This window comes from Oncorhynchus clarkii, chromosome 6 (assembly GCF_045791955.1).
Source record: "Oncorhynchus clarkii lewisi isolate Uvic-CL-2024 chromosome 6, UVic_Ocla_1.0, whole genome shotgun sequence".
Lineage (NCBI taxonomy): Eukaryota > Metazoa > Chordata > Actinopteri > Salmoniformes > Salmonidae > Oncorhynchus > Oncorhynchus clarkii.
In genome coordinates, this window is record NC_092152.1 from 46606165 (window position 1) to 46829201 (window position 223037).

Sequence of the window (223037 nt, forward strand, 5' to 3'; positions counted from 1 at the left end):
TACCAAATAACACACATTAGATGTTTTTTAACCCAGCATTTTTCTGTGGAGAGAGAGAGAGCGAGAGAGAGAGGGAGAGAGGCGGTGTCAAAGCCAATTGTTGCTGATCTAGGCGGTGATTCGACCACACTGTTTGTCCTCTCCAAGGCTTTCCCCCTCTCTGCTTTGCGAACAATAACCTTTCCATTTTCTGCATCTTATAGCCTACTCTTTCCTCCATCTGGGATTTTGTCTACCTTTCTTTTCAACGTTTGGCAGATGTGGACATGGATCGTATCGGGGTTTATTAAGATGTCGTTGACGGGGTCTCTCTCGAATATGAGTTTCCCCGCAAGAGCTCTCACTTTGGCGGAGCAACTTTCCCGTGCACCTCGGCGCTCAGCCTGGTGACCACTTTCCCTCTTCATTCACTGAAAGGGGAAGTTTAAACACACACCGGCGGATTTGGTCTCGCATTCAATAGCCTACACACGGTTTTATAACAAACAAAAAGGATTAAATTAAAATGCAGAAGAGTGTCAGGTTTAATGAGGGACACGCTCTGTACCTCTCAGTCGTTGCGCGTAAGGAGGGTACCAAGCGCGGTTATTTGAGCAAGAAGACCACGGAGAACAGCAGGTGGCACGAGAAGTTCTTTGCGCTGTACCAAAACGTGTTTTTTTACTTTGAAAACGAGCAGAGTGTACGCCCCGCCGGGATTTACCTCTTGGAGGGCTGCACCTGCGAGAGCGTGCCTGTTCCGAAGGTCTCCACTGCGGGAAAGGAGACCCTCGACAAACAGGTGAGAGAGAGACTTACGCAATCTGTGTATCTGTCTGTGGCTGCCAAACTTTCCCGCTGCAGCCTAAACTCTGATACCGGTAATATGTTTTCAGAACAGCTGCCCAGAGCATTCAGTCAACGAGAAAGGGAGAGGTAATGCAGTCTAGTAAAGCAGACGATCAGAACAAGATAGGGTGGTGAAGTGGACGTTGAAAGGATCAGAGTGATGATGGCACTTAATTGGCTTCATGCAGTATTCAAAATGTCAACCCTCTTTCCTATTTCCTACACCTCTTTCCTACACTATTCCTATAGTGTGAACAGTTCTCTTCCCACCCCTCTCATGTAGGCCTACACCCTGTGGTTTGGCAGCAAAATGTTGTTTTCACTGATATGAAAATGACAGTTGCTGTCCATATTCAAATTTTCCTGTGTGTGAGTCATTTGAATGACATTTTCTGCATGTAGGGAAACCTGTTGAATGCGATCATATCATTGATTCATTTCAGGCTCTATCAAACATAAACAAATAATCTTATGGAATAGAGACAGTTGCTGTTGGAACTATATTTCAGTCACAAGCCATGGGTGCAGTATGTTATTAGATTTTGGCACTTATTATTGCCTTTATATCGATTCTGTTCCTGTTCTATGAGCCTTTGTGGTGACACACACACATATTAAAGAGACAATTGAAAAAAGGAGAGAGAGAGGGATAGATGAAAAAGACTAGTGTTTAAAGCCTTGAGGAGTAGGCCTGTGTCTCCTACAGAAAGCTTTTAAAGCCTTCTGTTGGGCTCAGTTAAAGTCTCTCTCTCTGTTTGTTTGTGTATGTGCATGTAGGGTAGAGTCATAAATGTCTATCTCTTTGCCCCTGGCTATAACCAGACATGATAACTCCTCCCTTTTGGCTCTGCACTGGTCCTAATTGGTTCTCCCCAGGCAAGAGCTGGACAACTATGGCTAAACTGAAGAGGAGAGAGTAGGATAGGAGAAAGGGAGGAAGAGAGAAGAGATGGAAAGAGGAGAGGATAGGACAGAGGGGGGAGAAGGAGAGAAGAAATGGAAAGAGGAGAGATATAAAATGTATTAGTCACATACACAGCAAGTACAAAAGTTGCATCGAAACTCTTTTGCGCTAGCTCCCTCAACAATGCAATACCTGAATCAATAATAACAATGAAAAGAGTCAAGTAAAAAATAACAAGTAGTAGAAGTAATAGAAGAGGTAGTATGCATAGTAATAATGGACTGTATTTACAAGTATGAAGTGGGTACTGGAATCAATAGTACAGTTGAAGTCGGAAGTTTACATACCCTTAGGTTGGAGTCATTAAAACTCGTTTTTCATACTAACAAACCATAGTTTTGGAAAGTCGGTTAGGACATCTACTTTGTGTATGACAAGTCATTTTTCCAATAATTGTTTACAGACAGATTATTTCACTTATTCCAGTTCACAATTGCAGTGGGCCAGAAGTTTACATACACTAAGTTGACTGTGCCTTTAAACAGCTTGGAATATTCCAGAAAATGACATCATGTTTTTAGAAGCTTCTGATAGGCTAATTGACATCATTTGAGTCAATTGTAGGTGTACCTGTGGATGTATTTCAAGGCCTACCTTCAAACTCAGTGCCTCTTTGCTTGACATCATATGGAAATCAAAAGATATCAGCAAAAAAATTGTAGACCTCCATAAGTCTGGTTCATCCTTGGGAGCAATTTCCAAATGCCTGAAGGTACCAAAAGTGCAAATCAATTTCAGAACAACAGCAAAGGACCTTGTGAAGATGCTGAAGGAAACTGGTACAAAAGTATCTATATCCACATTAAAACAAGTCCTATATCGACATAACCTGAAAGGCCGCTCAACAAGGAAGAAGCCACTGCACCAAAACTGCCTTAAAAAAACAGACTACGGTTTGCAAATGCACATGAGATCATACTTTTTGGAGAAATGTCCTCTGGTCTGATGAAACAAAAATAGAACTGTTGGGCCATAATGACCATCGTTATGTTTGGAAGGAAAAGGGGGAGGCTTGCAAGCCGAAGAACTCCATCCCAACCGTGAAGCACGGGGTGGCAGCATCATGTTGTGGGGGTGCTTTGCTGCAAGAGGGACTGGTGCACTTCTAATCATGAGGAGGAAAATTATGTAATTATATTGAAGCAACATCTAAAGACATCAGTCAGGAAGTTCAAGCTTGGTCGCAAATGGGTCTTCCAAATGGACAATGACCCCAAGCATACTTCCAAAGTTGTGGCAAAATGGCTTAAGGACAACAAAGTCAAGGTATTGGAGTGGCCATCACAAAGCCCTGACCTCAATCCTATAGGAATTTTGTTTGCAGAACTGAAAAGTGTGTGCGAGCAAGGAGGCCTACAAACCTGACTCCGTTACACCAGCTCTGTCAGGAGGAATGGGCCAAAATTCAACCAACTTATTGTGGGAAGCTTGTGGAAGGCTACCTGAAACGTTTAAACAATTTAAAGGCAATGCTACCAAATACTAATTGAGTGTATGTAAAGTTCTGACCCACTGGGAATGTGATGAAAGAAAAAATAGCTGAAATAAATCATTATCTCTACTATTATTCTGACATTTCACATTCTTAAAATAAAGTTTTGATCCTAACTGACCTAAGACAGGGAATTTTTACTAGGATATAAAAAAAACGGAGTTTAAATGTATTTGGCTAAGGTGTATGTAAACTTCCGACTTCAACTGTATATATTAGAACAGCAGCGTTGACTGTGTGTGTGTGTGTGTGTGTGTGTGTGTGTGTGTGTGTGTGTGTGTGTGTGTGTGTAGGTTTGGATGTGTGGGTAGTCGGTGGAAATACTTTCTAAGGTGCATATATTCTCTCCGGTGCAAATAGTCTCTAAGGTGCAGGTCTGTGCAGGGGGACATCTAGGTTTAGGTTTTCAGCAGTCTGATGACCTGATGGTACTTTTTCTCTGAGCCTGTTGGTTCGAGACCTGATACTCCGATACCGCTTGCCAGATGGTAAGAGAGTGAACAGTCCGTTGCTCGGGTGACGGGAGTACTGGTTGATCTTTTGGGCCTTCCTCAAACACCGCCTGGTGTAGATGTCCTGGAGGGCAGGGAGCTCCCCCCCCCCAGTGATTTATTGTGCTGTCCGCAACACCTTCTGTAGGGCCTCCGGTTGAGGGTGGTGCAGTTGCTGTACCAGGCAGTGATGCAACCTGTCAAGATGCTCTCGATTGTGCAGCTGTAGAACTTCTTTAGGACCCGAGGGCCCATGACACATTTCTTCAGGCGCCTGGGATTGATTGGTGGTGGTGTGATTGGACTATGTCAGGTACTCTGTGATGTGCACGCCGAGGAACTTTACGCTTTTTACCCTCTACACTGTAGCCCTGTCAATGACAATAGGGGCATGCTCCTCCCCCTGTTTCCTGGAGTCCACGATCAGCTCCTTGGTTTTTCTGACGTTGAGGGAGAGTCTGTTTCCCTGGCACCACTACGACGGGGCTTTGACCTCCTCCTTGTAGGCTGTTTTGTCGCTGTTGCCGATCAGGCCCACCATCGTTGTGTCATCTGCAAACTTCATGATGGTGTTGGAGTCATGTTTGGCCATGCAGTCGGAATGGAGAATAACGAGGGTCCAACGTATTTTTCCCCCGAGTGAGCCAAGAGATGTGTTGATGGAATTTCAAATCAAAATCAAATCAAATTTTATTTGTCACATACACATGGTTAGCAGATGTTAATGCGAGTGTAGCGAAATGCTTGTGCTTCTAGTTCCGACAATGCAGTAATAACAAGTAATCTAACTAACAATTCCAAAACTACTGTCTTGTACACAGTGTAAGGGGATAAAGAATATGTACATAAGGATATATGAATGAGTGATGGTACAGATGGTACCAATTTCGGGAGATCTTTCCTTAGATTTATTTTGTTGAAGTCCCTGGCTACAACGAATGCGGCCTCAGGATATGCTGTTTAGAATTTGTTGAAAGTCCTGTGTAATTCTTTGAAAACGTACACAGCCGTGATTCAAACACCTGTGAATTTTCTGGGGAGATAATGTGGTCAGCATTTCATCGTGAGGTATTCCAGGTTAGGGGGACAGAAAGTCTTAAAAGTGTTTACATTCAGACAATCACACCATGAGTTGTTGATCATGAAACATACTCCTCCGCCTTTGTTCTTCCCTCAAAGTATTTTTTTTCCTGTCTGGCCGATGTACAGAAAACCCTGCAGGATGTATAGCCGTATCAAGTACCTCCCCCGTTAGCCAAGTCTCAGTAAAACAGATACAGTTTACAATCTCTCTGGTAGGAAATCCGATAGACTACTTTAGCAGGTAATATACAGTGGCTTGCGAAAGTATTCACCCCCTGTAACAATTGTCTTCCTCTTCTGATGAGGAATAAGATGGATCGGACCAATGCACAGCGTGGTAAGTGTTCATGTTATATTTATTAGAACAGAAACACTAAACAAAATAACAAAGAGAGTGAAAGGAAAACAAAACAGTCCTGTAAGGTGCAGCAACACAAAACAGAAAACAACTACCCACAAATCATAGTGGGAAAACAGGCTGCCTAAGTATGGTTCTCAATCAGAGACAACGATTGACAGCTGCCTCTGATTGGGAAGCATACCAGGCCAAAACCGGAAATACAAAACATAGAACAAAAACATACAATGCCCACCCCAATTCACGCCCTGACCAAACTAAAATAGAGACATAAAAGGACGTGACACCCCCATGGCATTTTTCCTATTTTGTTGCCTTATAACCTGGAATTAAAATTGATTTTTTTGGGGGGGGGGGGGTTGTATAATTTGATTTACACAACATGCCTACCACTTTGAAGATGCAAAATATGTTTTATTGTGAAACAAACAAGAAATAAGACAAACAGAACTTGAGCGTGTATAACTATTCAACCTTTTGCAGCTATTACAGCTGCAAGTCTCTTGGGTAAGTCTTTATAAGCTTGGCACATCTAGCCACTGGGATTTTTGCCCATTCTTCAAGGCAAAACTACTCCAGCTCCTTCAAGTTGGATGGGTTCTGCTGGTGTACAGCAATATTTAAGTCATACCACAGATTCTCAACTGGATTGAGGTCATAGCTTTGACTAGGCCATTCCAAGACATTTAAATGTTTCCCCTTAAACCACCCGAGTGTTCCTTTAGCAGTATGCTTAGGGTCATTGTCCTGCTGTAAGGTGAACCTCAGTCCCAGTTTCAAATCTCTGGAAGACTGAAACAGGTTTCCCTCAAGGATTTCCCTGTATTTAGCACCCTCCATCATTCCTTCAATTCTGACCAGTTTCCCAGTCCCTGCCGATGGAAAAACATACCCACAGCATGATGCTGCCACCACCATGCTTCACTGTGGGGATGGTGTTCTCGGGGTGACAAGAGGTGCCAGACATAATTTTCCTTGATGGCCAAAAAGCTCAGTTTTATACTAATCTGACCAGAGTACCTTCTTCTATATGTTTGGGGAGTCTTCCACATGCCTTTTGGTGAACACCAAACGTGTTTGCTTATTTTTTTCTTTATTAAGCAATGGCTTTTTTTCTGGCCACTCTTCCGTAAAGCCCAGATCTGTGGAGTGTACGGATTAAAGTGGTCCTATGGACAGATACTCCAATCTCTGCTGTGAAGCAGTGCAACTCATTCAGGGTTGTCTTTGGTCTCTTTGTTACCTCTGATTAATGCCCTCCTTGCCTGGTCCGTGAGTTTTGGTGGGCGGCCCTCTCTTTTGGTGGGCGGCCCTCTCTTAAATCCATTTTTTAATAATGGATTTAATGGTGCTCTGTGGGATGTTCAAAGTATCTGATATTTTTTTATAACCCAACCCTGATCTGTACTTCTCCACAACTTTGTCCCTGACCTGTTTGGAGAGCTCCTTGGTATTCATGATGCCGCTTGCTTAGTGGTGTTGCAGCCTCTGGGGCCTTTCAGAACAGGTGTATATATACTGAGATCATGTGACAGATCATGTGACACTTAGATTGCACACAGGTGGGCTTACTGGTTACACCAGATCTTAAGTAGGGGCTTCATGGCAAAGGGGGAGAATATATATGCACCACTTTGCGTTTTTTATTTTTCTTATTTAATTTTTTAAAACAAGTATTTTTTTTACCTTCACCAATTTTGAATATTTTGTGAATGTCCATTACATGAAATCCCCCCCCCCCGCCCCCCCAAATCTATTTAAATTAAAGGTTGTAATGCAACAAAATAGGAAAAACACCAAGGGGGATGAATTTTTTTTATTTAATTTTTTTATTTCACTTTTATTTAACCAGATAGGCAAGTTGAGGACAAGTTCTCATTTACAATTGCGACCTGGCCAAGATAAAGCAAACCAGTTCGACACATACAACAACACAGAGTTACACATGGAGTAAAACAAACATACAGTCAATAATACAGTATAAAAATAAGTATATATACAATGTGAGCAAATGAGGTGAGATAAGGGAGGTAAAGGCAAAAAAAAGGCCATGGTGGTGAAGTAAATACAATATAGCAAGTAAAACACTGGAATGGTAGATTTGCAGTGCAAGAATGTGCAAAGTAGAGATAGAAATAATGTGGTGCAAAGGAGCAAAATAAATAAATAAATACAGTAGGGGGAGAAGTAGTTGTTTGGGCTAAATTCTAGATGGGCTATGTACAGGTGCAGTAATACTTTTGCAAGGCATTGTACTAGCAAGTAATGTACATTATCAATAGTAGAAAACCAGTTAAGAATAGGGAAGTGGCAAGATGGCGGACTGAACACAGCTATGTAGACCACCTCAAGATAATAACGTAATATTCAATATCGGTAAGTTAGACTAAATATTAGCACTTCACAATCTGGTGGGTAATTATCTTCAATCTGGATAACAACACAAAACAAATCATAAGACTAGAGAAATGTATCGACAAACATTCCGAAAACAAGCAACATGGGAGTAAGACAGGGGAACCTATTTCAAAATGACAACATGACTCTTCTACAGACAGACGATTAAATCTTTTCACCACCGGGAATTGTAAAGGTCGAAACCGATCTGTTAAAATCAATAAATTACCAACTCTACTATATATTTTTTAACTAGTCAGTAAGGATATGAAAGTGTTGAAGGCAAGCCTCGAGATGAGTGACGAAAAAGCTGTGACATTGGAGAAAGACACAAACAAGCTAAAAGGGACAGTCAATAAGATTGAAACCTAAGTTAATGAACTTAAAAAGGAGAACATCGTTCTGAGAGAAGCCTTTACCTGACATACAGACTAGATCCATGAGAGAGAATCTAGTACTTACAGGTATCCAAGAGAAAGAAGGAGAAGTTCCTGAATCTGTAGTTAGAGAGTTCCTCCTCACAGCGCTTCAGATTCCACGCGAAGCTATCGACAAAATCCAACTCGAACGTGTACACCGCTTCGGGCAGAGAGGGCAGAGGTATGAACGCCCAATCGTTGCCACATTTGCTTTCTTTAAAGATACAATAATGGTTAATAGCCTGGGTAAGCAGTAACCCATGGGGAGTGGGTCACACTCGCACATTCAGAGAGTATGCATATTATTGTGGCCCTGGTGGCACAAAATGAAAAGTCTGACTGCACGGAGATGCTTGGGAATATGGTCAGTACGGGGACCATGTTGTGGGTGTTTTATAGGGGAAGGGGGTATATCTGACCTCCATCATCTAGGACGTGACAATGGTTTATCAAATCTCCCCATTTCTGCCCTTTTTTTTGCACAGTTTTATTAGGCCTTGTCATACAGCTACAACTGTATATGCATTCGTAAATCAATACCTTTCTTTAGTTGGCTCTTGGATGGTGCAACTGTTGAGAATCTGAGTCTATGGTTGTTGTGGGGGAAAGGGGTTGTATTTGTATTTATTATGGATCCCCATTAGCTGCCAAAGCAGCAGCTACTCTTCCTGGGGTCCAGCAAAATTATGGTAGTTGATGCAGTTTTAGAAATATTACAATACAATCACAGATTTCACAACACACTGTGTGCCCTCAGGCCCCTACTCCACCACTACCACATGCAGTGGGGAGAACAAGTATTTGATACACTGCCGATTCTGCAGGTTTTCCTACTTACTTACAAAGCATGAGGTCTGTAGTTTTTATCATAGGTACACTTCAACTGTGAGAGACGGAATCTAATAAATCCAGAAAATATCATCATTACAGACCTCTACATGCTTTGTAAGTAAGAAAACCTGCAAAATCGGCAGTGTATCAAATACTTGTTCTCCCCACCGTATGTGTATATGTATGAATGTTTATGTATACATACAGTTGAAGTCAGAAGGTAACATACACCTTAGCCAAATACATTTAAACTCAGTTGTTCACAATTCCTGACATTTAATCTTAGTAAAAATTCCCTGTATTAGGTCAGTTAGGATCATAACTTTATTTTAAGAATGTGAAAGGTCAGAATTATAGTAGAGAGAATAATTTATTTCAGATCTTTTTTATTTCATCACATTCCCAGAGGGTCAGAAGTTTACATACACTCCATTAGTATATGGTAGCATTGCCTTTAAAATGCTTGAGGTCAGGGCTTTGTGATGGCCACTCCAAAACCTTGATTTTGTTGTCCTTAAGCCATTTTGTCACAACTTTGTAAGTATGCTCCATTTGGAAGACCCATTTGCGACTAAGCTTTAACTTCCTGAATGATGTCTTGAGATGTTGCTTCAATATATCCACATAATTTTCCTCCCTCATGATGCCATCTATTTTGTGAAGTGCACCAGTCCCTCCTGCAGCAAAGCACCCCCACAACATGATGCTGCCACCCCGTGCTTCACGGTTGGGATGGTGTTCTTCGGCTTGCAAGCCTCCCCCTTTTTCCTCCAAACATAACGATGGTCATTATAGTCCAACAGTTCTATTTTTGTTTCATCAGACCAGAGGATATTTCTCCAAAAAGCATGATCTTTGTCTTTATGTGCAGTTGGAAACTGTAGTCTGGCATTTTAATGTTGGTTTTGGAGCAGTGGCTTCTTCCTTGCTGAGCGGCCTTTCAGATTATGTCGATATAGGACTCGTTTTACTGTGTATATAGATCCTTTTGTACCTGTTTCTTCCAGCATCTTCACAAGGTCCTTTGCTGTTGTTCCGGGATTGATTTGCACATTTCGCACCAAAGTACATTCATCTCTAGGAGACAGAATTCGTCTCCTTCCTGAATGTTATGACGTTTGCGTGGTCCCATGGTGTTTATACTTGCGTACTTTTGCTTGTACAGATGAACGTAGTACCTTCAGGCGTTTGCATCTCATTAGTCAAATGCTTTTATCCTTCATATGCACTGTTACCTGACCAGGGCCCGGTTTCCCGATAGCGATGGAATTTAGTCTCACAAGTTTTTTAACAATGCATCTTTCCTACAACGGTCGAATATGTAACATGCGTTTCCTGAAACACCTTGCAGAGAGAACGGTCTCTAAGTGCATCATTGGAACATGTGTTGATACTGATAGGATCCAAAGAAAGGGAGCGCTGCTCTCGGATCAGCTTTCTCTATTCAAATCTTACCGTAAAATGATTATTTCACAATATTGACAATGGATTAGACGGATCAGCTCCTGTAGAAATATTACTATCTAAATGAATTAAAACACTGATATTATTTAAATCACCCTTTCTTGGATCCTACCAGTAGGCTACACGTTACGCTACAAACCATGAAATATATTAAGACAAATTACAAGTCGCACCTTGATCCATCAGTGGGGAGGGTGTGTCTGTTCTGTAGTGAGGAGGAGACAGTGAGCCTGAACATCTGTTTTATCTTGTTCCAGGCTGGTAGGGTTGTGTTCTGTCCTGGGTGGGTGGTGTACAGGCTTAGGGTTGTTTTCTGTCCTGGGTGGGTGGTGTAGAGGCTTAGGGTTGTTTTCTGTCCTGGGTGGGTCGTGTACAGGCTTAGGGTTGTTTTCTGTCCTGGGTGGGTGGTGTACAGGCTGGTAGGGATGTTTTCTGTCCTGGGTGGGTGGTGTACAGGCTTAGGGTTGTTTTCTGTCCTGGGTGGGTGGTGTGCAGGCTGGTAGGGTTGTTTTCTGTCCTGGGTGGGTGGTGTACAGGCTTAGGGTTGTTTTCTGTCCTGGGTGGGTGGTGTAGAGGCGTAGGGTTGTTTTCTGTCCTGGGTGGGTGGTGTACAGGCTGGTAGGGTTGTTTTCTGTCCTGGGTGGGTGGTGTACAGGCTTAGGGTTGTTTTCTGTCCTGGGTGGGTGGTGTACAGGCTTAGGGTTGTTTTCTGTCCTGGGTGGGTGGTGTACAGGCTAGTAGGGTTGTTTTCTGTCCTGGGTGGGTGGTGTACAGGCTTAGGGTTGTTTTCTGTCCTGGGTGGGTGGTGTACAGGCTAGTAGGGTTGTTTTCTGTCCTGGGTGTGTGGTGTACATGCTGGTAGGGTTGTTTTCTCTCCTGGGTGGGTGGTGTACAGGCTGGTAGGGTTGTTTTCTCTCCTGGGTGGGTGGTGTACAGGCTGGTAGGGTTGTTTTCTGTCCTGGGTGGGTGGTGTACAGGCTGGTAGGGTTGTTTTCTGTCCTGGGTGTGTGGTGTACATGCTGGTAGGGTTGTTTTCTCTCCTGGGTGGGTGGTGTACAGGCTGGTAGGGTTGTTTTCTGTCCTGGGTGGGTGGTGAACAGGCTTAGGGTTGTTTTCTGTGCTGGGTGGGTGGTGTACAGGCTGGTAGGGTTGTTTTCTGTCCTGGGTGGGTGGTGTACAGGCTGGTAGGGTTGTTTTCTGTCCTGGGTGGGTGGTGTACAGGCTGGTAGGGTTGTTTTCTGTCCTGGGTGGGTGGTGTACAGGCTTAGGGTTGTTTTCTGTCCTGGGTGGGTGGTGTACAGGCTGGTAGGGTTGTTTTCTGTCCTGGGTGGGTGGTGTACAGGCTTAGGGTTGTTTTCTGTCCTGGGTGGGGGGTGTACAGGCTTAGGGTTGTTTTCTGTCCTTGGTGGTTGGTGTACAGGCTGGTAGGCAGGTTTTCTGTCCTGGGTGGGTGGTTTACAGGCTTAGGGTTGTTTTCTGTCCTGGGTGGGTGGTGTACAGGCTGGTAGGCTTGTTTTATGTCCTGGGTGGGTGGTGTACAGGCTGGTAGGGTTGTTTTCTCTCCTGGGTGGGTGGTGTACAGGCTTAGGGTTGTTTTCTCTCCTGGGTGGGTGGTGTACAGGCTGGTAGGGTTGTTTTCTGTCCTGGGTGGGTGGTGAACAGGCTTAGGGTTGTTTTCTGTTCTGGGTGGGTGATGTACAGGCTGGTAGGGTTGGTTTTCTGTCCAGGGTGGGTGGTGTACAGGCTGGTAGGGTTGTTTTCTGTCCTGGGTGGGTGGTGTACAGGCTTAGGGTTGTTTTCTGTCCTGGGTGGTGTGCAGGCTGGTAGGGTTGTTTTCTGTCCTGGGTGGGTGGTGTACAGGCTTAGGGTTGTTTTCTGTCCTGGGTGAGGGGTGTACAGGCTTAGGGTTGCTTTCTGTCCTGGGTGGGTGGTGTACAGGCTGGTAGGGTTGTTTTCTGTCCTGGGTGGGTGGTGTACAGGCTGTTAGGGTTGTTTTCTGTCCTGGGTGGGTGGTGTACAGGCTTAGGGTTGTTTTATGTCCTGGGTGGGTGGTGTACAGGCTTAGGGTTGTTTTCTGTCATGGGTGGGTGGTGTACAGGCTTAGGGTTGTTTTCTGTCCTGGGTGGGTGGTGTACAGGCTGGTAGGGTTGTTTTCTGTCCTCGGTGGGTGGTGTACAGGATTAGGGTTGTTTTCTGTCCTGGGTGGGTGGTGTGCAGGCTGGTAGGGTTGTTTTCTGTCCTGGGTGGGTGGTGTACAGGCTTAGGGTTGTTTTCTGTCCTGGGTGGGTGGTGTGCAGGCTGGTAGGGTTGTTTTCTGTCCTGGGTGGGTGGTGTACAGGCTTAGGGTTGTTTTCTGTCCTGGGTGAGTGGTGTAGAGGCTTAGGGTTGTTTTCTGTCCTGGGTGGGTGGTGTACAGGCTTAGGGTTGTTTTCTGTCCTGGGTGGGTGGTGTACAGGCTGGTAGGGTTGTTTTCTGTCCTGGGTGGGTGGTGTACAGGCTGGTAGGGTTGTTTTCTGTCCTGGGTGGGTGGGGTACAGGCTGGTAGGGTTGTTTTCTGTCCTGGTGGGTGGGGTACAGGCTGGTAGGGTTGTTTTCTGTCCTGGGTGGGTGGTGTACAGTCTGGTAGGGTTGTTTTCTGTCCTGGGTGTGTGGTGTACATGCTGATAGGGTTGTTTTCTCTCCTGGGTCGGTGGTGTACAGGCTTAGGGTTGTTTTCTCTCCTGGGTGGGTGGTGTACGGGCTGGGAGGGTTGTTTTCTGTCCTGGGTGGGTGGTGAACAGGCTTAGGGTTGTTTTCTGTCCTGGGTGGGTGGTGTACAGGCTTTGGGTTTTTTTCTGTCCTGGGTGGGTGGTGTACAGGCTTAGGGTTGTTTTATGTCCTGTGTGGGTGGTGTAAAGGCTGGTATGGTTGTTTTCTGTCCTGGGTGGGTGGTGTACAGACTTAGGGTTGTTTTTTGTCCTGGGTGGGGGGTGTACAGGCTGGTAGGGTTGTTTTCTGTCCTGAGTGGGTGGTGTACAGGCTGGTAGGGTTGTTTTCTGTCCTGGGTGTGTGGTGTACATGCTGGTAGGGTATTCTTCTCTCCTGGGTGGGTGGTGTACAGGCTTAGGGTTGTTTTCTCTCCTGGGTGGGTGGTGTACAGGCTGGTAGTGTTGTTTTCTGTCCTTGGTGGGTGGTGTACAGGCTTAGGGTTGTTTTCTGTCCTGGGTGGGTGGTGTACAGGCTGGTAGGGTTGTTTTCTGTCCTGGGTGGGCGGTGTACAGGCTTAGGGTTGTTTTCTGTCCTGGGTGGGTGGTGTAAACGCTGGTAGGGTTGTTTTCTGACCTGGGTGGGTGGTGTACAGGCTGGTAGTGTTGTTTTCTGTCCTGGGTGGGTGGTGTACAGACTTAGGGTTGTTTTTTGTCCTGGGTGGGGGGTGTACAGGCTGGTAGGGTTGTTTTCTGTCCTGGGTGGGTGGTGTACAGGCTGGTAGGGTTGTTTTCTGTCCTGGGTGGGTGGTGTACATGCTGGTGGGATATTTTTCTGTCCTGGGTGGGTGGTGTACATGCTGGTAGGGTTGTTTTCTGTCCTGGGTGGGTGGTGTACAGGCTTAGGGTTGTTTTCTGTCCTGGGTGGGTGGTGTACAGGCTGGTAGGGTTGCTTTCTGTCCTGGGTGGGTGGTGTACAGGCTTAGGGTTGTTTTCTGTCCTGGGTGGGTGGTGTACAGGCTGGTAGGCTTTTTTTCTCTCCTGGGTGGGTGGTGTACAGGCTGGTAGGGTTTTTTCTGTCCTGGGTGGGTGATGTACAGGCTTAGGGTTGTTTTCTGTCCTTGGTGTGTGGTGTACAGGCTTAGGGTTGTTTTCTGTCCTGGGTGGGTGGTGTACAGGCTGGTAGGGTTGTTTTCTGTCCTGGGTGGGTGGTGAACAGGCTTAGGGTTGTTTTCTGTCCTGGTTGGGTGGTGTACAGGCTGGTAGGGTTGTTTTCTGTCCTGGGTGGGTGGTGAACAGGCTTAGGGTTGTTTTCTGTCCTGGGTGGGTGGTGTACAGGCTGGTAGGGTTGTTTTCTGTCCTGGGTGGGTGGTGTACAGGCTTAGGGTAGTTTTCTGTCCTGGGTGGGTGGTGTACAGGCTGGTAGGGTTGTTTTCTGTCCTAGGTGGGTGGTGTACAGGCTGGTAGGGTTGTTTTCTGTCCTGGGTGGTTGGTGTACAGGCTGGTAGGGTTGCTTTCTGTCCTGGGTGGGTGGTGTACAGGCTTAGGGTTGTTTTCTGTCCTGGGTGGGTGGTGAACAGGCTTAGGGTTGTTTTCTGTCCTGGGTGGGTGGTGTACAGGCTGGTAGGGTTGTTTTCTGTCCTGGGTGGGTGGTGTACAGGCTTAGGGTTGTTTTCTGTCCTGGGTGGTTGGTGTACAGGCTGGTAGGGTTGCTTTCTGTCCTGGGTGGGTGGTGTACAGGCTTAGGGTTGTTTTCTGTCCTGGGTGGGTGGTGTCCAGGCTGGTAGGGTTGTTTTCTGTCCTGGGTGGGTGGTGTACAGGCTTAGGGTAGTTTTCTGTCCTGGGTGGGTGGTGTACAGGCTTAGGGTTGTTTTCTGTCCTGGGTGGGTGGTATAGAGGCTTAGGTTTTTTTTCTGTCCTGTGTGGGTGGTGTACAGGGTTAGGGTTGTTTTCTGTCCTGGGTGGGAGGTGTACAGGCTGGTAGGGTTGTTTTCTGTCCTGGGTGGGTGGTGTACAGGCTTAGGGTTGTTTTCTGTCCTGGGTGGTTGGTGTACAGGCTGGTAGTGTTTCTTTCTGTCCTGGGTGGGTGGTGTACAGGCTTAGGGTTGTTTTCTGTCCTGGGTGGGTGGTGTACAGGCTTAGGGTTGTTTTCTGTCCTGCGTGGTTGGTGTACAGGCTGGTAGGGTTGCTTTCTGTCCTGGGTGGGTGGTGTACAGGCTTAGGGTTGTTTTCTGTCCTGGGTGGGTGGTGTCCAGGCTGGTAGGGTTGTTTTCTGTCCTGGGTGGGTGGTGTACAGGCTTAGGGTAGTTTTCTGTCCTGGGTGGGTGGTGTACAGGCTTAGGGTTGTTTTCTGTCCTGGGTGGTTGGTGTACAGGCTGGTAGTGTTGCTTTCTGTCCTGGGTGGGTGGTGTACAGGCTTAGGGTTGTTTTCTGTCCTGGGTGGGTGGTGAACAGGCTGGTAGGGTTGTTTTCTGTCCTGGGTGGGTGGTGTACAGGCTGGTAGGGTTGTTTTCTGTCCTGGGTGGGTGGTGTACAGGCTTAGGGTAGTTTTCTGTCCTGGGTGGGTGGTGTACAGGCTGGTAGGGTTGTTTTCTGTCCTAGGTGGGTGGTGTACAGGCTGGTAGGGTTGTTTTCTGTCCTAGGTGGGTGGTGTACAGGCTGGTAGGGTTGTTTTCTGTCCTGGGTGTGTGGTGTACAGGCTGGTAGGGTTGTTTTCTGTCCTGGGTGGGTGGTGTACAGGCTTAGGGTTTTTTTCTGTCCTGGGTGGGTGGTGTAAAGGCTGGTAGGGTTGTTTTCTGTCCTGGGTGGGTGGTGTACAGGCTTAGGGTTGTTTTCTGTCCTGTGTGGGTGGTGTACAGGCTTAGGGTTGTTTTCTGTCCTGGGTGGGTGGTGTACAGGCTGGTAGGGTTGTTTTCTGTCCTGGGTGGGTGGCGTAAAGGCTTAGGGTTGTTTTCTGTCCTGGGTGGGTGGTGTACAGGCTGGTAGGGTTGTTTTCTGTCCTGGGTGGGTGGTGTACAGGCTGGTAGGGTTGTTTTCTGTCCTGGGTGGGTGGTGTACAGGCTTAGGGTTGTTTTCTGTCTTGGGTGTTTGGTGTACAGGCTGGTAGGGTTGCTTTCTGTCCTGGGTGGGTGGTGTACAGGCTTAGGGTAGTTTTCTGTCCTGGGTGGGTGGTGTACAGGCTGGTAGGGTTGTTTTCTGTCCTAGGTGGGTGGTGTACAGGCTGGTAGGGTTGTTTTCTGTCCTGGGTGGGTGGTCTAAAGGCTTAGGGTTGTTTTCTGTCCTGGGTGGGTGGTGTACAGGCTGGTAGGGTTGTTTTCTGTCCTGGGTGGGTGGTGTACAGGCTTAGGGTTGTTTTCTGTCCTGGGTGGGTGGTGTACAGGCTTAGGATTTTTGTTCTCTCCTGGGTGGGTGGTGTACAGGCTTAGGGTTGTTTTCTGTCCTGGGTGGGTGGTGTAGAGGCTTAGGTTTTTTTCTGTCCTGTGTGGGTGGTGTACAGGCTTAGGGTTGTTTTCTGTCCTGGGTGGGTGGAGTAAAGGCTTAGGGTTGTTTTCTGTCCTGTGTGGGTGGTGTACAGGCTGGTAGGGTTGTTTTCTGTCCTGGGTGGGTGATGTACAGGCTTAGGGTTGTTTTCTGTCATGGGTGGGTGGTGTACAGGCTGGTAGGGTTGTTTTCTGTCCTGGGTGAGGGGTGTACAGGCTTAGGGTTGTTTTCTGTCCTGGGTGGTTGGTGTACAGGCTGGTAGGGTTGTTTTCTGTCCTGGGTGGGTGGTGTACAGGCTTGGTTTTTTTTTCTGTTTTGGGTGGGTGGTGTACAGGCTTAGGGTTGTTTTCTGTCCTGGGTGGGTGGTGTACAGGCTGGTAGGGTTGTTTTCTGTCCTGGGTGGGTGGTGTACAGGCTTAGGGTTGTTTTCTGTCCTGGGTGGGTGGGTGGTATAGAGGCTTAGGTTTTTTTCTGTCCTGTGTGGGTGGTGTACAGGCTTAGTGTTCTTTTCTGTCCTGGATGGGTGGTGTACAGGCTTAGGGTTGTTTTCTGTCCTGGGTGGGTGGTGTACAGGCTTAGGTTTTTTTTCTGTCCTGGGTGGGTGTTGTAAAGGCTGGTAGGGTTGTTTTCTGTCCTGGGTGGGTGGTGTACAGGCTTAGGGTTGTTTTCTGTCCTGGGTGGGTGGTGTACAGGCTGGTAGGGTTGTTTTCTGTCCTGGGTGGGTGGTGTAAAGGCTTAGGGTTGTTTTTTGTCCTGGGTGGGTGGTGTACAGGCTGGTAGGGTTGTTTTCTGTCCTGGGTGGGTGGTGTACAGGCTGGTAGGGTTGTTTTCTGTCCTGGGTGGGTGGTGTACAGGCTTAGGGTTGTTTTCTGTCCTGGGTGGTTGGTGTACAGGCTGGTAGGGTTGCTTTCTGTCCTGGGTGGGTGGTGTACAGGCTTAGGGTAGTTTTCTGTCCTGGGTGGGTGATGAACAGGCTTAGGGTTGTTTTCTGTCCTGGGTGGGTGGTGTACAGGCTGGTAGGGTTGTTTTCTGTCCTGGGTGGGTGGTGTACAGGCTTAGGGTAGTTTTCTGTCCTGGGTGGGTGGTGTACAGGCTGGTAGGGTTGTTTTCTGTCCTGGGTGGTTGGTGTACAGGCTGGTAGTGTTGCTTTCTGTCCTGGGTGGGTGGTGTACAGGCTTAGGGTTGTTTTCTGTCCTGGGTGGGTGGTGAACAGGCTTAGGGTTGTTTTCTGTCCTGGGTGGGTGGTGTACAGGCTGGTAGGGTTGTTTTCTGTCCTAGGCTGGTGGTGTACAGGCTGGTAGGGTTGTTTTCTGTCCTGGGTGTGTGGTGTACAGGCTGGTAGGGTTGTTTTCTGTCCTGGGTGGGTGGTGTACAGGCTTAGGGTTTTTTTCTGTCCTGGGTGGGTGGTGTAAAGGCTGGTAGGGTTGTTTTCTGTCCTGGGTGGGTGGTGTACAGGCTGGTAGGGTTGTTTTCTGTCCTGGGTGGGTGGTGTACAGGCTTAGGGTAGTTTTCTGTCCTGGGTGGGTGGTGTACAGGCTGGTAGGGTTGTTTTCTGTCCTAGGTGGGTGGTGTACAGGCTGGTAGGGTTGTTTTCTGTCCTGGGTGTGTGGTGTACAGGCTGGTAGGGTTGTTTTCTGTCCTGGGTGGGTGGTGTACAGGCTTAGGGTTTTTTTCTGTCCTGGGTGGGTGGTCTAAAGGCTGGTAGGGTTGTTTTCTGTCCTGGGTGGGTGGTGTACAGGCTTAGGGTTGTTTTCTGTCCTGGGTGGGTGGTGTACAGGCTTAGGGTTGTTTTCTGTCCTGGGTGGGTGGTGTACAGGCTGGTAGGGTTGTTTTCTGTCCTGGGTGGGTGGTGTAAAGGCTTAGGGTTGTTTTCTGTCCTGGGTGGGTGGTGTACAGGCTGGTAGGGTTGTTTTCTGTCCTGGGTGGGTGGTGTACAGGCTGGTAGGGTTGTTTTCTGTCCTGGGTGGGTGGTGTACAGGCTTGGGGTTGTTTTCTGTCTTGGGTGTTTGGTGTACAGGCTGGTAGGGTTGCTTTCTGTCCTGGGTGGGTGGTGTACAGGCTTAGTGTAGTTTTCTGTCCTGGGTGGGTGGTGTACAGGCTGGTAGGGTTGTTTTCTGTCCTAGGTGGGTGGTGTACAGGCTGGTAGGGTTGCTTTCTGTCCTGGGTGGGTGGTCTAAAGGCTTAGGGTTGTTTTCTGTCCTGGGTGGGTGGTGTACAGGCTGGTAGGGTTGTTTTCTGTCCTGGGTGGGTGGTGTACAGGCTGGTAGGGTTGTTTTCTGTCCTGGGTGGGTGGTGTACAGGCTTAGGGTAGTTTTCTGTCCTGGGTGGGTGGTGTACAGGCTGGTAGGGTTGTTTTCTGTCCTAGGTGGGTGGTGTACAGGCTGGTAGGGTTGTTTTCTGTCCTAGGTGGGTGGTGTACAGGCTGGTAGGGTTGTTTTATGTCCTGGGTGTGTGGTGTACAGGCTGGTAGGGTTGTTTTCTGTCCTGGGTGGGTGGTGTACAGGCTTAGGGTTTTTTTCTGTCCTGGGTGGGTGGTGTAAAGGCTGGTAGGGTTGTTTTCTGTCCTGGGTGGGTGGTGTACAGGCTTAGGGTTGTTTTCTGTCCTGGGTGGGTGGTGTACAGGCTTAGGGTTGTTTTCTGTCCTGGGTGGGTGGTGTACAGGCTTAGGTTTTTTTTTCTGTCCTGGGTGGGTGTTGTAAAGGCTGGTAGGGTTGTTTTCTGTCCTGGGTGGGTGGTGTACAGGCTTAGGGTTGTTTTCTGTCCTGGGTGGGTGGTGTACAGGCTGGTAGGGTTGTTTTCTGTCCTGGGTGGGTGGTGTAAAGGCTTAGGGTTGTTTTTTGTCCTGGGTGGGTGGTGTACAGGCTGGTAGGGTTGTTTTCTGTCCTGGGTGGGTGGTGTACAGGCTGGTAGGGTTGTTTTCTGTCCTGGGTGGGTGGTGTACAGGCTTAGGGTTGTTTTCTGTCCTGGGTGGTTGGTGTACAGGCTGGTAGGGTTGCTTTCTGTCCTGGGTGGGTGGTGTACAGGCTTAGGGTAGTTTTCTGTCCTGGGTGGGTGATGAACAGGCTTAGGGTTGTTTTCTGTCCTGGGTGGTTGTGTACAGGCTGGTAGGGTTGTTTTCTGTCCTGGGTGGGTGGTGTACAGGCTTAGGGTAGTTTTCTGTCCTGGGTGGGTGGTGTACAGGCTGGTAGGGTTGTTTTCTGTCCTGGGTGGTTGGTGTACAGGCTGGTAGTGTTGCTTTCTGTCCTGGGTGGGTGGTGTACAGGCTTAGGGTTGTTTTCTGTCCTGGGTGGGTGGTGAACAGGCTTAGGGTTGTTTTCTGTCCTGGGTGGGTGGTGTACAGGCTGGTAGGGTTGTTTTCTGTCCTGGGTGGGTGGTGTACAGGCTTAGGGTAGTTTTATGTCCTGGGTGGGTGGTGTACAGGCTGGTAGGGTTGTTTTCTGTCCTAGGTGGGTGGTGTACAGGCTGGTAGGGTTGTTTTCTGTCCTGGGTGTGTGGTGTACAGGCTGGTAGGGTTGTTTTCTGTCCTGGGTGGGTGGTGTACAGGCTTAGGGTTTTTTTCTGTCCTGGGTGGGTGGTGTAAAGGCTGGTAGGGTTGTTTTCTGTCCTGGGTGGGTGGTGTACAGGCTGGTAGGGTTGTTTTCTGTCCTGGGTGGGTGGTGTACAGGCTTAGGGTAGTTTTCTGTCCTGGGTGGGTGGTGTACAGGCTGGTAGGGTTGTTTTCTGTCCTAGGTGGGTGGTGTACAGGCTGGTAGGGTTGTTTTCTGTCCTGGGTGTGTGGTGTACAGGCTGGTAGGGTTGTTTTCTGTCCTGGGTGGGTGGTGTACAGGCTTAGGGTTTTTTTCTGTCCTGGGTGGGTGGTCTAAAGGCTGGTAGGGTTGTTTTCTGTCCTGGGTGGGTGGTGTACAGGCTTAGGGTTGTTTTCTGTCCTGGGTGGGTGGTGTACAGGCTTAGGGTTGTTTTCTGTCCTGGGTGGGTGGTGTACAGGCTGGTAGGGTTGTTTTCTGTCCTGGGTGGGTGGTGTAAAGGCTTAGGGTTGTTTTCTGTCCTGGGTGGGTGGTGTACAGGCTGGTAGGGTTGTTTTCTGTCCTGGGTGGGTGGTGTACAGGCTGGTAGGGTTGTTTTCTGTCCTGGGTGGGTGGTGTACAGGCTTGGGGTTGTTTTCTGTCTTGGGTGTTTGGTGTACAGGCTGGTAGGGTTGCTTTCTGTCCTGGGTGGGTGGTGTACAGGCTTAGGGTAGTTTTCTGTCCTGGGTGGGTGGTGTACAGGCTGGTAGGGTTGTTTTCTGTCCTAGGTGGGTGGTGTACAGGCTGGTAGGGTTGTTTTCTGTCCTGGGTGGGTGGTCTAAAGGCTTAGGGTTGTTTTCTGTCCTGGGTGGGTGGTGTACAGGCTGGTAGGGTTGTTTTCTGTCCTGGGTGGGTGGTGTACAGGCTGGTAGGGTTGTTTTCTGTCCTGGGTGGGTGGTGTACAGGCTTAGGGTTGTTTTCTGTCCTGGGTGAGGGGTGTACAGACTTAGGGTTGTTTTCTCTCCTGGGTGGGTGGTGTACAGGCTTAGGATTTGTGTTCTCTCCTGGGTGGGTGGTGTACAGGCTTAGGGTTGTTTTCTGTCCTGGGTGGGTGGTGTAGAGGCTTAGGTTTTTTTCTGTCCTGTGTGGGTGGTGTACAGGCTTAGGGTTGTTTTCTGTCCTGGGTGGGTGGAGTAAAGGCTTAGGGTTGTTTTCTGTCCTGTGTGGGTGGTGTACAGGCTGGTAGGGTTGTTTTCTGTCCTGGGTGGGTGATGTACAGGCTTAGGGTTGTTTTCTGTCATGGGTGGGTGGTGTACAGGCTGGTAGGGTTGTTTTCTGTCCTGGGTGAGGGGTGTACAGGCTTAGGGTTGTTTTCTGTCCTGGGTGGTTGGTGTACAGGCTGGTAGGGTTGTTTTCTGTCCTGGGTGGGTGGTGTACAGGCTTGGGTTTTTTTTCTGTCCTGGGTGGGTGGTGTAGAGGCTTAGGTTTTTTTTCTGTCCTGGGTGGGTGGTGTACAGGCTTAGGGTTGTTTTCTGTCCTGGGTGGGTGGTGTACAGGCTGGTAGGGTTGTTTTCTGTCCTGGGTGGGTGGTGTACAGGCTTAGGGTTGTTTTCTGTCCTGGGTGGGTGGGTGGTATAGAGGCTTAGGTTTTTTTCTGTCCTGTGTGGGTGGTGTAAAGGCTTAGTGTTCTTTTCTGTCCTGGATGGGTGGTGTACAGGCTTAGGGTTGTTTTCTGTCCTGGGTGGGTGGTGTACAGGCTTAGGTTTTTTTTTCTGTCCTGGGTGGGTGGTGTAAAGGCTGGTAGGGTTGTTTTCTGTCCTGGGTGGGTGGTGTACAGGCTTAGGGTTGTTTTCTGTCCTGGGTGGGTGGTGTACAGGCTTAGGGTTGTTTTCTGTCCTGGGTGGGTGGTGTACAGGCTGGTAGGGTTGTTTTCTGTCCTGGGTGGGTGGTGTAAAGGCTTAGGGTTGTTTTTTGTCCTGGGTGGGTGGTGTACAGGCTGGTAGGGTTGTTTTCTGTCCTGGGTGGGTGGTGTACAGGCTGGTAGGGTTGTTTTCTGTCCTGGGTGGGTGGTGTACAGGCTTAGGGTTGTTTTCTGTCCTGGGTGGTTGGTGTACAGGCTGGTAGGGTTGCTTTCTGTCCTGGGTGGGTGGTGTACAGGCTTAGGGTAGTTTTCTGTCCTGGGTGGGTGATGAACAGGCTTAGGGTTGTTTTCTGTCCTGGGTGGGTGGTGTACAGGCTGGTAGGGTTGTTTTCTGTCCTGGGTGGGTGGTGTACAGGCTGGTAGGGTTGTTTTCTGTCCTGGGTGGGTGGTGTACAGGCTGGTAGGGTTGTTTTCTGTCCTGGGTGGGTGGTGTACAGGCTGGTAGGGTTGTTTTCTGTCCTGGGTGGGTGGTCTAAAGGCTTAGGGTTGTTTTCTGTCCTGGGTGGGTGGTGTACAGGCTGGTAGGGTTGTTTTCTGTCCTGGGTGGGTGGTGTACAGGCTGGTAGGGTTGTTTTCTGTCCTAGGTGGGTGGTGTACAGGCTGGTAGGGTTGTTTTCTGTCCTAGGTGGGTGGTGTACAGGCTGGTAGGGTTGTTTTCTGTCCTGGGTGTGTGGTGTACAGGCTGGTAGGGTTGTTTTCTGTCCTGGGTGGGTGGTGTACAGGCTTAGGGTTTTTTTCTGTCCTGGGTGGGTGGTGTAAAGGCTGGTAGGGTTGTTTTCTGTCCTGGGTGGGTGGTGTACAGGCTTAGGGTTGTTTTCTGTCCTGGGTGGGTGGTGTACAGGCTTAGGTTTTTTTTTCTGTCCTGGGTGGGTGTTGTAAAGGCTGGTAGGGTTGTTTTCTGTCCTGGGTGGGTGGTGTACAGGCTTAGGGTTGTTTTCTGTCCTGGGTGGGTGGTGTACAGGCTGGTAGGGTTGTTTTCTGTCCTGGGTGGGTGGTGTAAAGGCTTAGGGTTGTTTTTTGTCCTGGGTGGGTGGTGTACAGGCTGGTAGGGTTGTTTTCTGTCCTGGGTGGGTGGTGTACAGGCTGGTAGGGTTGTTTTCTGTCCTGGGTGGGTGGTGTACAGGCTTAGGGTTGTTTTCTGTCCTGGGTGGTTGGTGTACAGGCTGGTAGGGTTGCTTTCTGTCCTGGGTGGGTGGTGTACAGGCTTAGGGTAGTTTTCTGTCCTGGGTGGGTGATGAACAGGCTTAGGGTTGTTTTCTGTCCTGGGTGGGTGGTGTACAGGCTGGTAGGGTTGTTTTCTGTCCTGGGTGGGTGGTGTACAGGCTTAGGGTAGTTTTCTGTCCTGGGTGGGTGGTGTACAGGCTGGTAGGGTTGTTTTCTGTCCTGGGTGGTTGGTGTACAGGCTGGTAGTGTTGCTTTCTGTCCTGGGTGGGTGGTGTACAGGCTTAGGGTTGTTTTCTGTCCTGGGTGGGTGGTGAACAGGCTTAGGGTTGTTTTCTGTCCTGGGTGGGTGGTGTACAGGCTGGTAGGGTTGTTTTCTGTCCTGGGTGGGTGGTGTACAGGCTTAGGGTAGTTTTCTGTCCTGGGTGGGTGGTGTACAGGCTGGTAGGGTTGTTTTCTGTCCTAGGTGGGTGGTGTACAGGCTGGTAGGGTTGTTTTCTGTCCTGGGTGTGTGGTGTACAGGCTGGTAGGGTTGTTTTCTGTCCTGGGTGGGTGGTGTACAGGCTTAGGGTTTTTTTCTGTCCTGGGTGGGTGGTGTACAGGCTGGTAGGGTTGTTTTCTGTCCTGGGTGGGTGGTGTACAGGCTTAGGGTAGTTTTCTGTCCTGGGTGGGTGGTGTACAGGCTGGTAGGGTTGTTTTCTGTCCTAGGTGGGTGGTGTACAGGCTGGTAGGGTTGTTTTCTGTCCTGGGTGTGTGGTGTACAGGCTGGTAGGGTTGTTTTCTGTCCTGGGTGGGTGGTGTACAGGCTTAGGGTTTTTTTCTGTCCTGGGTGGGTGGTCTAAAGGCTGGTAGGGTTGTTTTCTGTCCTGGGTGGGTGGTGTACAGGCTTAGGGTTGTTTTCTGTCCTGGGTGGGTGGTGTACAGGCTTAGGGTTGTTTTCTGTCCTGGGTGGGTGGTGTACAGGCTGGTAGGGTTGTTTTCTGTCCTGGGTGGGTGGTGTACAGGCTTAGGGTTGTTTTCTGTCCTGGGTGGGTGGTGTACAGGCTGGTAGGGTTGTTTTCTGTCCTGGGTGGGTGGTATACAGGCTGGTAGGGTTGTTTTCTGTCCTGGGTGGGTGGTGTACAGGCTTGGGGTTGTTTTCTGTCTTGGGTGTTTGGTGTACAGGCTGGTAGGGTTGCTTTCTGTCCTGGGTGGGTGGTGTACAGGCTTAGGGTAGTTTTCTGTCCTGGGTGGGTGGTGTACAGGCTGGTAGGGTTGTTTTCTGTCCTAGGTGGGTGGTGTACAGGCTGGTAGGGTTGTTTTCTGTCCTGGGTGGGTGGTCTAAAGGCTTAGGGTTGTTTTCTGTCCTGGGTGGGTGGTGTACAGGCTGGTAGGGTTGTTTTCTGTCCTGGGTGGGTGGTGTACAGGCTGGTAGGGTTGTTTTCTGTCCTGGGTGGGTGGTGTACAGGCTTAGGGTTGTTTTCTGTCCTGGGTGAGGGGTGTACAGACTTAGGGTTGTTTTCTCTCCTGGGTGGGTGGTGTACAGGCTTAGGATTTTTGTTCTCTCCTGGGTGGGTGGTGTACAGGCTTAGGGTTGTTTTCTGTCCTGGGTGGGTGGTGTAGAGGCTTAGGTTTTTTTCTGTCCTGTGTGGGTGGTGTACAGGCTTAGGGTTGTTTTCTGTCCTGGGTGGGTGGAGTAAAGGCTTAGGGTTGTTTTCTGTCCTGTGTGGGTGGTGTACAGGCTGGTAGGGTTGTTTTCTGTCCTGGGTGGGTGATGTACAGGCTTAGGGTTGTTTTCTGTCATGGGTGGGTGGTGTACAGGCTGGTAGGGTTGTTTTCTGTCCTGGGTGAGGGGTGTACAGGCTTAGGGTTGTTTTCTGTCCTGGGTGGTTGGTGTACAGGCTGGTAGGGTTGTTTTCTGTCCTGGGTGGGTGGTGTACAGGCTTGGGTTTTTTTTCTGTCCTGGGTGGGTGGTGTAGAGGCTTAGGTTTTTTTTCTGTCCTGGGTGGGTGGTGTACAGGCTTAGGGTTGTTTTCTGTCCTGGGTGGGTGGTGTACAGGCTGGTAGGGTTGTTTTCTGTCCTGGGTGGGTGGTGTACAGGCTTAGGGTTGTTTTCTGTCCTGGGTGGGTGGGTGGTATAGAGGCTTAGGTTTTTTTCTGTCCTGTGTGGGTGGTGTAAAGGCTTAGTGTTCTTTTCTGTCCTGGATGGGTGGTGTACAGGCTTAGGGTTGTTTTCTGTCCTGGGTGGGTGGTGTACAGGCTTAGGTTTTTTTTTCTGTCCTGGGTGGGTGGTGTAAAGGCTGGTAGGGTTGTTTTCTGTCCTGGGTGGGTGGTGTACAGGCTTAGGGTTGTTTTCTGTCCTGGGTGGGTGGTGTACAGGCTTAGGGTTGTTTTCTGTCCTGGGTGGGTGGTGTACAGGCTGGTAGGGTTGTTTTCTGTCCTGGGTGGGTGGTGTAAAGGCTTAGGGTTGTTTTTTGTCCTGGGTGGGTGGTGTACAGGCTGGTAGGGTTGTTTTCTGTCCTGGGTGGGTGGTGTACAGGCTGGTAGGGTTGTTTTCTGTCCTGGGTGGGTGGTGTACAGGCTTAGGGTTGTTTTCTGTCCTGGGTGGTTGGTGTACAGGCTGGTAGGGTTGCTTTCTGTCCTGGGTGGGTGGTGTACAGGCTTAGGGTAGTTTTCTGTCCTGGGTGGGTGATGAACAGGCTTAGGGTTGTTTTCTGTCCTGGGTGGGTGGTGTACAGGCTGGTAGGGTTGTTTTCTGTCCTGGGTGGGTGGTGTACAGGCTGGTAGGGTTGTTTTCTGTCCTGGGTGGGTGGTCTAAAGGCTTAGGGTTGTTTTCTGTCCTGGGTGGGTGGTGTACAGGCTGGTAGGGTTGTTTTCTGTCCTGGGTGGGTGGTGTACAGGCTGGTAGGGTTGTTTTCTGTCCTGGGTGGGTGGTGTACAGGCTTAGGGTAGTTTTCTGTCCTGGGTGGGTGGTGTACAGGCTGGTAGGGTTGTTTTCTGTCCTAGGTGGGTGGTGTACAGGCTGGTAGGGTTGTTTTCTGTCCTAGGTGGGTGGTGTACAGGCTGGTAGGGTTGTTTTCTGTCCTGGGTGTGTGGTGTACAGGCTGGTAGGGTTGTTTTCTGTCCTGGGTGGGTGGTGTACAGGCTTAGGGTTTTTTTCTGTCCTGGGTGGGTGGTGTAAAGGCTGGTAGGGTTGTTTTCTGTCCTGGGTGGGTGGTGTACAGGCTTAGGGTTGTTTTCTGTCCTGGGTGGGTGGTGTACAGGCTTAGGGTTGTTTTCTGTCCTGGGTGGGTGGTGTACAGGCTTAGGTTTTTTTTTCTGTCCTGGGTGGGTGTTGTAAAGGCTGGTAGGGTTGTTTTCTGTCCTGGGTGGGTGGTGTACAGGCTTAGGGTTGTTTTCTGTCCTGGGTGGGTGGTGTACAGGCTGGTAGGGTTGTTTTCTGTCCTGGGTGGGTGGTGTAAAGGCTTAGGGTTGTTTTCTGTCCTGGGTGGGTGGTGAACAGGCTTAGGGTTGTTTTCTGTCCTGGGTGGGTGGTGTACAGGCTGGTAGGGTTGTTTTCTGTCCTGGGTGGGTGGGTGGTATAGAGTCTTAGGTTTTTTTCTGTCCTGTGTGGGTGGTGTACAGGCTTAGTGTTATTTTCTGTCCTGGATGGGTGGTGTACAGGCTTAGGGTTGTTTTCTGTCCTGGGTGGGTGGTGTACAGGCTTAGGTTTTTTTTTCTGTCCTGGGTGGGTGGTGTAAAGGCTGGTAGGGTTGTTTTCTGTCCTGGGTGGGTGGTGTACAGGCTTAGGGTTGTTTTCTGTCCTGGGTGGGTGGTGTACAGGCTTAGGGTTGTTTTCTGTCCTGGGTGGGTGGTGTACAGGCTGGTAGGGTTGTTTTCTGTCCTGGGTGGGTGGTGTAAAGGCTTAGGGTTGTTTTTTGTCCTGGGTGGGTGGTGTACAGGCTGGTAGGGTTGTTTTCTGTCCTGGGTGGGTGGTGTACAGGCTGGTAGGGTTGTTTTCTGTCCTGGGTGGGTGGTGTACAGGCTTAGGGTTGTTTTCTGTCCTGGGTGGTTGGTGTACAGGCTGGTAGGGTTGCTTTCTGTCCTGGGTGGGTGGTGTACAGGCTTAGGGTAGTTTTCTGTCCTGGGTGGGTGGTGAACAGGCTTAGGGTTGTTTTCTGTCCTGGGTGGGTGGTGTACAGGCTGGTAGGGTTGTTTTCTGTCCTGGGTGGGTGGTGTACAGGCTTAGGGTAGTTTTCTGTCCTGGGTGGGTGGTGAACAGGCTTATGGTTGTTTTCTGTCCTGGGTGGGTGGTGTACAGGCTTAGGGTTGTTTTCTGTCCTGGGTGGGTGGTGTACAGGCTTAGGTTTTTTTTTCTGTCCTGGGTGGGTGGTGTAAAGGCTGGTAGGGTTGTTTTCTGTCCTGGGTGGGTGGTGTACAGGCTTAGGGTTGTTTTCTGTCCTGGGTGGGTGGTGTACAGGCTTAGGGTTGTTTTCTGTCCTGGGTGGGTGGTGTACAGGCTGGTAGGGTTGTTTTCTGTCCTGGGTGGGTGGTGTAAAGGCTTAGGGTTGTTTTTTGTCCTGGGTGGGTGGTGTACAGGCTGGTAGGGTTGTTTTCTGTCCTGGGTGGGTGGTGTACAGGCTGGTAGGGTTGTTTTCTGTCCTGGGTGGGTGGTGTACAGGCTGGTAGGGTTGTTTTCTGTCCTGGGTGGGTGGTGAACAGGCTTAGGGTTGTTTTCTGTCCTGGGTGGGTGGTGTACAGGCTGGTAGGGTTGTTTTCTGTCCTGGTTGGGTGGTGTACAGGCTTAGGGTAGTTTTCTGTCCTGGGTGGGTGGTGTACAGGCTGGTAGGGTTGTTTTCTGTCCTAGGTGGGTGGTGTACAGGCTGGTAGGGTTGTTTTCTGTCCTGGGTGGGTGGTGTAAAGGTTTAGGGTTGTTTTCTGTCCTGGGTGGGTGGTGTACAGGCTGGTAGGGTTGTTTTCTGTCCTGGGTGGGTGGTGTACAGGCTGGTAGGGTTGTTTTCTGTCCTGGGTGGGTGGTGTACAGGCTTAGGGTTGTTTTCTGTCCTGGGTGAGGGGTGCACAGACTTAGGGTTGTTTTCTCTCCTGGGTGGGTGGTGTACAGGCTTAGGGTTGTTTTCTGTCCTGGGTGGGTGGTGAACAGGCTTAGGGTTGTTTTCTGTCCTGGGTGGGTGGTGTACAGGCTGGTAGGGTTGTTTTCTGTCCTGGGTGGGTGGTGTACAGGCTTAGGGTAGTTTTCTGTCCTGGGTGGGTGGTGTACAGGCTGGTAGGGTTGTTTTCTGTCCTAGGTGGGTGGTGTACATGCTGGTAGGGTTGTTTTCTGTCCTGGGTGGGTGGTGTAAAGGCTTAGGGTTGTTTTCTGTCCTGGGTGGGTGGTGTACAGGCTGGTAGGGTTGTTTTCTGTCCTGGGTGGGTGGTGTACAGGCTGGTAGGGTTGTTTACTGTCCTGGGTGGGTGGTGTACAGGCTTAGGGTTGTTTTCTGTCCTGGGTGGGTGGTATAGAGGCTTAGGTTTTTTTTCTGTCCTGTGTGGGTGGTGTACAGGGTTAGGGTTGTTTTCTGTCCTGGGTGGGTGGTGTACAGGCTGGTAGGGTTGTTTTCTGTCCTGGGTGGGTGGTGTACAGGCTGGTAGGGTTGTTTTCTGTCCTGGTTGGGTGGTGTACAGGCTTATGGTTGTTTTCTGTCCTGGGTGAGGGGTGTACAGACTTAGGGTTGTTTTCTCTCCGGTGGGTGGGTGGTGTACAGGCTTAGGATTTTTGTTCTCTCCTGGGTGGGTGGTGTACAGGCTTAGGGTTGTTTTCTGTCCTGGGTGGGTGGTGTACAGGCTGGTAGGGTTGTTTTCTGTCCTGGGTGGGTGGTGTACAGGCTTAGGGTAGTTTTCTGTCCTGTGTGGGTGGTGTACAGGCTTAGTGTTCTTTTCTGTCCTGGATGGGTGGTGTACAGGCTTAGGGTTGTTTTCTGTCCTGGGTGGGTGGTGTACAGGCTTAGGTTTTTTTTTCTGTCCTGGGTGGGTGGTGTAAAGGCTGGTAGGGTTGTTTTCTGTCCTGGGTGGGTGGTGTACAGGCTTAGGGTTGTTTTCTGTCCTGGGTGGGTGGTGTACAGGCTTAGGGTTGTTTTCTGTCCTGGGTGGGTGGTGTACAGGCTGGTAGGGTTGTTTTCTGTCCTGGGTGGGTGGTGTAAAGGCTTAGGGTTGTTTTTTGTCCTGGGTGGGTGGTGTACAGGCTGGTAGGGTTGTTTTCTGTCCTGGGTGGGTGGTGTACAGGCTGGTAGGGTTGTTTTCTGTCCTGGGTGGGTGGTGTACAGGCTTAGGGTTGTTTTCTGTCCTGGGTGGGTGGTGAACAGGCTTAGGGTTGTTTTCTGTCCTGGGTGGGTGGTGTACAGGCTGGTAGGGTTGTTTTCTGTCCTGGTTGGGTGGTGTACAGGCTTAGGGTAGTTTTCTGTCCTGGGTGGGTGGTGTACAGGCTGGTAGGGTTGTTTTCTGTCCTAGGTGGGTGGTGTACAGGCTGGTAGGGTTGTTTTCTGTCCTGGGTGGGTGGTGTACAGGCTGGTAGGGTTGTTTTCTGTCCTAGGTGGGTGGTGTACAGGCTGGTAGGGTTGTTTTCTGTCCTGGGTGGGTGGTGTACAGGCTTGGGTTTTTTTTCTGTCCTGGGTGGGTGGTGTAGAGGCTTAGGTTTTTTTTCTGTCCTGGGTGGGTGGTGTACAGGCTTAGGGTTGTTTTCTGTCCTGGGTGGGTGGTGTACAGGCTGGTAGGGTTGTTTTCTGTCCTGGGTGGGTGGTGTACAGGCTTAGGGTTGTTTTCTGTCCTGGGTGGGTGGTGTAGAGGCTTAGGTTTTTTTCTGTCCTGTGTGGGTGGTGTACAGGCTTAGGGTTGTTTTCTGTCCTGGGTGGGTGGAGTAAAGGCTTAGGGTTGTTTTCTGTCCTGTGTGGGTGGTGTACAGGCTGGTAGGGTTGTTTTCTGTCCTGGGTGGGTGATGTACAGGCTTAGGGTTGTTTTCTGTCCTGTGTGGGTGGTGTACAGGCTTAGTGTTCTTTTCTGTCCTGGATGGGTGGTGTACAGGCTTAGGGTTGTTTTCTGTCCTGGGTGGGTGGTGTACAGGCTTAGGTTTTTTTTCTGTCCTGGGTGGGTGGTGTAAAGGCTGGTAGGGTTGTTTTCTGTCCTGGGTGGGTGGTGTACAGGCTTAGGGTTGTTTTCTGTCCTGGGTGGGTGGTGTACAGGCTTAGGGTTGTTTTCTGTCCTGGGTGGGTGGTGTACAGGCTGGTAGGGTTGTTTTCTGTCCTGGGTGGGTGGTGTAAAGGCTTAGGGTTGTTTTTTGTCCTGGGTGGGTGGTGTACAGGCTGGTAGGGTTGTTTTCTGTCCTGGGTGGGTGGTGTACAGGCTGGTAGGGTTGTTTTCTGTCCTGGGTGGGTGGTGTACAGGCTTAGGGTTGTTTTCTGTCCTGGGTGGGTGGTGAACAGGCTTAGGGTTGTTTTCTGTCCTGGGTGGGTGGTGTACAGGCTGGTAGGGTTGTTTTCTGTCCTGGTTGGGTGGTGTACAGGCTTAGGGTAGTTTTCTGTCCTGGGTGGGTGGTGTACAGGCTGGTAGGGTTGTTTTCTGTCCTAGGTGGGTGGTGTACAGGCTGGTAGGGTTGTTTTCTGTCCTGGGTGGGTGGTGAACAGGCTTAGGGTTGTTTTCTGTCCTGGGTGGGTGGTGTACAGGCTGGTAGGGTTGTTTTCTGTCCTGGGTGGGTGGTGTACAGGCTGGTAGGGTTGTTTTCTGTCCTGGGTGGGTGGTGTACAGGCTTAGGGTTGTTTTCTGTCCTGGGTGAGGGGTGTACAGACTTAGGGTTGTTTTCTCTCCTGGGTGGGTGGTGTACAGGCTTAGGGTTGTTTTCTGTCCTGGGTGGGTGGTGTACAGGCTTAGGGTTGTTTTCTGTCCTGGGTGGGTGGTGTACAGGCTGGTAGGGTTGTTTTCTGTCCTGGGTGGGTGGTGTACAGGCTTAGGGTAGTTTTCTGTCCTGGGTGGGTGGTGTACAGGCTGGTAGGGTTGTTTTCTGTCCTAGGTGGGTGGTGTACATGCTGGTAGGGTTGTTTTCTGTCCTGGGTGGGTGGTGTACAGGCTGGTAGGGTTGTTTTCTGTCCTGGGTGGGTGGTGTACAGGCTGGTAGGGTTGTTTACTGTCCTGGGTGGGTGGTGTACAGGCTTAGGGTTGTTTTCTGTCCTGGGTGGGTGGTATAGAGGCTTAGGTTTTTTTCTGTCCTGTGTGGGTGGTGTACAGGGTTAGGGTTGTTTTCTGTCCTGGGTGGGTGGTGTACAGGCTGGTAGGGTTGTTTTCTGTCCTGGGTGGGTGGTGTACAGGCTGGTAGGGTTGTTTTCTGTCCTGGGTGGGTGGTGTACAGGCTTATGGTTGTTTTCTGTCCTGGGTGAGGGGTGTACAGACTTAGGGTTGTTTTCTCTCCTGGGTGGGTGGTGTACAGGCTTAGGATTTTTGTTCTCTCCTGGGTGGGTGGTGTACAGGCTTAGGGTTGTTTTCTGTCCTGGGTGGGTGGTGTAGAGGCTTAGGTTTTTTTCTGTCCTGTGTGGGTGGTGTACAGGCTTAGGGTTGTTTTCTGTCCTGGGTGGGTGGAGTAAAGGTTTAGGGTTGTTTTCTGTCCTGTGTGGGTGGTGTACAGGCTGGTAGGGTTGTTTTCTGTCCTGGGTGGGTGATGTACAGGCTTAGGGTTGTTTTCTGTCCTGGGTGGGTGGTGTACAGGCTGGTAGGTTTGTTTTCTGTCCTGGGTGAGTGGTGTACAGGCTTAGGGTTGTTTTCTGTCCTGGGTGGTTGGTGTACAGGCTGGTAGGGTTGTTTTCTGTCCTGGGTGGGTGGTGTACAGGCTTGGGTTTTTTTCTGTCCTGGGTGGGTGGTGTAGAGGCTTAGGTTTTTTTCTGTCCTGGGTGGGTGGTGTACAGGCTTAGGGTTGTTTTCTGTCCTGGGTGGGTGGTGTACAGGCTGGTAGGGTTGTTTTCTGTCCTGGGTGGGTGGTGTACAGGCTTAGGGTTGTTTTCTGTCCTGGGTGGGTGGTATAGAGGCTTAGGTTTTTTTCTGTCCTGTGTGGGTGGTGTACAGGCTTAGTGTTCTTTTCTGTCCTGGGTGGGTGGTGTACAGGCTGGTAGGGTTGTTTTCTGTCCTGGGTGGGTGGTGTACAGACTTAGGGTTGTTTTCTGTCCTGGGTGTGTGGTGTACAGGCTGGTAGGGTTGTTTTCTGTCCTGGGTGGGTGGTGTACAGGCTTAGGGTTGTTTTCTGTCCTGGGTGGGTGGTGTGCAGGCTGGTAGGGTTGTTTTCTGTCCTGGGTGGGTGGTGTACAGGCTTAGGGTTGTTTTCTGTCCTGGGTGGGTGGTGTACAGGATTAGGGTTGTTTTCTGTCTTGGGTGGGTGGTGTGCAGGCTGGTAGGGTTGTTTTCTGTCCTGGGTGGGTGGTGTACAGGCTTAGGGTTGTTTTCTGTCCTGGGTGGGTGGTGTAGAGGCTTAGGGTTGTTTTCTGTCCTGGATGGGTTGTGTACAGGCTTAGGGTTGTTTTCTGTCTTGGGTGGGTGGTGTACAGGCTTAGGGTTGTTTTCTCTCCTGGGTGGGTGGTGTACAGGCTGGGAGGTTTGTTTTCTGTCCTGGGTGGGTGGTGAACAGGCTTAGGGTTGTTTTCTGTCCTGGGTGGGTGGTGTACAGGCTGGTAGGGTTGTTTTCTGTCCTGGGTGGGTGGTGTACAGGCTTAGGGTTGTTTTCTGTCCTGGGTGGGTGGTGTAGAGGCTTAGGGTTGTTTTCTGTCCTGGATGGGTTGTGTACAGGCTTAGGGTTGTTTTCTGTCTTGGGTGGGTGGTGTACAGGCTTAGGGTTGTTTTCTCTCCTGGGTGGGTGGTGTACAGGCTGGGAGGTTTGTTTTCTGTCCTGGGTGGGTGGTGAACAGGCTTAGGGTTGTTTTCTGTCCTGGGTGGGTGGTGTACAGGCTGGTAGGGTTGTTTTCTGTCCTGGGTGGGTGGTGTACAGGCTTAGGGTTGTTTTCTGTCCTGGGTGGGTGGTGTACAGGCTGGTAGGGTTGTTTTCTGTCCTGAGTGGGTGGTGTACACGCTTAAGGTTGTTTTCTGTCCTGGGTGAGGGGTGTACAGACTGGTAGGGTTGTTTTCTGTCCTGGGTGGGTGGTGTACAGGCTTAGGGTTGTTTTCTGTCCTGGGTGGGTGGTGTACAGGCTTAGGGTTGTTTTCTGTCCTGGGTGGGTGGTGTACAGGCTGGTAGGGTTGTTTTCTGTCCTGGGTGGGTGGTGTACAGGCTGGTAGGGTTGTTTTCTGTCCTGGGTGGGTGGTGTACAGGCTTAGGGTTGTTTTCTGTCCTGGGTGGGTGGTGTGCAGGCTGGTAGGGTTGTTTTCTGTCCTGGGTGGGTGGTGTACAGGCTTAGGGTTGTTTTCTGTCCTGGGTGGGTGGTGTACAGGATTAGGGTTGTTTTCTCTCCTGGGTGGGTGGTGTACAGGCTGGTAGGGTTGTTTTCTGTCCTGAGTGGGTGGTGTACACGCTTAAGGTTGTTTTCTGTCCTGGGTGAGGGGTGTACAGACTGGTAGGGTTGTTTTCTGTCCTGGGTGGGTGGTGTACAGGCTTAGGGTTGTTTTCTGTCCTGGGTGGGTGGTGTACAGGCTTAGGGTTGTTTTCTGTCCTGGGTGGGTGGTGTACAGGCTGGTAGGGTTGTTTTCTGTCCTGAGTGGGTGGTGTACACGCTTAAGGTTGTTTTCTGTCCTGGGTGAGGGGTGTACAGACTGGTAGGGTTGTTTTCTGTCCTGGGTGGGTGGTGTAATGGCTTAGGGTTGTTTTCTGTCCTGGTTGGGTGGTGTACAGGCTTAGGGTTGTTTTCTGTCCTGGGTGGGTGGTGTACAGGCTGGTAGGGTTGTTTTCTGTCCTGGGTGGGTGGTGTACAGGCTGGTAGGGTTGTTTTCTGTCCTGGGTGGGTGGTGTAGAGGCTTAGGGTTGTTTTCTGTCCTGGATGGGTTGTGTACAGGCTTAGGGTTGTTTTCTGTCTTGGGTGGGTGGTGTACAGGCTTAGGGTTGTTTTCTCTCCTGGGTGGGTGGTGTACAGGCTGGGAGGTTTGTTTTCTGTCCTGGGTGGGTGGTGAACAGGCTTAGGGTTGTTTTCTGTCCTGGGTGGGTGGTGTACAGGCTGGTAGGGTTGTTTTCTGTCCTGGGTGGGTGGTGTACAGGCTTAGGGTTGTTTTCTGTCCTGGGTGGGTGGTGTACAGGCTGGTAGGGTTGTTTTCTGTCCTGAGTGGGTGGTGTACACGCTTAAGGTTGTTTTCTGTCCTGGGTGAGGGGTGTACAGACTGGTAGGGTTGTTTTCTGTCCTGGGTGGGTGGTGTACAGGCTTAGGGTTGTTTTCTGTCCTGGGTGGGTGGTGTACAGGCTTAGGGTTGTTTTCTGTCCTGGGTGGGTGGTGTACAGGCTGGTAGGGTTGTTTTCTGTCCTGGGTGGGTGGTGTACAGGCTGGTAGGGTTGTTTTCTGTCCTGGGTGGGTGGTGTACAGGCTTAGGGTTGTTTTCTGTCCTGGGTGGGTGGTGTGCAGGCTGGTAGGGTTGTTTTCTGTCCTGGGTGGGTGGTGTACAGGCTTAGGGTTGTTTTCTGTCCTGGGTGGGTGGTGTACAGGATTAGGGTTGTTTTCTGTCCTGGGTGGGTGGTGTGCAGGCTGGTAGGGTTGTTTTCTGTCCTGGGTGGGTGGTGTACAGGCTTAGGGTTGTTTTCTGTCCTGGGTGGGTGGTGTAGAGGCTTAGGGTTGTTTTCTGTCCTGGATGGGTGGTGTACAGGCTTAGGGTTGTTTTCTGTCCTGGGTGGGTGGTGTACAGGCTGGGAGGTTTGTTTTCTGTCCTGGGTGAGTGGTGTACAAGGTTGTTTTCTGTCCTGGGTGGGTGGTGTACAGGCTGGTAGGGTTGTTTTCTGTCCTGGGTGGGTGGTGTACAGGCTGGTAGGGTTGTTTTCTGTCCTGGGTGGGTGGTGTACAGGCTGGTAGGGTTGTTTTCTGTCCTGGGTGGTTGGTGTACAGGCTGGTAGGGTTGTTTTCTGTCCTGGGTGGGTGGTGTACAGGCTTGGGTTATTTTTCTGTCCTGGGTGGGTGGTGTAGAGGCTTAGGTTTTTTTTCTGTCCTGGGTGGGTGGTGTACAGGCTTAGGGTTGTTTTCTGTCCTGGGTGGGTGGTTTACAGGCTGGTAGGGTTGTTTTCTGTCCTTGGTGGGTGGTGTACAGGCTTAGGGTTGTTTTCTGTCCTGGGTGGGTGGTGTGCAGGCTGGTAGGGTTGTTTTCTGTCCTGGGTGGGTGGTGTACAGGCTTAGGGTTGTTTTCTGTCCTGGGTGGGTGGTGTACAGGATTAGGGTTGTTTTCTGTCCTGGGTGGGTGGTGTACAGGCTTAGGGTTGTTTTCTGTCCTGGGTGGGTGGTGTAGAGGCTTAGGGTTGTTTTCTGTCCTGGATGGGTGGTGTACAGGCTTAGGGTTGTTTTCTGTCCTGGGTGGGTGGTGTACAGGCTTAGGGTTGTTTTCTCTCCTGGGTGGGTGGTGTACAGGCTGGGAGGTTTGTTTTCTGTCCTGGGTGGGTGGTGTACAAGCTTAGGGTTGTTTTCTGTCCTGGGTGGGTGGTGTACAGGCTGGTAGGGATGTTTCCTGTCCTAGGTGGGTGGTGTACAGGCTGGTAGGGTTGTTTTCTGTCCTGGGTGGGTGGTGTACAGGCTGGTAGGGTTGTTTTCTGTCCTGGGTGTGTTGTGTACAGGCTTAGGGTTGTTTTCTGTCCTGGGTGGGTGGTGTAGAGGCTTAGGGTTTATTTCTGTCCTGGGTGGGTGGTGTACAGGATTAGGGTTGTTTTCTGTCCTGGGTGGGTGGTGTGCAGGCTGGTAGGGTTGTTTTCTGTCCTGTGTGGGTGGTGTACAGGCTTAGGCTTGTTTTCTGTCCTGGGTGGGTGGTGTACAGGCTTAGTGTTGTTTTCTGTCCTGGATGGGTGGTGTACAGGCTGGTAGGGTTGTTTTCTGTCCTGTGTGGGTGGTGTACAGGCTTAGGGTTGTTTTCTGTCCTGGATGGGTGGTGTACAGGCTGGTAGGGTTGTTTACTGTCCTGTGTGGGTGGTGTACAGGCTTAGGGTTGTTTTCTGTCCTGGGTGTGTGGTGTACAGGCTTAGGGTTGTTTTCTGTCCTGGGTGGGTGGTGTGCAGGCGGGTAGGGTTGTATTCTGTCCTGGGTGGGTGGTGTACAGGCTTAGGGTTGTTTTCTGTCCTGGGTGGGTGGTGTACAGGCTTAGGGTTGTTTTCTGTCCTGGGTGGGTGGTGTACAGTCTAAGGGTTGTTTTCTCTCCTGGGTGGGTGGTGTACAGGCTGGGAGGGTTGGTTTCTGTCCTGGGTGGGTGGTGAACAGGCTTAGGGTTGTTTTTTGTCCTGGGTGGGTCGTGTACAGGCTGGTAGGGTTGTTTTCTGTCCTGGGTGTGTGGTGTACATGCTGGTAGGGTATTTTTCTCTCCTGGGTGGGTGGTGTACAGGCTTAGGGTTGTTTTCTTTCCTGGGTGGGTGGTGTACATGCTGGTAGGGTTGTTTTCTGTCCTGGGTGTGTGGTGTACAGGCTGGTAGGGTTGTTTTCTGTCCTGGGTGGGTGGTGTACAGGCTTAGGGTTTTTTTCTGTCCTGGGTGGGTGGTGTACATGCTGGTAGGGTTGTTTTCTGTCCTGGGTGGGTGGTGTACAGGCTAAGGGTTGTTTTATGTCCTGGGTGGGTGGTGTAGAGGCTTAGGGTTGTTTTCTGTCCTGGGTGGGTGGTGTACAAGCTTAGGGTTGTTTTCTGTCCTGGGTGGGTGGTGTACAGGCTGGTAGGGATGTTTCCTGTCCTAGGTGGGTGGTGTACAGGCTGGTAGGATTGTTTTCCGTCCTGGGTGGGTGGTGTACAGGCTGGTAGGGTTGTTTTCTGTCCTGGGTGTGTGGTGTACAGGCTTAGGGTTGTTTTCTGTCCTGGGTGGGTGGTGTACAGGCTTAGGGTTGTTTTCTGTCCTGGGTGGGTGGTGTGCAGGCTGGTAGGGTTGTTTTCTGTCCTGGGTGGGTGGTGTACAGGCTTAGGGTTGTTTTCTGTCCTGGGTGGGTGGTGTACAGGCTTAGGGTTGTTTTCTGTCCTGGGTGGGTGGTGTACAGGCTTAGGGTTGTTTTCTCTCCTGGGTGGGTGGTGTACAGGCTGGGAGGGTTGGTTTCTGTCCTGGGTGGGTGGTGAACAGGCTTAGGGTTGTTTCCTGTCCTAGGTGGGTGGTGTACAGGCTGGTAGGATTGTTTTCTGTCCTGGGTGGGTGGTGTACAGGCTGGTAGGGTTGTTTTCTGTCCTGGGTGTGTGGTGTACAGGCTTAGGGTTGTTTTCTGTCCTGGGTGGGTGGTGTGCAGGCTGGTAGGGTTGTTTTCTGTCCTGGGTGGGTGGTGTACAGGCTTAGGGTTGTTTTCTGTCCTGGGTGGGTGGTGTACAGGCTTAGGGTTGTTTTCTGTCCTGGGTGGGTGGTGTACAGGCTTAGGGTTGTTTTCTCTCCTGGGTGGGTGGTGTACAGGCTGGGAGGGTTGGTTTCTGTCCTGGGTGGGTGGTGAACAGGCTTAGGGTTGTTTTTTGTCCTGGGTGGGTGGTGTACAGGCTGGTAGGGTTGTTTTCTGTCCTGGGTGTGTGGTGTACATGCTGGTAGGGTATTTTTCTCTCCTGGGTGGGTGGTGTACAGGCTTAGGGTTGTTTTCTCTCCTGGGTGGGTGGTGTACAGGCTGGGAGGGTTGGTTTCTGTCCTGGGTGGGTGGTGAACAGGCTTAGGGTTGTTTTTTGTCCTGGGTGGGTGGTGTACAGGCTGGTAGGGTTGTTTTCTGTCCTGGGTGTGTGGTGTACATGCTGGTAGGGTATTTTTCTCTCCTGGGTGGGTGGTGTACAGGCTTAGGGTTGTTTTCTTTCCTGGGTGGGTGGTGTACAGGCTGGGAGGGTTGGTTTCTGTCCTGGGTGGGTGGTGAACAGGCTTAGGGTTGTTTTCTGTCCTGGGTGGGTGGTGTACAGGCTGCTAGGGTTGTTTTCTGTCCTGGGTGGGTGGTGTACAGGCTTAGGGTTGTTTTCTGTCCTGGGTGGGTGGTGTACAGGCTGGTAGGGTTGCTTTCTGTCCTGGGTGGGTGGTGTACAGGCTTAGGGTTGTTTTCTGTCCTGGGTGGGTGGTGTACAGGCTTAGGTTTTTTTTCTCTCCTGGGTGGGTGGTGTACAGGCTGGTATGGTTTTTTCTGTCCTGGGTGGGTGATGTACAGGCTTAGGGTTGTTTTCTGTCCTGGGTGGGTGGTGTACAGGCTGGTAGGGTTGTTTTCTGTCCTGGGTGGGTGGTGAACAGGCTTAGGGTTGTTTTCTGTCCTAGGTGGGTGGTGTACAGGCTGGTAGGGTTGTTTTCTGTCCTGGGTGGGTGGTGTACAGGCTTAGGGTTGTTTTCTGTCCTGGGTGGGTGGTGTACAGGCTGGTAGGGTTGTTTTCTGTCCTGGGTGGGTGGTGAACAGGCTTAGGGTTGTTTTCTGTCCTGGGTGGGTGGTGTACAGGCTGGTAGGGTTGTTTTCTGTCCTGGGTGGGTGGTGTACAGGCTTAGGGTAGTTTTCTGTCCTGGGTGGGTGGTGTACAGGCTGGTAGGGTTGTTTTCTGTCCTAGGTGGGTGTTGTACATGCTGGTAGGGTTGTTTTCTGTCCTGGGTGTGTGGTGTACAGGCTGGTAGGGTTGTTTTCTGTCCTGGGTGGGTGGTGTACAGGCTTAGGGTTTTTTTCTGTCCTGGGTGGGTGGTGTACATGCTGGTAGGGTTGTTTTCAGTCCTGGTTGGGTGGTGTACAGGCTTAGGGTTGTTTTATGTCCTGGGTGGGTGGTGTAGAGGCTTAGGGTTGTTTTCTGTCCTGGGTGGGTGGTGTAGAGGCTTAGGGTTGTTTTCTGTCCTGGATGGGTGGTGTACAGGCTTAGGGTTGTTTTCTGTCCTGGGTGGGTGGTGTACAGGCTTAGGGTTGTTTTCTCTCCTGGGTGGGTGGTGTACAGGCTGGGAGGTTTGTTTTCTGTCCTGGGTGGGTGGTGTACAAGCTTAGGGTTGTTTTCTGTCCTGGGTGGGTGGTGTACAGGCTGGTAGGGATGTTTCCTGTCCTAGGTGGGTGGTGTACAGGCTGGTAGGGTTGTTTTCTGTCCTGGGTGGGTGGTGTACAGGCTGGTAGGGTTGTTTTCTGTCCTGGGTGTGTTGTGTACAGGCTTAGGGTTGTTTTCTGTCCTGGGTGGGTGGTGTAGAGGCTTAGGGTTTATTTCTGTCCTGGGTGGGTGGTGTACAGGATTAGGGTTGTTTTCTGTCCTGGGTGGGTGGTGTGCAGGCTGGTAGGGTTGTTTTCTGTCCTGTGTGGGTGGTGTACAGGCTTAGGCTTGTTTTCTGTCCTGGGTGGGTGGTGTACAGGCTTAGTGTTGTTTTCTGTCCTGGATGGGTGGTGTACAGGCTGGTAGGGTTGTTTTCTGTCCTGTGTGGGTGGTGTACAGGCTTAGGGTTGTTTTCTGTCCTGGATGGGTGGTGTACAGGCTGGTAGGGTTGTTTACTGTCCTGTGTGGGTGGTGTACAGGCTTAGGGTTGTTTTCTGTCCTGGGTGTGTGGTGTACAGGCTTAGGGTTGTTTTCTGTCCTGGGTGGGTGGTGTGCAGGCGGGTAGGGTTGTATTCTGTCCTGGGTGGGTGGTGTTCAGGCTTAGGGTTGTTTTCTGTCCTGGGTGGGTGGTGTACAGGCTTAGGGTTGTTTTCTGTCCTGGGTGGGTGGTGTACAGTCTAAGGGTTGTTTTCTCTCCTGGGTGGGTGGTGTACAGGCTGGGAGGGTTGGTTTCTGTCCTGGGTGGGTGGTGAACAGGCTTAGGGTTGTTTTTTGTCCTGGGTGGGTCGTGTACAGGCTGGTAGGGTTGTTTTCTGTCCTGGGTGTGTGGTGTACATGCTGGTAGGGTATTTTTCTCTCCTGGGTGGGTGGTGTACAGGCTTAGGGTTGTTTTCTTTCCTGGGTGGGTGGTGTACATGCTGGTAGGGTTGTTTTCTGTCCTGGGTGTGTGGTGTACAGGCTGGTAGGGTTGTTTTCTGTCCTGGGTGGGTGGTGTACAGGCTTAGGGTTTTTTTCTGTCCTGGGTGGGTGGTGTACATGCTGGTAGGGTTGTTTTCTGTCCTGGGTGGGTGGTGTACAGGCTAAGGGTTGTTTTATGTCCTGGGTGGGTGGTGTAGAGGCTTAGGGTTGTTTTCTGTCCTGGGTGGGTGGTGTACAAGCTTAGGGTTGTTTTCTGTCCTGGGTGGGTGGTGTACAGGCTGGTAGGGATGTTTCCTGTCCTAGGTGGGTGGTGTACAGGCTGGTAGGATTGTTTTCCGTCCTGGGTGGGTGGTGTACAGGCTGGTAGGGTTGTTTTCTGTCCTGGGTGTGTGGTGTACAGGCTTAGGGTTGTTTTCTGTCCTGGGTGGGTGGTGTACAGGCTTAGGGTTGTTTTCTGTCCTGGGTGGGTGGTGTGCAGGCTGGTAGGGTTGTTTTCTGTCCTGGGTGGGTGGTGTACAGGCTTAGGGTTGTTTTCTGTCCTGGGTGGGTGGTGTACAGGCTTAGGGTTGTTTTCTGTCCTGGGTGGGTGGTGTACAGGCTTAGGGTTGTTTTCTCTCCTGGGTGGGTGGTGTACAGGCTGGGAGGGTTGGTTTCTGTCCTGGGTGGGTGGTGAACAGGCTTAGGGTTGGTTTCTGTCCTGGGTGGGTGGTGAACAGGCTTAGGGTTGTTTCCTGTCCTAGGTGGGTGGTGTACAGGCTGGTAGGATTGTTTTCTGTCCTGGGTGGGTGGTGTACAGGCTGGTAGGGTTGTTTTCTGTCCTGGGTGTGTGGTGTACAGGCTTAGGGTTGTTTTCTGTCCTGGGTGGGTGGTGTGCAGGCTGGTAGGGTTGTTTTCTGTCCTGGGTGGGTGGTGTACAGGCTTAGGGTTGTTTTCTGTCCTGGGTGGGTGGTGTACAGGCTTAGGGTTGTTTTCTGTCCTGGGTGGGTGGTGTACAGGCTTAGGGTTGTTTTCTCTCCTGGGTGGGTGGTGTACAGGCTGGGAGGGTTGGTTTCTGTCCTGGGTGGGTGGTGAACAGGCTTAGGGTTGTTTTTTGTCCTGGGTGGGTGGTGTACAGGCTGGTAGGGTTGTTTTCTGTCCTGGGTGTGTGGTGTACATGCTGGTAGGGTATTTTTCTCTCCTGGGTGGGTGGTGTACAGGCTTAGGGTTGTTTTCTCTCCTGGGTGGGTGGTGTACAGGCTGGGAGGGTTGGTTTCTGTCCTGGGTGGGTGGTGAACAGGCTTAGGGTTGTTTTTTGTCCTGGGTGGGTGGTGTACAGGCTGGTAGGGTTGTTTTCTGTCCTGGGTGTGTGGTGTACATGCTGGTAGGGTATTTTTCTCTCCTGGGTGGGTGGTGTACAGGCTTAGGGTTGTTTTCTTTCCTGGGTGGGTGGTGTACAGGCTGGGAGGGTTGGTTTCTGTCCTGGGTGGGTGGTGAACAGGCTTAGGGTTGTTTTCTGTCCTGGGTGGGTGGTGTACAGGCTGCTAGGGTTGTTTTCTGTCCTGGGTGGGTGGTGTACAGGCTTAGGGTTGTTTTCTGTCCTGGGTGGGTGGTGTACAGGCTGGTAGGGTTGCTTTCTGTCCTGGGTGGGTGGTGTACAGGCTTAGGGTTGTTTTCTGTCCTGGGTGGGTGGTGTACAGGCTTAGGTTTTTTTTCTCTCCTGGGTGGGTGGTGTACAGGCTGGTATGGTTTTTTCTGTCCTGGGTGGGTGATGTACAGGCTTAGGGTTGTTTTCTGTCCTGGGTGGGTGGTGTACAGGCTGGTAGGGTTGTTTTCTGTCCTGGGTGGGTGGTGAACAGGCTTAGGGTTGTTTTCTGTCCTAGGTGGGTGGTGTACAGGCTGGTAGGGTTGTTTTCTGTCCTGGGTGGGTGGTGTACAGGCTTAGGGTTGTTTTCTGTCCTGGGTGGGTGGTGTACAGGCTGGTAGGGTTGTTTTCTGTCCTGGGTGGGTGGTGAACAGGCTTAGGGTTGTTTTCTGTCCTGGGTGGGTGGTGTACAGGCTGGTAGGGTTGTTTTCTGTCCTGGGTGGGTGGTGTACAGGCTTAGGGTAGTTTTCTGTCCTGGGTGGGTGGTGTACAGGCTGGTAGGGTTGTTTTCTGTCCTAGGTGGGTGTTGTACATGCTGGTAGGGTTGTTTTCTGTCCTGGGTGTGTGGTGTACAGGCTGGTAGGGTTGTTTTCTGTCCTGGGTGGGTGGTGTACAGGCTTAGGGTTTTTTTCTGTCCTGGGTGGGTGGTGTACATGCTGGTAGGGTTGTTTTCAGTCCTGGTTGGGTGGTGTACAGGCTTAGGGTTGTTTTATGTCCTGGGTGGGTGGTGTAGAGGCTTAGGGTTGTTTTCTGTCCTGGGTGGGTGGTGTAGAGGCTTAGGGTTGTTTTCTGTCCTGGGTGGGTGGTGTGCAGGCTGGTAGGGTTGTTTTCTGTCCTGGGTGGGTTTTGTACAGGCTTAGGGTTGTTTTCTGTCCTGGGTGGGTGGTGTGCAGGCTGGTAGGGTTGTTTTCTGTCCTGGGTGGGTGGTGTACAGGCTTAGGGTTGTTTTCTGTCCTGGGTGGGTGGTGTACAGGCTTAGGGTTGTTTTCTCTCCTGGGTGGGTGGTGTACAGGCTGGGAGGGTTGGTTTCTGTCCTGGGTGGGTGGTGAACTCGCTTAGGGTTGTTTTCTGTCCTGGGTGGGTGGTGTACAGGCTGGTAGGGTTGTTTTCTGTCCTGGGTGGGTGGTGTACAGACTTAGGGTTGCTTTTTGTCCTGGTTGGGGGTTTTACAGGCTGGTAGGGTTGTTTTCTGTCCTGGGTGGGTGGTGTACAGGCTGGTAGGGTTGTTTTCTGTCCTGGGTGTGTGGTGTACATGCTGGTAGGATATTTTTCTCTCCTGGGTGGGTGGTGTACAGGCTTAGGGTTGTTTTCTTTCCTGGGTGGGTGGTGTACAGGCTGGGAGGGTTGGTTTCTGTCCTGGGTGGGTGGTGAACAGGCTTAGGGTTGTTTTCTGTCCTGGGTGGGTGGTGTACAGGCTGGTAGGGTTGTTTTCTGTCCTGGGTGGGTGGTGTACAGGCTTAGGGTTGTTTTCTGTCCTGGGTGGGTGGTGTACAGGCTGGTAGTGTTGCTTTCTGTCCTGGGTGGGTGGTGTACAGGCTTAGGGTTGTTTTCTGTCCTGGGTGGGTGGTGTACAGGCTGGTAGGGATGTTTCCTGTCCTAGGTGGGTGGTGTACAGGCTGGTAGGGTTGTTTTCTGTCCTGGGTGGGTGGTGTACAGGCTTAGGGTTGTTTTCTGTCCTGGGTGGGTGGTGTACAGGCTTAGGGTTTTTTTCTGTCCTGGGTGGGTGGTGTACATGCTGGTAGGGTTGTTTTCAGTCCTGGTTGGGTGGTGTACAGGCTTAGGGTTGTTTTATGTCCTGGGTGGGTGGTGTAGAGGCTTAGGGTTGTTTTCTGTCCTGGGTGGGTGGTGAACAGGCTTAGGGTTGTTTTCTGTCCTAGGTGGGTGGTGTACATGCTGGTAGGGTTGTTTTCTGTCCTGGGTGTGTGGTGTACAGGCTGGTAGGGTTGTTTTCTGTCCTGGGTGGGTGGTGTACAGGTTTAGGGTTTTTTTCTGTCCTGGGTGGGTGGTGTACATGCTGGTAGGGTTGTTTTCTGTCCTGGGTGGGTGGTGTACAGGCTTAGGGTTGTTGTATGTCCTGGGTGGGTGGTGTAGAGGCTTAGGGTTGTTTTCTGTCCTGGGTGGGTGGTGTACAGGCTTAGGGTTGTTTTCTGTCCTGGGTGGGTGGTGTACAGGCTGGTAGGGTTGTTTTCTGTCCTGGGTGGGTGGTGTACAAGCTTAGGGTTGTTTTCTGTCCTGGGTGGGTGGTGTACAGGCTGGTAGGGTTGTTTTCTGTCCTGGGTGGGTGGTGTACAGGCTTAGGGTTGTTTTCTGTCCTGGGTGGGTGGTGTACAGGCTGGTAGGGTTGTTTTCTGTCCTGGGTGGGTGGTGTACAAGCTTAGGGTTGTTTTCTGTCCTGGGTGGGTGGTGTACAGGCTGGTAGGGTTGTTTTCTGTCCTGGGTGGGTGGTGTGCAGGCTGGTAGGGTTGTTTTCTGTCCTGGGTGGGTTTTGTACAGGCTTAGGGTTGTTTTCTGTCCTGGGTGGGTGGTGTGCAGGCTGGTAGGGTTGTTTTCTGTCCTGGGTGGGTGGTGTACAGGCTTAGGGTTGTTTTCTGTCCTGGGTGGGTGGTGTACAGGCTTAGGGTTGTTTTCTGTCCTGGGTGGGTGGTGTACAGGCTTAGGGTTGTTTTCTCTCCTGGGTGGGTGGTGTACAGGCTGGGAGGGTTGGTTTCTGTCCTGGGTGGGTGGTGAACTCGCTTAGGGTTGTTTTCTGTCCTGGGTGGGTGGTGTACAGGCTGGTAGGGTTGTTTTCTGTCCTGGGTGGGTGGTGTACAGACTTAGGGTTGCTTTTTGTCCTGGTTGGGGGTTTTACAGGCTGGTAGGGTTGTTTTCTGTCCTGGGTGGGTGGTGTACAGGCTGGTAGGGTTGTTTTCTGTCCTGGGTGTGTGGTGTACATGCTGGTAGGATATTTTTCTCTCCTGGGTGGGTGGTGTACAGGCTTAGGGTTGTTTTCTTTCCTGGGTGGGTGGTGTACAGGCTGGGAGGGTTGGTTTCTGTCCTGGGTGGGTGGTGAACAGGCTTAGGGTTGTTTTCTGTCCTGGGTGGGTGGTGTACAGGCTGCTAGGGTTGTTTTCTGTCCTGGGTGGGTGGTGTACAGGCTTAGGGTTGTTTTCTGTCCTGGGTGGGTGGTGTACAGGCTGGTAGGGTTGCTTTCTGTCCTGGGTGGGTGGTGTACAGGCTTAGGGTTGTTTTCTGTCCTGGGTGGGTGGTGTACAGGCTGGTAGGGATGTTTCCTGTCCTAGGTGGGTGGTGTACAGGCTGGTAGGGTTGTTTTCTGTCCTGGGTGGGTGGTGTACAGGCTGGTAGGGTTGTTTTCTGTCCTGGGTGTGTTGTGTACAGGCTTAGGGTTGTTTTCTGTCCTGGGTGGGTGGTGTACAGGCTTAGGGTTGTTTTCTGTCCTGGGTGGGTGGTGTACAGGCTGGTAGGGTTGTTTTCTGTCCTGGGTGTGTTGTGTACAGGCTTAGGGTTGTTTTCTGTCCTGGGTGGGTGGTGTACAGGCTTAGGGTTTTTTTCTGTCCTGTGTGGGTGGTGTACAGGGTTAGGGTTGTTTTCTGTCCTGGGTGGGTGGTGTACAGGCTGGTAGGGTTGTTTTCTGTCCTGGGTGGGTGGTGTACAGGCTGGTAGGGTTGTTTTCTGTCCTGGGTGGGTGGTGTACAGGCTTATGGTTGTTTTCTGTCCTGGGTGAGGGGTGTACAGACTTAGGGTTGTTTTCTCTCCTGGGTGGGTGGTGTACAGGCTTAGGATTTTTGTTCTCTCCTGGGTGGGTGGTGTACAGGCTTAGGGTTGTTTTCTGTCCTGGGTGGGTGGTGTAGAGGCTTAGGTTTTTTTCTGTCCTGTGTGGGTGGTGTACAGGCTTAGGGTTGTTTTCTGTCCTGGGTGGGTGGAGTAAAGGCTTAGGGTTGTTTTCTGTCCTGTGTGGGTGGTGTACAGGCTGGTAGGGTTGTTTTCTGTCCTGGGTGGGTGATGTACAGGCTTAGGGTTGTTTTCTGTCCTGGGTGGGTGGTGTACAGGCTGGTAGGTTTGTTTTCTGTCCTGGGTGAGTGGTGTACAGGCTTAGGGTTGTTTTCTGTCCTGGGTGGTTGGTGTACAGGCTGGTAGGGTTGTTTTCTGTCCTGGGTGGGTGGTGTACAGGCTTGGGTTTTTTTTCTGTCCTGGGTGGGTGGTGTAGAGGCTTAGGTTTTTTTCTGTCCTGGGTGGGTGGTGTACAGGCTTAGGGTTGTTTTCTGTCCTGGGTGGGTGGTGTACAGGCTGGTAGGGTTGTTTTCTGTCCTGGGTGGGTGGTGTACAGGCTTAGGGTTGTTTTCTGTCCTGGGTGGGTGGTATAGAGGCTTAGGTTTTTTTCTGTCCTGTGTGGGTGGTGTACAGGCTTAGTGTTCTTTTCTGTCCTGGGTGGGTGGTGTACAGGCTGGTAGGGTTGTTTTCTGTCCTGGGTGGGTGGTGTACAGGCTTAGGGTTGTTTTCTGTCCTGGGTGGGTGGTGTGCAGGCTGGTAGGGTTGTTTTCTGTCCTGGGTGGGTGGTGTACAGGCTTAGGGTTGTTTTCTGTCCTGGGTGGGTGGTGTACAGGATTAGGGTTGTTTTCTGTCTTGGGTGGGTGGTGTGCAGGCTGGTAGGGTTGTTTTCTGTCCTGGGTGGGTGGTGTACAGGCTTAGGGTTGTTTTCTGTCCTGGGTGGGTGGTGTAGAGGCTTAGGGTTGTTTTCTGTCCTGGATGGGTTGTGTACAGGCTTAGGGTTGTTTTCTGTCTTGGATGGGTGGTGTACAGGCTTAGGGTTGTTTTCTCTCCTGGGTGGGTGGTGTACAGGCTGGGAGGTTTGTTTTCTGTCCTGGGTGGGTGGTGAACAGGCTTAGGGTTGTTTTCTGTCCTGGGTGGGTGGTGTACAGGCTGGTAGGGTTGTTTTCTGTCCTGGGTGGGTGGTGTACAGGCTTAGGGTTGTTTTCTGTCCTGGGTGGGTGGTGTAGAGGCTTAGGGTTGTTTTCTGTCCTGGATGGGTTGTGTACAGGCTTAGGGTTGTTTTCTGTCTTGGGTGGGTGGTGTACAGGCTTAGGGTTGTTTTCTCTCCTGGGTGGGTGGTGTACAGGCTGGGAGGTTTGTTTTCTGTCCTGGGTGGGTGGTGAACAGGCTTAGGGTTGTTTTCTGTCCTGGGTGGGTGGTGTACAGGCTGGTATTGTTGTTTTCTGTCCTGGGTGGGTGGTGTACAGGCTTAGGGTTGTTTTCTGTCCTGGGTGGGTGGTGTACAGGCTGGTAGGGTTGTTTTCTGTCCTGAGTGGGTGGTGTACACGCTTAAGGTTGTTTTCTGTCCTGGGTGAGGGGTGTACAGACTGGTAGGGTTGTTTTCTGTCCTGGGTGGGTGGTGTACAGGCTTAGGGTTGTTTTCTGTCCTGGGTGGGTGGTGTACAGGCTTAGGGTTGTTTTCTGTCCTGGGTGGGTGGTGTACAGGCTGGTAGGGTTGTTTTCTGTCCTGGGTGGGTGGTGTACAGGCTGGTAGGGTTGTTTTCTGTCCTGGGTGGGTGGTGTGCAGGCTGGTAGGGTTGTTTTCTGTCCTGGGTGGGTGGTGTACAGGCTTAGGGTTGTTTTCTGTCCTGGGTGGGTGGTGTACAGGATTAGGGTTGTTTTCTCTCCTGGGTGGGTGGTGTACAGGCGGGTAGGGTTGTTTTCTGTCCTGAGTGGGTGGTGTACACGCTTAAGGTTGTTTTCTGTCCTGGGTGAGGGGTGTACAGACTGGTAGGGTTGTTTTCTGTCCTGGGTGGGTGGTGTACAGGCTTAGGGTTGTTTTCTGTCCTGGGTGGGTGGTGTACAGGCTTAGGGTTGTTTTCTGTCCTGGGTGGGTGGTGTACAGGCTGGTAGGGTTGTTTTCTGTCCTGAGTGGGTGGTGTACACGCTTAAGGTTGTTTTCTGTCCTGGGTGAGGGGTGTACAGACTGGTAGGGTTGTTTTCTGTCCTGGGTGGGTGGTGTACAGGCTTAGGGTTGTTTTCTGTCCTGGTTGGGTGGTGTACAGGCTTAGGGTTGTTTTCTGTCCTGGGTGGGTGGTGTACAGGCTGGTAGGGTTGTTTTCTGTCCTGGGTGGGTGGTGTACAGGCTGGTAGGGTTGTTTTCTGTCCTGGGTGGGTGGTGTAGAGGCTTAGGGTTGTTTTCTGTCCTGGATGGGTTGTGTACAGGCTTAGGGTTGTTTTCTGTCTTGGGTGGGTGGTGTACAGGCTTAGGGTTGTTTTCTCTCCTGGGTGGGTGGTGTACAGGCTGGGAGGTTTGTTTTCTGTCCTGGGTGGGTGGTGAACAGGCTTAGGGTTGTTTTCTGTCCTGGGTGGGTGGTGTACAGGCTGGTAGGGTTGTTTTCTGTCCTGGGTGGGTGGTGTACAGGCTTAGGGTTGTTTTCTGTCCTGGGTGGGTGGTGTACAGGCTGGTAGGGTTGTTTTCTGTCCTGAGTGGGTGGTGTACACGCTTAAGGTTGTTTTCTGTCCTGGGTGAGGGGTGTACAGACTGGTAGGGTTGTTTTCTGTCCTGGGTGGGTGGTGTACAGGCTTAGGGTTGTTTTCTGTCCTGGGTGGGTGGTGTACAGGCTTAGGGTTGTTTTCTGTCCTGGGTGGGTGGTGTACAGGCTGGTAGGGTTGTTTTCTGTCCTGGGTGGGTGGTGTACAGGCTGGTAGGGTTGTTTTCTGTCCTGGGTGGGTGGTGTACAGGCTTAGGGTTGTTTTCTGTCCTGGGTGGGTGGTGTGCAGGCTGGTAGGGTTGTTTTCTGTCCTGGGTGGGTGGTGTACAGGCTTAGGGTTGTTTTCTGTCCTGGGTGGGTGGTGTACAGGATTAGGGTTGTTTTCTGTCCTGGGTGGGTGGTGTGCAGGCTGGTAGGGTTGTTTTCTGTCCTGGGTGGGTGGTGTACAGGCTTAGGGTTGTTTTCTGTCCTGGGTGGGTGGTGTAGAGGCTTAGGGTTGTTTTCTGTCCTGGATGGGTGGTGTACAGGCTTAGGGTTGTTTTCTGTCCTGGGTGGGTGGTGTACAGGCTGGGAGGTTTGTTTTCTGTCCTGGGTGAGTGGTGTACAAGGTTGTTTTCTGTCCTGGGTGGGTGGTGTACAGGCTGGTAGGGATGTTTCCTGTCCTCGGTGGGTGGTGTACAGGCTGGTAGGGTTGTTTTCTGTCCTGGGTGGGTGGTGTACAGGCTGGTAGGGTTGTTTTCTGTCCTGGGTGGTTGGTGTACAGGCTGGTAGGGTTGTTTTCTGTCCTGGGTGGGTGGTGTACAGGCTTGGGTTATTTTTCTGTCCTGGGTGGGTGGTGTAGAGGCTTAGGTTTTTTTTCTGTCCTGGGTGGGTGGTGTACAGGCTTAGGGTTGTTTTCTGTCCTGGGTGGGTGGTTTACAGGCTGGTAGGGTTGTTTTCTGTCCTTGGTGGGTGGTGTACAGGCTTAGGGTTGTTTTCTGTCCTGGGTGGGTGGTGTGCAGGCTGGTAGGGTTGTTTTCTGTCCTGGGTGGGTGGTGTACAGGCTTAGGGTTGTTTTCTGTCCTGGGTGGGTGGTGTACAGGATTAGGGTTGTTTTCTGTCCTGGGTGGGTGGTGTACAGGCTTAGGGTTGTTTTCTGTCCTGGGTGGGTGGTGTAGAGGCTTAGGGTTGTTTTCTGTCCTGGATGGGTGGTGTACAGGCTTAGGGTTGTTTTCTGTCCTGGGTGGGTGGTGTACAGGCTTAGGGTTGTTTTCTCTCCTGGGTGGGTGGTGTACAGGCTGGGAGGTTTGTTTTCTGTCCTGGGTGGGTGGTGTACAAGCTTAGGGTTGTTTTCTGTCCTGGGTGGGTGGTGTACAGGCTGGTAGGGATGTTTCCTGTCCTAGGTGGGTGGTGTACAGGCTGGTAGGGTTGTTTTCTGTCCTGGGTGGGTGGTGTACAGGCTGGTAGGGTTGTTTTCTGTCCTGGGTGTGTTGTGTACAGGCTTAGGGTTGTTTTCTGTCCTGGGTGGGTGGTGTAGAGGCTTAGGGTTTATTTCTGTCCTGGGTGGGTGGTGTACAGGATTAGGGTTGTTTTCTGTCCTGGGTGGGTGGTGTGCAGGCTGGTAGGGTTGTTTTCTGTCCTGTGTGGGTGGTGTACAGGCTTAGGCTTGTTTTCTGTCCTGGGTGGGTGGTGTACAGGCTTAGTGTTGTTTTCTGTCCTGGATGGGTGGTGTACAGGCTGGTAGGGTTGTTTTCTGTCCTGTGTGGGTGGTGTACAGGCTTAGGGTTGTTTTCTGTCCTGGATGGGTGGTGTACAGGCTGGTAGGGTTGTTTACTGTCCTGTGTGGGTGGTGTACAGGCTTAGGGTTGTTTTCTGTCCTGGGTGTGTGGTGTACAGGCTTAGGGTTGTTTTCTGTCCTGGGTGGGTGGTGTGCAGGCGGGTAGGGTTGTATTCTGTCCTGGGTGGGTGGTGTACAGGCTTAGGGTTGTTTTCTGTCCTGGGTGGGTGGTGTACAGGCTTAGGGTTGTTTTCTGTCCTGGGTGGGTGGTGTACAGTCTAAGGGTTGTTTTCTCTCCTGGGTGGGTGGTGTACAGGCTGGGAGGGTTGGTTTCTGTCCTGGGTGGGTGGTGAACAGGCTTAGGGTTGTTTTTTGTCCTGGGTGGGTGGTGTACAGGCTGGTAGGGTTGTTTTCTGTCCTGGGTGTGTGGTGTACATGCTGGTAGGGTATTTTTCTCTCCTGGGTGGGTGGTGTACAGGCTTAGGGTTGTTTTCTTTCCTGGGTGGGTGGTGTACATGCTGGTAGGGTTGTTTTCTGTCCTGGGTGTGTGGTGTACAGGCTGGTAGGGTTGTTTTCTGTCCTGGGTGGGTGGTGTACAGGCTTAGGGTTTTTTTCTGTCCTGGGTGGGTGGTGTACATGCTGGTAGGGTTGTTTTCTGTCCTGGGTGGGTGGTGTACAGGCTAAGGGTTGTTTTATGTCCTGGGTGGGTGGTGTAGAGGCTTAGGGTTGTTTTCTGTCCTGGGTGGGTGGTGTACAGGCTTAGGGTTGTTTTCTGTCCTGGGTGGGTGGTGTACAGGCTGGTAGGGTTGTTTTCTGTCCTGGGTGGGTGGTGTACAAGCTTAGGGTTGTTTTCTGTCCTGGGTGGGTGGTGTACAGGCTGGTAGGGATGTTTCCTGTCCTAGGTGGGTGGTGTACAGGCTGGTAGGATTGTTTTCCGTCCTGGGTGGGTGGTGTACAGGCTGGTAGGGTTGTTTTCTGTCCTGGGTGTGTGGTGTACAGGCTTAGGGTTGTTTTCTGTCCTGGGTGGGTGGTGTACAGGCTTAGGGTTGTTTTCTGTCCTGGGTGGGTGGTGTGCAGGCTGGTAGGGTTGTTTTCTGTCCTGGGTGGGTGGTGTACAGGCTTAGGGTTGTTTTCTGTCCTGGGTGGGTGGTGTACAGGCTTAGGGTTGTTTTCTGTCCTGGGTGGGTGGTGTACAGGCTTAGGGTTGTTTTCTCTCCTGGGTGGGTGGTGTACAGGCTGGGAGGGTTGGTTTCTGTCCTGGGTGGGTGGTGAACAGGCTTAGGGTTGTTTCCTGTCCTAGGTGGGTGGTGTACAGGCTGGTAGGATTGTTTTCTGTCCTGGGTGGGTGGTGTACAGGCTGGTAGGGTTGTTTTCTGTCCTGGGTGTGTGGTGTACAGGCTTAGGGTTGTTTTCTGTCCTGGGTGGGTGGTGTGCAGGCTGGTAGGGTTGTTTTCTGTCCTGGGTGGGTGGTGTACAGGCTTAGGGTTGTTTTCTGTCCTGGGTGGGTGGTGTACAGGCTTAGGGTTGTTTTCTGTCCTGGGTGGGTGGTGTACAGGCTTAGGGTTGTTTTCTCTCCTGGGTGGGTGGTGTACAGGCTGGGAGGGTTGGTTTCTGTCCTGGGTGGGTGGTGAACAGGCTTAGGGTTGTTTTTTGTCCTGGGTGGGTGGTGTACAGGCTGGTAGGGTTGTTTTCTGTCCTGGGTGTGTGGTGTACATGCTGGTAGGGTATTTTTCTCTCCTGGGTGGGTGTTGTACAGGCTTAGGGTTGTTTTCTCTCCTGGGTGGGTGGTGTACAGGCTGGGAGGGTTGGTTTCTGTCCTGGGTGGGTGGTGAACAGGCTTAGGGTTGTTTTTTGTCCTGGGTGGGTGGTGTACAGGCTGGTAGGGTTGTTTTCTGTCCTGGGTGTGTGGTGTACATGCTGGTAGGGTATTTTTCTCTCCTGGGTGGGTGGTGTACAGGCTTAGGGTTGTTTTCTTTCCTGGGTGGGTGGTGTACAGGCTGGGAGGGTTAGTTTCTGTCCTGGGTGGGTGGTGAACAGGCTTAGGGTTGTTTTCTGTCCTGGGTGGGTGGTGTACAGGCTGCTAGGGTTGTTTTCTGTCCTGGGTGGGTGGTGTACAGGCTTAGGGTTGTTTTCTGTCCTGGGTGGGTGGTGTACAGGCTGGTAGGGTTGCTTTCTGTCCTGGGTGGGTGGTGTACAGGCTTAGGGTTGTTTTCTGTCCTGGGTGGGTGGTGTACAGGCTTAGGGTTTTTTTCTCTCCTGGGTGGGTGGTGTACAGGCTGGTATGGTTTTTTCTGTCCTGGGTGGGTGATGTACAGGCTTAGGGTTGTTTTCTGTCCTGGGTGGGTGGTGTACAGGCTGGTAGGGTTGTTTTCTGTCCTGGGTGGGTGGTGAACAGGCTTAGGGTTGTTTTCTGTCCTAGGTGGGTGGTGTACAGGCTGGTAGGGTTGTTTTCTGTCCTGGGTGGGTGGTGTACAGGCTTAGGGTTGTTTTCTGTCCTGGGTGGGTGGTGTACAGGCTGGTAGGGTTGTTTTCTGTCCTGGGTGGGTGGTGAACAGGCTTAGGGTTGTTTTCTGTCCTGGGTGGGTGGTGTACAGGCTGGTAGGGTTGTTTTCTGTCCTGGGTGGGTGGTGTACAGGCTTAGGGTAGTTTTCTGTCCTGGGTGGGTGGTGTACAGGCTGGTAGGGTTGTTTTCTGTCCTAGGTGGGTGTTGTACATGCTGGTAGGGTTGTTTTCTGTCCTGGGTGTGTGGTGTACAGGCTGGTAGGGTTGTTTTCTGTCCTGGGTGGGTGGTGTACAGGCTTAGGGTTTTTTTCTGTCCTGGGTGGGTGGTGTACATGCTGGTAGGGTTGTTTTCAGTCCTGGTTGGGTGGTGTACAGGCTTAGGGTTGTTTTATGTCCTGGGTGGGTGGTGTAGAGGCTTAGGGTTTTTTTCTGTCCTGGGTGGGTGGTGAACAGGCTTAGGGTTGTTTTCTGTCCTAGGTGGGTGGTGTACATGCTGGTAGGGTTGTTTTCTGTCCTGGGTGTGTGGTGTACAGGCTGGTAGGGTTGTTTTCTGTCCTGGGTGGGTGGTGTACAGGTTTAGGGTTTTTTTCTGTCCTGGGTGGGTGGTGTACATGCTGGTAGGGTTGTTTTCTGTCCTGGGTGGGTGGTGTACAGGCTTAGGGTTGTTGTATGTCCTGGGTGGGTGGTGTAGAGGCTTAGGGTTGTTTTCTGTCCTGGGTGGGTGGTGTACAGGCTTAGGGTTGTTTTCTGTCCTGGGTGGGTGGTGTACAGGCTGGTAGGGTTGTTTTCTGTCCTGGGTGGGTGGTGTACAAGCTTAGGGTTGTTTTCTGTCCTGGGTGGGTGGTGTACAGGCTGGTAGGGATGTTTCCTGTCCTAGGTGGGTGGTGTACAGGCTGGTAGGATTGTTTTCTGTCCTGGGTGGGTGGTGTACAGGCTGGTAGGGTTGTTTTCTGTCCTGGGTGTGTTGTGTACAGGCTTATGGTTGTTTTCTGTCCTGGGTGGGTGGTGTACAGGCTGGTAGGGTTGTTTTCTGTCCTGGGTGGGTGGTGTGCAGGCTGGTAGGGTTGTTTTCTGTCCTGGGTGGGTTTTGTACAGGCTTAGGGTTGTTTTCTGTCCTGGGTGGGTGGTGTGCAGGCTGGTAGGGTTGTTTTCTGTCCTGGGTGGGTGGTGTACATGCTTAGGGTTGTTTTCTGTCCTGGGTGGGTGGTGTACAGGCTTAGGGTTGTTTTCTGTCCTGGGTGGGTGGTGTACAGGCTTAGGGTTGTTTTCTCTCCTGGGTGGGTGGTGTACAGGCTGGGAGGGTTGGTTTCTGTCCTGGGTGGGTGGTGAACTCGCTTAGGGTTGTTTTCTGTCCTGGGTGGGTGGTGTACAGGCTGGTAGGGTTGTTTTCTGTCCTGGGTGGGTGGTGTACAGACTTAGGGTTGCTTTTTGTCCTGGTTGGGGGTTTTACAGGCTGGTAGGGTTGTTTTCTGTCCTGGGTGGGTGGTGTACAGGCTGGTAGGGTTGTTTTCTGTCCTGGGTGTGTGGTGTACATGCTGGTAGGATATTTTTCTCTCCTGGGTGGGTGGTGTACAGGCTTAGGGTTGTTTTCTTTCCTGGGTGGGTGGTGTACAGGCTGGGAGGGTTGGTTTCTGTCCTGGGTGGGTGGTGAACAGGCTTAGGGTTGTTTTCTGTCCTGGGTGGGTGGTGTACAGGCTGGTAGGGTTGTTTTCTGTCCTGGGTGGGTGGTGTACAGGCTTAGGGTTGTTTTCTGTCCTGGGTGGGTGGTGTACAGGCTGGTAGGGTTGCTTTCTGTCCTGGGTGGGTGGTGTACAGGCTTAGGGTTGTTTTCTGTCCTGGGTGGGTGGTGTACAGGCTGGTAGGGATGTTTCCTGTCCTAGGTGGGTGGTGTACAGGCTGGTAGGGTTGTTTTCTGTCCTGGGTGGGTGGTGTACAGGCTTAGGGTTGTTTTCTGTCCTGGGTGGGTGGTGTACAGGCTTAGGGTTTTTTTCTGTCCTGGGTGGGTGGTGTACATGCTGGTAGGGTTGTTTTCAGTCCTGGTTGGGTGGTGTACAGGCTTAGGGTTGTTTTATGTCCTGGGTGGGTGGTGTAGAGGCTTAGGGTTGTTTTCTGTCCTGGGTGGGTGGTGAACAGGCTTAGGGTTGTTTTCTGTCCTAGGTGGGTGGTGTACATGCTGGTAGGGTTGTTTTCTGTCCTGGGTGTGTGGTGTACAGGCTGGTAGGGTTGTTTTCTGTCCTGGGTGGGTGGTGTACAGGTTTAGGGTTTTTTTCTGTCCTGGGTGGGTGGTGTACATGCTGGTAGGGTTGTTTTCTGTCCTGGGTGGGTGGTGTACAGGCTTAGGGTTGTTGTATGTCCTGGGTGGGTGGTGTAGAGGCTTAGGGTTGTTTTCTGTCCTGGGTGGGTGGTGTACAGGCTTAGGGTTGTTTTCTGTCCTGGGTGGGTGGTGTACAGGCTGGTAGGGTTGTTTTCTGTCCTGGGTGGGTGGTGTACAAGCTTAGGGTTGTTTTCTGTCCTGGGTGGGTGGTGTACAGGCTGGTAGGGTTGTTTTCTGTCCTGGGTGGGTGGTGTACAGGCTTAGGGTTGTTTTCTGTCCTGGGTGGGTGGTGTACAGGCTGGTAGGGTTGTTTTCTGTCCTGGGTGGGTGGTGTACAAGCTTAGGGTTGTTTTCTGTCCTGGGTGGGTGGTGTACAGGCTGGTAGGGTTGTTTTCTGTCCTGGGTGGGTGGTGTGCAGGCTGGTAGGGTTGTTTTCTGTCCTGGGTGGGTTTTGTACAGGCTTAGGGTTGTTTTCTGTCCTGGGTGGGTGGTGTGCAGGCTGGTAGGGTTGTTTTCTGTCCTGGGTGGGTGGTGTACAGGCTTATGGTTGTTTTCTGTCCTGGGTGGGTGGTGTACAGGCTTAGGGTTGTTTTCTGTCCTGGGTGGGTGGTGTACAGGCTTAGGGTTGTTTTCTCTCCTGGGTGGGTGGTGTACAGGCTGGGAGGGTTGGTTTCTGTCCTGGGTGGGTGGTGAACTCGCTTAGGGTTGTTTTCTGTCCTGGGTGGGTGGTGTACAGGCTGGTAGGGTTGTTTTCTGTCCTGGGTGGGTGGTGTACAGACTTAGGGTTGCTTTTTGTCCTGGTTGGGGGTTTTACAGGCTGGTAGGGTTGTTTTCTGTCCTGGGTGGGTGGTGTACAGGCTGGTAGGGTTGTTTTCTGTCCTGGGTGTGTGGTGTACATGCTGGTAGGATATTTTTCTCTCCTGGGTGGGTGGTGTACAGGCTTAGGGTTGTTTTCTTTCCTGGGTGGGTGGTGTACAGGCTGGGAGGGTTGGTTTCTGTCCTGGGTGGGTGGTGAACAGGCTTAGGGTTGTTTTCTGTCCTGGGTGGGTGGTGTACAGGCTGCTAGGGTTGTTTTCTGTCCTGGGTGGGTGGTGTACAGGCTTAGGGTTGTTTTCTGTCCTGGGTGGGTGGTGTACAGGCTGGTAGGGTTGCTTTCTGTCCTGGGTGGGTGGTGTACAGGCTTAGGGTTGTTTTCTGTCCTGGGTGGGTGGTGTACAGGCTGGTAGGGATGTTTCCTGTCCTAGGTGGGTGGTGTACAGGCTGGTAGGGTTGTTTTCTGTCCTGGGTGGGTGGTGTACAGGCTGGTAGGGTTGTTTTCTGTCCTGGGTGTGTTGTGTACAGGCTTAGGGTTGTTTTCTGTCCTGGGTGGGTGGTGTACAGGCTTAGGGTTGTTTTCTGTCCTGGGTGGGTGGTGTACAGGCTGGTAGGGTTGTTTTCTGTCCTGGGTGTGTTGTGTACAGGCTTAGGGTTGTTTTCTGTCCTGGGTGGGTGGTGTACAGGCTTAGGGTTGTTTTCTGTCCTGGGTGGGTGGTGTAGAGGCTTAGGGTTTATTTCTGTCCTGGGTGGGTGGTGTACAGGATTAGGGTTGTTTTCTGTCCTGGGTGGGTGGTGTGCAGGCTGGTAGGGTTGTTTTCTGTCCTGTGTGGGTGGTGTACAGTCTTAGGGTTGTTTTCTGTCCTGGGTGGGTGGTGTACAGGCTTAGTGTTGTTTTCTGTCCTGGGTGGGTGGTGTACAGGCTGGTAGGGTTGTTTTCTGTCCTGTGTGGGTGGTGTACAGGCTTAGGGTTGTTTTCTGTCCTGGGTGTGTGGTGTACAGGCTTATGGTTGTTTTCTGTCCTGGGTGGGTGGTGTACAGGCTTAGGGTTGTTTTCTGTCCTGGGTGGGTGGTGTGCAGGCTGGTAGGGTTGTTTTCTGTCCTGGGTGGGTGGTGTGCAGGCTGGTAGGGTTGTTTTCTGTCCTGTGTGGGTGGTGTACAGGCTTAGGGTTGTTTTCTGTCCTGTGTGGGTGGTGTACAGGCTTAGGGTTGTTTTCTGTCCTGGGTGTGTGGTGTACAGGCTTATGGTTGTTTTCTGTCCTGGGTGGGTGGTGTACAGGCTTAGGGTTGTTTTCTGTCCTGGGTGGGTGGTGTGCAGGCTGGTAGGGTTGTTTTCTGTCCTGGGTGGGTGGTGTACAGGCTTAGGGTTGTTTTCTGTCCTGGGTGGGTGGTGTACAGGCTTAGGGTTGTTTTCTCTCCTGGGTGGGTGGTGTACAGGCTGGTAGGGTTGTTTTCTGTCCTGGGTGGGTGGTGTACAGACTTAGGGTTGTTTTTTGTCCTGGTTGGGGGGTGTACAGGCTGGTAGGGTTGTTTTCTGTCCTGGGTGGGTGGTGTACAGGCTGGTAGGGTTGTTTTCTGTCCTGGGTGTGTGGTGTACATGCTGGTAGGGTATTTTTCTCTCCTGGGTGGGTGGTGTACAGGCTTAGGGTTGTTTTCTTTCCTGGTTGGGTGGTGTACAGGCTGGGAGGGTTGGTTTCTGTCCTGGGTGGGGGTTGAACAGGCTTAGGGTTGTTTTCTGTCCTGGGTGGGTGGTGTACAGGCTGCTAGGGTTGTTTTCTGTCCTGGGTGGGTGGTGTACAGGCTTAGGGTTGTTTTCTGTCCTGGGTGGGTGGTGTACAGGCTGGTAGGGTTGCTTTCTGTCCTGGGTGGGTGGTGTACAGGCTTAGGGTTGTTTTCTGTCCTGGGTGGGTGGTGTACAGGCTTAGGGTTTTTTTCTCTCCTTTGTGGGTGGTGTACAGGCTTAGGGTTGTTTTCTGTCCTGGGTGGGTGGTGTACAGGCTGGTAGGGTTGTTTTCTGTCCTGGGTGGGTGGTGTACAGGCTGGTAGGGTTGTTTTCTGTCCTGGGTGGGTGGTGTACAGGCTTAGGGTAGTTTTCTGTCCTGGGTGGGTGGTGTACAGGCTGGTAGGGTTGTTTTCTGTCCTAGGTGGGTGGTGTACATGCTGGTAGGGTTGTTTTCTGTCCTGGGTGTGTGGTGTACAGGCTGGTAGGGTTGTTTTCTGTCCTGGGTGGGTGGTGTACAGGCTTAGGGTTTTTTTCTGTCCTGGGTGGGTGGTGTACATGCTGGTAGGGTTGTTTTCTGTCCTGGGTGGGTGGTGTACAGGCTTAGGGTTGTTTTATGTCCTGGGTGGGTGGTGTAGAGGCTTAGGGTTGTTTTCTGTCCTGGGTGGGTGGTGTACAGGCTTAGGGTTGTTTTCTGTCCTGGGTGGGTGGTGTACAGGCTGGTAGGGTTGTTTTCTGTCCTGGGTTGGTGGTGTAAAGGCTTAGGGTTGTTTTCTGTCCTGGGTGGGTGGTGTACAGGCTGGTAGGGTTGTTTTCTGTCCTGGGTGGGTGGTGTACAGGCTGGTAGGGTTGTTTTCTGTCCTGGGTGGGTGGTGTACAGACTTAGGGTTGTTTTTTGTCCTGGGTGGGGAGTGTACAGGCTGGTAGGGTTGTTTTCTGTCCTGGGTGGGTGGTGTACAGGCTGGTAGGGTTGTTTTCTGTCCTGGGTGTGTGGTGTACATGCTGGTAGGGTTGTTTTCTCTTCTGGGTGGGTGGTGTACAGGCTTAGGGTTGTTTTCTCTCCTGGGTGGGTGGTGTACAGGCTGGTAGTGTTGTTTTCTGTCCTGTGTGGGTGGTGTACAGGCTTAGGGTTGTTTTCTGTCCTGGGTGGGTGGTGTTCAGGCTGGTAGGGTTGTTTTCTGTTCTAGGTGGGTGGTATACAGGCTGGTAGGGTTGCTTTCTGTCCTGGGTGTGTGGTGTACAGGCTGGTAGGGTTGTTTTCTGTCCTGGGTGGGTGGTGTACAGGCTTAGGGTTGTTTTCTGTCCTGGGTGGGTGGTGTACAGGCTGGTAGTGTTGTTTTCTGTCCTGTGTGGGTGGTGTACAGGCTTAGGGTTGTTTTCTGTCCTGGGTGGGTGGTGTTCAGGCTGGTAGGGTTGTTTTCTGTCCTAGGTGGGTGATATACAGGCTGGTAGGGTTGCTTTCTGTCCTGGGTGTGTGGTGTACAGGCTGGTAGGGTTGTTTTCTGTCCTGGGTGGGTGGTGTACAGGCTTAGGGTTGTTTTCTGTCCTGGGTGGGTGGTGTACAGGCTGGTAGGGTTGTTTTCTGTCCTGGGTGGGTGGTGTACAGGCTTAGGGTAGTTTTCTGTCCTGGGTGGGTGGTGTACAGGCTGGTAGGGTTGTTTTCTGTCCTAGGTGGGTGGTGTACAGGCTGGTAGGGTTGTTTTCTGTCCTGGGTGTGTGGTGTACATGCTGATAGGGTTGTTTTCTGTCCTGATTGGGTGGTGTACAGGCTTAGGGTTTTTTTCTGTCCTGGGTGGGTGGTGTACTGGCTGGTAGGGTTGTTTTCTGTCCTGGGTGGATGGTGTACAGGCTGGTAGGGTTGTTTTCTGTCCTGGGTGGGTGGTGTACAGGCTGATAGGGTTGTTTTCTGTCCTGGGTGGGTTGTGTACAGGCTTAGGGTTGGGGATGACTCTGGACCTATACATTGGAGGGACTAGGTGTAGTGTAGCCAACAGGCGAACGGACTGCCTAGTAAACTACCTGTTGGAGCAGACATAAATGGCAATGTGGAAGACTAGGAAACCTAAGATACAGGGAGCGGGGTGTGGTCTCGCCTGACATTGGAGCATGTACACTGCATTCGGAAAGTATTCAGACCCCTTGACTATTTCTACATTTTGTTACGTTACATTCTTATTCTAAAATTGACATTTTTCTCATCAATCTACGCATAATGAATGGAGTCCACCTGTGGTAAATTCAAGTGATTGGACATGATTTGAAAAGGCACACACCTGTCTATATAACGGCCCACAGTTGACAGTGCATGTCAGATCAAAAACCAAGCCATGAGGTCGACGGAATTGTCCATAGAGCTCCAAGACAGGATTGTGTCGAGGCACAGATCTGGGGAAGGTACCAAAACATTTCTGCAGCATTGAAGATCCCCAAGAACACAGTGGCCCCCATCATTCTTAAATGGAAGAAGTTTGAAACATTTTAGAATAAAGCTGTAAGGTAACAAATTCTGGAAAAAGTCAAGGGGTCTGAATACTTTCTGACGTGGGGGGGCTGGTGATCCGTCTGGGTGAGTTTTGTAGGGGTGTGGCGTGTGAGGGGGGCTTGTTTCAAATTTTCTAGCTCTGTTAAAATGAAATAAAGTTTGTGCTTTTAAATGGTGTAACTATTTGGCCAATAAAGGTGTTTTGCAAGTAAAAAGAGTCCCTCTCTTGCCCTCTCTGTCTCTCTCTCTCTCTCTCTCTCTCTCTCTCTCTCTCTCTCTCTCTCTCTCTCTCTCTCTCTCTCTCTGTGCAGCTGTGGTCCATTAATTGGGGTTATTTATACTCCTTTGTTTCTCTATGTACCCATGTTGCCATGTGTTACCATGCACACACAGTACACATGGATTCATTATCTGCAAAGGTCTGGATGGAGGGAGAGATTGAGGGAGGGAGGGAGAGATTTGACGCCTCCTCTCTATTAAGTCTGTGCAGCAAATTGCAGTATTCTAAATCACACCCCCTCACAGAACCATACCACACACGCATACACTCCATAAAGATGTAGACACATGATGTGTGAAGAGCACTCGCTCTGGTCTCAATGGTGCTGTATCTACAGAGATGAATCAGCTCGTCTGATGCTGTTTGTGTGTCTCCGTGTGTCTGTATACACAAGGCCTGCAGATTAATTTAATATTGATGACCAGGCAACTACACACACACTATTATCGGTCTCTAACATGATTCCTTTGAGGAGATAGAAAGAGTCCAGATGTCTAAACATTATTATTGAATGTTCCCACAATATAACATGCGTACATAGTACAGGGTCTTTCTTCTCCTTACAGGCTCTTCTATTCATTGTTTTTGGCGCATTGGTCTCTGTGGGTAATCCACATAATTCATAATCAGAGATTTTGATTTTTTTTTGCATTACAAATGGTTCCCTTATTCCCTATTTAGTGCACCACTTTTGACCAGAGCCTTATATAAGGAATATGGTACCATCTGGGATGCACCACAGCATATTTTTTGCATTATCTCCCAACAGAGTGTGGGTTCTAATTTGGGTGACACAGCAGAACATTTGAAAATGACTTTGAATTAAGAAATGGTGTATATGTGTGTGTATGTACTGTATTCTGTGGCTCAGAGCAAAGGGGTGATTTACTCACCCTGTCTTTACTCTTAAAATGAGACAGGATTCTACAGTATTTTTACAGTAGGAGTGTTAACTAATTTCCTGAACTATGTGTTTGTGTGTGTGCGTGCATGTGTGTGTTCTCTATGATTTGCAGCTTAATTCATTCTCTATGTTAATCCCCTGCAGTTGTAACAGCTCTGCTCAGCACACTGCCTGCTAGCTGTAACCCTAAACAACCATCATAAACTGCTCTTCTGAGTTTAGGGGACAACATTTTGGCTACTGACTGTTGCCTCTTTTTTTCTTGGCACAGGACTGACTCTAGCCTTTTTGGGGTGCCAAGATTTCTGCCCTGTCTTGGTATCCTGTTTGGCCAGTGTGTCAGTAAGGGTTGTAGATTGGTGGAGTTAGTTACCATGAAATAACGTAAGAAGCAGACTACAAGTGGCTGTCCCAAATGGCACCCTATATAGTGCACTAAATAGGGAACTAAATAAACTGCCAAACGACGGCGACATTTTTTGGTCCTGTCTGGACAGGACGTCTTTTTTTGTTCTCTTTCTTTGGTGCATCAAATCTAAACCAAACATATATATGTGTTTCACAAGTTTGGACACCACAGTACAGTACAATAGAGTACAGCAAATAAAAGTAGAGTATTGTACAATACAGTAGAGCACAGTAGCATATAGTAAAGTAAATTATAGTGTACTGTATTGTACCCTACTTTACACTAATCTAGTAAACTAAACTATAATGTACTCTACTGAATTAAAATCTACTGTACTCGACTGCTCTGTACTGTATTATACGCTACTCTACTGAATACAACTTGACTGTCCTATAACATACTGTACTCTACTATACTAAACTGTGCCGTAATGTGATGTTAAAACTGGTGAAACATAGGCTAGACGTCTGTGATTTGTTCAGATTTGGATCAGTTCCTCATCGACCATATTTGTTCTTGTTTGGGGGTGAAGCTCAATAGGGTTAATACCGAGCATGTTTTGCAAGTGCTTGCTTTTTACATTTACATTTTGGTCGTTCAGCAGATGCTCTTATCCAGAGCGACTTACAGTCAGTGCATTCAACTAAGTTCGATCAACAACAGCCTTTTCCTAAATATGTTTATTTTACACTCTATAAGTACTTTCTGAAGAAATATCCTATAAGACAAAAACTTTCTGAGCATTTCATCCTCAAAGTGCCATGACGGTGACCGTATGCCTAAATAAATAGTAGAATAGCCAGGCCTCGGGGGGTACCAATAGCCACCAGTCTAATAAATCCATTTAACTAGAAAAGCCTGGCCTCATTGGACCCCCCCACCCCCCACCCCCCCTCCTTTCATGCCAATATCTTTTGGTTGTGTTTATGAAGGTGTTAGGTAACGTACGAAATGTAAGTATTTGAAAGACATTAACATTGTCATTAGTCTGTTACATAGGCTATATGTAAAAAAGAAGGGAAAAAAACACTAAAGACATATAATTTCAAGTAAAATCAATGTTATTAATGGAGTGCCTTTGTTACCACTATGAAACAAAAAGCAAGTGCGTTGAAACAGAGTAAAACACGTAGAAAATAAGAAAATATCAGCAGCCTAAACCTCAGTATAGGTGCCAAAGCATGCTTGTAAATAGTGAACATCAACACAACATAATGGCATTAAAATGAATATTAGTGTCGATATGATAGCAGTCAGAAATAGTATCATTTTGTCAGTTATTGGACAAATTATTTGTGGCCTCGCTCGTGCTTACGGTATGGTGTGCTGTATTTTATACCATCTATATTGCCTATGCCCATCGGTCATTGCTCAGCGATATATGTATATATTCTTATTCCATCCCTTTACTTAGATTTGTGTGTATTAGGTAGTTGTTGTGGAATTGTTAGATTACTTGTTAGATATTGCTGCACTGTCGGGAATTAGAAGCACAAGCATTTCGCTACACTCGCAATAACATCTGCTAACCATGTGTATATGACCAATAAAGTTTTATTTGATTTGTGTGTGTCTTTACACAACAGTTGGATCTCATTTAGCTGTTATCCCTTGTCCTAACAGTCATCACAAATCTTCATCACTTTCACTTGATGGCAACACTTCCCACAAACAAGTACCGTGCAGCTGAAACCAGTGTTGTGGGTTCTGTTCCTAGTGCATCTGCCCACCTTGCAGCTTCTATTCCCCGGGAACTGTGTGCAATTCTGCTTGCGTAATGGCTCCCATGGAATCTTTGCTGCTGCCTTGGCCCTCATATGTCTGTCACGTAGCCTGTGTGCAAGACTCCTGCTGGTGTTGTTCATGCACTGCTTCCTCCTTTCACCTAGTAGAGCCGTGCCATCTGATCCGAAACATTATCCGACACTCGCTCACCTGCTGCCCGATATGGATCCTTTCCCAGGTATGGAAAGCCGTTCAGCGTAAATCAGAATAATAAACAGAGATGTCGTGATCCATTTCTGCCCCGCCATCTGAGTCGTTTTGAGTCAGATCTTGTAGTAACGCTAATGCAGCACGTGTATCCATTCGTCTTGGTCTTGCCATTGTAAATTATGCACGCTCTCACTCCTACTCCAAGTAGGCCTAGAGTAGACTAATAAGACTGCTTGGATTTGGTGGACTGATATAGGGCAGTGGTTCCAAAACTGTGGGGGGTTGGCAGGGGGGCCACGGGTCTTTTTTTTTTTTTTTTTTTTTAAGGAACTCAGTCCGGCGTTCAACTTACTCTTGAAAGTTGTAATAGTAGAATGCACAAGGTGCCATTTCAAAATTTTGTAGTGCATCATCAGTTTTCCTCTTGTCATGTCAGTCATTGCATACCTCAGAGCTATTTATAACTTTTGAAATGTCCAGCTCAACTAGCCCATGTCAGCTAATGTTTTTTAGCCCATAGATTTTGTATTATTGTTCAAGTCACTCACATTTCACTTGAATACACATTAAATATGGCAAAATGTATAGAATTGCATGAAAGTAAGCTTCAACCTGTAAAATGTTCTCTCCGCCAACAAGAGGGTTGTGAACAGTTTGTCATGAAATGTGCTTGTACCCATAGAAATATACGTGTTGCGCTAAATAGACATGGTGGAAGAGGGGCCTGACTGAAAAGGTTTGGGAACCCCTGATATAGGGTACACCGTTTTGAGATTCTAATTAGAATAGATTAATAGAATATAATGTCCCGTCCTGTTCTTCATTCACAATTGGTGATTATATAATTCTGTATCGTTTGCTTCCCCTCACTCATCAACTCACCCATTCTCCCATTTTCTTCCCCATCATACTATACTTGATTTATTTAATCTGTTATATGTGTAAAATTAGTTTCGGTATAGTTTAGGTTCAGTTTCGAGGTGATTATTGGAGTGATTATCAACTGGGCATGTCACATTCAACTATCAGAGAATGAGTGGAGCAGGCAGGGGGAAAACCACACAAAAATGACATGCACTCCTAAAATTGGTTATAACTCCAGTTCTGTATGTGATATTAAGATTCTAACAATGACAGTGTGTCATATAGACTTATTTAGGAAAAGTCGAGGACGAAAGGGACATGACTTTAAAAATGGCAGAGTAAATCAAGTCAAATCACATTTTATTGGTCGCATACATATATTTACAAGATGTTATTGCAGGTGTAGCGAAATGCTTGTAGCTGTTACATTTGTTTTGAGTCATTATGTTGCTCTAGTGTTAATATAGACAATCACAAATAAATTGCTTTATTTAGGTTAGGAAGGTCGTAAAAACATGATAGAAGGCAATTTATTTCAAAAGAACAGAATAGCATGTTTTAAGTTGAATTTATCTGCTTAATAGCCAAGGCTGGCAATTACATCTGCATTCCTACAAATCAGCTGGGCTAGACAATCTGGACCCTTTCTTCCTAAAATTATCCGCAGCCATTGTTGCAACCCCTATGACTAGTCTGTTCAACCTCTCTTTCGTATCGTCTGAGATTCCTAAAGATTGTTAAGTGGTCATCCCCCTCTTCAAAGGGGGAGACACTCTAGACCCTGTTAAACTGTTACAGACCTATATCCATACTGCCCTGCCTTTCTCAAGTCTTTGAAAGCCAAGTGAACAAACAGATCACCGACCATTTCAAATCCCACCGTTCCTTCTCCACTATGCAATCTGGTTTCCGAGCTGGTCACAGGTGCACCTCAGCCACACTCAAGGTCCTAAACGATATCATAACCGCCATCGATAAAAGAAAGTACTGTGCAGCCATCTTCATCTACCTGGCCAAGGCTTTCGACTCTGTCAATCACTGCATTTTTATCAGCAGACTCAACAGCCTTGGTTTCTCAAATGACTGCTTCGTCTGGTTCACAAACTACTTCTCAGGTAGTTCAGTGTGTCAAATCGGAGGGGCTGTTGTTCGGACCTCTGGCAGTCTCTATGGGGGTGCCAGAGGGTTCAATTCTCGAGCCAACTCTTTTCTCTGTATATACAGTTGAAATCGGAAGTTTACATAAACCTTAGCCAATTACATTTAATCTCAGTTTTTCTCAATTCCTGACATTTTAAATCTAGTAAAAATGTCTTAGGTCAGTTAGGATCACCACTTTATTTTAAGAATGTGAAATGTCAGAATAATAGTAGAGAATTCTTTCATCACATTCCCAGTGGGTCTGAAGTTTACATACACTCAATTAGTATTTGTTAGCATTGCCTTTAAATTGTTTAACTTGGGTCAAACGTTTTAGGTAGCATTCCACAAGCTTCCCACAATAAGTTGGGTGACTTTTGGCCCATTCTTCCTGACAGAGCTGGTGTAACTGAGTCAGGTTTATAGGCCTTCTTGTTTGCACACGCTTTTTCAGTTCTGCCCACAAATGTTGTATAGGATTGAGGTCAGGACTTTGTGATGGCCACTCCAATACCTTGACTTTGTTGTCCTTAATAAGCCATTTTGCCACAACTTTGGAAGTATGTTTAGAGTCATTGTCCATTTGGAGCAGTGGCCATCACAAAGTGGTTTTGGAGCAGTGGCTTCTTCCTTGCTGAGCGGCCTTTCCGGTTATGTCGATGCAGGACTCGTTTTACTGTGTTTATAGATATTTTTGTACCTGTTTCCTCCAGCATCTTCACAAGGTCCTTTGCTGTTGTTCTGGGATTGATTTGTACTTTTCGAACCAAACTACGTTCATCTCTAGGAGACAGAACTCGTCTCTTTCCTGAGCGGTATGACGTCTGCATGGTCCCATGGTGTTTATACCTGCGTATTATTGTTTGTACAGATGAACGTGGTACCTGCAGCTGTTTGGAAATTTCTCCCAAGGATGAACAAGACTTGTGTAGTTCTACAATTTATTTTCTGAGGCCTTAGCTGATTTCTTTTGATTTTCCCATGATGTCAAGCAAAGAGGCACTGAGTTTGAAGGTAGTCCTTGATATACATCCAGAGATACACCTCCAATTGTCTCAAATGATGTCAATTAGCCTATCAGAAGCTTCTAAAGCCATGACATAATTTTCTGGAATTTTCCAAGCTGTTTTAAAGGCACAGTCAACTTAGTGTATGTAAACTTCTGACCCACTGGAATTGTGATACGGTGAATTATAAGTGAAATAATTGTCAGAAAAATTGCTTGTGCCATGCACAAAGTAGATGTCCTAACCGACTTGCCAAAACTATAGTTTGTTAACAAGAAATGTGTGGAGTGGTTGAAAAACGAGTTTTAATGACTCCAACCTATGTGTATGTAAACTTCTGGCTTCAACTGTATCAATGATGTCGCTCTTGCTGCGGGTGATTCTTTGATCCACCTCTACGCAGACAACACCATTCTGTATACATTTGGCCCTTGTTTGGACACTATGATAGCAAACCTCCAAATGAGCTTCAACGGAATACAACACTCCTTCCGTGGCCGCCAACTGCTCTTAAATGCTAGTAAAACGAAATGCATGCTCTTCAACCGATCGCTGCCCGCCCGACTAGCATCACTACTCTGGACGGTTCCGACTTAGAATATGTGGACAACCATAAATACCTAGGTGTCTGGTTAGACTGTAAACTCTCCTTCCAGGCTCACATTAAGCTTCTCCAATCCAAAGTTAAATCTAGAATCGGCTTCCTATTTCGCAACAAAGCCTCCTTCACTCATGCTGCCAAACTCTCCCTCGTAAAACTGACTATCCTACCGATCCTTGACTTCGGCGATGTCATTTACAAATTAGCCTCCAACTCTCTACTCAGCAAATTGGATGCAGTCTTTCACAGTGCCATCCGTTTTGTCACCAAAGCCCCATATACTACCCACCACTGCGACCTATATGCTCTCGTTAGCTGGTCCTTGCTTCATATTTGCCGCTAACCCCACTGGCTCCAGGTCATCTATAAGTCTTTGCTAGGTATATCTCCGCCTTATCTCAGTTCACTGGTCACCATAGCAACAACCACCGTAGCACGCGCTCCAGCAGGTATTTCACTGGTCATCCCCAAAGCCAACACCTCTTTGGCCGCCTTTCCTTCCAGTTCTCTGCTGCCAATGACTGGAACAAATTGCAAAAATCACATAATTTGTAGACTTATCTCCCTCACTAACTTTAAGCGTCAGCTGTCAGAGCAGCTTACCGATCGCTGCAGCTGTACACAGCCCATCTGTAAATAACCCATCCAACCAACTACCTACCTCATCCCCGTATTTGTTTTTGTTTTTCTGCTCTTTTCCACACCAGTATTTCTACTTGCACATCCTCATCTGCACATATCACTCTAGTGTAAATTGCTAAATTGTAATTACTTCGCAACTATTGGCCTATGTATTGCCTTACCTCCTTACTTTATTTGCATGCACTGTATAAAGATTTTTATTTTGTGTTATTGACTAAATGTTTGTTTATCCCATGTGTAACTCTGTGTTGTTGTTTTTGTCGCACTGCTTTGCTGTATTGCTGTAAATGAGAACTTGTTCTCAACTGGCCTACCTGGTTAAATAAAAAAAAGGCTATGGCTGTGCCATGCCAATGAAATCAACTTGTTTGTTTAGCAGACATCACAGGTCCTGCCTTACCACAGTCAACACACATATTTTACAGTAAGAATATAATGGAATATCCCAAGTGGATTTAGCTAATTCTCACCAGTAGCCTACTAACATGAGGAATGCATGGTGCCATGGTTATTCTAGGAAAAAGTTACTGTATATTTTGAAACAGAGACCATCTGCACGATTTGTATTGTTGTTTGGCAAAAATAGCTTATTCGAAATCTTGGAATCGTCTCTTTCTGATAGTGTATAGTAATCAAAATGTCTGGACTGCATGGGCCTCTCTTGGATGATATGGAAGAAGTGCTATTTGGTAAGCTCCTTGCTGCTTTGTCAATGCATGCTGTTAATGCACACTGCGTTGTAAGGTTCTGTATTTATTTTATTAGTCAACCTTGTGATCTGTTTTGCTGTGTTCTTGAACGTAGCCCTGTTTTTTGGTGTTCTTGAACGTAGCCCTGTATTTCATTTTTGGTCATTGATTTCACCTGTGTTAGTTACTCACCTGGTCTCATCAGCTCCTTATTTAGTACAGTTCGTTCTGTTTGTGCCTAGGTGAGGTATTGTTCGTTGACTCTATTAAGCCTTCCCCGAGCTCGTTTGTGAAGACCAGTTAGCCTTCAGTCCTAGTTTTGATTCACCTGCCTGTTTGCCTACCTGTGTATGACCATTGCCTGCCTGTGACCACGATCCCTGCCTTCCGCGAAGGCGAAATAAACACCTGCCTCGCTCTGCACGTGAATCTACACCTTTTTCACCCTGAGTATTCATTACATGTGCAGGTCATCAGTCTCTTCATTCTCAATTTGACAATTGATAATAAGCAGACTATTGTCAATTTAATCTCATCTTTAGGCCACATCTATTGTTATATGTGTGAAATTAGTTTCAATATAGTATCGGTGTAGTTCACAGTGAGAAAATACAATCATCTTATTTTTGTATTTACAGTCTATGCGCTTCTGGATCAAATAATTATTTTTTGACTGATTACAATTTGCATTTGGTGTCCTGAGGTCTCTTATGACCTATTTTAACACAATAAATGCATTCATTTAGCAATATATTACTTATTATGTAATATTTATACAATTTGAAATATCAATGGTCAGAATGACCGTCATGGCCATTCTAATAGTTATGGAATTCCGGAGTGTTAACAAAGAGCTGCAGTCAATTTTATAATGGGTGGCAAGTAATAAACTAGTCCTGAATATATGAAATCCAAAAGCCTTATATTTGAGAGAAATTTGCCAAACCCTAAACCACATCAAAATCTTATAGGGGCCGATCCGGACATAGGAATTTATGCCTTTCCTACGCACTTCTCAGTATTTGTTGTGCAGACTTGTCTTATTCAGTCACTTATTGCGCTCTGAATAAATTTCATTCAACTGCTGAAAACCCTCCCACTTCTTGGCCTACAGATTTTCTCGTTAAGTTTTCATGCAATGGGGTTTTCACTACATTTATCTTAAGTGATCCCTTTAAATACGGTGCACCTGAAAAATAATAAAATAAAGCAATCTGTGCATATTCGTCTCTGTTTCTGCACCAACTGGTAGATTTAAAAATACTCTTGTAGATTATTCAGGCACATTTTATAGTTAGGAAAGTACATATTAATCATTTTTTTAAACTGTTTGGAGAGCCTTTTTTACGCATGAAATACTTTATATTGATGAATAAAAAATACAGTGGTTTGATTCATTCCGAAAGTTGTCATATTTAAGTTCGATCCATGAACTATTGGAAGGTGGAAAACAAGTGTACAATAGGGGTTGAACAATAATCCTATAAATCTACCCTAATTCTCACTAATCATGGAACTGTAGTCATCGTGAACCATGTGCCAGGCTCCAGATTTAACCTGCTACGTGTGGTCTGAGTTCCAAAATTATTAAAATATGCTACACGTCCTAAATTTAATGCACAACATTAGTCTATTATGATCCACTAATGATAGAAACCCTAAGGAACAATTTACAAGGAAGTAACAGAAGAAAGAAAGATAAACGGAATGGAATGATACATTTATTTTTGCATGTACTGATGGTGGCTCCCAATAGTAGCTAATATTAAGAACAAATTCTTATTTACAATGAAGGCCAACCAAAACCGGACGACACTGGGCCAATTGTGTGCCGCCCTATGGGACTCCCAATCACGGCCGGTTGTGATACAGCCTGGATTATAAAGGGCATACATCTATTCGGCAGGCTACAGAAGTTTATAGTTTGGGTCTCCATGCAAATTATGACGGCACACAATTATTATTCTGTTAAACGGCACAGCTACTTATGTCCTATTTCACTGTGGAAATGAAGCCGCAATACATGTCATGTTGATATGATTTTCAGTTTGCTTCCATACGGCTGGTTTCACATTTGTCTCCAGGGATCATAACGAAAAATAATCCTAAACAATTGCTATGTTTCCTTGCGGTAAAGTTGGTACAATTATTAGGGAGTTAAGTGAAGGTCAGAATATGGTGTATCTGTAATCACACCGCTGCCACTTCCTTTATTCGAGCTACAACTTCAAATGGATAGTGGGTGAATAGCATACTATTTTTAAGCTTACGTTCAAGGTCAGAATACACAGAGAGAAAAGTGCCTAAAAAGCGAATTACGTTCCTTTTACGCGTGCTTAACTCGGGTCAGAATCTGGGCCTTCATGAATAATGTGGCAATTGAACACGTTTAGTAGACTAAACTGCTTCTTGTAACCCTAGATTGCAAATTGACATTGTGCCGCAAAAAAAAAGAACATAAACAAATTACAGTTGAGGCAAAACAGAGGAGCACATCTGTCCCTTAAATGTACACTGAGGGCTAATATCAATAACATGAATGTCAATCTCTCCTGGGTCAAAGTAGAGGAGAGATTGACTAAATCATTTGTCTTTGTGAGAGGTATTGACGTGTTGAAAGCTGTCAAACAGCTAACCCACGGCTCAGACACCCATACATACCCCACAAGACATGCTACCAGGGGTCTCTTCACAGTCCACAAGTCCTGAACAGACTCACAGTACTAATAGAGCCATGACTACATCAAGTTTCTCAAGCGAGCAGTAAAATCAGATTTAAAAACAGATAAAACCACACCTCACAGTAAAATCAGATTTAAAAACAGATAAAACCACACCTCACGGCACAACGCAGACTGTGAAGAGACGGATGCATGGCCACAAACACACACACACAAGCATACGCACGCACACACAAACACATTTTATATTGTAACTTTTTTATATTAGAGCAATAATGTTGAGTATGATGTATTGTTTTATTTAGGATTTAGGCTGGACCCCAGGAAGAGAAGGATCCTAATAAATATGAAATACTAAATCTCTAACGAGTGTGCTGAGAGTCTGAAAGCAAGTACTGGGAGTGAGTGTTTTAATACAACACAAACAAATCACCAAGATGAAACAGAGTCAGAAACAATAACGCCTTGGGAAGGAACCGAAGGGAGTGACATATATATATATATATATATATATATAGGGAAGGTAATCAGGGAAGTGATGGAGTCTAGGTGAGTCTGATGACGTGCAGGTGCGTGTAACGATGGTGACAGGTATGCTCCATAATGAGGAGGAATAGGCTTTGGGGGTGACCAGTAAAATATACCTGCAGGAGCGGGTGCTACGGGTAGGTGCTGCTATGGTGACCAGTCAGCTGAGATAAGGTGGGGCTCTACTTAGCAAAGACTTATAGATGACCTGGAGCCAGTGGGTTTGACGACGAATATGAAGCGAGGGCCAACCAACGAGAGCATACAGGTCGCAGTGGTGGGTAGTATATGGGGCTTTAGTGACAAAACAGATGGCACTGTGATATACTGCATCCAATTTGCTGAGTAGAGTGTTGAAGGCTATTTTGGAAATGACATCGCCGAAGTCAAGGATCGGTAGGATAGTCAGTTTTACGAGGGTATGTTTGGCAGCATGAGTGAAGGATGCTTTGTTGCAAAATAGGAAGCTAATTCTACATTTAATTTTGGATTGGAGATGCTTAATGTGATTCTGGAAGGAGATTTAGAGTCTAGCCAGACACCTAGGTATTTGTAATTCTAAGTCAGAACCGTCCAGAGTAGTGATGCTGGACAGGCGGGCAGGTGCGGGCAGCGATCGTTTGAAGAGCATGCATTTAGTTTTACTAGCGTTTTAAGAGCAGTTGGAGGCCACGGAAGGAGAGTTGTATGGCATTGAAGCTCATCTGGAGGTTAGTTTACACAATGTCCAAAGAAGGGCCAGCTGTATACAGAATGGTGTCGTCTGCATAGAGGTGGATCAGAGAATCACCAGCAGCAAGAGCGACATCATTGATGATTACAGATTAAATAGTTGGCCCGAGAATTTGACCCTGTGGCACCTGCCAGAGGTCTGGACAACAGGCTCTCTAATTTGACACACTGAACTCTATCTGAGAAGTAGTTGGTGAACCAGGCGAGGCAGTCATTTGAGAAACCAAGGCTGTTGAGTCTGTCGATAAGAATGTTGTGATTGACAGAGTCGAAAGCCTTGGCCAGGTAGATGAATATGGCTGCACAGTACTTTCTTTTATCGATGGCGGTTATGATATCGTTTAGGACCTTGAGCGTGGCTGAGGTGCACCCATGACCAGCTCGGAAACCAGATTGCATAGTGGAGAAGGTACTGTGGTATTTTGAAATGTTTGGTGATCTTTTTTTTCACTTGGCTTTCGAAGACCTTAGAAAGCCAAGTGAAAACAAACCATTTCTGTATGGACCTCCCTTTTTGCACTGGCATATTGTCATGCTGAAACAGGAACGGGCCTTCCCCAAACTGTTGCAACAAAATTGGAAGCACAGAATCGTCTGGAGTATGTCATTGAATGCTGTAGCTTTAATATTTCGCTTTACTGGAACTAAGGGGCCTAGCCCTAACCATGAAAGACAGCCCCATGCCATTATTCCACTCTTCCACCAAACTTTACAGTTGGCGCTATATGCATTGGGGCAGGTAGCGTTCTCCTGGCATCCGCCAAAATGCAGATTGGTCCGTCTTAATACCAGCTGGTGAAGCGTGATTCATCACTCCAGAGAATGCGTTTCCACTGCTCCATTGATGTGAGCTTTACACCACTCCAGCCATAGTGTATATTATCATTTTACCAGCTACAAGTACTGATGTACTGACTGAGTAGTGGTGGTACAGTAGATTTGGGGAAGAAAAACGATTGACAGATTGGCTGGGCTCTCTAACCCTGTTCCTGGAGAGCTAGCTAGTTTTCGCTTCAACCCAAATTTGGCACACACGATTCTATAAATTAGCTGGTTGATAAGCTGAATAAGGTTATTTATAACTGGGGTTGGAGCGAAAACCTACTGAAGGGTAGCTCTCCAGGAACAGGGTTGGAGAGGCCTGGATTAGAGTAATTTAGCCTACTGTATGAGCTGGGGAGTGGAATGAACTTGCCCCTAAATGCTGATCTTGGGTCAGTTTTGCATTTTGCCCACTAATGGTTAAGGTTAGGATTGGGGGAGGGGATGCCGATCCTATATCTTTATATAGGGGAAATTTCACCCTGGCATGCATGATAAGTGTATAAATATAATGCTCCTAGAATGCCCTGTTTGCCTGGTAAAGAGGAGTGTTGAATGGAAAAAATGAACACACCCCTTTACCCTAGTTATCTCCAGAACATTTCTCCCCACCAATGACTTTTATTGTTTTATTAACTCTGCTCTGGCTCTGATAGTGGCCAATAATATTTTTAACAGCTCATGCTGATTTCATAAAAAATAGAAAATGTACTGCATACTGTTTTTGATCCATGTTTTAGATGATGCTCTTGCCTGTGGAAAATGTACACTCACATAACACACGCTCGCATGCACGTGCAAGCATGCGCGTACACACAGACACAGCTGGTTGTTATTAGCATTATGTTTTATCTAGCTGGCTAAATACATCTCACCCGAGTTTGAAGTTTTTTGTCACTCTTGTTCGTTTCTGGCAACACACACACACACACACACACACACACACACACACACACACACACACACACACACACACACACACACACACACACACACACACACACACACACACACACACACACACACACACACACACACACACACAGATGGTGCTCTTCTCTATTATGGTTCTCTGTAATGGTAATTCTCCCTGCAGGTACTCTGGCATAAAACAATAACTCAGCCATCAGTGGGAGGGAGGAAGGGCTGGTGTTGTGTGTGTATTCATTTTACTTCTTGGTCGAGCCCACATACAGTGAGGGGAAAAAAGTATTTGATCCCCTGCTGATTTTATCAGTCTCTCGGTCCCAGCTTTGATGCATCTGTACTGACCTCGTCTTCTGAATGGATGGTAGCAGGGTGAACAGGCAGTGGCTTGGGTGGTTGTTGTCCTTAATGATCTTTTTGGCCTTCCTGTGACATCGGGTGCTGTAGGTGTCCTGGAGGGCAGGTAGTTTGTCCCCGGTGATTCGTTGTGCAGACTGCACCACCCTCTGGAGAGCCTTGCGGTTGTGTGTGGTGCAGGCGGTGATGCAGTCCGACAGGATGCTTTCAATTGTGCATCTGTAAAAGTTTGTGAGGGTTATAGGTGACAAGTCAAATTTCTTCAGCCTCCTGAGGTTGAAGAGGCACTGTTCCGCCTTCTTCACCACACTGTCTGTGTGGGCGGATAATTTCAGTTTGTCCGTGATGTGTACACCGAGGATCTTAAAACTTTTCACCTTCCCCACTGCTTTCCCATCGATGTGGACGGGACAGCAGTTTCCTGAAGTCCACAATCATCTTTGTTTTGTTGACGTTGAGTAAGGGGTTGTTTTGCTGACACCACACTCCGAGTGCCCTCAACTCCTCCCCGTAGGCTGTCTTGTCGTTGTTGGTAATCAAGCCTACTACAGGGAGTACAGGAGGGGGCTGAGCACGCACCCGTGTGGGGCCCCAGTCTTGAGGATCAGTGAAGTGAAGATATTGTTTCCTACCTTCACCAACTGGGGGCAACCCATCAGGAAGTCCAGGACCCAATTGCACAGGGCGGGGTTGATACACAGGGCCTCTAGCTATATGATGAGCTTGGAGTGTACAATGGTGTTAAATGCTGAACTATAGTCAATGAAGAGCATTCTTACATAGGTATTCCTCTTGTCCAGATGGGATAGGGCAGTGTGCAGTGTAATGGTGATTGCATCGTCTGTGGACCTATTGGGGAGGTAAGCAAATTGAAGTGGGTTAAGGGTGACAGGTAAGGTGAAGGTGATATGATCCTTGACTAGCCTCTCAAAGCACTTCATGATGACAGAGGTGAGTGCTACGGGGGGATAGTCATTTAGTTCAGTTACCTTTTCCTTCTTCGGTACAGGAACAATGGTGGACATTTTGAAGCATGTGGGGACAGCACACTGGGATAGGGAGAGATTGAATATGTCCATGAACACACCAGCCAGCTGGTCTGCTGATGCTCTGAGGATGCGGCTAGGGATGCTGTTTGGGCCGACAGCCTTGTGAAGGTTAACATGTTTAAATGTCTTACTCACGTCGGCCACGGAGAAGGAGAGCCCACAGTCCTTGGTAGCACTGTATTATCGTCAAAGCAGGCAAGGAAGGTGTTTAGTTTGTCTGGAAGCAAGACTTCGGTGTCCGTGACGTGGCTGTAGTCACGTCTGAGGCTACCCTTTTGTGTGTAGGCCTATGTGTCCTACCAGGTGTAGATGGGACGGACTGTCCCCCCCCCCAGGTCTCATCTTCTCCAATGTCTAAACCAGACTCTGAACCAGCAGGCCAGGCCCAGGGATGGACTGGGACCAGAAAATGGCCCAGGAATTTCTAACACACTGTCCCATTTTTGTCCTTGAAGATCCTATTATTAACCAAATTATGATGATTATGTGCTAAAAGCAAATGTTTTAGATGGGCCCAACGGACTAAAGATTCACCGGCCCATCTGGCATTTGCCCGAACTGCCCTTGGGATGATAATACTCTTATATCTTCAGTGGGCAGCTGAGCTGATTGAATTTCCCTCTTATTTGGGTATTTCTGGAATTAAATCATTCCATATATCTATGAACACCTCAGATTAGAGCTCCAACTTGTTCCCTCTAAGAAAATAACCTTTTATCACCCTGACGTCATTGTCATATCACCTTTGATAATGACAAACCTGTGTGCGCGTAACCTATCGTGCCGTATCTCTCTCTTCTCTCTTTCTCACGCTGGGTGACTATAATGATTGGCTTGAAATTAGTTTTAGAACAAAGAGGCATTCCATTCTTCATTGTGTGTCTGCCTAAATCTGTGTGCGCTTGTCTATTTTTTAAAAATTTGTGTGTGTCTCATTCTGTGAGGGTGTAACGCTCTCCATTGTTTGTCTGTCTCCACCTCTCATTGTGTGGCATCTCTGTTCCCCAGATCTGTGTAATTGTTTCAAGTGCTGAGGAACATGGTCTTTAGAGAGACACAGAACACAATATGAACAGACCCTTCTAGACTGTAATAAAGAAAGAGAGTAGAGAGGCTCAACACAGACCTCTCAATGAACGATTAAATCCCCCTTTTACTCTGTTTTCCTTACTGCTGTTTCTCTTTTCCTGGACTGCTGGTTGAGAGAATGCCAAGCGTGTGCAAAGCTGTCATCAAGGCAAAGGGTGGCTATTTGAAATATGTTTTGATTTGTTTGACACTATTTTGGTTACTACATGATTCCATATGTGTTATTTCATAGTTTTGATGTCAAATCAAATCAAATTGTATTAGTCACATGCGCAGAATACAAGTGAATACAATGAAATGCTTACTTTACAAGCCCCTAACCAACAATGCAGTTTAAAAAATATGAATAAGAATAAGAAATAAAAGTAACAAGTAGTTAAAGAGCAGCAGTAAAATAACAATAGCGAGACTATATACAGGGGGTACCGGTACAGAGTCAATGTGTGGAGGCACCCACTCAGTCTGTCTTTCCAGGCCTCCTGGTAGTTTGACAGGAGATGGCAGTTTGACATCAAATTGTGAGCATTTCTTTTGGGAAAAAAATATTATGGGTGATGTTTTACTCACTCCAAAAGCTATTTTACATGGGAATCAGAAGGACTGTTTGGGATCTTAAAGGCTTTTATAAGCCAAATAATTATCATCCTGTGCAAAAACACTGATTTAGACCAGCCCACTAGCCTAAAGATGGAAAACTGCCCGTGGCGTTTCTGTGCTGAGGACAGAGAAGAGATGGCTAATGTGCGTTTATGCCCAAACTCCCTTTATGTTACGCAACATAGCATAACACATTGGAATACTACATTCTTACTTTCTGTTACATACCGTTACTCTGCTGGAAGAAGGCATATTGAAACACATTGTATGCACAATTTACATTGTAATCTGTATGAGTTGTTTCTGTGACTTCTGTAAGTATGTTTTTGAAGTGTATCCATGGTGCAACTTATATCACGTGAGACATCAACTTTAATATATATATTTTTTATGGGCCGTGCTTTGTGTGGGTGTCCTCTCCCCTCCTCATCACTTCTCTGATATAAAAGTACTCAAAGTAAAAGATGAATAGAGGGATGGATAGTCAAGAAGTAAACGAACGGAAATATATAACACTGTGAAACACAGCACATGCAGGCGCTGAATATCTTGTTGCCATGGAAATTGTTTTGTTAGGCGATGTGACACAGTTAGGAAATGTGCACAGCACTCCGTTAAGATATGATATGCTGTATGTAGGATAGCTCTGTCTCACTCGATACCCATCTGTCTCTCTGTATCTCTCTCACTTGTACTTTCTCTATAACTCTTTCCATTTCTTTCTCTGTATTTCTTTCTTTTTCTTTATCTCTCTTGTGTCTCTTCCTTTCTTGCTCTCATTATTTCTCTTCTTTCTCTTCCTCTTTTTCTTCCTCTTTCTCTTTATCTGTCCTCTCCCTATAAGTGAGGCAGTATGATAGCACAGATCATCGTTGATGGAGAACACTATACAGGCTTTATGTAAAGGCTTATATGAAGGTGGCATGAAAACAGAGCATGGAAAGATGTTCTCTTGATTCTGTTCGGTTTCATCCCCCCCTGTTCCACTAACGGAGGGGAATATATAGAGAGAGAGAGACAGAGAGAAGGGTGAGCGTTAAGAATTTTGAAGAGGAGAAAATTGGAGAAGATGAGAGAGAGGAGAGCGGCACAAGAGAAGAAAGAGGACAGCTGGAGTGGGTGGAAAGGTGGAGTGCAAAGAGAAGAGGAGGAGAGTGAGGGAAAGGTGGAGGTGTGTGAGATGAAGTGGGAGTAGAGAAGGAGAATGTGGGAGCCAATCTTCTCTATGCTGAGAGAGGGAAGAGGAGGATGAGAAGAAGAGAGAGTCAGTTGTGTCTTCTCTTCTGTTCTCTTCGCCAACTTTGAAAAGCAGCTCCTCTGCTAAACCACAGCCCCAGGACATGACAATTTGAATAAAAGTCTCTAACGCTTCACCCAATACCTGGTGTGTGTGTGTGTGTGTGTGTGTGTGTGTGTGTGTGTGTGTGTGTGTGTGTGTGTGTGTGTGTGTGTGTGTGTGTGTGTGTGTGTGTGTGTGTGTGTGTGTGTGTGTGTGTGTGTGTGTGTGTGTGTGTGTGTGTGTGTGTGTGTGTGTGTGTGAGTGTGTGTGAGCGCATGTAAGTCCACTGTGTGTGGGATAGTAGGAAGGCAGTGGTCTGGCGGAAAACAGTGACACCTCCCTTGGAGGTCTGAAGAATCTTGTATTGCAAAAACAGTTTGAATGGTCCACTGGGACAAGATTTTTATTGGATGTTACACTTCAAGAACCCTCCCCCACACGCCCGTAGAAGGGGTGCTTTGTGTTATAATTTATGTGTCACTGTTTTCCGTCCTGGTATGTGTTGCCTATGCTAGTTATCAAGTGTGGCCGACAGTCTGCAATTTTATATTTATTGAAATTGAAAGTGGATTTAAGCTGGGAAAATCAAACATCACAACATGTTCTTAACCGCTCTGGTGACAAACACACTTTTTTCCTTGTCTCCATTCGTCCACATGGCTGTACTTTACTACCACCAAACATATCATGAAGATTGGACATTATTTTGTTTTTGTAACAACCCAAAAAACAGAGGCAATGGGAGAACCTATTCATGTAAATAAATAAATGTTTTAAATACAGCTAGGAGGCTAACTCAACTGAGCTGCTAAACTTTAGACACTGTTTAGCTAAGTGACTGTGTATTTGTATTTATTAGGTAGCAGCTACTCTTCTTGGGGTCCAAATACATTAAGGCACGTTGCATCCCAAAAAACTAAAGATAAAACAGTACATCATATAACATTATTACACCACTACATACAGTGCCTTGCGAAAGTATTCGGCCCCCTTGAACTTTGCGACCTTTTGCCACATTTCAGGCTTCAAACATAAAGATATAAAACTGTATTTTTTTGTGAAGAATCAACAACAAGTGGGACACAATCATGAAGTGGAACGACATTTATTGGATATTTCAAACTTTTTTAACAAATCAAAAACTGAAAAATTGGGCGTGCAAAATTATTCAGCCCCTTTACTTTCAGTGCAGCAAACTCTCTCCAGAAGTTCAGTGAGGATCTCTGAATGATCCAATGTTGACCTAAATGACTAATGATGATAAATACAATCCACCTGTGTGTAATCAAGTCTCCGTATAAATGCACCTGCACTGTGATAGTCTCAGAGGTCCGTTAAAAGCGCAGAGAGCATCATGAAGAACAAGGAACACACCAGGCAGGTCCGAGATACTGTTGTGAAGAAGTTTAAAGCCGGATTTGGATACAAAAAGATTTCCCAAGCTTTAAACATCCCAAGGAGCACTGTGCAAGCGATAATATTGAAATGGAAGGAGTATCAGACCACTGCAAATCTACCAAGACCTGGCCGTCCCTCTAAACTTTCAGCTCATACAAGGAGAAGACTGATCAGAGATGCAGCCAAGAGGCCCATGATCACTCTGGATGAACTGCAGAGATCTACAGCTGAGGTGGGAGACTCTGTCCATAGGACAACAATCAGTCGTATATTGCACAAATCTGGCCTTTATGGAAGAGTGGCAAGAAGAAAGCCATTTCTTAAAGATATCCATAAAAAGTGTCGTTTAAAGTTTGCCACAAGCCACCTGGGAGACACACCAAACATGTGGAAGAAGGTGCTCTGGTCAGATGAAACCAAAATTGAACTTTTTGGCAACAAAAACGTTATGTTTGGCGTAAAAGCAACACAGCTCATCACCCTGAACACACCATCCCCACTGTCAAACATGGTGGTGGCAGCATCATGGTTTGGGCCTGCTTTTCTTCAGCAGGGACAGGGAAGATGGTTAAAATTGATGGGAAGATGGATGGAGCCAAATACAGGACCATTCTGGAAGAAAACCTGATGGAGTCTGCAAAAGACATGAGACTGGGAAGGAGATTTGTCTTCCAACAAGACAATGATCCAAAACATAAAGCAAAATCTACAATGGAATGGTTCAAAAATAAACATATCCAGGTGTTAGAATGGCCAAGTCAAAGTCCAGACCTGAATCCAATCGAGAATCTGTGGAAAAAACTGAAAACTGCTGTTCACAAATGCTCTCCATCCAACCTCACTGAGCTCGAGCTGTTTTGCAAGGAGGAATGGGAAAAAATGTCAGTCTCTAGATGTGCAAAACTGATAGAGACATACCCCAAGCGACTTACAGCTGTAATCGCAGCAAAAGGTGGCGCTACAAAGTATTAACTTAAGGGGGCTGAATAATTTTGCACGCCCAATTTTTCAGTTTTTGATTTGTTAAAAAAGTTTGAAATATCCAATAAATGTCGTTCCACTTCATGATTGAGTCCCACTTGTTGTTGATTCTTCACAAAAAAATACAGTTTTATATCTTTATGTTTGAAGCCTGAAATGTGGCAAAAGGTCGCAAAGTTCAAGGGGGCCGAATACTTTCGCAAGGCACTGTATCTACAATACAAAATGTATAATTCCACCATATAACAATATTACAATGTACGTGTGTGTAGATTACGTGTGCTAGCTAGTGTTTGTGTATTTGGATTTGGATTTATTATGGATCGATCCCCATTAGTTCCTGCCAAGGCAGCAGCTACTCTAACTGGGGTCCAGCTAAATTAAGTCAGTTTATACCATTTTAAAAACATTACAATACATTCACAGATTATTTGTTTTTTAAATCCAATTTTACTGCTGGCGTCAGTTACTTGATGTGGAATAGAGTTCCATGTAGTCATGGCTTTATGTAGTACCGTAGTCTGTTCTGAACTTGGGGATTGTAAAGAGACCTCTGGCGGCATGTCTTATGGGGTATGCATGGGTGTCCTAGGTGCATGGGTATCCTAGGTGCATGGGTGTCTGAGGTGCATGGGTGCATTCAGCTTGTCAACACTTCTTACAAAAACAAGTAGTGATGAAATCAGTTTCACCTCCACTTTGAGCCACGAGAGATTGACGTGCATAATGTTAGCTCTCTGTGTACATTGAATTGACATTTTCCTAAGTTCCTCTTTGTGGCACCTGACCACACGACTGAACAGCAGTCCAGGTGCGGCAAAACTGGCCTGCCTTGTTGATAGTGTTGTTAAGAAGACAGAGCAGTGCTTTATTATGGACTGAGTTCTCCCTACCTTAGCTACTGTTGTATTAACATATTTTGACCATGACAGTTTACAATCCAGGGTTACTCCAAACAGTTTAGTGATCACAACTTGCTCAATTTCCACATTATCCATTACAAGATTTAGTTGAGGTTTATGGTTTAGTGAATGATTTGTCCCAAATACAATGCTTTTAGGTTTTGAACTTATTCCTTGCCACCCATTCTGAAACTAAATGCAGCTCTTCGTTAATTGTTTCAGTCATTTCAGTTGCTGTAGTTGTTGATGTGTATAGTGTTGAGTCATCTGCATACATAAAGCCAGTGGCATTTTGGTGTTAGAAATGAAAAAATGAAGGGGCCTATACAGCTGCCCCGGGGAATTTGTGATTCTGCCTGGAGAGGCTTGCATTAAAGTACACCCTCTGGGTTCTGTTAGACAGGTAACTTTGTATCCACAATATAGTAGGTGGTGTAAAGCCATTACATATACAATATGTTTTTCCAGCAGCAGACTATGATTGATACTGTTAAATGAAGTCCAACAAAATAGCCCCCCACAATCTGTTTATCATCAATTTCTCTCAGCCAATCAGTCATTTGTGTAAGTGCTTGTTGAATATGCTTCCCTATAAACATGCTGAAAGTCTGTTGTCAATTTGTTTACTGTAAAATAGAATTGTATCTGGTCAACAACAACAAAAAAATCTCAAAAAGTTCATTATGGGTTGGTAACAGGCTGAATCGACTACCAGACGAGCTAAATTACTTCTATGCTCGCTTCTAGGCAAGTAACACTGAAACATGCATGAGAGCATCAGCTGTTCTGGACAGCTGTGTGATCATGCTCTACACAGCCAATGTGAGTAAGACCTTTAAACAGGTGAATATTCACAAGGCCGCAGGGCCAGACGGAGTACCAGGACGTGTACTCCGAGCATGCTCTGACCAACTGGGTGAGAATGCTATTCATTGACTACAGCTCAGTGTTCAACACCACCCTGCCCTCAAAGCTCATCATTAAGCTAAGGACCCTGGGACTGAACACCTCCCTCTGCAACTGGATCCTGTACTTCCTGACGGGCCGCCACCAGGTGGTAAGGGTCGGTAACAACACATCCGCCATGCTGATCCTCAACACGGTGTCCCCTCAGGGGTGTGTGCTCAGTCCCCTCCTGTATTCCCTGTTCACTCATGACTGCACGGCCAGGCATGACTCCAAAACCATCATTAAGTTTGCCAATGACACAACAGTGGTAGGCTTGATCACCGACAACGACAAGACAGCTTATAGGGAGGAGGTCAGAGACCTGGCCGTGTGGTGCCAGCACAACAACCTCTCCCTCAACGTGATCAAGACAAAGGAGATGATTGTGGACTACAGGAAAAGGAGGACCGAGCACGCCCCCATTTTCTTCGACAGGGCTATTGTGGTGCAGGTTGAGAGCTTCAAGTTCCTTGGTGTCCAAATCACCAACAAACTAACATGGTACAAGTACACCAAGACAGTTGTGAAGAGGGCACAACAAAACCTATTCCCCCTCAGGAGACTGAAAAGATTTGTCATGGTTCCTCAGATCCTCAAAACGTTCTACAGATGCACCATTGAGAGCATCACTGCCTAGTATGGCAACTGCTCGGCCACCGACCGTACGCACTTCCCTCCGACCGCAAGGCACTTCAGAGGGTAGTGCATACGGCCCAGTACATCACTGGGGCGAAGCTTCCTGCCATCCAGGACCTCTGTACCAGGCAGTGTCAGAGGAATGCCCTAAAAATTGTCAAACATTCCAGCCACCCTAGTCATAGACTGTTCTTTCTGCTACCGAATGGCAAGTGGTACCGGAGCTCCAAATCTAGGTCGTCTACCCCCAAGCCATAAGACTCCTGAACATCTAATCAAATTGCTACCCAGACTATGTGCATATTTTACATTGCTGTTACTCTCTGTTATTATCTTTGCATAGTCACTTTAATAACTCTACCTACATGTACATGTTACCTCAATTACCTTGACTGGTGCCCACGCACATTGACTCTGAACCTGCACCCCCTGTTTAAAGCCTCGCAATTGTTATCTTACTGCTGCTCTTCAAATATTTGTTACTTTTTTTTCTTATTCTTATTTTTTTTATTTTTTTTAGCTGCATTGTTGGTTAGGGCTTGTAAGTAAGCATTTTACTGTATGGCCTACACCTGTTGTATTCAGCGCATGTGACATAACATTTGATTTGATTAATTTTAGCTAATAAAGGGGGCTTTACTATTCCTGGGTAGCCTGAGGGCACGCACTTTCTAGTAGGCTTAGATTGAAGCAATAGGAGTGGCAATATCATCTGCTATTTGTATTTATTATGGATCCATTTTGCTATCATTCTTTATCATTTATCTTTGTTTCATAGTATAGTTTCTTCTTTTTATTCAGTTTAAATGTCATCACCTAGCTAACTTCCTATTAGCTAGCTATCTTAATGTAACCCTTCTAAATTAAAAACAGTCTCCAAATGCATTTGCAGATAACAGCCATGGAAGAGGGTGAAATTGCAGCTCCAGCTGTCTGTAAAGGGAAAGTGTAGGCTACTGGAGAGGGCAGGTAACTTTGTGGGAGGACATTATGAAAGGATTCTCCAGTTCCAGTCCCTAGAGGGGGAACTTTGAAGACAGAGATATAATGCCACAAAATATTTATTCAGTGCAGTCTAATTTTAGGCTTACCTATGTTAGCCAATGTTGCACACAAAAATAAAATACAGTTAATCTGAAATTATGCTTTGGTAATAATAGCTTACTTGTACTACTCAATTATGTATTGTGGTTTAGACTAAGATGTCTAATCTTTACATACAAGTTAGCTTATTTTTTACATTTTGAAGTGATGAAGTTGATTCTTTGAAGTGAAGTTTTTAAAGTTGAATTTTTTTTTGTGTCAATGTTGATTAAGCACATATCACAATCATGCAATAAAGAGGGGAATGGGTTTTGTCTTTAATGTCTCTGTGTTGTATTCTCAAATGAACATTTCCTTTTTGTCTAGTTGTAAGATCTCCAATCTGTTTAATTTTAATGTCACTCTCTCTCAGTATATCAGCTCTTATCATATGGTATAGGCCTACAGTATGATGGCATTACTGGCCTTATGGGCATCTGTCATCTGAAGCAGAGAATAGCTATACTCACACATTGTTTACATGTTGAGCTATATGTTCTCAATTTAAAATGATACCAGTAGACAATGTATACAGTGGGGAGAACAAGTATTTGATACACTGCCGATTTTGCAGGTTTTCCTACTTACAAAGCATGTAGAGGTCTGTCATTTTTATCATCGGTACACTTCAGCTCTGAGGGATGGAATCTAAAACAAAAATCCAGAAAATCACATTGTATAATTTTTAAGTAATTAATTTGCATTTTATTGCATGACATAAGTATTTGATACTTTAGAAAAGCAGAACTTAATATTTGGTACAAAAACCTTTGTTTGCAATTACAGAGATCCTACGTTTCCTGTAGTTCTTGACCAGGTTTGTACACGCTGCAGCAGGGATTTTGGCCCACTCCTCCATATAGACCTTATCCAGATCCTTCAGGTTTCGGGGCTGTCGCTGGGCAATACGGACTTTCAGTTCCCTCCAAAGATGTTCTATTGGGTTCAGGTCTGGAGACTGGCTAGGCCACTCCAGGACCTTGAGATGCTTCTTACGGAGCCACTCCTTAGTTGCCCTGGTTGTGTGTTTTGAGTTGTTGTCATGCTGGAAGATCCAGCCACGACCCATCTTCAATGCTCTTACTGAGGGAAGGAGGTTGTTGGCCAAGATCTCGCGATACATGGCCCCATCCATCCTCCCCTCAATACAGTCGTCCTGTCCCCTTTGCAGAAAAGCATCCCCAAAGAATGATGTTTCCACCTCCATGCTTCACGGTTGGGATGGTGTTCTTGGGGTTGTACTCATCCTTCTTCTTCCTCCAAACACGGCGAGTGGAATTTAGACCAAAAAGCTCTATTTTTGTCTCATCAGACGACATGACATTCTCCCATTCCTCCTCTGGATCATCCAGATGGTCATTGGCAAACTTCAAACGGGCCTGGACATGCGCTGGCTTTGAGCAGGGGGACCTTGCGTGCGCTGCAGGATTTTAATCCATGACGGCGTAATGTGTTACTAATGGTTTTCTTTGAGACTGTGGTCCCAGCCTTCTTCAGGTCCTGCCGTGTAGTTCTGGGCGGATCCCTCACCTTCCACATGATCATTGATGCCTCACGAGGTGAGATCTTGCATGGAGCCCCAGACCGAGGGTGATTGACCGTCATCTTGAACTTCTTCCATTTTCTAATAATTGCGCCAACAGTTGTTGCCTTCTCACCAAGCTGCTTGCCTATTGTCCTGTAGCCCATCTCAGCCTTGTGCAGGTCTACAATTTTATCCCTGATGGCCTTACACAGCTCTCTGGTCTTGGCCATTGTGGAGAGGTTGGAGTCTGTTTGATTGTGTGGACAGGTGTCTTTTATACAGGTAACAAGTTCAAACAGGTGCAGTTAATACAGGTAATGAGTGGAGAACAGGAGGGCTTCTTAAAGAAAAACGAACAGGTCTGTGAGAGCCGGAATTCTTACTGGTTTTAGGGTTTGCGTCCAGGCTAAGAAGGCAGGGAAATTCAGCAAGGATAATGGGAGGGAGAGGGAAGTGGGAGTGAGAGAAAGTGTGGAAGAAAAGAGCAGGCTGGCTGATATTGATGATCATAGGCTACGTAAGTGTAATATATCGTTTTCTCAGCCAGCAGACTCTCTTCATTGATAGGGCACTGGTCAAAAATAGTGCACTATAAAGGGAATTAGGGTGCTGTTTTGGATGCAGGCTCCATGTCACCATGTCCTTTGGCTCTGTTCATGCCTGTCCCTGTTACAGCCTGTTTGTGTCAGGAGGACACACTTGCATACACACAATCTTTCTGGGTGTTTGTTTGTGTACAGACAAACCATATGCGTGAGCGTGCGCAAGTGTGTGTGTGTATTTGACGTGTGAGGCCAAAGCTGATGGTTACTCTTTAGACCCCTGGCTCTACTGTTGCTGAGCCCAAGCCTGTTTGGTGTGTGTGTATGTGTGTGGGGGGGGGGGGGGGGGCTTGTGCCAGCGCGTCCGTACATATGTATGTCATTGACTTGTTTCCTTTCCTTCTATATGTTTAGCCTGTTCAGGAATGTTGAGGTGTGTTGGCACCTACAGTACCCCTCTCTCTTTCCCACTCTTTCTCACTCACTCTCTCTCTCTTCTTGCAGCACTACTTCCTGATCGTGTTTGGCCATGATGGACAGAAGCCTCTGGAGCTACGGACTGAGGAGGAGAATGAATGTGATGAATGGGTGGAGGCCATCCAACAGGCCAGGTACTGTGTGTGTTCGAGAGAGACAGAGACCCTCCTGAGAGAAGGGGAAGGGATGGTTGTGTGTTGCTGTGTCTGCATAACAACCAGGCCAGAGCCCAGTGGGTATACCTGTACATAGCCATGGGACTTGCCTGTTCTACATCTCTTATTCTTAACCCCCCCCCCCCCCCGCTTATCTCTCCGAACCCAGGTGCCTTCTCTCCCACTCAACCTTCTTCTTACTCCTCTCTCTCATCCTCTCTCTATCAGGCCTCCTTCCACTGTTTGTCTCATTTCTCTCCCTCTCTTCTCTCTTCTCTCTCCCTCATTGCGACTGTGTATAGAGCCACAAAACATTGTTTATTATACCTTTCCAGTCTTGTCAGATAGTGGTTTGGGGGCAGGGTCTATTCGGGATTGAGTATTTCTGTCCTCCGGGGTCCCTCGGTGACATCATCCCTGTGTGTCTGTCTCCTCAGCTACTCTGACATCATCATCGAGCGTGAGGTCTTGATGCAAAAGTACATCCACCTGGTCCAGATTGTGGAGACAGAGAAGGTGGCAGCCAACCAACTACGTACTCAATTGGAGGATCAGGATACAGAGATAGAGAGGCTCAAAGGAGAGGTGCTTGCAAGCACACTGGCACTCAAAACACACTACCTCTGTCTGTTCCTCTTTCTCTGTCTCTATCTCTTCTCTCTTTCTGTATTGTTTTGTATATGTATCTTTCCTTCTCTGCCCTCTCTTCATCTTTAGCTCTGTCCTCTTTCTTCTCCAACTCCATCTCTCTTTCTCTCCATCTTTCATTATTCATCTTTCTCTCCTCCCCCTCTGTCATTGTCGAGCTGTCTCTCTCAGCCTTGATTTTAGACCACCACCTCTCATCTCCTTGGTGACGGCATATGAATTCGCTTTATTGACATTTCTGCTCTGACAAGTTGCAAACACATACACACTGTGATCAGTCTCCAGCCAGCGCCAGTCAATGAGTGATGCAAAGAGGAACATACACGTTTGTGTAGAGTTAACTTCTCGCTAAGCTGAGGGAAAGGTCCTTAGCGGTTCATTTGGGGGTGATAAATGCAGCGTTAATAATGCAGCACACACACACACACACACACACACACACACACACACACACACACACACAGTGACAATGTGTTGGCTAGTGATAATTAGATGAACAGTCCTAATTGTTCCTGGAGTAAACAGTCAGTGAGACCTGGATGGATGAGATCGATGTCAGACAGTTGGTAGAAGGAAATTAAAACTACAGTGTGCGTGTGTGTGCGTGCGCGTGTCTGAGTCCAACATTGTGCAGTGATTTCATTTGAGAAACTGGATGTTGAGTACCCACTGAGCGTTTTACTGAGTCTAATGTTTGGTAATCATGAATCTACAGGGTCCAACCTAACGCAAGTTTTAAATTAGGTCGACCGATTATGATTATTGGAGGACCAAAAAAGCTGATACCGATTAATCGGACGATTTTTGTATAGATATTTGTAATAATGACAATTACAACAATACTGAATGAACACTTTTATTTTAACTTAATATAATACATAAATAAAATCAATTTAGTCTCAAATAAATAATTTGGTTAAAATAATGCAAAATCAAAGTGTTGAAGAAGAAAGTAAAAGTCCAATATTTGCCATGTAAAAAAGATAATTTTTAAGTTCCTTGCTCAGAACATGAGAACATATGAAAGCTGGTGGTTCCTTTTAACATGAGTCTTCAATATTCCCAGGTAAGAAGTTTTAGGTTGTAGTTATTATAGGAATTATAGGACTATTTCTCTCTATGCCATTTGTATTTCCTTTGACTATTGGATGTTCTTATAGACACTATAGTATTGCCAGCCTAATCTCTGGAATTGATAGGCTTGAAGTCATAAACAGCGCAATGCTTGAAGCACAGCGACGAGCTGCTGGCAAATGCAGGAAAGTGCTGTTAGAATGAATGCTTATGAGTCAGACTGCTCTATCAAATATCAAATCATAGACTTATAATAACACACAGAAATACGAACCTTGGGTCATTAATATGGTCAAATCGGGAAACCACCATTTCGAAAACAAAACGTTTATTCTTTCAGTGAAATACAGAACCGTAACCTATCTAAAGGTTGGCATCCCTAAGTCTAAATATTGCTGTTACATAGCACAACCTTCAATGTTATGTCATAATTATGTACAATTCTGGCAAATTAATTACGGTCTTTGTTAGGAAGAAATGGTCTTTACACAGTTTGCAACGAGTCAGGCAGACCAAACTGCTGCATATACTCTGACTCTGCTTGCACAGAACGCAAGAGAAGTGACACAATTTCCAGAGGTAAAATAAATGTATGTTAGCAGGCAATATTAACTAAACATGCAGGATTAAAATATATACTTGTATATTGATTTTAAGAAAGGCATTGATGTTGATGGTTAGGAAGACATTGGTGCAACGACAGTGCTTTTTTCGCGAATGCGAAAATCATCACCCGTTTGACGAAGTAGGCTGTGATTCGATGATAAATTAACAGGCACCGCATTGATTATATGCAACGCAGGACAAGCTAGATAAACTAGTAATATCATCAACCATGTGTAGTTAACTAGGGATTATGTTAAAATTGATTGTTTTTTATAAGATAAGTTTAATGCTAGCTAGCAACTTAACTTGGCTCCTTGCTGCACTCACGTAACAGGTAGTCAGCTTGCCACACAGTCTACTCATGGAGTGCATTGTAATCGGCCGTAATCGGTGTCGAAAAATGCTGACTACCGATTATGAAAACTTGAAATCGGCCCTAATTAATCGGCCATTCCGGTTAATCTGTCGACCTCTAGTTTTAATATTAACAGCTGTTACAAATGCTTATAGCTTTCCTTATAACACTGCCTGTGTGTACAATACATGTACTGACTTTGATAGAAGGCAACATTCAAACAGCATTGGCTGGTTATAAAGCTCACAGGACAGGTCCACGAGAGGAACACCCCATCATGACCTCTGCTAAGCATGGTATTGCATGTCTATGTTTACATGCTTCATGTCATGCTTGTGAACAGCTAAAAGGCAGTCACAAAACCGAATCCATGCTTTTTGAGACTGGTCCAACTTTCTTTGGCTGACTGCATGGTTTTTATGTTGCATATTAATGCTGATTGACTGATTTCTATCAGCCATGTGTCACGCCCTGACCATAGAGCCTTTGTTTTTCTATGGTATAGTAGGTTAGGGCGTGACTGGGGGGTTTTCTAGTTATTATTTATGTAAGGTTCTAGTTTAGTTTTTCTATGTGGGTGTTTGGTATGATTCCCAATTAGAGGCAGCTGGCTATCGTTGTCTCTAATTGGGGATCATATTTAAGTAGCATTTTTTCCACCTGTGTTTTATGGGATATTGTTTTGAGTGTATGTTACACCTCTTTGTTACGGTTCGTTGTTTGTTTCGTTTTTTCTTTTGTTGTTTTGTGAGTTTCTAATAAATAATATGTGGAAACCATATCGCGCTGCAGCTTGGTCCAATAATTATTCCGACGACCTTGACACCATGTTAGGTTAGCATGTAAAGAAAAAGCAGAGCCTCACGTCTGGAACACATCGACCACTGATATTATGGAGCTGTGCAACCTATCAACCCTTTGCCATTGGTTTAAAGTGTGGCTGAAGGGCAATCAGACATGTATGCACAATGTTTAAACAAATGTACCATTTTTATGATGCCATTTTAAGTGCTTTTATATACCTGCCCAGGGACTACAATTGAAAAATAGCTAGCTGGAAAATCTGCCACATTTACAGAAATGCTAATTGATGTGCATTGTCCCTGTCAAATAAATGTAATAAATTAAACATTTAATGAAATTATTTCCCCCAGTCACAGTGAGGTAGAGTGAGGTAGAGCTTTGTGAGAGTCCTGTGGGATACTGCTGCTGTATCGCTGAGCTAAACCATGATTTGCTTAGGCAGTCACAGGCAGATAACCCACAGTTACGTGTGTGTGTGTGTGTGTGTGTGTGCGTGTGTGCGTGTGTGCGTGCGTGCGTGCGTGCGTGTGTGTGCGTGGCAGGAGATTGTCCGTGAAGAGGAAATCTGATGCTTATCTAACGTGGAAACGCCCACATCCTGACACACACACACACGCTTTGCACACACCTGAAATAGCGCCACATTCCAGAGAATTGTATATCGATGGATTGCCATTTAATGTGACTATTATAGCCATAATCCGAGCTATTTACACTATTTCAAGTTCAAGATTTATTACACTCAAGTTTTTATATAGTAAAGCAAACAATACAAACTGAAATCCATGAGCATACAAAATATGAATACAATACACACAAAAGTAAAGAACATACAATTAAACAAAGCCAGAATGGTTAAGGTTACTGAAGCAATGTCAGGAAGTCGGCATGGGAGCTGAAGCAGCTTCTTTTGGTTGCATCGAGTGGTGGGAGGCAGAATCACGGTCACAGGGATGGAGCATCATGACGGTCACAGCCAGGGGGGAATAGTTGGTCAGAAGGCAGTTCCGTAGCAATTCAGGTGCGCACCTTGCCGTCGACGACGTCCTCACAGCCATCCACATCCATCCCGTAGCATAGCCACTTGACTTTGTAGGTAGAATGACCGCTAGCTACTCCTTCATTGCCAACAAGTAGCATCCGCTTGGGTGAATCCCCCTGCAGCCGCTAGTGCCTGAAAGCTCACCACTCATCAGTAGATTAGAGTAGAATAGTACAGGCCTCCTATTATTAGCGCACCTCTGCCATCTCCTGCCTTTAAATTTGGACTTCTCCTCAACCACAAGCCCCAGCATTTCAAATCAAAACTCTATATGCTGTGTTTACACAGTCATCCTATGAGCCTAATTCAGATTTTTTGCTCATATCCAATCTTTTTGTCTGACTGTCCACGCTCAGTTTTACATGTAACCCATATCATATTTGTGCATTCACACTGATGTAGCCTCTGAAATAGCATGCAGACATCCTATCACTGTTCCTTAAAATTTTGTGGTGGTTGTTGTGGTAATGGCAGGTTACATGCAACAACAAAAAAGATTGCATAATGGAGAATTGGAATTGTATCAGAATTGAGAACCATGTACATATATGGTATAAATCAAAACTCAAAAGATCAGATTCCAGTTGTTTTCTTTGCTGTTTAAACATTGGGAAAACGTTCAGATATGTTTCAATATGCCAATTAATAGTCTCAGTATAAGACTCTGCTAATGATCACTGGTGTATGAGCCCTTCTCCTGTAGCGGTTCTATCCTACTATTACTATTTTAACTGAATCCCAAATGGCACCCTAGGCTCTATATAGTGCACTATAGGCCAGCCAGATTGCTCAAGACTGACTTCGAAATTGGACGCCTGTCCATGTCCTGAGGACGTTGGGAAATGTCTTCAAAACCCGCACCTAGGGGCTCGGGTTTTGCTAAATGGTGGTGGATTGGTGTAATCCCATGATGCCAGATCTGAAGGGTGTGTGTTCAGTCCCAGCAGTAGACACAATTACCTTAACCATTTGTAATGAATGCCTAAACTTAATGTTTTAACCCTATCAAAAACAGGGAGGAGAGGGGGAGCCCTGGTGAGATTAGGGTGAGATTAGGGCTCTTACTTAAGAGCTCAGTGACTTTCAACGTGGCACTGTCATAGGATGCCACCTTTCCTACAAGCCAGTTAGTTACATTTCTGCCCTGCTAGAGCTGCCAACTGGAAGTGCTCTTATTGTGAAGTGGAAACATCTAGGAGCAACAACAGCTCAGCCGCAAAGTGGTAGGCCATACAAGCTCACAGAACAGGACTGCTGAATGCTGAAGGGTGTAGTGTGTAGCAATTGTAGGTCCCTGGTTGCAACACTCACTACGAAGTTCCAAACTGCTTCTGGAAGCAACGTCAGCACAAGAACTGTTCATTGGGAGCTTCATGAAATTGATTTACATGGCCAAGCAGCTGCACACAAGCCTAAGATCACCATTCACAGTGAATCAAGCTTCACTATCTGGCAGTCCGATGGACAAATCTGTGTTTGGCTGATGCCAGGAAAACGCTACCTGCTAAAAAATGCATAGTGCCAACTGTAAAGTTTTGTCGAGGAAGAATAATGGTCTAGGGCTGTTTTTCATGGTTCGGGCTAGGCCCCTTAGTTCCAGTGAAGGGAAATCTTAACCTGTTGCGACGACCAAACCCGGATCCGGGATTCTATTTATAGACCTAAGCTCATTACCATAACGCAACGTTAACTATTCATGAAAATCGCAAATGAAATGAAATAAATATGCTAGCTCTCAAGCTTAGCCTTTTGTTAACAACACTGTCATCTCAGATTTTCAAAATATGCTTTACAACCATAGGAAAACAATCATTTGTGTAACAGTAGCTAGCTAGCGTAGCATTTAGCGTTAGCATTAGCGTTAGCATTAGCGTTAGCATTAGCGTTAGCATTTAGCAGGCAACTATCACAAAAACAAGTAAAGCCTTCAAATAAAATAACTTACCTTTGAAGAACTTCTGATGTTTTCAATGAGGAGACTCTCAGTTAGATAGCAGATGCTCCGTTTTTCCAAAAAGATTCTTTGTGTATTAGAAATAGCTCCGTTTTGTACATCACATTTGGCTACCAAAAAAAAAAAAAAAAAAAACGAAAATTCAGCCCTCAAAACGCAAACTTTTTTCCAAATTAACTCCATAATATCGACTGAAACATGGCAAACGTGGTTTAGAATCAATCCTCAAGGTGTTTTTCCACATATCTCTTCAATGATATATCCTTCGTTCCTGGTTGATGCATCATCTTGGTTTCGCCTGTAGAATGAGTTCTGGGGCACTTACAGACAATATCTTTGCAGATTCTGAAACTTCAGAGTGTTTTCTTTCAAAAACTGTCAAGAATATGCATAGTCGAGCATCTTTTCGTGACAAAATATCGCGCTTAAAACGGGAACGTTTTTTATCCAAAAATGAAATAGCGCCCCTAGAGATCAAAGAGGTTAATGCTAAAGCATACAATGACATTTTTGACGATTCTGTGCTTCCAACTTTGTGGCAAACGTTTGGGGAAGGCCCTTTCCTGTTTCAGCATGACAATGCTCCTGTGCACAAATCGACCTCACTAATGCTTTTATGGCTGAAAGGAAGCAAATCCCCGCAGCAATTTTCCAACATCAAGTGGAAAGCCTTCCCAGATGCGTGGAGGCTGTTATAGCGGCAAATGGAGACAAACTCCATATTAGTGCCCATGATTTTAGAATGAGATATTCGATGAGCAGTTCTCCACATGCTTTTGGTCATGTAGTGTATATTCCACGTCAGGACAAGGAAAACAACATGCTGGCACTTCACAAACTATACAAGGCTATAAAGAAGCTGGAGACCATGCACCTGGAGGCTGCTTTCCGTGTTGTTAGTGATTATGGTTCTACGTCATTAAGACACATAATGGCCAACTTTCAGCAACACGTCTCTTTCGCCACTAGGGAAGATACAGTCCTAGCCCACAATTACTCTACCCACAAGCAAACATTCCATACTCTCCCACATACCCCCTTCGGCAAATCAGAGCAGAGCTCTCAAATCAGAGCATGACTCTATACTGCTTTCTGTATACAAGCAGAAGCTCAAACAGGAAGTACCCGTTGAGAAATGGTCCTCCGAATCAGAGGCTATGCTACAAGACTGCTTTGCAGGCGCTGACTGGAATATGTTCCGGGACTCCGCCGATAGCATCGACAAGCTAACAACCTCAGTCACCGGCTTCATTAGGAAATACTTTGACGATGTCTCCACAGTGATGTCTCCACAGCCCTGGATTAACACGGAGGTTGGTGCTAAGCTAAAGGACAGGGCTACCACACACAGGGCTATCGCAGCTAACCCTGAGGCTACGGTTGAGGACACTAACTAGTACGAGTAGTCCCATTACGACCTCTGCAGATCCATCAAACACGCAAAAGGACAATTATAGGAATAAGGTGGAATCCTATTACACAGGCTTGCTGGCATATTCACGGTCATTTCCAACCTCTCCTTGTCCCAGTTTGTTTATCCACACAAGCTGACCACCATCATTCCTTTTCCCAATAACTCTAAGGCTATCTGCCCCATTGACTACAGCCATGTAGCACTCATATGTGTAATCATGAAGTGCTTTGAAAGGCTGGTTATGGCACATATCAACACCATCATCCCAGACACCCTAGATCCACTTCGATTTGCATACCGCCCCAACAGATCCATAGATGACGCAATCTTAATTGCACTCCACACTGCCCTCACCCACCTAGATAAGAGGAATACCCATGAGAATGCTGTTCATTGACTACAGCTCAGTATTCAACAACATGGTCACCTCCAAGCTTGGGACTCTGGAACTGAACACCTCCTTCTGCAACTGCATGCTGGACTTTGAGACAGGCCAACCTCAGTTGGTGAGGGTCACCTCCGCCACATTGACCCTCAACACGGAGGGCCCCACAGCGGTGTATCCCCTCCTTAATCCCCTCCTGTACTCCCTGTTCCTCCACGACTGTGTGGCCCTCAACATCACATCACGCCAAAATGGTGCCGCAAGGAATGGCAGCAGTTTTACGGGCGCCCAACCAATTGTGTTATTATGTGTTTTTTTCGCGATATTTGTACATTATTTTGTACATAATGTTTCTGCAACCATATCTTTTGGCAGAAAAGAGCTTCTGGATATCAGGACAGCGATCACTCACCTCGGATTAGACAAAGATTTTTTCAACAACAAGCAGGACTCACACGATATTCTCCAAACACCCGGCAGGGCCGACATCCCAGTTATTCGCAAGAAGAAGCGATGCAAGTACAGAGGACAAAGAGCCGGATGCCTCTTCACGACCCGCAGAAGGCGAGTAGGGATGCTGCCGTTACCGTCAATACTACTCGCCAACATGCAATCATTGGACAATAAATTAGACGATGTACGATCACGAATATCCGACCAACAGGACATCAAAAACTGTAATATCCTATGTTTCACGGAATAGTGGCTGAATGACGACATGGATATTCAGCTAGCGGGATAGCTAGCTAGTATATTGTGATAAATTGCAGGCCACACTACTTGCCTAGAGAGTTCTCAGCTATACTTTTCGTGGCTGTTTATTTACCACCACAGACAGATGCTGGCACTAAGACCCCACTCAGTCAGCTCAGAGGCGGCACTCCTAGTGGCCGGAGACTTTAATGCAGGGAAACTTAAATCAGTTCCACCAAATCTCTATCAACATGTTAAATGTGCAACCAGAGGGGGAAATGAATCTAGATCACCTGTAATCCACACACAGAGATGCGTAGAAAGCTCTCCCTCGCCCTCCATTTGGTAATCTGACAACAACTCTATCCTCCTGATTCCAGCTTACAAGCAAACATTAAAGCAGGAAGCACCAGTGACTCAGTCTATAAAAAAAGTGGTCAGATGAAGCAGATGCTAAACATGCTCCGGGATTCTTCCAATGACATTGAGGAATACACCACATCAGTCACTGGCTTTATCAATAAGTGCATTGAGGACGTCGTCCCCACAGTGACTGTACGTACATACCCCAACCAGAAACCATGGATTACAGGCAACATTTGCACTGAGCTAAAGGGTAGAGCTGCCGCTTTCAAGGTGCGGGACTCTAACCCGGAAGCTTACAAGAAATCCCGCTATGTCCTGCGACGAACCATCAAACAGGCAAAGCGTCAATTCAGGGCTAAGATTGAATCATACTACACCGGCTCCGACGCTCGTCGGATGTGGCAGGATTTGCAAACTATTACAGACTACAAAGGGAAGCACAGCCGAGAGCTGCCCAGTGACACGAGCCTACCAGATGAGCTAAAATCACTTCTATGCTCGCTTCGAGGCAAGCAACACTGAGGCATGCATGAGAGCATCAGCTGTTCCGGACGACTGTGTGATTACGCTCTCCGTAGCCGACATGAGTAAGACCTTTAAACAGGTCAACATTCACAAGGCTGCGGGGCCAGACGGATTACCAGGACGTGTACTCCGGGAATCTGCTGACCAACTGGCAGGTGTCTTCACAGACATTTTCAACATGTCCCTGATTGAGTCTGTAATACCAACATGTTTCAAGCAAACCACCATAGTCCCTGTGCCCAAGAACACAAAGGCAACCTGCCTAAATGACTACAGACCAGTAGCACTCATATTCGTAGCCATGAAGTGCTTTGAAAGGCTGGTAATGGATCACATCAACACCATTATCCCAGAAACCCTAGACCCACTCCAATTTGCATACCGCACAAACAGATCCACAGATGATGCAATCTCTATTGCACTCCACACTGCCCTTTCCCACGTGGACAAAAGGAACACGTATGTGAGAATGCTATTCATTGACTACGGCTCAGCGTTCAACACTATAGTACCCTCAAAGCTCATCACTAAGCTAAGGAACCTGCGACTAAACACCTCTCTCTGCAACTGGATCCTGGACTTCCTGACCCAGGTGGTGAGGGTAGGTAGCAACACATCTGCCACGCTGATCCTCAACACTGGAGCTCCCCAGGGGTGCGTGCTCAGTCCCCTCCTGTACTCTCTGTTCACCCACGGCTGCATGGCCAGGCACGACTCCAACGCCATCATTAAGTTTGCCGATGACACAACAGTGCTAGGCCTGATCACCGACAATGATGAGACAGCCTATAGGGAGGAGGTCAGAGACCTGGCCGGGTGGTGCCAGAATAACAACCTATCCCTCAACGTAACCAAAACAAAAGGAGATAATTGTGGACTACAGGAAAAGGAGCACAGAGCACGCCCCCATTCTCATCGATGGGCTGTAGTGGAGCAGGTTGAGAGCTTCAAGTTCCTTGGTATCCATATCAACAACAAACTAGAATGGTCTAAATACACCAAGACAGTCGTGAAGAGGACACGACAAAGCCTATTCCCCCTCAGGAGGTTGAAATATTTAGCACAGGCCCTCAAATCCTCAAAAGGTTCTACACCTGCACCATTGAGAGCATCTTGACTGGCTACATCACTGCTTGGTATGGCAACTGCACAGCCCTTGATCGCATGACTCTACATAGGGTGGTGTGGATGACCCAGTACATCAATGGGGCTAGGCTCCTTGTCATCCAGGACCTCTATATCAGGCGGTGTGAAACAAAGGCCCGGAAAATTGTTAGACTCCAGCCACCCAAGACTATTCTCTCTGCTTCTGCACAGCAAGCGGTACCGGAGCAACAAGTTTGACACCAACAGGCTCATGAACAGCTTCTATCCCCAAGCCATAAGACTGCTAAATAGCTAACAAAATGGCTTCATGGACTATGTGCATTGACCCTTCTATTTCATTTGAATTATCGCACTGACTTTATGCACACACACACACACACACACTCACATTGACACTCCAACACACACATAATTTGCTCACACAGACATTACACACACACACATTCATACTGACTCTACGCACACACTAACATACAATCATCATATACGCTGCTGCTGCTACTCTGTTTATTATATATCCTGATGCCTAGTCACATTATGCCCATACATAGCTAACCCTACCACTCCAGTATCCCTGAACATTGTAAATATGGTATTGGCATTGACCCTTTATATAGTTTACATACTTTCTTGTGTACTTCTTATTTTCTATTTCTCGTGTGTTTTGTTCTGCTTGACTTTTTTGTCGTTTTTTAAAAACTTTTATAGTACTACTGATTTTGAATACTGCATTGTGGGGAAAAGGCAAGCAAGAAAGAAAATTAAAACTCAAAAATGAACTCGCCCACTGGAACGTCTTCCCCAGACAAGGCGTGTGGTTTGTGCTTGCCCTTGCTCGGGAAATAGCTACCCTAGTGAAAATGGGCTTTCATAAAGTTGTTCAACAATCTTGGGCAGATTGCCAAGATTTGGATTACCTCCGACTATCTTATATTTAGGCTGTCAACCGTCAAAACCTGAGACTGGTGTGTTGTTGGTAAGTTGCTAAGTTTTGTTTATAGCTAGCTACATGCCATTATTTGACAGGCTGTTCCACTATGATACTGTGATGTAACTAGCTAAATACATAGCCTCTCCCTAACCTGTAATGTGAAAGGAAGATTTGCATAGCTAACGTTGCACCTGAAGGTTTCATCCCTGCTAGCTTAACGTTACTTGCAAACCTGACTGCATGTTTGATGCATGTTGCCAGATTGCTTTCAATAATGTTTCAACTCAAACTGGCTAGCTACTGTAAGATCCCTGCTAAATAATCAACCATATTAGCTAGCTAGCATTTGAGGGCTTCAGCTAACCCCCCAAAAAGATGCCATTAAGCAACAACAATATTTCATATTTTCTAGGGCAAAAATAATGATGACAGATAAGGAAGCAGTGGCCAGACACCAGTCACGTTTCAGAGTAATGGGAGGACATAACCACCATTGATAATGTAATCAGTCCTGTGTCTTGTATGTTGTAAGGAGGTGCCCCCCATCCATGGTGCCACAATGGACAACTCCTGGGCCAGGGTGAGTAATACCAACCAGTCAGTGACATGCTGGTGTAACCGGTGCTGTACTGCACCGCTGTAACTCTGCGTTGTATGTGGTTGATTGAGACTATAGACGTGGACTTTGGAGATCAGATAGTTTTAATCAAGCAGAATTCACTCTCTGCATCCTGCATCTGCATCCAAAAGAAAATACAACTTTTGTAGAGCACATATGTTCTGAGAATCGTTGCCTCTTTCTACAACAGATGCACAATAGAAGGGACTGGGATCATTCGAGGAGCTAGCCATCGTTCACACATACAATAGCCTACTAATACCTTAGCTAACTATTAACCACATGTTGAATTCAGAATGTTGATATCATCCTAAAAAATACAATTACATCTTAACAATACCATCCACTTATGAGTAACCTCTAAATAACCTCTAAATATATAACATTATATACATTACATTACATGAACAAAACACTGTGTGTATGACTTTGTGCTTAAAATAATCAAACTTTCCTGAAGGCGACAGAAAAAGCGTGCCTACCTCTTCATAGTGCATCAAAATGATTTGAGCACGAGCACGCAGGGCAAAACGTAAGTACACACTCCCCAACTACCAGGATGCAGGCATGCACAATAACAAATCAACATGACATGTTAATATATGAACCTGGTGAAATTCGCACAGTACTTTAACAACTGTTCCACTGGCATTGAATTAGCTGTGAATCCTCATCTCTGATTGGCTATGTTCAACTGTGTATTTACTGTTGTTTTCCATGACTGTATGGTGAGTCTTTCTCTCTCTCTCTCCCTCCCTCTCTGTCTCTGTGATAGGAGCTGGGTCGGATCCGTATGTCAGGCTCCTTCATGACCGGTATCTGTGACAAGAGGGGCCTGGAGCTGATCTACTGACACTGGCAAACACCTCAAAAGGGACAAAAGGTGATTACTAATAAGATAGTACATCACAAGTGTTTAGTAATATTTAAATCAGCTTTATTTGCCAAATACATTTGCATGTACAGGAATTTGACTCTGTGAATTAGTGCTGCCACAATAAACATCATTTACAGACAGATAAACTGAATATATGGACAAGAAAACACCACCATTTGTCACTCATCAACTCTACTTTGTTTTTCTACAGATGGAGGACAAGTGATAAGCTTTGGTCATGGAGTCCTCTGACTGAAAGACAGTTTTATACTGATGTCTGAATTGGGAAATACCTTGTACTCCGCATTAAAATTATACAAGACACATCTATTACTTTTTATTGTCTTTTTGTTATTATTGATTTGAATGGTACTATCAATGGGGGGGAGATATGGCACACCATACAGGAAGGTATGATGACTGACATGTTTGGCAAGGTAGGTCCAGGGCCACCAGACACAATGTTGATAGGTACAGTATCTGTATCGGTTGTGAATGACAAAAGATGAAATGCAAGTATAATATTTGCACATTGTTATATTAGCAGAACACTGCTTCAACAGGATTGTGTAGGAGGTTTATTATACAGTATATACATGGAACTGTATAGTCAGTATGAGAAGAGTGCCATCCTCCTGCATCTCACATTTGCCTGTAGTTATTGAACTCTGCCTGCTGGACCCATGAGGCAAACTCTGTCATATCCACTCCACCCCTTCTGCCACCTGACTGCACATGTCCATAACCTGTAATGCATTACATAGAGGAAATGGACCTCACTGGAGACTTGAAGACAGATTCTTAACCATAGAACTGTGCATATCAGTGTGTAAGACAGCCAAATCCTTCAATTTCTGCAAATAGACCATAGAAATGCCATTCTAGTTCTGGTTAGACAGCTGACGTTGTACTCTACACAATTTATTTTTGATTGTTAGGTAACGTATAGGCATACTGTCTTTATAAGCAAATCAATATATTTACAGCAGAAAATCTTTAAATAAAAAAATTAATTATTGATGGATGTACACTCAAGCTGGCCGATGTTCGTGCAATGTTCATATGTAGCCTACACCTGTAAGGATATTAGTTCTAGGATTTGTCTCCCGAGAAAGATCTAACGGCGGACTTAAGGAGCGACGAGGCAAAACCAGCCAATTACAGAATATTGTGTTGTAGGAAAGCTGAGCTGACTAAAGACCGGAATGTGATGAAATGTTGAAACTAAGTTGCAAGCTACTTTCGTAGCAAGGTGATGTAGAAGGAGTGTCTTATGAAACACATTCCAAACACTGGCTCTTGCTATCTTGTAATAACTGATTTAAATCAGCTAGATAGCTGCAGCTGGCTATCCTATCACCAAGCTCTGCTAGCTAGCTGCTGTCTGCTTGGCTAAACACAACACTGAATTAGCTGACCATCTGGGGATTGCGAGGCAGTCAGACCGGGAGAAGTCCTCAATTTCAAAAACGTTGTTCTCTCCATAGCAAAGCTCTCTTAGCTTACATCACTGTACTCACTACTTGAATGGCAAAGACATAACCAATGAACACCCACATCAAACCACACCCAAGACAACTATTATTTGCCTTCAGTCATGGCCGCTAGCATTTCTTAATGAGCATTGATGAAAAAAGGAGCCTAATCAGGAAGTGCAGTCTTCAGTTGTGTTTACTGTGTTTTCATTCTCTCTCAGATCGTTGCCCTGAACAAAACCAATGAGAGAATGTGGCCTTACCATGTAAACCAAGAGGATGAAGACCCAGACATAAAAAAGATTAAGAAGGTATGTGCATGCATGCTCGTGTGTGTGTAATCTGCGTACGTGGGGGTGTGCCTAAGTGTGTGTGTGTGTGTGTGTATATGTATTCCACGCATTGTTAGATTCCTGGACTGTTTATACAAGCAATCAGACATCCCATCCACCATAACCCTCCTCATTACCACTGACTTCTTCAAGACTTTGGCAAAATCGACCACCCTTTCGGCCATTGAAGGTCTTATCTAACCGGGTGTCAAACTTCAAATCAAATGTTATTAGTCACATGCGCCGAATACAACCTTACAGTGAAATGCTTACGTACAGCCCCTAACCGACAGTGCAGTTTCCAAAAATTGCAGATAAGAATAAGATAAGAATAAGTAATTAAAAAATAACAATTTATACAGGAGGGTGCCAGTACAGAGTCAATGTGTGGGGGCACCGGTTAGTTGAGGTGGTAGTGTAACGACCCTGGGTTATTATTATCGCGGAAATCAACCCTGCCGTTCGAGCATGCATAGTCGATAGCGCACCGGACATCGGGCTCGAAGGTCGAGGGTTAGAGATCTGCTCTCTGCTGTTTCTTTACATTGGTGTCAGTAGTAAAAACGTTGATAAAAGTTAACCAGCTAGCTAGCTGACTTCTGTGGCTAGCTACCGTAGGTGAGAACAGGGTTGAAAATGCTTCAAGGGAATCCGAAAGATGGAGGTAGGGGACGATTATGGCCAAGGAGGTGCGTGTGCATTGATGTCGGGGGATCTGGCTTCGCCAGGGCCAGAGATCGCCAGGGCTTCGGAGCCCAGAGGCCGCTTGAGGGAGGACGTTAGAGTGATGGCGGCTAAAGCGGGCATGAGTGCCTCGTCGACTGTGCTTCGCGCGGATTCTGGTGGGCGGACCAAAGGGGTGACGTCGACGCGGCGGGACGAGGAATCTGGGGCTTAGGATGTAAACAAACATGGCGGCGCCCAGTTCCCAGCTGCGTCCGTATCAGTTAAGACCCCGAAGTATTCCGGTAAGGCGGATTGGGAAGCTAGCTTATTTTAGGTGGTGGTCGGATGAAGAAAGGACACTGCAGTTTGATATTGATTAGCCCCGAGGACAGACATGATTATGGTGCTTTAGTGGGAGCACTGAGGAAGCGCTATGGACAGAGCAGCCCAGAGCCGGAAAAGCCTGCATGGGTGGCTGAAATGACAGAACTCATTCGTGCTGTGTCGCTACAGGCGACACAAAACACGCACCCTGGTCCCAGGGTCTGCTGGGGTTGTAGCCAGCCAGGCCATCTACGCCGGGATTGCCCCATGTCCCCCAGAGCTCAGGGAAACAGCTCGGGGTCCGCATAGACCGGGTAGTGCAGACCCCTGGCTTTCTTTCCCAACCACCATCATCTTCAGGAGGAACCCACCGGCACAGACGGGGAAGCAAGGCTCCACCTCCCCCAGAAGCATACAAGAACAAGCGGCTGAAGCCTGTTGTTGTGGTGGGCCGGACCCGTGTTGGGGACTTTTGTCATGTCCCTGTCACTGTGGAGGGGGTGCCCTGCTCTGCCCTGGTGGACACCGGGTCCACAGTAACTCTGGTGAGGCCGGATATTGTGCAAGGTTGGACTCAGTGTGAGCCCACAACTGTCCAGCTCCGCACAGTCACAGGTGAGCTGGCACCCATGAAAGGGAAGGGAATAATGACTCTGACAGTAGGGGGCAGGACTGTGCGTCATCCTGTGTGGGTGGCGGCTGTGCAGGACCCTTGTTTCCTGGGGTTGGACTTTCTTAGGTGCACAGGCTGCCAGTTAGACCTAAATGGGGTCACACTGAGCTTCCAGGGAGGGCCGGCAGTCACCATGCCACCCCCCAATGTCACATTCACTCAACCCAACAATCCCTTTACTCCAACAGTTAAAGCAGCAGAGACTCATGCCCCTTCATTGAGCCCTCAGACAGCCCCTGGGCAGCGCCAGTCGTCATGGTTCCTAAGAAGGGGGGCAAGCTGAGGTTCTGTGCGGACTACTGGAGGCTGATTGAGGTAACCAGGAAGGACTCATACCCCATACCACGCATCGATGAGTCGCTAAGGGGTCCGCCTGGTTCTCCTCACTAGACCTCCGCAGTGGCTACTGGCAGGTGCCCCTCTCCCCAGAGGCCAGAGCCAAAACTGCGTTCTCCACTAACAGAGGACACTGGCAGTTCAAGGTCCTGTGCTTCGGCCTGTGCAACGCTCCAGCTAGAGAGAGCTGTGTGCAGAGGAGGGGGTCTGTGCCACAGTGTGTCGGGCGTGCGGGCCTGTCTGCTGTGAGCTGCAGACTGTCGACGTGGCTGAATGGGGCAGCAGCAGGGATGGGACACAGACCTACAGCCAGTGCTACAGTGGGGTTGTGGTCAAAGTTTGAGAGACTGCGACTGGCTGATGGTGTGCTACAGCGGGCATGGAAGGAGGCAGCTACGGGAGAGGAGAGGTGGCAGGTGGTGGTCCCAAAAGCACTGCGGGAGGCTGTGCTCCAGAGTACTCATGGGGTGGTGGGGACTGGACACTTTGGGATCACAAAAACACTCCGTCGCCACCGTCAGGGCTTTTACTGGGGGCAGCACAAGATGGATGTGGAGGACTTTTGCCGCCGCTGTGACCACTGAACAGCGAGAAAGGCCCCCCCAGGCCGCTCTTATGCTCAGCTCCAACAGTTCCCAGTGGGGGCTCCCGTGGAGAGGGTGGGAGTCGATGTAGTTTGGCCGTTCTCCACCACAGACAGTGGAAACCACTGGGTGCTCACGGCCATGGACTATTTCACAAAATGGCCTGAGGCCTATGCTCTGCCTGGCCAGGAGGCAGAGATCATTGTTGACGCCCTGACAGCGGGGTTGTTCAGCAGGTTTGGAGCTGCAGAGTCCATCCACATCGACCAAGGCAGAAACTTTGAGTCCCGTGTGTTCGCCACCATGTGTGAGAGAATGGGTATGCACAAGACCCGCACTACTCCTCTCCATCCTCAAAGTGATGGCCTTGTGGAGCGCGCACCTGCCTATGGTCCTCATGGCATGCCACTCCGTTGTCCAAGACTCCACCTCCTGCACGCCTGCCCTCCTCATGCTGGGGAGAGAGATTCGCACCCCTGCGGAGATGGCATTTGGTCAGCCCCTGGATAGCCCTCATGTTCCCCCGGGCCGGAGTATGCCCGGAGACACGCGGACCACCTGGAGACAGCCCACACCTTCGCCAGAGAGCAGCTGGTGAATGCAGGTGTGAGGCAGAAAAGGAACTACGACGTGCACACCCGGGGAAGGCACTTTGTGGCTGGGGAGCTGGCCTGCGTCTACAACCCCTTAAGGAAAAAAGGCAGATGCCCCAAGTTGGACAGTCACTGGGTGGGACCCTGCAGCATCCTGGAGAGGGTAGGGGAGGTTGTTTACCGGGTGCAGCTTCCTCCCAGGGGGAGAAAGGTGGCACTGCACCGGGACAGGTTATCCCCATACAGAGGGGCCTCTTCTCCCCAAACCCAAGGGACCCCCACAATTCCCTTATCTGGCAATGACATTCTCCAGGCACCCACCCCCAGGTGCCGCAGACAAGGCTCCAGACAGTCCACTCCCCCTGTCTCCCTCCCTGTGTCACCGCGTGGTTCCCCGGAGCCACGGACCTTATTCCCCATTCCCGCTCCCTTGTCCCCCATATCTCTTCCTTCATCCCCTGGGTCCCAGAGGGGCAGCCCCCTGCCACAGATGGAGCCCCCTGTTTCACATCTGGACACTCTGTGACCATCACGGCCACGCAGGCAAGGGAGACCTCCGGGTTTCTTCAGAGACTTTGTTCCCTAGGGGACGAGGGACTTTGTGGTGGGTGGGCTGTGTAGCGACCCGCACAGACAGCTGTGTATTATGTGTTAGGCTGTTAGTGGGTTGTGTTGTACTTACCAGTGTTTGCGGGGTCCGACATGCCAATCAACCTTCTATCTGCCAATCACGGGAATACCTGGAATGTTCTGATGCCGGGCATCCTGGCGGTTGGAGGAGTGGCATAGAGGGGGGTTGGGCAGGGGGATGGATAATTGGACCAGGTTTAGCCTTTGTTCTCTCTCTTATGTCTGGCCTTCACAAGAGAAGGTCACAGTTGGCTTGTGGGTTATCTTTCATTTATTTGATGTGGGCTACGGCCAAACAGTAGCCTGTGTAAAGTTTGGTTAGTAAACTGCCTCTTGGACCTAGACTTGGCACAGTCTATGACTAGGGTGGCGGGAGTCTTTGACAATTTTTAGGGCCTTCATCTGACACTGCCTGGTGTAGAAGTCCTGGATGGCAGAAAGTTTCACCCCAGTGATGTACTGGGCCGTTCGCTCTACCCTTTGTAGTGCCTTGCAGTCGGAGGCCAAGCAGTTGCCATAACAGGCAGTGATGCAACCTGTCAGGATGCTCTCTATGGTGCTGCCATAGAACCCTTTGAGGATCTGAGGACCCATGCCAAATCTTTTCAGTCTCCTGAGAGGGAATAGGTTTTGTCGCGCCCGCTTCGCGACTGTCATGGTGTGCTTGGACCATGTTAGTTTGTTGGTGATGTGGACACCAAGGAACTTGAAGCTCTCAACCTGCTCCACTGCAGCCCCATCGATGAGAATGGGGGCGTGCTCAGGCCTCTTTTTCCTGTAGTCCACAATCATCTCCTTAGTCTTGATCACGTTGAGGGATAGGTTGTTGTCCTAGCACCACATAGCCTACAGGGAGAAGGTCAGAGACCTGGCCATCTTGTTATTGTCGGTGATCAGGCCTACCACTGTTGTGTCATCAGCAAATTTAATGATGGTGTTGGAGTCGTGCCTGTCCGTGCAGTCATGAGTGAACAGGGAATACAGGAGGGGGCTGAGCACGCACCCCTGAGGGGACCCCGTGTTGAGGATCAGCGTGGCGGATTCGTTGTTACCTACCCTTACCAGCTGGGGGTGGCCCGTCAGGAAGTCCAGGATCCAGTTGCAGAGGTAGGTGTTTAGTCCCAGGATCCTTAGCTTAGTGATGATCTTTGAGGGCACTATGGTGTTGAACGCTGAGCTGTAGTCTATAAATAGCATTCTCACATAGGTGTTCATTTTGTCCAGGTGGGAAAGGGCAGTGTGGAGTGCAATAGAGACTGCATCATCAAATCAAATGTATTTATATAGCCCTTCGTACATCAGCTGATATCTCAAAGTGCTGTACAGAAACCCAGCCTAAAACCCCAAACAGCAAGCAATGCAGGTGTAGAAGCACGGTGGCTAGGAAAAACTCCCTAGAAAGGCCAAAACCTAGGAAGAACCCTAGAGAGGAACCAGGCTATGTGGGGTGGCCAGTCCTCTTCTGGCTGTGCCGGGTGGAGATTATAACAGAACATGGCCAAGATGTTCAAATCATCTGTGGATCTGTTGGGGCAGTATGCAAATTGGAGTGGGTCTAGGGTTACTGGAAGGATGGTGTTGATGTGAGCCATGACCAGCCTTTCGAAGCACTTCATGGCTACAGACGTGAGTGCTATGGATCGGTCGTCATTCAGGCAGGTTACCTTCGTGTTCTTGGGAACAGGCACTAGGGTGGTCCGCTTGAAACATGTTGGTATTTCAGACTTGGACAGGGAGAGGTTGAAAATGTCAGTGAAGACACTTGCTAGTTGGTCAGCGCATGCTCGCAGTACACCTCCTGGTAATCCGATCACAGTCACCCGGTACAGCTGGTGCTCTCATGCATGTTTCAGCCAATGCCAATGACAGATGTGGTGTACTCCTCATTGCCATTGGAGGAATCCCGGAATGTATTCCAGTCTGTGCTAGCAAAACAGTCCTGTAGCTTAGCATCTGCTTCATTTGACCACTTTTTTATTGATCTAGTCACTGGTGCTCGAAGCGGCACAGTAGTTTAGTTCTTCCGGTAGGCTCGTGTCACTGGGCAGCTCTCGGCTGTGCTTACCTTTGTAATCTGTAATGGTTTGCAGGCCCTGCCGCATCCATCGAATGTCAGAGCCGGTGTAGTAGGATCCAGTCTTAATCCTGTATTGACACGTTGCTTGTTTGATGGTTCGTCTGGTTAGAGTCCCGCTTGCTTGAAAGCGGCAGCTCTAGCCTTTAGCTCAGTGCGGATGCTGCCTGTAATCCATGGTTTCTGGTTGGGGTATGTATTTACGGTCACTGTGGGGACGACGTCATTCGATGCACTTATTGATGAAGCCAATGACAGATGTGGTGTACTCCTCATTGCCATTGGAGGAATCCCGGAACGTATTCCAGTCTGTGCTAGCAAAACAGTCCTGTAGCTTAGCATCTGCTTCATTTGACCACTTTTTTATTGATCTAGTCACTGGTGCTTCCTGCTTTAATTATTGCTTGTAAGCCGGAATCAGGAGGATAGAATTATGGTCAGATTTGCAAAATGGAGGGTGAGGGAGAGCTTTGTATGCATCGCTGTGTGTGGATTATAGGTGGTCCGGAGTTCTTTTCCCTCTGGTTGCACATTTAACGTGTTGATAGAAGTTAGGTAAAACTGATTTAAGTTTCCCTGCATTAAAGTCCCTTCTACTAGGAGCTGCGCCTCTGGGTGAGCATTTTCTTGTTTGCTTATGGTGGAATACAGCTCATTCAATTATATCTTAGTGCCAGCCTCTGATTGTGGTGGTATGTAAACAGTGACAAAGAATATATTTGAAAACTCTCTCGGTAGGTAATGTGGTCTGCAGTTTATCATGAGGAACTCAACCTCAGGTGAGCAGTAGCTCGAGACTTCCTTAGATATCATGCACCAGCTGTTGTTTACAAAAATGCATAGACCGCCGCCCCTTGTGTTACCAGACGCCGCTGTTCTATCCTGTCGGTAGATCGTATAACCAGCCATATTGTCGTCGTTCAGCCACGACTTCATGAAGCATAATGTTACAGTTTTTAATGTCTCGTTGGTAGTTTAATTATCCCAATAATTTGTTCATTTTATTGTCCAAAGATTACATGTTTGCGAGCAGAATTGAGGGGAGTGGGGGTTTGTTCTATCGCCTCCTACTCCTCAGAAGCCAGCCCGCTCTCTGGCCTCTCTTTCGCCGCCTCCTCTTTGCGCAGATCACGGGGGTCGGGGCCTGTTCCCGAGGGAGCCACATATCCTCCGCCTCGGGCTCGTCAGAGTTGTGAAGGAAGAAAAATATTATGCTCGTCCGTGGCGAGTAATCACAGTCCTGATGTCTAGAAGTTATTTTTGGTCATAAGAGATGGTAGCGGCAACATTATGTACAAAATTAGTAAAAAATAAGTTACAAACAATGCAGATAAACAAACAAAAAAACTAAATCAGTTCAGGGCACGTAAAACATCTGCCTTCTGCTCCGGCGCCATTTTAAATTTTTTTTAGACTTGATTAGACTTGCTCTTATCTCGGGAACTGCCAAAGGGGGTGGTGTTGCAATCTACAGCAGAGAGAGCCTACAGAGTTCTATCTTACTATCCTGGTCTGTACCCAAACAATTCGAACTTCAACTTTAAAAAATCCATCTTTCCAGATACAAGTCTCTTACTGTTGCCGCTTGCTATAAACCACCCTCTGCCCTTGACACCATATGTGAATTGATTGCCCCCCATTCTATCTTCAGAGCTCGTGCTGCTATGTGACCTAAAGTGTGACATGCTTAACACCCCGGCCATCCTACAATCTAAGATTGATGCCCTCAGTCTCACTCAAATTATCAATAACCCCACCAGGTACAACACCAAATCCGTAAACACGGGCACCCTCATAGATATCATCCTAACCAACTTGCCCTCCAAATACACCTCTGTTGTTTTCAACCAAGATCTCAGCGATCACTGCCTCATTGCCTGCAGCCATAATGTGTCTGTGGTCAAACAACCACTCCTCATCACTGTCAAATGCTCCCTAAAACACTTCAGCAAGCAGGCCTTTCTAATCAACCTGGCCCAGGTATCTTGAAATGATATTGACCTCATTCCGTCAGTAGAGGATGCCTGGTTATTCTTTAAAAGTTCCTTCCTCACCATCTTAAATAAGCATACCCTGTTCAAAAAAATTTGAACCAGGAACAGATATAGTCCTTGGTTCTCTCCAGACCTGACTGCCATTGACCAGCACAAAAACATTCTGTGTCGTTCTGCATTAGCATCAAACAGCCCCCGAGATATGCAACTTTTCAGGGAAGTTAGGAACAAATATACACAGGCAGTTAGGAAAGCTAAGGCTAGCTTTTTCAAGCAGAAATTTGCACAAACTCTAAAAAGTTCTGGGACACTGTAAAGTCCATGGAAAATAACAGCACCTCCTCCCAACTGCCCACTGCACTGAGGCTAGGAAACACTGTTACCACCGATAATTCACAATAATTGATCATTTCAATAAGCATTTTTCTACGGCTGGCCATGCTTTCTACCTGGCTACCCCTACCCCGGTCAACAGCACTGCACTCCCCACAGCAACTCGCCCAAACCTCCCCCACTTCTCCTTCACCCAAATCCAGATAGATGATGTTCTGAAAGAGCTGCAAAATCTGGACCCCTACAAATCAGCTGGGCTAGACAATCTGGACCCTCTCTTTCTAAAAGTACCTGCCGAAAGTGTTGCAACCCCCTATTACTAGCCTGTTCAACCTCTCTTTCGTATCGTCTGAGATTCCCATAGATTGGAAAGCTGACGCGGTCATCCCCCTCTTCAAAGGAGACACTCTAGACCCAAACTACTACAGACCTATATCTATTCTACCCTGCCTTTCTATGGTCTTTGAAAGCCAAGTTAACAAACAGATTACCAACCATTTTGAATCTCACCGCACCTTCTCAGCTATGCAATCTGGTTTCTGAGATGGTCATGAGTGCACCTCAGCCACGCTCAAGGTCCTTAACGATATCATAAGAGACAACACTGTGCAGCTGTATTCATCGACCTGGCTTTCAACTCTGTCAATCACCACATTCTTATTGGCAGACTCAACAGCCTTGGTTTCTCAAATGATTGCCTCGCCTGGTTCACCAAATACTTCTCTGATAGAGTTCAGTATGTCAAATCGAAGGCCCTGTTGTCCGGACCTCTGGCAGTCTCTATGAGGGTGCCACAGGGTTAAATTCTCGGGCCGATTCTCTTCTCTGTATACATCAATGATGTCGCTCTCGCTGCTGGTGATTCTTTGATCCACCTCTTCGCAGACAACATCATTCTGTATACCTCTCGCCCTTCTTTGGACACTGTGTTAACTACCCTCCAGATGAGCTTCAATGCCATCTCTCCTTCCGTGGCCTCCAACTGCTCTTAATTGCAAGTAAAACTAAATGCATGCTCTTCAACCGATCACTACCCGCACCTGCCCGCCCGTCCAGCATCACTACTCTGGACGTTTCTGACTTAGAATATGTGGACAACTACAAATACCTAGGTGTCTGGTTAGACTGTAAACTCTCCTTCCAGACTCACATTAAACATGTCCAATCCAAAGTTAAATCTAGAATCTGCTTTCTATTTCGCAAACAAAGCATCCTTCACTCATGCTGCCAAACATACTCTCGTAAAACTGACCATCCTACCGATCCTCGACTTCGGCGATGTCATTTACAAAATAGCCTCAACACTCTACTCAGAAAATTGGATGCAGTCTATCACAGTGCCATCCGTTTTATCACCAAAGCCCCATATACCACCCACCACTGCGACCTGTATGCTCTCGTTGGCTGGCCCTCGCTTCATATTTGTCGCCAAACCCACTGGCTCCATGTCATCTACACGTCTCTGCTAGGTAAATCCAGGTAAATCCAATCTCACTGGTTACCATAGCAGCACCCACCCGTAGCACGCGCTCCAGCAGGTATATCTCACTGGTCACCCCCAAAACCAATTATTCCATTTGCCTCCTCTCCTTCCAGTTCTCTGCTGCCAATGACTGGAGCGAACTGCAAAAATCTCTGAAGCTGGAGACTCTTACCTCCCTCACTAGCTTTAAACACCAGCTGTCAGAGCAGCTCACAGATCACTGCACCTGTACATAGCTCATCTGTAAATAGCCCATCCAATCTACCTCATCCCATACAGTATTTATTTTTTTAGCTTGCTCCTTTGCACCCCAGTATCTCTACTTGCACATTCATCTTCTGCACATTTTACCCTTCCAGTGTTTAATTGCTATATTGTAATTCCTTCGCCACCATGGCCTATTTATTGCCTTACCTCTCTTATCCTACCTCATTTGCACATGCTGTATATAGATTGTCCTACTGTATTATTGATTGTATGTTTGTTTATTCCATGTGTAACTCTGTTGTTGTATGTGTCGAACTGATTTGGTTTATCTTGGCCAGGTCGCAGTTGCAAACGAGAACTTGTTCTCAACTAGTCTACCTGGTTAAATAAAGGTGAAATAAAAATAAAATAAATAAATGTAGACATTTGTTAAGGTAAAGGTCTTTATTTTTTAGATTATCTATTTAATACATTTCGGTTCTTGAAAATGTGCTCTGTTCTTTGTCCATGTTCTGTCACTAAGTGTATTTTATGTTGGTGTAATTCAACATGATATAGGACAGAGAAAAGCAGAACTCCAACATAATTTGGGTGCTTTTAAGGAGTACATTAGGGGAATGATAATCTCATACTTTGAAAAAGTTCAATCTGCGTTAGAAATTAAAATGAAAGAAAAATATAAATTATTTACTATTTTAGAAAGGCCCATAAAAAACTTTAAGGTAAGAAGAAAATACATTTCTGAATTTAAGCAGGAATCTGATCTTTTGAAGAGAGCCAACAACTACAGGTTCAACTCAAATAAAGCATACTATTTTACCAAATAAACCTGGTAAACACCTTGCAGCCCTTACAAAACGATTAACAACGCTATTCAAAACAATTTTCAAATCTCTCAAAGTTTCTATATTTATTTTCCGTAATACTCCACCAAAGACATTCTTTCTTTTAAATATAATTCTTGGTCATAACAGGCTTTATATGGGCAAATACAATTCATAGAATAAAAACTAAAGTTTTACATCTCCCTAAATTGGCGGTTTTAACCTTCCAGACCTGGAGTTGTAAAAACTCGCCACCAAAGGCTTTTACTTGCGACATATTGTTAAATGTACTAAAGAGGCACAATGGGTACATATTGTTAAATGTACTAAAGAGGAACAATGGGTACATATGAAAGATGCGCATACAGATCCCCAAAATCTTTTCACGTGTCTATTTCCAAAGACTAAAGCGAAGAACATTAACAACTTCATAGTTTAGGACAGTATAACAATATGGAAGAAAATGAAACGGACTGCAAGAACCAATATCACTCCCTAAAAACACACCCCTATGCAACAATTCCTGGATAGCTTTTCAGAATTCACAGATGAATAGGCCCATATGGAAAACTAAAGGCATACATGACATGGTAATAGGAAATACAATTATTTCCATGACATAATTAAAAAGCCATTTTGGGCTGACCAACGTAGACATTTTCAAATACATGCAACTTTAAAAGTTTAATATCAGGATATTCATATGATAGGTAATGTATAGAAAATCTTGCAACCTATCCAACTGACAATTTCTTAGAAAAAAACTATTGGAACCAAGACTTAAAAATAACTGATATTGGCACAAGATGAAGGGAGTGTTGCAACATAACTAATGAAATTACAGTTAACAAAAATGTATGCTTAATCCAGTATAAACAAAAATATAGAATTTATTATACAAGAGACAACATTCACAAATTCTACATGTCTTAAGTATAAAATTAACTATGAATCTATAATTCATGCCTTCTGGGTGTGCTATAAAGTCCAAAAGTTATGGGCAGAGTTAGAAAGTTGGCTGTCAATTATTACAATGTAAATGTACTTTTTAATCCGTCTATCTGCATATTTGAAGACATGAAATATGAGGGTTGCGGTGAGAAACCGTACTTTTCTCGTCAATCATTTAAAAAAAAAAAAGTTTACCTAAAAACTGTAAATCAAATTATCCTCCATCGTTGAGACAGTGGAAGAATCAAATGCATTATTATTTAAATATTGAAAAGGTGTGTGCAACAGAGAAAAACAGAATACCGCAATTTGAGGTTATATGGCATAGTCTTACAAGCACTGGAGATGGATGCGGTGGGAACATGTGGGTCTGGGCACAAAACCATCTTTTGTCTGTATACGTTTATATTGTTAGAAACATTTTATAAAATTTTACCCCCCCCAAAAAAATATTATAACCTGTGTGTCTGTCTCCCTGTACAGGTGCAAAGCTTTATGCGTGGCTGGCTGTGCCGTAGGAAGTGGAAGCTGATAGTTCAGGACTACATCTGTTCTCCCCATGCTGAGAGCATGAGGAAGAGGAACCAGATCGTCTTTAACATGGTGGAGGCCGAGACAGAGTATGTACCTAAAACCACTCACACAGAGACTGATTGATTGATTGAGTGGCTGATTTGTTAATTGATGAATTGAATGAATGATTGATGAATTGAATGATTGACTGTTGTTATTTATTCGAATCCAGCACCAGCACACCTGATTTCACGCATAGTGTGATTAGACCACAAGTCGCGTATTCAGGTGTTTTATTGCTGGGCTGGAGCAAGGTCTGCATCCTACACTCTTAGAAAAAAAGGGTTCCAAAAGTGTTCTGCGGCTGTCCCCATAGGAGTTCCCTTTTTGGTTCAAAGTAAAACCCTATTTGGTTCCAGGTAGAACTCCTCTGTGTAAAGGCTTCTACCTGGACCCGAAAGGGGTTGTTCAAATGGCTTCTCCTATGGGTACAGCCGAATAACCCTTTTTGCTTCTAGATAGCACCTTTTTATTCCAAGATTGTTAGTCTGATCCTTGTTGATCTAACCCTAGGTATGTCCACCAGCTGTCTATCCTGGTTAACTGTTTCCTGAGACCTCTCCGCATGGCCGCCAGCTCCAAGAAACCTCCAATCAGTCACGATGATGTCAGCAGTGTGTTCCTCAACAGGTACAACACATGCATGCACACACACACACACTCCCACACACACGCACACACAGAAACATGTTTGATATTCTGTTTTTTATTCATTTTATATCCAGTGAGACCATCATGTTTCTACATGAGATATTCCACCAAGGTCTCAAAGCCCGGATAGCGAACTGGCCTACACTGGTATTGGGTAAGTTGGCATTACACACACTGCAAAATGCATGCACACACACATAGACGCACACATGCACTCGCGCCCACACGCACACACACACACACACACAACAGTTGCATAGACCATGCAAACCACACCCACACATTATCGTTATCGTTTTTATTATCGTTTTTATGTTCGTTTTTATTTCTATTAGTTTCAAGGTTTTTATTTAAAATCAGTTTATTTGCAGTTAGTTTTCAGATCCACTTTACTATTTTTTATTTAGTTTTTAAGTTTTATAAAAACGTTTCTAAGAACACACTGGAAGGAAGTCAGCCCGGTAGAGGAGTGTGGCAATGAATTCTGGGCGTATTCAGCCTAAGGGAGGAATCAGGCCCCAGCCCCCTGTTGGTCCTGGCAGTGGCACCTCAGGAACCTCCCCAGTTCCTGGTTCATCCTCTCCACCTGCCTGTTAGACTGAGGCCGGTACCTGGAAGTGAGGCTGACTGTGACCCTTAGCTTCTCCATGAAAGCCTTCCATACACTTGATGTGAATTTGGGGCCACGGTCGGGCCACAGTGCCGGAAGGCCTGCTGGAACAGTGCCTCAGCGACCTGGAGAGCGGTAGGAGACGAGAAAGGCATGATGAAACTACATGATTTAGAGAATCTGTCCACTATCACCAATATGGAGGTAAAACCATTAGAAGAGGGGAGATCAGTGACAAAGTCAATGGACAGATAAGACCTGGGAATCTGAGGCACGGGAAGGAGTTTCCCTGCTGGAGCGTTCCGGGGGATTTGGATTGGGCACATATGGAGCAGGAGTTGACATAACGAATGACGTCCTGCACCAAGGTGGGCCACCAGGACTTTCCAGCACTGGACTGAATGGTGTGGGTGATATCTGGATGTCTAGCAACGGCAGCTGTGTGTGCCCAGGTCAATAGCCAATCCCTTATCCCCGTGGGAACGTAGGTGCGCTCAGGACGACAGGTGGCAGTTGTGGGTTCCCTCTCCAGGGCCTGGCAACTGTCCACATCTAGGTCCCAGAGCATGGGGGCTATGATTCAAGAGGGTAGGATTATGAATGCACTCAAGACAGGAACCTCTCCCGAATCATAGACAGGGCATCTGCTTTGATGTTTTTTTAACCTGGGCTACATGTCAGCGTGAAATCGAATCTGGTGAAGAAAAGGGCCCACCTGGCTTGGCGTGGGTTCAGTATGTACTCCAGGTTCCGATGGTCGGAACTTACATTCTGATATCTTGCTCTTATTTCCGTTTTATGAAATAAAAGTGCATTAGCACTTACCCGTCCAGAAGTATGTCCTGTTCTTGCAGAAATAGCTCCTCAGTTCCTGTTTGAACCATAACACTCAAAGATTCCTCAAACAAAAAATCTGTCTCACTTTCACTTTTTCACTTTCACTTTAGACTGACTCCGCTTTTCCTGATTTATTCGCCATGATGTCTTCAATGAAATCGTTGAAAATACAACTTTCTCAAATACTGCTGCGCATAACAAGCGTCACAGCAAGTCCTCTGATAGTCAAGGCGGAGTTCCTTACGCGTGCATTTACAAACAAAGAATGGTGGTCCAACCCAAAACCATTACATACTAGATATCAGAATGTAAGTCATAATTTTACCTTCAGATGTGAATGTGTAAAAACTGTCATGGCGGAAACTGTTTCTGTTGTTGATTGCTCTTCTCAAACAAAAGCATGGTATTTGTTCTCTGTAATAGCTATTTTAAATTGGAAAACGTAGTTTGATTACCAAGATTCTAATCTTTTGAAGGGTGTAAGACACTTGCATTTTCAAGAATGTTTAATGTTACGACGTTGTATTTTTAGTTGTCACTCTGAAATGTCCCCTGATGTTGATCCCTGTACAGGGATCGCAGCCATAAGAGGTTATTTAATTAAACCTCTGACTTGCCTAGTTAAATAAAGGTATAAAAAAAAGGCAAATCGGCAGCCCAAAAATACAGATTTCCGATTGTTATGAAAACTTGAAATCGGCCCTAATTAATCGGCCATTCCGATTAATCGGTCGACCTCTAATATGGATTACCTTAACGTTGGGACAGGACAGCCCCCACATCTACTTCTGAAGTGTCCACTTCCACCACGAAGGGCAGCGTAGGATCTGGATGTTTAAGCAACGGGGCGGAGGTGAAACAAGGCTTCACCTTGAGGTGAGGTGATCAAGCTAAAGTTCTTAATGAATTGGCTGTAAAAGTTAGCAAATCCAAAAAACCATTGTAACCCTTTTATGGTGGTTGGGACTGGCCATGACCTGACAGCATCCACCTTCCTCTCATTCATCATGACTCCTTGCGGGCCAATATGGTAACCCAGAAAGGAGACCTCCTCCTGATGGAATTGGCACTTCTCTGCATTAACGTACAGGTGGTTGGCCAGGAGGCATTCCAGGACTACTCGGACGTAAGCAATGTGCTTCTCCAAGGTAGGCGAGTAGACCAGGATGTCGTCGATATAGATGACCACCTGGCGCCCGAGCATGTCCCGGAACACCTCGTTGACGAATGCCTGGAACACTGACCGAGCATTAGCTAATCCAAAAGGCACCACCAAGTACTCGTAGTGACCGGACATCGTTCTGAAAGCCATCTTCCATTCATCCCCCTCCCGGATGCGGATCAAATTGTAGGTACTCCGCAGATCCAACTTGGTGACAAAACGGGCCCCGCGGAGCTGTTCAATCGTGGCCGGCACCAAGGGTAGCGGTACTTCGTGGTGATGGAATTCAAATTTCTGTAATCGATGCATGGGCGCAATCCTCCGTCCTTCTTGGCCATGAAGAAGAAGCCTGCTGACGCAGGGGAGGTGGATGTGCAAATGAAACCCTGCTGGAGGGCCTCCTGGATGTACTCCTCCATAGCCTTGGTTTCGGCCACTGACAGAAGATAGATGCAGAGCCTGTAAGCAGGTCGATGGCACAGTCCCAGGAGCGATGAGGAGGGAGGCAGGTGGCGCGGGTCTTGGAAAAAACGTCCCGAAGATCTTGGTATACCTCCAGGATGTTGGGCTGAAGGGCAACTGCAGGGCTCTCAAGCAATGTGGAACCACAGGGAAAAGGTAAGCAGGTCTTTCGGCATTCGGGTGCCCAGTCGGTGATTATGAGTGGGTATGAGGTGGGTATGAGGTAATGTTAAGGGAGGAAGCGAGGGCCTGGTCGATAAAATTCCCCACGGCACCGGAGTCCACTAGAGCTCTAGAAACAAAACATGAACGGACATGAACCAGTGAAATCGTACTAGGGTTGACCATGTGGTTGTCTCTCTGCTCCTGTGGACCCCCGTTTAGAACGAATCGGACACCGTTGAATCTGGTGCCCATCCTGTTCATAATAAGGACAGAGCCCCAGCTGTCTAGGATGGCGTCGCTCAGCCGCGGAGAAACGTGTGGCCCCCAGCTCCATGGGTTCAGGCTCTGACTCAGAAAGATTAACGGAGGAGGGAGAGAGGCGATGGGGGCATGCATGGTGCTCCCGAAGAAGGTTATCCAGACAGGTGGCCATCGCGATGAGGGCATCCAAGGATATGTTGTCGTCTCGGCACGCCAACTACATCTGGACCTCTTCGCGCAGTCCTCTTCTGAATAGGCTGCGGAGCACCAGCTCATTCCATCTGCTGGATGCTGCCACTGTCTGAATGGTGAGCGCGTACTCCACCATGGTCTGGACATCCTGCCGTAGTTGGAGTAGGCACTCACCCCCCTCTCTGGTCGAAGACCCCCCTGAACCCAGCTCTTCCTCTCCTCTCTCCCAGACGGCCGTGGCTCAGTCCTAGGTGGTGGTGGCAGCTCCCATCTGATGAGCGAAATAGAGGGAGCACTGGAGTAGGAAGCCACGGCATTTCAATGGAGTCCCGTCATATTTGTCCTGAAGGGACAATCAGGTATCGCTGACCAGGATGGAGTACTGGATAGGCAGGGGTACTGGCTCGCTGGGTCCACTTGTGGTAGAGAATCTTCCGTTGTTTGGAGATGACACCCCTTGAGTAATGGTGACTCGCTGAAGAACATGGAGGACCTCATACATAGCCATGCCCAAATGAGCCAGCTGGTCATGGTGTTGAAGAAGTAGGTGTCCCTGTTCGCTGACCATCTGGGAGAGGTCTTGGTTAACTGCTGCATCCATTTGTTGAGGTAGCGTTCTGTATTGTAGATGCAGGGAGTCAGGAAGCAGGTGCAGTTAGTGAGTTTAATAATAACATAAAAAATACTACCTGATGACTGACAACAAAAGAGTGCTATATAAAGGCTATGTAATAAAGGGAGTAATGAAGTCCAGGTGTGACTGATGATGAGACGCATGTGTGCGTAATGATTGTTGCAGGAGTTTCCTCAACAACCAGGAGCATTGAAGAGCGAAGCTAAGCTTCTCTGCTGTTTTGGTCCCGTAGTATGGGGTCAATTTCACGCCATATGTATCGAATTCAAAATAAAATACATCGTGAACATGAAAAATAAAGTTGAGAATGTACACATATTTTCAAGGATGGGTGAAATAAATGTTGAAATCAAAAACCAAACAATTGAAAGTAAAATGTATAGAATTGTAAACAAAAATAAGACATCAAAAGCAAAACCCCAAAACTTAAGGCGAGAGCCAAACTTTGACAAATTATAAAAATTGTTTTTTGAAAAGAATGCAAAAACAATTTTCGGTTAAACTTTCCCAGCCACAAATCCTATTGAATACATTTTGCCCACACTCATGCCTGCATGTACTGCCTTTTGGTTACGCTACTCGTATCTTTTCTTTCTATGTTTCTTTGCTTTCCCTGCCAGTCTTTTCGATTGCGAGTTTTGGAATAATTTTTCCGTGATGAACGGGGTTTAGAGGGAGGAGGGAGTCTCCATTGATGAGTCTCCATTGGTCCGCTAGTTTTGGAGTGACGGTTCGTCTTAACCCAATCAATGAACATGATAGACAGGCTTTTTTTTTCTATTGCCTACTTAAGTACTAATTCTACTTCTCAGAGAGTTCAGTGTGTCAAATCGGAGGGCCTGTTGTCCGGACCTCTGGCAGTCTCTATGGGGTATGACAGGGTTCAATTCTCGGGCCGACTCTTTTCTCTGTATATATCAATGATGTCGCTCTTTCTGCGGGTGATTCCTTGATCCAGCACTACGCAGACAACACCGTTCTGTATACATCTGGCCCTTCTTTGGACACTGTGTTAACAAACCTCTAAAACGAGCTTCAATGCCATACAACACTCCTTCCGTGGCCTCCAACTGCTGTTAAAAGCTAGTAAAACTAAATGCATGCTCTTCAACCGATCGCTGCCTGCACCCGCCTGCCCGACCAGCATCAATAATCTGTCCGGTTCAGACTTAGAATATGTAGACAACTACAAATAAATAGGTGTCTGGCTAGACTGTAAACTCTCCTTCCAGACTCATATTAAGCATCTCCAATCCAAAATGTAATGTAGAATCGGCTTCCTATTTCGCAACAAAGCCTCCTTCACTCACTCTGCCAAACATACCTTCGTAAAACTGACTATCCTACCGTTCCTCGACTTTGGCGATGTCATTTACAAAATAGCCTCCAACACTCTACTCAGCAAACTGGATGCAGTCTATCACAGTGCCATCCGTTTTGTCACGACCACTGTGACCTGTATGCTCTCATTGGCTGGCCCTCGCTTCATATTCGTCGCCAGACCCACTGGCTCCAGGTCATCTATAAGTCTCTGCTAGGTAAAGCACCGCCTTATCTCAGCTCACTGATCACCATAACAACACCCACTTGCAGCACGCGCTCCAGCAAATATATCTCACTGGTCATCCCGAAAGCCAACACCCACTTTGGCCGCCTTTCCTTCCAGTTCTCTGTTGCCAATGACTGGAACGAATTGCAACAATCACTGAAGTTGGAGACTTATATCTCCCTCACTAACTTCAAGCATCCGCTATCTGAGCAGCTTACTGATCGCTGCAGCTGTACATAGCCCATCTGTAAATAGCCCACCCAACTACCTACCTCATCCCCATATTGTTTTTAGAGTTTTTATTGACTTTTTTCTCTTTTGCACACCAGTATTCCACTTGCACATCTTCATCTGCACATCTATCACTTCAGTGTTAATTTGCTAAATTGTAATTACTTCACTACTATGGCCTATTTATTGCCTTACCTCCTTACTCCATTTGCACACACTGTATATATATTTTTCTATTGTGTTATTGACTGTACTTTTGTTTATCCTGTGTGTAACTCTGTGTTGTTTTTTGTCACACTGCTTTGCTTTATCTTGGCCAGGTCGTAGTTGTAAATGAGAACTTGTTCTCAACTAGCCTACATGGTTAAATAAAGGTGAAATAAAAAAATGAAAATAAAAAGTAGATGTCCTGATGTCACAAGCCAAGTCTCCCCCCTGTGCCCTCATGTCCTGAACATGGTGAACCAGTTACCAACACCTGCGCTGAACGTTGTGCAACAGGTAATTCATATGTTTACCTAAGTAGTTAGATGGTTTGTCATTCAATGTTATAGATATTACATTTAATGACAAACCATCTAACTACTTAGGTGTTGGTAACTGGTTCGCCATGTTCAGGACATGAGGGCACAGGTGGGATGATTTGGTGCGTAGTGGTGACGTCAGACCGTCTACTTAAGTAGGAAATAGAAAAAGAGCCTATCTATCATGTTCAATGATTGGGTTAAGACGAACCGTCACTCCAAAACTAGCGGACCAATGGAGACTCATTGTCAAAATACACATTTGGACACACCTACTCATGACAGTGTTTTTATTTACTTTATACTATTTTCTGCATTGTAGAATAATAGTGAAGATGTACAAAACTATGAAAGTACACATATTAAATATGTAGTAACCAAAAAAGTATTAAACAAATCAAAATATATTCTATATTTGAGATTCTTCAAAGTAGCCACTCTTTGCCTTGATGACAGCTTTGCACACTCCTGTCATTCTCTCAACTAACTTCATGAGGTAAGTCACCTGGAATGCATTTCAATTTAAAGGTGTGCCTAGTTAAAAGTTAATTTGTGGAATTTCTTTCAGTCAACCTACCAGGGTATTTACAAACAGCACAGGAATGAAATCATCAACATGTATTGATCACACCTTTATTAATGCTGCATACTTTTGTTTTAAAGCAGTATCCAAATCCACAGGATGTAGTGATCACAATATAGCAGCCATGTCTAGGAAAACCAAAGTTCCAAAGGCAGGGCCTAATATAGTGTATAAGCGGTCATAGAATAAGTTTTGTAGTGATTCATATGTTTGTATTTGTTTTTATTATAGATCCCCATTATACTCTTCCTGGGGTCCGTCAAAATTAAGGCAGTTATACAATTTGACAAACATTACAATACATTCATTACAGAATTCACAACACTAAGTGTGTGCCCTCAGGCCCACACTCCACTACCACATATTTACAACGCAAAATCCATGTGTACGTGTGTGTATAGTGCGTATGTTATCGTGTGTGTGTATATGCATGTGTCTGTGCCTATGTTTGTGTTGCTTCACAGTCCCCGCTGTTCCATAAGGTGTATTTTTACCTGATTTTTAAATCTGATTCTACTGCTTGCATCAGTTACCTGATGTGGAACATCAGTTACCTGATGTAGAATAGAGTTCCATGTAGTCATGGCTCTATGTAGGACTGTGCGCCTCCCATAGTCTGTTCTGGACTTGGGTACTGTTAAGAGACCTCTGGTGGCATGTCTTGTGGGGTATGCATGGGTGTCCGATCTGTGTGTTAGTATTTTAAACAGAAGCCAATCTCTCTTCCACTTTGAGCCGTGAGAGATTGACATGCATGTCATTAATGTTAGCTCTCCGTACACTTTTAAGGGCCAGTCATGCCGCCCTGTTCTGAGCCAACTGCAATTTTCCTAAGTCCCTCTTTGTGGCACCTGATCACAGGACCTGCCTTGTTGATAGAGTTGTTGAGAAGGCAGAGCAGCGCTTTATCATGGACAGACTTCTCCCCATTTTAGCTACTGTTGTATCAATATGTTTTGACCATGACAGTTTACAAGATACAATATTTAGTTGAAGTTTAGGGTTTAGTGAATAATTTGTCCCAAATACAATGCTTTGAAGTTTGGAAATGTTTAGGACTAACTTATTCCTTTCCGAAACTAAATGCAGCTCTTTGTTAAGTGTTTCAGTCATTTCTGTCGCTGTAGTAGCTGAAGTGTATAGTGTTGAGTCATCTGCATACATAGACACACTGGCCTTACTCAAAGCCAGTGGCATGTCATTAGTAAAGATTGAAAAAGCAAGGGGCCTAAACAGCTACCCTGGGGCTGAGGCTAGGTTTGGCATTGAGCTGGGAGTGGACATGAACTTAGGGTTAAGGCCTCAACTCTAGACAATTCATGAATCTGCCCCTCCCCCCACCACATGGCAGAAAGGTAGGCTGACCTAGTGTGCTTTTGAGTGACATTAGCAAAACTCACGCATGGGATCGTTCAACAGACCCTCCCGATGAATGCAAGCCTACATCTGACCATGTGAAATTAACTATTCCTACAGAGAACCAGGCTTTTTTTCCATAGAAAAGTAATACCTACAGCCCTCACGTAACTATGTATGACGCCCCCTTTGACTGCTATTGAGCTAGCTAACCGTCCTTGCAAACAACTAATCATGACCACAAGGGATGCCTTGTGTTGAGGTTCAGTTTCCTTTGGAAACAGAAAGTGTGTTACATTTCAAGTCAATCGACCCAAAAGCATTTTTGACCTCTTGCAGTTCTAGAAACTAAAGAGAGCCTTGTTATGAATCTTTATTTTTTGTAATATGTTTATTATTTTCCAATAGAAAAAATACAGAGACACAAACATTGACATTCATTGTACTGTTGAATGAGATGGCAAATTTAGAGGGCAAAACAAAACTTAACTCACACAGAATTATAAAATAAATAAAAAAATCCTATTAGGTGGTACATATTATAAGAAGACAGCTTATAGTCATTACACGCAGTGTAGTTAAACCAAAAGTACATATTGAGTGAAGTACAGTGAAGGGGGAATAGAACATTTATCCAGTATCGGCTGCCATATTTTGTAAAACATTGGACTTCTATTGGAGGTATTGTATAGAAACTTTTCCATGTGCATTACATTCCCTAAATCCCGTAACCACATTTCAAAGGTAGGTACAGTCTCCAATTTCCAAAATTGCAATATGAGCCTTTTGGCTAATAGAGTACAAAGAGAGACAGCTTTCCCTTCCTGGTTATTCCCATCAACTGTATCAAACAGAGCGATCAATGGGTCTGGGGCTATAACTCTATCAATGGCTTTAGATAAGTAATCAAAAATGAGAGCCCAGTAAACATGTAACTTAGGATATGTCCAAAATAAGTGGGTCAAAGTCCCTTCCTCCTGCTTGAACGTCTCACACAGTGGTGAGGTGTCTGGGAATATTTTATGCAGTTTCACTTTTGAGTAATGCAACCTGTGTATCACCTTAAACTGAACAAGGTTGTGTCTGGCATTCACTGAACTGTGATTTATATTCCTGAGAGCTCCTACTCAGTCCTCATCTGAGATTTATGAACGAAGTTCCTGCTCCCAAGGCGTTTTAGTAGTGTATGCGGATACCTCTTTGTGGTCATAGTCTATCATAGTCTAGTGACCAACCCTTTTGAATGAGGTTTGACAAGGATAAGGCTATCTAATGTAGGATTATTTGGCTTAATGCCATACTGTGGGATGTGTCCTTAAGAAACTGTGTTGCTGGCATGTTAAACTTACCCTGTAACTGTTGAAATTAAGCTAAATGACCATCAATGTACAAGTTATTGATTATTGTGAGCCCCATCTCCCCCCACTGTGAAAACACCAAATCATCCAATACAGGGTGGAAAGCATGATTCAGGCAAATGGGGATGTCAATGTATACAGTGGGTATGTTAAGAAAATACCTAATCTGTTTCCACTCGGGTTCCCGAGTGGCGCAGTGGTCTAAGGCACTACATCTCAGTGAGTCCTCTTCATAACAAAGCTCTTAGTTTCTAGAACTGCAAGACCAAAAATAGTTTGTGTAGATTGATTTCAGATTTCATAGGCCGGGTCCCCCGGTCACAAATATGTTCAATTTGGTAATATTAAACCATTTTAGTCCTGCGAAACCGCCCCTATGACCCCCAATTAAGTCACTTCCTGTAATTAGACAGACAGACAGACACTACAGACCCTGTGATTGGGAGTTCGATTCCAGGCTGTATCACAACCGGCTGTGATTGGGAGTCCCATAGGGCGGCGCACAATTGCCCCAACAATTGCCCCAACGTCGTCCGGGTTAGGGTTAGGGTTTGGCCGGGGTAGGCCATCATTGTAAGTAAGAATTTGTTCTTAACTGACTTGCCTAGTTAAATAAATGTTAAATATGAATTTGTTTCAAAATTGAGCAGAGCTCAACAAAACACATACAGTGCCTTGCGAAAGTATTCGGCCCCCTTGAACTTTGCGACCTTTTGCCACATTTCAGGCTTCAAACATAAAGATATAAAACTGTATTTTTTTGTGAAGAATCAACAACAAGTGGGACACAATCATGAAGTGGAACGACATTTATTGGATATTTCAAACTTTTTTAACAAATCAAAAACTGAAAAATTGGGCGTGCAAAATTATTCAGCCCCCTTAAGTTAATACTTTGTAGCGCCACCTTTTGCTGCGATTACAGCTGTAAGTCGCTTGGGGTATGTCTCTATCAGTTTTGCACATCGAGAGACTGAAATGTTTTCCCATTCCTCCTTGCAAAACAGCTCAAGCTCAGTGAGGTTGGATGGAGAGCATTTGTGAACAGCAGTTTTCAGTTCTTTCCACAGATTCTCGATTGGATTCAGGTCTGGACTTTGACTTGGCCATTCTAACACCTGGATATGTTTATTTTTGAACCATTCCATTGTAGATTTTGCTTTATGTTTTGGATCATTGTCTTGTTGGAAGACAAATCTCCGTCCCAGTCTCAGGTCTTTTGCAGACTCCATCAGGTTTTCTTCCAGAATGGTCCTGTATTTGGCTCCATCCATCTTCCCATCAATTTTAACCATCTTCCCTGTCCCTGCTGAAGAAAAGCAGGCCCAAACCATGATGCTGCCACCACCATGTTTGACAGTGGGGATGGTGTGTTCAGCTGTGTTGCTTTTACGCCAAACATAACGTTTTGCATTGTTGCCAAAAAGTTAAATTTTGGTTTCATCTGACCAGAGCACCTTCTTCCACATGTTTGGTGTGTCTCCCAGGTGGCTTGTGGCAAACTTTAAATGACACTTTTTATGGATATCTTTAAGAAATGGCTTTCTTCTTGCCACTCTTCCATAAAGGCCAGAATTGTGCAATATAGGACTGATTGTTGTCCTATGGACAGAGTCTCCCACCTCAGCTGTAGATCTCTGCAGTTCATCCAGAGTGATCATGGGCCTCTTGGCTGCATCTCTGATCAGTCTTCTCCTTGTATGAGCTGAAAGTTTAGAGGAACGGCCAGGTCTTGGTAGATTTGCAGTGGTCTGATACTCCTTCCATTTCAATATTATCACTTGCACAGTGCTCCTTGGGATGTTTAAAGCCTGGGAAATAATTTTGTATCCAAATCCGGCTTTAAACTTCTTCACAACAGTATCTCGGACCTGCTTGGTGTGTTCCTTGTTCTTCATGATGCTCTCTGCACTTTTAACGGACCTCTGAGACTATCACAGTGCAGGTGCATTTATACGGAGACTTGATTACACACAGGTGGATTGTATTTATCATCATTAGTCATTTAGGTCAACATTGGATCATTCAGAGATCCTCACTGAACTTCTGGAGAGAGTTTGCTGCACTGAAAGTAAAGGGGCTGAATAATTTTGCACGCCCAATTTTTCAGTTTTTGATTTGTTAAAAAAGTTTGAAATATCCAATAAATGTCGTTCCACTTCATGATTGTGTCCCACTTGTTGTTGATTCTTCACAAAAAAATACAGTTTTATATCTTTATGTTTGAAGCCTGAAATGTGGCAAAAGGTCGCAAAGTTCAAGGGGGCCGAATACTTTCGCAAGGCACTGTATATTCCATAGCACACTCTCTAGCGCCCCCCTGTTATGAATTCTGAAGAGGATATTGGTATAAAATGTCTGTCTGTCTGCCCAACTTCCTGCATGTGGACCTTCCTGCGGAGGGTCTGCTGTCCGGACCTCTGGCAGTCTCTATGGGGGTGCCACAGGATTAAATTCTTGGACCGACTCTCTTCTCTGTATACATCAATGATGTCGCTCTTGCTGCTGGTGAGTCTCTGATCCACCTCTACGCAGACGACACCATTTTGTATACTTCTGGCCCTTCTTTGGACACTGTGTTAACAACCCTCCAGGCAAGCTTCAATGCCATACAACTCTCCTTCCGTGGCCTCCAATTGCTCTTAAATACAAGTAAAACTAAATGCATGCTCTTCAACCGATCGCTGCCTGCACCTGCCCGCCCGTCCAACATCACTACTCTGGACGGCTCTGACTTAGAATACGTGGACAACTACAAATACCTAGGTGTCTGGTTAGACTGTAAACTCTCCTTCCAGACCCACATCAAGCATCTCCAATCCAAAGTTAAATCTAGAATTGGCTTCCTATTTCGCAACAAAGCATCCTTCACTCATGCTGCCAAACATACCCTTGTAAAACTGACCATCCTACCAATTCTCGACTTTGGTGATGTCATTTACAAAATAGCCTCCAATACCCTACTCAACAAATTGGATGCAGTCTATCACAGTGCAATCCGTTTTGTCACCAAAGCCCCATATACTACCCCCCTGTACACTCTCGTTGGCTGGCCCTCCCTTCATACTCGTCGCCAAACCCACTGGCTCCATGTCATCTACAAGACCCTGCTAGGTAAAGTCCCCCCTTATCTCAGCTCACTGGTCACCATAGCATCACCCACCTGTAGCATGCGCTCCAGCAGGTATATCTTTCTGGTCACCCCCTAAACCAATTCTTTCTTTGGCCGCCTCTCCTTCCAGTTCTCTGCTGCCAATGACTGGAACGAACTACAAAAATCTCTGAAACTGGAAACACTTATCTCCCTCACTAGCTTTAAGCACCAACTGTCAGAGCAGCTCACAGATTACTGCACCTGTACATAGCCCACCTATAATTTAGCCCAAACAACTACCTCTTTCCCTACTGTATTTATTTTATTTATTTTGCTCCTTTGCACCCCATTATTTTTATTTCTACTTTGCACATTCTTCCACTGCAAATCTACCATTCCAGTGTTTTACTTGCTATATTGTATTTACTTTTCCACCATGGCCTTTTTTTGCCTTTACATCCCTTATCTCACCTCATTTGCTCACATCGTATATAGACTTGTTTATACTGTATTATTGACTGTATGTTTGTTTTACTCCTTGTGTAACTCTGTGTCGTTGTATGTGTCGAACTGCTTTGCTTTATCTTGGCCAGGTCGCAATTGTAAATGAGAACTTGTCCTCAACTTGCCTACCTGGTTAAATAAAGGTGAAATAAAATAAAATAAAATGTGTCTGTCTGTCTGCCTGTCTGTGTCTTCCTGTCTGTGTCTGCCTGTCTGTCTGTCTAATTGCAGGAAGTGACTTAATTGGGGTCATAGGGCCGGTTTCACAGGACTACACAAACTATTTTTGGTCTTGCAGTTCTAGAAACTAAGAGCTTTGTTATGAAGAGGATATTGGTCAAAACACACACACTCACAGACAATGCAAGACAAACACCCCAGTCTTGCACTGACATCAAGGTCAGTTCCTCAGTGCTGAATTGGCCTTGATGTCTTACTGCTGCCTATCTCAGGCACACAGACACACACACACTCATCTTATTGAAACAACGTCTCATCACTTTCTCTCTCGCACACACACACATACAATGGCTTGACATCCCATAATTTCTCCTCCTAAAAACCTCAACAGCCTACCGATAAGCATTTCCTAGGAGACCAGCCTGTAAGGAATGGGTTGTGTAAGAGGAAAATGCGTTGAGACATGGCCAGGGACAGGCCAAACTGAACAGGCTCTAATGCTAATCTAATCTCATTTTAGCTTAGTTCTTTTATTGTTCTCTCTACCTGGCCCCTATTTGTTATATATTTGAGTTCTATGTCTTGTATTTCTATTCAATGGAGATTCTCCATTGAAAGAGCTTTTTAGTTCAGGACTAGGCTTAATCTGTGTCTGGGAAACCAGCCTGTCGTGTACTGTAGAATTTATTTATACATTTGTGTGTGTGTGTGTGTCTAGCGGACCTGTTTGACATCCTGCTGCCTATGCTGAACATCTACCAGGAGTTTGTGAGGAACCACCAGTACAGCCTGCAAGTGCTGGCCAACTGCAAGCAGAACCGAGACTTCGATAAGCTGCTGAAGCAGTATGAGGCTAATGCTGCCTGTGAGGGCAGGATGCTGGAGACCTTCCTCACATACCCCATGTTCCAGGTAACACACACATGCACGCGCATCAGTAGCGGTTCCAAGCCCCCCCCCCCCCCCCCAAAAAAGCCCCATTCTGCACTAACAAATTTTATTCAGACATTTGGAACACAAATAAATAATCATAACATTTAAAACAATATAAATACAAAGACTCAAATATGAAAAAGTAGTAACAAAGACAAATAGAAACAAATGTGTGGATTTGGCACTCGAGCATCAATACATTACCCATCACCCAACACTGTCAACCAAGAGTCAAGACTAAACCAATTCACATTGGTGTGCAGACTGGTTTTGGATTATTCTTCACAATTTCACACACACCAGAAAAGAAATGCAACAATATGTCTGTGAAACTATATATATTCATATTATGAATGAATTGTGGTTTCTTTGGTAGCATTTTCTAGTGTGACTAATTTTCCTAATTGCATTAGTACTGTACAAAGTTAGAGGTGCGCTATTTGATAGATTCCCCCGCTCCCCCTCCCTTGGGCTTCCAGTGGAGAGACCTGAGGTGAACCTACCCCCCTGCCTCCCTATCTCATACTTCTGAGTGGTAGACCTTCCCAGGCAGTAGCCTGCCTAGCTCACAAACTAGAATCAGGGCGCCCACTCCGACAAGGTTAATTGACCTACAGCCTCACACAGTGACATCATTGACATAATGTGCAAATGAGCGATAGAAAATCGATCGCGCAAATGTGACCATTCTGATTTGTTCAACGCACACACACACACACGCACGCACGCATGCACTCACACCACCACAAACCAAATGTTCTGTAACGTATACGCTGGGAGTCGGAAAGCAAGTGCAGGTGGTGAGTTTAATGAACGGAACATCGAGCAATATCACAAACACGAGTAGCGTATAGACATGAAACACAAACAATACTGACTGGGGAAAGAACCTAAGGGGTTGTCAGATATAGGGGAGGTAATAAGTGAGGTAATGGAGTCCAGGTGTGTCTGACGTGCAGGTGCGCGTAATGATTGATACCAGGTGTGCGTAATGATGGATCCCAGGACCGGTGGTTAGTATACCGGCGACATCGGACCCCTGAGGGGAGTAGCGGTAACGCACACTTATTCACACGTGCCTGCACACACGCAATGCATGCACACACTCACTCCAACACACAAATACATCCTCACATACCACATGTTCTAGGTACCATACACACTCACCTAGCAAATACCTACTTGTAGAACCCTATCTGTGGCCTTGCTCATAAACATTCAAACCATAAAGTCTCAATTAAATACCTCACCCTTCAACCAATTACCCTCTATCTCTCTCTTCCTTTCTTCCTCTATTTGTTTTTCTCAGATTCCTCGTTACATCATCACTCTGCATGAGCTGCTGGCGCACACTCCGCACGAACACGTAGAGCGCAAGAGCCTGGAGTTCGCCAAGTCCAAACTAGAGGAGCTGTCAAGGTGTGTGTTTGTGTGTGTGTGTGTTTATTTGTGGGTGTATCAATGAGTACGAATACCTCAACACATTCAGGTATGAATTATCACCTCTTAGACATTTCATGTAGTATATCATGTTTGTGTGTTTCCTCAGGGTGATGCATGATGAGGTGAGTGATACAGAGAACATCCGTAAGAACCTGGCCATCGAGAGGATGATTGTAGAGGGATGTGATATACTACTGGACACCAGTCAGACCTTCGTCAGACAGGGTGAGCGTGCACACACACACAGGTATATGCCCACACACATCAGAATTCACTTACACATTCATGACACAAACCATTGTTTATGTAACAGTATTTCTCATATCCATCTCAGTGGCCTTGTGGTTAGACTGTCCTCCCCGTGATTGGAAGGTTGGGGGTTCAATCCCTGGTCGAGTCATACCAAAGAGTCTAAAAATGGGACTTGATACCTCTCTGCTTGGCATTAAGGAGATTGATTGGGGGTAAGGCCCTGCGATAAACTAGCGTTCTGTCCAGGGTCTGTTTTTGTACATCAAGCTGCCTCACGCTACAGAAACAGGAGATGGGCAGTTCTGGCTTGGACAAGGCTTTTTAAATTTTTTCTCACACTCATCTCTCCCCACTCTTCCTGTCTCTCAACACCACCTCTTACTCCCTCCTCCCTCTCTCCCCCATTGCCCTCCCCCGCCAGGTTCTCTGATTCAGCTGCCGTCGGTGGAGAGGGGTAAGCTCAGTAAAGTGCGTCTGGGCTCTCTGTCTCTGAAGAAGGAAGGAGAGAGACAGTGCTTCCTGTTTACAAAACACTTTCTGATCTGCACACGCAGCTCAGGAGGCAAGCTGCACCTGCTCAAGGTGAGCCACACACACGCATACTTACTGGCTATAATTCTCCACCCTTTTCCAGAAGTGTGCAGTTACATACTCCCGGGTTGGATTTAAAATCATATTGGTAGAATGAGTTTCCACCATTGTTAAATCCATGAGAGAAGTTGTGTAATTGTACACTTTGGGAGAAAGGTGGAGAATTGGGACCTAGTCATATTTTAAGCACACAAAAAAACACAAACAGTCAATGACCTCGGACCTCTTTCTGCAGCAAGGTGGAGTCCTATCTCTGATAGAATGTACCCTCATAGAAGAAACAGAGACCAGCGACGACGACTGTGAGTAGTGTGTGTGTTAACCAACCCCAGTCCTTTAGATATATGCAGTGACTCAGACAGGCTCATTAAGTCTCTGTCTCCATACAGGTTAATTAGTGTCAAAAGATAAGTGTCCACAGATAAAGCTCTGGCTGACCCTCACATCCCTTCAAATACCAGCTAACAGCCTTCCCTTTAAATGACACTCATGCTGATCCTATGGCATCACTCACTCATTAACCTTACAGAGGGGTCTTTTCACTCACAGACTTCCAGGGACGGAACTTTGAGTGACACACACACACACACACACACACACACACACACACACACACACTGCAGGGGTAAATTAAGTGGACCAGCTTATATCTTATTCATGTATTAATCTTTATCTAGTGTCATACCAAAATACACTGTCACCCTAGGTGACCCAATCTTCTCGTTTTCTTTCTCACTCTCCCTTCCCTTGTTTTTAGCGAAGTCCAGTGGTGGTCAGGTATTCGGTCAGTTGGACTTTAAGCTGATCATCGAGCCGTCTGACTCACCCTCCTTCACTGTAGTCTTGTTGGCTCCCTCACGACAGGAGAAAGCTGCCTGGACCAGTGACATCAGCCAGGTAACTAACGCTCTCACTTTCTCTTTCTCTTTCTCGCTTTCTCTTCTTGGAATAATAACCGAACAACAAAAAGTTCACAAACAGCACCGTGTGTTTCCCTCTGGGTATCCCATGAGGCTTTGCAGGGGGTAAACAGAGTGGTTGGTTCCCCAGGGGTCAAACCCTGGTTTGTGCTTGGCTCATCCCCTTTAACCCAGTGTTCCCCCTACATGCACGCACGCACACACACACACATGCATGCACACACACACACACTGCACCTCCTCTGAGGCTTGGCTTGATTCTAAACAAAGATTAGGTCAAAGGAAAAGCTTTAATAACAACATATCTTTCCTTAGGGTTTTGATACATTTCTTGTAAACCATAATTACATACGACATTTTACGATGTTGCTAATATATCAGATTGAGGTTTAGATTGATCTTTCACTCCACTTATCTGCACTAACTCTCCCTCTCCTCCCTTTTCCTCTATCTCTCTCGCCCTCTCTCTCTAGTGTATCGATAATATCCGCTGTAATGGTTTGATGACTAGTGTATTCGAGGAGAACTCCAAAGTCACCGTGCCTCACATGATCAAGTAAGAGCGCCCACATACAGTTGAAGTCAGAAATGTACATACACCTTAGCCAAATACATTTAAACTGTTTTTCACAATTCCTGACATTTAATCCTAGTAATAATTCCCTGTCTTAGGTCAGTTAGTATCACCACTTTATTTTAAGAATGTGAAATGTCAGAATAATAATAGAGAATGATTTATTTCAGCTTTTATTTCTTTCATCACATTCCCAGTGGGTCAGAAGTTTACATACACTCAATTAGTATTTGGTAGCAGTGCCTTTAAATTGTCTAACTTGGGTCAAATGTTTCGGGTAGCCTTCCACAAGCTTTCCACAATAAGTTGGGTGAATTTTGGCCCATTCCTCCTGACAGAGCTGGTGTAACTGAGTCAGGTTTGTAGGCCTCCTTGCTCGCACACACCTTTTCAGTTCTGCCCATAAATGTTCTATAGGATTGAGGTCAGGACTTTGTGATGGCCACTCCAATACCTTGACTTTGTTGTCCTTAAGCCATTTTGCCACAACTTTGGAAGTATGCTTGGGGTCATTGTCCATTTGGAAGACCCATTTGCGACCAAGCTTTAACTTCCTGACTGATCTCTTGAGATGTTGCTTCAGTATATCCACATAATTTTCCTCCCTCATGACGCCATCTATTTTGTGAAGAGCACCAGTCCCTCCTGCAGCAAAGCACCCCCACAACATGATGCTGCCACCCCCGTGCTTCACAGTTGGGATGGTGTTATTTGGCTTGGAAGCCTCCCCCTTTTTCCTCCAAACATAACGATGGTCATTATGGCCAAACAGTTCTATTTTTGTTTCATCAGACCAGAGGACATTTCTCCAAAAAGTATGATCTTTGTCCCCATGTGCAGTTGCAAACTGTAGTCTGGCTTTTATATGGTGGTTTTGGAGCAGTGGCTTCTTCCTTGCTGAGCGGCCTTTCAGGTTATGTCGATATAGGACTCGTTTTTACTGTGGATATAGATACGTTTGTACCTGTTTCCTCCAGCATCTTCACAAGGTCATTTGCTGTTGTTCTGGGATTGATTTGCACTTTTCGCACCAAAGTACGTTCATCTCTAGGAGACAGAACACGTCTCGTTCCTGAGCGGTATGACATCTGCGTGGTCCCATGGGGTTTATACTTGCGTACTATTGTTTGTACAGATGAACGTGGTACCTTCAGGCGTTTGGAAATTGCTCCCAAGGATGAACCAGACTTGTGCAGGTCTACAATTTTTTTCTGAGATCTTGGCTGATTTCTTTTGTTTTTCCCATGATGTCAAGCAAAGAGGCATTGGGTTTAAGGTAGGTCTTGAAATACATCCACAGGTACACATCCAATTGACTCAAATGACTCAATTAGCCTATCAGAAGCTTCTAAAGCCATGACATAATTTTCTGGAATTTTCCAAGCTGTTTAAAGACACAGTCAACTTAGTGTATGTAAACTTCTGACCCACTGGAATTGTGATAGAGTGAAATAATCTGTCTGTAATCAATTGGTGGAAAAATGACTTTTCATGCAGAAAGTAGATGTCCTAACCGACTTGCCAAAACTCTAGTTTGTTAACAAGAAATGTGTGGAGTGGTTGAAAAACGAGTTTTAATGACTCCAACCTAAGTGTTTGCAAACTTCCGACTTAAACTGTATACGTTAACACATGTCTGTGTCTGTCACACCTGCTTTTGCTCCAGTGTGTATGGCTTAGTTCTAACCCAGAGCTAACATACCTGAATATACCACTCAAAGTATTTATGAATAGTTGATCAGGTTTGTTACTTCTTGGCTGAAACAAGAGCCTGCACTTCCTCCAGGCTCAGGTGTGAGGAACACTGCCGTATTTAACACAGCTATTGTAAAAGCCACTGCTTTTTTGACTGAACCTCCTTAGTTGGTGGTGGTGTTCATTTTTTTTATGCAGATTTCTTGGCTATTTTCTTTGGACTTTTGTCCACAAATGTACCAACATTTATGATAAGTGGATTCCTTTCAGGTCACGCGCCTCTAACAAAGAGTACACTTCCCTTCAGCCTCATTCTGAACAGTGTTACTTCTTCATTTCTCAAAGGAAAAACCTCAACCAATTTCTAAAGACTGTTGAAATCCAGTGGAAGCAATATGAACTGCAATCTGAATTCCCAATGAAAACCCTATTGAAGAGTGACCGCAAAAATAACATCTGAATGGTTTGTCCTCGGTTTTTCGCCTGCCAAATAAGTTCTGTTATAGTCACAGACATGATTCAAACAGTTTTAGAAACTTCAGAGTGTTTTCTATCCAAATATACTAATAATATGCATATCTTATCTTCTGCGCATGAGTAGCAGGCAGTTTAATTTGATCACGCTTTTCATCCAAAATTCCGAATGCTGCCCCCTATCCTAGAGAAGTTTTAAGGCAGTTATACAATTTAAAAAACATTACAATACATTCAGTACAGAATTCACAACACACTAAGTGTGTGACCTCAGGCCCATACTCCACAACGACATATCTACAATGAAAAATCCATGTGTGTGTGTGTATGCATGTGTCTGTGCCTGTGTGTTACTTCACAGTCCCCGCTGTTCCATAAAGTCTATTTTTATCTGCTTTTTTAATCTGATTCTACTGCTTGCATCAGTAACCTGATGTGGAATAGAGTTTCATTTAGTCATGGCTCTATGTAGTACTTTGCGCCTCCCATGGTCTGTTCTGGACTTGGGGACTGTGTAGAGAACTCTGGTGACATGTCTTGTGGGGTATGCATAGTTGTCCAAGCTGTGTGCTAGTATTTTAAACAGACAGCTCAGTACCTTCAGTTTATCAACCTCTTACAAAATCAAGTAATGAGGAAGTCAATCTCTCTTCCACTTTGAGCCATGAGAGATTGACATGCATGTCATTAATGTTAGCTCTCGGTGTACTTTTAAGGGCCAGTCATGCCGCCCTGTTCTGAGCCAACTGCAATTTCCCATTATCCCCCTTTGTGGCACCTGATCACTTGACTCAAAGCCAGTGGCATCTCATTAGTAAAGATTGAAAAAAGCAAGGTGCCTAAACAGCTACCCTGGGGAATTCCTGCTTCTACCTGCATAATGTTTGAGAGGCTTCCATTAAAAAACACCCTCTGTGTTCTGTTAGACAAGTAGCTCTTTATCCACATTATATCAGGGGGTGTAAAGCCATAACACATACGTTCTTCCAGAAAGACTATGATCTATAATATTAAAAGCTTCACTGAAGTCTAACAAGACAGCCCCCAGAATTTTATCATCAATTTCTCTCAGTCAATCAGTCATTTGTGTAAGTGCCGTGCTTTTTGAGTGTCCTCACAAATATGCGTGCTGAAAGTCTGTTGTCAATTTGTTTACTGTGAAATAACATTGTATCTGGTCAAACACACATTTTTTTCAGAAGTTTACTAAGTGTTTGTAACATTGTGATATGTGCAAACAAATATTTGTGCTATGAAACTAAATAAATCCTGCACTCTGACCCACAAAACTCCTTTGATCGATTGATTTATAGTGTTAGACAAAGCAAGGAAAGTGAATTTGAAAACGTGATGTTTTATTGGCATTTGCAGCGGTTGTCGGTAAGTAATTAATCTGCTAGCTTCTGACATGACTTACTGCAACTTTAAGTGTTTATCCATACTTAAAACTTCTGTGTGAGTAATCCTAGCAATCCAATGATTAGATCACCAGTGATTGTGTGTGTGTGTGTGTGTGTGTCCGTCCATCAGATCTGATATGCGCCTCCATAAAGATGATGTTGACATTTGCTTCAGCAAGACACTCAACTCCTGCAAGGTCCCACAGATTCGCTACGCCAGCGTGGAGCGGCTGCTGGAAAGGCTGACGGACTTGCGCTTCCTCTCCATCGACTTCCTCAACACCTTCCTCCACACCTACCGTATCTTCACTACTGCTGCCGTGGTCATGGATAAACTGGCTGACATCTACAAGAAACCTTTCACCTCTATACCTGTCAGGTAATACAGGAGAGAGAACATGCATGACATGCACACATTCACAGAAAAGTGCACACACACATTTTCATGTTACAGAGGGTTGAGTTTTCTCTAAACCTCTCACCTCATTATATCTCCTGTTATTCTCTCTATCCAGTTTTATTGGTGTTTTGTGTGTGTGTGTTGTATGAGAGAGAGAGAGAGAGAGAGAGAGAGAGACTGAGTGTTTTGTGACCTTTCCACCTGGCTGTTTCAGCCCCAGAACGGAGGTTGAGTGGTGTAGGACCACTTGTGGCCCAGGGGTTAATTGAACGAAACACAACAATTTTACTGCTAGCTGTCACGTTCTGACCTTTATTTCCTTTGTTTTGTCATTATTTAGTATGGTAAAGGCGTGAGTTGGGGTGGGCAGTCTATGTTTGTTTTTCTATGATTTGGGTATTTCTATGTTTCAGCCTAGTATGGTTCTCAATCAGAGGCAGGTGTCATTAGTTGTCTCTGATTGAGAATCATACTTAGGTAGCCTGGGTTTCACTGTGTGTTTGTGGGTGATTGTTCCTGTCTCTGTGTTTGCACCAGATAGGACTGTTTTGGGTTTTCACGGTTCTTGTTTTTGTTAGTTTGTTCATGTGAAGTGCTTTATTAAACATGAATCAAAATAACCACGCTGCGCTTTGGTCCGCCTCTCCTTCAAGTCAAGGAAACCGTTACACTAGCAAAATAGATGCTTGAAAAATGTTTCATTTTGCCAAAACATTTGCCAAGACAGTGTTTTGTGTGTATGCATTTTCCTGCCCAGACCTAATGATCCTCTCAACTGGAAAGTCTGTGCCTCTTTTCTTATCTTTTTCCTGTGTCCAGCGCAGGTGTGTGTAGGCCAACTCCTGGATGACCTCATTACCAGAGAACATAGACCAGAAACAACAGCAGAGACCCACACACCTACAGTATATGACAGGGTGTATTTGCTCCTAGCCACTGATCTTGTCAGTTTGGCATTTTCCCCACTAATTGTTAAGGTTAGAATTGGGGGAGGGTAAGACGATCCTAGATCTGTACCTAAGGCACATGAGGTTGGTGGCACCTTAATTGGGGAGGACAGGCTCGTGGTAATGGCTGGAGCGGAATCAGTGGAATGGTATCAAACACGTGGTTTTCATTTGTTTGATTCCATTCCATTTGCTTCGTTCCAGCCCTTATTATGAGCCGTCCTCCCCTCAGCAGCCTCCACTGACCTAGGGGAGTCTTCACCCTGGAGCATAATGAAGCATAATGAATTCACACATAGTTTCAACATGAAACGGCTTTGATGTCCTGTGATCATTGTCAGTTATATATAAATAAACATATATGTTGTCCTGACCTTCACTCCTCCATCCTCCACCTTTCCCATCACCTCATCCCCCCTCACCCATCCCCTCTTCTCACTCCATCCCCTCCTCTCTCATCCTCACCCCATCACCCCTTGCCCATCCCCTTCTCTCACCCCTCCATCCGTTATATCCCTTCCCTCTCCATCCCCCCTCCACAGGGTACAGTACCACTCATTTGACCGCCTGTCCATCACGTCCATCTGTCCTGACTACAGCCTGAAGATCAGGAAGATAGCCCTGGATCAGTCCAAGTAACACAATCTGCCTCTCTCTTTCCCTCCCCCTCTGCTTTATCCCTTGCTCTTTCTCTTTCTGTCCCTGGACTTGTCCAAGTACCTCTCTCTTTGCCTCTCACTTGTGTTCTCTCCTCCTCTCCCCTCTCTCTCGCTCTTTCTCGTCTTTCCTTACTTTTGCATCTTTTCACTGCACCTTTTCTTTTAGAGGAGACTTCAAGGCTATTTTGCTCTTTACTCCGCTCCCTTTCCCTGTCCTTCGCTCAATGTCTCTGTCCTTAGTTTTCTTTCTCCCTCCCTCTAGCATCTTCCGTCTGCATATTCGCCCTTCTGACTACTGTGGAAGACCACTGGGCTCTTTCCCTCTCTGTCTGTGTGTCACTTAGTGCTGAGCGATTAACTGAAATGTCGGTTAATTTTTGGTTTTTAAAACAACTTATTGACTGACATTGGTTGAATTATTTTAATCCCATTTCATTTTTTTCTCTCTCTGTGAGCTCAATACGCACACTGTAGTTTCTCTACAGATAAATCAGATCATGCCCGAACTGTGCGATGTACTGTTGTGGGGAGTTGTAGTTTCCAACAGGCCAATGTTCCACATAGTTTAGTGACGAAAACGTGATAATTAACTACAAATAACCATAGTCCATAATAATGTTTATTCTTACGCCTGCTACATAAGAGACAGAAGAATGTGTGATCAAGAGGGGATACATAGAGAGCAGTTGCTTCTTGAGGTATTGGTATTCAGCAGTCATATTGGTATGCCTTATTTACTTTAAAGAACTACTGAAATAATGGTTTTGTTAGACAGCATAGGTCGCAGCTCTATAGGGATGAGATGATGACTTGGAGTGAAATTAAAGTCATCAAATAAAACAAATGTAATATACACAACAACTGAAATATTTTATTAAAGTAATGTGAATAACTGATGGTTAATAAGTGATAAGCAGTCATGAGCAGTCAGTATCATCATGGGATTTTTAATTATTGTTTTATTCTGTTTTTGGTTACAGCATTCAACCCACATAATGCATAGTGCATTTAATGTTTAGAAAATCTTGATTATTGTTTATAATCGAACCGAATCCGAACCAACCTCAAAAAGCTCTAATCGCTCAGCACCACTCTCACTCCTTTCTTCAACTTCTTTGCATGGTCTTTCATGTAACCTATTTTCCACTCAGGCTGAGTTATAGATCTATCTGTAGTGCTGACGGTTCTGTTCACAGTTTTCTGGCATGATGATGATGATAGCATCTCCCGTCTCAAAACACTCAAATTCATGACTCAATGCAAATTTGACAGATTTTTTTTCCCTCTCTCTCTCAGGTCTTTGGAATTGTTCTTTGCCACCAACCAGAACAACCGAAGTGGTGATCACACCAATGACAAGTCCCCCCGTCTCTGCCGCAAGTTCTCCGGTCCTCTCTCCATCTCCTCCCGCACCTCCTCTCCTGTCCGCACACGCAAACTCTCTCTGCATTCCCCCATCAGTGCCAGGGTGGGGGGGCTGGACCTTACTAATATTAACTCTATCCCCTCCTCCTTCTCTCAGTCCGCTGTCAGTAGTCCATCCTCAGCCCAAACCCCTACATTCCCTACCCCCTCCCCCCAGACCCCCACTACAACCTCCCCCCCTCCCACCTCCTCCTCGTCCCCTCCAGGTGGCAACAAGACCCCCCAAGACCAGGCCCCCCTCCCCCCCTGTCTACCTCTGTCCTACCCCGAACAGAGTCCCTCCCCCACTACAGAAGGGCAGGAGCTGCCTCGTGTTGACGCCTTCTGTGGAAAAATGAGACGCAGCATCCGCAGAGGTAAGGCCTATCTAAACACACACATGCAGCACAGATGCGCACACACACCCTACCTGGATTCCCTTACTGAGCTGCCTTCTGAGCATCACAGGCATTTAGTCAGTTTATTTCTGAGTTTTAACAGCAGCTCTGATTCTAATGTTCTCTGACAAGGCCTTTAGAGAGAAGAGAGGCAGGCTGCTAGGGTGTTTATGGCTGCACAGGATACACAGTCATTAGAATTGGGGTGTGAGTAGAAAACATTCAGAGGAAGTGTTCTCACTTTACATTCTATACTGTGTGTGTATGGGAGAAAGCGAGAGATAGTGAGTGTTTTATGACCTTTTGCCCTGGCTGTTTCATGCCCAGAACTGGGCTTCTTTTTTTTACCCATCTTCCAATAGGTGCCCTTTTTTTGCGAGGCCTTGGAAACCTCCCTGGTCTTTGTGGTGGAATCTGTGTTTGAAGTTCACTGCTCGACTGAGGGACCTTACAATTATACAGTGCCTTGCGAAAGTATTCGGCCCCCTTGAACTTTGCGACCTTTTGCCACATTTCAGGCTTCAAACATAAAGATATAAAACTGTATTTTTTTGTGAAGAATCAACAACAAGTGGGACACAATCATGAAGTGGAACGACATTTATTGGATATTTCAAACTTTTTTAACAAATCAAAAACTGAAAAATTGGGCGTGCAAAATTATTCAGCCCCCTTAAGTTAATACTTTGTAGCGCCACCTTTTGCTGCTGATTTCTGATTAGAATAATATTACTACACAGATCATACACGTAATGTAAGCCAGCAAGCTAATGCTAGCTAACAGTATTGTTTAACTTGCAATAAAAATAACTTTCTGACTAAATTAGAAACATATATCTGAAAATGTAACTAGACTCTTATACCCGTAACATATTATATTCTTATTTGTGAATACTACAAATGACTCCAAAATGACAACACATTACATACAATTTCTGCAAATTAATCCAACAAGTTTGTGGTCACAAATTTGATGCAGTCATTGCATGCTAGGAATATGGGACCAAATATTGAACATTTCACTACTTTATTTATAAGAATTTTTAGGGTGTCAATAAAAAAAAGTATAATATATATATTTTTTTCTCTAAGCAATTGTATTAATATAAAATATAATTTCACACATTTTTAACAATGAAGTAAGGTACGGCGGAAGTTTGCAAGAGAGCTTTATAAACAAAAAGAGAGCAATGCATCGATTTACTGTACAAGATTTCAGAGAGGGCCATCCTACTTTCTGATACAGAATGCAGTGATGTGTACTGAACAATTTGCCTGTAATAAAGCATAATGTGTTGTGATAAACTGCATCCAATTTAGTGTAGTGGCAGGTGCATTCATATACACTGAGTGTACAAAACATGACATAGACCAACCAAGTGAATCCAGGTGAAAGCTATGATCCCAAGGCAGAGGTCTTTGGTGAATGGGGCTGAAATGGATTTTGGGAATCCCATCCTGCTGACCAACAGTTTCGCCCACCTGCTTCCGGAGATTCCTGCTCCCTCATCCTCTACCCTGTCTCCAGCCCAGGGCGTCTCTACCACATATACTACAGCCGGCTCTGGTCCATCGGGCCACACCACACTTCGGTCCTCAAGGGGTCTTTTAAACCACTATAGGCGAAAGAACATCCGTACTTCTCCAGCTTTCACCTGCTTTCAACATCAGCAGCACTATGGTGAGAAAAATCTTAGTTCCCAGTTCTACCCAGGAGCACTAGTACAGGACATCACAAGGCTGCTTCCGACCATTCTGCGATAGATGCTTGGGAGGTGACGCTGTCATTGTCCATGTGGGGTCAAATGACATCAGGAGGGCTAGGAACCTTTGAAAATTGATTTTAAGGAACTGATTCTAGCTTTGAAAATTGATTTTAAGGAACTGATTCTAGCATTGAAAGATTCCAAAAAGCGGCCAATCATTTCTGGTCCGGTACCGTTGTTGGGCAGTAGGTGTGAAAGATTCAGCAGGCTACTGGCATTACACATCTGGCTAAAAGATTGCTGTAGCTCTGTTGGAATCAATTTTATAGATAACTTTGACACCTTCTGGAAACAGAAGATACTCTACAGGAATGACTGACCGTGCACTATCAGCTCGATTATAAATAACATGAGCTCATAAGCTCCCAAGTTAAGCATTAAAAACAATCAAGCAACCCAGAAAAGTGCTAAAAATAGCCCATATTAACATAAGAAACAAGATTCATGAAGTCAATAACTTTCTTGTAACAGGTGACATTCATATTCTGACTATCTCTGAAACTCACTTAGATAATTCCTGTAATGATACAGTGGTAGCAATATATGGCTATGACATCTACCCGAAAAGACAGAAATGCCAGTGCTGCGGTCAATATTCAGAACCACATTCCTGTAAAGCTTAGAGACAATCTAATGTTAAATACTGTTGAAGTAATATGGCTGCAGGTTCATCTGCCTCACATAAAGCCCATTCCTGTGGGAAGCTGCTATAGGCCACCAACTGCTAACAGTCCGTATCTGGATATGTGTGAAATGCTTGAAAATGTATGTGATATCAACAGAGAAGTATATTGTCTGGGTGATTTAAATATTGACTGGCTTTCATCAAGCTGCCCATTAGTTACAAACAGCACAGGAATGAAACCATCAACATGTATTGATTACAGCTTTACTAATGCTGCAGAAATTTGATTTCAAGCAGTATCCAAATCCATAGGATGTAGTGATCACAATATAGTAGCCATATCTCGGAAAACCAAAATTCCAAAGACTGGGCCTAATATATTGTATAAGAGGTCAGATGTTGATGATGTAAATCATATTTGCTGGTCTGTTGTGTGTAATGAGGAGTAACCAGATGCTGCACTTGACACATTTATGAAATTGCTTATTCCAGTTAAGAAAATGACTGTAAATACTGTTATATCCCCTTGGATTGATGAGGAATTGAAAAATGGTATGGTTGAAAGAGATGAGGTAAAAGGTATGGCAAATAAGTCTGGCAGCCCAATCAATTGGCAAACATACTGCAAATGAAGAAATCATGTGACTAAATAAAAATAAATTACACTATGAAACAGAAATGAATAATATAAAGAATGTTATTAAAAAGCTTTGGAGCATCTTAAATGACATTTTGGGAACTCTTCTCTTTCATTCATTGAATCAGATGACTCATTCATCACACAACCCACTGGTAATGCCAACTACTTTAATTCCTTTTTCATTGGAAAGATAAGCAAACTTAGGCATGACATGCCAGCAACAAACTCCGATACTACACATCCAAGTATAGTTTACCAAATTTTGAAAGATGAGCATTGTACTTTTGATTTCCATAAAATAAGTGGGCAAAACTGATTGTCTATCAACAATGACAATCCACCGGGGTCTGACAATCTGGATGGAAAATTACTGAGGATAATAGCGGACGATATTGCCCCTCCTATTTGTCACTCCTATTTGCCATATCTTCAATATAAGCCTACTAGAAAAATTATTCCCCTACTTAAGGATAGTAAAGCCTCCTTTACTGGCTCAAATAGCCAACCCTTTGTAAACTTTTGGAAAAATGGTGTTTGAGCAGATATAATACAGTAAACAAATTTCAGCACGCCTATAGGGAAGAACATTAAACAGGCACAGCACTTACACAAATGACTGATGATTGGCTGAGAGAATTTGATGATAAAAATATTGTAGGGGATTTTTGTTAGACTTCAGTGCAGCTTTTCACATTTTCGATCATAGTCTGCTGATGAAAAAACGTATGTGTAATGTCTTTACACCTCCTGCAATATTGTGGACAAAGAGTTACCTGTCTAACAGAACACAGAGGGTGTTCTTTAATAGAAGCCTCTCAAACATAATCCAGGTAGATTCAGGAGTTCCCCAGGGCAGCAGTTTAGGCCCCTTAATTTTTTCAATATTTGCTAACGCCATGCCACTGGCTTTGAGTAAACTTAGGAAAATTGCTATTGGTTCAGAACACGGCGGGCCCTTAAAAGTACACGGAGAGCTAACATTAATGATATGCATGTCAGTCTCTCCTGGCTCAAAGTGGAAGAGAGATTACTTCATCATTTGTTTTTGTAAAAAGTGTTGACAAGCTGAATGTACCGAGCAGTCTGTTTAAACCATTGGGACACAGCTCGGACACGCATGAATACCCCACAAGACATACCACCAGAGGTCTCGTCACAGTCCCCAAGTCCAGAACAGACTACGGGAGGCACACAGTACTGCATAGTGCCATGACTACATGGAACTCTATTTCACATCAGTTAACTGATGCAAGCAGTTGAATCAGATATAAAAACAGGTTAAAATACACCTTATGGAACAGCGAGGACTGTGAAGACACACACACCGGTACAGACATACGCATACATTGTAAAATTGTTGAATGGTGGTATTATACATATTTTATTGTACATTTTGTATTGTAGATATGTAGTGGTTTAATAGTGTTATATGATGTACTGTTTTATCTTTTGTTTTATATGCAATGTAAGTGCTTTAATGTGTTTGGACCCCAAGAAGAGCAGCTAATGGGGATCCCTAATAAATACAAATCCCTTATTGATATCACCTATTAAATCCACTTCAATCAGTGTAGATGAAGGAGATGAGACAGGTTAAAGAAGGATTTTTAAGCCTTGAGACAATTGAGACATGGATTGTGTATGTGTGCCATTCAAAGGATGAATGGGCAAGACAAAACATTAAATTGCCTTTGAATGGTGTATGGTAGTAGGTGCCAGGCACATATATTTGAGTGTGTCATGAACTGCAACGCTACTGGGGTTTTCATGCTCAACGGTTTCCGGTGTGTATCAAGAATGGTCCACCACCCAAAGGACATCCAGGCAACTTGGCACACTTGTGGGAAGCATTGGAGTCAACATGGGCCTGCATTCCTGTGGAACGCTGTCGACAACTTGTAGTACATGCCCCGATGAATTGAGGCTGTTCTGAGGGAAAAGGGGGGTGCAACTAAATATTATGAAGGTGCTCCTAATGTTCTGTACACTCAGTGTAGATAGTCTAGAACTGGCAGGAATGTTGACTGAATGATTTGCTTTTTGCTATTTAGCGAAGAGGCATCACCTATTTCTAAAGAAGACCATTTTTATTCTCAACTTCTTAACTAACTTATCAATATGCTTTTTAAGAGATAGCTATTCTTCAATCCAGATGCCCATAGGGGACACAATCAATGTGGGCACCACCCATTTTTTTTAAAATGTTTTGAGAGATAACATATACTTGTTTTGACCTGTATTAAGTACCAATTTCAGTTCAACAAAGGCTTTCTGCAAACAGTTGTGTATGCTATTGCCCCACGGTTGGCCAGGCTCTTTTGGAGCTCCAGTCTGCCTTCAGTTCTTTGCAGAAAGCCTTTGTTGAAGTGAAATTGATACTTTATGCAGGGATGTTATTTTCCAATTCAGGTAAAAATGTATCTGATGATTTATGCATATGTCCATTGGTTGGTGCCCCCATTAATCATGTCCCCGCTTATAAATATCTGGGCATCTGATTGGGGGAGACTCATTGAGGCCTGGTGACAGACAGAGTCTACATCACGCGGTGTTGGCTCCCTCTGATGGACGTGCCAGGTCTCGATGGGTCCTCTGGCCAAGACTAATTGAGGCTGATTGAGACTGGTGAGTAATCAAGGGGCCGATTGCTCATCAGCCATATGGGGCCCATAAAGCTGCCAGGAGGGCAGCCACGGGAGGTTTGGAGGTGGCGAGAGCTTGCTACTGGATAGACATCCTCACGGCTTGCTAGAACCGAGGGGCTCTGTGTTTTATCCCAGAGGAGACAACATTCCCTGGAGCCCAGAAGGCGGTATTCCGGAAGAGGTCTCCTGGATGAGACTGATCTGTGTCAACGTCTAAATCAAAAACCTTGGTCTGCCACAAGTGGTGGAGAATGCAGGCATTCTGACAATGTGGTCAGACCAGGGTTGACGTTTATGTAGTATCAGTATGGACAAGTTGACAGCTCAATTCGTTTGGGCGCAACAGAACATTCACAAATGAATGCTGGAAGAACAGTGTCTACAGACTGTCTGCCTGCTTGAGGAAGTCAAGAAGCTGCGAGGAGAAACGCAGACTGAATCTCATCCCAATCAATTTTTTATGAAGTTAACGGAGGATGATGACATCGAGACTTACCTCTGCATGTTAGAACTTAGAACAGACAGCACTCCGGGAAGGATGGCCCAAGATGAAGTGGTCAGGTCTGCTGGCCCGTTCCTGTCCAGAGACGCCCAAAAGACAATCTGATAGCATGTAAAATAAATCATGAGATAAAAACACATTTATATTACATCTTCTGAACAATGTATTTATTTAATTTATTTCACCTTTATTTAACCAGGTAGGCTAGTTGATAACAAGTTCTCATTTGCAACTGCGACTTGGCCAAGATAAAGCGTAGCAATTCGACACATACAACAACACAGAGTTACACATGGAATAAACAAAACATACAGTCAATAATACAGTAGAACAAAAGAAAACAAAAAGTCTATATATACAGTGAGTGCAAATTAGGTAAGTTAAGGAAATAAATAGGCCATGGTGGCGAAGTAATTACAATATAGCAATTAAACACTGGAATGGTAGATCGGCAGAAGATGAATGTGCAGGTAGAGATACTGGAGTAGGTAGATGGGCTGTTTACAGATAGGCTAAGTACAGGTGCAGTGATCTGTAAACTGCTCTGACAGCTGGTGCTTAAAGCCAGTCAGGGAGATGTGAGTCTCCAGCTTCAGAGATTTTTGCAATTCGTTCCAGTCATGGGCAGCAGAGAACTGGAAGGAAAGATGACCAAAGGAGGATTTGGCTTTGGGGGTGACCAGTGAGATATACCTGCTGGAGCGCGTGCTACAAGTGGGTGCTGCTATGGTGACCAGTGAGCTGAGATAAGGCGGGGCTTTACCTAGCAGAGACTTGTAGATAATCTGTAGCCTGTGGGTTTGGCGATGAGTATGAAGCGAGGGCCAACCAACGAGAGCGTACAGGTCGCAATGGTGGGTAGTGTATGGGGCTTTGGTGACAAAACGGATGGCACTGTGATAGACTGCATCCAGTTTGTTGAGTAGAGTGTTGGAGGCTATTTTATAGATGACATCACCGAAGTCGAGGATCGGTAGGATGGTCAGTTTTACGAGGGTATGTTTGGCAGCATGAGTGAAGGATGCTTTGTTGCGATATAGGAAGCCAATTCTAGATTTAATTTTGGATTGGAGATGCTTAATATGAGTCTGGAAGGAGAGTTTACAGTCTAGCCAGACACCCAGGTATTTGTAGTTGTCCACATATTCTAAGTCAGAGCCGTCCAGAGTAGTGATGCTGGACAGGCGAGCAGGAGCGGGCAGCGATCGATTGAAAAGCATGTATTTAGTTTTACTTGCCTTTAAGAGCAGTTGGAGGCCACGGAAGGAGAGTTGTATGGCATTGAAGCTCGTCTGGAGGTTAGTTAACACAGTGTTCAAGGAGGGGCCAGAAGTATACAGTATGGTGTCGTCTGCGTAGAGGTGGATCAGAGAATCACCAGCAGCAAGAGCAACATCATTGATGTATACAGAAAAGAGAGTCGGTCCGAGAATTGAACCCTGTGGCACACCCATAGAGACTGTCAGAGGTCCAGACAACAGGCCCTCTGATTTGACACACTGAACTCTATCAGAGACAACAATACATAATATATCCTCAGAAATAGTGACACATTATTGATACACATTCATGGGTGTAAAGGCCCGTTGGTTAAAACTTCTTAAGGTATAGGGGACGCTTGCGTCCCACTTGGCCAAAAGCCAGGGAAAATGCAGCGCGGCAAATTCAAATAAAATGATATAAAAATCTAACTTTCATTAAATCACACATGTAAGATACTAAATTAAAGCTACACTCGTTGTGAATCCAGCCAACCTATCAGATTTTAAAAAGGCTTTTGGGGCGAAAGCATAAGAAGCTATTATCTGATGATAGCACAACAGTAAACAAAGAGAGTTTGTAGCATATTTCAACCCTGCAGGCGCTACACAAAACGCAGAAATAAAATATAAAACATGCCTTACCTTTGACGAGCTTCTTTTGTTGGCACTCCAATATGTCCCATAAACATCACAATTGGTCTTTTTGTTCGATTAATTCCGTCCATATATATCCAAAATATCAATTTATTTGGCGCATTTGATCCAGAAAAAAACAGCTTCCAATTTGCACTACAAAATATCTCAAAAGTTACCTGTAAACTTTGCCAAAACATTTCAAACTACTTTTGTAATACAACTTTAGGTATTTTTAAACGTTAATAATCGATCAAATTGAAGACGGGTCTATCTGTGTTCAATACAACCAGGAAGTGGGAAATCTGAGGTTTGTAGTTCTTCAACTCATTGCCATTCCAATATACAGTGTCTGTGGGTTCATTTTGCACTTCCCAATGCTTCCACTAGATGTCAACAGTCTTTAGAATGTTGTTTCAGGCTTCTACTGTGAAGGGGGGCTGAATGAGAGGGTATTGAGCCAGGTGTCTGGCAGAGTGCCATGGGCTTGTGACGTGCGTTCATGTGAAAGTTACCTTGCTTTTCTACAGACAAAAGGAATTCTCCGGTTGGAACATTATTGAAGATTTATGATAAAAACATCTTAAAGATTGATTCTATACTTCGTTTGACATGTTTTTACGGATTGTAACGGAACTTTTTGGACTTTTCGTCCGACCTTTCCGCTGTACTTGCACGCGAGTCGTGAATTTGGATTTATTTACCAAACGCGCTAACAAAAGGAGGTGTTTGCACATTAACTTTATCGAACAAATCAATTGGAATTGGAATTCCTGGGAGTGCATTCTGATGAAGATCATCAAAGGTAAGTGAATATTTCTAATGCTATTTCTGACTAATGTTGACTCCACAACATGGCGGACATCTTTTTAGCTTGTTTGGGCTCAGATTACTGCATGGTATGCTTTTTCCGAAAAGTTTTTTTGAAATCTGACACAGCGGTTGCATTAAGGAGAAGTTTGTCTAAAGTTCCATGTATAATAGTTGTATCTCTTATGTTTATTTTGAGTATTTCTTTAAATTGATGTGGCTCTCTGCAAAATCACTGCATGTTTTGGAACTGCTGAACATAACACGGCAATGTAAAATGAGATTTTTGGTTATAAATATGCACTTTATCGAACAAAACAAACATGTATTGTGTAACATGAAGTCCTATGAGTGTCATCGGATGAAGATCAAAGGTTAGTGATTAATTTTATCTCTATTTGTGCTTTTTGTGACTCCTCTCTTTGGTTGGAAAATGGCTGTATTTTTCTGTGACTTGGTGGTGACCTAACATAATCATTTGGTGTGCTTTCGCTGTAAATCCTTTTTGAAATCAGACACTGTGGCTGGATTAACAAGAATTGTATCTTTAAAATGGTGTAAAATACTTGTATGCTTGAGGAATTTTAATTATGAGATTTTTGTTGTTTTGAATTTGGCGCCATGCACTTTCACTGGCTGTTGGCGGGGTGGGACGCTACCGTCCCACATTTCCCAGAGAGGTTTAATAAAGGTGAAATAAAAAAAGAAAATGTAAAAGAAAATTATTTTGTTAACAAATAACCTAAAGTTATTGGCTCTACTAGAGAATTTAAACCCTTTTTTTTGAAGAACATAGTATATGGGATTGATTTTAAGAAATGTAGCTTAATTAATTTGATTAATATTATGGTGTTTCTATTCCAAAAAAATGAAAAAGGAAGAACATCTGCACTTTTGAGGACAGACTGACCAGGTGAATCCAGGTGAAAGCCCTTATTGATGTCACTTGTTAGAACTGGGGGGTGCAACTCAATATTAGGAAGGTGTTCCTAATGTCTGGTATGCTAAGGTTGTGTATATGTATACATATATAGTGGGGTCCGAAATTATTGACACCCTTGATAAAGATCAGCGATAATGACTGTATAAAATAAATAATTCAAACACTGATCTATATTGTATGCTCCAAAAAAAGTATAGTATTTTATACTAATATAATTGCTCAGAGAAAGAGTTTTTTTTATTTTTTATTTTTTATTTTTTTGAAATTTTACCCCTTTTTCTCCCCAATTCTGTGGTATCCAATTGTTTTTAGTAGCTACTATCTTTTCTCATCGCTACAACTCCCGTACGGGCTCGGGAGAGACGAAGGTTGAAAGTCATGCGTCCTCCGATACACAACCCAACCAAGCCGCACTGTTTCTTAACACAGCACGCATCCAACCCGGAAGCCAGCCGCACCAATGTGTTGGAGGAAACACTGTGCACCTGGCAACCTTGGTTAGCGCGCACTGCGCCCGGCCCGCCACAGGAGTCGCTGGTGCGCGATGAGACAAGGATATCCCTACCGGCCAAACCCTCCCTAACCCGGACGACGCCAGGCCAATTGTGCGTCGCCCCACAGACCTCCCGGTCGCGTCCGGTAACGACAGAGCCTGGGCGCGAACCCAGAGTCTCTGGTGGCACAGCTGGCGCTGTAGTACAGCGCCCTTAAACCACCCGGGAGGCAGAAAGAGGTTTTGATTAACAAGTGAGTGAGAAAGTGATAGAGAGTCAAAGATTATACCTCATACTTGTTATTGGTAATGGTTAGAGAGCATGTCTTGGGGGTATGACCTTTGACCCTCTAACTTTTTAATTATTCAAAATTCACAATTTATTCAGGATTATCCATAATCATGGTAGCATGTAGAATTATTTTGAAACATATTCTATATTTCACATAGGTGAAACCAATAAGAAACAATCAGGATAACGATAGAAACAAGGTAAGAGTGCCCTCCAGTGGTAACCAGTGGTAACCTAAGGAAACACACTCAAAATAAAACAGAAACTGTGACAAGAATGGGCTTTAAGTGAGGCAGATGAACCTGTAGCCATATTACTTCAACAGTATTTAACAGGAGATCCTTTGTAAGCTTTACAGGAATGTGGTTCTGAATATAAACATCCACACCTCCACCTTTGCCATTTCTGTCTTTTCTGTAGATCTTATAACCATGTATTTCTACCACTGTATCATCGAAGGAATTATCTAAGTCAGTTACAGAGATTGTCAGAATATGAATGTCACCTGTTACTAGCAAATTATTGATTTCATGAACCTTGTTTCTTAAGCTACATATGTTAACGTGGGCTATTTTAACACTTTTCTGGGGTCTTTGAATGTTGTTCTTGCTTTACTGGGAAGCTTAGCAGAGGTAGACATGCTTGGATTATTTATGTTAGTGCAGGGTGAGCTGCACACAGTGGACTTCCTGCTTGTGCACACCACCTCAGTCCTAACAGTATTTATCTGGTTAATAGGCATCTGATTACCACATACAATAGCTGTAGGATCAGCAGAGGCAGGATAGTGAGATGGACATACATTAGGTTACTTACATTGTGTCTTTCAATGCCCTTGGGATAATGTACATTTGCTGAAGCAGTATGACAACTCAGCGACACAATGGTAGGGATTAAATGAGCTGGGCTTGGGTCATTGACAAATCATTCTCTCAACGCAGCCTTATAATGCTGTGAAAGGATCCAAGAACCTACATTTTTGGGTTGTCAATAAATGTTAAAACCACAGAGCTACAATAGTCTTGTAGACAGTTACGGAGAGCTAAAAGTCTGCTGAACTGTTCAATGTCATGATTTATGGAAGGCAGAGGGCCAGATATTATGTGGCATTCGTTGGTGTCAAGTAGAGACCCAATCAGTTCTTTAAAATCCATCTTCAGCTGTTCTGAGCTGCCCATCATAATGTCATTCGACCCCAAGTGAACCATGACAGTATCAGCCCCCGTTGACTGACACACAGCCTCAGGAAGCAACGTGGTGATATCCTGAACGTTTGCCCTGGGAAGACACAAAGTCTTTGCCCCTGGTACAAATATATACCTCACCATCGAACTCCCTATCACAATAGCCAGAATGATCCTGCCTCTGCTGTGTCGAAGCTGATTGTGAGGCCAGCCACAGAATCAGTAGAGGGCTGCTGAGACGCAGGCTGCGTGCAGGCTACAACAGCCAAACGAACAGAGCTCTGATCCAGAGACCACGCCCCAGAGGAGGGGGGCTGGGTGGTCAAGGCTGTGCCCTGGCGATTGATTGACTAGGACAGGGAGAGGTAGCTGGAGGGACATCCACCGCCATGGAGGGAACACCCAAGTCCCCGGCAGAAGACAGCTGGAACAGGGGCTCAAAGCGATTTGAAAGTCTTAAGTCCGGACACGGGGGAAGAAGGCAGGTGTGCCGAGAACGATTCTTCTCCTTCTTTCTGGTTCCGACACGCATCCATTTACGCTCACCTGGAGTCGAACGACGAGCAGCCATTTTCTGGTTCTAACTAGTAGAGGGGTGCAGTGGTGGAAATGTATCGTAGTCCAGGAAGGTCCCATTATGATCCTCTTGGATGTTTTGACAGGAAGCATTTGAAGATGCTGATAGCTTAATGGAATCCTTATTCAGTTCAAGCCGTTTGGTCAAATTTAAAATGTATTCATGAAGATGAATGATCTTTTCTTAATAAGCTGCATCAAGTTCAATACATTTTTTGTATTTTTCATAGTCTAAAATGACCACAGCACCCCCCTTGTCTGCAGGTTTGATTAACAAAGTCTTTCATTTGTTCATTGAGTGCCTGTTTCTTCTGTCCTGGTGAGGTTTTCTGAATGTGGTTCGTTTTCTCGTATATACAGGCACAACTTCTTGTATGACTAACCTACAATAGGTATTAACTGAGGAGTTGTTAACCATTGGACATAATTTGCTTTTGGGAATAAAATGAGTAATAGTTATTTGTTGGGTCTCTAGGTTAGAAGCAGTATTTTGGGAATTAATTAATTCATCTTTCGTATCAAATGGTTTGTCTGCACAGAGGCCCTTAGATAAGACTGAGACTTGAGCGTCAGTGAGTTATTTTCTGGAGAGGTTAATTACCACGTCCTGCTGTAGCTCCTAGTCCCCTCGATACGTAAAGCTTACACGGTGATACTAGCAATAGCAGCATTGCAGGTTTCCCTTTTCTCTCATGTTCTTATTTATAATCAAATTGACTCCAAAATGACACAATACATTATTTACCATACATTTCTATTGGGCAAAAAAATATAATATAAGGAAGTAATCTGAAACACAACCAAAACTTACTGCAAATGCATCCAACAAGTTTTTAGAGTCACAAGCTTGATGTCATCAATGCGTGCCAGGAATATGGGATCAAATACAAAACTTTTGACTACTTTATTTATACAAATCTTTAGACGTGTCAATCATTTTCACACTCCTAAGCATATCGCTTATTGGACACTGCGCACACACACACACGCATGCCACACACACACACACACACACACACACAGTGCAGGATATTCATCTAAAGTGGCTCTGTAGTCCTCTGAGTTTATGAAGACAGTTACAGGGAAGACTTCTTGATTCGGTGTCAAAATGCGGTTGAGGGCCCCCCTACATTTTCCCCGTGTACCCCGAGTATTTATCTGTGTGAGAGAGTGTGTGTGAGTGAAGTATTCACTTTTCTGTTTTTTAAGGTATTTTCTGATTTTATTTAACTGATAGAGATAGAGGATGAGATTGTGACAAAGGGCCTTATGCCAGACTCAAACCTATGCCGTCACTGTAGACGTGTGTGCTGGAGGCTGCAGCATTACAGCTAGACCAGCCAGGCATGCTGACTCACTGTTCTACATGACGCCGTTGTTGTTGCCATTGTGTGATTGACAATAGTGTGTCATTTTCTGCTTAGCTGTCTTGGAGTCTGTCTCAATGGACAAGTTCATCCCTGAGTCGCCTCAGAACAGCGAATCAGGAGAGGTCTCTCCCTGCCGCTCCCCCTCCACCCCACGACACTTCCGCTACAGGCAGCCTGGAGGTAAATGTGTGTGCGTATGTTTGTGTGTCAGACCTGACACAACTACGGTTTAAACTGTGCTTCGTGGAAAGAAACTATTTATTTGGGGGGGACAAATAGTTAACTATTTGAATACAGATCTCAGAAAGGTATTACTTTTCGGAAACTATTGGATTTGCTGCCTTCAACTAATGGCAGGGCTGTATCTGGAACTGTATGTTGAAGATAGAAATAGAATAAATAGCAAACACAATCTCCTATACTATTCCAATCTATATGACAGTTATATTTGATCTACATAATACTTTTTTGAACATTCTATATTTAACCTTTATTTAACTAGGCAAATCAGTTAGGATTTTTTATTTATTTACAATAATGGCCTAGGAACAGTGGGTTAACTGCCTTGTTCAGGGGCAGAACGACAGATTTTTAGCTTGTCAGCTTGGGGATTTTATCCACCAAACTTTGGTTACAGGCCCAACACTCTAACCACTAGGCTACCTGCCGCCCAATTCTCCTGGATGTCCATTTGTGTACATAATAAATTCAAACCAATTTATATTTTGTACAGATGAGTATCAAATCAAATCAAATTGTATTTGTCACATGCGCCGAATACAACAGTATTCAATACAACTGTAGAGAGTGAAATGCTTAATGTTATTTTACTGCTGCTCTTTAACCATTAGTTTTTTTTATTTAAGTGTTTTACTTATCTATTTCTTACTTAACACTTATTTTTCTTAGAACTGCATTGATGGTTAAGGGCTTTACAAGAGCAGCAGTAAAATAACATTAGCGGGGCTATATACAGGGGGTACCGGTACAGAGTCAATGTGTGGGGGACATAGGTTAGTCGAGGTAATTGAGGTAATATGTAGATGTAGGTAGAGCTAAAGTGACTATGCATAGATAATAACCAGAGAATAATAGCAACGTAAAGGGAGGGGGTGATTTGATTAGCTGTTCAGAAGTCTTATGGCTTAGGGGTAGAAGCTGATAAGAAGCCTTTAGGACCTAGACTTGGCTCTCCGGTACCGGTGTGATAGTTTGTTGGTGATGTGGACACCAAGGAACTTGAAGCTCTCAACCTGCTCCACTACAGCCCTGTTGATGAGAATGGGGGCGTGCTCGGTCCACAATCATCTCCTTTCTCTTGATCGCGTTGAGGGATAGCTTAGTGTCCTGGCATCACACGGCTAGGTCTCTGACCTCCTCCCTAGGCTGTCTCATCGTTGTCGGTGATCAGGCCTACGACTGCTTTGTCATCGGCAAACTTAATGATGGTGTTGGAGTCGTGCCTGGCCATGTAGTCATAGGTGAAGAGGGAGTACAGGAGGGGACTGAGCACGCAACCCTGAGGGGCCCCCGTGTTGAGGATCAGCGTGGCAGATGTGTTGTTACCTACTCTTACCACCTGGGGGCGGCCCATCAGGAAGTCCAGGATCAAGTTGCAGAGGGAGGTGTTTAGTCCCAGGGTCCTTAGCTTAGTGATGAGCTTTGAGGGCACTATCGTGTTGAATGCTGAACTATAGTCAATGAATAGCATTCTCAGGTAGGTGTTCCTTTTGTCCAGGTGGGATAGAGCAGTGTTATGGTGATTGCATCATCTGTGGACCTATTGGGGCTGTAAGCAAATTGAAGTGGGTCTACAGTCAGGCCAAAAGTTTTGAGAATGACACAAATATTAATTCCCACAAAGTTTGCTGCTTCAGTGTCTTTAGATATTTTGTCAGATGTTACTATGGAATACTGAAGTATAATTACTAGCATTTCATAAGTGTCAAAGGCTTTTATTGACAATTACATGAAGTTGATGTAAAGAGTCAATATTTGCAGTGTTGACCCTTCTTTTTCAAGACCAATCTGCCCTAGTATGCTGTCAATTAACTTCTGGGCCACATCCTCACTGATGGCAACCCATTCTTGCATAATCAATGATTGGAGTTTGTCAGAATTTGTGGGTTTTTGTTTGTCCACCCGCCTCTTGAGGATTGAAGTACTCAATGGGATTAAGGTCTGGGGAGTTTCCTGGCCATGGACCCAAAATATCGATGCTTTGTTCCTCGAGCTACTTAGTTATCCTCCAAAAGGTGCTCCATCATGCTGGAAAAGGCATTGTTTATCACCAAACTGTTCCTGGATGGTTGGGAGAAGTTGCTCTCTGAGGATGTGTTGGTACCATTCTTTAATCATAGCTGTGTTCTTAGGCAAAATTGTGAGTGAGCCCACTCCCTTGGCTGAGAAGCAACCCCACACATGAATGGTCTCAGGACCATTACTGTTGGCATGACACAGGACTGATGGTAGCGCTCACCTTGTCTTCTCCGGACAAGCTTTTCTCCGGATGCCCCAAACAATCGGAAAGGGGATTCATCAGAGACAATGACTTTACCCCAGCCCTCAGCAGTCCAATCCTTGTACCTTTTGCAGAATATCAGTCTGTCAATGATGTTTTTCCTGAAGAGAAGTGGCTTCTTTGCTGCCCTTCTTGACACCAGGCCATCCTCCAAAAGTATTCGCCTCACTGTGCGTGCAGATGCACTCACACCTGCCTGCTGCCATTCTTGAGCAAGCTCTGTACTGGTGGTGCCCCAATCCCCCAGCTGAATGAACTTTAGGAGACAGTCCTGGCGCTTGCTTGACGTCCTTGGGCGCCCTGAAGCCTTCTTCACAACAATTGAACCGCTCTCCTTGAAGTTCTTGATGATCCAATAAATGGTTGATTTAGGTGCAATCTTTCTGGCAGCAATATCCTTGCCTTTGAAGCCCTTTTTGTGCAAAGCAATGACGACGGCACATGTTTCCTTGCAGGCAACCATGATTGACAAAGGAAGAACAATGATTCCAAGCACCACCCTCCCTTTGAAGCTTCCAGTCTGCTATTCGAACTCAATCAGCATGATAGAGTGATCTCCAGAGGCTTTTATTGACAATTACATGAAGTTGATGTAAAGAGTCAATATTTGCAGTGTTGACCCTTCTTTTTCAAGACCAATCTGCCCTAGTATGCTGTCAATTAACTTCTGGGCCACATCCTCACTGATGGCAACCCATTCTTGCATAATCAATGATTGGAGTTTGTCAGAATTTGTGGGTTTTTGTTTGTCCACCCGCCTCTTGAGGATTGAAGTACTCAATGGGATTAAGGTCTGGGGAGTTTCCTGGCCATGGACCCAAAATATCGATGCTTTGTTCCTCGAGCTACTTAGTTATCCTCCAAAAGGTGCTCCATCATGCTGGAAAAGGCATTGTTTATCACCAAACTGTTCCTGGATGGTTGGGAGAAGTTGCTCTCTGAGGATGTGTTGGTACCATTCTTTAATCATAGCTGTGTTCTTAGGCAAAATTGTGAGTGAGCCCACTCCCTTGGCTGAGAAGCAACCCCACACATGAATGGTCTCAGGACCATTACTGTTGGCATGACACAGGACTGATGGTAGCGCTCACCTTGTCTTCTCCGGACAAGCTTTTCTCCGGATGCCCCAAACAATCGGAAAGGGGATTCATCAGAGACAATGACTTTACCCCAGCCCTCAGCAGTCCAATCCTTGTACCTTTTGCAGAATATCAGTCTGTCAATGATGTTTTTCCTGAAGAGAAGTGGCTTCTTTGCTGCCCTTCTTGACACCAGGCCATCCTCCAAAAGTATTCGCCTCACTGTGCGTGCAGATGCACTCACACCTGCCTGCTGCCATTCTTGAGCAAGCTCTGTACTGGTGGTGCCCCAATCCCCCAGCTGAATGAACTTTAGGAGACAGTCCTGGCGCTTGCTTGACGTCCTTGGGCGCCCTGAAGCCTTCTTCACAACAATTGAACCGCTCTCCTTGAAGTTCTTGATGATCCAATAAATGGTTGATTTAGGTGCAATCTTTCTGGCAGCAATATCCTTGCCTTTGAAGCCCTTTTTGTGCAAAGCAATGACGACGGCACATGTTTCCTTGCAGGCAACCATGATTGACAAAGGAAGAACAATGATTCCAAGCACCACCCTCCCTTTGAAGCTTCCAGTCTGCTATTCGAACTCAATCAGCATGATAGAGTGATCTCCAGCCTTGTCCTCGTCAACACTCACACCTGTGTTAACGAGAGAATCACTGACATGTCAGCTGGTCCTTTTGTGGCAGGGCTGAAATTCAGTGGAAATGTTTTTGGAGGATTCAGTTCATTTGCATGGCAAAGAGGGACTTTGCAATTATTTGCAATTCATCTGATCACTCTTCATAACATTCTGGAGTATATGCAAATTGCCGTCACACAAACTGAGGTAGCAGATTTTGTGAAAATTGATATTTGTGTCATTTTCAAAACTTTTGGCCACAACTGTAGGGTGACAGGTAAGGTGGAGGTGATATGATCCTTTGATATGATCCTTGACTAGCCTCTCAAAGCACTTCATGATGACAGAAGTGAGTGCTACGAGGCGATAGTCATTTAGTTCAGTCACCTTTGCCTTCTTGGGTACAGGAACAATGGTGGCTATCTTGAAGCATGTGGGGACAGCAGACTGGGATAGGAAGAGATTGAATATGTCCGTAAATACACCAGCCAGCTGGTCTGCGCATGCTCTGAGGACGCGGCTAGGGACGCCGTCTGGGCCTGCAGCCTTGTGAGGGTTAACACGTTTAAATGTCTTACTCATGACAGCCACGGAGAAAGAGAGCCCACAGTCCTTGGTAGTGGACATGTCGGTGGCACTGTATTATCCTCAAAGCGGGCAAAGAAGGTGTTTATTTTGTCTGGAAGCAGAACGTCAGTGTCCGTGACGTGGCTGGGTTTTTTTTTGTAGTCCGTGATTGTCTGTATACCATGCCACATATGTCTCGTGTCTGAGCTGTTGAATTGAGTCTCCACTTTGTCTCTATACTGACATTTCACTTGTTTGATTGCCTTGCGGAGAGAATAAGTACACTGTATCTATTCAGCCATATTCCCAGTCACGTAAGTTTTGCGCGAATGCTGCCATCTATTAACGGTTTCTGGTTAAGGTAGGTTTTAATAGTCACAGTGGGTACAATATCTCCTATGCACTTCCTTATAAACTCACTCACCGAATCAGTGTATACGTCAATATTATTATCTGAGGCTACCCAGAACGTACCAGTCTGTGTGATCAAAACAATCTTGAAGAGTGGAAGAGTGGAAGAGTGGAATCCGATTGGTCAGACCAGCATTGAATAGTTCTTAGCACGGGTACATCCTGTTTGAGTTTCTGCCTATAGGAAGGGAGGAGCAAAATGGAATCGTGGTCAGATTTTCCCCAAGGCAGGGTGGGGGGAGGGCCTTATATGCATCACAGAAGTTAGAGTAGCAGTGATCCAGAATTTTGCCAGCGCGACTACCTCAGTCAATATGCTGGTAGAATTTAGGTAGCCTTGTTCTCAAATTTTGCTTTGTTAAAATCCCCAGCAACTATAAATGCAGCCTCAGGATATATGGTTTCCAGTTTGCATAAAGTCCAGTGAAGTTCCTTGAGGGCCGTCGTGGTATCAGCTTGAGGGGGGATATACACGGCTGTGACAATAATCGAGGAGAATTCTCTTGAGAGATAATACGGTCGGCATTTGATTGTGAGGAATTATAGGTCAGGTGAACGAAAGGACTTGAGTTCCTGTACGTTGCTACATTTACACCATGAGTCGTTAATCATGAAACATACACCCCCGCCCTCCTTCTTCACGGAGAGAAGTTTATTCCTGTCGGTGCGGCGTACAAAGAATCCAGGAGGCTGTATCGATTCCGACAGCATATCCCGAGAGAACCATGTTTCCGTGAAACAGAGTATGTTACAATCCCTGATGTCTTCCCTCTTCGGGAAAGTTGTATTCCTGGTCGTAGTGTTGGTAAGTTGACACCGCTCTCATATATAATAGTTCTTCCCGGCTGTATGTAATAACCCTGAAGATTTTCTGGGACAACAATGTAAGAAATAATACATATAAAAAAAAAATACTGCAAAGTTTCCTAAGGACTAGTGTGGCATCCTGCTCAAATGCCCCTGCAGCAGAAGCAACCGACCGCTGTGCCCCAGCAAGTGTGGCATCCTCCTCAAATGCCCCTGCAGCAGAAGCAACCGACCGCCGTGCCCCAGCAAGTGTGGCAGCCCTCTCTGTCGGCGCCATTTTCTACTTCCTGAGCGCTCTTGAGCAGGTTTTCATCGAGATTCTCTTTGTACTTTGCTCCGTTTATCTTTCCCTTGATCCTGACTAGTCTTCCAGTCCCTGTCGCTGAAAACCATCCCCACAGCATGATGTTCTGTATTAAATTCTGTAATTTCATCCATTTTGCATTGCTTTAGTAAACTCTCACTCCACTTGCTAACATTGGAAGTCAATATATATAAAAAAAAGTTCTTAAAGGGGCGTGTTTTCTTTTTACCCTCGCAGGTGTTGTCTCCTTCAGACATGAGCTCGTCGTCAGAGCAGATGTTTCACCGTAGAGATGGTATTGGCCAGGTGATGAGAAGTGCCTGTTTTTTTCCAGACGTGACGCTTGGCATTAAGGCCAGAGAGTTCAATCTTGGTTTCATCAGACCAGAGAATCTTGTTTCTCATGGTCTGAGAGTCGTTTGGGTGCCTTTTGGCAATCTCCAAGCGCGCTGTCATGTGCCTTTTACTGAGGAGTGGCTTCCGTCTGGCCACTCTACCATAAAGGCCTGATTGTTGGAGTGTTGCAGAGATGGTTGTCCTTCTGGAAGGTTCTCCCATCTCCACAGAGGAACTCTAGAACTCTGTCAGAGTGACCGTCGGGTTCTTGGTCATCTGCCTGACCAATGCCCTTCTCCCCCGAATTCTCAGATAATTCCTTCGACCTCATGGCTCGGTTTTTGTTCTGATAAGCACTGTCAACTGTGAGACCTTATGTAGACAGGCGTGTGCCTTTCCAAGCCAAATCCAATTAATTTAATTTACCACAGGTGGACTCCAATCAAGTTGTCGAAACATCTCAAGGATGATCAATGGAAACAGGATGGACCTGAGCTCTGAATATTTTCCGATTGCACTGTAGATAATTATATTTGTGGGGTACAGAGATGAGGTAGTAAATTCAAAAAAAGTCCATGCAACTTATTACGCAACTTGTTAAGCATATTTTTCTCCTGAACTTATTTAGGCTTGCCATATCAAAGGGGTGGAATACTTATTGACAAGACATTTAAGCTTTTTGTTTTGTATTAATAAAAAAAAATATATAGATATAAAACCATAGTTCCACTTTGACATTATGGTGTAGGCCAGTGACGGAAAATCTAAATTTCATCCATGGCAAAGTAATTACTATATAGCAAATCAACACTGGATTGGTAGGATGTGCAAAGGATGAATGTGCAAGTTGAGATACTGAGTTGCCAAGGAGCAAGGTAAATAAATAAATACAGTATGGGGATGAGGTAGATTGGATGGGCTATTTACAGATGAGCTATGTACAGGTGCAGTGATCTGTGAGCTGCTCTGACAGGAGGTCAGAGACCTGACCATGTGGTGCAAGGACAACAACCTCTCCCTCAACTTGATCAAGACAAAGGAGTTGATTGTGGACTACAGGAAAAGTAGGACCGAGCACGCCACGATTTTCGGCGACAGGGCTGTAGTGGAGCAGGTTGAGAGCTTCAAATTCCTTGGCGTCCACATCACCAACAATCTAACATAGTCCAAGCACACCAAGACAGTCTTGAAGAGGGCACGACAAAACCTGACTGAAAATATTTGCCATGGGTCCTCATATCCTCAAAAGGTTTTACAGCTGCGTCATCGAGAGCATCCTGACGGGTTAAATCACTGCCTGGTATGGCAACTGCTCAGCCTCCGGCCGCAAGGCACTACAGAGGGTAGTGCGTACGGCCCAGTACATCACCGGGGCCAAGCTTCCTGCCATCCAGGACCTCTATACCAGGCGGTGTCAGAGGAAGGCCCTAAAAATGGTGAAAGATTCCAGCCACCCTAGTCAAAGACTGTTCTCTCTGCTACCGCACGGGAAGCAATACCGGAGCGCCAAGTCTAGGTCCAAGAGGCTTCTTAACAGCTCCTACCCCCAAGCCATAAGACTCCAGGAAAATCTAATCAAATGGCTACGCAGACTACAGTGCCTTGCGAAAGTATTCGGCCCCCTTGAACTTTGCGACCTTTTGCCACATTTCAGGCTTCAAACATAAAGATATAAAACTGTATTTTTTTGTGAAGAATCAACAACAAGTGGGACACAATCATGAAGTGGAACGACATTTATTGGATATTTCAAACTTTTTTAACAAATCAAAAACTGAAAAATTGGGCGTGCAAAATTATTCAGCCCCTTTACTTTCAGTGCAGCAAACTCACTCCAGAAGTTCAGTGAGGATCTCTGAATGATCCAATGTTGACCTAAATGACTAATGATGATAAATACAATCCACCTGTGTGTAATCAAGTCTCCGTATAAATGCACCTGCACTGTGATAGTCTCAGAGGTCCGTCAAAAGCGCAGAGAGCATCATGAAGAACAAGGAACACACCAGGCAGGTCCGAGATACTGTTGTGAAGAAGTTTAAAGCCGGATTTGTATACAAAAAGATTTCCCAAGCTTTAAACATCCCAAGGAGCACTGTGCAAGCGATAATATTGAAATGGAAGGAGTATCAGACCACTGCAAATCTACCAAGACCTGGCCGTCCCTCTAAACTTTCAGCTCATACAAGGAGAAGACTGATCAGAGATGCAGCCAAGAGGCCCATGATCACTCTGGATGAACTGCAGAGATCTACAGCTGAGGTGGGAGACTCTGTCCATAGGACAACAATCAGTCGTATATTGCACAAATCTGGCCTTTATGGAAGAGTGGCAAGAAGAAAGCCATTTCTTAAAGATATCCATAAAAAGTGTTGTTTAAAGTTTGCCACAAGCCACCTGGGAGACACACCAAACATGTGGAAGAAGGTGCTCTGGTCAGATGAAACCAAAATTGAACTTTTTGGCAACAATGCAAAATGTTATGTTTGGCGTAAAAGCAACACAGCTCATTACCCTGAACACTGTCAAACATGGTGGTGGCAGCATCATGGTTTGGGCCTGCTTTTCTTCAGCAGGGACAGGGAAGATGGTTAAAATTGATGGGAAGATGGATGGAGCCAAATACAGGACCATTCTGGAAGAAAACCTGATGGAGTCTGCAAAAGACCTGAGACTGGGACGGAGATTTGTCTTCCAACAAGACAATGATCCAAAACATAAAGCAAAATCTACAATGGAATGGTTCAAAAATAAACATATCCAGGTGTTAGAATGGCCAAGTCAAAGTCCAGACCTGAATCCAATCGAGAATCTGTGGAAAGAACTGAACTTCTGTTCACAAATGCTCTCCATCCAACCGCACTGAGCTCAAGCTGTTTTGCAAGGAGGAATGGGAAAAAATGTCAGTCTCTCGATGTGCAGAACTGATAGAGACATACCCCAAGCGACTTACAGCTGTAATCGCAGCAAAAGGTGGCGCTACAAAGTATTAACTTAAGGGGGCTGAATAATTTTTGCACGCCCAATTTTTCAGTTTTTGATTTGTTAAAAAGTTTGAAATATCCAATAAATGTCGTTCCACTTCATCATTGTGTCCCACTTGTTGTTGATTCTTCACAAAAAAATACAGTTTTATATCTTTATGTTTGAAGCCTGAAATGTGGCAAAAGGTCGCAAAGTTCAAGGGGGCCGAATACTTTCGCAGGGCACTGTATCTGCATTGCCCCCCCCCCCCCCCCCCCCTTCTACGCTGCTGCTACTCTCTGTTATTATCTATGCATAGTCACTTTAATAACTCTACCTACATGTACATATTACCTCAATTACCTCAACACCGGTGACTCATTGACTGTACCGGTACCCCTTTTATATAGCCTGTTATTTTACTGATGCTCTTCAAATATTTGCTACTTTTATCTTTTACTTTCTTGATGTATTTTCTTAAAACATCATTGTTGGTTAAGGTCTTGTAAGTAAGCATTTCACTGTAAGGTCTACACCTGTTTTATTCAGTGCATGTGACAAATACAATTTGATTTGATGAGGTACTCACCTAGAATGCATTTAAATTAACAGCTGCGCCTTGTTAATAGTTCATTTGTGGAATTTCTTTCCTTCTTTTAATGCGTTTGAGCCAATCAGTTGTGTTGTGACAAGGTAGGAGTGGTATATAGAAAATAGCCCTCTGGTCCATATTATGGCAAGAACAGTTCAAATTAGCAAAGGGAAATGACAGTCCATCATTACTTTAAGACATGAAGGTCAGTCAATCCGGAAAATTTCAAGAACTTTCAAAGTTTCTTCAAGTGCAGTTGCACTAAAACCATCAAGCTCTATAATAAAACTGGCTCTCACAGGAAAGGAAGACCCAGAGTTACCTCTTCTGCAGAGAATAAGTTCATTAGAGTTACCAGCCTCAGAAATTGCAGCCCAAATAAATTATTCAACAAAGATCAAGTAACAGACACATCTCAACATCAAATGTTCAGAGGGCACAACGTGAATCAGACCTTCATTGTCTAATTGCTGCAAATAAACCACTACTAAAGGACATCAATAAGAATAAGAGACTTGCTTGAGCCAAGAAACACGAGCAATGAACATTTGACCGATGGAAATTTGTTCTTTCGTCTCAAGAACTCACTCAGGAAACAAACACACACTTTACAATTCAAGCTTCTGCAAAGGAAACCAGAAAACACACCTCTTTTAACAGGGAAATCACAATGAGTAATAGGACACACCTGAGGGTCATTAATGTCTCTAGGACGGGCTCTGCCACCCTCTGGTGACAGGTTGACCCATGAAAGTTATAGCTTCACACCCCCTGCTATATTGTGGACAATGAATAAAGAGTTACCTGTCTAACAGAACACAGAGGGTGTTCTTTATTGGAAGCCTCTCCCACAAAATCCAGGTATAATATCAGGAATTTGTCAGGGCAGCTGTCTAGGCCTTTGCGTAAAGCCAGTGTGTCTAATATGCGGATGACTCAACACTATACAAATCAACAACACTTAACAAACATTTAACAAAGACCTGCAGTTAGTATCATAATGGGTGGCAAGGAATAAGTTAGTCCTAAATCTTTCAAAAACTAAAAGCGTTGCATTTGGGATAAATCATACACTAAACCCTAAGCCTCAACTAAATCTTGGAATGAATAATGTGGAAATTGAGCAAGTTGAGGAGAATAAACTGTTTGGAGTAACCCTGGATTGTAAACTGTCATGTTTCAAACATATTGATACAACAGTAGCTAGGATGGGGAGTCTGTCCATTATAAAGAGCTGCTCTGCCTTAGCACAATCAACAAGGTAGGTCCTACAGGCCCTAGTTTTGTCGCACCTGGACTACTGTTCAGTCGTGTGGTCAGGTATGACAAAGAGGGACTTAGGAAAAGTGCAATGGCTCAGAACAGGGCAGCACGACTGGCCCTTGAATGTACACAGAGAGCTAACATTAATGATATACATGTCAATCTCTCCTGGCTGAAAGTGGAGGAGAGATTGACTTCATCACTACTTGTATTTGTGAGAGGTATGTTGAATGCACCGTGCTGTCTGTTTGAACTAATGGCACACAGCTCAGACACACATGCATACCCCACAAGACATGCCGCCAGAGGTCTCTTCACAGTCCCCAAGTCCAGAACAGACTATGGGAGGTGCACAGTCCTACATATTGCCATGACTACATGGAACTCTATTCTACATCAAAGTAACTCAGCAGTAAAATTTGATTTTAAAAACATATAAAAATACACCTTATGGAACAATGGGGACTGTGAAACAACACAAACATAGGCAAATGCATACAAACACACAATGACATGCGCACTATAGACACATGTACACATGGATTTTGTGTTATAGATAAGTGGTAGTAGAGTAGAGGCCTGAGGGACCACACTTAATATGTTGTGAAATCTGTTATGATTGTATTGTAATGTTTTTCAAATGTATAACTGCCTTAATTTTGCTGGACCCCAGGAAGAGTAGCTAATGGGGATCCAGAATAAATACAAATTCAAAATCTCCTCATTCCCATTCCCTCTGTCATTAAAAATCCTACAATGTTATTTTCTGTATTTTTTTTTCCTCATTTTGTCTGTCATAGTTAAAGTGCACCTATGATGAAAATTACAGGCCTCTCTCATATTTTTAAGTGGGAGAACTTGCACAATTGGTGGTTGACTAAATACTTTTTTGCCCCACTATATATTCAAAAAAGTATTCCTTACCCAAGGACAATTCAACAGGTGACTATCCCAGGAAAATAAAGAAAAGGAGAAGTCTGTGTCTGCATTGATCTGAATTTATTTTCAGGACAAAAGCACATTTTTCTTTATTTCCCTGGATAGTCAAATGTTGAAGTGTTTTTAGGTAAGGCATATGTTTTTGCATTAACAAATCTTAAGAGTTAATTACCTGATTCCCTTTTTTGTTCAAGGTGGGCTGAAGTGTGTTTGTGTTAGCTTTCATTCCAGTGGTACATATCCTCAGTGGAGTGAATGTTTAGTGAGGCCAGATTCACATAGGATTATTTCCCTGTGACTCACACTTCATTTAAACAAGCCCAAGTCACTGGTCGGAGCTTCAGAGCCAGAGGAGCTCTGTGTGTGTGTGTGTGTGTGTGTGTGTGTGTGTTGGTCAGACTGGTAACAGTTTTTGTTGGATTTAGCTTAATGCTGTTTGGAAGACTTAAAGCAGCCCATATGCAGGGCAGCTGAGACAAGGCGACAGTATTGGACTGAATATTGTTGATTGTCTCAGACGGTGAAAGAAATGTTGGGACTGTGAACATTCTGTTAGCACAAGGTGGAAATGCTGTGTGTGCTTGTGAATGGATAACCTTTCTCTTTCTCTCTCTCTCTCTCTCTCTCTCTCTCTCTCTCTCTCTCTCTCTCTCTGTCTCTCTATTTCACTTTCTCTGTCTCTCTATTTCACTTTCTCTCTCTAGTTCAATCAGGGGAGAACTCTCGTTGTTCTGTTTCTCCTGCCTCAGCCTTTGCTATTGCTACAGCTGCAGCAGGACATGGCTCTCCCCCAGGTACACACACACACACACACACACACACACACACACACACACACACACACACACACACACACACACACACACACTCACTCACTCACTCACTCACTCACTCAAGTAAGCACACACACTAATTGTTCTCCTCTCTCCACCAGTGTTTAATAACTCAGAGAGGACATGTGATAAGGAGTTTATCATCAGAAGAGCTGCTACTAACAGAGTCCTCAACGTACTTCGACACTGGGTCTCAAAACACTCCCAGGTCTGTACACACTGTGCATTTTGTTAGGTTACAGCCTTATTAAAAAAATCTACACACAATATCCCATAATGACAAAGTAAAAACTGGTTTCATAAATGTTTGCACCCAAAAAATATATGTTACATTTACATAAGTATTCAGACCCCTTACTCAGTACTTTGTTGAAGCACCTTTGGCAGCGATTACAGCCTCGATACTTCTTGGGTATGACACTACAGTGCCTTGCAAAAGTATTCACCCCCTTGGCATTTTTCCTATTTTGTTTCATTGCAACCTGTAATTTAAATGGATTTTTATTTGGATTTCTTGTAGTGGACATACACAAAATAGTCCAAATTGGTGAAGTGAAATGTAGAAAATAACTTGTTTCAAAAATTCTAAAAAATCAAAAACGGAGAAGTGGTGCGTACATATGTATTCACCCCCTTTGCTATGAAAGCCCCTAAAAAAGATATGGTGCAACCAATTGTCTTCAGAAGTCACATAATTCGTTAAATAAAGTCCACCCGTGTGCACTCTAAGTGTCACATGACTTGTCACATGATCTCAGTATAGGAACACCTGTTCTGAAAGGCCCCAGAGTCTGCAACACCACTAAGCAAGGGGCACCACCAAGCAAGCGGCACTATGAAGACCAAGGAGCTCTCCAAACAGGTCAGGGTCAAAGTTGTGGAGAAGTACAGATCAGGGTTGTGTTATAAAAAGTATCTGAAACTTTGAACAACCCACGGAGCACCATTAAATCCATTATAAGAAATGGAAAGAATAGGGCACCACAATAAACCTGCCAAGTGAGGGCCACCCACCAAATCGCACAGACCATGCAAAGAGGTCATTAATCAGAGAGGAAACAAAGGGACCAAAGATAACCCTGAAAGGAGCTGCAAAGCTCCACAGCGGAGATTGGAGTATCTGTCCATAGGACCACTTTAAGCCGTACACTCCACAGAGCTGGGCTTTATGGAAGAGTAGCCAGAAAAAAAGCCATTACTAAAATAAGCGAACATGTTTGGTGTTCGCCAAAAGGCATGTTGGAGACTCGCCAAACATATGAAAGAAGGTACTCAGGTCAGATGAGACTAAAATTTTGCCTTTTGGCCATCAAGGAAAATGCTATGTCTGGCACAAACCCAACACCTCTCATCACCCCGAGAACACCATCTCCACAGTGAAGCATGGTGGTGGCAGCATCATGCTGTGGGGATATGTTTCATCAGCAGGGACTGGGAAACTGGTCAGAATTGAAGGAATGATGGATGACGCTAAATACAGGGAAATTCTTGAGGGAAACCTGTTTCAGTCTTCCAGATATTTGAGACTGGGACGGAGGTTCACCTTCCATCAGGACAATGACCCTAACCATACTGCCAAAGCAACACTCAAGTGGTTTAAGTGGAAATATGTAAATGGCTCGGAATGGCCTAGTCAAAGCCCAGACCTCAATCCAATTGAGTATAACTTAAAGATTGCTGTACACCAGCTGAACCCATCCAACTTGAAAGAACTGAAGAAATGTTGCCTTGAAGAATGAGAAAAAATCCCAGTGGCTAGATGTGTCAAGCTTATAAAGACATATCCAAGAGACTTGCCGCTGTAATTGCTGCAAAAGGTGGCTCTACAGAGTATTTACTTTTTTTTTTTGGGGGGGGGTAAATAGTTATGCATGCTACATATTTTGTCTAATTTCTTGTTTGTTTCACAATAAAAAATATTTTGCATCTTCAAAGTGGTAGGCATGTTATGTAAATCAAATGATACAACCCCCCCCCCCCCCCCCCCCCCCCCCCCCAAAATCCATTTTAATTCCAGGTTGTAAGGCAACGACATTGGAAAAATGCCAAGGAAGGGGGGTGCATACTTTTGCAAGCCACTGTACAAGCTTGGCACACCTGTATTTGGGCAGTTTCTCCCATTCATCTCTGCAGATCCTCTCAAGCTCTGTCAGGTTGGATGGGAGCATCGCTGCACAGCTATTTTCAGGCCTCTCCAGAGATGTTTGATCAGGTTCAAGTCCAGATCCTGTCTGGGCCACTAAAGGACATTCAGAGACTTGTCCTGAAGCCACTCCTGTCTTGTTTTGGCTGTGTGCTTAGGGTTGTTGTTCTGTTGGAAGGTGAACCTTTGCCCCAGTCTGAGATCCTGAGCGCTCTGGAACAGCTTTTCATCAAGGATCTCTCTGTACTTTGCTCCGTTCATTTTTCCCTCAATCCTGACTAGTCTCTCAGACCCTGCCGATGGAAAACATCCCCACAGCACGATACTGCTACCACCATGCTTCACCGTAGGGATAGTGCCAGGTGTCCTCCAGGCGTGACGCTTGGCATTCAGGCCAAAGAATTCCATCTTGTTTCTCATGGTCTCAGAGTCCTTTAGATGCCTTTTGGCAAACTCCAAGCGCGCTGTCGTGTGCCTTTTACTGAGGAGTGGCTTTCGTCTGGCCACTCTACCATGAAGGCCTGATTTTTGGAGTGTTGCAGAGATGGTTGTCCTTCTGGAAGGTTCTCCCATCTCCACAGAGGAACTCTAGAGCTCTGTCAGAGTGACCATCTGGTTCTTGGTCACCTCCCTGACCAATGCCCTTCTCCCCTGAATTCTCAGACAATTCCTTCGACCTCATGGCTCGGTTTTTGTTCTGATATGCACTGTCAACTGTGGGACCTTATATAGACAGGCGTGTGCCTTTCCAAGTCAAGTCCAATTAATGTAATTTACCACAGGTGGACTCCAATCAAGTTGTCGAAACATCTCAAGGATGATCAATGGAAACAGGATGCACCTGAGCTAAATTCTCATAGCAAAGGGTCTGAATACTTATGTAAATAAGGTATGTGTTTTTTATTTGTAATACATTTGTAAACGTTTCTAAAAATCTGTTTTTGCTTCGTCATTATGGGGTATTGTGTGTAGATTGAGGAAAAAAAAGTAAAGGGGTCTGAATACTTCCCGAATGCGCTGTTTTCTCCAAACAATGGCTTCTCGGGCAATATCTCTTAAGTGTGTGTGTGTATGTGTGTGTGTGTGTATGTGTGTGTGTGTGTGTATGTGTGTGTGTGTTGTTTAGGACTTTGAGATGAACAGTGAGTTGAAGATGGGAGTGATCTGTCTACTAGAGGAGATACTCAGAGATCCAGACCTATTGCCACAGGAGAGAAAAGCTACTGCTAATATACTAAGGTACACACAAACATGCAGGCATGGACAAACACACACACTCAAATATGAACACATGTACACACATACACACAAGCAGCTACTGGTCACATACACTATATATACAAAAGTATGTGGACACCCCTTCAAATTAGTGGATTTGGCTATTTCAGCCACACCCGTTGCTGACAGGTATATAAAATCGAGCACACGGCCATGCAATCTCCATAGACAAACACTGGCAGTAGAATGGCCTTACTGAAGAGCTCAGTGACTTTCAACGTGGCACTGCCATAGGATGCCACCTTTCCAACAAGTCAGTTCATCAAATGTCTGCCCTGCTAGAGCTGCCCCGGTTAACTGTAAGGGCTGTTATTGTGAAGTGGAAATGTCTAGGAGCAACAATGGCTCAGCCACGAAGTCGTTGATGAGATAAGTGTAAAATTCATCTACAGTGCCTTGCGAAAGTATTCGGCCCCCTTGAACTTTGCGACCTTTTGCCACATTTCAGGCTTCAAACATAAATATATAAAACTGTATTTTTTTGTGAAGAATCAACAACAAGTGGGACACAATCATGAAGTGGAACGACATTTATTGGATATTTCAAACTTTTTTAACAAATCAAAAACTGAAAAATTGGGCGTGCAAAATTATTCAGCCCCCTTAAGTTAATACTTTGTAGCGCCACCTTTTGCTGCGATTACAGCTGTAAGTCGCTTGAGGTATGTCTCTATCAGTTTTGCACATCGAGAGACTGAAATTTTTTCCCATTCCTCCTTGCAAAACAGCTCGAGCTCAGTGAGGTTGGATGGAGAGCATTTGTGAACAGCAGTTTTCAGTTCTTTCCACAGATTCTCGATTGGATTCAGGTCTGGACTTTGACTTGGCCATTCTAACACCTGGATATGTTTATTTTTGAACCATTCCATTGTAGATTTTGCTTTATGTTTTGGATCATTGTCTTGTTGGAAGACAAATCTCCGTCCAAGTCTCAGGTCTTTTGCAGACTCCATCAGGTTTACTTCCAGAATGGTCCTGTATTTGGCTCCATCCATCTTCCCATCAATTTTAACCATCTTCCCTGTCCCTGCTGAAGAAAAGCAGGCCCAAACCATGATGCTGCCACCACCATGTTTGACAGTGGGGATGGTGTGTTCAGCTGTGTTGCTTTTACGCCAAACATAACGTTTTGCATTGTTGCCAAAAAGTTCAATTTTGGTTTCATCTGACCAGAGCACCTTCTTCCACATGTTTGGTGTGTCTCCCAGGTGGCTTGTGGCAAACTTTAAACGACACTTTTTATGGATATCTTTAAGAAATGGCTTTCTTCTTGCCACTCTTCCATAAAGGCCAGATTTGTGCAATATACGACTTGATTGTTGTCCTATGGACAGAGTCTCCCACCTCAGCTGTAGATCTCTGCAGTTCATCCAGAGTGATCATGGGCCTCTTGGCTGCATCTCTGATCAGTCTTCTCCTTGTATGAGCTGAAAGTTTAGAGGGACGGCCAGGTCTTGGTAGATTTGCAGTGGTCTGATACTCCTTCCATTTCAATATTATCACTTGCACAGTGCTCCTTGGCATGTTTAAAGCTTGGGAAATATTTTTGTATCCAAATCCGGCTTTAAACTTCTTCACAACAGTATCTCGGACCTGCCTGGTGTGTTCCTTGTTCTTCATGATGCTCTCTGCGCTTTTAACGGACCTCTGAGACTATCACAGTGCAGGTGACTTGATTACACACAGGTGGATTGTATTTATCATCATTAGTCATTTAGGTCAACATTGGATCATTCAGAGATCCTCACTGAACTTCTGGAGAGAGTTTGCTGCACTGAAAGTAAAGGGGCTGAATAATTTTGCACGCCCAATTTTTCAGTTTTTGATTTGTTAAAAAAGTTTGAAATATCCAATAAATGTTGTTTCACTTCATCATTGTGTCCCACTTGTTGTTGATTCTTCACAAAAAAATACAGTTTTATATCTTTATGTTTGAAGCATGAAATGTGGCAAAAGGTTGCAAAGTTCAAGGGGGCCGAATACTTTCGCAAGGCACTGTATATGCTGATGACACTGTCATGTACTCTATTGCTTCAACGGCTGTATTGACCAATCAGGTGAAATGTTTCTGCAGTACCCTTTCTCTGGATGAGCAGGAAGCAGATGCCCAGCTGAGAATAGAAGACATCCTTCAGATGGTGAGAAAACTCCACTATCCAGCAACCCCTCTCATTTACTCACAAACCTCTCTAGGTAAGACATGGGGTGTATTCATTAGTGCACACCGTAGTAAAACAGAAAACTTTTTGCAACGAAAACAAGCCTTTCTTACTGGACAAGTTCATGTTAGTCCCTAACCGTATTGTCCCATTTGATTCTGATTGGTTCCTAGTGATCATTGTAGTTAGGACATTCCTACTTTCTCATTCACCTTAGCCCTGGTGAACTCTGCCCCCTTTGTACGGAACTGATACCTCTTCTGAATTTGCCAGAGAAGCAGTCCCCTGCTACACTTCATCTTGGTAAGAGTGTCTACACTCCCCAGATAATCAACCCCTGATAAGTCCCCTCTAAACCCAAAGCACCATCCAGTAGAGAGATGCCAGTCAGAGTTCTGTCCTACCTCATCCTACACCTCTCTCCATCAATCACGTCACCCACCTTCCTCTTATTTATTTAACCTTTATTTAATGAGGCAAGTCAGTTAACTTGACGGTTAACAATGACGGCCTACCCCCTGTCCAAACCCTAACCCGGACGACCTTATAATGCACAGTAAACGGAGACCTGTGATTGGCTTAGATAGCTATATTTTAGAAGTTTTAGTCTTTGATCAGATAGGTTAACTAAATAAATAAGTGAATTGTTTGCCTCACAGTTAGCCAAGATTCCTACAATTGTTTGCAGTTAGTTAGCAATTGCTTCTACACTATTTTGCTAGGTACAATAGCGCTGACGTGTCAATAATAACCTGTCGCAAAAATGACTGTCTCCAGTTGTGTTTAAATATTACCACTGTGACACTGGATATTTTTGCTCCCCTCTCCCTCCACTGGATGGGAAACTGCCCTCAGGTCTGTCTGCAAACTGATCCGTTCACTTACACATTAAGGGTGGGTTGCACCAAAATGGATTAACTCTTAAACTGGGTTAAATCAAGGTTTAACTATTCATGTTGGTGCACAAAACTTTAAACCTAGTTTTAAATGAATACCATACTGAACAAAAATATAAACGCAACGTTCAACAATTTCAGTTCATATAAGTAAATCAGTCAACTGAAATAAATAAATTAGGCCCTAATCTATGGATTTTACATGACTGGGCAGGGGCGCAACCATGGGTGGGTCTGGGAGGGCAATAGGTCCACCCACTGGGGAGCCAGGCCGACCCACTGGGGAGCCAGGCCCAGTCATTCAGAATGAGTCCCCCCCCCCTCCTCTGACGATCCCACAGGTGAAGAAGCCGGAAGTGGATGTCCTGGGCTGGCATGGTTACATGTGGTCTACGGTTGTGAAGCCGGTTGGACGTACTGCCAAATTCTCTAAAACGATGTTGGCAGCTTATGGTAGAGAAATAAACACTACATTCTCTGGCAACAGCTCTGCAGTCAACATGCCAATTGCACGCTCACTCAAAACGTGAGACATCTGTGGCATTGTGTTGTGTGACAAAAACTTATATTGGACCCAGCACAAGGTGCACCTGTGTAATGATCATGCTGTTTAATCAGCTTCTTGATATGCCACACCTCTCAGGTGTATGGATTATTTTGAGAAAGGATAAAATGCTCGCTAACAGGGATGTAAACTATTTGTGCACAACATTTTTGGGATCTTTTATTTCAACTCATTAAACAAGGGACCAGCACTTTACATGTTGTGTTTATATTCAGTGTTCAGTGTAGTTAAATTGAATCCGTCTTCTATACTAAATTTAATTTAATATTCAATATGAAATGTAATCTATTTGTTCCATTGTTTTTAAAATCAAATTTAAAAGTAGCTTAGGGATTAGATCTAAACTGCCTAAATCTAAACTGCCACTGGATGAGGGTTGACGCCCTCTGTTGGCATTTTCTAAGCAACACATATATTGAAAATGACCTTTATTAACTATAAGTTCTACAAACATATGTTTAGTACTGTTAGAAAGGTAAAAACCGTGGGATTCAGGAACACCATGACAATTACAGAACAAGTGCATCAGCAGGAAAAAAAAGTCTAAATAAATATTTGTAAAAATGTTTTTTTTTGTGGGGTGGGGGTTGGGTTCCCGAATAGTCCCCATGTAGGGGAATAAGAGATTTGAAAGTCTAGGTTTGAAATAAAATGTCACTAAATATCATTTCAAAAGGATACAAAAAAAAACAACACAGACATGTTTGTAAAACTCAACTAGCCAGTTTACTAATTTGACATAAAAGTGCAATTAATTTCACCATTGGCCCTAAGTGAACACCCACTTTGATAGTGATTAGTGCTGATTTGTTTCCATAGAAATAGAATAAGAACACATTTATATGGTGAAGCCATTATGACACGTGTCACTAATCATAGAGGGCTTACAGTTGTGTCACAAATCACCTAACAACCGCAACAGTCACCATGTTGGAAGACCAAAATCAGTCTGTTGGAAGTTCTCCAATCGTCCACATGGCTGGCTGCATTTTGCTACCACCGGAATCTTCGGGAAGATTGCAAATTATTTTGTTTTTCTAAGGAGCCAGAAAACAGAGGCAGTGTAAACCCCTTTTCAAGTAAGTAAATATATTTTTAAATGATCAAAATCAATGTATTATAGCTAGCTAGCTTGCTACAGAACCTTAGTGTGCAGGCTAACTCAAATGAGCTGCTAATGTAATGTTAGCTAACTTTACATACTGTATAGCTGGCTAAGTGGATTCAATTTCACCAGTTTGCTAACTTGATATTAGCTAGTCAGCTAGCTATCTTGATGTATTTATCATTGTAAGTCTAAATTAATTTGTAGCTAGGTAGCTAGCTAACAGCCATGGAGAGGGTGAATGGATTAGCTAGCAGTTCAAGCTTTCAGAAGGGAGAGTAGGCTACTCTGGATAGGGCAGGTACCTTTGTGGAAGGACTTTATGAAAATATTCTCAATTTCCAGTTCCTAGTGAGAAAAACTGAGGACAGAGATATAACAACATAATATTCAGGGCTGTCTAATTTGAGTGTAATGCAGCCTGTTTCTTTTGTGATGCTTTCTGTCCTCTGATACAGACAGATGTAAAGCAGATGAAGAGATCCCAATGAATGCCCCAAGAGAATAAGGGTACATCCTTGTATACCATGGATTCTATATGTACCTAGCACATTTTGTGAACAAAAATACAGTTTAAGTCACACAAAATGTAAACTCAGCAAAAAAAGAAATGTCCTCTCACTGTCAACTGCGTTTATTTTCAGCAAACATGTGTAAATATTTGTATGAACATAACAAGATTCAACAACTGAGACACAAACTGAACAAGTTCCACAGACATGTGACTAACAGAAATTGAATAATGTGTCCCTGAACAAAGGGGGGTCAAAATCACAAGTATCTTGTGTGGCCACCAGCTGCATTAAGTACTGCAGTGCATCTCCTCCTCATGGAATGCACCAGATTTGCCAGTTCTTGATGTGAGATGTTACCCCAATCTTCCACCAAGGCACCTGCAAGTTCCCAGACATTTCTGGGGGGAATGGCCCTAGCCCTCACCCTCCGATCCAACAGGTCCCATTGTCTTCAAAGCGAGCAAAGAAGTTGTTTAATTTGTCTGGGAGCAAGACGTCGGTGTCCACGACGGGGCTGGTTTTATTTTTGTAATCCGTGATTTACTGTAGACCCTGCCACATACGTCTCGTGTATGAGCCGTTGAATTGCTCTACTTTGTCTCTATACTGGCGCTTAGCTTGTTTAATTGCCTTGCGGAGGGAATAGCTACACTTGCTTGTATTCGATCATGTTTCCCTTTTTCGTTTTGCACGGATGCTGCCATAATGTCAGGATGAGCCTGCAGGTAGGGTACCACATGAGGGAGGAGGATGTCTTCCCTGTAACGTACAGCGTTGAGATTGCCTGCAATGACAACAAGCTCAGTCCAATGATGCTGTGACACAACGCCCCAGACCATGACGGACCCTCCACCTCCAAATTGATCCCACTCCAGAGTATAGGCCTCGGTGTAACGCCCATTCCATTCGACGATAAACATGAATCCGACCATCACCCCTGGTGAGACAAAACCGTGACTCGTCAGTGGAGAGCACTTTTTGCCAGACCTGTCTGGTCCAGCGACGGTGGGTTTGTGCCCATAGGCGATGTTGTTGCCGGTGATGTCTGGTGAGGACCTGCCTTACAACAGGCCTACAAGCCCTCAGTCCAGCCTCTCTCAGCCTATTGCAGACAGTCAGCACTGATGGAGGGATTGTGCGTTCCTGGTGTAACTCGGGCAGTTGTTGTTTCCATCCTGTACCTGTCCCACAGGTGTGATGTTCGGATGTACTGATCCTGTGTAGGTGTTATTACACGTGGTCTGCCACTGCAAGGACGATCAGCTGTCCGTCCTGTCTCCCTGTAGCGCTGTCTTAGGCGTCTCACAGTACGGACATTGCAATTTATTGCCCTGGCCACATCTGCAGTCCACATGCCTCCTTGCAGCATGCCTAAGGCATGTTCACGCAGATGAGCAGGAACCCTGAGAGTCAGTAGAAAGGCCTCTTTAGTGTCCTAAGTTTTCATAACTGTGACCTTAACTTCTTCGATATAGGGGGCGCTCTTTTAATTTTTGGATGAAAAAACGTTCCCGTTTTAAACAGGATATTTTGTCACGAAAAGATGCTCGACTATGCATATAATTGACAGCTTTGGAAAGAAACCCCCCTGACGTTTCCAAATCTGCAAAGATATTATCTGTGAGTGCCACAGAACTGATGCTACAGGCAAAACCAAGATGAAATTTCAAACAGGAAATGCCCCAGATTTTGAATGCGCTTTGTTCCAATGTCTCCTTATATGGCTATGAATGCGCAAGGAATGAGCCTACACTTTCTGTCGTTTCCCCAAGGTGTCTGCAGCCTTGTGACGTATTTGTAGGCATATCATTGGAAGATTGACCATAAGAGACTACATTTACCAGGTGCTCCGTCTGGTGTCCTCCGTTGCAATTATTGCATAATCTCCAGCTGCGTCTATTTTACCATTTGCTTCAGAGGAGGAACCAAACTGCCACGAATGACTTATCATCGAATAGATATGTGAAAAACACCTTGAGGATTGATTCTAAACAACGTTTGCCATGTTTCTGTCGATATTATGGAGTTAATTTGGAAAAAAAGTTGTAATGACTGAATTTTCGTTTTTTTTTCTTATCCAAACGTGATGAACAAAACGGAGCCATTTCTCCTACACAAATAATATTTTTGGAAAAACTGAACATTTGCTATCTAACTGAGAGTCTCATTGAAAACATCTGAAGTTCTTCAAAGGTAAATTATTTTATTTGAATGCTTTTCTTGTTTTTGTGAAAATGTTGCCTGCTGAATGCTAGGCTTAATGCTATGCTAGCTATCAATACTCTTACACAAATGCTTGTGTAGCTATGGTTGAAAAGCATTTTTTGAAAATCTGAGATGACAGTGTTGTTAACAAAAGGCTAAGCTTGTGAGCCAATATATTTATTTAATTTCATTTGCGATTTTCATGAATAGTTAACGTTGCGTTATGGTAATGAGCTTGAGGCTATAATTACGCTCCCGGATACGGGATTGCTCGACGCAACATTAATTGCCTACCTTCTGTAAGCTGTTAGTGTCTTAACGACTGTTCCACAGGTGCATGTTCATTAATTGTTTATGGTTCATTGAACAAGCATGGGAAACAGTGTTTAAACCCTTTACAATGAAGATCTGTGAAGTTATTTGGATTTTTACTCATTATCTTTGAACGACAGAGTCCTGAAAAAAATATGTTTATTTTTTTGCTGAGTTTATAAACCTATTAGAAATGGAACAGGCCAACCCTGCTGGGTGTGCATGCGTCTGTTCCAGCCCAGCACTAACACACCTGATTCAATGTATAAAACCTAATTAGTTATCTTGTTATGGGTATGTGGGACGCTACCATCCCACCTGGCCAACATCCGTTGAAATTGCAGAGCGCCAAATTCAAAAATAGAAATACTCATAATAAAAATTCATAAAACATACAAGTGTTATACATCGGCTTAAAGATTAACTTCTTATTAATTCAACCGCGGTGTCAGATTTCAAAAAGGCTTAATGGCGAAACCATAACATGTGATTATCTGACGACAGCGCCCAGCACACAAAATATTACAAACAGTTACCAGCCAAGTATTGGAGTTACAAAAGTCAGAAATAGCGATAAAATTAATCACTTACTTTTGATGATCTTCATATGGTTGCACTCACAAGACTCCCAGTTTCACAATAAATGTTTGTTTTGTTTGATAAAGTCCCTCTTTATATCCAAAAACCTCAGTTTTGTTGGCGCGTTTTGTTCAGCAATCCAATGGCCCAAAGGCAGTCACAACAGGCAGATGAAAAATCCAAATAGTATCAGTAAAGTTCATAGAAACATGTCAAACGATGTTTATAATCAATCCTCAGGTTGTTTTTAGTCATAATAATCAATAATATTTCAACCCGACAATAGCTTCGTCAATATAAAAGAAAAACAAGAAAGGTGTGCTCTCGGTCGTGCGCAGCAAACAGGTCTGGGGACTTCCCAGGGTCCACTCACTCAGTGGTCTTACTCCCTCATTTTTCAGAATACAGGCCTGAAACAATTTCTAAAGGCTGTTGACATCTAGTGGAAACCATGGGAAGTGCCATTTTAGTATTAAGTCATGGGATACTGTATAGGCATTCAATATAAAACTACAAACATAAACAAATCCCACTTCCTGGATGGATTTTTCTCATGTTTTCGTCTGCCATATCAGTTCTGTTATACAGACATTATTTTAACCGTTTTGGAAACTTTAGAGTGTTTTCTATCCAAATGATATGCATATCCTAGGTTCTGGGCCTGAGTAGCAGGCAGTTTACTTTGGGCACGCTTTTCATCCAGAGGTGAAAATAGTGCCCCCTGAGGTTAATAATCAAGTGTGCTATTGCTGAGCTGGAACAGATGTCTGGACCCCCCGTAGGTCAGGGATCAGTGGAGTGGATTGTTCTAAGCTTGTGGCTGTCTTGAACCCTACTGTTTGTTGTTATCAATCTTCCCTGCGACCTGCCCTGTCTGGATCTGCGAGGAGTAACAGCGTGTATGTTGTTACCATGACAAAGACCAAAGCCAGTGGGAGTACCGTTGAGGACAGTGGTGTCTCTCTATCACCTGTGAAGGATATTTTAAGCGAACAAAAATAGTTTTACAAACAGTTGTTACAACGACACGAAATAGCTTCAAGTGTTTTGTCCAAAAACTGGTGGAGTCAGCTTATAAAATAATGGACGACCTGACCAGAGTGGTCCAGGACCTGAAGAACAGTTTGCAGTTCTCCCAGGGTCAGCTCGATTCAGTTTAAACAGGAGAATGTCAAGATGACAGCAATCTGTAAGTTATTGAGAGAGGACCTCAGTTCTGTATGTGAATCCATGATAACAGTGAGAAATCAGATTATCTCAAAGGACAATCAAGGTGGAACAACATGGTTGTGGACAGAATTGCAGAATCTCCACATGAGACCTGGATGGTGGGAAATTATCTCGGAAAAACTCAAGATGGACCACAGGAAGATTGAGGTGGAGCACGCCCACAGGACTGGAAAACCCACCACCAACCCATGTGATAGGCCCAGGCTTACAGTGGTCAGATGGTCAAGATAGTGGTCAAGTTCCTGAGGTTCAGGAAAGAGCCAAGAACTCGAGAGGAATGGATATATTCCTCAACGAGGACTATTTGAAGCTATCCTGAATCAGCGGAATGAATGCACACCTGATCACGCGTAAACACTCTCACCTCTTCCCTTCGCTTGTGAACTTCAATGCACAACGCATCAGCGTGACCAGGCAAAAAAAAAACGTTCTAAGCCAAACCCCTACACACAGCCTACATCGGTGTCACCATATTAGCTAAAGTACTGTCATAGTCAGCATAGCTAATAGAACTAACGCGTTAGTAAACCCTCTACAATCATGCAGTAACATTACAGTGTGCAATTACACATTACAGTAAGCAGTTACACCGGCGGGCCCTGATGGCAATAAATTAGTAAAACCGAAAGCTTACCTTGACTTGGAAGAGTTCCAGTGTTGTGTTGGATAGTCAAATCAAATCAAATTTTATTGGTCACATACACATATTTAGCAGATGTTATTGCGGGTGTAGCGAAATGCTTGTGTTCCTAGCTCCAACAGCTCAGTAATATCCAACAATTCACAACAATACACACAAATCTAAAGTTAAAGAATGGAATTAGAAATATATTAGTATTAGGACGAGGAATGTCGGAGTGGCATTGACTAAAATACAGGAGAATAGAATACAGTATATACATACGAGATGAGTAAAGCAGTATGTAAACATTATTAAAGCGACTAGTTTTCCATTATTAAAATGATAATGATTCCATGTCTATGCAGCAGCCTCTAAGGTGCAAGGTTGAGTAATCTGGTGGGAGCCGGCTATCAATGGCTATTTTATAGTCTGATGGCCTTGATGCACCTATACTGACCGCCCCTTCTGGATGGTAGCGGGGTGAACAGGTCGTGGCTCGGTTGGTTGATGTCCTAGTTGATCTTTTGGGCCTTCCTGTGACATCGGGTGCTGTAGGTGTCCTGGAGGGCAGGCAGTGTGCCCCCGGTGATGCGTTGGGCAGACCGCATAACACTCTGGAGAGTCCTGCAGTTGCGGGCAGTGCAGTCGCCGTAGCAGGTGTCGATACAGCCCGACAGGATGCGCTCAATTCTGCATCTGTAAAAGTTTGTAAGGGTCTTAGGGGCCAAGCCAAATTTCTTCAGCCCCCTGAGAGATGCCGTTGCGCCTTCTTCACCACAATGTCTGTGTGGATGGACCCTTTCACATCGTCGGTGATGTGTACGCCATGGAACTTGAAGCTTTTCAACTTCTCCACTGCGGTCCCATCGATGTGGATAGGAGCATGCTCTCTCTGCAGACTAGGATAGGGAGAGATTGAATATGTCCTTAAACACTCCAGTCAGCTGGTCGGAGCATCCTCTGAGGACGCAGCTAGGGATGCCGTCTGGGCCGGCAGCCTTGTGAGGGTTAACACGCTTTAAATGCATTACCCATGTCGGACACTGAGAACGAAAGCCCGCAGTCCATAGGAGTTGGCCGCATCGGTGGCACTGTGTTATCCTCAAAGTGGGCAAAGAAGGTGTTTAGCTTGTCCAGGACCATGACGTCGGTGTCCACGGTGTGGCAGGTTTTCCCATTGTAATCCGTGATTGTCTGTAGACAATCGTCTCGTGTCTGAGCTTTTGAATTGCGACTCCACTTTTTCTCTGTACGGACGTTTTGCCTGTTTGATTGCCTTACGGAGGGAATAACTACACTGTTTGTATTCAACCATATTCCCAGTCACCTTGCCATGGTTACATGCGGTGGTTCACTTTTTCAGTTTTGCACGAATGCTGCCATCTATCCACAGTTTCTGATTTGGGTAGGTTTTAATAGTCCCAGTGGGAACAACATCCACTATAACTTTCCTGATGAACACAATCACTTTCTCAGTGTTTGAGGCTACCTGGAACATTTCTCAGTCAGCGTGATCAAAACAATCTTGAAGCATGGATTCCGATTGGTCAGACCAGCGTTAAATAGACCTTAGCAGGGGTACTTCCTGTTTGAGTTCCTGCGCATAGGAAGGGATAAGCAGAATGGAGTCATGTTGGAGTAGCAGTGGTCGAGTGTTTTATTAACTTGAATACTACAGTCAATGTGTTGATAGAACTTTGGTAGCGTTTTCCTCATTTGCTTTGCTAAAATCCCCAGCTACAATAAATGCGGCCTCAGGATATGTGGTTTCCAGTTTGCATAAAGTCCAGTGTAGTTCCTTGAGGGCCATTGTGGTATCGGCTTGAGGGGGAATATACACGGCTGTGACTATAACCGAAGAGAATTCTCTTGAGAGGTAATACGGTCGGCATTTGATTGTGAGGTTTTCTAGGTCGGGTGAACGTTATCACAATCACACCATGAGTAGTAAATCATGAAGCATACACCCCCACCTTTCTTCTTCCCGGAGAGTTCTTTATTCCTGCCTGCGCAATGTACTGAGAACTCAGCTGGCTGTACGGAGACAGTATATCTGGAGAGAGCCACGATTCCGTGAAACAGAGTATGTTACAGTCCCTGATGTCTCTCTGGAAGGAGATCCTTGCTCTGAGCTCATCTACTTTATTGTCCAGAGACTGAATATTACAGAGTAATGTACTTGGATGTGGTGGATGGTGTGGTGGATGTGGTGGACCTCCTGAGTTGGACTAGAAGTCTGCTCCGAATACCTCTTCTCTGCCGGCATCGTCTTGGAGCAGCGTCTGGGAAAAGTAAAATTGCCCTGGGGGGTACAAACAAAGGATCCAATTCGGGAAAGTCATATTCCTGGTCGTAATGCTGGTAAGTTACTGCCGCTCTAATATTCAAAAGTTATTTCCGGCTGTATGTAATAACATAACAATCTTGCTAGACTAATAATGTCATAAATAACATACAAAAAAATAAAAAATACTGCAAGCTTTTTGCTTCTGTCAGCGCCATCAAAGCCATCTAGCTAACATATCATCCGTCTGTTTGAGCAGGGTATTTTAGTAAGGGAAACTGAAAGTGAGAAAAAAAATACACTCTATTTCTGTCTTGCTTCTCCTTCATTTTGGTAGAAATGTATTTGTTTAAAATTGTTAAACTATTGTCTTTCTCTTTCTTTGAGTCAACTACTCACCACATTTTATGCATGGCAGTACTATCTAGCTTTAGCTTATGCTTTCAGTACTAGATATAAGGGCACAAGGCGAGACCCAGATGCAGACACAGGAGGCAGATGGTTAGAGTCTTTGTAGTTTATTTATAATCCAAATGAGTAGGCAGGAGAATGGTCGTGGACAGGCAAAAGGTCAAAACCAGATTCTGAGTCCAAGAAGTAAAGAGTGGCAGACAGGCTCGATGTCAGGGCAGGCAGAAGGGTCAGGCAGGCGGGTACGGAGTCCAGAAAAAACAGGCAAGGGTCAAAACCGGGCAGACTAGAAAAAGAGAATAGAAAAAAGGAGCACGGGAAAACACGCTGGTTGACTTGAAAACATACAAGACGAACTGGCACAGAGAGACAGGAAACACCGGGATAAATACACTGGGGAAAATAAGTGACACCTGGAGGAGGAGACAATCACAAGAACAGGTGAAACAGATCAGGGCGTGACTAGATTTATTATCTGATCCTTTGATTGGGTGGAAAACATGTAAGTTCATGCTGCAAGAGCTCTGATAGGTTGAATGATGTCCTCTGGAATTTTTTTATAATTACTGTGTAAGTCTATGGAAGAGGGTGAGAACCATGAGCCTCCTAGGTTTTGCATTGAAGTCAATGTACCCAGAGGAGAACGGAAGCCAGCGGTTCTCTGGCTACACCATGGTGCCCCCCTACAGAGTGCTGTTGAGGCTACTGTAGACCTTTGCAAAATAGTGTATTTTAATCAATTATTTGGTGACGTATTTTATATTATTTTATATTTTGTATAGTTTTATCTAAAAATAATAACTTTTTAAATGTTTTACCATTTTTATTTGTATGAAATTCACTGAGGAGGATGGTTCTCCCCTTCCTCCTCTGAGGAGCGTCCACTGACTGACGTGTATGTGTAACTGATAGATGCATACACACGTCTTTTGTCTGTAATGTATTTTTTGATATATGTTGGACCCCAGTAAGACTAGCTGTCATCATTGACGTCTGCTAATGGGGATCTTAATAAATCAAATCATAACCTATGGTGTTTACTTTTTTTGTTAACCTGAAATTATGTTTAAGTAATAATAGCCTACTTGTTCCTAAAATGTCTTGACATATGAGTTACTTATACACTTTGAAATGATGTGATATACTGTTGATTCGTTGAAGTTAACAAGTTTAAACACTTAACTTAACTATTATTCAAGATGAACTAGTGTTGCTGTTGATAAATCACAGATCACAATCCTGCAATAAAGAGGGGAAGTGAATCTGTCTCTTATTTGTCTGTTTCTTTGTTTTCTCAAATGAACATTACCTTTTTGTTCAGTCATAAGCCCTCCAATTCGTTTTATTTGATTGTCACAATTTTTGGGATATCAGCCTTGTAAACCCATTTTGTAGCTGATAATGGCATGCAGCACCAATGCATCCATAGACCTACAGCAGTGGTTCCCAACTCCAGTCCTTGAGTACCCCCTTGAGCACACATTTTTGTTGTAGCCCCGGACAAACATACCTGATTCAAATCATCAAGTTGACAAGTTGAATCAGGTGTGTTTGTCCAGTGCTACAATAAACTGGGTAAATTAGGGGGGCTCTAGGACCAGAGTTGGGAACAACTGGCCTACAGTATGATGGCATTAGCCTTATGGGTATTTGCAATGCAGCCCTTTAAATTGTGCATCTGGAGCAGAGAATAGCTTAACTCACATATTGTTCAGTTACAGTACCAATCAAAAGTTTGGACACACCTACTCATTCAAGGCTTTTTCTTAATTTTTTACTGTTTTCTACATTGTAGAATAATAGTGAAGACAGCACTACGAAATAACACATATCGAATCACGTAGATACCAAAAAAGTGGTAAACAAATCAAAATGTATTTTAGATTTTAGATTCTTCAAAGTAGGCACCCTTTGCCTTGATGACAACTTTGCACCCTCTTGGTATTCTCTCAACCAGCTTCATGAGGAATGCTATTCCAACAGTCTTGAAGGAGTTCCCACATATGCTGAGCACTTGTTGGCTGCTTTTCCTTCACTCTGCGGTCCAACTCCAAAAAAAACCTTGAATGACTAGATGTGTCCATACTTTTGATTGGTACTATTTGTTGTTGAATGCTGTTGAATGCCGAAAGCTGAACTCAAATCAAGAGAGACCTCGGTTTATTGTTTTTGTAAAGCTGACAGTGTTTTTATATATTTTCATTTTATGTTGGCTCTGTTGGGCTTAGTTGCTGCTGTCTGTCCCGGGATCCCTCCAGATTCCGCAGAGGGGGAGACACACGTTAGCCCAGCTAGCCTAGCTGGCTCGGCGGTCTCAAATGGAGATCGCTATTGAACGTTTCCAGCGCTGCAGGAGCTGTGTTAACTTTGCTTTGTTCCGGGACAATGTGGACTGCGCTGACTTTCAAAAGCAAAATGACACAAGCTACTGGGGAATTCACACCCAACTACTTTTTATTTTTCATCCACCCCAGTAGCTGGACGCCGCTCTGGTCTGGTGGAAGTGTCGCCGCCGTGTTGGCTCTCCACAGCCAACTGGCCGGTGCTCAGCAGGTTCCATAAATGAAGGGGTCTCCTCCTTCCCTGGAGAACAGAGCTGTTAATCAATCAATCAGCCATGGCGATACGTCCCTCGCCGTGGAAGTCGAGGAAAGCGTCCTCTGGCAATGGTGGTCTCCTTGGAGATGTTGAGCTTGGACTTGACACAGACTAGAAACGGCTTTGTGTTTCTGGTATGTGATTTCAAAGGTTCCAGAGTTACCAGCACCTTCTTTTTTGGGGGCTTCCCATTCAAGATCGGATCCGGAGGTACCTGCATCTTCGCCTTCTGTTCTGTCTCCCTCTCCGGTGGCTTCTACTTCGGGTTCAGATCCTCGCAGCTCTCACCCTCATCAGACCATGAGGCTGCCTGAGGACTGGCCCATTTAACATCGCCAGCTGTCATCATAAGCAGCTCTATGGTGAGAAACGTCTTGTTTCCCAAGGCAAAAACCATGTGCTACCCAGGAGTAAGAGTACAGGACATCACAAGGCTGCTTATGACTGTTCTACAACAGATGCCGGGAGCTGACACTGTCATAGTCCATGTGGGATCAAATTACATCAGGAGGGCTAGCTCAGAACATCTGAAAATGGATTTTAAAGAATTGATTTTAGCATTAAAACCGCCTATAATTGCAGGTCCAGTACCATTGTTGGGCCGCGGGTGTGAAAGATTCAGCAGGCTACTGGCATTACACATCTGGCGGAAATATTACTGTAGCTCTGCTGGAGTTTTATAGATAACTTTGACATCTTCTGGAAGCAGAAGATACTCTACAGGAATGGCGAAGTACATCCAAGTCATCTTGGGTCCTGGAATCTGTCCACTCATTTTGATGCTGCGTTGAAACAATAACTTATCAATGACCCAAAACCAGCTCAGTTAATCCCTACCATTATGACAATGAGTCGTCATAATGCTTCATCAAATGTACATTATCCTAGTGTAGTTGGCAGACACAATGTACAGTGGGGCAAAAAAGTATTTAGTCAGCCACCAATTGTGCAAGTTCTCCCACTTAAAAAGATGAGAGAGGCCTGTAATTTTCATCATAGGTACACTTCAACTATGACAGACAAAATGAGAAGAAAAAAAATCCAGAAAATCACATTACAGGATTTTTAATGAATTTATTTGCAAATTATGGTGGAAAGCCAAAGCTTTTGCGTAGTTGACTACTACATCATGGCTCTGCAGTGTCATCAGCCAAGCCGCTATTCTGCTGTTGTGTACAGCACGCTCATGGATTTGTTGGCTTTTCAGAGAAGTCACAGGCTGGTGACATGTTTCCATGATCACCGTTTGTCCGCCGACAGAACTGGTGAAGTGTTTGACCGCCCAGACTGTCGACACCAGCGCTTTTTCACAGTCTGAGTACTTGAGTTCAGCAGGGTTGAGTGTTTTGCTCGCGTCAGCAACCACACGTTTGTCTTGGTACAACCCAGCACTAAGGCATTGCTTGGAGAAACCAACTTCCAAAAATAACGTCTTGTCTTTGTTTGGGGTATACCAGGCAGGGTGCCTCGCAAAGCAGGTTTTTCAAAGAAGTCACAGATTTGTCGTGAGTGCCATCCCAAATGATGGCACTTCTTTCTGAAGAAGATGGGTCAAAGGCGTTGACAAGTCAGCGTAGTTTTTGATTAATTGACGGGCGTAATTACATACTCCCAAGAAACTGCGCACCTCATGAAGGTTTGTAGGTATTTTGATGTTGTGGACTGCTTGGATTCTGTTAGTAGACTGTGGCAGGATGCCCTCAGCACCCACCAGAAGTCCAATGTAGTTTACCTTGGTCCTGCACCATTGTCCTTTCATATTTGCCAACTTCGCCCCAGCTGCCCCGAGTTGGGTGAGAATGTGGTCCATCTCGTTGAGGTGATGTAACAACGTCTCCCTTCTCATGAGAACGTCGTCCACATAGATTATCGTCCCCATGGAGGCTGCATCTGGCATTGCCTTGTGCACGAAGATGTTGAACTCTGAAGGGGAGTTTGCATACCCGAACGGGCAACGATTGAACGTGAAGAGCTTGTTCGAGAAAGAGAAAGCCAACGTGTTGGTCACGACGGTCAACTGTCATGGCCGACTAGACTATGAAACCAGCTTGTTGAGTTGTCTATAGTCAATGGCGACAGTTACCCGTTGCTTTCAAAACGGGCCACACGAGAGCGCTGTACTTACTGTTACATTCCCTGATTATCTGTTTAGCTAATAGGGAGTTGAAAGTCTCTTGTACCGCTGCGTTCCCCGCAATCAGAATTTTGTATCGTCACACAAACGTAGGAGCTGCTCCGGGGGGCGTAGGAATACGCACCACATGAATACCCATAACACCTCAATCTAGTGAGTCTGTTGACCTGTGTGTGTTAAACAATTCCCGCAACTGATGTTGTTCAGTGTGATTGACAAGTGCGTCAGCTTCCGACAGTAGCTGTAGTACCTGTGCATATGGTTCGGCGATATCGTACAGGTCTTCATCAGGTGGTGACGGCATGTCAACGGTGGGGGAATCATCTGCAGGAGGAGATCCGTTATCGTCCTCTGTGACAATGTGGTATATGAACAGCTGGTTGTCAGAATCTACAGTGCCTTGCGAAAGTATTCGGCCCCCTTGAACTTTGCGACCTTTTGCCACATTTCAGGCTTCAAACATAAAGATATAAAACTGTATTTTTTTGTGAAGAATCAACAACAAGTGGGACACAATCATGAAGTGGAACGACATTTATTGGATATTTCAAACTTTTTTAACAAATCAAAAACTGAAAAATTGGGCGTGCAAAATTATTCAGCCCCCTTAAGTTAATACTTTGTAGTGCCACCTTTTGCTGCGATTACAGCTGTAAGTCGCTTGGGGTATGTCTCTATCAGTTTTGCACATCGAGAGACTGACATTTTTTCCCATTCCTCCTTGCAAAACAGCTCGAGCTCAGTGAGGTTGGATGGAGAGCATTTGTGAACAGCAGTTTTCAGTTCTTTCCACAGATTCTCGATTGGATTCAGGTCTGGACTTTGACTTGGCCTTTCTAACACCTGGATATGTTTATTTTTGAACCATTCCATTGTAGATTTTGCTTTATGTTTTGGATCATTGTTTTGTTGGAAGACAAATCTCCGTCCCAGTCTCAGGTCTTTTGCAGACTCCATCAGGTTTTCTTCCAGAATGGTCCTGTATTTGGCTCCATCCATCTTCCCATCAATTTTAACAATCTTCCCTGTCCCTGCTGAAGAAAAGCAGGCCCAAACCATGATGCTGCCACCACCATGTTTGACAGTGTTCAGGTTGATGAGCTGTGTTGCTTTTACGCCAAACATAACGTTTTGCATTGTTGCCAAAAAGTTCAATTTTGGTTTCATCTGACCAGAGCACCTTCTTCCACATGTTTGGTGTGTCTCCCAGGTGGCTTGTGGCAAACTTTAAACGACACTTTTTATGGATATCTTTAAGAAATGGCTTTCTTCTTGCCACTCTTCCATAAAGGCCAGATTTGTGCAATATACGACTGATTGTTGTCCTATGGACAGAGTCTCCCACCTCAGCTGTAGATCTCTGCAGTTCATCCAGAGTGATCATGGGCCTCTTGGCTGCATCTCTGATCAGTCTTCTCCTTGTATGAGCTGAAAGTTTAGAGGGACGGCCAGGTCTTGGTAGATTTGCAGTGGTCTGATACTCCTTCCATTTCAATATTATCGCTTGCACAGTGCTCCTTGGGATGTTTAAAGCTTGGGAAATCTTTTTGTATCCAAATCCGGCTTTAAACTTCTTCACAACAGTATCTCTGACCTGCCTGGTGTGTTCCTTGTTCTTCATGATGCTCTCTGCGCTTTTAACGGACCTCTGAGACTATCACAGTGCACGGAGACTTGATTACACACCGGTGGATTGTATTTATCATAATTAGTCATTTAGGTCAACATTGGATCATTCAGAGATCCTCACTGAACTTCTGGAGAGAGTTTGCTGCACTGAAAGTAAAGGGGCTGAATAATTTTGCACGCCCAATTTTTCAGTTTTTGATTTGTTAAAAAAGTTTGAAATATCCAATAAATGTCGTTCCCCTTCATGATTGTGTCCCACTTATTGTTGAGTCTTCACAAAAAAATACAGTTTTATATCTTTATGTTTGAAGCCTGAAATGTGGCAAAAGGTCGCAAAGTTCAAGGGGGCCGAATACTTTCGCAAGGCACTGTATATGACATCAGTCAGAAGAATATCTTTTTGATTGATGGACGCTGACTGGATGGCTGACTTTTGTCTGTTTGCAATACATTTAAACAGTGATGAACCATCACCAAATTGACATGCTGAAATTAACACCAACGAGTATTGGAGAGGAACCACTATCACTGCCCGGCCATCCCGAGTTCAACGGGCCAGTCAATTGGGCATTTCTGCAGTATATTAGAGCATGCCAAATTCTTGATGGTAAATACCCATTGTAAGACACTGCAAATGGATAGCCATGCACCTGTTAATCTGAATGGGTTACCAGGAGCACATTTTTGTAATGTTTTTTTTAATGCCTTTAGTGGGTGCAAGGGGTCCATGGCCGAGTAGAGAGCATCCCCCAACCGTGCCCATCCAATAGCGGGCGCCCATGGTCATTTTTGTAATATTGTAGGGCTTCCTTCATGACACTTTTCATGATGTTGCTAGCAGCCACCTGAGTGAGTGCTTGCTTGCTACCAACCGGAACATTACGATAGCCAAGACCAGCAACACAAAGAAACAGACTATACAGCAACAAGTAGTGAGTGAAGTTACAAACAGACTATACAAAGTTAAATGTCTTACCTGTGAATAAATATTTTCCACTCACATAGCTACTTGTAGCCTACTTGGTGCCAACGCCCACGTTACTGACCCAGTATTGTCATTGTCCCCACATTTCTCACTCTTCTGCACCGGATAGCCTGAAGCCACAGGGGTCTTCTCACAGGCTCTATTTCACTATGTGGGAGCATTGCGAACCAAAGGTCGTGATTTTCTTTACCTGGTTACATGTACATTGAACAACACAGCAGCTTTTAAGGCATGTTTTGTTATTTCTGTAAAAAGGAAAATCGACGTCAAAGTTGGTTCTTTTACAATGGGGGTCAATGGTAAAGAATTTTGTAATTCCATTTTATGATGTGAATATCAACTCGGTGTATAGTTTAGGGACTTAACCTTAATCCAGTCGTAAATATAATATAATTATGAACCTAGATTTACAGCGTCTAGATTAGGTCTAATGTAAGAGTAATTTAAACCATGTTGGTGCAACCCACCCTAATAGTGTAGGTTACAGAGCAGATCTAAGGTTGTGCTAATGGTTAAGATTTAGGAAAGGTAACTGATGTTGGATATGTACCACAGGCGGCAGGTGGTACAGGGAGGTGGTAATTAGGGAGGGTGGGCTCATAGTAATGGCTGGAACTGTCACACCCTGACCATAGAGAGCCATTGTTTCTCTATGGTATTGTAGGTCAGGGTGTGACTGGGGTGTTCTAGTTTATTATTTCTATGTGGGGTTCTAGGTTTATTTTCTATGTTGGTGATTTGTATGATTCCCAATTAGAGGCAGCTGGTAATCGTTGTCTCTATTGGGGATCATATTTAAGTAGTGTTTGTTCCCAGCTGTGGGATATTGTATTTTTGTACTTTGAGTTGGTGTATGTAGCACCTCTGTAGTCACGGTTCATTGTTTGTTTCTTGTTTTGTTGTTTTTGTTAAGTTTCACTATTAATAAATGATGTGGAACTCAACATTCGCTGCGCCTTGGTCCGTGTCTCTACAAACAGCCATGACCAGGAACGGATTAAATGGAATCAAACACATGATTTCCATGTGTTTGATACCATTCCATTCACTCCATTCCATAATTTTTCATTTTTATGAGCTGTCCTCCCCTCACCAGCCTCCTGTGATCTATAGATTAGTTGACCTATCCCACTAAGCAGAACTCAGACATGCTGATATAAATAGGCCAGTCTGTGAGACTTGCTGCTGTTTATATTTTTTATAACATCAACATTACAGTTCCTAAAGTAGGGTATGGTTACACTGAGACGCATGATCAATGATGAAATCATATATGACCTAGTCATTGTGCGTTTTTGTTATTCAAAAGTTAAAATAATCTCAACTTCTTTTGGAGTTGCATATGTTCAAAGGTGGACATATTGAACACAAGAACGATGAGCAAAAATCCCAGAACCACACGGGGGGACCTAGTGAATGACCTGCAGAGAGCTGGGACCAAAGTAACAAAGCCTACCATCAGTAACACACTACGCCGCCAGGGACTCAAATCCTGCAGTGCCAGACGTGTCCCCCTGCTTAAGCCAGTACATGTCCAGGCTCGTCTGAAGTTTGCTAGAGAGCATTTGGATAATCCAGAAGAAGATTGGGAGAATGTCATATGGTCAGATGAAACCAAAATATAACTTTTTTGTAAAAACTCAACTCGTCGTTTTTGGAGGACAAAGAATGCTGAGTTGCATCCAAAGAACACCATACCTACTGTGAAGCATGGTTGGTGGAAACATCATGCTTTGGGGCTGTTTTTCTGCAAAGGGACCAGGACGACTGATCAGTGTAAAGGAAAGAATGAATGGGGCCATGTATCATGAGATTTTAAGTGAAAACCTCCTTCCATCAGCAAGGGCATTGAAGATGAAACGTGGCTAGGTCTTTCAGCATGACAATTTTCCCAAACACACCGCCCGGGCAACGAAGGAGTGGCTTCGTAAGAAGCATTTCAAGGTCCTGGAGTGGCCTAGCCAGTCTCAAGATCTCATCCCCATAGAAAATCTTTGGAGGGAGTTGAAAGTCCATGTTGCCCAGCAACAGCCCCAAAACATCACTGCTCTAGAGGAGATCTGCATGGAGGAATGGGCCAAAATACCAGCAAGAGTGTGTGAAAACCTTGTGAAGACTTACAGAAAACGTTTGACCTCTGTCATTGCCAACAAAGGGTATATAACAAAGTATTGAGATAAACTTTTGTTATTGACCAAATACTTTATTTCCACCATAATTTGCAAATAAATTAATTAAAAATCCTACAATGTGATTTTCTGGATTTTTTTTCTAATTTTGTCTGTCATAGTTGAAGTGTACCTATGATGAAAATTACAGACCTCTCTCATATTTTTAAGTGGGAGAACTTGCACAATTGGTGGCTGACTAAATACTTTTTTGCCCCACTGTATGTGTATGTGTACAGCGCGTGGATGCATGTGTGTGTGTGTATGTATATCTCATGCTGGTGTGTGTATGTTCTCTTCCAGGTGGAGTGTCCTAGGTCAGAGTGTTTTGAGTCTCTGTCGGCCATGGAGCTGGCTGAACAGATCACACTACTGGACCACATCGTCTTCAGGAGTATCCCCTATGAGTGAGTCTGTCACCTCATATCCTAAAGTGATGATATCATTTCTTGTGAGGATCTCATATCAGTATGTGTTGTCTCTCTGTCAGGGAGTTCCTGGGGCAGGGCTGGATGAAGGTGGATAAGTCTGAGAGGACTCCCTACATCATGAAGACCAGCCAGCACTTCAATGATGTGAGATTGTGTGTGTGTGTGTCTTTACTTTATTTGGAGGCCTCCCACTGGGCAAAAACTGGGTGAATCAACTTGGTTTCCACATAATTTCAACGCCAAAAATCAATGTCATGACGTTGAATCAACTTGGAAAACTGATTGGACTTGCAAAAAGTCATCAATGTAAGGGCAGTATTTTCCCCCCCAACTTTTAACCTAAATCCAATGACATGGTGACATTTTTTTGTTGATATCTCGTTGAATTCAGGTTAGTTGACAACTGAACCAAATGTAAATCAAAACTAGACGTTGAACTGACGTCTGTGCCCAGTGGGCTATACTTAAAGTGAGTGTGTCTCCTCTTTTCCTCTCTGCTTTCCACCCCCTGTCTCTTTCTCTCCCTTTCTCTCTCTCTCTCTCTGTCTTTTCCCCTTTCACCCTCCTCTAGATGAGTAATCTGGTGGCGTCTCAAATCATGACCCATACTGACGTGGGCTCCAGGGCCAACTCTATTGAAAAATGGGTGGCTGTGGCCGACATCTGCCGCTGCCTCAACAACTACAATGGAGTCTTAGAGATCACCTCAGCTCTGAACCGCAGTGCCATCTACAGGTTGAAGAAGACATGGGCCAAAGTCTGCAAACAGGTGGGAAATTGTTCTAATTCTTTACCCTTCTCCAGAGGTCTGCACTCAATCACTCTCCCTTGCCCTTAGATCTACTAAGCTAACTGTCATGACGTATTATTGTTAATGTGATGACATGCTATTTATCGAATGATTAACTATGTTTAGAATTACGTGATTAAATTAATTAACTCGGTAACCTGGGGCACCACAGGAAACGTTTGTTTAAAGAGGTAACGTTTCATCAGTCTCATTCTGAACGTCGGATAATTCGTAAATCTGCACAAACTCGGGTCTTTCCGTACCACACAAATTGAATTGATTATTTATTTACTAACAAGTTAAATGGTAACATAGGATACACATACACACACACACACAGTCTAGGCTATTGATTAGAACCTAATACAATGGCAACAGGTCCCTAGCGGTCCAACACAATATGACACGTGTTACACAAGATGGAGATTTAAAGAAAGAGAGAGAGAAAGAGAGAAAGTGCATGAGAGAAAAGCACACTTAGATACATTTGTAAACTATGCTTAGGTTAGCTCTAACACCTTGCCCCGAACTGTCACTCTTATGGGTCAGAATGTATTTACATGTTGAAGGTCTCCGTTGGGTATCTCTTTGTGGACCGAGTTCTGCTTAGTGGGATTGGTTTGGCCGACGCCCTTTTCTTTCGATGGCCGAGTCTCCTTCGTTACTGCGTGTAAGTCTCTGATTGTCCACACAATGTTCTTTCTCTTGGTTGTCTGTTGCCTTGCACTTGTTCTGTGAGAGTAGTCTTCTTAGGAGGCTAATCAGCTGTGTTAACGCTCCCAGCTTGGGTAGGAGGGCCGTGTTGATAACCGATGATTTGAAGAGAATAACCGGTTGGTCTTTCTTGAATTCACCTTCTCAGATACAGTACTTAGATACAGTACAGAATCGCTACTCCACCATGAACTTGATTTTTTTTGTCAATCTTGTGTTGTGTTTCAGGGTCACGACTAGTCGTAAACCTCGGCTGCAGCGCGTGGTAAACTTAGTCTGCATGTAAAATTCTTAACTCACATGTTTTATTCCCTCGGGTCTAAAAGGGGCATTTCGGTCTTTATGACGTGCTCTCTGGGTTTCCAGGTATTAGAACAAACCTTGCCTTGTAACGAGCTATGCCCCAGGAAACCCAGAGAACATGTCATGAAGACAGAAACTAAAATCTCGTTTAGACAACTAAAATCACAGATCATCGTTACAAAAACATTCTCTTTGATCTGGATATTTTCTACAAAATGCACAGTATGCAAACATTATGAAAACTGTTCAAGTTACAATGTTTTCATTATAACGTTGTCGTGTAATTTATAATAACATAACAAAAACGACATTCATTTTCATATTCCATCTATCATTGTTACCACCATTTTGGCTGATGAAATATAATGTCCCGAAGTCCATTTATTGCATGTTACAGTTCTGAGGTAGATTCTCCATAAGGCACACACATTCCAGTATGTCACATTAGAGACAAGGAAGGAGTTGGGCTGCTGCCTTATAATTTACGATGGGCGTGTGGTTATAACACCCCCCCCCCCCCCCCCCCCCCCATCAATCCCTCTATACAGTTGAAGTCAGAAGTTTACATACACTTAGGTTAGAGTCATTAAAACTCATTTTTCAACCACTCCATGTAACGGTATTCGTCGTCTGAAGAAGAGGAATCATCGGACCAAAGCTCAGCGTGGTAAGTGTTCATGCTTTCTTTATTAAAACTGAACACTATAAAAAAAATAACAAAGGGAATAACCGAAACAGTCCTGAAAGGTGCAAAAAACTAAACAGAAATGAACTACCCACAAAAACCCTTTGGGAAAAAGCTACCTGTGGTTCCCAATCAGAGACAATGATAGACAGCTGTCCCTGATTGAGAACCATACCCGGACAAAACAAAGAAATACAAAAACATTAAAAAAGGAACATAGAATGCCCACCCGAATCACACCCTGACCAAACCAAAATAGAAAGCCCTAAGGTCAGTTAACAAAGTTAACAAATTTCTTGTTAACAAACGATAGTTTTGGCAAGTCGGTTAGGACATCTACTTTGTGCATGACACAAGTAATTTAAAAAAAAATTGTTCAGAGAGATTATTTCACTTATACAGTGCCTTGCGAAAGTATTCGGCCCCCTTGAACTTTGCGACCTTTTGCCACATTTCAGGCTTCAAACATAAAGATATAAAACTGTATTTTTTTGTGAAGAATCAACAACAAGTGGGACACAATCATGAAGTGGAACGACATTTATTGGATATTTCAAACTTTTTTAACAAATCAAAAACTGAAAAATTGGGCGTGCAAAATTATTCAGCCCCCTTAAGTTAATACTTTGTAGCGGCACCTTTTGCTGCGATTACAGCTGTAAGTCGCTTGGGGTATGTCTCTATCAGTTTTGCACATTGAGAGACTGAAATTTTTTCCCATTCCTCCTTTCAAAACAGCTCGAGCTCAGTGAGGTTGGATGGAGAGCATTTGTGAACAACAGTTTTCAGTTCTTTCCACAGATTCTCGATTGGATTCAGGTCTGGACTTTGACTTGGCCATTCTAACACCTGGATATGTTTATTTTTGAACCATTCCATTGTAGATTTTGCTTTATGTTTTGGATCATTGTCTTGTTGGAAGACAAATCTCCGTCCCAGTCTCAGGTCTTTTGCAGACTCCATCAGGTTTTCTTCCAGAATGGTCCTGTATTTGGCTCCATCCATCTACCCATCAATTTTAACCATCTTCCCTGTCCCTGCTGAAGAAAAGCAGGCCCAAACCATGATGCTGCCACCACCATGTTTGACAGTGGGGATGGTGTGTTCAGCTGTGTTGCTTTTACGCCAAACATAACGTTTTGCATTGTTGCCAAAAAGTTCAATTTTGGTTTCATCTGACCAGAGCACCTTCTTCCACATGTTTGGTGTGTCTCCCAGGTGGCTTGTGGCAAACTTTAAACTACACTTTTTATGGATATCTTTAAGAAATGTCTTTCTTCTTGCCACTCTTCCATAAAGGCCAGATTTGTGCAATATACGACTGATTGTTGTCCTATGGACAGAGTCTCCCACCTCAGCTGTAGATCTCTGCAGTTCATCCAGAGTGATCATGGGCCTCTTGGCTGCATCTCTGATCAGTCTTCTCCTTGTATGAGCTGAAAGTTTAGAGGGACGGCCAGGTCTTGGTAGATTTGCAGTGGTCTGATACTCCTTCCATTTCAATATTATCGCTTGCACAGTGCTCCTTGGGATGTTTAAAGCTTGGGAAATCTTTTTGTATACAAATCCGGCTTTAAACTTCTTCACAACAGTATCTCGGACCTGCCTGGTGTGTTCCTTGTTCTTCATGATGCTCTCTGCGCTTTTGACGGACCTCTGAGACTATCACAGTGCAGGTGCATTTATACGGAGACTTGATTACACACAGGTGGATTATATTTATCATCATTAGTCATTTAGGTCAACATTGGATCATTCAGAGATCCTCACTGAACTTCTGGAGAGAGTTTGCTGCACTGAAAGTAAAGGGGCTGAATAATTTTGCACGCCCAATTTTTCAGTTTTTGATTTGTTAAAAAAGTTTTAAATATCCAATAAATGTCGTTCCACTTCATGATTGTGTCCCACATGTTGTTGATTCTTCACAAAAAAATACAGTTTTATATCTTTATGTTTGAAGCCTGAAATGTGGCAAAAGGTCGCAAAGTTCAAGGGGGCCGAATACTTTCGCAAGGCACTGTATGTATCACAATTCCAGTGGGTCAGAAGTTTACATACACTAAGTTGACTGTGCCTTTAAACAGCTTGGAAAATTCCAGAAAATTATGTCATGGATTTAGAAGCTTCTGATAGGCTAATTGACATCATTTGAGTCAATTGGAGGTGTACCTGTGGATGTATTACAAGCTCTACCTTCAAACTCAGTGCCTCTTTGCTTGACAACATGGGAAGTTTAAAAGAAATCAGTCAAGATCTCAGAAAAAAAATTGTAGACCTCCACAAGTCCGGTTCATCATTTGGGGGAAATTTCCAAACACCCGAAGGTACCACATTCATCTGAACAAACAATTGTATGCAAGTATAAACACCATGGGACCACGCAGCCTTCATAACGCTCAGGATGAAGATGTGTTCTGTCTCCTAGAGATGCACGTACTTTGCTGTGAAAAGTGCAAATCAACCCAGAACAACAGCAAAGGACCTTGTGAAGAAACGGGTACAAACGTATCTATATCCACAGTAAAATGAGTCCTATATCGACACAACCTGAAAGGCTGCTCAGCAAGGAAGAAGCCACTGCTCCAAAACCGCCATATAAAAGCCAGACTACAGTTTGCAACTGCACATGGGGACAAAGATAATACTTTTTGAGAAATGTCCTCTGGTCTGATGAAACAAAAATATAACTGTTTGGCCATAATGACCATCGTTATGTTTCGAGGAAAAAGGGGGAGGCTTGCAAGCCAAAGAACACCATCCCAACCTTGAAGGACAGGAGTGCAGCATCATGTTTTGGGGGTGCTTTGCTCTAGGAGGGACTGGTGCTCTTCACAAAATTGATGGCATCATGAGGGGGGAAATTATGTGCATATATGGAAGCAACATCTCAAGACATCAGTCAGGAAGTTAAAGCTTGGTTGCAAATGGGTCTTCCAAATGGACAATGACCCCAAGCATACATCCAAAGTTGTGGCAAAATTGCTTAAGGACAACAAAGCCAAGGTATTGGAGTGGCCATCACAAAGCCCTGACCTCAATCCTATTGAAAATGTGTAGACAGAACTGAAAAAGCGTGTGCGAGCAAGGAGGCCTGCAAACCTGACTCAGTTACACCAGCTCTGTCGGGAGGAATGGGCCAAAATTCACCCAATGTATTTTGAGAAGTTTGTGAAGGCTACCTGAAACGTTTGACCTAAGTAAAACAATTTAAAGGCCAAATTCTAATTGAGTGTATGTAAACTTCTGACCCACTGGGAATGTGATGAAAGAAATAAAAGCTGAAATAAATCATTCGCTCTACTATTATTCTGACATTTCACATTCTTAAAATAAAGTGGCGATCCTAACTGACCTAAGATTTTTTTAAATTACTATAATTAAATGTCAGGAATTGTGAAAAACTGAGTTTAAATGCATTTGGCTAAAGTGTATGTGAACTTCCGACTTCAACTGTACCTCTCCCTCTCTGCGGGAGGGAGGAATATCTCTGTAGAACCGTGATCCTTTGTAACCTGATCCTCACAGGCCAGTCGTGACACTAACATATTGCAGTTTTTCCAAATGGTCATTAAATTGATCATTTAGCCATTTGATTTTAAATTATATAAACAAATATTTTACAATTATTTGGTAAAACATTGAATTTGGCCTTTACTGCTATTGCCCATATAAATACATTGAATAACACATTTGTACGTGACAAAACAGACAGTCAAAAAATAAATCATATGGAATAAGGTTTTGAAATGTCTGTCCTATATCTGAGCGATATAAGAAAACTCAGGGATAATTTTTTTTTTTAAAAGACGTTTTTATTCAAGGCACTTTTTACCCCCTATACACATTGTGCCATTTTTGCATCCCTGTACGGGGTTAATATCAGACGACTCGCAAACGGTTCGGATTTTACAGACAAGTTTGTGACGATTTATTTTCATGTCCGGATCCTCTCATGTGTAGAAAACACAGCTTTCACAAGCCCCATGTTATGGAATGGGTGCAAGCTTTATATCGGCGGACTACACTACAATAAGGTAAGTCTCTAGCATAAGCACATGGGATGCTGTCCAATATTCAAAATGGTATCACTGTGTGACGCACGGGCACGTCAATCAACTTTATGCATTGGATTGGTGTAAGCATGGCTGGAGGGAGTTCCCACCATATTCCTCACCAACACTGTATTATTTTTAAATCCAGGAAGGGAAGTGTACGAGTGCACACTTCGGGAGAAAGGTAGAGCATTTTAATAATTTTTTTGCTAATAAAGCTTTGTTGAAGATCTGTTCTCAGATCTAATAGCGGTACACGGGGAAAGCTCCCCAGTATCCACTGGGAAGACTGGGTGGAGCTAAACACTTAGGGGTTAGCGAAAGGGGTAGAGGTGAGGGGTTGATTTCAGACCCTTATGAAAGTAGTTTGAGAATGAAACGTTGCTAAATAAGATCCATTCAATTGTTGAAAGCATCAAGAATACAAGTGTGCAAGAGTTTTATTTTTTTGTATTTGTTGATTTCAGACCAGACACATTAAAACATGGTTGTGTTTGGTTTTGACAGACTAAAGCCCTGATGGACAAGCTGCAGAAGACTGTGTCGTCTGAAGGGAGATTCAAAAACCTGAGGGAAACCCTGAAAAAGTGAGACACAAATCTTATTGATGAAAACTTTATTTTCAGTGAGGGAGGTGTGACCCAGAATATTTTGTCCCTAACTCTCTTCTTGTCTCCCTCCTACTTTTCTCTTCCCCAGTTGTAACCCTCCCAGTGTGCCCTACCTGGGTATGTACCTGACTGACCTAGCCTTTATCGAGGAAGGAACACCTAACTTCACTGAGGAGGGCTTGGTCAACTTCTCCAAGATGAGGATGGTAAACACACACACACACACACACACATGCACTCTGTATTTTCTCTCTGCATTGTTGGGAAGGGCCAGTAAAGTAAGAATTTCACTGTTAGTCTACCCCGGTTGTTTACGATGTATGTGACAAATAACATTTTATTTTATTTGACACACATTGTATTCCAATGTGAAATCACTTTCATCCCATAGAATACAGCATGAACAGGTTCAGTGAAGCTGCAGCACTGCTGTTTCCATTGATCTGCTATAGATTTTATTGAGTTCTGAGATATGTGATGAAGAGCTGTGATGAAAATGCTGTGTGTCCTAGATCTCCCACATCATCCGAGAGATCCGCCAGTTCCAGCAGACACCCTACAGGATAGAACACCAGCCTAAGGTACGCCTACTTACTAGACACTTTTTATATTGCCAATGGCTATTTTCCTAGTCTATTTTGCTTGTCTTCAGTGTGTACCCCTTCCCTCTCTCCAGGTGACTCAGTACCTGTTGGACAAGACTCTGATCATGGATGAGGACACTCTCTATGACCTCTCTCTTAAGATAGAGCCCCGCCTACCGGCCTGAGGGACAGTCACTGCGAGCAACGGGACCCTGGCAACCCTGTCCCTCTATGTGGGCAACACGCCTGCATACCTGGGATAATGAACGACAAAGAGAGAGTGGATTATTGAAGAGACAGAGAGAAAAAGAGAGCGAGAGAGAGAGAGAGAATTGAGAAGGAACGTAGGGAGAAAATCCTTGTTGTTTTTAGACGATGATGGGGTGATCTTTTGAATGTGTTTTCTGCGAGGAAGGGTAAACAGGAAGTGAGGTGTCATTGTGTGACCTCATCATCCCTCTCCCAGGGCGTGACATCATTGACGTGAAACATGGTTCTTCTGCCAGCAGATCATATCAGAGTTGGTGGAGATTGTTCAATCTTTGGGAAAATCTCAAATGGCACCCTGTTCCCCATGTAGGACTGCACTATTTAGGGAATAGGTTGCCATTGAGACACTTTTTTGTCTTTGAAATTTTTAAAAGGTGTATCGTAAGGAGATGAAATGTAGCATGTATAGCTCTAAGAGTCTGGACTTGTGTATGTTACGCTGTGCTGCTTTACTGTGCCATGTCCTTGAGCTGAAGCACCCATGCTTTCACACCAAATGGTGATCACTTGACTTTGCATGATCCTAACTGGGGTTTTAGTGTTTATTTGGCCTTGGTCCTGACCCCTGCATGTTAACATGCTTCACTCTCTTTGGTCTCTGAAGACTACACAACCACTATGCATCCCCATCCACCAATCATACATCACTTTATTAGGAGGGTCGGACGGAATCTATGAGGGTAGAGTTTCAAACACACCTGCCGGAATTAACTCATACATTACTACTACTACACATACTAAATGTAACGATACTGGTAAATAGAAAATCCTTTTAAGATTCAGTCTGACTGTGGTAATGAGAAACTAAGTGCTTCAAAATGAATTTTGATTTAGAAACTGGGCGGCAGATACTGTAGCCAACTGGGTGGCAGGTAGCCTAGCGGTTAGTGCTTTGTGCCAGTAACTGAAAGGTCGCTTGTTAGAATACCTTAGCCAACAATCTGTTGATGTTCCCTTGAGCAAGACACTTAACCCTAATTTGCTCCAGGGGCGCCGTACTACTATGGCTGACCTTGTAAAACAACACATTTCACTGCACCGAACAGGTGTATGTGACAATAAAGTAAATAAATAAAAAAAGCTTCATTTGTAATAGTTTACCATTTATGTGCATCGTGTTGTTGAAATTGCTCTTCATAAATACTGAAATATTAATCTACAAACTGGTGACCGGTATCTGAAAGAATACAGTACAATCTGGTACTCCACATTCAGGCAAACGTTTTGATGTCTAATATCTTGTAAGCTCCACTAATTCTGTGGTTTGTCCATTTGAATGATGAGAATTAGACGCTTCAAATGTGCCTTTATTATAGATTTTTTTTCTGTAGGTAGATTCTCAGTCCTCTAAATATTCTAACAACAATACCAATCAATTCAGATGAACAAGTAATATTTCCCCCTCTTAAAATATTTTGCTGTCAAGTTAGCAAATTTCCATCTGTGGCATTCTTTGGTGAAGATTGTAGATCCCTAATAATAATGTATCTGCTCATTCAGATGGTATGGAATCATTGGGTAAATACAGTGCCTTGCGAAAGTATTCGGCCCCCTTGAACTTTGCGACCTTTTGCCACATTTCAGGCTTCAAACATAAAGATATAAAACTGTATTTTTTGTGAAGAATCAACAACAAGTGGGACACAATCATGAAGTGGAACAACATTTATTGGATATTTCAAACTTTTTTAACAAATCAAAAACTGAAAAATTGGGCGTGCAAAATTATTCAGCCCCTTTACTTTCAGTGCAGCAAACTCTCTCCAGAAGTTCAGTGAGGATCTCTGAATGATCCAATGTTGACCTAAATGACTAATGATGATAAATACAATCCACCTGTGTGTAATCAAGTCTCCGTATAAATGCACCTGCACTGTGATAGTCTCAGAGGTCCGTTAAAAGCGCAGAGAGCATCATGAAGAACAAGGAACACACCAGGCAGGTCCGAGATACTGTTGTGAAGAAGTTTAAAGCCGGATTTGGATACAAAAAGATTTCCCAAGCTTTAAACATCCCAAGGAGCACTGTGCAAGCAATAATATTGAAATGGAAGGAGTATCAGACCACTGCAAATCTACCAAGACCTGGCCGTCCCTCTAAACTTTCAGCTCATACAAGGAGAAGACTGATCAGAGATGCAGCCAAGAGGCCCATGATCACTCTGGATGAACTGCAGAGATCTACAGCTGAGGTGGGAGACTCTGTCCATAGGACAACAATCAGTCGTATATTGCACAAATCTGGCCTTTATGGAAGAGTGGCAAGAAGAAAGCCATTTCTTAAAGATATCCATAAAAAATTTAGTTTAAAGTTTGTCACAAGCCACCTGGGAGACACACCAAACATGTGGAAGAAGGTGCTCTGGTCAGATGAAACCAAAATTGAACTTTTTGGCAACAATGCAAAACGTTATGTTTGGCGTAAAAGCAACACAGCTCATCACCCTGATCACACCATCCCCACTGTCAAACATGGTGGTGGCAGCATCATGGTTTGGGCCTGCTTTTCTTCAGCAGGGACAGGGAAGATGGTTAAAATTGATGGGAAGATGGATGGAGCCAAATACAGGACCATTCTGGAAGAAAACCTGATGCAGTCTGCAAAAGACCTGAGACTGGGACGGAGATTTGTCTTCCAACAAGACAATGATCCAAAACATAAAGCAAAATCTACAATGGAATGGTTCAAAAATAAACATATCCAGGTGTTAGAATGGCCAAGTCAAAGTCCATACCTGAATCCAATCGAGAATCTGTGGAAAGAACTGAAAACTGCTGTTCACAAATGCTCTCCATCCAACCTCACTGAGCTCGAGCTGTTTTGCAAGGAGGAATGGGAAAAAATTTCAGTCTCTCGATGTGCAAAACTGATAGAGACATACCCCAAGCGACTTACAGCTGTAATCGCAGCAAAAGGTGGCGCTACAAAGTATTAACTTAAGGGGGCTGAATAATTTTGCACGCCCAATTTTTCAGTTTTTGATTTGTTAAAAAAGTTTGAAATATCCAATAAATGTCGTTCCACTTCATGATTGTGTCCCACTTGTTGTTGATTCTTCACAAAAAAATAAAGTTTTATATCTTTATGTTTGAAGCCTGAAATGTGGCAAAAGGTCGCAAAGTTCAAGGGGGCCGAATACTTTCGCAAGGCACTGTATCAATTGTTATTCCTTCATTCCTCAAATCCTTATCTCCTTCTCAAAGCACTTTGGAGCAAAAGATCCTCCTCTCAGAAGGAGGCAAGGAGAAATGACAAGGATAGAATTACGTAGAACTACATATAATTGAATAGGATCTCTTTGGGATCAAGGATATACAATTGAGATTCAGCCATATAAAACTATTGTACTGCCATGGAGTGAGGGTGGTTAAAGAGAAGTGACTTTATGTCCCTCTAGTGGCCCCAACATTCCCATGCTTTATCTGACAACAACACTTGTAGCACGTTCAGCAGGGCCTGTTCACAGCTTTACAATAACCACTCCTTATGCAGTTTGATGAGCATGTGGTCCTGTTGCAGTTTGCTCCTAATTGAAAAATGAAAACCCAGCAAACAAATGTTGGTTCCCAGAACGATGTGGGGAAAGTCATTTTTCAAATAACCAAAGGAGAACCTCAAGGGAACACTATGGGGACATTATGAGCTAGCTGGGAATCCTTTGTTGTCCTCACAAATTTAATTTTGTCTTCATTGGCTTTACATGGTCACTTGAGTGTTCTAGTCTAGTCTATATGAGTCTGACAGTAGCTGTCTGCATGAAGCGATAGAGGTTGCTTTAGAGGTTACATACAGTTAATGCAGCTCTTGAGTTCCGATCATGGAATTCCGAACTCATCAGTACATCTTTACTTGGATTAAAACATATATATTTTACATTTTAGTCATTTAGCAGATGCTCTCATCCAGAGCAACTTACATTAGTGCATTCATCCCATACATCTTTTATCTCAATATATTTAACTTAGATGTACATACATTTACATCTTTGTTAAAATGCATGTAATGCCTTAACATTTATTCCAGAGATGCATGTACATGCATTTGCATCTTTGTTAAAGTGCATGTAATGCCTGACAATTCTAGAAATGCATGACTATGACATCTAGTCGACAGGGTGGCCAAAGTGGTTCCTAATTCGGCATATGACATAGTCTGTCCCTTCAGAGGATTCTTAAATGACTCTTTACGTGTTGATCAATGGAGAATTTGCCACCAAAGCCAAAACTTTGGCACTAGCTAGGTTTCAATCCAATTGGCAACAGATTTCCATGTGAATATTATAAAATTGACGTAAAGAAAATATATGCATTTTCCAAACAGACTTGTGGCGTATCAGTGAATGATGACATAGTGCACACAAAATGTACTTTTTCGCTTAAGTTTACATGTACCGAATAAAAATCTACAGTTCAACGTGTTTCCATTGCATTTTCAACTCTACCTCACAAAAGCTCTTTCCTCACAAAAGCTGTGTGCCTACTTTGGTCTTGGCACATGCACTCTAGCCTACAGTTCGTAGATACAGTGCGGGTAGGCTAGTCTACATGATGAGATTATTATGGATAAGAGCGAGAATATTTGTATTTGTCAAACGGCAGTCAAGCATCGATCATCATGTCACCTGAATCAGACCCTCAATATTTATTGGAAAGGAACATCAAGATTACTGTCACCACCCTGTGAAGATCATCATAAATGATTTCATCTGTAGCCTTATAAACTGCATGCTTTCCCGAGTCGTAGTGGGAGGACCACACACCATATTATTGCGTGACTCCAAGTTTACTTCAATTTGATTGTTATTATATATCAATATTTGCGCATAAAGGCGGTTCCACTGCCATGTCACGCATAATTAATTTTACAGACACAAAAATATCCCACCAACGAACACATTTTCTGTCAGCATTTATAAAACTGAACCGAAACTTCCTGTTTCCATCACCGCTGTCTTGATTTTTTTTATATACGGTATGACTATACTCGTATAAAAACTGTGGATGCGAATATGGTTATATGGTTAGTGATGTCATTTAAATTATGGTTAAAAAAAACCATTTGATTTCACCCCAAAAAATTCTGTCATAAAGGGCACATGTTCAACTTCATTTAAAAAAAATATGACTATATAGTCGTGCCTCTCTTCAGCTTGAAAAGAAATCACTACCTGACTACCAATAATGTAACATTTTTGTCGTAATTTTTGTGGTAATTTAAATGCATTTTTGTGCTTTTAATATGTGTCAAGTGCAATAAAAATACATTCTGACAAAATATATTGTAGCCTATTTGAGGATCTGGAGGAATGTGTTTTTATTTAACCAGGTAAATTGACTGAGAACACATTCTCATTTACAGCAACGACTTTAGGAATAGTTACAGGGGAGAGGAGGGGGGATGAATTATCCAATTGTAAACTGGGGATGATTAGGTGACTGTGATGGTATGAGGGCCAGACTGGGAATTTAGCCAGGACACTGGGATTAACACCCCTACTCTTACGATAAGTAATGGGTTCTTTAGTGACCACAGCGAGTCAGGACACCCATTTAAAGTCCTATCCAAAAGATGGCACGCTACACAGGGCAACGTCCCCAATAACTGCCCTGGGGCATTGAGATATTTCTTTAGACCAACCCTGCTTAGCTTCAGAAGCAAACCAGCAGTGGTATGCAGAGTGGTATGCCACTGGAGGCGTGGCCTTGGGTTAGAGCTCTTTGGGCTACCAATGAGAGAAAGTGTCATACCAGCTCATGTGTGATCTTGTACTCTGTCAATAAAGGTTGAGCTTGTACACTGCCAGTTCTGCAGTCTTAATGAAACTGACATACAGTGCCTTCAGAAAGTATTCATGCCCCTTTAATTATTCAACATTTGTGTTAGTCTGAATTCAAACTGGATTAAAAAAATATATTTCTCCCCATCCATAATAACAAAGTGAAAGCATGTTTTACAAATGTTTGCAAATGTATTGAAATATCTCATTTACGTAAGTATTCCCACCCCATGAGTCAATACTTTGCAGAAATACAATTGGCAGCGATTACAGCTGTGTCTTTCTGGTTAAGTCTATAAGAGCTTTCCACACCTGGATTGTGTCAAATTTGCCCATTATTATTTTCAAAATTCTTCAAGCTCTGTCAAATTGGTTGTTGATAGTTGCTAGAAAGCCATTTTCAAGTCTTTCCATACATTTTCAAGTAGATTTAAGTCAATACTTGTAACTGTTCTTGGTAAATAACTCCATTTCAGATTTGGCCTTGTGATTAGGTTATTGTTCTGCTGAAAGGGGAATTCATCTCACAGTGTCTGGTGGAGAGCAGACACTGACACAGGTTTTCCTCTAGGATTTTGCCTGTGCTTAGCTCCATTCCGTTCCGTCTTTCCGAACCAGTTCTTAACGATTACCTACATGATGCTGCTGTCAATATACTTGAAAATATAGTGGTGTGTGGTATTGGTTTTGTATTCAAAACAAAAAGGGAATTGCTTTGTCACATTTAGTGCAATATTACTTTAGTGCCTTGTTGCAAACAGGATGGATGTCTTGTAATATTTGAATTCTTTACATGCTTTACATTCTTTTCACTCTGTCAATTGTACCTTTATTTAACCAGGCAAGTCACTTAAGAACAAATTCTTATTTTCAATGACAGCCTAGGAACAGTGGGATAATTGCCTGTTCAGGGGCAGAATGACAGATTTGTACCTTGTCAGCTCAGGGGTTTGAACTTGAAACCTTCTGATTACTAGTCCAAAGCTCTAACCACTAGGCTACCCTGCCGCCCCAATATGATTAGTACTGTGGAGTAACTACAATGTTGTTGATCCATTCTCAGTTTTCTCCGAACAGATCCATTAAATGCTAAGCACAATTTGATTAGTACTGTGGAGTAACTACAATGTTGTTGATCCATTCTCAGTTTTCTCCGATCAGATCCATTAAATGCTGTAACTGTTTTAAGTCACCACTGGTCTCATGGTGAAATCCCTGAGCAATTTCCTTATTTTCTGGCAACTGAGTTAGGAAGGGTGACTGTATGTTTGTAGTGAGTCACTGGGTGTATTGATACATCATCCATAGTGTAATGAATAACTTCACCATGCTCAAAGGGGTATTCTAAGTCTGCTTTTTAAAAATGGAAAATTTTTAGGCATTGGAAAATTTACCTGGGCTTTGTGGCTGAATCTGTGTTAGAAATGCTCTACTCGACTGAGGGACCTTGCAGATAATTGTACGTGTGGGGTACAGAGATGAGGTAGTCAATCCAAAAATCATGTTAAACACTATTATTGCACACAGAGTGAGTCCATGTGACTTACAGCGAGGCAAAAAAGTATTTAGTCAGCCACCAATTGTGCAAGTTCTCCCACTTAAAAAGATGAGAGAGGCCTGTAATTTTCATCATAGGTACACTTCAACTATGACAGACAAAATGAGGGGAAAAAGATCCAGGAAATCACATTGTAGGATTTTTAATGAATTTATTTGCAAATTATGATGGAAAATAAGTATTTGGTCACCTACAAACAAGCAAGATTTCTGGCTCTCACAGACCTGTAACTTCTTCTTTAACCTCTCTGATCTCCCAAACCCGGATCCGGTATCGTGACTACAGCCTCAAGCTCATTACCATAACGCAACGTTAACTATTCATGAAAATCGCAAATGAAATGAAATAAATATGCCATCTCGCAAGCTTAGCCTTTTGTAAACAAAACTGTCATCTCAGATTTTCAAAATATGCTTCTCAACCATAGGAAAACAATAATTTGTGTAACAGTAGCTAGCAAACAAAGGATTTAGCGTTAGCATTAGCGTTAGCATCCAGCACGCAACATTTCAACAAAAACATAAAAGCCTTCAAATAAAATCATTTACCTTTGAAGAACTTCTGATGTTTTCAATGAGGATACTCTCAGTTGGATAGCAGATGCTCAGTTTTTCCAAAAAGATTCTTTGTGTATTAGAAATAGCTCCGTTTTATACATCACATTTGGCTACCAAAAAAACCCCGAAAATTCAGTCCTCAAAACGCGAACTTTTTTCCAAATTAACTCCATAATATCGACTGAAAACATGGCAAACGTTGTTTAGAATCAATCATCAAGGTGTTTTTCACATATCTCTTCATTGATACATCGTTCTTGGACACATGCTTTCTCCCCTGAATCAAATGGTAAAGTAGAAGCAGCTGGCAATTGCGCACCGAATTCGACGCAGGACACCAGGCGGACACTTGGAAAATGTAGTCTCTTATGGTCAATCTTCCAATGATATGCCTACAAATACGTCACAATGCTGCTAAGACCTTGGGCGAAGGACAGAAAGTGTAGGCTCATTCCTTGCGCAATCACAGCCATATAAGGAGACAATGGAAAACAGAGCTTCAGAAATTCTGCTAATTCCTGGTTGATGCATCATCTTGGTTTCGCCTGTAGAATGAGTTCTGGGGCACTTACAGACAAAATCTTTGCAGATTCTGAAACTTCAGAGTGTTTTCTTTCCAAAACTGTCAAGAATATGCATAGTCGAGCATCTTTTCGTGACAAAATATCGCGCTTAAAACGGGAACGTTTTTTATCCAAAAATGAAATAGCGCCCCTAGAGATCTAAGAGGTTAAGAGGCTCCTCTGTCCTCCACTTGTTACCTGTATTAATGGCACCTGTTTGAACTTGTTATCAGTATAAAAGACCACAACCTCAAACAGTCACACTCCAAACTTCACTATGGCCAAGACCAAAGAGCTTTCAAAGGACACCAGAAACAAAATTGTAGACCTGCACCAGGCTGGGAAGATTGAATCTGCAATAGGTAAGCAGCTTGGTTTGAAGAAATCAACTGTGGGAGTAATTATTAGGAAATGGAAGACATACAAGACCACTGAAAATCTCCCTCGATCTGGGGCTCCATGCAAGATCTCACCCCGTGGGGTCAAAATAATCACAAGAACGGTGAGCAAAAATCCCAGAACCACACGGGGGGACCTAGTGAATGACCTGCAGAGAGCTGAGACCAAAGTAACAAAGCCTACCATCAGTAACACACTCCGCCGCTAGGGACTCAAATCCTGCAGTGCCAGATGTGTCCCCCTGCTTAAGACAGTACATGTCCAGGCCCGTCTGAAGTTTGCTAGAGAGCATTTGGATGATCCAGAAGAAGATTGGGAGAATGTCATATGGTCAGATGAAACCAAAATATATATTTTTGGTAAAAACTCAACTCGTCGTGTTTGGAGGACAAAGAATGCTGAGGTGCATTCAAAGAACACCATACCTACTGTGAAGCATGGGGGTGGAAACATCATGCTTTGGGGCTGTTTTTCTGCAAAGGGACCAGGACGACTGATCCGTGTAAAGGAAAGAATGAATGGGGCCATGTATCGTGAGATTTTAAGTGAAAACCTCCTTCCATCAGCAAGGGCATTGAAGATGAAACGTGGCTGGGTCTTTCAGCATGACAATGATCCCAAACACACCACCCGAGCAACGAAGGAGTGGCTTCGTAGGAAGCATTTCAAGGTCCTGGAGTGGCCTAGCCAGTCTCCAGATCTCAACCCCATAGAAAATCTTTGGAGGGAGTTGAAAGTCCGTGTTGCCCAGCAACAGCCCCAAAACATCACTGCTCTAGAGGAGATCTGCATGGAGGAATGGGCCAAAATACCAGCAAGAGTGTGTGAAAACCTTGTGAAGACTTACAGAAAACATTTGATCTCTGTCATTGCCAACAAAGGTGTCATTGGCAACAATAACAAAGTATTGTGATAAACTCTTGTTATTGTTATTGTACCTCCGGTACCTCACCTTCTTGTAGGGGACCAACTACCACCGGCCTGAGGAGAGACAATTGAAACGAGGGGTTAATGCGATAGTAAGAGGGAAGTTGCAATCTATAACACACCTCGTTTATCCTCCTCAGGACTTTGAATGGCCCCCCACACTGCGGCCCCAGTTTCCGTCAGGGCATGCGGAGGGGCAGGTTTCGTGTCGAGAGCCAGATCCTGTCCCCTGGTGCGAACACAGGGGCCTCACTGCGGTGGCGGTCAGCGCTCTTCTTCTGCCGTTCACTGGCCTGCTTGAGAGAGTCCTGGACTGCCCGCCAGGTCTCTCTAGAGCACTGTACCCACTCCTCCACCGCAGGAGCTTCGGTCTGACTCTGATGCCACGGAGCCAGGACCGGCTGGTAGCCCAGTACGCATTCGAATGGCGACATGTTCGTTGATGAGTGACGGAGTGAATTCTTGGCCAACTCTGCCTACCTCACCCATTCTCCTGGCCGGTCCTGGCAATACGACCTCAGAAACCTACCCACTTCCTGGTTCACTCTCTCCACCTGCCCATTACTCTCGGGGTGATAACCAGAGGTAAGGCTGACCGAGACCCCCAGATGCTCCATAAATGCCCTCCAAACCCGGGACGTAAACTGGGGACCTCGATCCGATACGATGTCCTCCGGAACCCCGTAGTGCCGGAAGACGTGGGTAAATAGAGCCTCCGCAGTCTGTAGGGCCGTAGGGAGACCAGGCAATGGGAGGAGACGGCAGGACTTAGAGAACCGATCCACAACGACCAGAACGGTAGTGTTCCCCTGAGATGGGGGAAGATCAGTAAGAAAATTTACCGATAGATGAGACCATGGCTGTTGTGGAACCGGGAGGGGTTGTAACTTCCCTCTAGGCAGGTGCCTAGGAGACTTACTCTGAGTGTATACTGAACAGGAGGAGACATAAAGCCTCACGTCCTTAGCTAAGGTGGGCCACCAGTATTTCCCCATAAGACCCCACACTGTCCTTGCGATCCCCGGATGATCCGAAGAAGGTAGTGTGTGAGCCCACCGAATCAATTGATCACGGACACCAAGCGGCACGTACCAAAGACCGGTCAGACACTGTGAAGGCGCAGGTTCTACCCTCAATGCCCGCTCGATGTCCGCATCCACCTCCCATACCACCGGGGCCACCAGCCAAGAGGCTGGAAGGATGGGAGTAGGATCGATGGACCGGTCATAGAGATGGGACAGCGCATCGGCCTTAGTGTTAAGGAAACCTGGTTTATAAGAGATCGTAAATCTAAAGCGTGTAAAGAACATGGCCCACCTAGCCTGACGCGGATTCAGTCTCCTCGCCGCTCGGATATACTCCAGATTGCGGTGGTCAGTCCAGATGAGGAAAGGGTGTTTAGCCCCCTCAAGCCATACCTTCAGGGCTTTTACCATAGCAAGTAACTCCCGGTCCCCCTCATCATAGTTTCGCTCTGCCAGACCCAGCTTCTTAGAAAAGAAAGCGCAGGGACGGAGCTTCGGTGGCGTGCCCGAGTGCTGTGACAGCATGGCTCCAACCCCAGCCACCTCCACTATGAATGCTAACGAAGGGTCCGGATGCGCCAACACGGGAGCTTCTGTAAACAGCGCCTTCAACTGGTTGAAGGCTCCATTTGCCTCGGCCGACCACCGTAGACGCACCGGCCCCACCTTCAGCAGTGGGCAATGGGCGCCGCCACTTGGCCAAAACCCCGGATAAACCTCCGGTAGTAATTGGCAAACCCTAAAAACCGCTGCACCTCCTTTATCGTGGCCGGAGTCGGCCAAATACGCACGGCGGTAACGCGGTCACACTCCATCACCACCCCCGAGGTGGAAATGCGATAACCCAGGAAGGAAACAACATGTTTGGAGAACACACATTTCTCAGCCTTGACGTATAGGTCATGCTCCAGCAGTCGCCCAAGGTCCTTGCGCACCAGGGAGACATGCGCGGCGCGTGTGCCCGTGCAAGTCCCTGAGAATCTCATCTACAAAGGATTGGAAGACGGCTGGAGCATTCTTCAATCCATACGGCATGACAAGGTACTCAAAGTAGCCTGATGTGATACTGAATGCTGTTTTCCACTCGTCTCCTCCCCGAATACGCACCAGATTATACGCGCTCCTGAGGTCCAGTTTTGCGGAAAAACGCGCACCGTGGAAAGATTCCACCGCCGTAGCGATGAGAGGTAGCGGATAACTAAATCCCACTGTGATCGAATTGAGACCTCGATAATCAATGCACGGACACAGTCCTCCCTCCTTTTTCCTCACAAGAACTAAACTCGAGGAGACGGGTGACATGGAGGGCCGAATGTACCCCTGTCTCAGAGCTTCCGTGACATATGTCTCCATAGCCAACGTCTCCTCGTGTGACAATGGGTACACATGACTCCTGGGAAGTGCAGCGTTCTCCTGGAGGTTTATCACGCAATCCCACCGTCGATGGGGTGGTAATTTGGTCGCCTTTTTCTTACTAAAAGCGATAGCCAAATCGGCATATTCCGGGGGAATGCGCACAGTGGAAACCTGGTCTGGACTCTCCACCGACGTGGCACCGATGGAAACTCCTATACACCTACCTGAACACTCCTCTGACCACCCCTGAAGAGCCCCCTGTCTCCAGGAAATGAAGGGATTGTGAATAGCTAGCCAGGGAACCCCCAACACCACTGGAAACCCAGATGAATCAATAAGGTAGAAACTGATCTGCTCCCTATGATCCCCCTACGTTACCATGTCCAGCGGAATCGTGGCCTCCCTGACCAGCCCTGACCCTAACGGTCGGCTGTCTAAGGAGTGCACGGGGAAAGGTGGGTCTATCTGCACCAACGGAATACCCAACTTACGGGCGAGTCCGCGATCCATAAAACTCCCAGGTGCGCCTGAATCGACTTATGCTGGAGAGAGGGAAAAAACACAGGGGAAAAAATAAACAAAAACATGTGACCAACAGGGAGCTCTGGGTGAGTTTTGTGCCTACTCACCTGGGATGGCCGAGAAGTGTTCCGCCTGCCATCTCGACTCCCAGACGGACTCCTCCAGCACCGGTCCGAAGTGTGTCCTCTCCGGCCACAGTAGGTGCAGGAGGAGCCTCCTCCTCCGGTCCCCCTAGATGCAGCTCCTCCCAACTCCATCGGAGTTGGAGCGGGAGGGCTGGGGGGTGGAATTGACAGGACCCCCTCTGAACGCCCGCGGGCAGCTAGCAGGTTGTCAAGTCGGATCAACATGTCTATAAGTTCATCGAGGGAGAGTGTGGTGTCCCGACAAGCTAGCTCCCAGCGGACGTCCTCCCGGAGGCTGCATCGGTAATGGTCCATCAGGGCCCTGCCATTCCACCCCGCACCAGCAGCCAAGGTCCAGAACTCTAACGCGAAGTCCCGGCATCTCCTCGTCTCCTGTCTGAGGTGGAACAGTCGCTCACCTCCGGTAAGTGGTCGAACACAGCTCAAAAATGGCGGATGAACTCCGGGTAGTGGTCCCGAGCCGAGTCTGGGCTATTCCAGACAGCGTTGGCTCACACTTTCCTCACCCGAGGGAGTCGGACGCACGGTAGCCAGGTAGAGCTCGAGCTGGAGCAAAAATCCCTGGCACCCAGCCACCGCTCCATCGTATTCCCTCGGGGAGGGTGAGACACAATGTGCTGGACCCAGACGATGACATGGGAGGAGTGGGTTGCGTCGTCTGTGAGGGAGCTGGGGTGGACGTCGGTAGACCACTCCTCTCCCATCGCTCCATCCTCTCCATCATCTGGTCCATCGCTGAACCGATCCGATGGAGGACAGCTGGATGATGATGGACGCGCTCCTCCATTGTTGGGAGAGGGGTGGTTGCTGCTTCTGCTGACTCCATTCTTTGGGTGCGGGCTTCTGTTAAGGCTTCTAGGAAGAGTCAGGCGCAGAGAGCAGGTTTAGTTACGAATGTGGATCTTTATTCCAAAGACAGTGAAAACGGACATGCCAAACACAGGGCGCATGAAATAACCAGTCCAAACAAACAGGACTAAACTGTCCGGAAAAATAGAATCCACAAATAATCCAACACCATGAACAGAAAACAAGCCAGAACAATAGCCGGCGGGCCGAGTGCCCTTAAATAGCCTACAAACAAAACTAAACTCAAAACAGGTGTAATCAATCAGACCAAACTAACAGAAACAAAAAAGAGAATCGATGGCAGCTAGTAGGCCGGCGACGACGACCGCCGAGCGCCGCCCGAATAGGCGGGATTCGTGACACAATTTAATCAATTTAAAATTCAGCCTGTAACACAACAAAATGTGGATAAAGTCAAGGGGTGTGAATAGTTTCTGAAGGTATTGCAAGTGCATGTGATACTAAAGAGCTCCATTGTTAAGACAGTCACCATTTCATTACAATATGATTTGACCCATTTTATATATTTGCCATGCATTTGAATGTAAACATACATTTCTTATAAATAGTCAAATGTTGAATACTCTTTTTTCACAAGACATTTCCAAATGCATGTAGAGTATCAGTCAAAAGTAAAAAGTTTGGACACACCTACTCATTCAAGGGTTTCTCTATATTTGTACTATTTTCTAGAATTCATAGTGTTGGTGTCATCACTATTAATAACACATACGGAATCATGCAGAAACCAAAAGTGTTAAACAAATCAAAATATATTTATAGTTGAGATTCTTCAAAGTAGCTACCCTTTGCCTTGATGACAGCTTTGCACACTCTTGGAATTCTCTCAACCAGCTTCATGAGGTAGTCACCTGGAATGCATTTAAATGAACAGGTGTCCCATTTTAAAGTTAATTTGTGGAATTTATTTCCTTCCTAATGTGTTTGAGCCAATCAGTTGTGTTGTAACATGGTAGGCGTGGTATAGCCCTATTTGGTATAAGACCAAGTCCATATTATTACAAGAACAGCTCAAATACAGTGCCTTGCGAAAGTATTCGGCCCCCTTGAACTTTGCGACCTTTTGCCACATTTCAGGCTTCAAACATAAAGATATAAAACTATATTTTTTTGTGAAGAATCAACAACAAGTGGGACACAATCATGAAGTGGAACGACATTTATTGGATATTTCAAACTTTTTTAACAAATCAAAAACTGAAAAATTGGGCATGCAAAATTATTCAGCCCCCTTAAGTTAATACTTTGTAGCGCCACCTTTTGTTGCGATTACAGCTGTAAGTCGCTTGGGGTATGTCTCTATCAGTTTTGCACATCGAGGGACTGAAATTTTTTCCCATTCCTCCTTGCAAAACAGCTCGAGCTCAGTGAGGTTGGATGGAGAGCATTTGTGAACAGCAGTTTTCAGTTCTTTCCACAGATTGTCGATTGGATTCAGGTCTGGACTTTGACTTGGCCATTCTAACACCTGGATATGTTTATTTTTGAACCATTCCATTGTAGATTTTGCTTTATGTTTTGGATCATTGTCTTGTTGGAAGACAAATCTCCGTCCCAGGTCTTTTGCAGACTCCATCAGGTTTTCTTCCAGAATGGTCCTGTATTTGGCTCCGTCCATCTTCCCATCAATTTTAACCATCTTCCCTGTCCATGCTGAAGAAAAGCAGGCCCAAACCATGATGCTGCCACCACCATGTTTGACAGTGGGGATGGGGTGTTCAGCTGTGTTGCTTTCACGCCAAACATAACGTTTTGCATTGTTGCCAAAAAGTTCAATTTTGGTTTCATCTGACCAGAGCACCTTCTTCCACATGTTTGGTGTGTCTCCCAGGTAGCTTGTGGCAAACTTTAAACAACACTTTTTATGGATATCTTTAAGAAATGGCTTTCTTCTTGCCACTCTTCCATAAAGGCCAGATTTGTGCAATATACGACTGATTGTTGTCCTATGGACAGAGTCTCCCACCTCAGCTGTAGATCTCTGCAGTTCATCCAGAGTGATCATGGGCCTCTTGGCTGCGTCTCTGATCAGTCTTCTCCTTGTATGAGCTAAAAGTTTAGAGGGACGGCCAGGTCTTGGTAGATTTGCAGTGGTCTGATACTCCTTCCATTTCAATATTATCGCTTGCACAGTGCTCCTTGGGATGTTTAAAGCTTGGGAAATCTTTTTGTATCCAAATCCGGCTTTAAACTTCTTCACAACAGTATCTCGGACCTGCCTGGTGTGTTCCTTGTTCTTCATGATGCTCTCTGCGCTTTTAACGGACCTCTGAGACTATCACAGTTCAGGTGCATTTATACGGAGACTTGATTACACACAGGTGGATTGTATTTATCATCATTAGTCATTTAGGTCAACATTGGATCATTCAGAGATCCTCACTGAACTTCTGGAGAGAGTTTGCTGCACTGAAAGTGAAGGGGCTGAATAATTTTGCACGCCCAATTCTTCAGTTTTTGATTTGTTAAAAAAGTTTGAAATATCCAATAAATGTCGTTCCACTTCATGATTGTGTCCCACTTGTTGTTGATTCTTCACAAAAAAATACAGTTTTATATCTTTATATTTGAAGCCTGAAATGTGGCAAAAGGTCGCAAAGTTCAAGGGGGCCGAATACTTTCGCAAGGCACTGTAAGCAAAGAGAAATGACAGTTCGTCATTACTTTTAAGACATGAAGGTCAATCAATCCTGAAAATGTCAAGAACTTAGACTGTCACGTCTAGACACCTTCACGGGTAGCCTCTGTCCAAAGGCACAGCAAAGCACATTTTACTCAAAGTAAGGTGTTCAAAGGGGAGATGTTCTGTAATAGGGGGAAGCGGGATGGGGCTTGTGTGATGAGACAGTTGCAATTTACAGTAGTATTTATTTCAGCAGATATTTATTTGAATTTTTGTATATAGCGACAACAAACATCCCTCATTAGGTTTGTATTTGATGAAATATACTTGGAATTGTTCTGCTGTGATTTACATTTTTGTTCTTATGTTTTTTGGGAAATTCTAAGCCCATGTTTCTTATGTTGGTTTTGATTTTGCATCCCAAGCTTCTGTACAGTAAGCTATGTTGAACTTTATTCTTTAAAGAAAAATATATATACAGTGGGGAGAACAAGTATTTGATACACTGCCGATTTTGCAGGTTTTCCTACTTACAAAGCATGTAGAGGTCTGTAATTTTTATCATAGGTACACTTCAACTATGAGAGATGGAATCTAAAACAAAAATCCAGAAAATCACATTGTATGATTTTTAAGTAATTAATTTGCATTTTATTGCATGACATAAGTATTTGATACATCAGAAAAGCAGAACTAATAATTGTTCCCACTGTATATAGAAAAAGAGGTTGGATTTGAACGATTGGTTATTTTCTATATGTGGAGTGTCTACAGTGTGATGTATCACTGATACGATGAACATTGTTTCCCTGCATACACAGGGGAGCTGCATGATGTGCATGTCTGTACTAGAACTACATCTGCTTCTGTATGTGACTGTAGGGTGCCGTATTTGATTTGATTTCATTAACAATTATTGTATTAACAGCCTCCGTAGTCCTTTCAACTTTCAATAAATTCAGGTATCTGAGAAATATTTGGTTCAACATTTTCACGACACTGCTCAATTGAATGTTAGAATGGGCACACGTTAGGTCCCCCGATACTAATTGAGCAACGATTGAATACCATACCCCGAAGGATTCAGACTGTTCTGGAGACAAAGAGTCCGACCCAGTACTAGATGGGTTATATTTGTTTTTTGGTTCTGGGATTACACTTTAAGTAATTCTTTAAAATACACTATACTGTACAGTGCATTCGGAAAGTATTCAGGTCTCTCCAGAAATGTTCGGTCAGGTTCAAGTCCGGGCTCTGGCTGGGCTCTGGCTGGGGACATTCAGAGACTCAAGGACATTCAGAGACTTGTCCCGAAGCCACTCCTGCGTTGTCTTGGCTGTGTGTGCTTAGGGTCGTTGTCCTGTTGGAAGGTGAACCTTCGCCCCAGTCTGAGATCCTGAGTGCCCTGGAGCAGGTTTTCATCAAGGATCTCACTATACTTTGCTCTATTCATCTTTCCCTTGATTCTGACGAGTCTCCCAGTCCCTGCTGCTGAAAAACATCTCCACAGCATGTTGCTGCCACCACCATGCTTCACCATAGGTATGGTGCCAGGTTTCCTCGAGATGAGACGCTTGGCTTCAGGCCAAAGAGTTCAATCTTGGTTTCATCAGACCAGAGCATCTTGTTTCTCGTGGTCTGAAACTCCTTTGGGTGCCTTTTGGCAAACTCCATGCGGGCTGTCATGTGCCTTTTACTGAAGAGTGGCTTCCTTCTGGCCACTCCACCATAAACGCCTGATTGGTGGATTGCTGCAAAGATGTTTGTCTTTCTGAAAGGTTCTCCCATCCCCAAAGAGGAATTATGGAGCTCTGTCAGAGTGACCAGTGGGTTCTTGGTCATCTCCCTACCCAAGGCCCTTCTCCCCCGATTGCTCAGTTTGGCTCAGTCTTGGTGGTTCCAAACTTCTTCCATTTAAGAATAATGGAGACCACTGTGTTCCTGGGGACCTTCAAAGCTGCAGATATGTTTTGGTATTCTTCTCCAGATCTACGCCTTGTCACAATCCTGTCTCGGAGCTCTATGGACAATTCCTTCGACCTCATGGCTAGGTTTTTGCTATGATATGCACCGTCAACTGTGGGACCTTATATAGACAGGTGTGTTCCTTTCCAATCAGGTGGACTCCAATCAAGTTGCCGAAACATTTCAAGGATGATCAATGGACACATGATACACCTGAACTCAGTTTCGAGTCTCATAGCAAAGGGTCAGACTACTTATGTAATAAGTTGCGAAGATCATCCGTTCACCTACTCTGCGTCTCACAAAGGCACGGCAGTTGGAACAAAAAATAAAACATTTGGACTCATCAGACAAAAGGACAGATTTTCACCGGTCTAATGTCCATTGTCCACCGGTCTAATTTCCACTAATGTTTCTTGGCCCAAGCACGTCTCTTATTCTTATTGGTGTCCTTTAGTAGTGGTTTCTTTGCAGCAATTCGACCATGAAGGCCTGATTCGCGTAGTCTCCTCTGAACAGTTGATGTTGAGATGTGTCTGTTACTTGAACAATCTTGAGGTACAGTAAACTTTTTAGGGATAGGGGGCAGCATTTTCACTTTGGATGAATTGCGTACCCATAGTGAACTGCCTCCTACTCTGTCCCAGATGCTAACATATGCATATTATTATTACTATTGGATAGAAAACACTATGAAGTTTCTAAAACTGTTTGAATTATGTCTGTGAGTATAACAGAACTCATATGGCAGGCAAACTTCCAAAAAGGAAGTGGAAATTCTGGGGCTGGTTGATTTTCAACTCATCGCCTATTCACATCCCAGTAAGATATGGATCTGTTCGCAGTTCCTACGCCTTCCACTAGATGTCAACAGTCAGTAGAATGTGTAATGATGTAACGATTTTCTTCTGTCGAAGGAGAGGCGGACCAAAATGCAGCGTGGTTAGTTTTGTACATCTTTAATAAAGATGAAAATACAACAATCTACAAAACAAGAAACGTGAAAAAAACGAAACAGTCCTATCTGGTGCCACAAACACAAAGACAGGAACAATCACCCACAAGAAGCCTAAAGAATATGGCTGCCTAAATATGGTTCCCAATCAGAGACAACGATAAACACCTGCCTCTGATTGAGAACCACTCTAGGCAACCATAGACTTACCTAGAGTACTACTCTAACCACAATCCCATAACTACAAACAACCCCAGACAAAACAAACCACATAAATCCCCATGTCACACCCTGGCCTAACCAAAATAATAACGAAAACACAGAATACTAAGGCCAGGGCGTGACAAATGAAGCCTCTAGTGTGATGTGGGGCCGGATGGCAGCTATTTGAGTCAGTGGTCTGGCAAAATGCCAGTTCCTGGTCAGGCACATTTCTCATGATTTTGCCATGCATTCCATTACTCTGTAGACAAAATCGAATGCTCCGGTTGGAACGTTATTGGATATATATGATAATAACTGAAGATTGATTCTCTACTTAGTTTGACCAGTTTATTCGACCTGGAATATAACTTTTTGAAGTTTTCGTCCGAGTTCGCCTGGACCGGCGCCAGCTTTTGGACATGTGAACTAAATGTGCTAGCAAAAGTAGCTAATTGGACATTAGTAATGGACATTATCGAACAAAACAACGATTTATTGTGGAACTATGATTCCTGGCACTGCATTCTGATGAAAGATCATCAAAGGTAAGGGAATATTTATGTACCTTATGTACCTAATATTTCGTATTTCTGTTGACTCCAACATGGCGGAGAAATGTTGTGTATTTCTGAGCGCGTCTCAGATTATTGCATGGTATGCTTTTTTCGTAAAGTAAAAAAAAAATCGGACAGCGGTTGCATTAAGAACAAGTGTATCTTTAATTATATGTAAAACATGTATCTTTCATCAAAATTTATGATGAGTATTTCTGTTATACGACTTGGCTCTCCGTAATTACTCCGGATATTTTGGAGGCATTTCTGAACATGGCACCAATGTAAACCGAGATTTGTGGATATAAATATGCATATTATCGAACAAAACATAAATGTATTGTGTAACATGATGTCCTATGAGTGTCATCTGATGAAGATTATGAAAGGTTAGTGATGAATTTTATCTCTATTTCTGCTTTTGTGACTATCTTTGGCTGGGAAAAATGGCTGTGTGTTTTTGGGGATTTGGTGGTGATCTAACATAAATATATGTTGTGTTTTCGCTGTAAAACATTTAAAAAATCGGAGACGATGGGTAGATTAACAAGATGTTTATCTTTCATTTGCTGTATTGGACTTGTTAATGTGTGAAATTTAAATATTTCTAAAAAATATTTTTGAATTTCCCGCGCTGCCTTTTCAGCGGAATGTTGGGGGGGATTCCGCTAGCGGAACCTAGACAGGTTAAACTAGATTATAGGAACACTGTGGACAAATTTCAGCAAGTTTCAACTATGAAATACAGACAAATAAACAGTTTTTCATAAACAAGGTCAAAATCATGTTTGATGCACTTTGTGAGTAACAATTTTTGCAGTACTGTTTAAACTATATGATAGGAACACTGTGGACAATTTTCATCAAGTTTCAATTATGAAATATAGACAAATTAACAGTTTTCCACAAACAAGGTCTAAATCATGTTTGATGCACTTTTTGAGTAATGTTTTTGCAGTACTGTTTAAACTAGATGATAGGAACACAACATTTTTCAG

General features: G+C 45.2%; 1 protein-coding gene across 1 annotated transcript; it reads left to right on the plus strand.

Annotated features, from left to right (window-relative positions):
- Positions 1 to 505: 505 nt before the first annotated feature.
- LOC139411224 (Ras protein-specific guanine nucleotide-releasing factor 2b) lies at positions 506 to 202509 on the plus strand. The gene is made up of 29 exons (XM_071157235.1): positions 506 to 781; positions 86780 to 86886; positions 87345 to 87492; positions 102004 to 102093; positions 114270 to 114406; positions 114873 to 114989; positions 115085 to 115164; positions 129431 to 129624; positions 130955 to 131064; positions 131195 to 131313; positions 131762 to 131922; positions 132167 to 132233; positions 132689 to 132828; positions 133325 to 133407; positions 137125 to 137373; positions 138884 to 138976; positions 140297 to 140781; positions 154598 to 154723; positions 167653 to 167742; positions 167883 to 167989; positions 171051 to 171163; positions 173277 to 173340; positions 193903 to 194006; positions 194090 to 194174; positions 194602 to 194799; positions 201082 to 201161; positions 201274 to 201391; positions 201698 to 201766; positions 201862 to 202509. The coding sequence occupies exons 1-29, from the start codon at positions 506 to 508 to the stop codon at positions 201952 to 201954; spliced, it is 3903 nt and encodes a 1300-aa protein (XP_071013336.1). The 3' UTR covers positions 201955 to 202509.
- The last annotated feature ends 20528 nt before the right edge of the window (positions 202510 to 223037 follow it).

Bases quoted from the DNA above. Each gene is read 5' to 3' on its own strand.
- LOC139411224 (XM_071157235.1), top strand. From the start codon at position 506: ATGCAGAAGAGTGTCAGGTTTAATGAGGGACACGCTCTGTACCTCTCA. The intron at 140,782-154,597 runs GTAAGGCCTATC...TTTTCTGCTTAG, and splicing joins GAGACGCAGCATCCGCAGAG to CTGTCTTGGAGTCTGTCTCA. The intron at 154,724-167,652 runs GTAAATGTGTGT...TTCTCTCTCTAG, and splicing joins CCGCTACAGGCAGCCTGGAG to TTCAATCAGGGGAGAACTCT.